Raw genomic sequence first — 243793 nt, forward strand, 5'->3', positions numbered from 1 at the left:
GCTTAGTCTTTGAACCACTTGTCTTTATACTCACTTCCTAGATGATCTCATCTGGTCTCTATATTTTAAATACCAGATATATATTAACAAGTCCCAAATCGACATCCCCACTCTGAACCTCTCCCCTGAACTCCAGACTCATCTCCTAAACATCTAATAGGCATCTCAAACTCAGTATGCTCCAAACTGAGTTTTGATCTTTCCCTAAAACTGTTCCTTCCAGTCTTCCCTAGCCAGGTAATAGCAATTTTTTATTCCAGTTGCTCAAGCCAAAACCCCTGGAGTCATCTTCAACTCCTGTCTGTCTTCATATCCCAACACCAAATCCATCAAGAAATCCTGTTGACTCTACCTCTAAAACAGAGGCAGAATCCAGCTACTTGTCATACCCAGACTGCTACTACCTGGGTCCACGCCACCACACCTCTCACCTGGGTTATTGCCAGTAGTTCCCTGACGGGTCTCCTGCTCTTGTGCTTACTCTCTGCCTTCTATTCTCCACACAGAAGCCAGAGTAATTCTTATAAAATTTATTCAGGTTGTGTCACAACTATACTCAAAATTCTACAATGCAGCTATTTTTAGTCCCATACAGTTTCTTTGTATTTTGTTGCTTGAGGAGAAGCATTGGGGCGAATTACAGACAAAAGATACCAAAAGACCAAAAAAAATATGCTGCCACTTCTGAAGAGCCAGGAGCAAAAACTGAATGTTAGGAGCAAAAGCAGGGTATAGTGTATGCCCTCTGCACTCAACCCCGCGAGAGGGGTGGGCAAAACACCTAAGCCACTCCTCTGCCTGACACCTGGACACACTCTTACCATCACCCCACGGGAGGAACAAGCTCTCCCTCCCCCAGGGAGTGAGCAAGCAAGGGACCTTCTTATTTGTTCTCACTACTCCTGTTGTAGCTGCTGCTGCTGCTGCTAAGTCGCTTCAGTCGTGTCCAACTCTGTGCGACCCCAGAGACGGCAGCCCACCAGGCTCCCCCGAAGCAGGGGCCCCCATAAAGCCTTGCCTGGGGGAAAAAAAACTGTAATGACTTCCCACCACATACAAAACAAAAGCCAATATCCTTACAATGGCTTCAGTTCAGTTCAGTCGCTCAGTCACATCCGACTCTTCACTACCCATGGACTGCAGCACACCAGGCCTCCCTGTCCATCACAAACTTTTGGAGCTTACTCATACTCATGTCCGTCTCGTCAGTGATGCCATCCAACCATCTCACCGTCTGTTGTCGCCTTCTCCTCCTGCCTTCAATCTTCCCCAGCACCAGGGTCTTTTCTAGTGAGTCAGTTCTTAGCATCAGGTGGCCAAAGTATTGGAGTTTCAGCTTCAACATCAGTCCTTCCAATGAATATTCAGGACTATTCTCCTTTAGGATGGACTGGTTGGATCTCCTTGCAGTCCAAGGGACTCTCAAGAGTCTTCTCCAACATCACAGTTCAAAAGCATCAATTCTTCGGTGCTCAGCTTTCTTAGTTGCCCCCATAAGTGCTTTGACTTTGACTCCTACTAGCTTCTTCCTTGTTCACTCTGCTTCAGTCTCACCGGCCTCCTTGTTCTTTCTGACACATTTGGTTCAGAATCTTAGCAAGGACTGTTCCTTCTGCCTACAAGATTCTTTCCCAGAAAACTGGTTAAATTCTTTATCTCCTACATGTCTTCCCTCAAAACCTACTTCTCAATGAATCCTATCTTCATCACCCTATTTAAGGCTATAAATTTCCCCCACCACTCTTAATCCCTCTTACCTTATTCTGCTGCTTCGTGTTATGTGGAACTTTAACTTGAAGGGCTGCTTCTAAACTTAATATAAAAGAGCAAAGGGCCAAATAATTTTATTAGAGAATGAGAAAGGATATTATCCCCACTGAACAGGAAACTTATTGTAAAGCTGGAGCCATTAAAAGGGCATATCAATGCAAAAGGGTGCAGAGATGGAAAAATGAGACCAATCAAAAAGAATAAAGGGCCCAGAAATAAATGTACATCGACATAGGAACTCGGGATATGACATGCTAGCATCACAAATCATTGAGAAAGAAAAGATTATATATTTAATAACTTGTACCAGGACAACTGGCTTTCTAGTTGGAAAAAGATAAAATTAGACCCCTATTTTACATTACACACAAAAGAGATCCCAGACAGATTAAGAAACTAAACAGAAACTCTTAAACCTTAAGAGAAAATATAGGAAAATATGCTTATGACATCCTGGTAGGAAAAGTTTTTAAAAACAGGACAAAAAATCATACAAACCATGAAAATATAGAAATATTTGACTATACTACTATATAAAAGCATCTGTATAGTAGTAGACACAATAAACCACTTTAAAATGAATGCCAACATCTAAAAGATGATACATATAATTGGAAAAGGACTGGTTTCCACTATTTATACGTATTTTAACCATAAGAAATAATTAAAAAACAAACAATTTTATGGAAACACTTTCAAGGTTTAAAATAAAATTTAAATGTTGGAATATATAAATGGGCAATTAATTCACAGAAAAGGAAATTTATCTGGCCAGTGTACATATGGAATATATTCCAACTTGCTAAATGAATATGCAATTAAAATGATGATACTCTCCTAGTGGCTCCACAAAATATAAAGTCTGATAATACAAATTGTAATTCATAAGAATCTAGGAGAAATGAAACTGTTATACTCCCTGATGGTGTGTAACAATTTGGACAACAATTTGACAATATCCAATAAAGTTGAAAACGCACATATTGTACCACACAATCCATCCATTTTTAGAAACTAACCTAGAGAAACCCTCTTATATGCACACAACACTGTGTACTGCATGTTCACTGCAGCTTTGCTTGTGATTGCAAAAAATAATGGAAAATAATTTAAATGCCCAGCACCAAGAGAAGGTATAGATAAGTAGTGATGTAATAAATTTATCAAAACAGTAAATTTCAAAAACACAATTACAATTTAAAAAAAAAAAAACTATCTATAAAGCCATATATTTAATGAGTTTTTTAACTATGCTAATTTTTATAAAAATAAAATATAAATACAACTACATAAGTAGAAAAAATACATGATTTGCAGTGAATCATAAAAATAGCCATAACTTCCCACCCCTCCTAGAGATCCACTTTTACAGTGTGACTTTACCACTCCTTCCACCAAGAAGTGAAGTCTGTTTTCCCACCCCTGGAATCTCATGGCATTGTGCCTCTCATTTTCACCCACAGAATGCAGTAGAAGCGATAGTTTGCCAGTGGCTAAACGCACTTCCATTCTACTCTTTCTCTCAGAACCTCCTAGTATCTAGAGAATAAACTTGGTCTAGCCTGCTGAGTGATGAGCACTCCATGGTGCAGTCAGCCCTATCTCCCTTGGCTACAATCAGCTAACCACTAGACACAAGAGTAGAGCTGTAGTAAGACAAACGAGAACTCATGTGACCTGCCAAATGACCACAGACACATGAGCAAGCCTAGGTCAGATCAGCTCAGCCTATCTCAGGTCAGTAGCATCATCCAGCTGACCTGTAGACTCATGAGCAATAACAAGGGGTTGTTGTTTTACATCACTAAGAATTAGGGGTAATTTTACTGTACAGCAGTAAATATAGGATGCAGATGTTATCTTCAGTATAATGACCTCAAAGGAGAGAGGGAAAGGGAGACCATGAAGGGGTGGGAGACACCTTCACCTTTTACACTTACTTTTTTCAGGATTTAGAAGTCCTCAAATCCTATGATAAATCTGGACAACGGTAACACAGGGGTCTGTTATATTATTTTTAGAATTAATCTGAAATATTGCCTAACTGGTTTAAAGAAGCATGCTACCATTCTTTCCTTTTTTGTCATATGAATATGGTAGAAGCTATGGTTTTTCCAATAGTCATGTATGGATGTGAGAGTTGGACTGTGAAGAAAGCTGAGCGCCAAAGAATTGACACTTTTGAACTGTGGTGTTGGAGAAGACTCTTGAGAGTCCCTTGGACTGCAAGGAGATCCAACCAGTCCATTCTGAAGGAGATCAGTCCTAGGTGTTCTTTGGAAGGACTGATGCTAAAGCTGAAACTCCAGTACTTTGGCCACCTGATGCGAAGAGTTGACTCATTGGAAAAGACTCTGATGCTGGGAGGGATTGGGGGCAGGAGGAGAAAGGGACAACAGAGGATGAGATGGCTGTATGACATCATCGCCTAGACGGACATGAGTTTGGGTGAACTCCGAGAATTGGTGATAGACAGAGAGGCCTGGCATGCTGCGATTCATGGGGTCGCAAAGAGTCGGACACGACTGAGCAACTAAACTGGACTGAACTGAACTGAGACATGACTAAAAGATCTGGTTCATCATGTGGTTCTCATGTAGACTGGCTACACAGAAATGTGGAAATATTAGATCTAGACTTTTGTAATTGACGTCATGAGCCATTTAACTCAGACTGACCAAATATTATGGTTACACCTCATCTGTAGTAGCATATAAACAAGAGTTAAGAAAAATATCAAGCCCTCAATTAATCAGAACTCAATAAACAAATTTGTTTCATGGAAAAAGTCTATTTTTAAAAGAAAACAAAAACAAACTATTATCAAAGATATTCTTTAATTTTTAGACGAAGTCCTAGGGTCGGCGCCAAGTCAAGATAATCTTCACAAGTTCAATATCAAGGTAGGAAAATGGCTGTACATTTTTGAGAAATATTTTCATCAAAGACTGAGATAAAATGTGTTTCTAGCTGATCTTCACTTTATCAAAAAATTAATTGTGCATCCCATCCAGTGATGCTGCTTTTATTAAACAGAATTATTTTCAGTTTGTTGCAATATAATCCCAAAATCTAAAAAAAAAAAACAACCTCATATTGTATGTATGGCCTAGTCCCTTCACCGTTCACCTGAAATTATCACAACATTAATTGGCTATACACCAATACATGAGAAGGAAATGGCAACCCACTCAAGTATTCTTGCCTAAAAAATCCTGTGGACAGAGGAGCCTGGTGGGCTGCTGTCTATGGGGTCGCACAGAGTCAGACACAACTGAAGAGACTTAGCAGCAGCAGCAGCATACACCAATACAAAATTAAAAGTTAAAGACAAAAAACTTTAACTTAAATTAGAAAGAAGGCCTTTTATGATTTAACTTTGAAATATGAAGTTGAGGCCAAACTTCTGCCTTATCACTTTTCCTAATTTGTATACAGTTACTTGAAATGGAAAAAAAAATCTCATTCTGTGCCATTTGAGTGAAGCCAAAACTATCCAAAATTGCAAGGACTCCTCTCTTTTGGAGACAATGAAAGTCTCAGGAGAAGTGAAACTACCATCTTTAAAAAGAACCAGGAGTAATCAAATACTGTGCAGTTTTTTACCTGTTTTTAAATATGCTGAATTTGGATGTTAAGTGAATATTTTGTGATTCTTGTAGGAATTGTAAAAAAAAAATCTGCACAAAACTAGGCCTATCCATAAATCCCTAGCCCCAGGGCAACCAGTTGAAAAACTTTCATTAATCTTTAAAAGTTAAAGGATTTCTAAGGAGCCAGTGCCCCTGATTTGTATAGAATCGATTCACCACATTCAAATTTAATGAAGGACAGAAAATGAAAGTGAAAGTCACTCAGTCGCATCTGACTCCTTGCAACCCCATGGACTATACTGTCCATGGAATTCTCCAGGCCAGAATACTGGAGTGGGTATCCTTTCCCTTCTCCAGGGGATCTTCCCAACTCAGGGATCAAACCCAGGTCTCCCACATTGCAGGTGGATTCTTTACCAGCTGAGCCACCAGGGAAGCCCAAGGAAAGACAGAGTCTGTACCTAAAACTCTAGGTGAAAACATAAGCAAGCAATGACCAACCTCTCTGCCATTTAGAGCTAGGAGCACAAAGGCTTCCTTTACAGGGGAAATAATGGGAAAAGTGGAACCAACATCATTCCAGGTGCAAGAGATGAGGAAAGGAAATTTGTGGCCAAAAGACAAGGTCAGAAAAGAGGATTTGGAAGAGAGTTGATCTGAGACAAACAGACAAAGTAGAAAGTGAATGGTCTGAAGTGAGTCAAGGCTGGCAGAATAAGTCAAGTCTACATGGAGCTGAAAATGAATCAATTTCATTTGCAAACAGAGCTGCAAGGCTACCTCATTCATATTTATTTATTAAGTATATTGAATGCCCCTTTCTTTCTGCTTCTACTGCTGTCCATAAGTGATTATAAATAGTTTGTTGTAAGCTTTTTAGGTTTAATTTCTAATAAAGAATGACTATAGAGCTGCAAAAATTGTATAGCTGAAGGTCAATATGGCAAAATAAACCAAGTAGCAAAATCACCTATCCCAATATTTGAGAAAACAAAAATCAAAAACATATATCAATAATATTTAAAATTTAAATAGTGCTTAGTATGTACCAGGTGTTATTCTTAGAACTTTATACATATTATCTTATTCAGTAACATAATACATTTATGAAAAAATACTATTATTATCACATTTTATAGATGTAGAAACTGAAGTACAGATTTTAACTAGTAATTGGTAGGCCTCAGATAGGATCACAGGCAGTCTAAATCCAGAGCTTGTGTCTTTAACCACCATACTATTCTCCTCGCAAACAGACAAAATAGGTGAACAAGCAATGTGAATAGCAAGAGGAAAAAAAGTCCTCAGTTGCCATTCAAGGAAAGAATCTAAGCTTATGCCATAAACTTTGAAAAGAGGCATCTAAAAATATTAAGAAAGAAATAAAAAGGATTGAGAATATATTCTAATCCTATTCCCACTTACCAGAAGCAATACTGAATTAACATTTTGAATCAAACAAATCCAGAAAATTATTGCTCACACCCCAACAAAGAAAGCTGGTGATTAGTGAAACAAAGGAGTGCACAGGCAATGTCAGGAGGAGGTAACATTCCCAACTTTAGCATTTTCCAGGGATCTGTGAAAAAGGGGAAGTTGAATTAAAGCCTGAGACAATATGTTCAAAAATAAAATACATTCCTAACGAGTCTACTCTTTATTATACAATATTATATTATAGCACAGAGCTCAGGCCTTCCAGTAAAGACTGCATGTAGCTCCCATCTCAATATGCAGCTTATAAACCATATTCGATGAAAGAAAAACAAATCTCAGATAAGGTGGCAAGTGTCCAAAAGAACTTACCTACATCAGAGCAAACTGAAGTTCAGTCCAGATTAAAAATGAGTGAGATAAAAATGAATCACATTGCAATGGCCAATACACAAACACATTCACAGAGGATGAAACAATAAAATAAGATGAGAGAAGAAACTGCAGGGTGAAAAAAACTAACTGAGCGCCAAAACTACCACCAGAGTGAATAGGGGGTCTATAAACTATGATCCCTGGAACAGATCCAGGACACCACTTAGTTTTATAAATGTTGCTGGCGCACCGTTACATCCATTCATTTATGTATTATCTGTGGTCGCTTTTGCGCTGTAACAGCAAAGCTGAGTAGTCACAACAAATCCATGTAGCTAAAAAGCCCCAAATATTTACTAAGGGGGGCCAATACCTGCTCCAGAAAATAGATCCATTATAAACAAGCTGGCCCTCCTGTCCGGCTGTTTCCTGTTCCACCTTGAAATTGAATGTGCACTGCCATAAATGCTGTATGAGCTGATAGATCACACTTTGAGTCACATTATTACATGCCTTGAAAAATGTACACTTCTTATCCTCAGTTTAAGCCAAGCATCTTTGATAATATACAATTAATAACTGCTAACATTTATTTAGCACTGTATGCTAGGTACTATTGTGTTTTTATAAGAATACAGAAAAATTGGTAAAGGTGATATATGAATAAATAACTTTCAGGCGGTATTATGTTAGTGGAAAATACTTCCTTGTTACTTAATAATTCTCCTTCATAGATTAATATAAAATTTAAAAAATGAGGAAGGAGAAAAATCAAGCTCAAAGTTTTCTACTTTCATAACAATTTTTATTGAAAGCATCTTTGTAGTAAATAGTTGAGATTTGTTGACTAATTTTCAGAAAACATATCAGTCTGCAACCCTGATTATTGAGGATTTATTATTATTTCAAACAGTTACAAAGTACAGTACAAAATTACGTGCTACTATTTTAAAAAACTTTGGAGCTTTCCACTAGTAAAGAATCCACTTGCCACTATATGAGACACAGGTTTGATCCCTGGGTCAGGAAGATCCCCTGGAGAAGGAAATGGCAACCCACTCCAGTATTCTTCCCTGAAAAATCTTATGAACAGTGAAACCTGGTTCCACTACAGTCCATGGGGTTGCAAAGAGTCGGACACGAGTTAGTGACTAAGCACAGCACAGCAGCACTTTAACCTTGGCTAGGAATAAATAGAAATCACGTTTTATTCTCACTAGCCATTGAATTGAAATTTATAACATTGAGGAAAATACCCTAATAGATTAACTTGCTAGCAACTCCTCAAATCCCAAATGAAAGCTAACACAGTTCCTTTGGGTGTTTCTTATTATTGAGCAGATGTTAAGTTTACTTATTTGAAAATAATTATAAAGTCTTGTATAAAAAGATTCTTCTCATCTGCAAACTCTGATCATGTGATTGTTGCCCGAAGTATTTTTGAGAATCCTAGGATAGCATCCAGGATCAGAGAAAATTGTCAAAATCAATTAGCAATGTCTGTTATGGGCATGCATGATTTGGTCCATACTGTATGTTCATCATTTCTGATAGTATGAAAAGGAAAAGGACTGATTTTGGAATATTGGATATTGATATTCAAGGAACAGGGGAAGGAAGGGGGAGGAGCAGCAGAAAACTTTCAATAGCGTCATCATGGACACTAAAAAGAAGAGTAGGTCCAGGAAGATAATAGACATGTTCCTTGAGATAGGTATATTCCTTGATTTGACATATTGTAATTCACTGGAGACTTTCCTTCACGTGATTTCAGCAGAATGATGGAGCAGAAACTTAAACACAGAGACTAAGGAAATAAGGAAATGGATACAATCTACATATTTCTAAAAATGTAAGATTCCTCTCACTTCACTCCTCTCCCTAATATATAATAATGCATGTTTGGTTCTGATTATGTCTTTGTTCACAATTATGCATCCTGAAATTGCAGCTTCTGGTTATGTCCTTCTGGTATATCCAAATTGCCATTATACGGTTTTTCTCGATAAACACAGATAATTCTGGGAGCCTGTCTTACATTATTCTGATGACATCTCTTACAACTACTTTTCCTTTTCAGCTAAATTAATTACTTTTACTTGTGTTAAATAGATTTCCTGCTTCAATAATGTGAAACATACTATCATTAAACAATATTTACAACTCCCAGAATATCAGATTAACATTCATAATAGTTCTCTTCAATTAAAGCTCAATAATGAGTTTCGGTTCTTCAATATCTAATGTATTAATCAATACTTTAGGTTTTCAAAAACCTATTTAGAATATGTAAAATCCTGAAGTACTTCATCTAAGTCATATTGCAGTGGAAAAGGAGAAATAAACGTGATTTCTCCATGCAAATATTCACTAAAAATGTAGATAATGTTATACTCAATTTACGAGTCACAATACTAAAGACACAATGGAATGAATACAACCAGATCCAGGGACACATCCACATTCCAGTGTGCCACACCTCACTGGTTAAAACCTGGAAATACCAGTGTTTCCACTCACATACCAAGGCTTGTTCTAGGGAAAGAAATGAACACAATGTTTCAGACAAATCTGATTTTACCACACTTTTATATACTTGAAAGAAACAATCATACCAGAAGCCAGAGAAATGGAAAGAAGCTGAGTTGAGGAGACATAAACCAGGAACAGAGCTGAGAGCCCTGACCCAGAATCAGTTCTCTACTCTGAAACTGATGAAAACGACTGACTCGCCAGGGTCATAGTTTTCACATCTAAAAAATGAGAAAAGAGAGGTTGAAAATCTTCAAGGTTCTCTCCTGTTCAAATACCTGATGGTCTTGTGAGTCTACAATGATTAGGGAAGCACACTAAGCTATCAAGAGAAAACAGAACACAGAAGATCAGCTTCAAACTCGGGCAAAAGGAGAAGAACCCCCATTTTAAAGATTAGGTTTATAGTTAGGCCATTTAAGGGAAACTAGCATATAAATTCACATAGGAACAAATACTGGTCTGTCCTCTGTGTGTTTTTTAAACTGCAGGTATATTAGGAAGGTAGGTTAAAATGTTCCTGTATAATCAAATCATCTGTGTATAAGTAAGGATGAAGGAAATGCCAGTCTGTTACATCATGAGTCATTAAGTGATTTAGGCTATGTCAATAGCTTGTGTAATAAGAAAAAAAAAATCCACTGTTATTAAACAATAGGGAAAGATTTGTATCACATAATTTAAAAGTCAGAATCAAAGCCTTGTTGTGGCCCATATTATAGACTACCAGTTCATTATTTCCTGAGCACATCTCTCTGAAATAAGATTACTAGTAAAAATTTTTTCCTTTTATTTTTATGTCTAGTAAATATTAAGTCTTCATGTTTGGGGCAGTTCTTAAATCCAGGCCAGTCTAAAACACAGTAAAAATTTCCATTCTGTCAAGCTAGTCATTATTCATTCTCCAACTGAATCTTAAAAGATATCTATCTCTTAGCTTCATCCACAATAACCAGCTAAGAAGGTTAATCATACACAAAACGTAAGGGCAAATCACTTTTTTTTCTTTCAGAACCACCATGTGAAATCCATTTCTGAACCATGTATTAGGTTGTAGTCTGCATTTACCGAAATGTTAAAAGAGTACCTCATCATATTTGCCATTTAAGTAACAATCATTTATTCAATTTTTACTATGTTCCAATTGTGCCAAACATTTTACATAAATTATTTCACTTAACCCTCATAATAATTTAGGGGGTAAATATCATTATCCTCATTTTACAGTTGTGTCGGACTCTTTGCGACCCCATGGACTATAACCCACCAGGCTCTTCTGTCCATGGCATTTCCCAAGCAAGAATAGTAGAGTGGGTTGCCATTTCCCTCTCCAGGGTATCTTACCAACCCAGGGATTGAACCTGGGTCTCCCGCATGGCAAGCAGACTCTACCATCTGAGCCACTAGGGAACCCCAAGAAAACTATATTGAAGGAAATGAGACATCAAAGTAGCAAAGCCAAGCTTTGAAGTCACTTCTCTTAACTTCTGTGGGAGGAGAAGGGTGACAGATGGAAGGTGAGTTAGTTATTAAATTCAGGAAAATAAGAACTTGCTTGTTCTAGTAAAATCAGGAAAGTGAAATTCTACTTACCTGGTGGCACTTTGGAATACCCTTCAGGCACTCAATAAAACAGTGACTGACAGCTGATTGATTAAACCTGGCATTCAGTAGGATTATTATCAAAGATGAGGTGAGTTTGGTTGTGATAGCAATTGTGTTAAGTAAGCAGAAAAGATGTTATTATCCTTGTTTTACAAAAGAGTAAACAGAAGCTCAACTGGTAAGTAATTTACAGAAGGCCATGCAGCCTGTAAGGAATGAAGTGCAGACATACAGGACTTCCAGAACCAAACGCAGTGTTGTATCCACAGTGTCACACATCTCCAAAGATGAGGCTCTGTTTAATTCAGGGAGGGCTCTACCCACTTCACTTGTGGCTCACCTTGACTGTCCTGTTAGTTAGTTCAGTCGCTCAGTCGTGTCCGACTCCTTGCAACCCCATGAATTGCAGCACGCCAGGCCTCCCTGTCCATCACCAACTCCCAGAGTTCACTCAGACTCACATCCATCGAGTCAGTGATGCCATCCAGCCATCTCATCCTCTGTCATCCCCTTCTCCTCCTGCCCCCAATCCCTCCCAGCATCAGGGTCTTTTCCAATGAGTCAACTCTTTGCATGAGGTGGCCAAAGTATTGAAGTTTCAGCTTTAACATCAGTCTTTCCAATGAACACCCAGGACTGATCTCCTTGCAGTCAAAGGGACTCTCAAGAGTCTTCTCCAACACCACAGTTCAAAAGCATCAATTCTTCAGCGCTCAGCTTTCTTCACAGTCCAACTCTCACATCCATACATGACCACAGGAAAAACCATAGCCTTGACTAGACGGACCTTTGTTGGAAAAGTAATATCTCTGCTTTTCAATATGTTATCTAGGTTGGTCATAACTTTCCTTCCAAGGAGTAAGCATATTTTAATTTCATGGCTGTAATCACCATCTGCAGTGATTTTGAAGCCCCCCAAAATAAAGTCTGACACTGTTTCCACTGTTTCTCTATCTATCTGCCATGAAGTGATGGGACCAGATCCCACGATCTTCATTTTCTGAATGTTGAGCTTTAAGCCAACTTTTTCACTCTCTTCTTTCACTTGCATCAAGAGGCTTTTTAGTTCCTCTTCACTTTCTGCCATAAGGGTGGTGTCATCTGCATATCTGAGGTTATTGATATTTCTCCCAGCAATCTTGATTCCAGCTTGTGCTTCTTTCAGCCCAGCGTTTCTCATGATGTACTCTGCATAGAAGCTAAATAAGCAGGGTGACAATATACAGCCTTGACGGACTCCTTTTCCTCTTTGGAACCAGTCTGTTGTTCCATGTCCAGTTCTAACTGTTGCTTCCTGACCTGCATACAGGCTTCTCAAGAGGCAGGTCAGGTGCTCTAGTATGCCCATCTCTTTCAGAATTTTCCACAGTTGATTGTGATCCACACAGTCAAAGGCTTTGGCATAGTCAATAAAGCAGAAATAGATGTTTTTCTGGAAGTCTCTTGCTTTTTCCATGATCCAGCAGATGTTGGCAATTTGATCTCTGGTTCCTCTGCCTTTTCTAAAACCAGCTTGAACATCTGGAAGTTCACGGTTCACATATTGCTGAAGCCTGGCTTGGAGAATTTTGAGCATTACTTTACTAGCGTGTGAGATGAGTGCAATTGTGCAGTAGTTTGAACATTCTTTGCCATTGCCTTTCTTTGGGATTGGAATGAAAACTGAATCTGAATTGGAATGAATGCAGCATCTGAATCTGAATAAGCATCTGAATGCAGAGTTCCAAAGAATAGCAAGAAGAGATAAGAAAGACTTCCTCAGCAATCAATGTAAAGAAATAGAGGAAAACAACAGAATGGGAAACATTAGAGATCTCTTCAAGAAAATTAGAGATATCAAGGGAACATTTCATGTAAAGATGAGCACAATAAAGGACAGAAATGATATGGGCCTAACAGAAGCAGAAGATATTAAGAAGAGGTGGCAAGAATACAGTCTTTTTCCAGTCCTGTGGCCATTGCTGAGTTTTCCAAATTTGCTGGCATATTGAGTGCAGCACTTTCGCTGCATCATCTTTCAGGATTTGAAATAGCTCAACTGGAATTCCATCACCTCCACTAGCTTTGTTCATAGTGATGCTTTCTAAGGCCCACTTGACTTCACATTCCAGGATGTCTGGCTCTAGGTCAGTGATCACACCATCACAATTATCTGGATTGTGAAGCTCTTTTTTGTACAGTTCTGTGTATTCTTGCCACCTCTTCTTAATATCTTCTGCTTCTGTTAGGTCCATACCATTTCTGTCCTTTATTGAGCCCATCTTTGCATGAAATGGTCCCTTGCTATCTCTAATTTTCTTGAAGAGATCTCTAATGCTTCCCATTCTGTTGTTTTCCTCTATTTCTTTGCATTGATCGCTGAGGAAGGCTTTCTTATCTCTCCTTGCTATTCTTTGGAACTCTGCATTCAGATGCTTATATCTTTCCTTGTCTCCTTTGCTTTTCGCTTCTCTTCTTTTCACAGCTATTTGTAAGGCCTCCTCAGACAGCCATTTTGCTTTTTTGCATTTCTTTCCCATGGGGATGGTCTTGATCCCTGTCTCCTGTACAATGTCACGAACCTCTGTCCATAGTTCATCAGGCACTCTGTCTATCAGATCTAGGCCCTTAAATCTATTTCTCACTTCCACTATATAAGGGATTTGATTTAGGTCATACCTGAATGGTCTAGTGGTTTTCCCCACTTTCTTCAATTTAAGTCTAAATTTGGCAATAAGGAGTTCATGATCTGAGCCACAGTCAGCTCCCACTCTTGTTTTTGCTGACTGTATAGAGCTTCTCCATCTTTGGCTGCAAAGAATATAATCAATCTGATTTCGGTGTTGACCATCCGGTGATGTCCATGTGTAGAGTCTTCTCTTGTGTTGTTGGAAGAGGGTGTTCGCTATGACCAGTGCGTTCTCTTGGCAAAACTCTTTCCCCTATTCCCAAATAGTCTGTTAAATTATATATTTGTGACTAGATGCAGCACCACTCTACTGCCCGAAGGAGATGAACTGAACTCTCCCACCCACAGACCCTGGAAATAACAAAGTGTTTACACACGATGAGGTAGTCATATTATTAGTGCTTCAGTATGACAGAAGAAGCCAATCACTCACCTCGAGCCCTTGGAGCTTACAGCAGGCTTCACATTTGGAAAGAACATTGTAAATGTTTGCTTAATTAAGTGATTGAATAAACACAAGCATAGGGACCACTTTGCTTTAACCAGTGGTCTCCACGTTAGGTAGTATGAATCCCAAGGGTTATACCATATGATCCACTAGGATATGAAAAGAAAATATTAAAGTTTATACAGAAAGTTTTTATATCATCTTTTTTTAAATGTCTCTGTTGTCTTATAATGTACAGGATATTTAGCATAGTGGTATATGTGAAAATTTATGAATTAAGGTATAAGTATGAGCATACAAACATTAGGATTACATTATACAAAAGATTTTCTTGATGGGGGTACATAATTTTGTAAAAGTTGGAAACTTCTGGTCGAGATCAATTCGGTTGTTTTGCCTTCGGTGAGCCCCACAAGACTTTCAAAACATGTTTTCCTGTGGTTCTCAAATCTTAGTGGGCACAGGAATCATTTGGGTGGCTTGGTTAAAAAAAAAAAAAAAAGCCAGATTATATGGTTCCAACCCCAGATACACTGACGTAGTAGACCTGTGGCAGGATCCAAGAATCTGTATTTTTAACAAACAACCAGGTAATTCTGCAACAAGTGGCCTTGGGGCAAGCACTATGCCACATGGCTGCGGTGGACTGAGGCATTCTCCCCTTCTCCCCTCATCACTTATCAGATACCCTGATACAGTTTTGAGAACCAAAGGGATAAAGGTTCTCCTAGGTTCTCCAAGCCTATTGGTCATAAGCTTAATGCCTTGAAGAAAAAAATATGATGGTAATAATTATAAAATCAGCTACCATTTACTGAGCACTCACTCAGTTTAGATTATTTCTAGTTGCCATAATCCTACAAGGTTGCTATCATCAGCCTCATTTGGCAAAAGAGGAAATAGGTCTTGCTAACAACATTAAGCCAGTTACCCAGGATGTTCCATTATTTTTTCAAAAACCTTTAAGACTCAGAAGAAGCTTTACAATTTTTCAACAACCCATTGTCCCACTCATGCGTGGGAGAATTGGGTTTAAAATCTTGAGCTCTGTTTACATTCAGATTCACATGAATCAAGGTTGCTAAGAATGGTAGTTCTGGTTTCCTCATTGCCAGCCACTACTTTGTCTTTGTTCACAATGAACTCAGAAAGTCCAGAGATGGCTTTTCTATACTCTACAAAGTATTCTACCCACGTGTGTGCGTGCTAAGTTGCGTCAGTCATATACGACTCTTTGCAACCCTATGAACGGTAGCCCACCAGACTCTTCTGTCCATGGGATTCTCCAGGCAAGAATACTAGAGTGGATTACCATGACCTCCTCCAGAGGATCTTTCTGACCCAGGGATCGAACCCTCGTCTCCTGTGGCTCCTACATTGCAAGGAGATTCTTCACTGCTGAGCCACCAGGGAAGTTCCACTCTACCATAAACAAAGGTTAATTAAAGAAAATGACTCAAATACAAATGCTCTGAAATATTTATGTAAAATTATCCTTCTCATGCCCTCAACTACCATCTTTGAAATGGAAGGTTTGGGCTAACGATGTGCTCAAATCCGTCTGTTCCAAATATTAAAAAAGGATAATTTACCACTGCTTTCAGCAATATAAGAATCATTTATTTAAAAGACTTCTTGGGGGACTTCCCTGGTGATCCAGTGGTTAAGAATCCTTCTGTCAGTGCAGGGAACACCACAGGTTCCATCCCTGATCAGGGAACTAAGATCCCATGTGCTGCAGAGCAAGTAAAGAGCCTGGGCCACAACTACTGAGCCCTCATCCTCTAGAGCCCATGCTGCACAGCAAGAGAAAGCTCACAAGATGCAACAAAGACCCAAGGCAGCCAAAATATAAATAAATATATATATAAATAAAAGACTCCTCTGGGTCTCAGTGCCAGAGCTGTCTTCCACCTTCCACATCTTTCAACGTGGACTCATCTGCTTCCCATGTTAAAGCAACTTAGTCACTCTTGTGAAATCCATACTACCTTCAACTATTGTGGTTTTAAGGCATGAAGAAGTAACTTAGTACTACCAAATCATGTAAACTCAAAAATCCATTTCCAAAAGCCATGTTAATGACAGTCCTATCTTCTCTCTTAGATCACTTACTTTGAAGGAAGCTGTCTTGTTAGGTCACTCAAGAAGGCCCACTGACAGGTTGAAGGCAAAAGGTAAGGAACTGAGGTCTCCAGCCAACTGCCGTGTGAATGAGCTACCTTGGGCCAGTGATGCACCATCTTGGAGGTAAACCCTTGAGCCCCAGCCAAGCCTTCAGATGACTGCTGCTCTGGAAGACACTGCAACTGCAACCACATGAGAGAACCTAACCCAAAAGCATCCAGTGAAGCCACTTCTAGATTTCTGACCCTCAGAAATTATGTATGACAAATATTTGTGCTTTAAAGCTTAACCACACACACACACATACACACACACACAACCCAGCAGTAACACTCCTAGGACTTGCCTCTGAAAGAGAAAGCCCAAATCACCCTCTTAAAAATTTGTCCTGGAAGGGAATCTGGCCTGACCACCAAAACAATATTTTATAATTCTGTTTTGTTGCTTCCTGTTCCTATATAATCAACCCCCAAATAGTTATCAAGAATTAACATACCCCAGGACTTCCCTTGGACTGCAAGGAGATCCAACCAGTCCATCCTAAAGGAAATCAGTCCTGAATATTCGTTGGAAGGACTGATGCTGAAGCTGAAACTCCAATACTTTGGTCACCTGATGCAAAGAAATGACTCATTGGAAAAGACCCTGATGCTGGGAAAGATTGAAAGCAGGAGGAGAAGGGGACGACAGAAGATGAGATAGCTGTATGGCATCACGTACTTGATGCACATGAGTTTGAGTAAACTCCAGGAATTGGTGATGGACAGAGAGGCCTGGTGTGCCTCCCCAAGGCAGTCCATGGGGTCACAAAGAGTTGGACACGACTGAGCAACTAAACTGACTGACTGACTGACTGTGGACTTTCCTGGTGGTCCAGGGGTTAAGAATCTGCCTGTAAATGCAGGGGAACTTGGGTTCGATTTCTGGTCCAGGAAGATACCACATGCCAAGGGGCAAATAAGCCAAAGAGCCTCAACTACTGAAGCTGGCATACCGTAGAGCCCATGCTCTGGAACAGAAGCCCACGTACAACTAGAGAGGAGCCTCCACTCACTGAAACTAGAGAAAGCCCATGCGTAGCAATGACGACCCAGTGCAGCCAAAAATAAATAGATACATTTTAAAATATTGTAATAATAAAAAAAGAATTAAAATTCTTCTCCCTTCTTACTGCATTTCCGGATCTAATCAGGAGGGGTATGGCAAGTGCTGGGGCAGCTGTAACCATAAATTCATTAAGTGTTGGCCTCTTACACTGACCAGGATCATTCTGACTCTGAACTATTCACCAAGCTTATGTTTAAGTAGCCTACAGCTATATGTAATCTACCCACAATAAAGACAGTGTGAGCACCAACCAACCTCCAAGCTTGAGGAGCTTCTTAGAGTCTGCAAGAAACTCAAGTTGGCCTTTGTGGTCTTTTGGTGTGATATTCAAGTTACTGGGCCATTGTCTCTATTTTATTCTATTGAGATACTCAGGAATTAGCATAAACAGATGTCAAAGATAAACTATGTATTTTGTATTGTCCCAGGTGGCAGTAAGGGGAATTCTAATTATTCAAACAAGGAATCTGTGGTTCTTTGGACCCTAATGACACCTTCTTGTGACTGTAAATATGACCAGTAAGTTCTTTGGCTGGTGCATCACGCCAATGTAGTAAGATAAAGATCAGCCTTGTTTTTCACTTGCTCATGTGGGCCTGGGGGGGGCGGGGGCATATTCTCACTGCAGAGATCATTCTCCGACTTCAAAGAGAATTCTTTTGTGAAGAAGTGACGTACTTCGAATGGAATGAAACTAAACAATGCAAGTAGATAACGATGGTTAGAAAGACTTCTTTTAAACTTCCTTGTCTATATTTTGCAAATCATGGGTTTTTAGTTTGAAATGTGTACCTTGCACATGAAATGGCCCAGATACAATACAGTAATCTTCTTGATAGTGGATTTGCCTTTTTCCATTTCACTGTCCTTCACTGCATGCAATTTGCATTGAGTTTCAACAATATGAGCATTTAGGGATTCACTGTTTTTTAATTTTGTGAACAAAACGCAGAGTTTGAAATAACTTCTGTTGTTTTAGATTTTAATGGGTTTTTTTGTACCACGAAACTTTCTTAATTGCTAGAACCGGATCTTACAGAAGCCATGTTGCCCTCCCTTATCATGTCACTGACACCCATCTACACCATTCCAAGAGCTTTCTAGGTGGCTCAGTGGTAAAGAATTTGCCTGCCAATGCAGGAGACTCGGGTTTGATCCCTCAGTCGGGAATATCCTCTGGAGAAGGAAATGGCAACCCACTTCAGTATTCTTGCCTGGGAAATCCCACGAACAGAGGGAGCTTGATGGGTTGCAGCGCATGGAGTTGCAAAGAATCAGACACGACTCAGCGACTAAATAGCAACAACACCATTTCGAACAGATGCAGGTTGAACCATTCTACCAGTAACTTAGCTATGGGATGCTGGGCCTCAATTTCCCCAACTTTGTATTGGAAGTTCTGGACTACACGGTGTTAAAGATGCTTTCCTATGATAACATTCTATAATTTTTTTTTTAATTTAAGAAAAACTTGTGAAAATTAACCTTTATATTTAGTTATAAAACTTAGGTAGAATAAAAATAGTCTGGCCCAAGATACTTCCCAATAACCTATCAACATTTCCTTTAATTAGTTGTGGCCTTTCAGAGAAGTCAGCCTCTTCCTTCAGCCTCTGGATCTCCCACTTTCTATATGTGTTCCTTCATTGAACAAATTTTGGATAGACAGTTGAAAACAAAGAACACTAAAGCACTGCAATCAGTATACTATGGTAGTTTCTAATCTGGCTATGGACATCAGATTTGGACTGTGGGGAGAGCAGAAGTGATAACCGGATGTACATAGCCATTCTCTGTTCATCAAATATGTTCTCCCTCCTTTGAAAATGTGACACTGTGAATTAGGATTCCAGTCCATTGTCCTATTCATCAGAGGCCACAAACTGACCATCTACAGTCTTTCTGTGGCTTACAGAGATATCTTCTTTATCCTCCAAATTCTAGAAGGGCCAACTATCCCAGCTTGTCTGGGACTCTCTGTTTTAGCAATGAAAGAACACCTTGGTCCTGGACCAACCAAGATGACTGATCGTTCTATCAAAAATGTTGGTGCAAGAGTTTTTTTTTTTTTTCTTTTTTTCCTTAAATTAGTTGCCAAGATTTAAATGTCAGGTGATTTCACAGAAAAATCCATATTTCTGGCTTCTCTTTAAAAAAATGAAATATCTGGCACCACCAGGTCCTCCTTCATGGCAACCATCAGCAGGAGCTGAATAACTACTGCCCTGACACACAAGATATGTTATTTCCAGGGCCCCACTGCCCTGCCACTCCAAACTATTCCCCCAGAGTGAGGTGAACACCAGACCTTCATCAAAACCCTCAGGCTGTTGTTTTTCCTACAGTAAAGTGGAAAATGAAATACTTCCTATGTCTATATCTCAATCAGAGGGAGCAAAAAATGAAAGATCTACCAATAGGAGAAAACAAATTTTTGTGTGTGGAAGTGAAGAATATTCCTACCTGTTAATAGATCTGGCCCTCCACATGTGGTACACAACCTACCGGCCCCTCCAGGCACTGAAGTCCTGACACACACAATGGATTCTGTCATTTATATTACAGTTGACGGCTGGTGACGTTAGTAGTATCTTGACTCGAGAATTTGGCAGTGATGGCTAAGGTGCTCAAACTACTAGGAAACATTATTAAACTGTGTCTGAAATGCTTGATCCTTCCTGACAGGAACTCAATTTCTGTCATTGCTTCTGCCTCATGTAAAAATCAGATAACCCTTATTTTCCTCATGAGGGATTTCTTGAGTTTCAGCTTCTCTAATTAATTTTTGTGCTTCATTAATCTTGAAGTCATCAAGGCTCTAAGCAAACACATATAACCTAGGGCTGGTAATCCATTTTAATATTGTTTCACATGGGAATATTTATAAAATGCCATCTCTTACATTTTAAAAAAAATTGGCAAACTTTACATTCTTGTCTGTGTTTCAGGAATTTAATTCTCATCTATAAATCACAAATAAGCAACCAACCAGAGGGAGCAGAGGTTCTCAGCTCCATACAGGCAGGGATGATGCTCTTTTCTGAACTCATTATTTTAATTTCAGAAACCAGTACATGCCTAGTCCATAGTGAGCCCTTGAGTAGCACTAATTGAATACATGAGTGACTGAATAAATGAATGTTGCCGGAGAAAGAATAAGTTTTGAAGTGAAGAGGATATGAGGTCAAATCTCAATTTCCAATCCCAGCTTTGCCTCTCCCAAGCAATTTCTCTGAGCCTCAGAGTCCACACTGGTACAGCAGAAATTTCTATGCCCTGTAGGGAAGCTATGAGGATTAAAAGAGAGAATGTTCCAGACCTAGCACACAGAAGGTTCGCAATAAAGAGCAGCTATTTTAAAAGTCCTTTGCAAGGGATATTGGAGAGAAAGAATGGAAGAAATCCTTAAGCTATTTTAAGCATGAAGAACTTAAAAGGAAGAATTTAAAAGTTGCAGACAGTTTCATGTTTCCCAAATTTGATAAAATACTATTCTTAAAATTACATTTTTACATTGTGTTTAGGTTTGTCTATATCTCTGTATTTTTGGTTGAGCAGAGGCTCCCCAATTATCATTTCATACAGATTCTATAGTTTGATTTTTAGTGCGTAAAACAGATAAACCAACAGCATGTATAATTGCAACAATTAAATATTTAAAAGCATGCAAATGGAAGGTTAAGAATAAAAAGACTGGATTTTATCTTTACAAAAAAGTGAATTAAGTTTTATATATATATATATATACACACTGCACTATGTGATCTGATGTAAATGTTGACAGTATATTTTATAAAAATAGATTCATTACTAGATTTTATAAAAATAGATTCATTACTAGATTTCATTTTTATTGTTCAAACAATAAACAATAAAAATGAAATCTAGTAATGAATTTCTTTATTAGCCAGCACAAATCTGAAATTCCATCCTTTTAATGAGTCTTTCCAAAGATTTGAGTTTGACTGCTGTCCTAAGTTGAAAATAAAATGTCCATGACCAGTTATGAAAAACAGTGCTCAGCCGGATGGATCTCACACTTTTCTTGTAGAGCTATAGGTATAAACAGTTCCACTCTGCAGGGGAGCTCAGATCATGGCTTTGCTGAGCTTGGTTTGTCTGAAATGCTATTCATCACATGTTGCTGCATCTTTGACAAAACATAATCATTTCCTGAAACTGTATGAACGCTACTCATCAGTACTCTGCATAAGACACTCTTGACTATTTTATTTGTATTTAGGGTGACCATTTTGCCTTTCAGATATGATGTTGAAGACTCTTTTTTTTTAATAACCTATTTCTCCATCCTTATTACCATACCTGCATATGGTAAACTGGCCTTCCACATTCATTCTAATCTCTTTCCAATGGGCCTTCCTGAGCTGCAGACACTGGAACACTAAAACCCACAGCTCCCAGACCTCCTAGAAGCCAGGGTTTTATTTGAATTAATAAACATTAATCAGAAGTACAGCCATGAGAGCTGGAAAATCAAGTTTGCTGGTGGGCAAGCTTCGATGTTTGCTCTTTCTGCTGGAAACCCGAGAGGGGTGGTATCTGGTTTTTCTGGGGCGGTGCTAGCTCTCTGATACTGACAGCAGCGGTCTGGTCTCAGAGCCAGTGGTTGGCACCTCAACTTCTGTTCATCTAGAGATTTCCTGATTGAAGAGCAGTCTCTCCTTCAGTAAGGACAGATATTGTGTGGCTTTCATGGTTGTCCGTGAAAGCTCAACATGGAGGCTATTTCTTCAGCCTTCTCAGTGATTCTGTGAGCCACAGAATTAAAGCTGCAATTAACTCCTTTCAGCTTAAGCTAGCTAAAGTGGATCCTCTTCTTTGCAACCGAACCCTAACAGATATAACCTTTCATTCCTAACCATTGAAACCTCTTCCACTCTGAAATCGACTAGTAGGAGGTAGGCTTATTTGTTCAATCAGTACATAGACAATGTGCTTGGAACTGTTCTAGACTGTGGGGATACCATGATAAATAAACATATTGAATATAAGGTTGAGTGCTCAGACAACATTCATTTAAGGAGGAAAGACAGAAATTCACCATGTGAACAAATAAGCTCATGTCAGAGATGTATGTAATGAAGCAATGAAATCAGAGTAAATGATAGTAACTCTGGCAAGCAGTGGAGGTGGGAAGAGGATGGTGGAGGGGGTCTCATGCTGGATAGTGTGATCAGGAAGGAAGACCTCTTTGACATTTAAGTAGAGACCTAAGTAACAAGCTGGGATCCACCCATGTGATGACCTGTGAATAGAGCCTTCCAGAACAGGCTCTAAAAGAAAAAGGCAGAAAGGTGAGAATGAGCTCAGGACGTACAAGAGAAAGATAAAAGTCCTGTGTGACTGGAGCTTAATGAGCTCAGAGGGAAAAGGGAGGAGTCTATTTCATTTATTCACTCACTCATTAACTATTTGTTGAGCACCTACTATGCACTAGGCTCAGTTCTGGGTGGGTGCATTATAGCAGTGAACGATAGAGACAAAACTTCCTGTTCTCATGGAGGTTTTATTCTAGTAGTGGGGAGGAGAGGAACAATAAACAAATAAATGGGTAAAACACATATTATATTAGCTCGTGGTTCTCCATCTGGAATTATTTTGCCCCTCAGGGGACATTTGGTAACATCTGGAGTTATTTTTGGTTGTCACAACTAGGGAGGAAGAAGTGGGTTGCTAGTATTTGGTGGGTAGAAGGTGGCAACATCCCTATGTTGCTAAACATCCTGCACGGCACAGGGCGATCCCCAAAAGAAAGAGTTAATCCAAAAGGTCAGTAATGCCAAAGTCAAGAAACCTTGTATTAGATGATGAGAGTTATAGAGGAAAAACAAAGAAAGATGAAAGGAAATCCCAGGGGCAGGGCATCAGAGGGTGAGGAGCGGTTTAGGTAAGAATGCACTAGGAATATGAACATTTGAACAAAAACCTGAAAGAGGCAAGGGAATCAGTAGTCATGCGGTATTTATAGGAAAATCATAGTAAGACAGGGAATAGCAAGTACAAAGGTCTTAGTAATGAACATGTTTGCAAGACCCAGGAGAGCAAGGAGAACCATGTGGCAAGGGCAGAGTGAGCAAAAAGGAGAGGAGCAGAGATGAAAATAAAAAGGTCACAGGGGCTGAGTTTTGACTTTTGCTCTGAGTGATCAGGAATCAATTACTGATTCAGATCAATTTAAAAAGTTTGGTCAGACACGACTTTTAACTTTACTTTTAAAGGGGTCACTCTGGCTGCTGTTTGGGAAATGATCCATAAGCGGAAGAGGAGAGAAAGCAAGGATGAGGACAGAAAGCAGGGAGACCAATTAGGTGACATTTAAGTGGATGGTGAGAGGAAGTGAGTTGGTGAGGATGATAATCGAGTTTCTGGAAGAAGTGAAAAGTGTGAGTTGCTGTGCATGGAGATGGGGAGAATGATGGGAGAAGCAGATTGGAAGGCAGCAGAAATCAGGCATTCTATGTGGGACATGCTGAGTTTGAGACACCTACTAGAAATCCAAATGGAGATATCACAGACTGCAGAATGTGAGTTTGGAGGTTTAGGAGAGAAGTCTGAGCTGAATATGTAAATCTATGAGTCAATAGTAGATGATATCTAAAGCATAGGTGTAAAACTCACTAAGGAAGTATATCTAAGGACTGGAAAGCTAAGCACGGTGGGTCCAGAGGTGTGCAGAATGTTTATCAAACTGCTTAAATTATATGGTCAAATATTTTGCTAGAAAAGATTAGCTATAATTATAAACTGGAAACCTGCTCCTAAAATGCTGTTTACCCTTCATATATTCATCTTTCACATTAATTCTCGAGAGTGGATAATTATTACTACAAAGTCCTTAAGGAAAGGTAAAAAATAAGATATTTAAAGCAACCGTATCATGGATTACTGAGACTGCCTAAAGAATTCCAAAATTGGATCATAAAAATCATCTAACCTGACTTCAAAATAGTAGAGATGACAAAATAGAACACTAGTGGGACTTCAGAGTGTAATTTGCCCAGAGTCACATGACTAATCAGGAGGAAAGCCAGAATAGGAAGCTTAATCTCCTATTTCTTATTCCGATGCTCTTTCCACTGTATCCCATTGAGAAGTCAACTCAAAACAAACAAACAAAAAAACCCTTATGAGATAATGATTTCTGCTGGGGGAGAAATCTGATCTGTGTACAAATATTTGATATCCACAAAGCTCATCCAATAGATAGCTTGTAGCATAAAGCAATGCACTTCTGTGTCTAGAGAAGAATAAGAATCCATCCTGTGTATGAAATACAAGGATGAAACAACAAGGGAAGGTAAAATTAGCCCTCTGGCAACAGACCCTGTTACTCCAGCAGCTGGAGGAAGGTAAGGATATGAGTCAACACGGGGTGTAGCTTGGTTAGCCCAAGATTTTTGTCTTTACCCTGTAATAAACAAGCAACACTGAGAAAGCCACTGTGTATCCCTGATGGAATATCCCATGGGTGGTGGTGGTGCAACAGTAAGAGGGAAAATGATTCTGTGCTTTGCCTGGAGAGAACAAGAACGAATCTTCTTTCGATCCTTGTCCCAAAGCACACTCACAAATATATGCATTTATTTCTGTGGAATGAAGAATTGCTAGGGCTCTAGTAAACACAAATGAACAGAAACATCAGAAGGGGAAGCGATCTGGCCCTGTCATCCTGTGAGTCAGTAGTGGGAAAAGGCTGCATTCTAGCCTGTGGTTTAGCCACTGCCCATATCCCTCCTCCATGTCTGGTAAGCAAACCCAGAGAGACAGAGCAGATCTGGGTCTGGACTAGCCCAGGGTAGGGGGAGATGAACAAGGGAGCTTACATTCAGGCAGTAGTAACCTACACAGCGCATCCAGGAAGTGCAAATCAAAGAACCGCAGCCTTCAAACCTCTGCTGTTCCAGTTTGCCAAAATTTTTGAAAACTCTTAGCGTTTGTATTCTACAGGACAAAATCTGGGGGATTTTGTATTCTACAGGACAAACAATGAAAACCTTGTTGTTCATTCCTTTTTAAAATTTCTAAATAAAAGTACCTTTAAAAATATCTCCTTTGGTATTTTTTTTCAAAGTGGGTATGGTTTAAGATTGCTTTCTGGAACTCCATTTACTTCCTTTATTCTATTTAGTATAAGATTATTTCAGGGACAGGAAATATGGTTTAGTAGGAACATTCTGTGAAAAAGGAGAACTACTAATCTCATCTTTGAAAAATCATAGAGTACAATAATCTAAACTCCCATAGCAAGTCCCTTCATGGAAAGTTGCCCACTATTGCCTTCTGGGAAGCAGGGGCTTTAAGCAAGTGACCTGACCCCTACTGAATTATTTTCCCTTGTTTATTTTTTAGGCCATTCTTGGAAAAGTCTTTACAAATTCTACTCACAATATAAGGCCAAGCTCACAACCTATTTCTTTCCTGAAATTTCTCTGATTATTCCTACCAGGCAGTGTGTGTGTGTGTGTGTGGTATTTACATTCCTCCATTAGACTGAAATGTCTTAGACAACCGAGGATTCTGCTCTATATCACTCAATCCTGTATTCTATGGCACCCAACATGGCAGTTTTGTATAAAAATAGAGAAATCTCAAATAATTATCACTAGAAATAAAAAGTGACTTGGCAAGCCAAAGGGGCTGTTCTTAGAAGATTATAAACAAGAGTGTGTATGTGTTAGTTGCTCGGCCGTGTCCGACTCTTTGCAACTCCATGGACTGTAGCCCACCAGACTCCTCTGTTCGTGGGTTTCTCCAGGCAAGAGTGCTGGAGTGGCTTGCCAGTTCCTTCTCCAGGGGATTGTCCCAACCCAGGGATTGAACCCAGGTCTCCCGCATTGCAGGCAGATTCTTTACCATCTGAGCCACCAGGGAAGCCCCCCAACAGACAACAGTGGGGCTATGTAAAAAGGCCTAGAAAGGTTAGTACCTAAATGGATATTTAAATGCATTCCATGTCACTGTGGGTATTTAAGCAGAAAGTGTGTAATAAAACTTAGAGAAGCTGTAGAGGAATTTATATAGCAGGTAAGGAGGTAGATCAGATGCCCCCTAAAGCTTTTTCCAACTGTACATTTTGAAATGAATTTTAGATTGTTTTACCTTAGGTGAATAATCTTGTTGTACTACTGTCTCCATAGACTCTGCCCCTATAGCTAGCAACTCTAGAAGCTTTTTCTCCAAACCACTTGACTAAAACCTCCTCAGTTTATAGCTTCTAAGGAATGTACCGCAGAAGCCATCTAACTTTGATGTAATCCCACCTTCACTTTACTTAGTCAACATGGAGGTCCATGGCTCAGGCCAAGCCCACAGAATTAGCACCTGGACTCTCAGCTCCCAACCCCAGATTCAGAAGTTCATGAGCCAGGTTTGTACTCTCCTGTTCTGTGTGCTTGATCTCTCCAAGCGTAAACCAGATCCAGGAGAGAGCCTGAGGATGATTGTTCTCATAGCTGTCACTGTTGCTCCGTCTTCTCTTTGTTGTCTGTAGGGAATACTGAATGGACTTTGGGGTACTGCCATTCTTTCCCAATAATTTTAAGTGCCAGATTAATGGCACAGAAAAGAAAACTGTGTCAGAAAAGTTGAAAACATGCTCCTTGAATGTCATACTTCCTGATTATTGATGTTCCTTAAGGCAGTGTCATCATTCTCTGAGGCACAGGAAGCTGATGATGCCTAATACTACACAGGTAAAGAACCTGACTGCAGTGCAGGAGACCCGGGTTCAGTTCCTGGGTCAGGAAGATCCCCTGAAGACGGAAATGACAACCCACTCCACTATTTTTGCCTGGAGAATCCCATGGACAGAGGAGCCTGGCAGGCTACAGTCCATCGAGTAGCAAGAGTAGGACACGACTGAGTGACTAAACCACTGTACAGAGTAAGTATAATTTCAGGCATCAGTGGGTTTAGAGATTAAGTTAGGAAGAGTGTTTCATTGTTGTCTGTTTGTCCATCTTCTAATCATATCATATATCATAAGACTAAGTTAGGAAGAGTGTTCATTCTCTGTCCATTTTCTAATCATATCATATACCATAATAATGCTAGTTCCCACTTGCTGTAAATGCAGATTTATGTAGAGCAAACAATTGAAGTGATGGAAATTAATCAGGACCTAAGACCACTATGTTACAATATGGTAAGTTGTTTCTATTCTAATTATTTTATGACTCCAAAAGAAAGATTGATAAGGGAAAACAAATACCATAACAGACCTATCACTTTTTTTTTTTTTTTACCAATTTGCTTCACAAAGTCTTGTTTTGTGAGATTAATACAACTTTCCCCAACTGAATAAATACTATGCTTATTAATATAAGAATATAAGCACCCATAAATTAAACTCTAAAGACTCACAAATTATCTAAAGTAATTTCAGCTAACTGAAAAACAAGTTCTCCATTTTAAAATGATCTGTGATGTTTTCAAGACCTTCTTCTCCCTCACCGGGAAAATATGATTTGTCTGGGTATTTGTAGAAATAGTTATAATTCAAAACATCAAACCACCTTCTATGGTAAACAACCCAATGAAGGACAGCAAAACCATTACTGCTTCAGCTTCTAAAAAGACTTCTCTATGATACCACTGACAAGTTAAAAAAGATATTGTGTTGATTCATTGCTTGTATATGATTATATTGGATAATGTATATCCTATCAGGGCTGTAATGAATCCAGCAAAAAAGCTCAAACCTCTATTTTGAGGACTAAAAAACATTTATTTATTTACTTCCTTATTTATTTTCTACCTATTTCCAAGTCCTTCCTGATTATCTTATAAATATCAAATTTAGGTTTCTGTACCTTAGCACATGCTGGTTATACATTAAATAGATGTTGCATCCAATTAAATCAAATACCCACCACACCTGGCTAATCAAACACTGAATTCCCTCTTCTGCTGATCAAAAAAGAAAGAACAGAGGCATTTCACCTTAGCTGCTATAAATCTGTGTTTACACAGGGACAAGGATCAGGATCAGATGAGTTACAGAGCACTTGATAATTTATTACAAGACTCTAAAGGAGGAATCACATCTTTTCCTTTCTTGCTGACCATCACTGACCAGGGCATGGAAAAACCCCAAACCCAGCACCTCTGTGTTTTTTTTTTTTTTTTCACCAGTCCTGCCGGCGTCCTGATGGACCAATTTGGAAACCATGATTAATCCCCTGGTAAACAGAAAATAGGCTCTTGTGCCAGGAGAAGCCAAACCTGAGTCACTCTCTGGAGACTCTACCCTCAGCCAATCTAACTCTACCTCCTCCTCCAGGAGCTGGCGATTTTCAGCAAACAGACAGGCCTTTCTGTGGTGACAGAGGAGCCCAGTGAGGCAGAGACTGAAATGTCACTGTGAGTGACTGACCACAAGCTGGTGAAGCCCAGGTACATGCAGGGGTCACCATGTCCTAGATTATTCAAATGAAATTGGCTAGAACCCCAGGCTACATGAAATGGAAAACTCAATGTCCTTCTCACTTTAATCAGGGATTGGAGGGGAGGAAGACAATGTACCTAGATTTTTCCTTGTCACCTATGGCTCTAACTTAGTTTGGTCTATGATTACCTTGCTGGTACATGAGAACAACCATTGCTATTGCCCCTTGTTGCACATGGCCCTGCTTCCTGCACATACACCTCACTTTATGTACTTCCCCAAATACCACTGACTCAAAGTTCTGGGTGTTAACTACTTTTATGGAAGAGACAAGGCAATGGAGAAAATTTACATGGAAGTAACAAAAATAAGAAGATGTGGTACAATGGATATTATTGTTCTTGTTGTTTAGTCGCTAAGTTGTGTCCAATTCTTTTACAACCCCATGGACTGTAGCCTGCTAGGCTGCTCTGTCCATAGGATTTTTCAGGCAAAAATACTGGAGTGGGTTGCCATTTCCTTCTCCAGGGAATCTTCCCAGTTCAGGGATTGATCCTGGGTCTCCTGCATTGCAGGTAAATTCTTCTACCATTTGAGCCACTGGTGGAGGTGGGGTGGAGGGGTGGGGGAGGCTAAAAGTAAAAATATATACAAAAAAAGGAAAAATTAAAGATCTCTGTTCTTAAAAGCCTTTCAACCATCCCGGTCCCAGAAATTTCTTTCTTACCCATTGTCCTTTCCCTCAAGCTCTGGTCTCTTCTGGCCATAATCTCCCCTCCTTCTCTAGGTAAGCCCTTCTCCCGAATTCCTGCCACTTGATTATGTAAATACTGCTTTGATTTCCCTGTTTCCTTGTAAACAGTGTCCTCACCATGCACTTTCAAAACATTTTCCTAACAAACATACCTCTTTTCCTAAAAGGGACTTTATGACAGGTGTTCAAACACTATATTTACACACTCCTACACACACAGATGAGCATGCACACACACACACACACACACACACACACATACAACTAGGATTCTCGGAAAACACAGGCAGAGACAGAGCTGTAAGTTCTTGGGAGCAGTGTCCATAGGTATGGAATAGAAAAACTGGACAGAATGGGAGGATTTTCAAGTTGTGTGCTTCTCCCTGACTTTGCAAGGATACAGTGTTCACTGGAAATATTAGAGATTCTCACTGGTGTTTAATTGTCTGAGACCAGGGGCACCAAGAAGCCCAGCTCCTGTTCCTTAGGACATATCCATGGTGCTTCTAGTAGTTCAGCTGATCCCTCTCTCTCTGTAGGTTGCAGCTGTTTCAGCCTCTACACTTTTGTTCATTCTCCCTGCCACACACAAACACACCCGTTGCCACCTAGAATGCTCTGAATCGGATCTATTCTTCAAAGTTGTTTTTTTTTTTTTCTTTTGTATGGAGTCACCCAGATTGTGGCATTTGATTTTATTCTTTTCATTCTTCATTTCTTCTACTTTTTTTTTTACAGTTCATTTCTTCTACTTATTCATTTCATTTACATAGACATTTCCTCCCTAATAGTGATGGAAATTCACTTGAGTGCAAGTGTCTGGCCCTTTCTTTGTGTTCCTCACAGTAACTACCACAGATTAAGACATGCAATACATGCTCAGCAACTACCTCCGGGGTTAAATTAAACAGATCGCAGGACCTCTGAAGCTCAGTGTAATTATTCATAGCATAATTAACCACCAACATTAATACACCTTCTAGAGGGCAGCTAAGGAAATGTGGGTCCCTGGAAATGATGCGTTCAGCAGATTTAGGTAGGTTCTAATTTTCAAATCTAATATCTACTTTTTTTGTAACCTTGGGCCAGTGATTTAACTTTTCTAAGAATCATTTTTTAAATCTGTAAAATAAGAAAAATAAAAACACCTACTCTGCTCAACTCATGTAGTAGTTGTAAGGATTAAGTGTGAATATGTACATTTGAAAGTGATCTGAGAAGCACTGTGCACAAGATGAATTATTGTAAGTGTTAAGATGTTCCAGATCTTAAAAAGAACTTGAATATTTTATGAAGTAGCATAGATTATAGATTAAAAGTCCTCTCATAATTATTATGAAGCATTTTCCTATAAGTAAATGCCACTATTATTCTCCAAAAGCACTTTCTTATCCATAAAGGAAGCTGTACGACAGCTCTCTAACCTATGCAAATCTTACCTATAAGCAAAGTGTCTCTTGTTTTTTTTCTTCTAACCAACAATATTTGTTTCATTTCCTGCAGGATTAGCTATCATAGGAAAATCAAGGTAAATAAAAGCCATCTTTGATGCTAACATTATGAAAATTATTACACTCTAACACTCTCTACTAAACTATGTTAGGAAAATGCTTTTAGGTGCAGCAAATTTATTTAATACAAAAGACTACTTTTAGAGTTGTTTAAATAATATCAAGCATATTTTTATCATAAGAATCTAATGAATTTTTAGGTACTTTAGCCTATAAGTCTTCTTTCTTTATTTCAGTGTGTATTAGTTTCCTATGACTGCTGTAACAAATTACCACAAACTTTATTAATTAAAACAACAGTCTTAGAGAACAGACATCTGAAATCAGTTTTATTAAACTGAAATCAAGGTATTGGCCAGGCCACTCTGCACTCCTTCCACAGGCTCTGGGGGAGAATCCATTCCTTGCTCACTCCAGCTTCTGTGTAGTTCTCAGCATTCCCTGGCTCAAGGCTGCATCACTTGGATCTCTGCCTCCATGGTCAGATTTCTTCTCCTCTTCTGGCTTCCAGGGATTATAGCATTGTGTGCTCAGTCCTGTCTGATTCTTTGTGACCTCATGGACTGTACCACGCCAGGCTCCTCTGCCTATGGGATTTTACAGGCAAGAATACTGGAGTGGGCCGCCATTTTTTTCTCCAGGGAATCTTCCTGACCCAGGGATCGAACTGGCATCTCTTGCAACTCCTGCATCGGCAGGTGGATTCTTTACTACTAGAGCCACCTGGGAAGAACATGAATATCTTTGGGTGTAATTTTTAGCCTACCACACAGTTGTTCTCAACCTTTACCAGTCATCAGAATCACCAGAGAAGTTTGTTAAAACAAAGTACTGGGACCCACTCCCAGAGTTTCTGATTCAGTAAGTCTAGAGTGGGGTCCAGGTTTTTGAACTATTAACAGATGCCCAGGTAGTGCTGATGCTGCTGGTCTGAAGCTCACACTTTGAGAATCACTAACTTATGTTATCGAATGCTTTAAAAATTATATTCACATTTAATTTTCCCATTTTTGTTGTCAACTTTTTATATGTCTTTGTGCACATTCTATAAAGGAAGCTGAGCACTGAAGAACTGATATTTTTGAACTGCGGTGTTGGAGAAGACTCTTGAGAGTCCCTTGAACAGCAAGGAGATCCAACCAGTCCATCCTAAAGGAAATCAGTCCTGAATATTCATTGGAAGGACTGATGTTGAAGCTGAAACTCCAATACTTTGGCCACCTAATGCAGAGAACTGACTCATTGGGAAAAGCCCCTGATGCTGGGAAAGATGGAAGGTAGGAAGAGACGGGGACAACAGAGGATGAGATGGTTGGATGGCATCACCGACTCTATGGACATGAGTTTGAGCAAGCTCCAGGAGTTGTTGATAGACAGGAAGGCCAGGCGTTTTGCAGTCCATGGGATTGCAAAGAGTTGGACATGACCGAGTGACTGAACTAAACTAGGCACATTCTAACATTGGATACGTTGACAGAAACAGTGCATCTGACACCTCTTTCTCTTATAGAGTCTGCTGTGCTTTCTTCTCTGTATTAGAGCTCTGTAGTTAGACATTTCCAGAGAACAAAATTTTTCTTCCATGGACTCATTTGACGCTCTCATTGGTTTCAGCAAGAGAAAGTATAGAATGTATTAGTGCATATTCCTCAGCCTGGCACTCAAAGGCCTCCAACATATGATTTTAACTCATGCCTATAGATCCCAGCTAGATTCTTTGCAGCTCCCCAAACCCCTTTGAACATTTCTTCCATGTAAGAGACTTCCACAGTCTGTGGTTCCTGCCTTCCTGGCAGTTACATTGTATGAGCTAACATGGTTGCCATTTTTGCTGACTTTGCTTCAAGTTAGATTCTGTCTCTTGTAGTCAAGAGTCCTGACTAATAGCCTATGTGAATGGTAGAAGGACATGTAATCCTTTAATAACTCTTGTAAGAAAAGTGGACCCTCCATTGTCCTGATGAGAATTTCTAACCCCCTGTGTATATTAGACCATGTACTGTCCTTGAAGGTACTGGGTATAATGGAAAATTATGTATAACTCATTGTTATGAACCTAAAGTAGTAGAACAATAAAAAGAGAAGAGTTCAACTTTTCAGGAGAAATTTTCACAGGAATCTTCATGAGGGAGGCCAATATTATTAGTTTCACTTTTGATAGTTTAAAAAGATAAAGCCCAAAAAGGTCAAATAGCCCAGTTCTGTCATTTAAAAAGCTAATGGAAGGGGAAAGACATGTTAATGCATTAAAAATAAAATGTATGGGCACTGTGGTAGAAGTCTATACACAACACACCAGGGGGGACAGAGGAGGAGTGGGTATTTCTACCTAGAGCCATGAGAGAAAGGACTTGAAAACATTAGGGAGTGGAAACTCTTGAACCGAGCTCCTCAGGACAAAGACTGCCTTAAAATATCAGCTCTTTCTAGTCTTCTACTCAGTCACACAAAAAAAATCATAAATCATTCAGTCAATAAGTATTTATAAGATACCTATATATATGAAGTGTAAGTTAAATAAGGTAAGGATTCTTTCCTCAAGAGGCTCATACAGTGAGACAAAAAAAATCTGAACTTTTAAAGTACAACATGGTTAGAAGATAAAATTATATGCTGCCTAGGATTTTTTTCCAAAAGAAAAAAAAAAAATGGATAGGGGACAGGAAGTGCATGGAGGAATAGATGAAACAAGCCTTGCCGTGGGATAAAAATGGTTGAAATTAGCTACAGTGGCTTTGCAATGTGATAACTTGACCAGGCTGGCTTACACGTCCCAGAATTCCATTCCTCTATGTTTCTGGTATGGGTGGGCCATAAGAGACATTCTTGTTTGGAATTTGGGGACTGAAAGTAAAGCTACAGCCACTTTTATGGCCAAGCATATTGTCTTTCTCTATCGGTGCACCCTGGCATGGCCTAAAACTGTACCGCCTACTCCTAGAACTTCCTTGAGCCTCTCCAACTCCACAGCAAGGTGTGGAGCTCTATGTTGAAGGGCCCTGACTTCTGTTGGACGCAACAAACCAAGGTCCGAGGCAGGATGAGTTTCAGCCTGTCCTCGAAGTTTCCAACTCCAGCAGGTTCTTACTCTCTCCCACTTTGGACTCATCTTTCCCTTGTGATCACCTGCTCTGTGCAGTTCAAATCCCAGCAATCAATCAAGGGAAACAGTCTTACAGCAACCGATAAACCAGGTTCACAAAGGAACAATTGCATATGTACAAGCATACACACATAATGTGTATTTAGACACACATATTCACGTTCACACATGTTCTAGTAGTTCTGCTTAACTTTTTGAGCACTGACTGATACAGAGGGTAATCAGTACATCACATTTTTTATATTTTCATTTTTTTGGATATGTGTGAAATTTTCCCCGTTAGCACTTAATTTTCAGTTCACTATGGAAGAGTTTGGCAATAGAGTGTGAATAAGATGTTGTGGAATCACCTGAGGGGAGCCAACTTCAGCATGTGAAGCTTGAGCAGAAGTTCCCACCTCATAGTCAGTCTCTGCTTGCTTTCCCAGCTCTCTTTTGTGCTCATTCCTCCCAAAGGTAGGTCAGTTTAATGCTCTTAATTCTTCTTCCTAAGCACATGCCCCCAAATTTCAACCATCCTATGCATAATTCTTAATTCTCTATAAATATCTCTGATCTCTTTCTGGATTTCCAAACTCTCACTTTCAACTTTATGTTAGATGTCTCATTATTCATGGACTACCAACATTTAGTCTCAATATTCATGGGCTTCCCTGGGCTCAGACGGTAAAGAATCCACCTACAATGTGGGAGACCTGGATTCAATCCCTGGGTGGGGAAGATCCCCTGGAGGAGGGCATGGCAACCCACTCCAGTATTCTTGCCTGGAGAATCCCATGGACAGAGGAGTCTGGCAGCTACAGTCCATGGGGTTGCAAAGAGTCTGACACTGAGTGACTAAGCACAGCACACACCATCATCTAAAAATTAACATTACATTTCAAAACTAAAAGCTAATCCTTCTAACTTCCAATTTCTCTTGGTCTTTCATTCCTGGTCCATGAGCACAAAATCCAGAATTATCTTTGACACCACACCTCTTCCATCCAATCTTTGGCCATATCCTGTCAATTTACTTCCACAGATCTATATTCTAGGGCATCATAAACATTTCCCTTTTCTTTATTATCTTATCCACCTGGTCATTCTTGTATTCATTTCACAATGGTTTTCCAAGCATCTATTAATATAGAAAATCTTGAGATGGACTGATGGAAGAAAAACATCCTTTTCCTTTGAAAGTGAAAAGTGAAGTGAAAGCCGTTCAGTTGTGTCCAGCTTTTTGAAACCCCATGGACTATACAGTCCATGGAATTCTCCAGGCCAGAATACTGGAATGGGTAGCCCTTCCCTTCTCCAGGGGATCATCCCAACCCAGGGATCGAACCCAGGTCTTCTGCATTGCAGGCGGTTCATTTGCCTCCCTAGTGGCTCAGCTGGTAAAGAAAAGGGAAATGTTTATGATGCCCTAGAGTGCAGATCTGTGGAAGTAAATTGTCAGGATATGGCCAAAGATTGGATGGAAGGGGTAGTGTCAAAGATAACTCTGGATTTTGTGCTCAGGGACCAGGAATGAAAGACCAAGAGAAATTATCCTTATCACTCCTTAAAAACCTACAGCCTCTTTCATTACTTATAGAGCACCATCCATGCTCTTAGTATCAGGGTCATCTAAAATCTGACCCTGTCTGTGGTAAATGTGACTGCTGCCTGGGTGATGAAACTTTCATAAAGGCTTTAGAGAAGGACTGTCTCCAGAGTAAAAGTCTCCCTGGAGGTCAGGCTGGGAGAACCTCTGTCTTCCCACACCATTCTCAATCTGGCTCAGAGTTAAGAGAACACAGCTTTTCATTTCTTCCTGTGTTAAAAACAAAAACAAAAACCCTGTGATTATACAAATGATAAGTGTTCTTTTCTTTCCTAATTTCAAAACTACAAAGAGGCAAAAAGAATAAAACAATAATGACCTCTAGAACCACCACCCAGAAACATGTAATCACTTTTCATATTTTGGTGTGGCTTCTTAAAGAAGATTTATAGTTTTAATTTATAAACTTTGGATAACACTGTGTATACTGTGTTCTAATCTGTATATTTCATTTAACGATATGTGTGAGCAACTTTTCATATCATTAAATAAATTTCTCCATCTATCATTTCTGAAGGCAGCCTGTTATTCTCTTGTATGGATATGATATATGTCCCTTTCTGAGGACATTTAGGTTATTTCTAATTTTCTCTACAACAAAAAAATTTGCAATAAATATCCTTATAGACGAATCTTCTTCTGCACCCTCATTGTTCTCTTTAGGACGAACTCCCAAAAGTAAAATTCCTGAGTCAAAGGGAATGTATATTTTTAAGGGTTTCATTATAAGGCCACATAGTTCTCTGAGAATCATTTGGAAAACTTGTATAGGATTTCAGCAACATGCCAATGATACAAGGAGTCTGAAAGTAGCAGAACTACACTTAAAGGTGCCCTTAATCACCCACCTTCTGAGGATATTAGAACTCTGGGGTCCCAGTAGGTTAATTACTTCTGTGGTACAATATATATTAACTGATGGTTTGAAAGACAACAATTTAATTTATATGTAGAGAATGCACACTATAGGAATTTTACTCATTACTTTACAGTATTACTTAATTTGCTCCAGGGTTTATTTCTTTGGATAGACATTTGGGTTGCTACCGTTATTTTTTAATATAGACATTTTCTGTCTTAGCACAAGGCAGTAATGAGTTTGTCATGAGATGGTATGGCAGAAAACTTCCACTTTACCCTTCCATAAAAATAGAAGTTAGTCACCCAACTAAGAGCTATGCTGCCCACTTTTCTTGCAGCTAAGTGTGGTCATGTGACAGGTTCTGGACAATACAAGTAAGCTGGAGGGATGTATGCCCTACCCTCTATCCTTCTCCACTTTCCACTGGTTGGAAAGCAGACATGTAGTAGCTGTGGGAGCAGTCATATTAGACCACCAGATGGAAACTTCATGTTGAGGGTGGCGGAGCAACTAGATAGAAAAAGTGTTACCCCTTGCAGCATTAAACTACCTAATTAGCCATAGTCTATTTAAATTTGACTATTCTGTGAGAAAGAAACTTCTATCTTGTTTGTGACTGTTATTTTGACCTTTGTTTCAGGAGCTGACCTAGTAGCCTAATACAGAGTGAAGATTTGGGGAACTTGGTCATTTATTTTCACTGATCACTACTGAAATAGTCCAAGTGGCAGATTCAAATATTAACAGAGACTTTTTAGGTTAAAGGACAAACAATGTGTTGACAGTCAAGTAAATGAGAGCCAAAATATGCTGCCACAGAAATATGGATGAACTCTTTCACTATCTAATGAACTATTTCTTTAGGTCAAAAACCCAGTTATGTACAAAGAATCACTTGGCTTCTTGCCTTTTTGACTTGCTTCCACACTGTATAAAAAAAGTTAGACTCAATGACTTTGGTTTAATTTTATATCTTTCTTAACCTTCATGATTATGTAGACTTTATGATTATATAGATTTCTTCCTTAATGTTCACAGATTTTATAAAGATGAAAAAAAGATGAATAAAGCACTTAAATTATAAAATCTAACTCTATATAAGTTGTAGATAAAGATATGTAAACACTCAGTTTTTATAAATTATAACTTTACTTTTACATAGTACCTCTGCAAAATGATCTAGATACCACCAGCTAAACAATAAATTTTATTTTACCTAGTAAACACATAAAGTATTATATTTCTATATCCACTTTAGAGGTAAGGAACATGAAAAGAAAGAAGCAGTTTGTCACAGATGAGTTTAGTTAAGATTCAAGACACTCACTGTAAGTCTTATACTAAATATGTGTGTGTGTGTGTGTGTGTGTGTATCCATCTACATATACATCTTTAGTATCCATTTCTTTCTTCCCGACAGCACCCAGATTTCCTTTTGGGGAAAAAAACCACTGAGCAGTGATCCTCCATCCCATAAATCCAGATGTACACCTCCAAGAAAGTTGAGAAGACCAGACCCTTCCCTGTCTCCATCCCACCCAGCCATCTCAGCCAAGGAGCAGGGGAGTGAAGAGTCAACCAGGCAGCTGCTCACCACCTCCACCCTCACAACCCCACCCCCGGGGCTTTTGAAATTTGAGAGACAAAGGAAACAGCAATGGTTCAGATCACAGGAAGTTTTCTGGGGTTCCCAACCTGCTCTCAAGTCCTGCTCTCCAATACTACATCAGTTCTGAGCACCACCGGTACCACCACTTTGCTTCAGTAAACACTCTTTAGTTTCACTTGGCCAGGGTCAGCTTTTGTTAGCAGCAGCCAAGGTACTCTCCTTGCCACAGAATGTCTTACCACCACATGACCTAACCTCTCTTTTCCTAGTGAATAATTTTTGTTTAAAACCTAAATGAATGAAGAAAATATATGTAAAATCATGTTTCACAGTTTCACAGGATATTAACACAGTTTTTTGTTGGCTACAACTTGAGAATTCAGTGTATGGGTTCTAGTTTTCTCCCTTTTTGTTCTGATATAAATATTATCTTTCTGAAATTTTAACCATATACTTCAAAATGTAGGTAATTTTTAATAGTCTTCAAATATTCCTTTTTCATATATACTAATGTGCTCTCTAAAAATAATTAGTAAATACCATGATACAGCTTCTATCTCATATTTCATCTTTTCTACACAAAGAAATATAAACTAAGTTGGGAGCCAACTTAGTTGCTAAAACCAGTAACTCTTCACTCCTAATAGACACAGTTATTTGCCTTCTGATTTGTATAGCTTTCCATTTTACACATCAGTCAAGCAGAAACAACTGGTTGCTAAGCAACAGCTTTCCTCTCAATGAGCAGAAACAGACATCATAGAAGGCCAATTTTTAACATATTATATACATACATATGAAGTTAAAGAGAGACCCAGACTCACAGTTTGTCTGTTTGCCCAGAATGTTTGTCATGAATAATGCATTCATAATGACAGTGTGTGAATTCCAAATACATTTGATCCGTGAACTATATCACCTTGTATTACCTTCTAGCATCTTCCTCATTACTGAAAAATCAGCAAGTAATATAGAAAGAAACTAGGCTTCTGCAGTAAATTTCCTTAGAAAAACTCTTGGTGAAGTACATACTTGGGTTTTGTTGAACCCAGTCATTGCTAACGTAGCACTCACACTCCTCGTGCAACCCTATTTTATTGGTTATAACTACACATTTAATGCCCTGGGAGGACACACCCCAAGTGGTTAGTAGTGACCACCATAGGGAAATGACTGTTTGCTTTTTCCTCAGTATTCTTTCAAACAAAAATAAAAATTACTAGCAGTTGCTGTGCGTTTATGAGGTGCTAGACTGTTCGAAGGTCATATGTATTAAGTCACATTGAAGAATCTCAGAGAAGTTGTGTGCTGCTGCTGCTGCTGCTGAGTCGCTTCAGTCGTGTCCGACTCTGTGCGATCCCATAGACGGCAGCCCACCAGGCTTCCCCATCCCTGGGATTCTCCAGGCAAGAGTACTGGAGTGGGTTGCCATTTCCTTCTCCGAGAAGTTGTGTAACTTGCTCAAAGTTATGCATACAGAAAGCAAGGGAGAGCCAGAGTTTGAACTCAGGCAGTAAAGCTCCAGGTCTTCACACTTCACTATTCTTCCTTTTACAAGTTTTATATTCACTGGTGTATGTTCATGTACTGCTTAAATAAATACCTTCCTCTAAAAAAAAACATATTGTTTCTGGACATACAGAACTATATGTATATCTAGGTGCTCAATTTATTAGCATGTTTTCACCATTGGCATTAATCAATTTTATGTCAGTAGGAGTTAAGAGCATAACAAAAATCTAACAAGAGATGAGAAACAGTGAGCTGATTCTAGTCAACAAAGAACTGAAATTGTGCCAGTTCAACTGAACCTGTGGCCACATGCTGTGTTTACTCAAAACAGATCATAGAGTTGTAGTAGTTTCTAAGGAATTGTTATTAATAAATAACACTTCTGGGAATTGATTCTCTTCTCACATGTACATTTAATGATTTTTTTCACTTGACTTAGTATTAATATAAGAAAAAAAAAGTAAGGATGAAAGACAAATTATTTTTATTTACAGCCCTTGATAATAAACACTCTTTCAAAGTAATATTACCCTCCCTTTGTTCCGCCATTCAATTTCTAAAATGGTATATGCTGATGAAAAGCCATGTTCTGGTGCATGTTTCTCTTGTCCTTCCTCACTTTTGAACTCAGTGTAGCAAAGATCAGTATTTATCAGCAATACAGGCAGAAATTATTTTCTCCTTCAATTATTCCCACTCCAGGGAGGTAGATAAGATTTTCAAATAAGGAAAAATACAAACCAGATCAGGAAAGGACCACTTTGCTGAATAAAACTGATTTAGGAAAGCAGAAATATCCCAAATGTATTTGTTTTAGGGTTAAACCTTTTCCTTTTCTGTGTATTAATTCATTCTGTGTGAGAAAACCACCCTGGATACCAGAGACATAGAAATGGAATACACAAAACTAACGTTCATATATTCAAGAAGAGAAAGCAGATGCATGAACCCAAAATCCCAGATTAATATCAAAGTGCTGGAATGGGGCTGAAGAGAGCTACAGGGACCCATAGGATTGACCACTCCAGAAAATGGGAAGCAGGAAGGCTTCTAAGAAAGGGTCCATGGGAGCTGGGTCTTGAAGCATGAGTATAAATTTGTCAGAAAGAAAAGCAGTTGGAGTTTCCAAGTTAGAGTCAATAACATGTGCAAAGTCCCAGAGATATAAAAACCTATGGTGCCTTGAGGATGGTGAGAACTCCTGTACTCAGATGAGATAGGATGGGGCCAGGTGAGTAAAGACTTTATTCACTATAGGACAGAATTTGGACTTTATCCTGAGGGTAATCAGGAGCTGATAGACATGCCAGCAGACAATGAAACATGTTATTAATGTAAACCATGGCCATATAAAAATAAAAATGTAACTAAGGAAAATTGGGAGGGAAAAAGTAGAAAATGAATACCTTTGCTAATTTCCTCAACTTTCCTAGGAAAGCAGTCAACAGGTACATCTAAAAGCCAGTCTGAAAACAGAAGTCAACTATATTGTCTAGTCATTAAAGGCAACCACTAAAACTGAATATAATACTAGAGGTTACAAATATCAGGAGACAAAACGCATTAATTTAGATAGAAGTTTCTACAAGAATTCTTCTCATCCTTTACAGCAAGAAGTCAGTACATATTGCCCAGAATTGATAAATCAAGAAGTAGAAATCAGCAGCAAAACTTAAGCCTTTTGTCTCTGCAAAAGGAGGTCTGGCTAGAGAGTACCTTCTGCTGGGTTTGATACCTGGAGTCCCCTGTATTAGGCACAAAAGGCAAAAGGAACAGAGCTGATCTTTCTTTCTCTTTCATCACTTTCTCCAACAGGGTATTTATTACTGTACTACCTTTATGAGGTAGCCTCTTACCTCCTCTCCCAGGGGAAAGTCTCCATAGGGATGTTTATTACTTTTCTATTCTAGGGTCAGCCAGTCTTTAGTTCTAGAATGAGAAAAATAGGCTTTAGCCCATGCACTAATGATAAAATACATACTCTCAAAGATTTCAATGAGCTTAAAATAATTAGGACTAATGTGTCTTCTCTACTTTAGATACAGAAAACCTAGAGAATAAGAAATGTAAAGCCTTTGCTAAATCGCTTCAGTCATGGAGTCATGCGACTCCTTGGACTATGGCCACCCCCCCCAGGTGCCTCTGTCCATGGGATTCTCCAGGCAGGAATACTGGAATGTGTTGCCATGCCCTCCTCCCGGGGATCTTCCCGACCCAGTGATCAAACCCAGGTCTTTTAACCTCTCCTGCATTGGCAGGTGGGTTTTTTATCACTAGTGCCACCTGGGACTGAGAAAAGACTACTAGTCATACCATAGGTACTAAATTAACAACTATTTTCTATTTCCTTCTGGAGAAGGGAATGGCAACCTACTCCAGTACTCTTGCCTGGAAAATCCCATGGGCAGAGGAGCCTGTTAAGCTACAGTGCATGGGGTTGCAAAGAGTCGGACACGACTGAATGACTTCCCTACCCTTTCTATTTCCTTACTGCTTTTCATGCATATTAAGGAAGCTTCAAACCTTCTTACAACTGTCTTAAAGGCTTAGGATGGGAAAAATGATCAGAAGGGTTTTAACTTTCTTTTAGAAAAAGTACCTTTGTGACAAAATTCAAGTTAATTTTTTAAAAACCACATGTGAGAAAAGTCAGCAACAATCTGCTAGAAGATTATGCTATAAAGAAAAGAGCAGTGTCCCTAAAAAAAGAAAAAGTTATGTCATCCATCATTCCTTAGACAAAATGAATGGCATCAATTGCACTACATGCAAAACCAATTCTTAAATTTTTCTCATAAAATGATCTACAAAAGACATCAAGGCTTTTGCTGTAGTAGAAACTAACAAAACACTGTAAAGCAATTATACTCCAATTAAAATTAATATAAAAAGAAAAAAGACATCAAGCAGGACTTTGCTCTTCTCACACAAAAAATTTTAGATATATTTACAAGGCCATATCTATAACACTCTAGAGTATAAGGCTGACTTTGTAGATCTGGGTTAGAAGCTCAGTTCTGACACTGTCTAGGCGACCTTGGTCAAGTCATTTGCTCTAAGACTTAGTTTTCTAATGTGTGTTTTACAGGGTTGTGGTGAGGATTACCCTAAAGAACTGATGTAAAGTGCTTTAAAACAGCAGATGGTACAATGTTAGCTATTGTTCCTGAGTAACATTTAACTTCTTTAACGGAAATATTTTTTATTTTTAAAACTTCCCTTTAACACAAATATCCCAAGCTAGCAGTTAACTTTTAATAAACAAAAAAAAAAATAAGAATTTTGTTTGTTTAGGTAGATGCTATGGATCCAACAGAGGATACCTAAACAGTGTCCTAGAGAAGGTCATCTGGAACTCAGGAGGCAGGCTTGACATCACCCAGCCCCTCGTTGCCCGCACCGTCTTCCTGCGGGCCATCTCCCTCTGGAGATGAACCTCTTTCAAGGAGTGCCTTTACGTTGAGAAGCTGTTTTCTCACCAGCAACAAATGATTTCATTATCATCCATGAGAGTGAGAAAAGTGGTTGTGTGATCAAGGGTAACTCCTACAAAACATTTTATAAATCCAAATGACAACAGGATTTTTCTTTGACAGTTTTATCCTAACGTGTTGACAATTTCAGGGTCAGGCAGTTTTCTCTGGGCAGAAAATGGAGTTGGTGGGACAGAGGAGGTGTGAAAAATAACACACTCACATACTGAGAAGATATGCAACGCACAAAGTCAAAAGTATCTACCACTATCTGACCCTTTATGGAAAAAATTTGCCAACTCCTGCTATAGAGCCTAAACACTAACTTTCAGAATCTCTGCCTTAAGGATTTAAAATTAGAAGCAATTAAATGAAAACCCTGATTTCTGCACAACTAATGATGTAACCATGTTCTTTTAGCCATGTTTCTAGGATATTGAATATAAAAGGACATTTTCTTTATTGCATCTATTTGCTTGAATTATTTGTATTTATAGAATAGATCATCTTCCCCTGTGGCTCTGTGGTAAAGAATCCATCTGCCCATGCAGAAGACACAGGTTTGATCCCTGGGTCAGAAAGATCCCCTGGAGGAGGAAATGGCAACCCAATCCAGTATTCTTGCCTGGAAAATCCCATGGACAGAGGAGCCCAGCAGAATACAGTCCACAGAGTTGCAAAAGAGTCAGACACAGCTTAACAACTAAACAGCAATATAGATTAAATCATTCAAAATTAAATGACTGGTTTACTGGGTGACACTGAATTGCCATTCAATTAGAAGCATGTATCATTTGTTCTATCACTGGGGTTGGAACTCAGAACAGAAAGGGGAACTTTCCTGAAGCCAGCAGTCCTTGGGGTCATACAAACTTGAGGATTACCACCCAGCAACAATAGCACCTCCAAGGCAGAAAACAACTTGTAAGCTATGAACACCAACTTTTTCCATGCTTTTGGCGTCAAAGTCATTTTTGTAGAGAAACCTGAACAGAACCTATGTCGGCTGTTCATTGTCTGTCTCCTACCCTGCATGACTATCCAGACATCTCTCTGCAGAAGTATTGACATGGTTGGTCAAGTCTGCCTGAGTCTGCTGAGTATGTAATCAATAAGGAAGTACATTCTACCTTCTATTAATAAAACCTGGGATAGAAAGTCTGAATCTTGAATATAGCTGGTCCTAAAGGTTTTCAATAAGGTACTGTGGACCATCATTCTATCTGATTATGATGAAAGCAAAAAGGCGGACTGTGTGCAGCAAAGTCACTACTCTGAAACCAACAAAATTCTTTTCCCACAATGCTCCCACATAACAGGCCCCTCCAATTTTTTAGTGTTTGCAAACAATGTAAGCCTAACATTTGTTCCAGTAAACAAGTGAATACAATGGTCATTTTTCTTGTACAGAATGGTAATGTCAGGGTTATAAACTTGATGAATACAAACAAAATCAATTTTAAAGCAATACACATTATTCCTTCTCCATTGCCATCACTTTTGAAGTGATTCAAAAATCACTTTTTGAATCTCTACTGTGCTCCAGGTATACGGTTGGTACACTGATGAACAGAATGTGCATCTTCTCCTGTAAGAAGACAATGGGGTGTGAATGTGGATATACAGGATGTATGGGATTTCCTGGTGGCTCAGACAGTAAAGAATCTTCCTACAATGTAGGAGACCTGTGGTTGGATCCCTGGGTTGGGAAGATCCCCTGGAGAAGGGAATGGAAACCCTCTCTAGTATTCTTGCCTGGAGAATGGACAGAGGAGCCTGGTGGGCTACAGTCCATGGGGTCACAAAGAGCCAGATACAACTGAGTGACAAACACTTTCACTTTTTCATTTAGTCAGCAAATAAATGTGTTGAGCACCTACCAAGCACTATTGTAGATGCTGGGAACTTAGCTGTGAAAAAATTCCCTATCACCAAAAGTCTTACCTCCTAGTGGAGAGATATAGATAATAAGGAAAATAAATATGCAAAATAAATTAATATAAAGCAGAGAAGAGCACATGATGAGGCTGGGTGCTGAGATCTGAAGCAGTCAGCACTGACAGATGGAAAGAATTTTTAAAAGATTTAATTTTAAATCATTCCATCATATGCCACAGTCAGTACTAATAGAATTTTTAAAAGATTTCATGATGTCATTCCATCATATGTTACAGTCATCCCATGTAATATTTGGAGGCAAAATATACCAAATATTTGGGGACGAACCTAGACTAAAAATTCCTTCCGTTTGTCTGGAATTCACATGTAACTTGGCACTCTGTATTTTATCTGGCAATTCTAATTTGTATTCAAGTGCCCTGAGAACAGAGGTAGATACACCAGTTAGGATACAATGACAACAATCCAAGAGGCAAGAGGTGAGGTAGCCCTAAAATCAGTGTTTCATTTCACAAGGGATTCTTTGCTTGATCAGTATGTGTGCTCGGTCACTAAGTTGTGTCCAACTCTTTTGCGACCCCATGGACCGCCAGGTTCCTCTGTCCATGGGATTTCCCAGGCAGGAATACTGGACTGGGTTGCCATTTCCTCCTCCAGGGGATCTTCCAGACCCAGAAATCAAATCTGGGTCTCCTGTATCTCCTGCACTGACAGGTGGATTATAAATGCAACTTTTAAACTGTAAAATTAAATCAATTAATTTGAATTAATTAGAAGCTTTAGCGATTTCCTATAGAGGTACTCCTCCCTCAGGGTCAGGATATGTACCTGTGTGCTCTGATTCATGAGGGTCCCACCTTCTGCTGTGACTCAGCTGGGGGCTGCAGGATCTCATAGAACACTTACCCCTAGAGAGGGAGTTAAGAGCTAACACCCAGCTGTGCCGTGTATGCGCTCAGCTGCTCAGTGTCCAACTCTTAGCAACCCCATGTACTGTAGTCTGCCAGGCTCCTTTGTTTATGGGATTTCCCAGGCAATAATACTGGAGTGGGTTGCCATTTCCTTCTCCAGGGGATCTTCCCAACCTAAGGATCGAGCCCACATCTCCCGGCAGATTCCTTAACGCTGAGCCAGACTGTCCTAAAGGGACGTAATTGTGGGAAGAAAGCTCTATGTGCATCTTTGCTTCAATAGAACATGTTTGCTGTGTTGAACTTGACATGAAAATGAAAACTGAAAGTCCCTATTGCTGATATAACTTTCTTTCAGGAAGTGTTTTTTAAACCACACACATTTTCCATATAGACTCATGATTTGGCTTTTAAAAATAAACCAATGAAAACAAAATAAAAATAAATCCAACACATCGAAACTATTTCAAAACACAAAATATTTTCTTCTTTCAGGGCACCTGTCTGCCTCATCCATTGTACACTATAAACTGAATTCCATGGCTTTGATCTCTCTTCAGCAAACACTGAAGACCCCATTGTCCACAGGCTCTGACTTCCCGGAGGGCTCCCGGGAGAGGAAGGAGCAAGCAGTTGCATACACACATACACACTCTCAAAGTGGATTGGCAGACTCCACACTGAAAGCTGCTTGGTGTTTTGCAGGCCCAAGTTCCATGATCAGATACATCTATAATGGCAAAGAAAATTTTTTAAACCTGTAAAGAGGTGTGTAACAGAAATATGACTAAAGAAACATGAGTGACAGCCACCATTTTACTATGGACATTTTCAACACCCAGATTTGCATGTAACTTTAGTGAGGGTTGGAGAAGGCAATGGCACCCCACTCCAGTACTCTTGCCTGGAAAATCCCATGGACGGAGGAGCCTGGTAGGCTGCAGTCCATGGGGTTGCTAAGAGTCGGACACGACTGAGCGACTTCACTTTCACTTTAGTGAGGGTAGTAACCTTTGTCTGTACTGTTTGCCAGTGGGGTTCACAAAAAGGGGTCAAGATGAAGACTCAACAGCAGCGAATCATTATGTTCAAGGGGATGTTGAAATCTTTCCACGCTTTTCATTTCTAAGCTTGCTCAAGAGTAGCTCAGTAACCAAAGGCAGACATTTCAGTTCTTTCATTCACTCAATAAATGTCTGTTGAGGACCAGTAAATTGCCCAGCACCATGCTGGGCTCTGTGCTTCAAGAACAGAAAAGCCATTCATATGTAAACTGGAAGAACCAGGGTAGAAGTCTGCGCTTTAAACAGGTGACCCTGGACTTCCCTGGTGGTCCGGTAGTTAAGACAGGGGATGTGGGTTTGATCCCTGGTCCGGGAACTAAGATCCAATGTGCTGCTCAGTGTGGCCAAAAAAACTAAAAAGAAAAAAAGTGGTGACTATCTTAAAAGAAAGTTAGTATGCTAAAAGCTACTGAATTGTACACTTTAAAATGGTTACGCCTATGTGAGTTATATCTCAATTTTTGGTTGGAAAAAAAATAAACAAGAATTTTAAAAGGGGGAAATTAGACTACAATTAGATACTGTTGCTTTTATATCCCAGAGAAAGCAATGGCACCCCACTCCAGTACTCTTGCCTGGAAAATCCCATGGGCTGAGGAGCCTGGTAGGCTGCAGACCATGGGGTCGCACAGAGTCGGACACAACTGAAGCAACTTAGCAGCGGTAGCAGCTTTTATATCCAACAGGATAGAGGCAGTAAAACTAATCATTTTTAATTAACAAAAAACTATAAATTGTCAAGTTAGCCTAAGACATCAAAAATAAGCTATACTTCTACATAACTATATTGTTAAAAAATTCAAAGACAAAAATGAATGTCTTTAATTTCAAAGTAAAAACTGATTTCTTACTGCCCAAGTTAAACAAATAAAATAACCGATAAAAGAGAAAAGAAAAGCAAAAGATAGGGAGAGCCTAAAATGAAAGGTTTTTCTGAAACATGATCCAAAAGGATACATGCACCCCAACGTTCACCGCAGCACTGTTTACAACAGCCAAGACACGGAAGCAACCTAAAGGCCCAGCCACAGGCAAATGGAAAAGAAGATGCGGTACATATATACAACAGACTATTACTCAGCCATTAAAAAGAATGAAATAATGCCATTTGCAGCAACATGGATGGACCTCTCTAGGTGTGGTACTGAGTGAAGTCAGGCAGAGAAGAAATATCGTATGACATCCCTTATATGTGGAATCTAAAAAGAAATGATACAAATGAACTTACAAAACAGAAAAGACAGACTTGGAAAACGAACTTATGGTTGCTGTGGGGTAGGGGAAGGGACAGTTAGGGAGTTTGGGATGGACATGTACACAGTGTGATATTTAAAATGGATAACCAACAAGGACCTACTGTATAATACATGGAACTCTGCTCAATGTTATGTGCCACCTGGATGGGAGGGGGGTTTAGTGGAGAATGGATACACATATATGTGTGGCTGAGTCCCTTCCCTGTTCACCTAAACCTACCACAACATTGTTAATTGACTATGCCCCAATACAAAATAGAAAATTTAAAGTCTGGGGGGAAAAAGAGCTTTTTCTGGATTCTTGGCCAGTTATTTTTAAAGGGAAATTATTTTTACAATATTCAGGAGTAATTTGGAGATAGTTTATCTTTTTTTTTCAATAAAAACTATTTAAGAGCTGTTGAATCTTTTATATTACTACTTGGTAAATTTCAAAAAGACATTAGAAACCTGTTCTGTGAATTAACAGGTCATTTTTTTAATGAATTATAATATCTAATTAATACATTTTCTTCTCCAGAGGATCTTCCTGACCCAGGGATCAAACTCATGTCTTTTGTGTCTCCTGCACTGGCAGGAGGGCTCTTTACCAGCCCATATTATTATGTAGAGTTCTCTAAGTAAATCAGACTGCTTCAAAAGTTTATCTAAAGCCCTACTGAAGTGATAAAAGTTATTCTTGACCCTCTTTAAAGACAGTAAAGAAGACTTTATTCAAGGAGGGCTACTACTAAAAAATTTAAGTTTTTTTTAAGTAGGGAAGAGAGATGGGCTCGAATCACAAGGAAAAGCTAAGGAACAGAGTGGGGGTGGGGAGCAGGGCGGGGGAGGATTGGAGAATGAAGAAAGTACTAAAAGCAAATACAATGGGTTCTGGCTAAACAGGATTCTTGCTGAAGGCAAAACCAGGTGACCAGACATTACCTGGGGGCTGGTGGAATATGAGGACTTTGATCAGAAATAGTCTACAGAGGTCGAGGATTCCTTTTTAATCCTTCCCTTAATTCAAATGCTCAGCTGACCAAGTCTTGTTTAATATGAATGACTTCAGGGCAGTTGGGGGAGGAAGGAAGCACTAAGAGAACCTCAATCTGGTTCCTAAGTCTTTTGCTACATGACTTTGGATGGCACAATTAATTACCCATGGCAAGGTTTTCAGGAAGATAAACTTTGGTAACTAAGTTGACTGGTACATTGCAAACAGTCAACAAACTTGCAGTCCTAAGTTTAGAAGAGCAACCAGATTTTCCAGTTCGGGTGAATATGGGGAGTTAAGGCAGTGGTCTTCAACCAGGGTGCCCATCACTTAATTGTTGTGTGTGTGTGTACGTATCTGTATAAAGACTTTAGAGGGGTTCCTAGACAGGGATTGTTTGAACAGAATCAATGTTCAAATCCTGAGCTCCCATGTGTCCTCTCATAACCCTGGTTTACTGAAGAGAATGCTGCAGCGGCCTGGCCCTTGGTTGTCGGTTGTTTTCCCACATTCTCTTTCCCAACCAGAGACCCTTCAACCACTACAAAGAAATTGAAGGCAATTTCTATATGCCCCTCACTGGGCATATAACCTTGGTGTGTCTGCTCCAGGGGTAAACACCTGTGGTCCACAGGTTTCTGGAGAGACAGAACAAAGGGAAGAAAGACACTAGAGGCTCCAAACCTTCTCTCTCAACGTAACCTCAACTTGAATTAAGGAGTCACATTGCATAGACATGCATTTAACCACACTTAATTGCAATGTGCTAAGTTGCTTCAGTCATGTCCAACTCTTTGCGACCCCATGGGATTTTCCAGGCAAGAGTACTGGAGTGGGTTGCCATTTCCTTCTCCAGGGGATCTTCCTGACCCAGGAATTGAACCCACATCTCTTATGTTTCCTGTATTGGCAAGGAGGTTCCTTACCACTAGTGCCAACTGGGAAGCCCCCTTCATTGCAATAAAAAATAAAAATGAAGTCAGCCTTCTCCTGACAAAAAAAAGTCAGGCTACTTTGGTCAGATATTTTGTTCTCTCACCTTATAATGAACAATATCTGACCAAAGTAGCCTGATTTTGTATGAGAGTTTGAACATTCTTTGGCATTGCCTTTCTTTGGGATTGGAATGAAAATTGATCTTTTGCAGTCCTGTGGCTATTGCTGAGTTTTCCAAAGAGTCGGACATGACTTAGCGACTGAATGACAACAATCACAAAAGAAGTGCTATGCCAATCTATGTGCAAGTGTGTGCTCACTCACTCAGTCGTGTCCAACTCGGCGACCCCGTGGACTGTAGCCCACCAGGCTCCTCTGTCCATGGAATCTTCCAGGCAAGAATACTGGAGTGGGTTGCCATTCCTTTCTCCAGGGGATCTTCCCAACCCAGGGATCGAACCCAAGTCAATGGCAGGAGGATTTTTACCACTGAGCCACCTGGGAAGCCTATGCCAGTCTATACACAACCCTGTACACAAGTCTTCTGAAGGAAAAAGGTGACTTTGAATGCAATTGGATTGTTTACAGCATGATTCTCAGAAATGTCTGTCTCTTCCTAGGGAAAGGACACCTGCAGTAGCACCAGTGAACAGTCACCTGGGGCCACATGATCCAGACCTCTGTGGGCAGTGTTGTAAAGTGGACTATGATACAGTGCGGAGTGAGGTACCAACTCATGATGATACCCATCTCAAGAGCCACAGGCGCTGGCAATATCTAAAACCATAATGTAGCCAGAGAGATCACAGAAGTTTCAAATCACTTGTTTGACAAACCTTGGAGATTTCCTGCAGCAGCTGGGAGGGGTGGGGTGGTGGGGGTTCCCTCTACTCCATCCAGTTTGTGGGGTCATCTCACTGCTGATCTCATGATGGGATTGGCTGTTGTCTGGAGAAAGCAGGGAACTCTTTAGATAAATTATCTAGAATTTATGAAATATGAAAATTGCTTTCTTCACCGTCTCCACCTCCAGGCTTCTTCTCATCCCAGTTGAGAATATGAGGACACTGAGACCCAGGGAAGCTGGAATCATCAGAGTTCTGCGGCAGTGCCTGTTCACGAACGGCACAGACACATTTCCATTTCTGACTTTGTCTAATCTGTACTCCGTTTTCCTAATTTCAAGCCCAGAATTTAAGCCACAGGCTAGACACTATTGGAAATAAACTGTCTCAAAAGGGCATAACTTTCTTTATATTTTCCTCAAGTTGTTCTTGATGTCATTTGGCTAAGAAACAGACTCGGCAGGGATTCGGGCAGGAAGCCGGGTGTGAAGCCGCAAGTGACCCTGACTCACGGGGCGCGTCTCTGCTTGGGCAGCAGCTTGTCCGCCAACAGGCCGAGGGCCCACTATGGGAGACTGGGCCGGGATTTGCCGGGACTGCACAATCAACAAGGACATACTACTGTTTTCCCTCTCTATTCCCAGGGAAGTCTCCTTCCTTTTGACAGTGTTGTCCATTGCAGGGACTCTGGGATCCCTATAGAAAACAGAGGCCTCATTTGCTAAAGGAATGAAAGTTCTTTATATTGAGAATTTTGTGAAGGATTTAGTCTTGCTTGGCAAAAGATAATAATGAATATGAACTCAATGTACTCACAGAAAAGACTAATCATGTAGGCTCCAACAGAAATTCTCATATTGACACTATACTAAATTTGAATCCTTACACTTTGTGGGCTGAAAGAGATTTGAACTTCCTTGTCAAGGACTCCTTTCTACGGGGGTCCATTGTTGTACTGCATTTCCACAAAGTTCACTTTTCTAACCTAGGTCATGTACATTCTGAGTGACCTGACAAGATCTTCTAAATCATTTTTAAATAACCTAAATATCTCAAATAGTTGTTTCTTACCCAATCCACCTCGCCAGAACACTTTATGACTTCCATACCTCCAAGCATGACTTCAAAGGGGAATGGCAACTGCAAGGATGGGGAGCCTCACTCTCTTTCCCCACACAAGGCATATACTGCTCATCAGTCACCATGTTTGTCCAACTACATGGAGACTCTCAACTCTTCAGAACCTAACGCTTCAAACAACACTGCAACTAATTGGAATTGACATCTAAGTTAAAGTCTATTTGCAATTCAAGGGTTAGATTAAATCACTAGAATATCTATTTTTCAGACGATAAAATTTTTGAATATTCCTAATCTCACGCCTGCCAACCTAATGTCACATTCCCAATGGAAACGTTCTGTTGTTGTTGTTATTTAGTCACTAAGTCATGTCCAATTCCTTTGCAATCCCACGGACTAGAGCCCACCAGGCTCCTCCCAGGCAAGAAAACTGGAGTGGGTTGCCATTTCCTTCTCCAGAGAATCTTCTCGACTCAGGGAACGAACTCGTGTCTCCTGCATTGCATGTGGATTCTTTTACCACTGAGCCACCAGGGAAGCCCATCATTCTGTAGATGACTCCAAAATTCCATCTCTCTTTGTTTAAACTGCACATTAGAATTCTAACTCCCTTTCTGAGTTTTAAATTATCAGAGAATATCTTCACATAGAGGGATAAGGGACAGCTTATCCCCTATCTTCTTTTAATTATTTGAAATGAGTATATTTTTGGTTTCCTGAATTGTCTAAGTTGGCCCTTAGGATTCTAGTTATGTTCATATTTTATCCAATTATATCATAAAATAAGGAATCTAAAAAGTAGTCATTGACTAGTTATTATTCAATTTTGACAGACTTGCTTGACAACTGTAAGATCACTCATTTGTAACGGATAAACACTCTGGAAAAGTAATTCAAGGTCTTAAATACTTTTTAAGATTTCAGAACCTCAGGGGAAAATCTTAGTAACAGAATCAAATGTATCTAGTTCAGTATTTTACCAAGTGTGCTCTTTGGAAGAGAAGATCATAGGGGTCCTGTGATCAATAAAGTTTGGAAACCCTGAATCCAAGTCCCAGTCAAAGACACAAGGCATGCATGTTAAAGGCTGTAAAAGTCCCACAGTAATTAGATAGGCCTCTTCAAGTGTGACCAAGCCAAACTTTCGGAAAGCACTAAAATTCTGTTTTCTGTTCATGAAACATCTATCAGCAACTCTTCTAAAGAACATATTTTAGGAAATCTCAGCATATCTAACCTCTTGCCTCAACCAGACACATTTTAAAATGTAGAGAATTCCCTGGTGGTCCAGTGGTTAAGACTCTGCTTCCACTGCCAGGGGCACAGGTTCCCACCCTGGTTGGGGAACTAAGATCCCACATGCTGTGCAGTGTGGCCAAAAACATATACATAAAAAATGTAAAAACTAAAAAATAAAATGTGAAAGATGACCACGCTTTATAAAAGATCTTCAGGTCTTCACAACATCTGTCTAATCATCTATAGGGTCAAGTTCTCTGTCTGATCGAACTCTTTCTTGTGAGGATTCAATCCTTTCATCTCAGCTTTTCCCCTCTTATTCTCTCTCTTATAGGTATGGGGAACTCATTAGCTTTCTCCTTAGGAAAACCCTCCACAAAGCCTTTTAAAATGCAAACATGGTAATGTTTCTCCCTAGATTAACATCCCTTGGCCACTCCCCAGGGCCTTTAAGACAATTCCAAACCCTAAAGAATAACAAGACACCCACCTTTGTTTCATTGTTCAGGCCTCTCCCATCTCACACACCCTCCATCATAACCTACCTGGGAATCCTCAGACACACTTTAGTTTGCATGTGTTTTCTAAAACACCCTTCCCTAGCCACCAGGAAAACTCATACTCAGGCTTCAAGTCTCAGGTCAAACTACATCTCATGAGGTTTCTCTGGTCACTGCCTTCACCGGCTCACCTGCTCTTATTCCAGAGTCCCACAGGAACTCCCTCATTCCCTCACCATCATCACAGATGACTATCATCATCTATTTCATTATCTGTCTCCTAACTTGCAACCTAGATAGCATATTCAAAAGCAGAGACATTACTTTGCCAACAAAGGCCCATCTAGTCAAGGCTATGGTTTTTCCAGTGGTCATGTATGGATATGAGAGTTGGACTGTGAAGAAAGCTGAGTGCCAAAGAATTGATGCTTTTGAACTGTGGTGTTGGAGAAGACTCTTGAGAGTCCCTTGGACTGCAAGGAGATCCAACCAGTCCATCCTAAAGGAGATCAGCCCTGGGTGTTCTTTGGAAGGAATGATGCTAAAGCTGAAACTCCAGTCCTTTGGCCACCTCATGCGAAGAGTTGACTCATTGGAAAAGACTCTGATGCTGGGAGGGATTGGGGGCAGGAGGAGAAGGGGACGACAGAGGATGAGATGGCTGGATGGCATCACTGGCTCGATGGACGTGAGTCTGAGTGAACTCCGGGAGTTGGTGATGGACAGGGAGGCCTGGCGTGCTGCAATTCATGGAGTCGCAAAGAGGTGGACATAACTGATCGACTGAACTGACTGAACTTGTAGGATGAAAACTCACCATAGCGTCTGGAATGTAGTAAACTTGTAATAAACATTTGTTTAATGAATTAATTTATAAACAAGCAGACATAAGAATTTGAGATCAGCTTTTCTTTTACAGTAAAAAGGTACTGGGTCTTATTTTACCAATCCTACCCCCTAGTATTTTCCTTTTTTTCTTTTCTTTTTTAGGAATCTATGTTTCCACATCCCTATCAGAAGAAGGAAGCATAACCAAACCCTGTATAGTAGTTTATGTTATCTGGAGCTCAAAGTTCTTTCTTTTGGGTGAATCTATGATGAATTTGATTTCAAATTCCCTCTAAATTTTTGGTATTTCTTCTCATAAACATTTTATTTTCATACCAAGAACAGGAAATTAAAGTTAGAACTTTGGTGGGTGTATAAAATCACACCCTGATTTTATCACACTCTGAATTATGGCTAAAATCTGAAATTATTTCTAATTTCAGATTTCTTTCAGAAAATTAATTCTCCCAACAGTAACACTGCTAAAACTTCTCAAAGATGTAAACCACATTGACTGTGTTATATATTACTTTATAAGTCTCTTTATTAGAGGAATATGTCTCTGGCACTAGGGAGAATGAATGAATGTTAAAGGACTTTAGGTTCCTTAATGGATTTTAGTACCTTTGGAGTTAGGTATATAACTCATTGTTGTTTAGATACTAAATTGTGTCCAACTCTTTTGTGACTCCATGATTTCGCAGGCAAGAATACTGAAGTGGGTTGACATTTCCTTTTTTAGGGGATCTTCCTGACCCAGGGATAGAACCTACATCTCCTGCATTACAGGTGGATTCTTTACCATTGAGCCCCCAGGGAAGCCCTCATATAACATTTGAATACAAAAGATTAATAACTTAAAGATGTTTGGATACTTCACCTAAAGACTAACTAATGCAAATGATAATTACAAAGAATACGAGCCTACTATGTTGGATTATTATGGAAAATCAATAAGAAAATATTTTCTTCAGCCATATGTAGAGCAATAGCATTCAGAATTGCAAACACAACTATGCATCCAAACATAACATTACTGGATTTGTCAAAATAGTTACTAACAATATTTCTTCTATTGTGCTCAGTGGCCAGGAGAATCCCAGAGTGGGACCTTAATAAATCCTTTCAATTATCAGTAGTCCCTGGGAAAAGGAAAAGTGCAGCCTGAGAAAATATGCCAGGAGTGTAGCAACTCTGATGACAACACACAGGCAGCAGTTTAAGGCAAGAGATGGCATGGCGACAGCCAGGACTGCTGGGTGGCATGTGATGAAAAGCCAAGTCACCTGGCTTAAGAGGAAAAAAAAGGAAAATAACTGACTCATATAAAAAGTCCAGGCAGGGCTGGATCCAGGGGCAATCTCACTGTATAACCAGTTTTAATTGCTTCCGAAATGTGCAAACACCTAGGATTCTATTTCCAAAAAATCGAACATCCTGAATCCATGGAGTCATCTACTCATATCACAATGATTACCTCAAATTCAAACGTTCTCTTTGTGGCAATCACTACACATTAGATTGTGAGAAGGTTTTAGTTAACAGCACATTGAATGAAGTTTTACTTTTCATCTCTATACTTGAGCTGAAGCCCCAAAACTGAGAATAATGAGACAACTGCCGCTGCATTCTAAAGAGAGTGCCTGCCACATCCATGGAGACTCAGTAAAAAAAGAGATCGATCCAGTATCTAGGGAACTCTCACGTCCAGCTTCTAAACGACAAGACCAAATTGTGAAACTTGGTTGAAGAAAGTCAAGGAGAACAGAAATTCAAAGGAGGAGACAGTGTTCTGGCTTTTTTTCCTTCTCTTCTCATACTCAGAGACAGGTACTTAACCTCCTGCCCTGCCTTATAAAGATGGGAGGTGTCTGCAGGAGAAGAGACAGGTACCTCACTTCCCAGTGGAAGTGGAATTTATCAGATGGTGAGATGAGAAATGCAAAGCAGAGTAGGGAAGTGATAGGTGTGGGATAGAGGAGTCAGGGCCACCTCACTGATGAGCAGACATTTGAGAAAAGGCCTGAGAGTTGTGGAGCAAACCATGCAGATGGCTGGGGGAAGAGTGAAGCAGAGAAACAGGAAACTCAGAGGCCCTTGGCAGAAACATGTTTAATAGGGATGGAAAGGAGGCCAATGGGCCTGAAGAGGGCACATGGCAGGAAACAAGGACAGAGATTAGAATGGGCTGAGATTACTCTGTACTTAATGGGTAGAGAGTAAAGACAGAGTGATAAAAAGATCACACCTCACGGCTCATGCCCACTGTGGATGCCTGAGCCTTGGATCAGGTCTGGGCTGGGGGTGGGGTAGGCCATGGGAAACTATGAATTAACATGTGAGATTAGATGCAACTGGGTTAGAGAATCAGATGTAAGGTTTTAAGTTAGACTAAACTGTATTGTCTTTTAATACCTGAAAGTAAGCCTTAAATACCCCAAGTGACTAAAAAACTATAGGGACTATCTGAAGTTATTTGTAATGAGAAAATCCATGTTTGAAGGTTATTTCTTTATTTATTTAGCTGCACTGAGTCTTAGTTGTAGCTTGTGGATTTTAGTTCCCCGGCCAGGGATCAAAACCCAGGCCCCCTGCACTGGGAGCACAAAGTCTTAGCCACTGGACCACCAGGGAAATGTTTGAAGGTTAGAGAAAATAATCCATTCCCTATTTGTACCCCCACGGAGTTTATCTCCATTCAATCAACTGATTACTTTCTTCTTAAAGAACAAAACCTTTATGATTCATCTGTGAACTCATTGTATACAGCAGAATGTTTTACATGTTATTATGCATAAATTCAGTAGACATTTGCAGTGAACCATCAAGTGGGATATTATATCATTTGGAAAAATAAAAATGATGTGGTATTAGATCAATGGTCAGATAAGAGAAAGCTGAGGTGGGGCCTAACCTTCTAAATCATATAATTCAAAACTTGAGGTTATTTGTAGAGCTTACATGTGGTCTCCTGACCTTTAATCAGAGTCACCTACAAAGGACTTAGTGAGAACTTGTTAGATAGTACCAATAACCAGTCTATGACAAAGAAATGATGTTTGCTGCTTGCTAGTTTCAAACATGCAGTGCAGGTTCTAGGAAATATAAACAACTGCAGTATTGTAAGATGAAATAAAACTGGACAGAAACAGAATGACAAACCGGAGGAGGGACACTTGTGCAAATGACAGAAATCACTAAACTGGCTTCTTCCACTTCCATGTTTGGCTTAAATAAAATGAAAGTTTGTTATGCTTTCACATAGAGGAGGTCTAGAGTTTGGCGGGCCAGATCAAGATGATGGCTCAAAGGTCATCATACCCTAGACTTCCTCTGGCACACTGTTCTGGTCATCCTTAGCCCATCACCTCATGATCCAAAGTGGCTACTTGACTTCAACCCATCACATCTGCATCCTAGTCAGCAGGAAAAGGAAAGGCAAAAGGGTACTCTTTTTTCCTTTGAAGAACAATTTTATGACATTCTCACATAGTATTTCAAGCTTACCATATCTAGCTGCAAGGGAGACTAGGAACTGTGGCCTTTAGTACTGTGTTTCTAAGGAGGAAAAGGAAAACGTATGGACAGCATAGGCAACCAGCCATCTCTGCCTCACCTTGTTTCTCTTGGAGACCTGTTCATGAAACTAAGTTGATGTTGTTTATCAAGAAGAGTTCTTCTATTTCTTAGATCTGCCTGCCAAAGTGGTGTGTTCACAGCTCTACATACTGGTTATATTGCACTTCTGATTATCCTTAATGGTTAATTTCACTGACACTAAAGACAAAAGTTTAGTTACATAACCTATCAATATCCTCTGTTCACCCTTCTCCTAGATGCATCAACTATTTATTTGTCTCCTATGGAAATTAGTACTAAACTGATTTAGCAAACATGTACTGAAAGGCAGGGTGTGGTGGTAAAAACAGGGGTGGCCTCAGATCAGACTCTCCTGGATTAAACTCCTGGCACCACCATTCAAGTAACATGACTTCAGGCAAGCATCCTAACATCTCTAAATTCCCATTTCCTTATACATAAGATAATGATGATAAATCTTCTTGAGACGTCTGTGAGAAGTAAGTAAAATGAGAAGTGACTGTATGTCCCTGTAACACTCAAAACTGCTATTCCAGAATTCCCTCAAGCATCAGCTCTGTGCCTGGAACCATATGTAGCACTGAAAATCCAAACAAGCAAGCAAGAAGCTTGTGACGCAATGGATGAGCTTAAGAAACCCAGAAACAGGCTCCACAGTATAGGAGAGGCTTCCTGTAAGTGCAACATTAGAATAATGAGGCCCTCCCTTAACTGATATCAAAATTGTGGATACATTACCTTCTGGAAAATGAAATGATTCAATCTGTTAAGAATTTGTGTGTCTGACTTGCTGTTGACATGTAGGCCATAACAAGTAGGTAAATAAAGTCACACCAAAGGCTTGCAATGGCCCTGCTGATAGATTTTTCGGAAAAGTGACAGACAAGTGGGTTTCCCAGGTGGCTCAGCAGTAAAGAATCCACCTGCAATGCAGGAGACACAGGAGACATGGGTTTGATTCCTGGGTTGGGAAGATCCCCTGGAGTGGCATGGCAACTCACTCCAGTATCCTTGCCTGGAGAATCCCATGAACAGAGGAGCCTGGAGGGCTGTGGTCCATAGGGTTGCAAAGAATCGGATATGACTGAAGTGACTTAGCATGCACACACAAAAGAGAATTACCTACAAGCTTTGTGAAGATTACATATTACTTTAGGTTAGAATTTTAAAGCTAAAACAAATTAATCAACACACTACAAAAAGGCAAAAGCCAACTTCTTGGCTTGTACATCTTCACATTTTTAAAGCCCAAGGCAATAACAGTAATGCATATCATTCCCTCCTTTGCTTGTTGCAGTGATGTGTTTTGAGGATCTCTATGTGCCTGGCCTCAGGGCAGGTAGTGACGATGTGACGATGAACAGGACGGCATCTGTCCTCCCAGAGTGCAACGTGCAGAGGGGATGCAGACGAGTGATACTTGCATAGTTGTTGTTCAGTCGTTCAGTCATTTTCAGCTCTTTGAGACCCTATGGACTGCAGCATGCCAGGCTTCCCTGTCCTTTACCATCTCACCGAGCTTGCTCAAACTCATGTCCATTGAGTCAGTGATGCCATCCACCCGGCTCATCCTCTGTCATTACTCATGCAATTAATGTTACAAAGAGGGGAGATGTCCCAGGGCACTATGTGAGCTCATAGGAGGGACTGCAGCCCAGCCCAGGCCCATCCAGGAAAGCTGCGTAGCAGAAGTGAGTTCTTCAGTTCAACACCAAAGTTTGGAGGATGAGTAGAAATTAATGATCCCTGGGTCAGGAAGATACCCTGGAGTAGGAAATGGCAACCCACTCTAATATTCTCACCTGGGAAATCCCATGGACATAGGAGTCTGGGAGTCCACAGTCCTTATGGTCACAGAGTTGGACATGACTTAGAGGCTAAACAACAACAAAAGAGTGCTTCAGTCAGTGCCAGAGTACATCCAAAAAGCATGATGTTTCATGGAAGGGAGGGGTTCAATGTGGCTGAAAAGCAACATGAGCAGTGAGACTTGCTAAGGCCACATCTTGCATCATGGCATAGATACATAAAGGGAAGAAACTTGACCCCCATCATTTCAAATCATAGGCTTCTTTTAGCTTTCTAGGAAATGCAGAACAAAAACTTAGGATTCATTTTGTTACGGTGAAGAATAATTTTACAGAAAAAATATCTGAGAAACAGCTACATAAGGACACTTGCACATGGAAGACAGACAAAGCAGTACTTAGGATGTTTGTTCACATACTTTTCTAAGTGAAAGGAGTTGAGAATCCTACATTCCCTTCTGCACAATGGAGACCTCTTTGAGAAGGAGAAAGGTAATTAGCCAAGGAGATCCACTGTCCTTGTCTGTCATCCGAGGTGCCTTTACCCTCTCTGGCTTGTGATATGCCTTCATAACCGCTTCCTTTCTTATTCCCTGAGTCCTCCATCTCTCCAGCTTCCTCTACCACTTACGTTCACTATGGAAACATCAGTCTGACAGAAAGAAGCACAAGAGGCACCTGTGGTTTAGACACTCATTCACCCAACACTTCAAGGTGGCCGAGGGCAGAGGAACAGCCACCTTAAGTGTCAGTATATAGCTGTTGCTCAGATTTTTTATATAAAATTATTTTTTGCTATAACAAAATTAATCCCGATTTTTTTGCTCCACACTTTCTAGAAAATTAAGAGATGCCTATGGTCTGGGTTGCTAATATGCTTCAAACCACTCACCTCTCAGCCTTACAAGCATCAAAGTACTGAAGGTAGATTCAGAGACAAGTGAATTTTATAAATGATGTGCCAGGGTTCAGAGAAATGAGACAGAAGTCATGTATGTTGGAGTAATTGGAGGAGGCCTTCAAATAAAGAAATAAAGATTTACTCATCACCCTCCATGTACTAAGTATAGAAAATTCTGTAAGGCAAGTATTAATTCCTATTTTGAAGATTAGAAAACAGAGTCGCCGAGAAGACAAGAGATTTTCGTTAAATAATTAAGCAACAAAGCCAAGATTTTGGACCTAGGCCTTCAAGTCCAGTACTCTTTCATTTATACAAGCCTACTTCTTGGAAGTGACAAAGTGCTGATTGGGTCTTGAAGGATTGGTGGAAGTAAGCTATTGAGAGAGAAACTTTGAAGAGAAAGGGTATCTCAGAGGCAGGGTGACCTTTTCTTTTTAAACTTTTTATTTTATATTGGGGTTTTGGGCCTCCATGGTGGCTCAAGATGGTAAAGAATCTGCCAGCAATGCCAGAGATCTGGGTTCCATCCCTGGGTCGGGAAGATCCCCTGGAGAAAGGAATAGCAACCCACTGGTGTGCTGCAATTCATGGGGTCGCAAAGAGTTGGACACAACTGAGTGACTGAACTGAACTGAACTGAACCAGTATTCTTGCTTGGAGAATCCCAATGGACAGAGGGGCCTGGCGGGCTACAATCCATGGGGTTGCAAAAGTCAAACAGGACTGAGCTGACGTTCACTTCACTTCATAGCTAATTAACAATGTTGCTATAGTTTCAGGTAGCAGCAGCAGCTGGGCCACACATATACATGTATCCATTCTCTCCAAAACTCCCCTCCCATCCAGGCTGCCACATAACACTGAGCAGAGTTCTCTGTGCTATACAGTAGGTCCTTGTTGGTTATCCATTTTAAATACAGCAGTGTGTACATGTCCATCTCAAACTCCCTAACTACCCCTTCCCTCCATTCTTCCCCATTCTGGCAACCATAAATTCCTTCTCTTAGTTTGTAAGTCTGTTTCTATTTTGTAAATAAGTTCATTTGTATCATGTCTTTTTAGAGTCTGCCTATAAAGGATATAATACAATGTTTCTGTTTCTCTGATTTGTGTGTGTCCAACTCTCAGTCATGTCCCACTCTGTCATGCCATGGACTGTAGCCCACCAGGCTACTCTGTCCATGGAATTCTCCAGGCAAGAATACTCTGATTTACTTCACTCAGTATCAGGCACGGTGACCTTTGAGGCCATTGGTGGATTATGTTGCCATCATCTCTTTTCCCTCACATTTTCCTCTATAGCAGGACATTAGAGATGATTGGGAAAGATAACATTTCACTTTATCTGTTCATTCTGTTTGCTAGGGTGCCAATTTTGGAGCATGGCTACGAGGAATTACTCTTAGGGGAGGAATTTTTAGATAACAACTTTATGACTCTTCAGTAATTTAGAAAGCCTAGTTCACAAGAATTTTGTAAAATTCCATCATTTTCTCATTGTACTTCACCCTGGTCTCCAGACAGTAGAAAACATGATAGAAAAGGGGAGAACTGATGTTATATCCTCACTTCTCTATCCTTCCTAGCTTTTTTTTGTAGAAGCCTCTTAACTTCATGTGTTAAGTGATCAGCTTACACTGGCAACAGCTGGTTGGCTAGTCCAGCTGAAAACTGTGTTGTATGACTTTCAGCCATCAGGTGTCAAGTTTTGGATGCAAACACAACAAAAGATCTTCTGGATCAAACTGTACAGATTTTGCTCTATGTTACCACTTTTTTGTTTATACATTTGATTTTAACATTTGTATTAAAAACTCAGTATAAAGGCTGCTTACTCTACATCTTGCTTATTTTCAGCAATCTCGTGTTTTGTTTTGTGTTGTTTTTTAAGGTTTTTTGAACGAAGACTTTTAGAAAGCTTGTGAAGTTGCTCAGTCATGTCTGACTCTTTGCAACCCCATGCACTGTAGCCTACCAGGTTCCTCCATCCATGGGATTTTCCAGGCAAGAATACTGGAGTGGGTTGCCATTTCCTTCTCCAGGGGATCTTCCTGACCCAGGGATCAAACCTGGGTCTCCCGCATTGTAGGCGGACTCTTTACCGTCTGAGTCACCAGAGAAGTCTAAAGCTTAGGTTGCACTTTGTAATTTAAGAGTTGAACATACGATTGTTGGCCACACAGTCCAAAGAGGTAAGCAGGCTTAAAGATCATATAATGTCACAGAAAATATGTTTGAATGACATGAGAGGTTTTAATTCCTAAGAAACTGTTGAAAGAGAAAGAAACTATTCAGGGATTCTGGTCGTTGGAACAGGAGGCTAGAGTTGTTCTCAAAATTTTACCAGCGATGACTTCAGAAAACTAGTAAAAGGTCATTAGCAAAACAGCTTGGATAATGTAATGGTCGATAAGGATAATGCAGAGCCAAATTATTTTGATTTTATAATCTCTGGATTATATATATTTCACACACACACACACACACGCACGTATATTTCTTGCCTGAAAAATCCCATGGACAGAGGAGCCTGGTAGGCTACAGTCCAAAGGTTCTCAAAGAATGGACATGACTGAGCAACTAAGCATTCTCTAAAACAGAATACTTAAACCAGTTTTTTAGAGAGGCAAGTTCTCAATTTGTTATACACTGAAACACATAATTTCCAATGACCTTTTTTAATGGAAGTTTTAAGATTTTCCCTTGTGCTTCTGGTGGCTTTTATGACTCTACCATTTTCTTGCTTCTGCTCTTAAGACACCACTAATATACCCTAAAAATATTTTCAAATGCCAAAAGTAAAGAAGAGAAAAAATTTGAGAGGAGAGCAGCATTACTTCAAGGGATGAGAGAAATACATGAAATAGACAAGTCAGTCACTCTGGCTACTGGAAAAACCAGTGGACTGGAGCAGACAAAGCACTGCTTTGCCAAGCCAGAGACTAGCAATAGTTTTCTGTTCAAAACAATTTTGATTAGACAAAGAGCATCTAGAAAATGTAGATAGCTGATCCAAAATAACATAATATGGAACAGAAATTTTAAAATACAAACAGCTTTCCAATCTAAAATGAATGTTACAGTAAGACTCAGAAATTCAGGCAATTGCTAAGTTGTCATATTTAGTTAGATTAACATCTTATAATTAGCATGGCTAATAAATAAGAGAGGTAACTAATATCTGGAACAAAATGGAGCATGTATATATTCCAAGAAAAGGATTTTGTATCTGAAGTGCTTCTCAAACTTTAGTGTGGGTAAAAGTAGCTTGTCAAATGTTGACTTCTAGGCCTCTATCCCAGAGAGTCTGGTTTAGCAGTTTTAGGATATAGCTTCTTGGTGGTGATCAGTCGTAGCCAAATCTCTGTGACCTCAGGGAGTGTAGCCTACCAGGTTCCTCTGTCCATGGAATCTTCCAGGCAATAATACTGGAGTGGGTTGTCATTTTCTCCTCCAGAGGATCTACCTGACCCAGGGACTGAACCTATATTTTTGTGTCTCCTACACTGGCAGGTGGATTCTTTACCACTGTGATCTGGGAAGCCCAGGCTTTATTAACATTTGGAGTGGGATTGTTTTCTTGTTGTGGTGGACTGTTCTGTGCATTGCAGGGTGTTTAGCAGCATTCTGAGTTTGTTGGATATCAGATACTTCTCTCCTGTCCTGTTTCCAGACACTGCCAAATGTCCCCTGGGGGCAAAAAAAAAAAAAAAAAAAAAATCACTCCTGGCCTTTGAGAATCACTTGCTTAGGGTAAAGCTTAGGAACCTGCATTTCTAATAAAACATCTAGGTTATTTTGATAAATGTGGTGCGTGTGGACCAAATCTGGAGAAACGCTGAACTGAAGTGGTATGAGTTGAATTATGTCCCCTCCAAAATTTGTGTTAAAGTCCTAAACTTCAGTATCTCAAAGTATGATCTGATTGGGAAATGGTGACTTAGTTAAGATGAGGCCATATCAGGTTAGGGTGGGCCTCTAATCCTTATAAAAAGAGGACATTTGGACACAGAGACATGCACATGGGGGAAAAGCCATGCAAAGACTGGAGCTCTTTTGCCACAAATCAAGGAATTACCAGAAGCCAGGAGAAGGGCTTGGAACAGATCCTTCTCAGGTGCCTACAGGGGAACCAGGACCCTACAAACACTGTGACTTTAGAAGTACAGACTGTGAGACAATAAATTTCTGTTGCTTAAGCATTCAGCTTGTGGTACTTTGTTATAGAAGCCCTAGCAAAGTAACACATAAGGAACAAAACACAAGCATAACATTTAAAGCAGGATCAGAGAGGAAAATAGAAAGATTGCAGGTAGGCACCAATTCCTAATTTATCGTTCTCAGTGCATGACATAAAATAGAAGTCAATAGTTTTCCTTCATATTAAACACTGTCAAAATATATCTTGTGTAATTAAAATATTGAGTGAAATCTTATAATTGGTTACTTTACCAGGCTGAAATTGCCCACGGTGTTCCACTGTTAAATTTTCATCTGGTTTATACAGTAATTGGATAGATAGGTTTAAATCTGGAGTTGCCTGGAGGACAAATGGAATGCATAAATTATGTCATTATTCATACAGAAGGTACTACACAAATGTGAAATTCCACATGAGGCAAAAACGCATTGACTGATCAGGCTGTAGCTTTAAGAAAGTGTTGACTGTTTCAGGTCACAAAGGCACTGTTTAGAGTACAGCAAGAGGGACCATGTGTGCAGCAGGCCACAGAGTCATGTGCCTACCTGAAGTGGGCAGTTCATACTCTGTCTCTGGAAGGACAAAGTCTATGGTATTAAAAGAATGTAAAAGGTGCGTACTCTGTTTCATTTGCAATAAAAGTGAACACTTCTGTCAATTATCTGAAGACAAAAACAAGAGCCCAGTGGCAAATGTCAGTCTTTTTCTCCTCTAGAACCATATAAGAACCATACTAATAGATATCTTAGGTCCTCGTTTCCACCCACAATTGAATTGGAAACAAGTCTCTTTGCTTCAATATTTTAGAATAAAAGTTGTAAAGCTTCTATTGCAGATGAAGGGCCCCTACATTTTTCTGCTCCCATAAGCGTACATGAAATAGTTAATGATAAAGAGTAGTAGGAAGTGATGACTGATGACGAAGAGCTCCTAGAAATATCCTCTAAGCTCAGGGATCAGATACAAACAAGGCTAGGCGTAGATGGCTTAAGTGCCCTGGCCAAATCAGGATAAGCTAACACATTAACCTGGAAGCCTTTGCCAAACTCTTAAACAAGTTTACCTCACAAAATCCCCTCACCTTCAAATCTAGGAAACTTTCCAGTGTGCCCTTGAGAATCACATGAAGTTGCTGTCAAGTGTCTCCCTTCCCCTTAACAGGTTCGCCTTCTGGGGGCAAGATGGGGCGGTGGAAATAAGGCTGCTATCTGTTCTCAAGGTTACTCTCTTTTTCCAAGAGGGCAAGTCCAGCAAAGAACTGACTCAGTGTCTCTGAGAGGAGAGCTGCACTCAGACAAAAAAAGATCTCGGGAACGAAAAGCAGATGTAAACAGATTTTCACAGCAACGCTGATACAATACTATGTCTTCCCTGACCTCTCCAATGGTTTTCTCAAAAGTGACTGAATCCTCTCGCCCCTCTTTGTCAGCGAGCTTCTGTTGTTTCTCACAATCACCACGCTCTCTCCTCTCACACCACCACCCACAAAGGTGACGGCAGACTGGCTGCTACAGACTCTTAGGTCCATTGCGGCCAGCTCCGGTCTAGGGCGGTTGCCTATAAGGACATTTGACGCCGAAAAAACCTAATCTCCCACGTCTGATCTGTCAAGCTATTGTGCCTCCAGGGACTGCAGAACAGGTGAGGGCGCCTGGAGGGAACCAGTTCCCATACTGTCTGAAGGGGCGAAGAGAGGGTGCCGGGGTGAGGGAAAGGAGGGCCGACGGCGCGATAAGGAAGGCGGCGCGGCCGAAGCACTCCTCCTCTCTCAGGGATCACCTTGCGCTGACCTAGTTGAGCTGCGCAGGACGGAACCGCACAGGGCTGGGGAGAAGGGCGGGGCGGCGGGGGCGGGGCCATAGGTGGGCGGGGCCTCGAGGGCGATATTGCTGCGCTCGCCGGTCATTTGTCGGCTCTCCAGCCGGAAGCGTCGGGGAGGCGTTGGCGGCTGCGGAGACCGCGGCGAAGGCGGTGCACGTGGTGACGTGCTACGGGGGTGCGGCGCGCGCGGGCCGCCGCGGCGGCAGTGTCTCCGGGACGCGCGTGTAGGGCGGTCGCTCGGGGCTTCTGTGCAGAGTTTCGCCGCCTGCGGTTCCAGCGCGGCTGTGCCAGCGAGCGAGCGAGCAGGTCTCGGCGAATTCCCGGTGCGCTCCCGGCCTCACAGACTCCACGGGGCTGTGCGCTCGTCCCCTCCTCGCTCGGTCACTCCCTCCTTCGCGGCCTCGAGGCGCTTTCGGTTGGGCCGATTCCCGCCCGCTTCCTCCTACTCCCCGTTGAAGCTCCAGAGATGAGTTTTTTCATCTCTTTAGAGATGAACCAGGTAATCTGCGCTGGTCCCACTGACGAGGCGGGGGAGGAAGGGCAGGCTCACTCCGAGCTGGCGCATGGAGCGGGCGGCTGGGGTTTGAGGGTGGGAGGCGCGGAGCGGTGCGGGATCCCCGGGGTGCAGGACACGGCAAGTCGCCGCAGCCGCTGCTCTTTGTGGACGAGGAGCCGGCGCCGCGCGGACCCCGCGCTCCAGGCGCTGCCGTGGTTGTCAGGTCGCGTCAGCGGCCAAAGGCGGGTGGCGGGCCGCCTCGGAGAGCTCTGCGGCCGAAGAAGCAGGGCGGGAGGGACGAGAAGTTTTGGGTTGAGGGGGTCCTCGAGGGGCCTGGGTCAAGACCTTCCGGAAGGAGGGCGCGGGAATCTCCGTTTCTGCTGTCAGGAACCCCGCCTAGTGTGTGTGTGTGCGATGTCTGCCCCGGGTCTGGATTCTCTCCTCTGAGCCCTCGCAGGACCTGGCGACTGTGGGCGGGGAGCCTGCCCAGGGCCCAGTCGGTGCTCCCGGGTCTGGGGTAGGGTGGCACCGCGCTCCCGATCGCCGTGGGCCGCGGGGTCCTTTGTTCCCGCTCCACGTTGCCCGCTTTTCTTGCCAAGCGCGGGGAGAAGGGGGCGGGAGGAGGGAGGGAGCTGCTGCCCTGACGTGTCGGCGCTGAATGACTGCGGGCCGGGCCAATCCCGGGCGGGGGTGTGCAGACGCTGGGCGCCTTGCCTCCAGGCCTTCGGAGTGGTCTCCGGCCGAGCCGCGCTAGGATGAAGGCCTGGGACTGCAGGGCTCTCCAGACAGTCACTCTGGGGCCCTCGCCGCTTTGTTTCCCATCCCCGTCGCACCCCCGCACCACCCCCCGAAAAAAAATCAGCAGAGAGGTTTGTTCTTTTTCCGTCGTCCTGCGCATTTTGCGTAGCGACTCTGGTTGTAAGCTCCTGATGGTAAGAAAGTATCAGGCAGTAGGATCAGATTGAGGGTTAGCCCTAGGGAAACTTGAACCACAAATACTTTAGAAATTTTACTTTTCCCCCAATACAAATTAGATCTATTGTTTGAGGCCGCTGCCGTTTCAAAAACTAGTAAGTAGAAATCGTAGAAATCAGAGGCCTATTAAAGGATTTATTTTGTTACCCAGTATCTGTTGTCAGTGATGGAGGGCTGGAACACCCTGGCATCAAGCTGTTCTTTGAGGACTGTGTGTGTGGTGACCTTCTGTCCACTAGTAAACAACAACTCGGCAAGCGTAGTACTACTCTAAACAGTTCAAGTGTAGCAGGGACTAGACTGAGACAATATTTTCTTTCAATTATTCTAGCACTGGCGGTTAAGGAAAAGAAAATATTGATGAACAGCTTTAGGCATAATCATGCTGAAACTTCTGAAAGATGCTGAAGGAGCAGTCATTATTTGTGTATCAGAAGGTGAGGCGTACACTATTTAGAATTGGGTTGCGAATACCATAATTTAATACCAGCTGGCAGGCTACTTGTCAAATGTCTGTAATTTGTAGTGAGAGAGAAAACTGAACTAGCATCACTGACCTAAAAGAGACCCAGAATGATTTTCCTCTGTATTTTCCTAATATTTGAAATCTGTCATTAATTAATACATATTAATTTCTTAATTTATCTTAACTTATAGTTCTGTTTTTCCACCTCTTGCCCTCAAAACAGCGTTCCAGGTTTGGGTTTTAAATTAGTGTCTTTTTGCTACTTACTTTGGAGTGGGGTTTTGTTTTTTCTTGCTTGAAGAATGTTTTAGGTGGCAGTTGAATATGTTTTGCAAATAAGTGTTCTGGTTTTTTATTGTAAAATGTTTTTCTCTTGGGGACCTGTCTTAATCATTGACGTTAGATGAAGTACTCCTAAAAATCATTTCATTGACTTTTCAACGTTATGGTCGTATACCCAAATCTACAAGAAGGTTGGGAATCTCCCTATCTTGTGCTTGGGAGTGTAAATGGAAGAATTAACGAATAAGGGAGTGATTTCTGTTTTCTGTCAGAATCACAGAAAATACATTCTTATATTCACTGGTGAACTTTAATTTGTTGTTGCTCTTGAGTCGCTAAGTCTTGTCTGACTCTGCGACCCCATGGACTGCAGCATGCCAGGCTTCCCTGTCCTTCACTATCTCCTGGAGTTTGCTCAGACTCACGTCCATTGAGTCAGTGACACTATCTAACCATCTCATCCTCTGCCACCTTTAAGTAGAAATTTTAATTACCACCTTGTAAATGATTTCAGAACCTACACCACACTATCCTTAACACTTTTGGCATCAACCTGGATGCCCAACAGATGCATCAGCTGTATAAATATCCCAAAGCAAATTCTTCTTTTCCTTCCCGACTTTAAGCATGCAGTAAACTAAAAATGTCTGTTATGCTTTTTGAGTTCTAAGTTTGATATTGAGTTTTATAATGATGCCAAATATCTTCTCTAAAATATCATTGTTGCCTTAGTAGGATAAATAAGGGTATAATAATTTCCATGTTTTTTACGCATTCCTCCAGACCACCTCCACGTTTCTGCTAGTATCTTGTGCCTCTGTGCTAAAAATTCTGCTCTGTCTAAATCATCTTAATATTGATCTCTTACTTCCTCTCCTACTATTTACCATATGCATCCTGCAAACTGCAGTCTGTTGAAACAGACATTGTTGCAGTTTCTGGAATATTTGTGCTTTCCCATCTTTTCCCTCTTTTGTGTGAACTGTTTTCACTGCTTGGCTTGTCTCTCTTTCTGATTGGTCCGTGGAGTGTGCGAGGCTGGGGAATGGAGTTTGCTCTCTTGTGTCATGAGCATCGCATTCCAAACTGTGTCTGCCATCTGTTTGGAGCCATAAGTGTATGTGGGATGTAAGAACTACAGAGCAACGAGGTTGATGGCATGGAGTGGGTGAGTGAGTCTGGTGAGTTTTGGTGTATATAGATGGATCATTTCAGATATTGGGAATCTATAACTTCTAGTTTTAAAAAGATTTGTAGATTTTCTTTGTATTCTAAAGTCTGTTCTTTAAGTTGGCTACCCTCAAAAGATTGCCTTGAAGCTTAAATAAGCTTGTAATTTGCCTTGAGGTTTTTTTAGGATGCTTTAAAAGTTTGATGGTAACATTTTATCTTATTCTTACTGAAAGCCCAAGAATGTTGAGGGAGATCTATGGCTTTTTTTTTTTAACTTTTCTTTGATAAGGCTTACTGAATTGTATTTGGGTTAAGCTAATCTTTGGGGGAGCTTTGGTAACATGTGAACTCCTGGGTTTTACTAAAGCAGTTTAATTATTTATATATGAGTCGTCTGTCTCTCTTTCCTTGCACTGACCAAATTAAGAAACTGCAGTGTATTTACCAGAATATATTGTACTTGACTTCAGTTTTCATTTTAAAAGTGGATTTGTCAAATGTATTTTTTAAATATCAAATAAAATTCTAAATTTTATACTTTTCTATAAGCCTGGGATGTTGGAGCTTTTGCCTTGGCTTTTCAAATATATAAAAAAAAATTCTCCCCTTCTCCCCACATACTTGTTCCATCGAGTTTCATAGACCAGATGAAGATCTATGAATTTTTGGAAAGGCTTAAAAGTTAGTTTGCCCATGCTGACTTCAGTGAAAGTGAATGTGAACTTTGAAAGACACGGTTTTTTGCAGGCAGAAGTTGATGTGACCTCCTCCAGTTTGGGGGTGGCTGAAAGAAGGGACACACAGTGAGGCCACAGTAATTAAGTTTGTTGCATTAATTCAAATGTCAAGTGAACTTGAATTAGCTTTTGAAATCAAGTAGGGTTGTACTAATCACAAACATCAAAGAGATGAGGTTCATATTGAGACTTTGCTTTACTAGAATATCACCTAGTACTACCCTGGTGGCTCAGATGGTAAAGAACCCACATGCAATGTGGGAGACCTGGGTTTGATCCATGGGTTGGGAATATCTCCTGGAGGAGGGAATAGCAACCTACTCCAGTATTCTTGCCTGGAAAACGTCATTCTTCTCTGGACAGAAGAACCTGGCGGGCTACAGTCTGTGGGGTCGCAAAGAGTCGGACATGACTCAACGACTAAACACGCACTAATGTAGTAGCGCACTATTGCAAAACTAATAACATTGTACAAATGTGCATGGCAAGAGTTGCTCCAGATTTTCTCCAGTGACGTGAAAGTTACTCAGCCATGTCTGACTCTTTGCAACCCTGTAGACTCAGCCATGGAACTCTCTAGGCCAGAATACTGGAGTGGGTAGTCTATCTCTTCTCCAGTGGATCTTCCCAACCCAGGAATCAAACCAGGGTCTCCTGCATTGCACGCGGATTCTTTACCAGCTGAGTCACAAGGGAAGCCCAAGAACACTAGAGTGGGTAGCCTTTCCTTTCTCCAGGGGATCTTCCCAACCCGGGAATTGAATCGGGGTGTCCCACGTAGCAGGCGGATTCTTTACCAACTGAGCTATTTTCTCCCAAAGGACTAAAGTGATTTTTAACCATCTAGGTTTCTGTTGTTGTTTTCCAAGATGAATTTTAGGTAGAACTTGGACGTTATCAAATATACCCTCAGAGATCCTGTGAGTGTGATTGCACAGCACTGTGATAAAGCAGTCACATGAGTTTTTTGGTTTCTCAGTACATATAAGAGTTATGTTTATAGAATACTTGGGTCTGTTAAGTGTCCAAAGCATTATCTTTAAAAACAACTTAAATACCTTAATTTAAAAATACTTGATTGCTGAAAAATGCTGACCATCATCTGACAATGCAGGGTTGCCACAAACCTTCAATTTGGAGGGGTTGGTAGGGGTGGGGGGGAGCAGTGTTTGTCAAGTACAGTACTTTGGTGGTTTAGTCACTCAGTCGTGTCCGACTCTTTGCAACCCCATGCACTGTAGCCCACCAGGCTTTTCTGTCCATGGGAGTCTCCAGGCAAGAATACTGAAGTGGGTTGCTATGCCCGCCTCCAGATCTTCCCGACCCAGGAGTCAAACCCCAGTCTCCTGCCTTATAGGCAGATTCCTTACCATCTGAGCCACAAGGGAAGCCCACAATACAGCCCAGTGAAGTGCAGTAAAGCCAGGTGTCTGTGTATAGATGCCATTTTTTAATTCTTGATTAAATCAAGGTTAGTTTACAAAGAAATACTGAATAAAACCAGTCAAGGCGTAAAATACTTACAAATCTCCATTTGTGTTTTGTTTCTGAGAGGGCATACACTTAAATCATTTCTAACATAACTTGCGTAGAAAGGTTCCTCCCTTTCACCCTTGCATAGATTTTCCTAACTTGGGCTAGGTCTTGGCTGGAAATGTTTAAGGTTTCTTTTAGATAGTGTGTTCTCTCTGTACATAGAATTAAGAAGAGCTGAATTAACTAACCTAGATGCAAGTGAACAGCAGAGGAAATCAGTATTACACGATGGTGTGAAATAGTTTCATTGCAGGTATAAGCATTGACAACAGTCCCAACTAGGGTCCGAATACTCAGGTTTCTTTGAGATAAAATCTAAGCTATGGAGAAACCAGTGAAGGCATACAGGATTCAGGTTGTGCTACTGTTGAACTTAATATGGTAATTTGTTGAAATAGAACTGGATTAGCCTTTAAGTGGGTTCTGGGGTAAGAGACCATTCATATTAACATAATTGTTTGAGTTGTGGGTTTGATTGATGTATAAGAATCCAGGTGATTTTAAGATTTCCATTTTTAAAAGTATGCACATCTTTCAAATAATTTATTTAGTTCTGGTTTGCAGAATTAGACACTGGTATAATAGCAGTTCAGGTAATTAGCTTCCCTGGTGGCTCAGAGGGTAAAGCATCTGCCTACAATGCCAGAGACCCGGGTTCGATCCCTGGGTCAGGAAGATTCCCCTGGAGAAGGAAATGGCAACCCACTCCAACCCACTGAGAAGCCTGGTAGGCTACAGTCCATGGGGTCGCAAAGAGTTGGACACAACTGAGCGACTTCACTTCACTTCTTCAGGTAATTAAAAAAATAAGAACCAGCTGACTTTGACACTTTAGTTAATGGTGTGAAAATAAGGGGGAAAGAGAAGGTAGGAGGATTGAGTGTGATTTCCTTGCAGATTTGATTTGAACTATAACTTTCTGTTGGTAGTTTATTACTGTATATGAGAAAAAATGATCACATAAAGCACAGACATTAATATTTTCCATTTTGTTTATTTAGTTTGTTTCAACAAATTACTTACCTTTATATAGGTTTCTAGGCTACTTGTTTTGCGGGGGGTGGGGGGAGGGGGCGGGCGGGTGACTGGCTGTGGTGGGAAGGATACAAAGATAAACAAGACAGAGGCTCTGCTTTCAAGGGACCTTGAATCATGGAAGATAAGCAGGTACACAGCCCAGAATAGACCAGCTGGAAGATCACACAAACACTTTCAGAGAGGGTGCAGTATGTGGAGGATGGAGAGAAACTATGTTCTCAGCTGGGGGGGTCTGGTGGGGGATCTATGAAGGTAAGATGTCATCTGCACAGGCTGTGTTAAGGGTATTCCAAGAAAATAAAACTTGAACAAAGGTACAGAGATGAGGAAGTATGCAGAAGCATGTTTGGGAAACAGTGTATCTGGTTTGACTGTAACATTGTATACACGTCTGGAAATAATGAAAGTTACTGCTGGCTGGTGAAAGCAGACAGATCATGTGTTTGTGTATTAATTAGAATCTCACAGTAACAAATATTAGAATTAACCAATATTTACATTTGTTCTTGTATATCTCACTTAAATGATAAGTTACTAGCTCCTGCCCTCTGGGGAGAGTTGTTTTTTTTTTTTTAATCACCTGAGTGGTTGCAAGTTAAATGAAAATATTTATGTATAGTTACATTTGTATTATTTTCTGTATTGTGCCATTTACCTTGAAATGTCTTTAAGATCAGGACTTAGCATGATCTGCCTAGATCAATTACATTCTTTGATCATTCTGAATATCCAAAAATTTTCATTATTACAGATTATGATGCATGATTATCACAGAAGAAATTCGTGTCTATAGCTTTAAAGGACTTGATTACATCATTTTCAAGCCTGATAGTTTTGGAATCACCATTAGAGCTTAAGACTCCTCTGCCTTCACTTCAACCACCTGTCTTCATACCTCGCCGAAGTGCTGAGTTTCCTTTGTCCGTGGATTATTTAAAGCATCCCAGAAATAACAGTTCTCACCAGTATAGCAGGTAAGTGAATATTCAGTGGTCAGTGCACACATTTTTTTTTCCTAAAGACTGTGCCAAGTACACCAGCATCCTTGCATAATTTTTTTAAAAGGCAGAGAAGTCAATAGTATTTGTAGAAAAAAAACCTTTTTTCTATTATTTTCTGTAAACTGTTTTGAATTTAAATAAATCACTTACTTCAAACTGAACCCTTCTTTTACCACTTTTTGATGATGTATTTTGTGTAGCCATTAGTCCATTTGTTCACAGGAAAAAGTGAAATGAAAAATTTTTTAAAGAACATACATTTCTAACATGTATTGTTATGAGACAAGTAGTTTAGAATAAATGAAACATGGAAAGGGAACAGAATTTTTTAAACTATTTTAATTTTATTGGCATATAGTCAGTTTACAATGTTGTTAGTTTCAGGTGTACAGCAAAGTGATTCAGTTATACATACACATATGTTTTCTTTTTTAGATTCTTTTCTCCTATGGGTTATCATAGAATATTGAGTAGAGCAAAGGGAACAGAATTAAGTTAGTCTTATATCAGTTTTTCTCATTTGTGAGTAAAGGAGTGACTGTAGCCCTAATCCAAGGAATCTGTATGTAATGACCACTTCACATCCTTCCAGACTTTTCAGTTGCTTGTTGTATGGATTTGGGGAGGGCTTGGTTTCCATTTTCTTCCCCTTCACAGTGTGTGTACTAATAGAAACCTGGCCAAAATTGCTAGGATATCATACCACTACTGTACGAATTCCTAAAAAGACTTAGGACCAAAGTATAGGGGTACAAAGGCTTGGACACTCAGAGCCAGCGTTGTTTTAGCAATGTTCTTGTGTGATAAATTTATATGTATTGTTGATAGGATGGAATTTGAAAATTAAAGATACTGTATTACTTTTCAAAATGTTATAAAAATCACCATTTATAAGTAAAAATAACTTGGCTTTATTTCTGCCCTTTAGCTAAATTTAAAAGGAAAAATGATTCCCAATGGATATTTAATGTTCGAAGATGAAAATTTCATTGAATCTTCTGTTGCCAAATTGAATGCCCTGAGGAAAAGTGGGCAGTTCTGTGATGTTCGACTTCAGGTATTTAAAACTTAATTGGAAACTTACAGAACTGATCTTTCATTACTGAAAACCGTATGTTCCTGGATTGACTTATTTTCTTTCTCATAAGAGGCATTTAATGAAATAAATTTAAAAGGCAATGATTTACCTAGAAACGTAAGATGAAGGATACGATGTAGTAATTAGTTAGAGAAATACATAGTCCACAGTGCTTCTAATTTTAATGCCTGATGTTGCAGGTCTGTGGCCATGAGATGTTAGCACACAGAGCAGTCCTGGCCTGCTGCAGTCCCTATTTATTTGAAATCTTTAATAGTGACAGTGATCCTCACCGAGTTTCTCATGTTAAGTTTGATGATCTCAATCCGGAAGCTGTTGAAGTCTTGTTGAATTATGCCTACACTGCTCAGTAAGTTCTCTGAAGTACATCATATAACTAGGAAATGAAATTCCAAGTCCCTCTAAATTTATTTAAGAATCTGTGTTTTAAGGCCATGGTATGATAAATGATACAGAACCTTTTTTTTCCAAAAGGTTGAAAGCTGATAAGGAATTAGTCAAAGATGTTTATTCTGCAGCAAAAAAGCTGAAGATGGACCGTGTAAAGCAGGTAGAGTAAAAGAAGTAATATACAAGGAGTAATGTTACTAGGGGGTCTTACTTTATATAATTAGTTTGTATAATTTGTCATAAGACATCTGTTGGTCTCAAGAACTTGAAAATATCCCCTTTTCCTCCCTAGAGATGTGAGTATGTATATAATTTTAACTGTTTAGCTATAGTAATGGTCACACTTCCTCTTAGATAATTCAAGCTACAGTCTTGCTCTTTCAATAGCCTTCTCTGGTGGGGTATCCATGTCAGTCTCTGATAACATGAATTAAAACAGTCTTGATAGTTCTCAGTTAATCATATAATTCATACCCTTAATTCTTGATTCTTCTACATTTCTCAGTTCTTCTTTAGAAGTTTTCTTTCTAGAATTTAATGCCACTGAGAAGTGGCATTAATAATTTATAGAAGAAAAAAAGCTTTTAATCCTGTAGTTTAGGGGTCAGTAAACTGCAAGCCTTAGGCCAGCTGCCTGGTTTTATAAAGTTTTATTGTAACGGAGCTCTCCAGTACAGGTGGTCTATGGCTGCTTTCTACCTGCAGTGACAGAGTGGAATAGTTGTGAGAAAGTAAGGCCCACAAGCCTAAGCTGCTTACCATCTGGCCCCTTAGGAAGACGTTTTCCTGTTCCCCTCCTCTCATGTCATTCTGCTTAAAAACCCTTCTGTGCTTGTAGCACATGTCCTTCAGGTTAGCATTCCAGGTTCTCCCTAATTTAATTGCTATTCCTCCAAAATATTTCCTGATTTTCTTATCTTTTGTTCTAGCCAAACTAAACTGTTGCAGCATCTTGCCTAGTACCTATCTGCAGTCAACATCATTTCCCCTCTAGAGGCCAGTTCAGATAATTGCCTTTATGAAGCCTTGTCTGTCATTCTAGTGGGAGATACTTCTCTGAACATTTCATGTACATTTTCATAGCATTTCAATTTGTTGCATTTTAAACAACTTATGTATTTGTATGTTCTTCTTTGATGTTATTGTTTGTATACATGTATCCCTGGTGGCTCAGACAGTAAAAAATACGCCTGCAATGTGGGAGACCTGGGTTCGATCCCTGGGTTGGGAAGATCCCCTGGAGAAGGGAACAGCTACCCACTCTAGTTTTCTGGTTTGAAGAATTCCATGGACAGAGGATCTTGGCAGGCTACAGTCCATGGGGTCACTAAGAGTCAGACATGACTGATTGACTTTCACTTCATTTCATTCTTCCTACAGTTTAACTTGTTCTATTAAGGCAGTGAGTTTTTTTGATTGATTTTTATATTGTCTCATAGTACTTCCAAGGAATATTAAATATTTGTTAAATAAAGTGTGTGTAAATGTTGACACTTTGTATTTTTTTCCCCAAGGTTTGTGGTGATTATTTACTATCTAGAATGGATGTTACCAGCTGCATCTCTTACCGAAATTTTGCAAGTTGTATGGGAGACTCACGTTTGTTGAATAAGGTTGATGCTTACATTCAGGAACATTTGTTACAAATTTCAGAAGAGGAAGAGTTTCTTAAACTTCCACGGCTAAAGGTAAAATATATAAAGATTAAAGATGTGAAGATAAATCTATAAAGAGATATAACTATTTAGTTCCAAGAATGCAATCTTTGTTCATGTTTCAAGCAAGTGAGTAATGATTATGAAAATGATGGTCCATTGAAGTGATGTTATTTTTAGCAGTGTAATGGTTTCCTGCCTACCTGTTTGTTTACTTTTCTTTCTTTGGCTACTGGTTTATAATTCTTATAAATTAGAATAAATGTATGGAGTGTAATTGGGCATCTGTGACCGCTTTGTTATGAAACAGAGAATCAAGAGACTCAACACTGATCCATGTCTCTCTGTTTTTTCCCCACTCTAGCTGGAGGTAATGCTTGAAGATAATGTTTGCTTGCCCAGTAATGGCAAACTGTACACAAAGGTAATCAACTGGGTGCAGCGTAGCATCTGGGAGAATGGAGACAGTCTGCAAGAGCTGATGGAAGAGGTTAGTTTTAAAGTAAATGGGACTCAACAGTTATTAAAAATAATTTTGCTATAACATGAAGGATTCCCTGTCACTTTTATTTTATAACAATGACCCTAAAGAATTTAAATTTTGCTATAGGTACCCCTAAGCTGAGAAACAGGGGGGGTGTCCAGGTGAGCTGAATGAACTGTTCAGTTTGGTCTTCTGCTTTTCTTTTTTTTATTTCTTTGCTTATTATGTGCTGTTAACTTTCTTTAAAGTAGCATGTAATTTGCTTTAGACATGGGAGGTGGTACTGAAATTTTCTGTAGATTCTTAATTTTTCTTCACAGGTTTTTGCTTTAAATTTGACAAGTAGGTAAAAGCTTCTAATGGTTGTTCCTCCCCATTGATTTATCTCCCCATAGGTTTATTAACAAAACTAGGATACCCAAGACTGAAGAAACAAGAAGAATCCTCAAGTGTATTGACACGTAAAGAAGCAGCAGTCCTGCCCCAGTTCTCCTAAGAAAAATCCGCTGTGGGCAGAGAACGATGATGATTTAATGGTGTTTACTCCTTTACAGGATTCTTATCTTTAAAGCTTTGTGTCTTTCAATGGTGTTGTTCATACATAGAGTCACTCACTTAACTTGGGCTACTTTTTAAAAAATACACAAGGAAAAATCGACGGAGAAATGATGGGAATTAAACATGCAGGTGAAACAGTGGAGTTGACCTTGAGTTTATCCCTCCACTTAAGCCTTCAGATACACGAAAGGCTTATTACCAAACCGGTTAGGCCTTTAGAAACGCGGTTATCATTATACTCTAAAAAGGCGAAGAGGTGATCTTTAAATTCTATCTGGTTTCCCACTTGAAAATCAGATGCATTAGCCATTTGTTTGCATCTGTTAAGGGAGGCAGCTGTGCAGGTTGTTTGAACTCTTGCATTTGTGTTTTTTTTTTAATCTCTTTTTTTGACATTGCCTGCAGGACAGAAATATGTTTATACATATTAGACCACTTATCTTCGAGGGTGTAAACCATATTTAGTACTTTATTGTAAATATGTACATTCTTTAAGAGTATATATATTGTACTGGTCCCTTTTTTTTTCTTAATGCTGTATCATGGAAGCTATGAAAAAAAATGAAGATTTCTTTCAAGCCAACCAAGCCAAGGACTCTTCAGCCAGTATTAGAAGATTCTGTATCTTATTTTTTATTTTTATTTTTTTTATTTTTACCACCATGACATGTTTTCTTTACTTTGGGGATCCTGCCAGAGTAAGATGTCAAGAATTCAAGAAGCACACTGGAGGTTACCGTGAGGCGTGGTGTGATCTGCATACTAGTGGAGTAGCCATGGAGACAGTAGCCACATGGGTGTTCTGTTGCTGTTTTGCAGGTTCAAACCTTGTACTACTCAGCTGATCACAAGCTGCTTGATGGGAACCTACTAGATGGACAGGCTGAGGTGTTTGGCAGTGATGATGACCACATTCAGTTTGTGCAGGTACACAATGCACATCTGAGGTAACCTCAGGTTAAAGTTTGATTAGAGCCTTTTATAGTATACCTAAATTTTCCTTTAATAAAGGAAAGTGAAAGAACGTCATTGGTATAACTGGACAGAAACATTTGCGGGAGAAAAACCGGCCTATCTTTCTTAGCATTACTATCACTTTTGCCACATAAAAAGAAATTAGCACAGCAAACTAGGAAACCCCATTTAAATTTTGTGTGTGTGTCTCGATCAAATAGGATTTGCAAATAGTAAGAAAAAGGGCCAATAAGATGAAGCAACATAGACATTCTTTGGTTTTTTGGTTGGACCATAAAAAATAGTTGTCAGAGGAATGACTGTTAAACCTAAGTTTTATAAATCCAGGTACAAACTTTTTTCGTTTATGGGTAAATAACAGAGAAAAGTGTACAGATCATAAGTGTCACATGGTAAACCCCTTGGTTTAAAAACTTCTTGGATGAAGAAGAGAAGATTCCGAGCATTCTGTAATCCTTCCTCTTGCGCGCGTCCCGGTCACTTGCCCTGCACCACCCCAAGGGGAGCCATTACCTGAACCTCTGAAGCTTTACCTTAGTTTGCCCATGTTTGAGATTTATGTGAATGGTTATATAGTATGTATTGTTTTTGTTTGGCCTTTAGCTCAGCATTGTATTTGTGAGGGGTGAACTATAAAGTAGGCTGAGTTGACCCAAATTAATGGATGTTTCCCTTTAGTAATTAAAAGGTAAATGGTCGACTCAGAAAACAACCTATATGGTGACGTTATTAGGTGTTCTGTGTCAGTAGTGGCTGAACATTTTTATTCTCACAGAAGTTTTTGGGTGTAAATTTGTGCATTCTGAACATTGAGGCTATCTTTCCCCTTGTCTCCAAACATCATAGGTTGACTTTTTTTTAAAGTACTCTTTCATCAGGCAGTAGTTGAATGCCTACTAAGTAGAAGGCCATGATGTTACCTAAGAGGGCCCCCAAATGTGTAAGAGACAGTTTCTGCTTCCAGGACCTTACAGGAGGAGGTAAATCAGAACAGACTAATAAGCATTACCTACAAAAGACATTCAGGGAGGGTGGAACAAGAGAGGAAAAACCAGGGAAATTTCACAATGGAGGCAACATTTGAGCAGTCTAAGGATAGAAGAGTTTGCAGATAGAGGCGTGTCAGGTAGCAAAGGATACCTGGACAAGGAGATTCTCTTGGAGTTGCAGGTCTCACAACTGGAAAAGTCAGTAAATATAGTCTGATTGGGGCTTCATACTTTATTCTACAAGTAGTGGGGGGCTTTCAAAGAATTTTAGACAAGGGAGTAGAGTGATCTGAACAAACAACATTTCACAACTTTAATAATAGTGAAAAACTGGGCAACAGTCCAGCAGCAGGCGGACTGGTCAAATTATGGTTTGTTTCCATACTGCCGAGATCTGTAAGTTCATTAGTCGTATTTTAGACAGTGAACTGGTAGGTGGCATTCTCTGGGTTGTGGAATTCCAACTGATTTTGGCGGGGGTGGGGGTGGGGTGGGGGTGGTTGTTTATCTTTTACTTACTAAAAGCATCAAATCCTTCTATTTTTATGACAGGTACAGAGGATAGAGGAAAGCTTGTGAGACCACTCTGTAGACTATTACAAGCAGTAGTAGTAGTTCAGGTTAAAAAAAAAAGATGATGAGCCTTGATTTGAGGAGAAGGGAAAAGGGTAGACTAGATGTTTCTAGTACTGCAAAGGTCCTTAGTAACTGTTTGGGAAAATCAAGGAAAAGGAAGAATTTGAGGGTGAGCAGGATCCTGACAAGTGTGACTCATTCAAAGGACGTGCCATGAATAGAGATAATGAAGTAAGAAGGAAGAGGAGACACTAGGCTTTAGAAATAGGAAGTGAGTTCGAGAAGTAGCCATTAGCCTCAGAGTGGTGTTCAAGCTAGCTAACATAGGAGAAAAAAGTCTGAAAGACTGAATTGTTGACTATGTTAAATCATACTCAGAGGGGATGTAAAAAGGTCAGGGGTTTCTCATCTACACTGGTTTTAAGGCAGCCACTCTGTAACCTTTAGTGGTTGTAATTTCCCAAAAGTTACTAAGGTTAAGAAACCCTTAGCTTGAGAAGTGATGGTGGCTGAAAAAGCCACCAGGGACCACCCCCTTGGGGAGGGGAGTTCAGAGGCAAAGTGTAGGCCAATGGGTGTGCTGATGGGAAGAGCTGATATGGGAAAGTTTGAAGATAAAGGAAAGAATTAGGTTTGAAAATGTCTGGAGTTGACCAGCATTTCTGTATAAGGCTTGTAGTTAATAACACTGAGTAGTCATCCTTGTTACCATGCTTTTTTCTTTCACATTGATTTTTCTCTCAAAGCCATACATTAGAACCGTTTTCTTAACTGCAGTAAAAGCCATCATCTTGTGTTACTTTGGCTTCCTTTTTCCCACAGATTGGGATAGGGTTTTATGTACCTTGTAACTGCTATTAGCAGAGGATACAAACAAGACTATCATAGTATAAAAGAGTGGCTTTATACTCAGAATTCCTAATTTTTATTGTTTTATTGCCTTAGGCATTGTATATCTTCTGATTTTCAGTATTTTTGTCTATCAGATGGATAAGTGTATTGCCCTTCCTGAATTAAAAAAGATGATGTGAATAAAGTACCCAATAATACCTGGGTACATAATGTGTAAATGGAATTTGATAAAAACCATTACCATGATACATTCTCTGTCTTCTCTCAAAATAGCCTCTTATACTGCAACCACATTTGCTGAATTGCCCACACCAAACTTGATAGTTTTTTCCCAGCTTCAAGTAGCTACCAGAATCTTTTTCTCTATTGTCACATGTCCTTCTTCTTCTACTCTAAAGAGAAATTTCCTTTAGAGATCCTACCTACCCATGTGGCTCTGGCCCTGGGGACCAAAATAGATGAGCAAACTTGGCCAGGTATTGAAGGTGGTACCTGTTCATTCAGCAGGCACTTCCTGCCAGGGTAGTCTTGATTCTTCTGATGCCTTGTGATCATATTCCTTAGAAGTATTTAGGGCTCAAGAAATTTGAAGAAAACCATCAAAGGGAACTCGTACACTAGGGCACAGTGTAATCATAGTCATTTGGAAATTTGCAGCTTTGCCCATTTCTCCCTCTTTTATGTTCCTGTGTATTCCTTTATGAATGTTTGATTCTGTTAGTGTTACTGCTTTATTAATTTCTGAGTACCATTTTTTACTTTTGTGTTTTGATGTAGTTTTAACTTGTCTCGGCTTCCCTGGTAGCTCAGATGGTAAAGAATCTGCCTGTAATGTGGGAGACCTGGGTTCAAATCCTGGGTTGGAAGATCCCCTGGAGAAGGGAGTGGCAACCCACTCCAGTATTCTTGCTGGAAAATTCCATGGACAGAGGAGCCTGGTGGGGTCATGTGTCCATGGGGTCACAAAGAGTCGGACACAACTGAACGACTCATACTTTTACTTGTCTAAAAAACCACTCTATAATATCTTTAGGGCAATCCTAAAGAAATACAGTTGTAAATGTTTCTTGTAGTTGCCACTTTTTTCCTATAAAATAACTTTCAGAGATTGGATGGATATGTCTGCTCACTTTTTGCTAACATTGTATGAAGGATGATACCAGTACATATGATTTAGTTAAGTTTAGCAGTTTCATGGAGATAGTGAGTTAAATGTGTTCTCTTAGTTGATTCTTGCTATTTTAGATTTATAACATATTTCGGGAGGTTCTATACTTATTTATGTGGATTATGAGGGAGGAGGTTCCTTTTGTTCTTCCCTTGAGTACTTTGCTACTTGATCTGCAATTTTTTTTTCATTGTTGAACTTGAGCTTTTTCTTGATCAGGGTAGGTACAGTTGTTTCCTTATCAAGTGGAGGTGGAAGAATGCCAGTGACACGTGTCAGCCAGAAAGTGTTGGTTTGTGTTCAGTCTAGGTGTGCTGTAAATGTCATGCGTAAGTGAAGGGTATGAAGCGTTTTTTCAGTGTTGTGGACTAGCTCAGGAGCAAAGGTACACCAGGTATGGTCTTTGGCTAGGTTTCTGTAGCTGCCTTTTGATTTTGCAGAAAAAGCCACCACGTGAGAATGGCCATAAGCAGATAAGTAGCGGTTCCATTGGATGTCTGTCTTCTCCAAATGCTACAATACAAAGCCCTAAGCATGAGTGGAAAATCGTTGCTTCGGAGAAGACGTCAAGTAAGTGTACTACACTTGTCAGATTGCCTTTGGTTTATTTCTTTTTAAGAAGGACTTTTAAGTTAGAACCATATCAAGTTGATTGAGGAAAAAATTCAGAAGCAACTAAATTTGGAAAAGAGTAACAGGTCATCCCTGTCTGGAGTCTGGAGTCCAATGCAGGATCACCACAGCAACCGAAAGTAATAAAAATTGCATCTTTAAACACAGAACTCTTGTGCTTACAGATAACACTTACTTGTGCCTGGCTGTACTGGACGGTATTTTCTGTGTCATTTTCCTTCATGGGCGAAACAGCCCACAGAGCTCACCAACAAGTACTCCAAAACTCATTAAAAGTTTAAGTTTTGAGATGCACCCAGATGAGCTCATAGAGAAGCCCATGTCTCCTATGCAGTATGCACGATCTGGTCTGGGGACAGCAGAGATGAATGGCAAACTCATAGCTGCAGGTAAGAACAGAAGGATGAGTGACTTAGCCAAAAGCTTTAACTGTCTAAGTCTCTTAAGCAAATGTTTACACTTGCTAACGACGTGCACATTTCGGAAGACAAGGTTTAACATGCCTCCTTCTGTGGCATTCCCCTTGGCCACATTCTAAGATGGCAGACTCAGTACTGTTGTAGCGCCTCGTCTTCAAGTTAATGTCTGTCTCTAATTCCTTAAAAACTATAAAGTAAGTAATTGTCTCCTAATTTTCAAGCCAAGATAAAGCAGTTTACTTACACTGATAATTTTGTCATTCAGCTCTAACAAGCACTTAGTTAAAATGGGGCCTTATTAAGTTTGTAGATGAAAATTCTTTTCCTCATTTTGTACAGATTACTTGAAACATTCTAGACCAGAAACCCTGGGCCAGTTGAATATTTTAAACATAACCGTTTGTGGTTCTTATACCAGGTGGCTATAACCGAGAGGAATGTCTTCGAACAGTTGAATGCTATGATCCACACACAGATCATTGGTCCTTTCTTGCTCCCATGAGGACACCAAGAGCACGATTTCAAATGGCCGTACTCATGGTAAGTATATTATTTTGCAGGAAGAAGCAGCCCACATTTAGCATTTTCTGCTAACTTCACAATGGCAGAAATGCTAATCTCTTGCTTTTGGCTTAGGGCCAGCTCTATGTGGTAGGTGGATCAAATGGTCACTCAGATGACCTGAGTTGTGGAGAGATGTACGATCCAAACATAGATGACTGGACTCCTGTTCCAGAATTGAGAACTAACCGTTGTAATGCAGGTAATACTTTTCTGCTGAGATAATCAAATACTTAAACTGTACTTAAGTATGATGATTAAGTTATCAATTTTTAACCGTATTTTATACTCACATAGGAGTGTGTGCTCTGAATGGGAAATTATACATCGTTGGTGGATCAGATCCATATGGTCAAAAAGGACTGAAAAATTGTGATGTATTTGATCCTATAACAAAGTCATGGACAAGCTGTGCGCCTCTTAACATTCGTAAGTTGATTTTCTTTTTAAGTTTTTTTTCCTTAAGACTGAGCCAGCGGTATGTGCAGTGCACACTTACAGTTTTGGGAGGTACAGTAATAGTTTTGGTTTGACTCGATCTTATAGGTAGACACCAGTCTGCAGTCTGTGAGCTTGGTGGTTATTTGTACATAATTGGAGGCGCAGAGTCTTGGAATTGTCTGAACACAGTAGAGCGTTACAACCCTGAAAACAACACCTGGACTTTAATTGCATCCATGAACGTGGCTAGGCGAGGAGCTGGAGTGGCTGTTCTTGACGGTGAGTGTTGGGATTTGGAGAGTTGAGGAATGGGTAGTGGCAAGAGTTTGTTTTAAAATTCCAAGAGAATGTCAGTAATAATTATGCACTGTTGTAATTAAGAGTTCAGAAGCAGCCATCGTTTCTGACACAGTGAAGGTTGGTGGTTTGTCTTTTAGAAGTTTCTAATAATCAGAGACTCGGTACTGGGTATATAGCATAAATATATTCACCTTCTTTCATAAATCATACTCCTGATGCATCATCTTGGAGTTTGAGTTTGTTTCTTTAGAGCAAGAATTTGTAAAACAAAGGAAATACAAATCATCTAGTTTACTCCATGCTGAATTGAAAGCAAAACAAGTCTTTCCAAATCATTTTATATAGATAGCTTTCTTTTCGCTTCCATTTTATTGATTTACATATTTATTTTGGAACAAAGCTTGTGGCTCTACTGGTAAGAGCCTACGTGTGGAGGCACACCAGTGAGTAGCCCACTGTGCAGCCTTGGGCCTTGGGAGCCTTGTCAATTCTCTCATAAGTACATGGACACAGGTAGGCTAAGTGACAATCAGATGAGAAAATAAGGATTTTGAGAATCCCTAATAAAGTTTTTTCCCTAAGCTACAGAGAATATTTAATGCTAACATTTTATTTGAAAATAATTTAACAATTAACTGCCTATGTATATTTGAAAATAGTTCATTCGTTGCCTGTTTCCTAGAAGAAATTTCTGTAGCAAAACCATTTTATATAGTTGGAAAGGTCTAGAAAATGTTCAGTTATTTAAGCCTTCTTTCCTGTAATCTTCATTCCTGTGCACTGGACTAACAGAAAACTTCCAGCGCACTCTAGGCGAGTTGTCTAACTTCTGGGCTCTTCATTTCTTCATCTGATATGACAGTAATAGAAACCACCTCAGAGAACTGTTGTGAGAATTACATTTCCTTTAAATTGCCTGACTTACATGTGCAAATGGGTTTTTATCAATTTTATTCCATTGTATTCCCAGCTTCTAGGGAATGCTTGCCACATTTAGTTAGGATGAACGGGCTTTTCTACTGAGAACCACTGATTTTAGCAAAAGACAGATTTAAGGGTTTCTTTCTTAGCCTCTCCAGATTAACTTTGTCTCTTCTCTCTTAGGAAAACTGTTTGTAGGTGGTGGCTTTGATGGTTCTCATGCCATCAGTTGTGTGGAGATGTATGATCCAACTAGAAATGAGTGGAAGATGTTGGGAAACATGACTTCACCACGGAGCAATGCTGGGATTACAACTGTAGGGAACACAATTTTTGCAGTGGGAGGATTTGATGGCAATGAATTTCTGAATACGGTGGAAGTCTATAACCTTGAGTCAAATGAGTGGAGCCCCTATACCAAGATTTTCCAGTTTTAACAAATTGAAGACCCTTTCAAACTAACAGGCTTAGTGATGTAATTGTGTTTAGTAGAGGTACACTTTGTGAATAAGGAGGGTGGGTGGGTATAGATGTTGCTAACAGCAACACAAAGCTTTTGCATATTGCATATTATTAAACATGCTGTACATACTTTTTGTGTTTATTGGGAAAGGAATGCAAAGATGAAGGTCTGTTTTGTGTATTTTTAGGACTACTTTGGTTACTTTTTGGAAGTTGATATTGTAAAAGAATAAACCAAGAATTGATTGGGAACGTCATTTCAAGAAGTCCCCTCTCCTCCACATTTGTTTTGCCAGTTTGCACATTAAATGACTCTTTCTCCTCAAATGTGTATTATGGGGCAAGAGGGGTAGGGTAAGATATAGGCAGTTGGGTTGTTTTTCAAGGGCCCTTTTTCAGTAACTGGAACACTCTACAACAAAGAGACTTATTTAACTAGATGACAGTGACTATTTTTGTTTTTATTAAAAGGAAGCTTACATGCCTACCAAGGTTTAATCTTTTATGATTGCCTTTTTATAACTTTTTGTATTCTTAGCAGAGTACTTTCTTTACCTGTTGAAGTTAACATGTCGCAGGTTCAAATTACTGAAGCAGAGTGGCAGTCTTAAAAGTATGCAGTGAGGTGTTTTATACTCACAGAATACAAACTTCAGAACTTTTGCCTTAGCTACAGGTTTGTTTTTTTTTCGAGAATGCAATACCAATGTTTATTTGAATGGGGTTGCTGAACAGTAACATGGCTGTGATTTTTATTTGATACACTGTTTTTAAATACTTTGACTTCTTGGTGTATTTTATATAGCAAAACACTCAATATTATATATAACAGTAAAGAACAGTGAAGTATTTTATCTTCTAAATAATTCCTATTTTTTATCATTAACAAAACAATCCTAAAGTAGCAGTCCTTGATTGTGGGAAAAAAATTACCTTAAACTGTACTGGGTTTATGAATGCAGCCTTATCAGACTATGTTTTTGTTCAGTTTGTCTATTCATATGGATAAATACTGGCTGGAGTGGTGACTTGGTATTGTGTGATGCTACACATATAACTTATGGTGCCAAAATTAGAACATCCTAATGCTTGCTGTTGATGCAGACGTATTAAAGGTACTTTGCAGGAAATCCTTGCACCATGGGATTACTCTCCAAAAGTTGTTTGTGTTCTTTTTCATTACTAAAAGTTTTGGGGGGTGATTTTTAAAATTTTTTTCCCAGTAACAATGAGCTTAAGGTATTTGTGGGAAAATACTTAACCTGGTATCTTACATCTGAAATAAGGACTGTTGTTTGGGGGGTTTTTTTGTTTGTTTTTTGCTTCTCTCTGAGAAGGCAAAGAGGCACATGGGAATCTCATGAGCTAACTGGGACCATATGACTATCCAGTGTCTTAAGTTGGGTTAAGAAGAAAATTAGTTTTTTCCCCAAGTGTTCCACTGGTGCTTTGACACCTTAGTTCACTCCTCTGTTCCACAAAGAGCTACCAAGAAAGGAAATCAGTTAGCCTGGTGGCTCTGTAGTTCCTGACTATCACTAGTTTCATTCCAGACTGAAACTAGGTTGGCAGATTTGAATCAGACTTTTTAAAAAGGTTCTGTGTATGTTTTATTTATTTAGCACAAGGAAATAAAATTTTACTGGAGGGGGTCACTATGATATCCTTGAAATCACTTCTCAATTCCTAGGTAACATGCTTAATGCAAATAATATGTGGGAATATTTTGGTCAAAGTTTCATCATATTACCATTGATGCCACTGGTAGCTAAAATTATGTTTTTTAAGTATATTTTGAATATAAGAAGTTTCCATAAAGGGGAAAAAAAAGTGCTCATTGAACAGTTGTTCCTGTTTATCTGCACTTAAAAGGTTTTTTTTTTTTTTTTTTTAAGAGAAGGAGAATATGGCATAGCTTAAGTGTAAGTTAAAGAATTTGTTTTTGTTTTTTGCCAATGTGGGTTTCGGAGTAGTTTAAAAATATTGGTTAATAACCATTCTCAGTCGTAATAATGCATGAAACATACCCGATTCCTAAAACAGTAGCAAAAACTATAAAATACCTGTTTGAATTAACAAAAGAATTGATCATACTCAAGTATGAATTTTCTTTTATTGTGATTTTCAAGGATAGGGCTTTGATATTTGGCCTCTAAGTATAGAGTCTTACATATTTTACCATTTTCAACATGTAGAATTCCTTACATAATCATATTTTAGGGAGGATAATTTGGAAATATGATTAGTGCAAGAATCCTTGCTAGCGAGGGACAGGGAGGCCTGGCATGCTGCAGTCCATGGGGTCACGAACAGTCAGACACGACTTAGTGATTGAATGACAAGTATACCCTATAATCTGTAAAAACCCTATAAAATTTTGAGAAAGTAGGGAAAGGAGACACATAGGACATTACTGCGTCTCCACAGTTACAGTTACAAGACTGTGAGTCACAGAAAAGAGTCTCCATAGTATTAGTATTTTTTGTATCTTGCTTTGTTTCAAAAAATTTGAAGAGTCTCTCACTGAGAAAACAAGGAAATATCAATATATGAATCTCATATACTTAGTAAGGCCAGGCCACAAATTTGGGCCTGTTAGCCGGAGACCCACTGAATAAATCATCTGAAGGTTAAATAACTGAAGTACCAGTTTTCTTCATAAAAGACCAGAAGTTTCTCAAGAGTCAAAGACTAATAATGATAAACGGAACAGTAAGTATAGTATATACAGAGAGGGATGTGCTCAAGTGCATGTCATGGCTTCTTTCACTAGCACAATAGCTAACAAAATATTTAGGCTTTTCTGTTAGAAGCTCAGTACTCTATTGGGGGTTTGAATAAGGGTGAGAAGCAAAGTTCAGTTATTAAGCTGGGTATGTCTAGGGTTGATATCTTGTAGGAATACAAGAATCTAAAAAGGGCGTATGTCTGAATAGATGCCAAAACATTTGCTCAGAGAGAATAATGGGACTAATATAATTTTAGCTTAGAAAAAGATGAACACAGAATACCAAATTTTAATGAATCAGAAAAATTTAAGAGACGAACTGAAACATCCTGCAAAAGGTTTGGAAAAAGACACTCTGATAAATGGAATCTAATAATAACATGAAAATGTGCTTACTATCATTGATCATTAGGAAAATGTAAAAAGCAAAATGATACACTTTAGAAAGTTTGACAGTTTCTTATAAAGTTAAATATTCTGAGACAGTAGCCCTATTCCTAAGTATTTATCCAAGTGAAATGAAAACATGTTCTTAGAGAAACCTGTGTATGAATATAATAGCTTTATTCATAATCACCAAAATCTGAAAACTCAAATATCCTTACAGTTGAATGGATAGAAGGGTACATCCATACAATGAAATACTAAGGAATAAAAACACGATAAAACACAAATGGATCGTCAGAAGCCTCATGCTAAGTGAAAAGCCTCTATTTACAGAGCATTCCGGAAAAGAACTACATGGACAGGAGACATCAGTGGCTTCCTGAGGTGGGGATGGGAGTTGGCTACAAAAAGGCACCAGGGAATTTTAAGGAGCAGTTGAAACTCATATGTGAGCTACTGTGTGATGGTGTCTGACAGAACTAAAAATTGTACACTTGGAAAGGGTCTGTCTTTCTAGCTTAACCAAACCTTTAAAAGAAAAGGCTTTTTAAAAAGGCTAGGACATGTTAGTATTATTTTACCTGACTAGAAATCACATCAGGGAACCATTCATTCTGTCTGGCCATGCAAGGGTTATATCCCAAATTAATGTAGTTTTGCCTACAACCATTAGTCAGCCATCAAGTTGCACAGGCTAGGAGACTCAGTTTAGATCGCAGTTAGGAATACTGAGCCTTGGTGGTACCTGAGATCTGAATGTCTTACCACCTTCCTTTCTTGGTTCACAGCTATAGATTCTGCTCACGCTCATGCAGCTGCTTGTTTTCCCTGGAGTGGGGTTTTTTGTTTTTTTGGCCAAATAGCCTAAGGATCCACCAACTGGATGGAGAATGGGCTGTCAGTCTGATCTGATCCGATCTGAATCAGAAAAGGAGTACGGGTGGCAGCATCCCTCAGTGCAAGATGCATTTCATTAATAGTGAGATACATTCCCTCTTAGAAAAAAAGGTAAATTCATTCCAATTCATGGGATGAGTCAGTAGGAGCTAAAAGGCTCCAAAAGGTAGGTGAACTTGAGGAGATGTCACATCAGGAATATGAACTGTAAGAAAGTGAAGTCACTCAGTTGTCTTCAACTCTTTGTGACCTCATGGACTGTAGCCTACCAGGCTCCTCCGTCCATGGGATTTTCCAGGCAAGAGTACTGGAGTGGGGTGCCATTTCCTTCTCCAGAGGATCTTCCCAACCCAGGGATCGAACCTGGGTCTCTCGCATTGTAGGCAGATGCTTTACCATCTGAGCCACCAGGGAAGTCTAAGGGAGACCAAGACACTAAATAATCGTGGGTCAACCTTGGGAGGGTGAAAGGACTTCTATTTTCAAGATGATGGCCAAAAGATCAAGGAAATAAAGTTTCAGTTTGGTCTTGTGTCCCCTGTCTTTCATATGACAGGCAAAGACAATGATAGGAAAGTGAAATGAACCCATCTGAGAGGTTCCACCCTGTGCAGTTCCAATTGCCCACTGTAGGTCCTAACAAGAAGACCCAGTAGGACACAAACATTCTTGAGCCAACTTTTCTTTGGCTCAGAATGCTGGAAGAGCTATGGCAGCTGCAAACCAGAGGATTCAAACCAGGTACTTCCTAGAAGGAAATAAGATGATCTTGTGGAAGTAAGCTAGGAAAGGTTGGTGTAAAATGGTTCCATGAACTCTATCCTTGGGTATTGCATATCAAAAAGTTATCACAGCTCCTCACTAAGGCAAGGCATTATGCAAAGAGCTCTTCCCCTCATGGGATTTTCTTCATCAGTCCCCTCAAACAAAATACAATAGCTATCCATACTGAATGGAGATTTTAAAACCTGAAGTTCTAAAGATCTGATAATCTTCTATCAAAACAAATTTATGTTCTGTGCAAGGGAGTGCTTAAATGATCATTACGTCAACTAAATTACTCCAATCCAGAGAGGAGACCCAGAAAAAAAAAGAGTAGGGGACAGGAGGAAAGGAAGCCCTCAACTCCTGCAATGGACTATTAGGGAAAACAGCAGAAAGTTTAAAATCAGGAAAAGGCAACAAAAAAGATCTGACATTTCAAAGAAACAAACACTAAAATTTTTTTAAAGAATGTAGCCAAAGAGAAAAATAAGACTAGAAAGAAGAAAACACTTGTATCTTATAATAAATATTTAAATAAAAAGGTTGAAAACTGACAATGCAGAAAGTGAAAGACACAAAGACTAGGATAAAATTAAAATCCACATGTATAGGGTGAAATAAGTCATGACCAGAGTGAAAAGAAATTTCCTAAAAAGTATAACATATTAAAAAGATAAAAGGGAAAAAGGGAGGTAATGAAGCAGAGCAGGGAGTTCCACAGAGTCCACGGTTCGGTCTTGGTGCTTTCCCTGCCATGACCCTGGGTTTAATCCTGGTTGGGGAACTAAGATCCTGCGAACTGCGAGGCACCGCCAAAACAACAACAACAAACCCCAAACAGTAAAACCCAATAATAACTAGAAGTAGTTGAGGAAGAAAAATCTGATGAAAGCTCTTTTGTTAAGGGAGGGGATGCTTTCTTGGCTCCTGAGGAAGGAAAAGGAAAAAGGCAGACAGCAGAGATACTTTGGAAGCTTCTCCTTCTACAAGGGCTCATTTCCCTGAGGGCACTTTGAGCTCCTGGGAGGAGGTGTGGCTTTCTATGCAAACAAAGCTCATCAGATCCTTCTTCCTGGTGGTAAGCACTCCGCATAATTCTCTTCTATCAGAGGGTCACTTTTATAGTCATACCTGTACATAGTTCAGAAACAAAATTTGGAAGATGAAAAGTAAAATCACTAAAAATAATTTATTGCTTTAAAAAATAAATTAACATTTATAATAGAATACTAAATCAGATTTTCTCAAATGTATTAACAACGGCATACTATACTTTAGAAAACAAGGATTTCCAACTTCCGATATAATAAGTTAATTAAACACTTGGTTTAGCTAGGGGCAAACATCAGCCACTGCCACCTGATCCCATAAATCCACGCTGCTTCACATCTGAAAACTGAGTAGAGGGGTCTCCCTGTTCTTCCCATTGGAAGCTTCCTGAAGAGCTTCTTCCCTGAAGCCCAGGGAAGAGAAAAGGCTGTAGCAAGGTGGAGCTGAAGTAAAAATGCTACTTCCCTTACCTTGGGGGAAGTTAAAGGGATGTGATTACTTCACCCAGTCTACATGGAAGGCAGTCTGATCAGAAAACAGCCCAGGGTAAAATTTCTCCTGTGGAATATGATGATCATGGTCATGTTCTAATTCTTTCTTGAGGTTTGAAAGTATCTGGTCACCAGCCCATATTTGGGGTTGAGGGAGATGCTAATGCTGTGTTCCTGGCCTTCCTCAGCTGCCACAGTGGCTCTTGCCCTAAGATGTCCAAAAAGATGGCTCTCCTTTCATTAGTCACGTTGGCTCAGTATTAGGAGTAGAGGTAGGGAGGTAAGGTCAACTTCTGAAGAGTTGAGTCCACGATTTATTCCACAATGGATGCAACAGAAGCTCAATGAGATTGTCAGTATTAGGCAATCATCTTTTTATACCTATGAGATTTCTTGCAAGTCTCTCAGGTTTGGCACAAAAGGTTGAAAAGTACTCTGTTGTTCCTGAAGACAAATGCAGTTCCTTCTAAGTTACAAATCGGTGCTTAAGTCCCATCGTCGAGCATGTCTTCACACCACCCCCTGGTTCTGGCCTCCACAGAGACAGAGGCATTGCACTGCTGCATGGTATGTTCCATCTCCGTCAGCTGGCGGCATCCAATGGTTAACTTCTCCCTAGAGGATAAAGAAATGTCATGTGACTACAAGACAGTCAGCAAGATAAAGGAAAAAATCGCACTACATAAGGAGAACACTGGGATTGGGAATATATTATTTGATATTTGAGAGTAAAAATGCCTAGAGAAATGGCTTATTCAGTTCAGTCGTTCAGTCATGTCCGACTCTTTGCAACCCCATGGACCGCAGCACACCAGGCCTCCCTGTCCATCACCAACTCCTAGAGTTTACTCAAACTCATGTCCATTGAGTCGGTGATGCCATCCAGCCATCTCATCCAGTCGTCCCCTTCTCCTCCCACCTTCAATCTTTCCCAACATCAGGGTCTTTTCAAATGAGTCTGTTCTTCACATCAGGTGGCCGGCCAAAGTATTGGAGTTTCAGCTTCAGCATCAGTCCTTCCAATGAACCAAACAACGTGGCAGGATAAACAACTTAGTAATGCAATTGTTAGATAGTTATCATGGAGATGATCTTGGGGATATTACTGAAATCATGAATAATGGTTTCCAGGGAAGACCTGCTGCCAATAAGAACACTGTAGAGTAGATCACATATTTTTGTTTTATTTGGTTTGGGAGTTAGAAGGACAGCAAGACTAGTGGGTTCTAAGAGGACAGGAACAGACACTGGACAGGAACAGGAAGTTGGCAGCTTTGACTTCGATCACCTAGACATTAACAGATGAATACTAGTTAACTACTCTAAACCAGAAGTGAGAAAGGAGGTCGCAAATGCCTGATATTTGCCCCAACTACTCACAACTGTATCTAACATTAAGCTTAGCTGAATCTCAAAAGCTGACAGGAGGCCTATTAACTGTGGGATCACTGAGTCATCAGTTAGAGCACCAACCCATTACACATGGTGTCAAGAGTTCAAATCCCCTGAAAACCTATTTAAATCTACTGAGAGGTCGTCTGCATAAGTTCACAAAGAATACCCAGTATCCAGTACTGCATCAGAAAACAGCAGTTATTTTTATTATGAAAGTTACACGGTTATTGGGAAGCCCCCAGTGGCTCAGTGGGTAAACATTCTGCCTGAATGCAGAAGACTCAGGAGATGCAGGTTCGATCCCTGGGTTGGCAAGATCCCCTGGAGGAGGAAATGGCAATCCACTCCAGTATTCTTGCCTGAAAAATCCCATGGACAGAGAAGTCTGTCCAAATGGCCACAAAGAGTCAGACACAACTGAGCAACTAAGCAGCATGTACACTGCTATTACTTCTTTGGTTTCTAAGATTGCTCTGAGCCACCTCCAGGGTATTGGGAAGGACTCCTAGCTACCTTTGCACACTACCCCTCCTCCCCCACACCTGGATCCCCTGATGCAGGGCCCAAAGGGACAAGAAGTGAATCGGAACCGAAGGAACAGGATGAGAGCCAACAGTGGCAGCAAAGTATATTAAATACACTATGTTTTTGGAGAGGCCTCACTTCCTGAAAACATGCAGTGAGGCTGATTCAAATCTGACTTTTGACTGTTACTCTAGACCTATTTCCTATATTTAGAGGGCTTAAAATCAGTGTTATGTTCTTGCCAGTTCTTTACAACTACTCAGAAAATGATTTTCGGAAGACTCTAAGAGATCCAAAATAGAGAGATGTAAAATGTTTTCCTATAAACTTAAAAGTGAAATAAAAAGGGTAGGTCCCTATTCCTGTTCTTGATTACTTATTCTACATGTGGAAAAAAACTCTTTTAGTAACTAGACTTTCTATCTATTTCGGCGTCTCCTCTTCTTTCTTCCTTCTCTTTCCCTCCCCCTCCTAGTTAAGAGGTGAGCCCTATGCCCTCTTTCATCCTGGTGACATGTAGTTTCTTTATTTGTGTGAGGCAGCATTCTGATGATGGATTATCACCTACAGATTTTGCTTCCTGCATCAAGTTGTCATTGCTGCTGAGGAAAGTATCAAATGTTTTTCTAGTATCGACCAAACACACCATCGTGTGTGTTTGGCCAATACCAGACTATGATGATAGGAACTTCTGAGTTCCTTTCCTCAATGGATTAGAAGCAGAACAGTAGAATATTAGATACTGCTTAACACCTTTGCCTACTGATCTGTAGCATCTCCAATGACTTCTCTCACCTTAGCTTTCACCTCCCGCTGATGAGACATTTACAACTGAGAGAAAGCCTATTACCTATTCTGATATCTCTTAATTGCTAGAAAGTTCTTTCTTTACATTGGGCTTAAAAAAAAAATCTATAAGCTGTTTGCCTAAATTAAAACAAAACAAGAAGTTGTTATCCCTGTTTCCTCCAACAGTACAGATATTTTATGTCCCTTACAGGTGGTCCTATTTCTTTGCCAAACTAAACAATCCCAACTCCTAATCCTTTCTGGAACAAAACTGAAAGGCTGGAGATTGCTTCTAGTTCTGCAATTCTGTACTGTTCATGAAATTTCTACAGAACTGCCACTGATTTTCTAAATCATCCTATTATGAGTCTTAAATTAACTTTCACCAAATCTCAGATGGGTCAAAATAAGCAGAAATTTGATCAAATCAATAAACAATAACTGCAGCAGTTATCTAATTCATTTCCATAGCTAATTTTGTCAAAGTGGCATGGCAGTAGTGAACTGAAGTGCCCTACCTCCAATATTTTTTCCAAAATCCTTTCTAGGTACAAGAAAAAGAGTACAATGGATATTGCTTTACAGCTCTCTTAATGATTCTAAATACTTGCAATGTGCATCTCAAGTAAAGGGAAAATGGAATACAATGTAGTACATATAACTCAGAAGGTCTGGGCTAGAGTCTTAGAGTGCATTTCTTGCAAGTTCCCAGATGGTGCTAACACTCAGCTCCAGGAACCACACTTCAGAGAACCAGAGCTCTAATGTGATACTACCACAGAGCTGATCCCTGGAGCTCAGAAAGCAGTAATTCCGGAAAGCTCTTGCCATAAGGAAAACAAAGTTGTTCCTGATACTCGTGCCTTAGGCAGCATATTATTTGGATATACCAGGTACTTGAAGGAGCTGATGTCACAAACCAATGTGCATTTCACACAGGAAAAATGACCTTAGAGACTTGTCTTGTAAACATGCCAGAACATTCTGTCAAGAATTTATAGGTCAAGCAAAGTGAATTAAACACTATTCCTAACTTATTTTTCATATATGTATCAATAGAGGATATCACACAAGATATTTATTTAGTAATTTATTTGATAATCTTATTAATTTATCATCCTGGATTTTCTGAGCAAACTCCTCATCTGCACAGGGTAAGCAGTGCTCAGACCCCACTGGCAAGAGCAAAAGCTAGGACAAAGAATCTACAAACTACAGAAGAGAGAAAACACTCACTGATGTGTACACAGGAACACCAAGGCTCTGCTGTGTCATGGAATTCAAATTTTGGTCCAAGCCACTTTCAATGTGAAACCTTAATTACCTGCCTTATCAGAACCTATAAAATAGTTTTCTTCTTGAGCTACTTAATTTCTTCCCTATTGCAATCAATTTGATGTTAACACATCAACAGCCTCTTCCTTCACAACATGTCACAAATCAAAAACAAAGATTACCAAAGTCAGACATTCTAAGTAATTGTTTTTCTTAATATAGTGAAGTTAAATCATTCTTTCGTTTTCACTTCTGAGTCACAGGGAAGCTTTGCTACCTCTTATCTATTGCATTTGGCTCTGCGTCTAGTATGAACTACTGAAACAAAAAGAACCTCTGTCTTCTGGCAACTTACTTGAAAACTGAGCTGTGGAGTATAGCAGAGGTTCATATGGGAGGTACCATTCACTGAAAATATAGCAAATAATTTTAAAAAAACAACAGAGTAACAAATCTAAAAGCTCTTCACTTTAAAAGCCCACTTGAACAGCAACTGCCATTTTCCAATGCATTCAAGACATTAGACATATTGGATTTCTCTTTAAAATCATCCTTTCAGGATATAAGAGGGAGCTTATTAATTAATATCATAGTTCAAATTCTTGGCATTGTAAGGGCAAAGAAAACAAAGAAAAATAGGTACTACTACTTTAACTTTGAACATTTGACACTTGCATCCTTTCCCTCTCCAAAACAAACCAAAAAAACTTCCCAAATATTTAAACAGTAAGCTGAAGTCAAAATAATTTTAGACATTTGAATGGAACATCCTGTAAGGGACTCTGCCCTCCAAGTTATATACGGAGCATAACACCTTCAAAAATATCACCAAGACTGGAAGACATTATATTTTTGATCCAAATCTCAAGTATACAAACCTTTAAACGTAGATTATCTGTAACAATCTATAAGTAAGAGTTGTTGATTGTTGTTTAGCTGCTGAGTCATGTCTGACTCTTTTGTGATCCCATGGACTGTAGCCCACCAGGCTCCTCTGTCCATGGAATTCTCCAGGCAAGAATACTGGAGTAGTTTGCCATTTCCTTCTCCAGGGGATTTTCCCGACCCAGGGATTGAACCCATGTCTCCTACAATGGCTGATGGATTCTTTACCACTGAGCCACCACGGAAGCCCATAAATAAGAACATAACTGATTAATCGGTAGTCTGAAGATTAGGGTAAAAAATCATTTTCATCCTCAGCTATAACAGATGATGCATGCCTAACTGACTTCAGATTTTCTTAGAAAACTTATTTTAATCAAGTGCATGAATTTTCAGTTATGCTGCCTGGTAACATTTGTGTATGAGTATCAGTTCTAGTGTCTTGATATCATCAAACATATTTATCAATCTAGAGTTTTACCAGTAGAACCACCTTGATAGTTAACTTTGTCATTGCGTCCACTCATACAATTCTGTAGCTACACAAATATATCTGCAAATTATAAATGGCAAATAAACTGGTTAAGTGATACACTGGCATATTACACAGCAATGAGAATACAGTCCGTTCTGCTACGGTTCTTGTTTTGAACACAATTTATTGTAACAGCATTGATACATTAAAGAACAATTTGAGCACAACAAAAATTTCCTATTTTCTTATATATGATTTCATTACTGGAAAATGCCAGATGAACAGAGAAAACTGTACACAGCCTATTTAAATGAATAAATATTAGAAATTTCTCAATTCTAATTTCTATATAGATAGATAAAACCCACATAAGCAAAAGCTCTTAGGGGTGGGTCTTCAATATTTTTGAAAAATATAAAAGAGCCTTGACATCCCTAAACTTGAGAATTTACTTTAAAAATTAAACTTGCTATATGCATACATATATACACACACAGTTTTTTTATATGACAGTTTTTTTATATGTATGAACTATTTCATATTTATAAAAGCTAAAAAAAAAACATAGTATAGTGAAGACATAAAAAGAACCCTTCACCACCACCAAGTTAGTGCTATACATGGCAAGAGCAAGTCACTCTGATATATCTACATACATATATATATGACTGCTACTACTGCTAAGTCGCTTCAGTCGTGTCCGACTCTGTGCGACCCCATAGACAGCAGCCCACCAGGCTCCCCCATCCCTGGGATTCTCTAGGCAAGAATACTGGAGTGGGTTGCCATTTCCTTCTCCAATGCATGAAAGTGAAAAGTCAAAGTGAAGCTGCTCAGTCGTGTCCAACCCTTAGCAACCCCATGGACTGCAGCCTACTAGGCTCCTCCGACCATGGGATTTTCCAGGCAAGAGTACTGGAGTGGGGTGCCACCGCCTTCTCCAATATATATGACTATACATACATACATGACTTACCGATACTCAGCCTGTGAAACACAGTCATAAAGTTCCTGGGCAGTAAATTTGACATTTTTATTTACCTGAAAAGAATCAAAATATAGCTATTAAAAACGCATATTAAGTCAAATGAAAGGTGAGAGCACAATTAGAATGGCTCATATTCTGAAGGAGGAGAATGTCAAGCTTTTGCTTTTGCATAAAAAAGGACTAAATAATAACAATTAGAAGTTCAGTGAACATAACACGTAACACTGAACTAGGTGTAAAAATGTTAGTCCTATTGTTACAACTTAATCTGTTAACAGAACCAGAAGTGAGATGGTCCTGGGATTTGTGGGACTCCAAACAAAGCAGATGATCACTTTAGAGATCAAATGGACAGAAAAAAAATGTGTATAATACATGCAATGCTAAATTCTACTATTACTAGCTCTTATCAGCAGATTTCATGCATCAATTAGCCTAGCCCTATTATACTTATTCAATATTTATTTTCTGGGAAAAGTATATAAATTGTTAACATTTAATACCTATACCTAAAGCTAAAGTAGATTTGGGTCATACAGGTAGGCTGTTGTAAGCAGAATCAGCCACATCTTGTTTATTTCATGAACATTAGAAATAATTTAAGCTGAAAGAAAAAGTTAAGTAGTCAACTCTAACAACATTTGAATACTACGGGTGACCCTTCTGAAAGTTATTTCTGAATAACTTTAAACACTAAAGTAATAAACTGTGTGGAAAAATCTATCTGTTTTGGGAAATGGATGATTTATAGACATTTTCTAAAGAAATATGTTTTTCCGACTATCAACATCTACATATTTAAATGAATATGTTTCAGTTTATAAATATCTATTATAATTCACAATTTATAATACTGTAAAAATAAAAGTCCTTCATCATACAAAAACTTTTTGTGGCACATGTGGAGAACACAGTGAAGGAATCCTATATTTCTTGAGGCTTACCACTGATTTAGGCAATATTTTATTTATGTTGCAAGGAAGAATCTGGAAATTTGTAGAAGGAAATTCTTTTTATCAGATTACTCAAGGGGGGCTTCCCAGATGGCACTAGTGGTAAAGAACCCGTCTGCCAATGCAGGAGACATAAGAGACAGGTGTTCAATCCTTCGGTCAGGAAGACCCCCAGGGGAAGGAAATGGCTACCCACTCCAGTATTCTTGCCTGGAAAACCCCATGGACAGAGGAGCCTGAGAGGGGCTATAGTCCATAGGGTCGCAAAGAGTCAGACATGACTGAAGCGACTTAGCCCTCAGCCCCGGATTACTCAAGAAATAACATAGTTTCTAACTTTCTAGAAATTCTGAATTAGTGAAGGGAAACTAAATGAAACTATCTTCTATTCACTTTACTTTTAAAAATACTTATGTTATTATTAGCATATGCATTTTTGATGAGGAAAAATTTTTGTTCCTACATTGACTTAACACTACTTTAAAGATTTATATCATGAAAAGTCTCCTGTAGAGTTTAGGGTATTGCTTATTTGCAAAAGTTCCATGAGCTTCTTTCAGTATTTTTATAACAAATTCAACATATCTGTATAGAAAATGTTCCATTCACTAAAAGTTAAAAACACATAGTTTTTAAATATAAATTTGAAATATATATAATCCTCAATTTTTGCTGAAAATGTTATTTAATTATACATAATATTTACTATTATATTTAATGATTTAAGAAAGTGGTATATTATTTATCATGATTTTTAGGTACTTTATAATTTTTATTAAAATAATCTTCTAAAAATGTTTTAAGATATACATTTAGAGTTAACTTATCAACCAGTTCGATTCCTATTTTTCTACATGTTCTGCCCTGATGATCTCAAGGGTCTTTGATATTTTCTCTATTGCCCCAACATGCTGGGACCTATAAATGTATCCAGACTTAGGCCAGCAAATGTCAACAGTCAACACTGCAGATCTTTGATCATAAGATAAAAAGAATAATCTGTTCTCTACCAACTGTTGAGAAAAATCAGCTGAAGAACTGATTTTGAACTTGACACAATAGAAATACAAAAAAGTTCTTGAAGCCATTAGCAGATTTTTAGGAAAAAAACAAACAAACAACTATCTGATTTATCTGTAGTTTTGAAAACAATCACCCATATCAATTTAGACCCTTATCCCAGAACATGGCTGGGGTGATGTGACTCCAGGTTGTAGCAGATGACTTCTAAAGTAGGCAGTGAACCTACTACTAAAGGAAACCTAAAACACAGATTCATGACATACATCACAGGTTCTAGCCTGAAATATATCATTTCACTATCTTCCTTAGTTTTGATACAAGATATTTTAAATTAGTCATATTGGGAAGTTTTAAATTACACTATTAAGTATCATTTCTGTGCTTAAGTGTACAATTTTAATTCCCAGAAAACAAATAACTAAAAGATACCCCTGTCAGTAAACATTAAGAGTTATGATTGTAAAATGGAATTGGTATCATTAACTCTTAGTTGTAGTGTTAACAGTGAGTGCCAAATATGAGAAATGGTCATATTATTCTTAATTCTTAAAAAAATCAAAGCAAAGGTTTAAGTATAGTAACAAACATCTTAAAAATTTTACATTGTCCCTATCACTGTTTATGAGACAAATACATCCACTGTAATATTGGTATTGGAGATGAAGTTCAGCTAATAGAAATAACTTTAAAAATCTGGGACTCAGATCCACATATTCTTATAAATAACAAATTGGGTATTTTCTCCCAATGCTCTTAGCAATAGAAAGTACTAAACCCCCCAAAGACCTATATATCAGATTTTTCCAGGATGTGATTTTAAAATTGTCCCATTGTTTCTCCAAATAAATTTTTATTGGATTGAAATTAAGAAAGCATGATGAAATAATTATTTCATCAAATCATCTCAAAAGAGGAAATTATCTTAATAATCACATAAAGTGGTTATACAGCATTAAGAACTGTGGTGTTGGAGAAGACTCTTGAGAGTCCCTAGGACTGCAAGGAGATCCAACCAGTCAATCCTAAAGGAAATCAGTCCTGAATATTTATTCATTGGAAGGACTGATGCTGGAAACTGAAACTCCAATACTTCAGCCACCTGACGCAAAGAACTGACTCCTTGGAAAAGACCCTGATACTGGAAAAGACTGAAGGCAGAAGGAGAAGGGGACAACAGAGGATGAGATGGTTGGACGGCATCACCTACTCAATGGTCATGAGTTTGAGTAAGCTCCGGGAGTTGATGGATAGCAAAGCCTAGTGTGCTGCAGTCCATGGGGCCACCGAGATGGACACAACTGAGCAACTGAACTGAATTGAACATATTAAGGGTAACTTTTAAAAGGTACATATAAACACCATTCATTCCTTAAATAAGAGAAGTAACACTTACTGAACACTTACTTTGTGCCTGGTACTGTTTGGAGCACTTTATATGTATTAAGTTATTTAGTCTTATTTAATGAATAGCTGTAGTTTATCTACTTATGTTATTCCCATTTTAAGATGGGGCAACTGAGACAAGGACAATCAGATAACTCTTCTAAGATTATACTCTTAACTGGCGGCAGAACCAACATTTGAACATGACTAGTTTGACTTCAGAGTCTATGTTCTTCAACACTAGGTTCTTAATATAAGATGTGGCATAAAGAAGTTACAGAGGACTTCCTTGGTGCTCCAGTGGTTAAGAATCATCTGCCAATGCAGGGTACACAGGTTTGATCCCTGCTCCAGGAAGATTCCACATGCCTCAGAGCAACTAAGCCCATGAGCCTCAACTATGGAGCCTGTGCTCTACAGCCCATGCTCTGTAACAAGAGAAGCCACCACAATGAGAAGCTGGGGCACCACAACTAGAGAAAGCCCTTGCACATCAGCAAAGATCCAGCAGAGCCAAATTAAAAAATTTTTTAAATTAAAAAAAAAAAGTTGAAGAGCTAATCAGGAATAAAAGCAAAGGAATACATATAAAGATGTTCAACTTCACAAGAAAAGTGACACGTAAATATTTGTCATATTCCTATATTTAGAGTGTTTTAAAAATTAAACACACACACCCTCAAAAAGGAAAGAATATATGCGCACATGGGCAAAGAACTTTAGGCAAACAAAGCTGAAGATCAACAGAATACTTTCCTTGGATCAACAAGGATAAGAAAAGCACGGAGATTAATTTACAAAATACACTGGAGCCTCATCAGAGCTTTAATTCCAGGGTCTATGCTGCTGCTATGGAGAAAACTAAATTATAGCTTTCCTTTTCAGTAATCAGTGGTGCTCAACCGGAGGTGGTTCTTCCTCCCTAGGGGCCATCTGGGTATATGAGTTGGGTGCGGTGGGAGGGTATTTTTGGTTGTCACAATGACTGAGAGAGTACTGGCGTTTAGTATCTGAGGATCAGAGATGTTGAAGCATCCTGCAACGTTCCACACAATGAAGAAATGCCCTATCCAGCATAGCAACAGCGTCCCTGATGGGAAACAGCTCCATGTTGTATTAGTACAGGTCTCTACTACATGTGCTCACTTAAGAGAATGAAAGACAAAAAATGAATGTCGGGAGCAAACTTTGGTGGCATTTAAGAATTTAAAGTAAACAGCAATTAAATAGCATTCCATTTTAGAACACCTCTGTTTGTTTATATTAAAACTTGATTATAATGGAAATATGATAAACATTTAAAAATATTTTTCCTACCTCATACTTGATTAGGAAGTTATAGAGGGTCTCAATATCCTGATAATTACTGTTGGGGGCCAAAATCCTAAAAAATAAAATATAAACAAAGGAGGGGGAATGAACTGATTTAAGAAAAAAACAAAACAATAGCTTGAACTTTTCTCCCAAAACATATTTATACTGAGAGATACTTTATTCTTAGTATGTATAATAAGCTTATTAAAATGTTTACAACCTTTTTTGGGTTTTATTTATCAACTAAAGTTATAAACCATGTGCTTACTTCAACAAATATCAATTATCAATTGATATGAAATATCAATTTATTACAATATTTTTATTTACTTATATTAATATGTCATAAATTAATCAACAACTATTAGCATTCTTATGTGAAATTACAGTTCATATTTTGAGTTACAATGATACAGATTTTTCAAAAGTTAGATGGGAATGTGAAGTATATTTACACTCCTTATCTTTTAAGCAGCAGATAAAGATTTCCCACAAAAAAATGCAACCAATGCAAATAGACAAGTGATATAAACTACCATACACATTAAAAAATACTAATAAAGATTATGTGACTAAATTCAAATAATACTGTCTGAACTAACTGCCTAGCAGTCTATGAAAAAGCATCAGTAATCAGACTCTGTCAGTCATTGGAAATAACACTCATCCTTCTAGCAGTAAAGTATTAATTCTCATTTTTTTACACTAAGTACTTTTTAATTCTTTCAAGATGAAGAACCTTTTGTTTCCTTTAAAAAAGAAAAGGAAAGCAGTCCTCTTATTATGGTAAAGTGGTTAAGAGCAATGTCTACCTGGGGATCTGTGTTTTTGAGTGAGTTCTGTGTGACTTATTTTCCTTATCTGTTAAACAAGGAAAGTAGCAGTCTTTACTTCATAGGATCACAGTGAGAATTAAACAAGTTACTATAAGTAAAGTCTTGATGACAGTGTCTGATAAAACAGCAAGCACTATATACTGGTACACATAAAACAGTAACAATGACAACTATTATCATCATCTAATGTCTAATAGTTTCAAGCCACAGAATAAGTGCATGATGATTTAACTAATGAGAAATCAAGCCACCCCAATTAATTCTTAAATTCTAAGTGCCTTTTAATTACAATGTCTCTAGGCCCTCACATCCTCACCAATGCTTGATGTTGTCAAATATTAGTTAACGGATCTCAATAACATCTTAATTAGATCTTAAAAAGTTGGCCCTTATTAGACTTGCAAGATCGCTTTCATAAAATAATTTTTCAGGATATAGTAAAATTTTAAAATGGATCATACTTCTTTGGAGAAGACACACATACAGAATATCTTTAAGAACACACAAAAATCTTCCTAAAAGTAAGTTTCACGGAAAAAGTTACTCTCCTAACAAGTTAATTTTAAAATATAAATAATATCAAAACCCCAAAGAAAGAAAAAGCAGACAATAAATACATTGGAAAGGGTCCATAAGTACTTTGTTTTTTAAAATGAGAACAAAGCTATATAGATAAGTTAAACCAATGTTTACAAAAGCAATGGAAAAAATACTGTGTTCCAATTTTGTAACCTAGTGTAAACAAACAATCAGCAATGTGGAGTAATTCACACCCATTCTTTTTTATAACTTTGGGAAAATCCAAACTGTCCATAAAAGAGAGTTAAAAAATAAATGAAACAAGATGTTTTCTAAGAGTCTTATAAATTTCAAGCTTATATTAGAAAAGAAAGTATGCTCTTTGCCAGAGAATAAAGTAAACATTTCTCTGTCCTGAAATACTTCATAAAAAAATTAGTTTTAGATAAATCAGTTATTTATCTATAGCAACAAACCATAGCCACAGTATGAAAGAAAATAGAAGTAAAGAAGAAATAAAATAATTACATCATCCTAGTTTTCCAATTAGCAAAAAATTGAAAAAATTGTCAACTCCTGGCATGGTTATATTTCTTAACAGTTTTACTGAGGTACAGTTTACATACCATAAAATTCACTCACTTTAACAATTCAATGATTTTATAAATAAATTTACTGAAATGTACAATGATCTACATTGTACAAACTTAAATACTCGACTATTTGACAAAATATCACAGAATTATCTTCTAACGAGGAAAGGGTTACTGGGATGTCAGCATCATTCACAGATATATTACTGATATAATCAGAATAAAATTATAATGCTATTTTTAAAAACAAGGATATACGTTGTAGGATTTGTTATGAAACCTACTACTCTTAAATGCTACTCTTAAAAAATGTTCTGAGGTAAACAGCCCCAAATTGAGTAGATAATCTTTATTAAAATATACTCAATTAGGGCTTTTAGACTTTAATAAGGCCAATGAACTCTGAGTTTATGAGAATGGAATTTGGCCTGGTATAAACAAAAACTGCCATCTTTTACTAACTGGAAGTACAGTTTGTTGAAAATACACAAAAAAATGAAATGGAGAAAAATGGTTTATGGACTTTCATGCCTTAAGTAATTCCCCACACAAAAATTCTTGAGAGGTCAGCCTTCTCTATAGCTTTCTTATTTGTTTTTAAAAAATACCAGCATGAAGACAAAAGAGTCTTAGAATGAAAGTCCTAAAATTACCCTTCAGTGGCAACTTTTAAAAAGAATAATAGAAAGAACTAGCTCTTAGAGAAAGTGGCCATTATTTTTTTATAAATATATCTACATGTTTTCTAAGAGAAATTCCTAACAATCAATAAATACATATCAAATGTATACTATACTCTCAAATGTATATGATACTAAGAGCTATGTGATATAAAAAAATTAGAAGACATGGCTGCCTATCCTCAAGTTGTTATAATCACAAAATTTTACTTTAGAATTTTGGAATCAGAATTGGGGAACAGACTGAAGCAGGATTTAATCTGTAGCTCGAAGATTATTTACAAACCAAGTTAATCACGCTACCTACTTTTCTGTACCCCAGCTCCTCATCTGCGAAATGAGGAGAAAGTAGCATTTACTGAATAAGGTTATTATATGAAGCAAATAAAATAATGTGTCTAAAATTAAAATGTTTAGCAGAATTCCTGGCACATGTAAATAAATATTACCTGCTATGAAAACCAGTTTTCAGATGTAGAAACCAAGGTTTAGGGTTGTAAAACACTTGCCCAAGACTACAGAGTGGTGGTAGGTACCTAAATCTTTGTTAGTTTGACTCTGGACCCCATGTTTTTATCCACTAGTAAAAAAGGATAACCCTTACAACTTCTTGCATTAAGTGATTTTATCAAGTCAAATGAAATAGTCTTTCAAAATCGCCACCCAGTTAATTTGCCTTTTATCAAATGCTTCTGGCAAACTATTTTGTGTACATTCTAGTGCTAAATCTTTGTAGTTGTTAGATCTTTCTCAAAGCCACAAAGGAAGTCAGTAGCAGAACCAACATTCACTAGAAGTTCTAACTCTTAACCACATAAGCACTTTGAGTTCTCTATTGATGAGCAATTAACATTAAGCAAGCAGCATGTTAATCTGAATTAAACAAACTTCATTTCCATCTCATCCAATATTAGATAAATATCTACCCATCTCATTAAAGAAAAAAAAAAGAGTATGCCACTCAAAAATTTTAAAAAGTTAATAAAATAATCTGACTAAAATTAAAAATCAAATAATGTATTAAAATGGACTAATTTTTAAATAAGGATTTTAAAAATTCAAATAAAACTTTCCTCCTAGATAGAAAAAGTAAAGCATCAGACTCAGGAGTGGGGAAATAAGTCTAGAATAGTCAAGTTTAATATCTAACTCTAGAAATTCAAAAGAAGACACAGCATATTCATGGATATTTATAAATCATAACTTACATCCCACAGAACTGAATAAATTATGTTCCCTGCTGGCAAGGCAGTTTAACATTAATATAATATTCTAAATAGTTTTTCATGTTTGAAGAACATTAAAAATAAGCTTAAAATGTAATTATATGACTTATTTTACTCAGCTCACTGTTCATCCATGCTACTCAGGGTTTATCCATGTGGTAGCATCTGTCAGAATTTCCTTCCTTTTTAAGGCTAAATAATATTCCATTGTTATGTACATACCTCATTTTGCTTATCTATTTATGGACAAGAATTACTTTCACTTTTCACTTACTGTGGCTCATGCTGCTATGAGCATAGGTATGTAAATATCTCTTTGAGACTATAATCGCAGAACCAGCCCAAACTGGCCCTATCCTGTTTCTAACAAGATACTGAGTTGTTTTTCAGAGACAAACAGAACAAAACCACAAGTCATGCAGCCAAAGCATGCTCAGAAGAGAAAAATTTGACCTCAAGTAACACCCAGAACCAAAGTTTCCCCCCTCCCCGGAATGAAAGGGCCAGATGTGACCAGAACCCTGTCAGAAGTGCAGGGTCCATGGTGCAGGAAGATCTGGTTCTGAAGCTGCTGAACCTAACCTCACCACAAATGGACAGGCTCCAAAGCCCTGCCTTGGATACCTGCCCCTCCAGGGCTTCTGCAAACCAACCCTCTTCTAACTCGTGAGCATTCCACCAAACCCCAGAATGAAGAGACAGAATTGAGAGCCACGCCTCCTTGTTTCCTTGCCAGTTAAACCTCACAATAAAGCCCTTTCTCTTCTCAAAAGCTGGTGCCATTGTATTGGCTTATATGCAAATTTGGGCAGCAAGCCCTTTGCTTGATAACAAGACATTATTTTCAATTCTTTTGTGTATATACCTAGAGCAATCAAAATTATAGACAGGAATCAGGTACTGCCAAGGGCTGGGAGGAAGAGGAAAGGAGAAGTTACTATACTTAATGGAAACAGAGTTTCAGTTATACAAGATGAAAAGAGTTAGGTTATGGATGTGGTGATGGTTACACAACAATATGAATATATTTAATACTCCATTAACACATTTTTATGCGCATGTGCACTCAGTTGTGTCTAACTCTTTGCGACCCCATGGACTGTAGCCCGCCAGGCTTCTCTGTCCATGGGATTTCCCAAGAAAGAATACTGGAGTGGGCTGCCATTTCCATTTCCAGGGGATCTTCCCCACCCAGGTATTGAACCCTCATTTCCTGCACTGTAGGCAGATTGCTTACCACTGAGCCACCAGGGAAGCCCTAATACATTTTTAAGAACACTTAAAAATGGTAATGCTATGTGTATTTTACCACAATAAAAAAGTTAATTAAAACAAAGTAAAAATGTTTGTTTATAGCATTATTTTAAAAACTCATTGTACATTCTCTAAAGCTAAGAACCAACTTAAGGCTTATTTTTTACTGTGAATAAACATTATTATTGAGGACACTACTGAGCATCTAACCAGTGCCAGAAAGGGAACAAATGCTATCTCCTTTAATTTCTGCAATTTAACAAAGCAACTATTATTAACTCCATTTTCTAGATTAGGAAACAAATATAAAAAGGTTAATTAACCTGTCTAGGTGACAGAGTTAGTAAATGGATGGAAAGAGGATTCAACTTCAGATCATTTTGACCCTTGAGCTCTGTTCTTTTTCTTCAAAATAGTTGCCTTTATCTGTCTGACTTACTTCACTTAGTATGATAATCTCTAGCTCCAGCCATGTTCCTCTTATTTTGATACAGAGACATGCAAACTGAATTTTGCTGCTGATGAATTTAAGCAGTATCACTGATAAACTGAGTGAAAATTTATCAAATCAACAATGAGGACATACTCACCGGGGAAAAAAGTCTTGGATCTTAAAAGAGTATGTATTTTGGAGTCCTTTACTACAAGCAAAATTAAAATCATGTTTTCTATAGTTAATTTGGTGGAATCAGCTATGTAAGTGGGAGATATATATCAGTCTCAGATTTTAAAAGAACACCATATGTAGTTAAAAATGGTAAAAAATAAATAAATAAAGTTAAACAACTTAAACAAATTTAAACAAAATAAATTATGTTCTGTTTTTCCTTTAGAGTCATTTGCAAGACAAGGAAAGAGGCCTCTGAGGACACTAACCCAGCCAGCATTGCTTGATTCAGCCTCCAAAACTATAAGGAAGCAAATTTCAGTTGTTTATGCTACCCAAGTCTGTACTATTTCCTTATGGCAGCCCTAGCAGATGAACACAGCTGACATCCTAAACACTGTTGGCTCAGCTTTGAGGAGCCACAGATCTCAAGATGAGAAGCAAGATGGACCACTTCCCAGAATGTGGGACTGATGCGGAATTCTCTGAGTATTGTATTGCAAAATAACTACTTTATTTGCTTTGCTTCATGGCATTGTATTTCCTTCTAAAAAGTAATCTTAACTACTTGAGATGGTGCTGCTGGGGGCCAGTTCTAGGCTTAGCACTAACAACATACTACAAGGGGCCAGAAGTATGACAAACTAGCTCATTCCTCTTCTACTTAGTGCTGAGACCGCTTAACTAAGTCTTCACAACTAAGTCTTTGAAGAGTATGATGCCCACTATAAGACCAGATACTGCAGTTAAATCTGTATAACAATCATAGTTACTCCTAATACCTTATGAATGTTATTTCCTAGCTGATTAATCCCACCTCATTACTAGGTACTTATCTTTCCACTGTAACATGGCAAATAAGATCTCTCTAGATCAAAAGGAAGGAGTAGAGCCAAGATAAGAGCCAAGAGTGAAAGAAACTTAAGACTGAGGTTCCACCATTTACTGCTGGAAGATTTCAATATATGCAATCAGGGCTGTGACACAATTTTACTACTGCCTTATTATAAGCACATCTCCCTATAATAAAGAAACTGTTTATAACAGGTCAAAAATATGAGAGAAATGTTTTATTTAGAATAATTCTGAAGAAAAAATTTGAAGAGTAAAAAAACTCTTGTAATACATACATTTAACTAATCAAGATTGAAAGAGCTTTTAAAATGCATTAGACTTTTTTATGAAAAGAAGGCAAACCAAATCACAAGATAATACATCATACTCATTAGGATGGATGACTATTAAAAAAATAAAAAAAAATAAAAAAAACAGAAAATAACAAGAATTGATGAGGATGTGGAGAAAATGGAACCCTAGTGCACCACTAGTGAGAATGTAAAATAGTGAAACTGCTATGGAAAACAGTATGTGGTTCCTCAACAGAATTAAAAATAGAATTACCACATAATCCAGCAATTCAACTTCTGGATATACCTCCAAAATAATCAAAAGCAGGGACTCACAGAGATATCTGTATGTTCATGTTCACAGCAGTAATACTCATAAAGGCCAAAGAGCAGAAGCAACCTAAGTGTTCATCAAACACGTGCATTACCATATGTAAAACAGATGACCAGTGTCAAGTTTGATGCAAGAAGCAGGGCACCCAAAGTCAATGCTCTGGGACAATCCAGAGGGATGGGGTGGGGAGGGAGGTGGGAGGGGGATCCAGGATGAAGGGACACATGTATACTATACCTGTGGCTGATTCATGTTGATGTATGGCAAAACCATCACAATACTGTACAATAATTAACCTCCAATTAAAATAAATAAAAATTAAAAAAAATCAATGGATAAACAAAATGTGGTATATATACTTTCCTGGTGCTCAGACAGTAAATTAGAATCTGCCAGCAACGCAGGAGACCCAGGTTCTATTTCTGGGCGTCGGGAGGATCCCCTGGAGGAGGGAATGGCTATCCACTCCAGTATTCTTGCCTGGAGAATTCCATGAAGGAGCAGCCTCGTGGGCTACAGTCCATGGGATTGCAAAGAGTCGGACACGACTGAGTGACTAACACTTACTGAGCTTTAAAAAGGAAATTCTGACACAGGTGACCAACATGGATGAACTTTGAAAACACTGCATTAAGTGAAATAAGCCTGTCACAAAAGGACAAAAACTGTATGATTTCACTTTTAAGAAGGGAAACCTTAGCAAAAAGGCCTTTCTGAGAAACCAGAAGATTTAAGAATTACTGTAGTAAAAGGATTAAGAATACTTCATGTATTATTATTACCAAATTACCTTTTTTGCTGTAACTCTGAGTTTATTTATTATGAATGGCTTTATCTTTTCACATATTATCTAAGAAACATTTATACTGACATTATCTAACTTTTATACTCACTTGACCCATTGTTTTCCCAAGGAAATTTCAAACACAATCTCGTTCCTTGGCTTTGTGATCTCCTACAGTTACACGATGTCCTTCTGCTGTTTCTAGTCTTTATCTCAAAGTCCCCTTGGTCGACTGATAATTAACATCTGCCCCCACACTTTTATGAAATTAACACCAACAAATTCACCAATGACTTCTACGTTGCCAATCTAATGGACAGTTTTTTTTTTTGGCCTCTTGGTAAAACATGACACTATTAAAGATTCCTTCTCTTTTGAAACTCCTTTCTTCTTTTTCTTTTTTCTTTTAATTTGGCTGTACCAAATGGCTCCAAGATATAAGTTGCCCTACCCGGGATCAAACCTGGATTGTGGCAGTGCAAGTGCTAAGTCCTAACCACTGAACCACCAGGGAATTCCCAGTGCTGCCAAGCCTCTTAAACTTTTCAGTCTTTCTGGTAATTCACCTTCAGTCTGCTTTTACAGATCTGCATATTAACCTGGGTTAATCCATGCTGGCTACACAGGCACTAGCCAAATTAAAAAAGCATAAGCACTCTAACCCTGTTTAAAGAAAAATGTCTTAGATCTTCTCATCCTGTTTCTTCCTTTGTCCTTTGTTTTCTACTAATTTCCAGTGTGTCCCAGGCTTCTTTCTTGTGGGTGTTCACCTCAAATTTCTAGCATCACATTTGCCCCTTGGGCTTAAAGATAGTTTCATATATCTCTATTATCCCTCTGGTACTACCAAAGGTACCATGTGTACTCATCCTCTAAAATAAAGTCATTATTTTCCTTTCTCCTCTCAATCTTAGAAATACTGTTTCCAATCCAACTATGCTTTGTAAATTCTAAGGCATTTTTAAGATACACAATCAATCCATTACAAAGTAAAAAACTTAAGCAAATCATTTATTTTTAAATGCATCAAAACAACCAATTTACCTATTTTTTTTCTCTATGAATGACCCAATGTGTTGGGTGTGTGTGTGTGCGTGTGTGTGTGTGTGTGTGTGTGTATGTGTGTGTGTTAGTCGCTCAGTCATGTCCAACTCTTTGGGACCCCATGGACTATAGCCCACCAGGCTCCTCTGTCCATGGAATTCTCCAGGCAAGAATACTGGAGTGGGGAGCCATTTCCTTCTCTAGGGATCTTCTAGACCCAAGGATCGAACCCAGGTTTCCTTGATCTCCTGCAGCGGCAGGCAGATTCTTCACTGTCTGAGCACCAGGGAAGCCCCAATGTATTAGTACATGGATGCTAAGTTCACCTTGACCTAGTCTGGTCCACAAGATGGAAATTTTTATTCAAGCTTTAAGACAGTTCTTCACTCTTCCAAATTATGTGATGCTGTCTGTCGGCAGTATCACCTCAGACAGTTTTCTTTCCTGCTTTTATTACCCCAGTTGTTTCATTTGTTAAAAACTGTCTCTTGGGACAAGACCATCTACCAATAGAAACTTTGGGGGGATACTCATTTCAACCAAGCAGACTCATTCTCCTCTCAGAAAAATAAAAGGTAGAAAAAGGCAAATTTAGAAAAACAGAGGAAGAAAGTGAATTGACTTCTAAGGCAAAGATATTTTGTACTTTTGTCGGTCATTTAATCTTCTTTTTTAGGCCACCCTGTGAGGCATATACGATCTTGGTTCCCTCACCAGGGTTTGAACTGGGGCCCCGTGCTTTGGGAGAACTGAGTCTTAACCACTGGACCATCAGGGAAGTACCAATGTTCTTTTCATTACATTTAGAAATTTTCTAAAGTTCTATGAAACCAACTAAAAAAATACCTCTTGAATATAACTAACTTTAAATTTTTCAGTCAGAAAGTTTAGGGTATTTAGAAGTGAGTTCTCTAGACCAACACCAATTTCAATAGGTCATTCTGCTAAGTATAGACCATATGACCTTAGGCAATGACATTATCCCTGTAATCCTACTTTCCAAAGTATAAAGTGGCTGTGATAGTGAAACCCTCCCTGAACCCATAGGTTATAACAGAAACTGTTATAACAGACTAATAAGTTCTTGAGCTTATCTTACAGAAGAGCAGATAAGGTAACAGCTTCTTAAAAACCCTTCTGCTGACAGCTGACAACCTATTTTCAAGAAGATAAAAGATAATGAAATTATATCTTCAAAGTGCCTAGGGAAAATAACTGTCAACTTACAACCTACACACAGTTAAACAGCAATCAATAATGAAAGCAAAACAACACTTTCAGTCAGAATGAGAGCATTTACCACTAACAGATCTTTGGTAAAAGAACTGCTGAAAATTTTGCTTCATCCCTTATGTTTCTTCTTATAATATTAACATTGACATTTCTCTTCCTATCAATAGGTAGGGTCTACGGTGGTGCCCCGTCCATCTAGGCAGGTCTGTGACAACAAGGATGACATATAATTTGAGGCAATGTCATTAAAAGCAATATACCGACCACCTGATATTTTGGGATGATCTTGGAAACCAACCTTCTGTTTGGGAGGAAGCTGAGGCTACATGGAGATGCTACATGTTCGTGTTCCAGCTGACAGCCAGCATCAGACAGCCTTAGAGATGACTCCAAACACTATTTGACCACAACCACACAAGAGATCTCAAGTAAGAACTGCCCTCATGTGTCTAGTCAAGCCCTAAAATCATGAGACAAAATAAGTAATTGACTGTTATTCTGTGAACCAGTAAGTTTTGGGATTTAGAAATAATGGACCTAGAAATGAAGGCTGAGGTAAGGGAAATAAGCATCAACTAGATAAAACAGCAAAGTACGGAATTTCTTTTAAGCTAATCTTTTGGTTGGTTTAAAACAAGGAATTCTTGAACTCCTTTTGCCACTTTTTTCTTTTTGTTTAGTCATACATTCATTAGCTTTAGAGTGAAGGTTCCTCCTGTAAAGTCCAATGGTATCTCAGTTGAATCGAGAGAATATTTTCCATATCTCAGCATGAGAAGAGATTAGTACCTCTGTTGGTATAGACAGATATGATCATCACAGCAGGAACTGACCACTCCAGAAACCAGGTAAGATGTAGACCTAAGGTGGAATATAGAAATCCACAAGGGATAGGTGTATAAACAATGGGCCCTTCCTACATGAGTCATTCTGTCTAGGTACAGAAGTACCAAAGTTGAAGAATTTGCAATTAAATTTCTGAACATGGAATTCTATTTTAAGTGACTTTTCAGTAGAAAGTTGAAAATGCATAGGTATGAAAACTGGATTGGCCTAGGTTATAATATAATATGTCTGCAACTTCTTTAAAAATTACACACTTATGAAAGAAATTTAATTCCTGATTAAAGGTTCTGAAAATAAGTTGGACTTTCTTTGCTTTGTTTGAGGACAGATGGTTACTTCCACATTAGGCCCTTAGCCTATATATGTAAAGGAAGCTTAACAAATACACCTTAATTGAATGGAACACACTGGACTGAAGAATGTTTCTACATACAAACTACTTTATAGGATCACATCCACTTCTTGTAATCTTTTACAATTATTTCCAAGCAATCTGGAGGAACTGTTGAATTTTTGAAAATAAGGATAGTAATCACAGGACTTCCCTGGCAGTCCAGTGTTTAGAACTCCATGTTTCCACTGCAGGGAGCATGGGTTTAGTCCCTGGCCGGCCAACTGAGATCCCTCATGCCACAAGGCATGGCCAAAAAAAAAAAACCACACCAATAGCAATCATGTAGTATGATGGTCCTATGGTACAGAGGCACACCACGATACAGGAAATTTCAAAACATTAAAATTCCTTTTTTGCTTCGCCATATATTCCCATTTTCTCTCCTTTGCTCTTCTAGTCCTTCCAACAGCACTGAAATTAAACTGTGTATATTAAATTTTGTTTGAAATGGCTAAAGTGGCTCCTGTTTTCCTGACTGAGCAATGCCTGAAACAGTATTTTGTTACCAGGAGAAGAGTTATTCAGTTTAATAGTGGAGAAACCAGCACCACTTATTTCCCTTTATTCTTGGATCTACATATTCTAAGGGAGAAACAGCACCATACATAGCTGTTTGTCCCTCTCTGTTTCATACATTAGCTAGGACAGCACCCTAACTTCATAGGTTACAACTGGTATGTGAAATAAGTCTTTTACAGTGTTTACCAAGCTAGTTCCTTAGATTAGTATATGATAAAGTCAGTGAATTCCATGTAGCCAGAGCTGTACCTCTTTTGCTGAAAAACTAGTTTCTTAGTTTTGTACTGGCTATCAAGACAGTGGCCAAGAAATTTCTTAAATCAACAGATGGAATTGCAGATACAAATATTGCAGTGCTGCTGCTAAGTCGCTTCAGTCATGTCCGACTCTGTGCGACCCCATAGACGGCAGCCCACCAGGCTCCCCCGTCCCTGGGATTCTCCAGGCAAGAACACTGGAGTGGGTTGCCACTTCCTTCTCCAATGCATGAAAGCAAAAAGTGAAAGTGAAGTTGCTCAGTCGTGTCCGACTCAGCGACCCATGGACTGCAGCCTACCAGGCTCCTCCGTCCATGGGATTTTCTAGGCAAGAGTACAGGAGTGGGGTGCCATTTCCTTCTCCAATGCATGAAAGTGAAAAGTGAAAGTTAAGTTGCTCAGTCGTGTCCGACTCAGCGACCCATGGACTGCAGCCTACCAGGCTCCTCCATCCATGGGATTTTCCAGGCAAGAGTCCTGGAGTGGGGTGCCATTGCCTTCTCGAAATACTGCAGTGAGAGAAGTTAATTCCATATTTTAAAGAAGTGTCTATCCCAGTGAAGACAAACCACTGCCGCCTTCATGATGGAAGGGATCATCACTGCCACTGTGGTTTGATGATCCCTTAGGGAATAGTGCCTTATAGGATGCCTCTTCTGTTTGAAATTTGCCTCTTCTGTTGGAAATTTGGGCTCTCAACAGTGGTAGTAGCCAGAACAGCCTTAATGAGAAGAAGTCCCACATGTGAGCTCAAGTTGGCTGAGAGCCCAGGCTGCCACTGTTCCTTTGCATATCAGCTCACTGACCAAACACTCGGGTGGGTAGGTGAAAAGGCTGATTGATATCCACAGCACAGCTGATGTTGTCCATTTGATTACTGACAGTCTCCTCTGCAGTAGGTAGCCTCTGATGAGCATTCACATGGGACACAAATACTCTCATACTCTATGCCCATTATACCTCTATGTGCCCATTACACATCTCTTCTCCAGACTTTCCTGTTACTAACTCTCCAACTTTGTACTTTCCAAGTTTCCAAACAAACCAGTAGTCACTGTTTATTGATCAATGTTGATCTATTTCCCTGGTCATTTCTCCAACAGTACACAATTGCAACAGTGCAATTTTAAGTCTTTAGGGAAATGGCAACCCACTCCAGTGTTCTTGCCTGGAGAATCCCAGGGACGGGGAAGCCTGGTGGGCTATCGTCTATGGGGTTGCACAGAGTCAGACACGACTGAAGTGACAGCAGCAGCAGTAGCAGCAGGGATTAGATTAACTCAGATCTAGTAACCTCCTGCTGCTGCTACTGCTGCTAAGGTGCTTCAGTCGTGTCCAACTCTGTGCGACCCCATAGACGGCTGCCTACCAGGCTCCCCCGTCCCTGGGATTCTCCAGGCAAGAACACTGGAGTGAGTTGCCATTTCCTTCTCCAATGCATGAAAGTGAAAAGTGAAAGTGAAGTCGCTCAGTCGTGTCCGACTAAGCGACCCCATGGACTGCAGCCTACCAGGCTCCTCCATCCATGGGATTTTCTAGGCAAGAGTACTGGAGTGGGGTGCCATTGCCTTCTCCTAGTAACCTCCTAAAAGGTATATTTCACTTTTTCTAGGATAGAGTCACCCTGATAAATGAATGCAAATCCTTTTACAGAAGATACTACCTTGTACTCCAATGTGGGGCTTATCAGGCACTGCTAGTGGACTGCAAGGAGATCCAACCAGTCCATTCTGAAGGAGATCAGCCCTGGGATTTCTTTGGAAGGAATGATGCTAAAGCTGAAACTCCAGTCCTTTGGCCACCTCATTCGAAGAGTTGACTCACTGGAAAAGACTCTGATGCTAGGAGGAATTGGGGGCAGGAGGAGAAGGGGACGAAAGAGAATGAGATGGCTGGATGGCATCACTGACTCGATGGACGTGAGTCTGAGTGAACTCCGGGAGTTGGTGATGGACAGGGAGGCCTGGCGTGCTGCAATTCATGGGGTCGCAAAGAGTCGGACACGACTGAGCGACTGATCTGATCTGATCTGATCTGAGTGGTAAAGAACCCGCCTGCCAATATGTGGGATTGATTTTTGAGTCAGGAAGATTCTCTGAAGGAGGGCATGGCAACCCACTCCAGTACTCTTGCCTGGAGAATCCCACGGACAGAGAAGCCTGGCAGGCTACAGTCCATTGGGTCACAAAGACTCGGACATGACTGAAGTTGACTTAGCATGCATGCATGCATGCACATACTCCAACGCTGTATAAAAGTACTCACACTTTTTCATCTAGTTATCAAAAGTTTAAATAAAATATGTATAAAATACAATCTTTAATATAAAAATATATTTTTGATGATTCTACTTGTTTTAGCTCAACAATTAAGTTGGGGAAAATATATAGCTATGTGGTTGTCAAAAACTAATCTAGCTTAATGTTAGCAAAAAATAAATATTAATTGGAAAATTTACAACTTATAGTTTCAGTTACATTATTATTACAGGTAAGTATATGTTGATTCTTGAAGATTTATGCCTTATTCACAAGGAGTGGACCATCAGAATGTAACATAATTCCAGGGGTTTCCAATATATAATAAATATTTATTATCTTCTATGTAAAAAACATTGTCCTGAGTTGGACTCAACCTCTTATATTACTGGAAACAGTTTTACTGATTGCATCACTTCTCACAATGGGTAGATGGTTTGGCCGAGTACAGTGTTAAAATTTCTTTAGAGGCACAAGAGGATATTTCTCAAAATAGATTGAGACTAATCCTAGAGTCTAGGGTACACTCTAACTTTAAATCTTTTGTACAACTTTATAATGAGGAATTAGAACTGATCATCTGCCTTTATCCATACATTCACTACACTCTTACTACTTAAGTTAAAATTATTATGATCTCCCTTACTGAGTACCTTTGATTCCCCCTAAACCCCACCATTTCATTTATTTTACTTATATTTAATCCCACTGATTTAGTCAGTCATGTATCCCATCTGCTTCTCTGAAAACTGGAGTGGTTGGTAGTTTTAGCACTTCTTAGAAGACTTGATAGCAGGGAATTTTCAGTAAATATCAGATCAGTAAGTCAATAGGTAGAAATAACCAGTTACAAAACAAAAGGAAAATGTTAAAGTATTGATTTTAAATAAAAACAACTCTATAAACAAATTATTTATCTCCAAGAAGTCATCTTCCTTTATATTTGACTATTTGATTCTGGTGTGATCAAAAAGTTTGTAATGGGAAATATTTAGCTTCATCACTGTTAATAGAACTGGATTTTATTGACTAAAACAAAAGAACATTAACACCAAGAAATGCTTTAGGGGTAACAGGAATAACTGGCATTACAATGCTGATATTTAGGATAAAAATAAAGGTCCTTATTGCCTATTCTTGAATTACAAATGCTAGGAAGCACACATAAGAGCTTCAGATATTTAAAATGAAATTAGTTATTTTAAAACGTAAGTCATGGATGATCTATTACCTTCAACAGCATTAAAGAGAAAGGTTAAATAAATATCAGCTAGTGCTGGATAATTCAGTCAGACTGATATGTGGATGGACATGGAACAAAAGACTGGTTCCAAATAGGAAAAGGAGTATGTCAAGGCTGTATATTGTCACTCTGCTTATTCAACTTTTATGCAGAGTACATCATGAGAAATGCTGGGCTGGAGGAAACACGAGCTGGAATCAAGATTGCCAGGAGAAATATCAATAACCTCAGATATGGCAGAAAGCGAAGAAGAATTAAAGAGCCTCCTGAAGAAAGTGAAAGAGGAGAGTGAAAAAGTTGTCTTAAAGCTCAACATTCAGAAAACGAAGATCATGGCGTCTGGTCCCATCATTTCATGGGAAATAGATGGGGAAACATGCTGACTTTATTTTTTTGGGCTCCAAAATCACTGCAGATGGTGACTGCAGCCATGAAATTAAAAGATGCTTACTCCTTGGAAGAAAAGCTATGACCAACCTAGATAGCACATTAAAAAGCAGAGATGTTATTTTGTCAACAAAGGTCCGTCTAGTCAAGGCTATGGTTTTTCCAGTGGTCATGTATGGATGTGAGAGTTGGACCATAAAGAGGGCTGAGCGCAGAAGAGTTGATGCTTTTGAACTGTGTGGTGCTGGAGAAGACTCTTGAGAGTCCCTTGGACTGCAAGGAGATCCAACCAGTCCATCCTAAGGGAAATTGTTAAAGCTGATGTTAAAGCTGAAACTCCATATTTTGGCCATCTGATGCGAAGAGCTGACTCGTTTGAAAAGACCCTGATGTTGGGAAAGACTGAAGGCAGGAGGAGAAGGGGACGACAGAGGATGAGATGGTTGGATGGCATCACTGACTCAATGGACATGAGTTCGGGTAAACTCTGGGAGTTGGTGATGGACAGGGAGGCCTGGCGTGCTGTGGTACATGGAGTCGAAAGAGTCAGACACGACTGAGCGAATGAACTGAACTGATATGTGGATACCACATATTTTGTCAGCTAATTTAATATAAATTTTACTATACATTTGATATGTTATGTTAAAGTTTATCAAACTATAATAGAGATACCACAAAAAGCTTTTACTCTTTTTATTCTATATAAGACATGTGTTCTTATATAGGAAGAGTGTGCTTATATTCCTTGAGTCTCAATCATTCCCATTAGATCTCATCTTTCCTTCTACTAAACCTAATTTAGACAGTTGATACAGAGAAATTAGAATTAAGCAATTAATGATAACACAGGATCTCAAAAAGCAATTTGGGCAAATTATTGGAGGTTTCGTCATCTGTTCTAGACATAATTACCATTTTTATCTCCTCAATATGTTTGTCCAGTCTTTCTCCTTCCTCCTGATTTTATTCTTTACCCATTTCTTAGCTTGTACTCTCTCTTCTGTATCTTTTTGGAAACTCTACATTATCTATTCATCTAATGTCATAATGTAGTACTATCAGAACCATGTAGGCCTAAAAGAAGTTGCCCTCCATCAGACAGACTATACTCACTCAGTTATTTGACAGTTCCCCCACATTTTTTGTTTTTTACTATCTACCATGCTCAGAGGTTAAAGCGCCTGCCTCTAATGCAGGAGACCTGGGTTTGATCCCTGGGTCAGGAAGATCCCCTGGAGAAGGAAATGGCAACCCACTCCAGTATTCTTGCCTGGAGAATCCCATGGACAGAGGAGCCTGGTGGGCTACAGTCCACGGGGTCGTAAAGAGTCGGACACGACTGAGCAACTTAACTTTAACTTTCACGTTCATGTGTGATACAGGTATAGATCTAGATATAGGAAAGTAAAACAAACAAACAAACAGTAAGTAAATTTCCTGCCCTAAAAGTGTCAAAATTAGGGAGCTGAATATGAAATAAACTATGAAAGTTAAGTGCAAAATGATGGCATGGAGGGTGAAGCCACTAAAGCCATTCATTTTAAAATAAAAGATGTATTATTTTCTCATATACTGACTGATACACTTGGTGATGGACAGGACATGGGGTACATGAAAAATCTGATAAAGAGGTGCATTGATATCTGGGGAGTTGTGGAAACTCTAATGGAGGAGGGGAGGTGAAGTCTAATTATCTAAAGCTAGGTAGCTCAGTGGTAAAGAATCAGTCTGCCAATGCAGAAGAAGCAGGAAATGTCGGATCGATCCCTGGGTTGGGAAGATCCCCTGGAGGAGGAAAGGCAACCCACTCCAGTATTCTTGCCTGGAAAACCCATAGACACAGGAGCCAGGCAGGCTACAGTCCATGGGGTTGCAGTCAGACACAACTGAGCACCTAAATGTGCCACACACACACACGGAAAGGCCAAGCCTCAAAAAAGTAGGTCAGACCTAAACATGGATAAACCTCTCCACTCTACATAAGGAAAATTTTTTTTATCAACAGCTGATCATCTTGCCAAAGGAACGCATTGGTTATAGCAAACACCCTCTTCCAGCAACACAAGAGATGACTCCACACATGGACATCACCAGATGCCCAATACTGAGATCAGATTGATTATATTCTTTGCAGCCAAATATGGAGAAGCTCTATACATTCAGCAAAAACAAGACCAGGAGCTGACTGTGGCTCAGATCATGAACTCCATATTGCCAAATTCAGACTTAAATTGAAGAAAGTAGGGAAAACCACTAGACCATTCAGGTATAACCTAAATCAAATCCCTTACAATTATACAGTGGAAGTGACAAATAGATTTAAGGGATTAGATCTGACCGACAGAGTGCCTGAAGAATGATGGACAGAGGTTTGTAACATTGTACAGGAGACAGGGATAAAGACCATCCCCAAGAAAAAGAGATGCAAAAAGGCAAAATGGCTGTCTGAGGAGGCCTTACAAATAGCTATGAAAAGAACAGAAGTGAATGCCAAAGGAGAAAAGGAAAGATATACCCATTTGAATGCAGAGTTCCAAAGAATAGCAAGGAGAGATAAGAAAGCCTTCCTCAGTGATCAATGCAAAGAAATAGAGGAAAACAATAAAATGAGCAAGACTAGAGATCTTTTCAAGAAAATGAGTGATACAAGGGAACATTTCATGCAAAGATGGGCACAATAAAGTACAGAAATGGTATGGACATATCAGAAGCAGAAGATATTAAGAAGAGGTGCCAAGAATACACAGAAGAACTATACAAAAAAGATCTTGATGACCCAGATAATCACAATGGTGTGATCACTCACCTAGAGCCAGATATCCTGGAATGTGAAGTCAAGTGGACCTTAGGAAGCATCAGGACGAACAAAGCTAGTGAAGGTGATGGAATCCTAGCTGAACTACTTCAAATGCTAAAAGTTGATGCTGTGAAAGTGCTGCACTCAATATGCCAGCAAATTTGGAAAACTCAGCAGTGGCCACAGAACTAGAAAAGGTCAGTTTTCATTCCAATGCCAAAGAACAGCAATGCCAAAGAATGTTCAAACTACTGCACAATTGCACTCATCTCACAAGCTAGCAAAGTAATGCTGAAAATACTCAAAGCTAGACTTCAACAGTATGTGAACTGTAAACTTCCAGATGTTCAGGCTGGATTTAGAAGAGGCAGAGGAACCAGAGATTAAATTGCCAACATCCGCTGGATCATAGAAAAAGCAAGAGGATTCCAGAAAAACATCTACTTCTGCTTCACTGACGACTCTAAAGCTTTTGACGATGTGGATCACAACAAACTGTTGAAAATTCTTCAAGAGATGGGAGTAACAGACCACCTTACCTGCCTCCTGAGAAGTCTGTATGCAGGTCAAGAAGTAACAGAACCAAACATGGAATAATGGACTGGTTCCAAATTGGGAAAGGAGTATGTCAAGACTGTATATTGTCACCTTGCTTATTTAACTTATATGCAGAGTACATTATGTGAAATGCCAGGCTGAATGAAGCACAAGCTGGAATTGAGATTGCCAGGAGAAATACCAATAACCTCAGATATGCAGATGACACCACCCTTATAGCAGAAATGAAAGACAAACTAAAGAGCCTCTTGATGAAAATGAAAGAGGAGAGTGAAAAAGCTGGCTTAAAACTCAACATTCAAAAAACGGAGATTATGGTATTCAGTCCCATCACTTCATGGCAAATAGATGGAGAAACGATGGAAACCATGACAGACATTATGTTTCTGGGCTCCAAAATCACTGCAGTTGGTGACTGCAGCCATGAAATTAAAAGATGCTTGCTCCTTGGAAGAAAAGTTATGACCAATCTAGACAGAATATTAAAAAGCAGAGACATTACTTTGCCAACAAAGGTCTGTTTAGTTAAAGCTATGATTTTTCCAGTAGTCATGTACGGATGTGAGAGTTGGACTATAAAGAGAGCTGAGTGCCAAAGAATTGATGCTTTTGAACTGTGGTGTTGGAGAAGACTCTTGAGAGTCCCTTGGACTGCAAGGAGATCCAACCAGTCAAACCTAAAGGAAATCAGTCCTGAATATTCATTGGAAGGACTGATGTTGAAGCTGAAACTCCAATATTTTGGCCACCTGATGTGAAGATCTGACTCATCTGAAAAGACCCTGATGCTGAGAAAGACTGTAGGTGGGAGGAGAAGAGGATGACAGAGAAAAAGGTGGTTGGATGGCATCACTGACTCAATAGACATGAGTTTGAGTAAACTCTGGAAGTTGGTGATGGACAGGGAGGCCTGACATGCTGCAGTCCATGGGATCACAAAGAGTCAGACACAACTGAGCAACTGAATTGGACTGAACTATAATCTATGGGGTCGCAAAGAGTTGGACACGACTGACCAACTGAATTGGACTGAACTGAACATCTTGCCCACAGCAATGAGTTGAGATGCTGAAAAGTCACTAATTTTTAGGTCTTTATTTTCCACATGTCTTTCAATAAACTTTTGTTTCAGCAATTAACTTAACCTATAAAACAGCCTAAAGAATGTTATCTTTGTATCAAATGAAGAATCTTTTCTAAATAACCTTTCTAAAATCTCAGGTCGGCTATCAAAACAGATAATATTAAGTTAATAAAATTTTCTCTCAAATACAACTCCATACTCTTTGAAGCTACTATCATTATCAATTAGTAGGATTGACAGATATAAAGTGTTACTCCCTCAGTCCTATTCGACTCTGCAACCCCATGAACTGTAGCCCACCAGGCTCCTCTGTCCATGGGATTCTCCAGGCAAGAATACTGGAGTGGGTTGCCATTTCCTCCTCTGATAGATATAAAAAACTGCTGTAATTGTAGGATTCTTTATCCCTGGAATTATGCATGGCTATATCAGTGTATGTTTTGTTCTTATGTTAAAATGGGGTAAGACAGTAATAGGAAAATTATTTCTTTTGAGACTTAATAAGAAAATATATATGTAAATAACACACACACAACCCCGAGCTCTGTGACTGGATTTTAATTGTTTTGGAAAACCAGCTCTATAAAGTATTTCAAACCAAAGCCACAGGAATGTAATGGATGTTACAAAGGTTTTGAAGATTATTAAGCATTTGAAGATGATAAAAATTAATCATCTTCCTTTCCTAAATTCAAGCAGAAGTCTCCTTTTCCAAAATCATATTCTGTGATCACAAATGAATGCCCATACAAGATAAGATTATGTCCAAGGCACCATTTGGTACTCAGTCTATATTTAAAAACCCCCAAACCAAATATGACAGCTAGAAAAAAAATCTAAGCTTAAGAGATAAAAATTAATTAAACTTTGGATACCCCGTCACAGAAAAAAATTCCCGCTGCAGAAAGTGCCAAGTTATTTATAACTCTCTCCCATAAGACTCCAAATATGAGACTGAGAAAACATTCATTATTTCAACTACTTCATCCATGGATACATGAGCTAGAAATCCAGAGTTCATGAAATTGACACAGAAATACAGAATTTTACATATTAAACCAACTGATAAAATGAATATTCACACTTGAGCATGATCTAGTTATAGTTTTGAATTCAAATGCTACAGTTGGGTTTTTTTTTTTTTTTAATAATTTCAACCTTATTTTATAAATAAGGTGGATTATATGATTAAAAATCCAGGCCGATTACAATTTCCTAGCCTCACTCTCCCCCTGTCCTCTCCTCAGTTTCTAAACTAAGCAGATCACCACCTACTTCACAAACACAAAAACACACATTCATTGTTGTTTTGAGTATTATCTTTCAGGTTGAAGCTGCACACATTTATAGTATGCCTCAGATTTGCATTACATGACTGGTTTAGTTAACTTTGTAGAGGTGTCGATTTAAGCACAGGACATGTCATGTTTTTTTATTAATGTATAAGTAGAAGTTTTCTTAGTTCTAGTATTTGCCATATGACTCTAATTAATTTTTCACTCCAAGTGAAGCTTTATAATTTTCATATCCTCAGCAAAAGGTTTTTGTTATCTTGAGAATGACTTGACCAATCTAGACATAAATTCACTAAAGTATAAAATGAGACTAGATAGTACTGACCTAAAAAATAAATCTTACAACACTTTTGTCTAAATGGAAAGAATATTGACTGGTTCACTAGTGTTTATATAAGAAAATATTAACAAAAGTGCTGAAATTAACCCTATAAACATATAAAAGGAAAGATAAGAAAGAAGCAATTTCTAAGCCAAATAAGTTAGCTAAGTTCACTCTCCTACCCAAGAAAAAAGTGTGCATAAAGTGCAGAAATCAGCAATATTCCCATTCCTTCAACTTTTACCAAATTAGGTATTCTGCACCCAACTATATAACTGTGTGGACAACTGCTAACACCAATATTTTCAATCTTAACTCACCATAATGATGCTTCGAATTCTATCAAAATTAAATTATACAGTTAAATATTTCAAATTAAACATCTCAGCTTTAAAGAAAAAATAAAAACTAACACTTATAAATATGTTACAGTTTAAAAAGATTTTCACATACATCATGTGAAGAAGGCATGAGTTACTCTAAGAAAAGAAATAGTAGCTTAGCTAGGGTAGATGACATTAGTGAAGGCAGCTACAAACTCAGTTCAACAAACACATTTTCATTCACTTCTTTAACTGAAGGACTTGATTAACAGGTTATTTATTACCAGTTCCTAAAATAACACCATAAATGATGTGCTTTAATAAGAGATGTGAGTTCAATTTCTGGGTCAAGAAGATCCCCTGGAGTAGGAAATGGCAACCCAGTCCACTATTCTTGCCTGGAGAATCCCATGGACAGAGAAGCCTGGCAGGCTATAGTCTATACAGGGTTGCAAAGAGTTGGACACAACTGAAGTGACTTAGCAGAGCACAATAAAAAGAAACAGAGCTGACATATATTCACTGAGCATATAGCTCAAAAAAAGAAACAATTTCACTTTAGCAAGCATCCAAAATGCTAATGAATTTGCAGTCATTACAAATTTGAGTGTATTTTTCAATGTTTACACTGAACTTACTTTAAAAGATTTTAAGACCACATAACACTTGACAAAACAATATAATTATTAACTTTTAATACACTTTGATTCAAATGTCCATTGTCTTACAGTTAAAAAAAACCTTGCAATTTCAGTAGTTTCTGTTGATTAATGAATAATTAAACTGGCAAACTTTTTATTCATAATGCCCTCTACTGGTAGCTCAAGAAGTTCTGATATACTTACTACAGGAGGCTGGATTAATTTTTTAAAATGTGTTCCTGTACCAATTGCATATAAATCTCTTGGAAAGTTTGTTAAAAATACAACTTTTCTTCTCTACAAAATATCTACAGATATTGAAGTGATTTCAGTAAGTCTGAGATAGGATCTAGAACTCTGCTTTAATAAGCAGAGAATCATTGGCTTCATTAGTTATACCAATACCCAATTTTTGAAGTGCAATAACTTAATGAAAAGCTCTAGGAAGGCATTGCTATGCTTCTTTTACAGACAGAGACTGAGGCTCAAGACAATTTACCCCAGGTCACATGCTGAAAACCAGCAGAGCAACCAATACTTCCTTATTCCTGGAGGTATGTACACTTAGAGGAAAGAGTAACAAAACTCAACCAGCTTTAAAATTCTAGCGTTTATTTCTTTAGATACGGTTTTTGAACGCAGTACACACTACATCTTCTCAAACATGACTGCACATAAGAATCACCAGAGGAGTGAACAAAAATGCTTACACACAGGTCCCACTCCTAGCGATTCAGATGGAATAGGTTTAGGGTTAGTGCCCGGCCTTTTTTTCCTTTTTTTAAGCTCCCAGGTGATTATAATTGGCCACTAAGGCTGAGCACCACTTAGGCCCATTGGTGCTCAACCTTTAGTGTGCACAGAATCAGGACACAGACCACTAGGCCCTACCCCCAGAGTTTTCAATTCAGTAGGCAGGGCAGGGTTTGAGAATCTGCATTTTTAACAAGTTCCAGGTGGCTATGATGAGGCTGGTTCTGTGTCCACACTCTGACAACAAGTGGTTAAGCACACTGGCTAGTGGTCCTCAACACCTGCCTACACATTAGAATCACTTGGAGAAATTTTTTAAATTGTGATAGCCAGGCACACCCTCAGAATCAGAATCTCTGGGGTGGGGTCCAGGGGACAGTATGTTTAAAGCTTCTAAAATTAAGAAGGGTTCTCTACAGCAAAGTCCATAAAACCTATCAAAGGATGTATAGTGGGTAATATTTCTCAGTGGGTAATACAGTACAGAATTTCTATAGCTTTTTGGACTAGAAACACGTCTCTCGTGGCACAGAACAGCTCTGGATGTGTGAAATACTAGCCAACAGGATAAAGTGGAAAATGCTTTATGAAGCTGAAAAGACATTTCCCTCCAACCCCCATCCAGTCTCATCTTTTGCCAAACCCTCCCTCCCTCCACTGCCTGTGTTCCTATTAAAATATTAGTAACTCTCTATTGTAACTATCTGTTTTAATGTGACTGTTAGCACTATTTCTGCAAGCTCATTGGAGTCAGAGATTGCCTCTCATTTATCTTTGATTCCCTAGAGCCTAACATAATGCCAAGCACAGGTGGTGCTCAACAAACATTTGTTGAGTAATTGAAGTCAGATTAATATCTCTACTTTCTATAGAAAAGGTAATACGTCAAGCATGGCTTTTATGCAGTGTAGCATGTGAAACATCTTTTACACAGCTAAAATCAGAACTGAGTATTTCTTCTTCATAGAGCTACTTTTATGTAATATTGCCGTAAATTAAAAAAAAAAAAACCTATGTGCACTTAGAGATGATATTTAACTTGGGATCTGTCCCTTCAGTCATTAGTAACTTAAGAGTAGCAAAAAGCTTTGGTAACCTTTCATTCTAAGAATTATATTAGCCAAGTGATCCAAAAAGAGGTACAAATGCTTTGCACACTAATGAGATAATGTTTCCAAAAACTCTTAAAAAGAAATAAGCAAAATCAAAAATTGCTATTGTTTTAAAAATCCAAGTTTTTAAAACTTTGACTTGTTAAAATCACATCAGCTTTTGGTTTTGTTTTTTAATTGGTAAAGAACAGCATTCTTCTCAGAGCAAGCTGTATGTCTAATTCAGATCAAGCAATTTTGGCATATAAAAAAAATAACTGCAAGTATTCTCCTTTAATGCCACAAAAGAAAACAACTGACTTCACACTACAAAGATGGCATGGTCAATTCTATACCTTTCTAGAACTATGTTTTCTATATACTTCATAAATATTTAATAATCACATACAAATCAAGTCTCAAAACACCGAAAGACTAAGTTGCTCCTCAAACTTTCTCAGTTTGCGGTACTGTGAGACTGTACTGGATGAAATCAACCATATTAACAAATATTAGCATGTTTTTCCTTTTAAAGGGCAGTGATAATTACCTTAACATATACTACTTTTTATTCTGGAGGAGGAAATGGCAAACCATGCCAGTATTCTTTGCCTGGAAAATTCCATGGACAAAGGAGCCTGGTGTACAGTACAAGGGGTTGAAAAGAGTCAACACAACTGAGCAACTGAGCACTCACACACATTCAACACGTAATTACTGAGTGCCCATTATGTACTGGTGAAGACTCTTAAGAGTCCCTTGAATTGCAAGGAGATCCAACCAGTTCATCCTAAAGGAAATCAGTCCTAAATATTCATTGGAAGGACTGATGCTGAAGCTGAAACTTCAATACTTTGGCCATCTGATGTGAAGAACTGACTCATTAGAAAAGACCCTGATCCTGGGGAAGATTGAAAGCAGGAGGAGAAGGGGATGACAGAGGATGAGGTGGTTGGATAGTATCACCGACTTGATGGACATGAGTTTGAGCAAGCTCCGGATGTTGGTGATGGACAGGAAAGCCTGGTGAGCAGAAGTCCATGGGGTTGCAAAGAGTCAGACATGACTGAGAAACTGAACTGAACTGAACTGAACATTATGCGTCAGGCATTATTCTTGGAGCTACAGTTATGCAGTAAAGAAAAGTTCCTTATGAAGCCTACAATCTAGCCAATTTTTTTCTAGAAAGGAAAAAAGTAGATACATTTTTGTGGTCCAGATGATCAACTGAAGTAGGCATTCTCTGCAACAGAGGGAGACGAGTTCAATCTAAGAGCTACTAGTTTATGAAACTTGCTGGAAGACTCCCAGCAACTCTGATAAAGCCGATAAGCCTAAAAGAAAGAGTAAAGTAAGAAATAAATGAAATCTTGAAATTAAGTCGTATTTACCTCTGAATTCCTTCCAGAATATCTTTAACAGCTGCCATTAACTTTTGAAGATATACAAATGCTTCTTCAAATGCTGCTATCTTTGAAGACGTCAGAGTTGAATTTGAATCCAACCTTTGAAACACATCCATGCTAAAATAGAAAGAAAAGAAATGCTCATAGGTACACAAGCAAATTTACTGTAATTCAAGTATTCTGACTTCTAATGTATAAAATAATGTTTATAACTTATAGCTGATAATGTTGATCAGTTTAAATGAGAAATAAATGTCCAGACATCCATTCATGCAAAGAATAGGGGTCAACAACTATATAGGTCTAATAGAAAGTAATACTGTAAAAACTGTGAATAATGTTTCACTCTAAGAGACCATAAGAGATAGAAGGGAAGTAATGCTATCAATCTATATTCAAGTCAGTATGTAAGTAATGACCGTACTCCCATATACAAGGATGAAGAAAAAAAAATCACACATCAGATTTAGACTTTGCTGAAACTGGATGTTATAAATGTTCATACACTTTGTTCTGATAATTTCAATTTTAGAAACAGGCACAATTAATAACCACCTCAATGTCCAACAATATTTTTAAAAAAGTATTAAGTAGTAAATTAGCAACCTGATGAAATACCAAATTACTGTTACGATGATGCTTATGCCATCTATGAAACAGAAAAATTAAGGTAAACAAAATGTACTCATATAACATAAAAACAACCATATAAAAACTCAAAACATATGCTGTATGGGTTGAACACTCCCCCCCCCCCAATTCATGTTCACCCACAACCTTATTTAAAATAGGATTTTTGCATATGTAAGTTAAAATGAGGTCATGCTGGGTTAGGATAGACACTACCCTATGTGAAGACAAAGGTAGAGACTGGACTGGAGTGATATATCTACAAATACTGCTGGCAGCTACTAGAAGCTGGAATAGATTCTCCCTCAGAACCTCCTAAAAGAACCAACTCTGCAGACACCGGGATTTCAGACTTTCTAGTCTTCAGACTGTGACTGAATACATTTCCGTCATTTTATTTTTCAATATTTTTATTAAGTATAGTTAATTTAGAATGTTGTGTGCATTTCTGCTGTACAGCAAAGTGATCCAGTTATACATATATATGTACATTCTTTTTTAATATTCTTTTCCATTATGATTTATCATAAGATACTAAACAATAGTTCACTGTGCAATATAGTAGGACCATGTTGTTTATCCTTTACTTATATAAAAGCTTGCAGCTGCTAATCCCAGCCTCTTAAGGTTGTGCATAAGTGCTCTAGGACTTCCCAGGTGACTCAGTGGTAAAGAATCTGCCTGCTAAGCAGGAGACAAGGGTTTGATCCCTGAGTCAGGAAGATCCTCTGGAGGAGGAAATGGCAACCCACTCCAATATTCTTGTCTGGGAAATCCCATGGACTGAAGAGCCTAGCAGGCTACAGTCCAAAGGGCTGCAAAGAGTCAGACACGACTTAGTGACTAGTACTCAGAGTAGTTTTATATGAAAAATAGTGCATGGTCCACCAGATTTTCAAATAAACATCTCTATGTGAAAGGCTCAAACATGAATATGTTGAGAACTGGTTCTACAGTGACTCTGGTATACAATCAGATACAGCAAACAATGAAGTAGTTTAAAAACTATACAATGATAAAGTAATTATAAGTATTTTTCACTTACTGAAGGGCTATAATATAAAGCGTATTATCCAGAAATTAACAAGAGCTCTGTAATATCCAACACAAACGTATGTATATTACAGGTCACTTCTAAACCACATAAAGTATTCAAATATTTTCTAAATAAAAGAAAGATTAAAATATCTTAAATATTGTGTTTTTTTCTTTTTATTTTTTTACTTTACAATATTGTATTGGTTTTGCCATACACTGACATGAATCCGCCATGGGTGTACATGTGTTCCCCACCCTGAACACCCCTCCTACCTCCCTCCCCATCCCATCCCTCTGGGTCATCCCAGCGCACCAGCCTGAGCAACCTGTATCATGCATCAAACCTGGACTGGTGATGTTTCATATATGATAATATACATGTTTCAATGCCATTCTCCCAAATCATCCCACCCTCACCCTCTCCCACAGAGTCCAGAAGACTGTTCTATACATCTGTCTCTCTTTTGCTGTCTCGCATACAGGGTTATCGTTCAGTTCAGTCGCTCAGTCATGTCCGACTCTTTGCGACCCCATGAATCACGGCATGCCAGGCCTCCCTGTCCATCACCAACTCCTGGAGTTCACTTAAACTCACATCTATCGAGTCAGTGATATCATCCAGCCATCTCATCCTCTGTCGTCCCCCTTTCCTCCTGCCCCCAATCCCTTCCAGCATCAGAGTCTTTTCCAATGAGTCAACTCTTTGCATAAGGTGGCCAAAGGACTGGAGTTTCAGCTTTGGCATCATTCCTTCCAAAGAACACCCAGGGCTCATCTCCTTCAGAATGGACTGGTTGGACCTCCTTGCAGTCCAAGGGACTCTCAAGAGTCTTCTCCAACACCACAGTTCAAAAGCATCACTTCTTCGGTGCTCAGCTTTCTTCACAGTCCAACTCTCACATCCATACATGACCACTGGAAAAACCATAGCCTTGACTAGATGAAACTTTGTTGGCAAAGTAATGTCTCTGCTTTTGAATATGCTATCTAGGTAGGTCATAACTTTCCTTCCAAGGAGTAAGCGTCTTTTAATTTCATGGCTTCAGTCACCATCTGCAGTGATTTGGGAGCCCCCCCCCCCCCCCAAAAAAAGTCTTGACACTGTTTCCACTGTTTCCCCATCTATTTACCATGAAGTGATGGGACCAGATGCCATGATCTTCATTTTCTGAATGTTGAGCTTTAGGCCAACTTTTTCACTCTCCTCTTTCACTTTCATCAACAGGCTTTTTAGTTCCTCTTCACTTTCTGCCATAAGGGTGGTGTCATCTGCATATCTGAGGTTATCGATATTTCTCCTGGTAATCTTGATTCCAGCTTGTGCTTCCTCCAACCCAGTGTTTCTCATGATGTACTCCGCATATAAGTTAAATAAGCAGGGTGACAATATACAGCCTTGAGGTACTCCTTTTCCTATTTGGAACCAGCCTGTTGTTCCATGTCCAGTTCTAACTGTTGCTTCCTGACCTGCATACAGGTTTCTCAAGAGGCAGGTCAGGTGGTCTGGTATTCCCATGTCTTTCAGTATTTCCCAGAGTTTATTTTGATCCACACAGTCAAAGCCTTTGGTATAGTCAATAAAGCAGAAATAGATGTTTTTCTGGAACTCTCTTGTTTTTTCGATGATCCAGCGGATGTTGGCAATTTGATCTCTGGTTCCTCTGCCTTTTCTAAAACCGGCTTGAACATCCGGAAGTTCACGGTTCACATACTGCTGAAGCCTGGCTTGGAGAATTATTGTTATTATCGTTCTAAATTCCATATATATGCGCTATTATACTATATTGGGGTTTTTCTTCCTGGCTTACTTCACTCTGTATAATAGGCTCCAGTTTCATTCACCTCATTAGAACTGATTCAAATGTATTTTTTTTAACGGTTAAGTAATACTCCATTGTGTATATGTACCACTGCTTTCTTATCCATTCATCTGCTGATGGACATCTAGGTGTCTTCCATGTCCTGGCTATTATAAACAGTGCTGCGATGAACATTGGGGTATACGTGTCTCTTCAATTCTGGTTTCCTCAGTGTGTATGCCCAGCAGTGGGATTGCTGGGTCATATGGCAGTTCTACTTCCAGTTTTTTAAGGAATCTCCACACTGTTCTCCAAAGTGGCTGTACTAGTTTACATTCCCACCAACAGTGTATGAAGGTTCCCTTTCTCCACACCCTCTCCAGCATTTATTGCTTGTAGACTTTTGGATAGCAGCCATTCTGACGGGCGTGAAATGGTACCTCATAGTGGTTTTGATTTGCATTTCTCTGATAATGAGTGATGTTGAGCATCTTTTCATGTGTTTGTTAGCCATTTGTATGTCTTCTTTGGAGAAATGTCTGTTCAGTTCTTTGGCCCATTTTTTGATTGGGTCATTTATTTTTCTGGAATTGAGCTGCAGGAGTTGCTTGTATATTTTTGAGATTAGTTGTTTGTCAGTTGCTTCATTTGCTATTATTCTCTCCCATTCTGAAGGCTGTCTTTTCACCTTGCTTATAGTTTCCTTTATTGTGCAGAAGCCTTTAATTTTAATTAGATCCCATTTGTTTATTTTTGCTTTTATTTCCAATATTCTGGGAGGTGGGTCATAGAGAATCCTGCTGTGATTTATGTCAGGGAGTGTTTTGCCTATGTTCTCCTCTAGGAGTTTTATAGTTTCTGGTCTTATGTTGAGATCTTTAATCCATTTTGAGTTTATTTTTGTGTATGGTGTTAGAAAGTGTTCTAGTTTCATTCTTTTACAAGTGGTTGACCAGTTTTCCCAGCACCACTTGTTGAAGAGATTGTTTTTTCTCCATTGTATATTCTTGCCTCCTTTGTCAAAGATAAGGTGTCCATAGGTGCGTGGATTTATCTCTGGGCTGTCTATTTTGTTCCATTGATCTATATTTCTGTCTTTGTGCCAGTATCATACTGTCTTGATGACTGTGGCTTTGTAGTAGAGCCTGAAGTCAGGCAGGTTGATTCCTCCAGTTCCACTCTTCTTTATCAAGATTGCTTTGGCTATTCGAGGTTTTCCGTATTTCCATACAAATTGTGAAATTATTTGTTCTAGCTCTGTGAAAAATACCATTGGTAGCTTGATAGGGATTGCACTGAATCTATAGATTGCTTTGGGTAGTATACTCATTTTCACTATATTGATTCTTCCAATCCATGAACATGGTATATTTCTCCATCTATTAGTGTCCTCTTTGATTTCTTTCACCAGTGTTTTATAGTTTTCTACATATAGGTCTTTAGTTTCTTTAGGTAGATATACTCCTAAGTATTTTATTCTTTTTGTTGCAATGGTGAATGGAATTGTTTCCTTAATTTCTCTTCTATTTTCTCATTATTAGTGTATAGGAATGCAAGGGATTTCTGGGTGTTGATTTTATATCCTGCAACTTTACTATATTCATTGATTAGCTCTAGTAATTTTCTGGTAGAGTCTTTAGGGTTTTCTATGTAGAGGATCATGTCATCTGCAAACAGTGAGAGTTTTACTTCTTCTTTTCCAACTTGGATTCCTTTTATTTCTTTTTCTGCTCTGATTGCTGTGGCCAAAACTTCCAAAACTATGTTGAATAGTAGTGGTGACAGTGGGCACCCTTGTCTTGTTCCTGACTTTAGGGGAAATGCTTTCAATTTTTCACCATTGAGGATAGTGTTTGCTGTGGGTTTGTCATATATAGCTTTTATTATGTTGAGGTATGTTCCTTCTATTCTTGCTTTCTTGAGGGTTTTTATCATAAATGGATGTTGAATTTTGTCAAAGGTTTTCTCTGCATCTGTTGAGATAATCATAAGGTTTTTATTTTTCAATTTGTTAATGTGGTATATTACATTGATTGATTTGCCAATATTGAAGAATTCTTGCATCCCTGGGATAAAGCCCACTTGGTCATGGTGTATGATCTTTTTAATGTGTTGTTGGATTCTGTTTGCTAGAATTTTGTTAAGAATTTTTGCATCTATGTTCATCAATGATATTGGCCTGTAATTTTCTTTTTTTGTGGTATCTTTGTCAGGTTTTGGTATTAGGGTGATGGTGGCCTCATAGAATGAGCCTGGAAGTTTACTTTCCTCTGCAATTTTCTGGAAGAGTTTGAGTAGGATAGGTGTTAGCTCTTCTCTAAATTTTTGGTAGAATTCAGCTGTGAAGCCGTCTGGACCTGGGCTTTTGTTTGCTGGAAGATTTCTGATTACAGTTTCAATTTCCGTGCTTGTGATGGGTCTGTTAAGATTCTCTATTTCTTCCTGGTTCAGTTTTGGAAAGTTGTGCTTTTCTTTTCTTTTTTTTTTTTTTTAAGTTGTGCTTTTCTAAGAGTTTGTCCATTTCTTCCAAGTTGTCCATTTTATTGGCATATAGTTGCTGATAATAATCTCTTATGATCCTTTGTATTTCTGTGTTGTCTGTTGTGATCTCTCCATTTTCATTTCTAATTTTACTGATTTGATTTTTCTTTGTTTCTTGATGAGTCTGGCTAATGGTTTGACAATTTTATTTATCTTCTCAAAGAACCAGCTTTTGGCTTTGTTGATTTTTGCTATGGTCTCTTTTGTTTCTTTTGCATTTATTTCTGCCCTAATTTTTAAGATTTCTTTCCTTCTACTAACCATGGGGTTCTTCATTTCTTCCTTTTCTAGTTGCTTTAGGTGTAGAGTTAGGTTATTTATTTGACTTTTTTCTTGTTTCTTGAGGTATGCCTGTATCGCTATGAACCTTCCCCTTAGCAGTACTTTTACAGTGTCCCCCAGGTTTTGGGTTGTTTTCATTTTCATTCGTTTCTATGCATATTTTGATTTCTTTTTTTATTTCTTCTGTGATTTGTTGGTTCTTCAGCAGCGTGTTGTTCAGCCTCCATATGTTGGAATTTTTAATAGTTTTTCTCCTGTAATTGAGATCTGATCTTACTGTATTGGGGTCAGAAAAGATGCTTGGAATGATTTCAGTTTTTTTGAATTTACCAAGGCTAGATTTATGGCCCAGGATGTGATCTATTCTAGAGAAGGTTTCATGTGCGCTTGAGAAAAAAGTGAAATTCATCGTTTTGGGGTGAAATGTCCTATAGATATCAATTAGGTCTAACTGGTCTACTGTATCATTTAAGGTTTGTGTTTCCTTGTTAATTTTCTGTTTAGTTGATCTATCCATAGGTGTGAGTGGGGTATTAAAGTCTCCCACTATTACTGTGTAATTGTTAATTTCCCCTCTCATACTTGTTAGCATTTGTCTTACATATTGTGGTGCTCCTTGTTGGGTGCATATATATTTATGATTGTTATATCTTCTTGGATTGATCCTTTCGTAGTGTCCATCTTTGTCTCTTTTCACAGCCTTTGTTTTAAAGTCTATTTTATCTGATATGAGTATTGCTACTCCTGCTTTCTTTTGGTCCCTATTTGCATGGGATATTTTTTTCCGGCCCTTCACTTTCAGTCTGTATGTGTCCCTTGTTTCAAGGTGAGTCTCTTGTAGACAACATATATAGGGGTCTTGTTTTTGTATCCATTCAGCCAGTCTTTGTCTTTTGGTTGGGGCATTCAACCCATTTACATTTAAGGTAATTATTGATAAGTATGATCCCGTTGCCATTTACTTTATTGTTTTGGGTTCGAGTTTATACACCCTTTCTGTGCTTCCTGTCTAGAGAAGATCCTTTAGCATTTGTTGGAGAGCTGGTTTGGTGGTGCTGAATTCTCTCAGCTTTTGCTTATCTGTAACGCTTTTGATTTCTCTTTCATATTTGAATGAGATCCTTGCTGGGTACAGTAATCTGGGCTGTAGGTTATTTTCTCTCATCACTTTAAGTACGTCCTGCCATTCCCTCCTGGCCTGAACAGTTTCTATTAAAACATCAGCTGTTATACTTATGGGAATCCCCTTGTGTGTTATTTGTTGTTTTTCCCTTGCTGCTATTAATATTTGTTCTCTGTGTTTGATCTTTGTTAATTTGATTAATATGCGTCTTGGGGTGTTTCGCCTTGGGTTTATCCTGTTTGGGACTCTCTGGGTTTCTTGGACTTCGGTGATTATTTCCTTCCCCATTTTAGGGAAGTTTTCAACTATTATCTCCTTAAGTATTTTCTCATGGTCTTTCTTTTTGTCTTCTTCTTCTGGGACTCCTATGATTCGAATGTTGGAGCATTTAACATCGTCCCAGAGGTCTCTAAGATTGTCATTTCTTTTAATTCATTTTTTTCCTGTTTCATTTATTTCTACCACTCTATCTTCTACCTCACTTATCCTATCTTCTGCCTCTTATTCTACTGTTGGTTCCCTTCAGAGTGTTTTTGATCTCATTTATTGCATTATTCCTTATATATTGACTCTTTTTTATTTCTTCTAGGCCCTTGTTAAACCTTTCTTGCATCTTCTCAATCCTTGTCTCAGGCTATTTATCTGTAACTCCATTTTGTTTCCAAGATTTTGGATCATTTTCACTATAATTATTCGGAATTCTTTATCAGGTAGATTCCCTATCTCTTCCTCTTTTGTTTGGTTTGGTGGGCATTTATCCTGTTCCTTTACCTGCTGGGTATTTCTCTGCCTTTTCATCTTGTTTATATTGCTGTGTTTGGGGTGGCCTTTCCGTATTCTGGCAGTTTGTGGAATTCTCTTTATTGTGGAGTTTCCTCGCTGTGGGTGGGGTTGGATGGGTAGCTTGTCAAGGTTTCCTGGTTAGGGAAGTTTGTGTCAGTGTTCTGGTGGGTGGAGCTGGATTTCTTCTCTCTGGAGTGCAATGAAGTGTCCAGTAATGCGTTATGAGATGTCAGTGGGTTTGGTGTGACTTTGGGAAGCTTGAATATTGAAGCTCAGGGCTATGTTCCTGTGTTGCTGGAGAATTTGCATGGTATGTCTTGTTCTGGAACTTGTTGGCCCTTGGGTGGTGCTTGGTTTCAGTGTAGGTATGGAGGCGTTTGTTGAGCTCCAATCAATTAATGTTCCCTGGAGTCAGGAGTTCTCTGGTGTTCTCAGGATTTAGACTTAAGCCTCCTGCCTCTGGTTTTCAGTCTTATTCTTACAATAGCCTCAAGACTTCTCCACCTATACAGCACCAATGATAAAACATCTAGGTTAAAGATGAAAAGCTTCTCTACAGTGAGGGACACCCAGAGAGGTTCACAGAGTTACGTGGAGAAGAGAAGTGGGAGAAGGGAAATAGAGGTGACTAGGAGGAGAAGAGGGGGAATCAAAAGAGGAGGGAGCAAGCTAGTCAGTAATCACTTCCCTATGTGCTTTCCACAGTCTGGACCGCTCAGAGATGTTCACGCAGTTATACAGAGAAGAGAAGAGGGAGGAAGGAGACAGAGGTGGCCAGGAGGATAAAGAGGGGTGGGGAATCAAAAGGAGAGAGACAGATCCAGCCAGTAATCAGTTCCCTAAGTGTTCTCCACAGTCCAGAACACACAACGAGATTCACAGACTTGGGTAGAGAAGAGAAGCGGGAGGGAGGAGACAGAGGCGACTTGGTGGAGAAAAAGGAGAGTCCAAAGTGGGAGAGAGCAGTCAAGCCAGTAATCTCGCTCGCAAGTAAAAATGGATACTGAAGATTGGGTTCTTAAAGGTACAAAATTGATAACAAATACCAAAAAGCAAAGATTAAAAATCTAGAGTAGAGGTTGGATTCTCAAAAATACAATATTAAAGAAAAAACAAAGTCACAAAAATTATAAAATATATATATGAAGTTTGCTTTTAAAAATAGGGTTGTTGTTTTCTTTTTTTTTACAAAGTAATAGTAGGTTATAAAAATGAAAATTAAAAAAAAAATTTTTTTAATAGTCAAAATATATCTAGGACTTTCTCTGGTGTTGTTGTGGACAGTGTGGGGTCAGTTCACTTTCAGATAGTTCCTTGACTGGGCTTATACTTCTCAAGATCTATGGGCCCCTTCCTATGTAGTCGGTGCTAACTACAGGGTTTTAATCTATTGTACCTGTCATTTCCAAGGCGGTTCCCTCTGTTTTAGCTTCTTCTGTTTGCTGGCCTCTTCACTGTCTAATTTCCACCCTGACACAAAGGGGGCAGCGGTAGACATTTTTTAAGGCTCACTTGTTCAGTCGTGCTGTGGGGAGGGAGGAACGCTGCAAACAAATAACACTGGCATGTGCTTGCAGTGTCTCAGCCACACTGGGTTTGCCCCACTCACGGCATGTGTGCTTTCCCTGTCTACACTGCTTAGGCTCTAGGTTGCTCTGCTGGGAACTGTCTGAGGCCAGCCCTGGGTTGTATGCACTTCCCAGGTCTAAGCACTCAGGTTCAGGTACTCAGGTACTCCACAAAGGCGCAGACTCAGTTGGGCTTGCATTTTGTGCCCTTTCCATGTCCGAGCAGCTCAGGTGACTAGGTGCTTGGCGAATGTGGTCGCTGCGACTTATCACCACCCCCATCCCTGCCACTCAGTTTTCTGGGTGTATAACCGGCGCACCTTCTCAGGTGTGCTGTGTCTCTCTTCTGGGGAGCTGATCTCTGGCTGCGACCCTCCCGGCAGATGTCGATTGTTCCGAATCCCAAGAAGTCTTGGTTAGCAACAAAGCCTGCTTGCAGTTTGGTAGATGATGCCTCTCTGGGGCCGCGATTGCCCCCTTCTGGCTCTGGCTGCTCTTGCCTGCCTGTCTCCGGTGAGGGATGGGCAGGTCCACAGCCAGCTAGCTCTGCTCAGTTCTTTGTTCTGTGAGCAGGCCTGGCGGTGTCTTAGGTTAGGGCTTTTCCCAGGATAGCTATCCCACAGTCTGCTTTGCTATCTCAAGTTAGTTCCCTCAGACTGCCCTCAGGGCATTCAGGCCTGGTCCTTACTCTAAGCAATGCAGCCCCCGCCTCCCTGCCCAGCCCCGACTTGCTAGTGGTGGATGAGGGCCTCTGTGGGGCTTCTCCACTGGGGGTTACCGTTGGGCACGTAATCTGTGGGTTTGAATTATTTATTTATTTATTTTTCCTCCCAGTTATGTTGCCCTCTGAGGTTCCAAGGCTCGCCACAGATTCTCCAGTGAGAATGTTTCCTGGTGTTTGGAAACTTCTCTGTTTTTTAAGACTCCATTCCCGGGACGGATCTCCGTCCCTACCTCTTTTGTCTCTCTTTTTATCTTTTATATTTTTTCTTACCTCCTTTCGAAGACAATGGGCTGCTTTTCTGGGTGCCTGATGTCCTCTGCCAGCATTCAGAAGTTGTTTTGTGGAATTTACTCAGTGTTCAAATCTTCTTTTGATGAATTTGTGGGGGAGAAAGTGGTCTCCCTGTCCTATTCCTCCGCCATCTTAGGACCGCCCCCTTAAATATTGTTTTTGCTTTAATATTCTTTCGCTTAGTGAAAGGCAAAAGAGAAAAGGAAAGATATACCTATTTGAATACAGAGTTCCAAATAATAGCACAGAGAGAAAAGGAAGCTTTCCTCAGTGATCAATGTAGAGAGATAGAGGAAAACAATAGAATGGAAAAGACTAGAGATCGCTTCAAGAAAATTAGTGACACCAAGGGAACATTTCATGCAAAGATGGGCACAATAAAGGACAGAAATGGTATGGACCTAACAGAAGCAGGAGATATTAAGACGAGGTGGCAAGAATACACAGAACTATACAAAAAAGATCTTGATGACACACATAAACACGATGGTGTGATCATTAACCTAGAGCCAGATATCCTGGAGCACAAGTCAAGTGGACCTTAGGAAGCATCACGACAAACAAAGCTAGTGGAGGTGATGGAATTCCATCTGAACTATTTCAAATCCTAAAAGATGATGCTGTGAAAGTGCGCACTCAATATGCCAGCAAATTTGGGAAACTCAGCAGTGGCCATGGGACTGGGAAAGGTCAGTTTTCATTCCAATCCCAAAGAAAGGCAATGCCAAAGAATGTTCAAACTACTGCACAGTTGTACTCATCTCACACTCAAGAAAAGTAATGCTCAAAATTCCCCAAGCCAGGCTTCAACAATATGTGAACTGAAAACCTCCAGACGTTCAAGCTAGATTTAAAAAAGGCAGAGGAACCAGAGATCAAATTGCTAGCATCTGCTAGATCATCGAAAAAGCAAGAGAATTCCAGAAAAACATCTACTTCTGCTTTATTGACTATACCAAAGCCTTTGACTGTGTAGATCACAACAAACTATGGAAAATTCTGAAAGAGATGGGAATACCAGACCACCTGACCTGCCTCCTGAGAAATCTGTATGCAGGTCAAGAAGCAACAGTTAGAACTGGACATGGAACAATAGACTGGTTCCAAATTGGGAAAGGTATACATCAAGGATGCATATTGTCACCCTGCTAATTGCAGAGTATATCAAGCAAAATGCTGGGCTGAATGAAGCACAAGCTGGAATCAAGATTGCTGGGAGAAATATCAATAACCTCAGATATGCAGATGACACCACCCTTATGGCAGAAAGTGAAGAGGAACTAAAAAGCCTCTTGATGAAAGTGAAAGAGGAGAATGAAAAAGTTGGCTTAAAGCTCAACATTCAAAAAACTAAGATCATTGCATCCAGTACCATCACTTCACGGCAAATAGGGAAACAATGGAAACAGTGACAGACTTTTATTTTATTGGGGCTCCAAAATCACTGCAGATGGTGACTGCAGCCATGAAATTAAAAGACGCTTGCTCCTTGGAAGAAAGGCTATGACCAATCTAGACAGCATATTAAAAAGCAGAGACATTACTTTGCCCTCAAGGGTCCATCTAGTTAAGGCTATGGTTTTTTCAATAGTTCTGTATGGATGTGTGAGTTGGACCATAAAAAAAGCTGAGCACCAAAGAAATGATGCTTTTGAACTGTGGTGTTAGAGAAGACTCTTTTGAGAGTCCCTTGGACTGCAAGGAGATCCACCCAGTTAATCCTAAAGAAAATCAGTCTTGCATATCCATTGGAAAGACAAATCCTGAAGCTGAAACTCCAGCATTTTGGCCACCTGATGCAAAAACTAACTCATTGGAAATGACCCTGATGCTGGGAAAGATTGAAGGCAGGAGGAGAAGGGGACGACAGAGAATGAGATGGTTAGATGGCATCACTGACTTGATAGACATGAGTCTGAGCAGGCTTTGGGAGTTGGTGATGGACAGGGAAGCCTTGTGTGCTGTAGTCCATGGGGTCGCGAAGAGTCAGACATGACTGAATGACTCAACTGAACTGAACTATTGTTTTAAACTATTTCAGTTTCAAAGTGATTATCTCTGTCTGGTATAAACAACATTCTGCTAACAAGAATATACGATAAGCCACAACATTAAAAATACATTAAGACTGGACAAACAAAATCTTTGCTTTATATGAGATTACAAAATTTTAAATATTGTTTTCTTTACCTCACATGTCAGATATAGTTATTTCTTTAGTATAAAAGACTATAATTTGTTTGAAAAAACTTTTAATTATAGTCAAGGACTAAAAATCAGTCCTAAATCTATAATTGAATGAGAACAGATGTTTAAATGGAGTGCTAAGACCACTTTACTGCTCTTGTAAACAACTAGAATGGATAGAGGCTCTTAATCCAAAATAAAAAAACAGGCTCTCAAACCAAAATCATATTTCAAGGCATACATTATGATCAACATATTAGTTATATAAAGACTATGGGCTTGAGGAAAATTATGGAAGGGAGTGTTGGCCTACTTTAAAATCAGTTGTTGTCGATTATTTTTTAAGTTACTCCAGCAACCTATTTAAAGACCTACTCACAAATGGTCTCTATCTTTTCATTTTACTAAGACAAGAATATGTGTATGAAAGTAACAAAAGTATTACTCAACTTAAGTATTTATCTATAAAAAAATTTTTACATGAATTCTTCCTAATCCAGACCGATGTTTTCTTTACATTATTTTGCATCTTATTTCTTAGAAGCCTTCGGATCCTGCTAATTTTTTTAGCCACTCCTGGTGACTAGTCATTGGTTTTGACATGTTGGCAAACGATCTGACATATCTGGCAATGATTCTCATCAAAGTTCCACATCTGAATCACTAGACAGAAGCACTAGTTCAGCTTCAGTCCTCAAGTGAAGTGAAAGTTGCTTAGACTTGTCTGACTCTTTGTGACTCATGGACTATAGCCTGCCAGACTCCCCCTGTCCATGGAATTCTCTAGGCCAGAATACTGGAGTGGGTAACTGTCCCTTCTCCAGGGCATCTTTCCAACCCAGGGACTGAATCCAGGTCTCACACACTGCAGGTGGATTCTTTACCAGCTGAGCCACCATGGAAGCCATGTGCTACTGAATTAGAATTTCTAACAAGAGAACCTAACCATATATATTTTTTACCCTCTCCAGATAATTCTGAGCCCCTATTTAAGCAGCACTACCTCCAAGGTATAATTTGACAAAAGGCCCTCATAAGATAATCTAGTACAAACTATATTGCTAAAGGCACAAACCAGGGCTTCCCTGGTGGCTCAGTAGTAAAGAACCCACTTCCCAATGCAGGAGACACAGGTTCCATCCTTGATCCAGGAGAATCCCACATGCCGTGGAGCAACTAAGCCCATGCACCACAACTATTGAGCCTGTGCTCCAGAGCCTGGGAGCCACAACTATGGAAGCCCATGTACCCCACATCCTGTGCTCTGCAAAAAAAGAAGCAATGAGAAGCCTGTCCATCGCAACTAGAGTAAGCCCTGCTCGTCGCAACTGCAGAAAAGCCCAAGTAACAACAAAGACCCAGCACAACCAAAAGTGAATAAACAAACAGAATTTTAAAAAAACTAAGACACTTTGTAGTTAAAAAAAAAAAAAATTTCACAACCCAAACACTATTTAATGAACACTAGCAATAATGGAAAACCCTGAAACTCAAAAATTCTTGTTAATTTAGTACCTGTTTTGATACAGTGTAATCCAAACATTCTCTAGGACAGACCAGATTTCTTGATGCCTGCTGGGTTGGGGAGGATAAGAACTGGAGAAAATGGTGATTTCTTGGTTATCAGATTTCGTCAGAGAATTATCTTCCTGGCTTTTACCCGGTGTATTTTTTGAAGAATTTTGCTTAAGTTTTGCCTTGCCCTGGGGAAATAAGAATTACATAATATGCAGCAAGTCCTTCACTAGTAAGTGAGAGAGAAAGAATGCCAGTTGTAGATTACAAATGTTCTGCCTTTCTTGGAAGTGCTATTTATTCTTTGTCCTTGATTATGTACAGAATATTACCAGAATAGAATCAGAGCTAAAATTTTTTTTCTTTTTCATTTATATGAAACAGTATTTCCAATGTATTTATTACAGAGTATAGAAGTAGAATTCTACTTGTAAGGGATTAAGAAATAAGTGAGCAAAGAAATGGGAACAATGGTTATATACTGCTCTTTTAAGAAGTTTGGTAGTTGATGGAAGGACATGGTATAGTAAATAGCATGATCAATTAAAAATATTTAAGAACAGATCTGAGCATATTTCTAAACAGTGTGAAAAAGCAATACCATTGATTCAAGTGATATTTTCTTTAAAAAAATCACCCTGGGTGAAAATATTAACTTAGGTGAAAAATACATATGATAGAATGCAAAAAAAAGTTTTTAACTATGAGTTTATTGAGTTTGTTGACTTGGCTCGTCTATAACATCTTTGTGAACTTAAATAAAATCACTCCATTTCACTAGGTTTCCTTTGTTGATAAAAGTATGATTTTAAACATTAGCTTCATGCTTATCAAATTTAAAAAAAAAGGAAATTTCCAAAACTGTGGGTAACAACTGTTGATAGTTACTGAGCACTTCTTATGTATAGGAATTTTCTAAGAACTTTATATCTATGTAACTCATTTAATCCTCACAACTACTCTGTGAAGGAGATACTATGATTATCTACATTTTATTGAGGCAAAGAAAGGATAAATAAGTTATGCAAGGTCACACAGCTGGTAAGAGACATGAACAGAATCTGACCTTTAGTATAAGTGAATGAAGTATATATGAATAAGTATATATGAATGTGGTTATATTCTCTCTCCAGCTCATAAAGGTAAATATTACCCTTTTATTTCTTTTCAGGAAGGAAGAAAACTGCCTGTTTACATTAATTATGAACTTAATAAATACACATGAACAGAAATATGAATTTTGTTTTGAGATAAATGTGTTTAATCATCACATAATGCTTTTTCTCAGCTTTCAAACAGAAGTGTATGCAACATACAAATAGGCTGCTTTATCAAACACTTACATAGCACTTACTATGTGCTCTCTGCTCTGCTAAGTCGCTTCAGTAGTGTCTGACTTTGTGCAACCACATAGACAGCAGCCCACCAGGGTTACCCCGTCCCTGGGATTCTCCAGGCAAGAACACTGGAGTGGGTTACCATTTCCTAGGCTCTACAAGTATTAATTTAATTCTCATGACAGTTCTAAGGCAGAGATTATTATACTCTTTCTTATAAAAGAAGGGATTAAGGCTTTGAGAGTTTAAATAACCAGAAATTAAAAACACAACTAGTCAGGATGGGAAGTCTGAGGAACGTAAGTCTAAAGTTTATTAAAAAGACTTATTTTAAATAGTCTATCATTCTGGAAGGGCAAGTCTTTTTTTTTTTATGATGTTAAAAGGTTCATAAGGGAAAAAATATATATCCTTCCCTCTACCCCATTTATATAAAATCTGGAAAATGACATTACTTAACTTTCCATTTTGGTTTCTCAGAATCAAATGAATAATGAATATTCCTCTTTTTCTGATTTTCTACACTTGGTAAATTAAGATAAGGGGGATTTTTTTTTTTTTTTTTTTTTTTACAGTTACTATACTTAGATATTCTATTCCTGGAGGTAATCTCTTTCTTTTCATTGTTCAAGTTAGTGACACATAACTAAGTATTCAGGTCATAAACCACATGTACTCTACAAAATAACTGCTATTGAAAGTGCATTTTAAAAGCCCAAGCTAAATCACAATGTTCTTGGCTGACTTAGACAATGAATTGTTTCAAACACGAAAATAAAGCAATACTTGAAAGCTCTAATTGTGGAAAAAACACAAGTTGTTTCAAACAATCAGACTAATGCTTAATGTTGAGGGAAAAGCACTAAAGAGAATACTAGATTTTTTGTCCTTTGTCTTCTTGAATCTCTTGCTAATGTGACAGCTAGAAAATCAGGATCCAAGAATAAATAACTTACTAAATAACAGGCCAATATGTTTACAAGTGGGCAACATATAACAGGCATACAATTATGCGACAAACACCACTAGATTTTAATATCAAACTTTTCATGGGAGAAAACTCCCATGGCTAGGTTTCCAACTGATAAAAGAATCTTGGTATCATTTTTAACTCAATCATTCCTAATTTTTTTATTCTCAATAATTTTAATTCAAAGGCTGCTAAGACTCTAAGTATCCTAAACTTTCCATCTTGTTCACAATGGTTGTTTCACTAAAGATAGGGTTTTAGGGCTCAGTTCTGTGAGAGAAAGGATAATGTGCTCTTCCCTACACAATTCAATTAAAATATTCAAGCTGCAACTCCTAAATTCCCAGGTCCATTCTTCCCTACTGAAGATTCTATAAGTCACACTTGCCATTTAAAAGAATAAGTACCAATGTTTTGGTCATCTTAAACCAAAAGATTATTCACCCCTTAAATCAATTCTTTCCTCAAGAAATAACATATATTTCCTGTTAGTTTATCAAAAAGATGCTTCTTTTAGTCTTAAGCAAGTTAAATTCTTTCCTCAGTAACTATGACTAAGTTTAGTATCATCTAATCCTTTCATTACTTCATAGGTACCGGGGCCTATGTTACCAGAAAAAAAACCACAGAGGAAAACCTGGCCAATTCAATAGCTCAAAGGAAAAAATACGACACACACATACACACACACACACATATATATACATTAGATGAAAGTATCACTGATATTTAACAATGTAATTGTGATGCTGAGTTTTTTGAACTGTTTCAGGCATATAAAATGACCTGAATTTTATAGATTTGAAATCAGAAGACTCTAGAAATACAGTATTACTAAGGACAAAACTCACATAGTTATTTTAAAGGGGCAAAAAGGCATCAGTGGTAGGCAGACTGCATAAGAATCACATGAGGAGACCTGTTAAAAAATTGGTAGGTGTTCAGCTGGCAAAGTTTGAATACAGTCTGTAGGTTAGATAATTGGATTATGTCAATATTAATTTCCTGATTAATAAAATATGAATCAAGAACAAAAACACTTCTGGGCACCACTGACAGAAATTTTACTCAGTAAGGGGCATGGCATCTGCATGCTTAAAAAAATTTTTGAAGTATTTCGATGCAGGCTGTGATCCACTGGTCAGGAGCACTGAAAAATGAGCAGTCAGGCAACAAAGCATGGTTCTCTTCTATTCATAAATGAAACAATATGAAATCCCAACAACTGCTGTGACACTGCCTCCACAGGAGTGTGAGTATTTTATAACTTGTAAGAAGGATTGTTTAGTCCCCATTCAATTCACTTAATATTTACTTAATGCTTTTAGTATGTTAGAGTAAGTTAATTTCTTACCTACTGTTGTCTGATAAATACATTCTTATAACATATATGATTACTCTAAATGGCATTCTAAAGGTATCTTACCTCTGCAAATGTTTGGAGTAGTTTGTTTATTTGAGCAAAGGCCTGTGGAAGAATACCATCATAATTTGACCTTGTACTGAAAGCATGTAGCAAACTTTCAGAATCCTGAAGCAGGAATTTCACTGTTGTAAAATCCACTGCTTTGTTAGCTGGTAACAGAAAATTAAGAAGGAAAAAATACGTAGGAATGAGTATACAACACAAAAATGTTTTTGGAAAATCAATCTAATAATAATTAAGAAATTTAAAGAGAGTACACATTTACATCTACAGGCTCCTAATTTATCTCTCTGGTGTAAAAAGCCATAATGAGACTTAGTTTTAGACAAAGTTCTTGGAGTTGATTCTGGCATTCTGTGAAGCTGGCCTTCCATATCTGTAAGTTTTCACATGTACAGTTTCCATCAACTATAGATCAAAAGTATTTGGGGGAAAAAAGTTCTATAATGTTCCAAATAGCAAAAGATGAATTTGCTGTGCACTGGCACCTATTTACAGAGCATTTACATTGTATTAGGTATTACAACTAATCTAGAGATGATTCAACGTATATAGGAAAATATGTGTAAGTTATATACAAATACTATGCCATTTTATACAAGGGATTTGAGCATGGAGAATTCTGCTATCCTCAGGGGTCCTGGAACCAATTTCCTATGGATACTGAGACTATATTCAGATTCCAAAATTTCCCTCAAAATGGTCAACTTCAAAGTAAAAGTGAAATGCACAAGTTACTACATACAAAATACACAAATAACAAGGCCCTACTGTATAGCATAGGGAACTATATTCAATACCCTTCAATAAACCACAATGTAAAGAATATGCATATATATGTATCTGAATCATTATGCTGTATACCAGAAACTAACATGACATTGTAAATCAACTATACTCCAATTATACTTCAATTTTTAAAAATTAACAGTAAAATGAAAGAATGTTATACTCTTCAGAAGAGATAATCACCAAACAAATCTGAGTTAAACTACAGATTTTCAAAACTGAGGTTGTTTGTATACAGATTACTCTTGAGACACCACAGTGTTACATTTTGGTGGAAAGCACTTAAATTATATATAGTACCTTTCATAATCAACTCAGTTATCATGTAGTGATTTATCTTCAAATCCCATCACATGAAATAAAATACCAGATTTACTGAAAATGTGTTCTCTCTGGACACAATACAATTTCAGCGAAAAATAAACAACTTGGGTTAACAGTGAGCTATGGGCAAAAGAAGCTAATAGAATTTTTCCCCCTTAAATTAGCAAAGTGAGTTAATCTACAGGTAATAATTTAAAGATGCAACATTTTTGTCTCAAGGAACTAAACCTGCTTACATTAAATTCTCAAACCAATTAGGAGAAGTGGTGACAATAATTTCAAAGATTCAAAGTTATGAACAATGAAGTTAAACAGCTTTCTAATGTTACCAAAATTCAGAATAGAAAAAAATTATCTCTATTATTAAGATAGAATACTGCATAACAGTTTTCAAAGGCATTTAAAATAACCACAGTGCAATGTGTTTCCTTTGTTTTCTTTTAGGTTCACAGCTTCAGAAATTCTATTTTATTCTGAAACACTGGCACTATGAGTTAAGAAAAATAGTTTTTCTGTATAACTTACATAACAAATATTTGCTTGTGAAATACTGAAAGGTTAAATGAAAATAAAAAGTGGATTTTCATAATTAATTACTCAATATTCTGAAATTCTGATCTAATGTGATGGTTACAGCCAGGTTTCTGGCTATCTTTTTATTAAGCAAACAGTGCATCTCCTTACAAAACACTTTCAGTTATTTTTAAAATCAAAGACTAGTTCAAATTCCTGTGGGAAAATTAGAGATAAGAGATGCTACAGAGGACAGAAAGGAGGTAAATCTCCTCAGAGGAGGCAGTTGGGCACAACTTCTTTTAATGGTGCTTCTCCAGTGTAGTCTGTTTGATAGGACTGAAATCCTTGAATTAATCATTTTATTTCATCTTAAAAGACTTCTTTACTAAAGATTAAGGCAAAAGTATAATGTCAATGATCAATTCAGTACTCAGACAAAGCATAAAAAAAATCTACATGGCTGAAATAATTTAATGTTTATATAAGCTCAATAAGTATTTAGGTTAAAATTAATACAGACAATGAAGTCAGAAAAAGCTACTACTCATTTTCTACATAATTTTCTATGAATTGATCTAAAGTGACATGCTTGATACAGTAAGTTAAACACACGTATAATTCAACAGCTGCAGATGGTATTAAAAGATCATAAACAGAATTATCTGTAATTTTTTCTAATTCAAAATTATTTTAGTGCAGAAGGCATTTTTATAATTCTATTACATATCATTCACAAGTCAGTAAACATTAGGCATCGGATTCTTCTAGATCAAAGATCAATAAATTATGATTACACAATAATCCTACAAATGAGTTTTTAACGAAAGGAGCAGTCATATCTCTTCACTTCTCTTGTCATTAGAGAAAAATAGAACTACTGACGACTATCTCTAAGTTCCATATAAGCACAAAAAAACTGCCCAGCCCTGGAAAACAGACAAATGGAAGATGGAAACTGGATATCCCATTTTTGAAACCAAGTCTTACTTAAGATCACACATGGTTTATGGACTTCATCTTTTGACAAAAGCAACAAAATTATGTCCCTAGTAAAAGATATGAACACTGTTTCCATGTTATCTTTTAAAATGCTTTGAAGACGTGTCCAATATGTCATTCCTTAATAATAAAACCCCTAATAAATATTTTCTAGTTAAAGGTCAAGGCCTGGAAAGTGTATTTTTTATTTTAAAGATCAGTAACTTTATTTTATTTTATTTTTTTTTTTGTATTAAAATTATGTACAACATAACCACATTTATTTAGAATGTTCCAATATCAAACAGCACATGTCAACAAATGCAAAAAATCGCAATTACTTTTGCACCAACCTAATAGTTGGATGTTGGATCTCCTGGGACTCCTTTATATCTCCCTCTCTCCCATCATTTCTCTCTTATTGCCTACATTTTTTTTTTTCTGTGACCCAAGATGTGGTCTATCCTGGAGAATGTTCCATGTGCACTTGAGAAGAAGGTGTATTCTGCATTTGGATGGAATGTCCTGAAGATATCAATGAGATCCATCTCATCTAATGTATCATCTAAGATTTGTGTTTCCTTATTAATTTTCTGTTTTGATGATCTGTCCATTGGTGTGATAAAGATCAGTAACTTTAAAAAAAAATATTAATGCAACATCTACTACATATATGTCATAAAGTATTGATTAGGAACTTTAAGTTCCCTGGGGAAGTTTATAAAGATATAAAACATTTTCAGAGTTTACACTTCAGGAGAAAAGAGAAGTGGTATATCTGGCACAGAATGTTTTTTTTTATCTTAGCTGTTAGGAAGCTTAGTGCTAAAATCTGTGTTCAAGTACTGCAATAATTGTTTGCACATGTCTTATAGTAAAAATATCTCTTTGGTTTTTCTTCACTACCTGGCTCTTGTACCTTTCAGATCAAATCAGATCAGTCGCTCAGTCGTGTCTGACTCTTTGTGACCCCATGAATCGCAGCACGCCAGGCCTCCCTGACCATCATCAACTCCCGGAGTTCACTCAGACTCACGTCCATCGAGTCAGTGATGCCATCCAGCCATCTCATCCTCTGTCGTTCCCTTCTCCTCCTGCCCCCAATCCCTCCCAGCATCAGAGTCTTTTCCAATGAGTCAACTCTTCGCATGAGGTGGCCAAAGTACTGGAATTTCAGCTTTAGCATCATTCCTTCCAAAGAAATCCCAGGGCTGATCTCCTTCAGAATGGACTGGTTGGATCTCCTTGCAGTCCAAGGGACTCTCAAGAGTCTTCTCCAACACCACAGTTCAAAAGCATCAATTCTTCGGCGCTCAGCCTTCTTCACAGTCCAACTCTCACATCCATACATTTAAGCCTAACTTAAACTCTCTTGTACTCAGGTGGTCCTTTAAAGGCCCATCTATACTCAGTTGTTTTTAAAAAGTAGACAGGATATAACTAATACATAAAATAGATCACTTCATATGGAGTTTGAGAAAAGTCAAGAACTAACTGAACATCCTAATAATGGTTTATACTTTCCTTTTTAAAGGTACAGCAAAAGAAATGGAGTTGTTCACTCTGGACAAATCACTTACTCTCTCAAATCTAGTTTCCTTAATGATAAAACCCAGACTTTAATAATATTTATTTAGTCGCTAAGTCATGTTGGACTCTTTTGCGACCCCATAAACTGTAGCGCATAAATATGCTAGCAAAGTAATGCTCAAAATTCTCCAAGCCAGGCTTCAGCAATACATGAACCATGAACTTCCAGATGTTCAAGCTGGTTTTAGAAAAGGCAGAGGAACCAGAGATCAAATTGCTAACATCCACTGGATCATCGAAAAAGGAAGAGAGTTCCAGAAAAACATCTGTTTCTGCTTTATTGACCATGCCAAAGCCTTTGACTGTGCGGATCACAATAAACTGTGGAAAATTCTGAAAGAAATGGGAACACCAGACCACCTGACCTGCCTCTTGAGAAACCTGTATGCAGGTCAGGAAGCAACAGTTAGAACTGGACATGGAACAACAGGCTGGTTCCAAATAGGAAAAGGAGTACATCAAGGCTGTATATTGTCACCCTGCTTATTTAACTTATATGCAGAGTACATCATGAGAAACACTGGGCTGGAGGAAGCACAAGCTGGAATCAAGATTGCCGGGAGGAATATCAATAACCTCAGCTATGCAGATGATACCACCCTTATGCCAGAAAGTGAAGAACTAAAGAGCCTCTTGATGAAAGTGAAAGAGGAGAATGGAAAAAGTTGGCTTAAAGCTCAACTTTCAGAAAAGTAAGATCATGGCACCTGGTCCCATCACTTCATGGCAAATAGATGCGGAAACAGTGGAAACAGTGGCTGACTTTATTTTTTTAGGCTCCAAAATCACTGCAGATGGTGACTACAGCCATGAAATTAGAAGATGTTTACTCCTTGGAAGGAAAGTTATGAGCAACCTAGATAGCATATTCAAAAGCAGAGACATTACTTTGCCAACAGAGGTCCGTCTAGTCAAGGCTATGGTTTTTCCAGTAGTCATGTATGGATGTGAGAGTTGGACTTATATCTAAAGAAAGCTGAGCACTGAAGAATTGATGCTTTTGAACTGTGGTGTTGGAGAAGACTCTTGAGAGTCCCTTGGACTACAAGGAGATCCAACCAGTCCATCCTAAAGGAGATCAGTCCTGGATGTTCATTGGAAGGACTGCTGTTGAAGCTGAAACTCCAATACTTTGGCCACCTGATGTGAAGAGCTAACTTATCTGAAAAGACCCTGATGCTGAGAAAGATTAAGGGCAGGTGGAGAAGGGGATGACAGAGGATGAGATGGTTGGATGGCATCACTGACTCAATGGACATGAGTTTGGGTAGACTCCGGGAGTTGGTGATGGACAGGGAGGCCTGGCGTGCTGCAGTCCATGGGGTCGCAGAGTCGGACACGACTGAGTGACTGAACTGAACTGAAACTGTAGCCCACCATTAGATCAGTGCTTTAAACATCTTTTGCTTCCTGGCAGAAAAACTTTTTCTTTTTTAATCACACACGGAATCTCTCTACATAAATAAAAGAAAGCTTAATGGCTAAAGTTGGGGTTGAAGGCCAAAGGCACACTATTATCAGGCTCCCTATCAACCTTTCCACCCCTAATCTCTGGCAACTCCAGAAGCACTTCAAGAAGGTTCTGTGTGATACAGTTTAAGAACTACCAACTAAGTGGTTGATTCTAGTCTCTTGTGGTTCTAAAATTCATTATGCACCAAAGTCAAAGGATTCCTATTCCTTAACCATGTATTTTAAGTAGAAATCTTGATTAACTATTTGAACATCAAAAATGATACTATGAACAGTCACAATCTCTATGAACTCCATCCATTCATCTAGCTGCCATAAATTTCCTTAAGAAATTAAAAGTGTAAATGGTTAAGAACTAATTGAAAAATTTTTTATTAATTCATCTTCACATTCCATGGGATATATCTATTATTCTGACTTTAACACAACACTTCCAAAGACAAAATGAAAGATCCATACCTTTACGGACATTTTCATATAGACTCTCAATGGTTAAGAGCAAGTTCTTTTCCATAACTAATCCAAATACAGCCAACCAATGTTTTCTAAAGCACTGTAATAAATGTATTAGAGTCCATGGAGGTTTCACATACAGCATCTAGAGGAAAATAGCATTACTGATGTACTTATTATTCTATTATTTTAAAGTACCTATTTAGGAATTCCTACATAGATTTCTAGGCAAAACATAATTGAATTCTTCTTAAACTAAAAGATGTTTTATTAAAAGCCAGTCACAGTCTTAAAATGCCTATTTCACTGAAAACTACTTTTATAAAATTCACATTAGTAGTAATACTTATAGTTTCAGAAACTATGTGTGCCAAAAGAAAGCACAGTTTTAATCAGAAAAACTAGTTCTAGTCAGCAAAAGTTGTCATCTATCTTTCAACATGGTCATTTCTACAACAAAATCAATCTAATTTCCTAAAACTAGAGAAAAACATCTATACAGAAAAGAATTTTCAACTATAATTGACACTCGCTACACTCCTATAAAGACATGTTTATAAAGAAAACTCATCATTAAGTACTACAAGATGTCGTTACATCCTTTCTTCAATCATTCATATGCAATCACTTTATCAGACTCTATTATGAAATGTAATTTACGTCAACCTTCCTAGAATCTGATCATTTTTCAACATCTTGGTTTAACACTTGATAGTATAATCAAGCCACACTGACAAATATTAGAATCTCACTGAATATCTGGGATAGATGCAATTGATAGGGAATAAACTTTCTCCTAATGATAAATGTGAATAGCAAACAAACATTAAACTAAGAAGGCCACTATTTCCAAATGTGATGTTTACTTATTACAGAAGAGATGTGAATCTAAAGAAAATTCAAAATATTTTACTAACACCAAATTTACACTCTGATTCTCAAACTTGTATCACATAAGCCACAATATAGACATTTTGACTCAAATAAATTAAAAATGAGACATTTTCTTTCAATTTAAGCTCCATGGAGGAAATGTGTCTAACAGATGGTAGACACCCAATAAATATTTGTTCACTGAAAAAATGAATGATAAAAAATAGTCCTAATCTTTAGGAAATGTCCATCAGTTAGTTTTTAAAGTTATTCCAAAAACTTCAAGAAAAATATTAATGTGATATCAATTATTACAATAAAACATATATTTTATACAAATAGTATCTCTTAAAATAAGGCAACAAATCTTTAGCAATAAAAAAGAAACCTTTAACTAAGCGTTCAAATAATCACCTCCATCCAGAGGTTTCCAAAAGCAATTTTCATTTCTGTTTCTAATATGGAAGATAAAGCTGTTCCAAGAGATCTTTCGAGATCAGATACAATGTTTTCAAGTAGAAGGGGTAGTCCAGAGTTTGTAGATTGTTCCTCATAGCTCTCCTCCAAAGGTGTTGTTTCTTCAAAACAAATAGTTACAAGCTTTATTTAGGACATTAATAGTAAATATTTTACATATATAATTAGTATTTGTTCATAAATAATAAATATTTAATGGATATAATTAGTATTTGAATCTAGAGAACTAATGAATATTTTTAAAACAAGATTTAGGGGAGTTCACTGGTGGGCTACTGGTTAGGATCCAGGCTTTCACTTGCCCTGGCCCTGGTTCAATCCCTGTTCGGAGAACTCTTGCAAGCCATGTGGCATGGCCAAAACAAATAAATAAAGAGTATTTAGAAATATTTAGTATAGCTGTTTTTAGATGCAATACATATTACATTAGTAAATGCTTTATCTTTTTGACAAAAGGCAATGAAATGTTTTTACTAAAATAGAAATGTGAAAGAAAAAAAAATTTGAGAAATGTGTATATTTTAACCTTTCATTATTTAAAAAAATTAAAAATTAAAACAATTCTTTGCATCTCTTAATATTTATAATAGAAAACCAAAACCTATGGATCAAAATGTGTTTACTTCCAAAAATCATAAACATAACTCACATCAATAAATTGTCTTGAAAAGACTAGAATCTCTGATTTAACTACCTATACACCTTCACCTTCTAATATTAGTTTTGATTATTTTCATTTATATTATTTCGTTATAATTACTATTTTGACACTTGCAAACAACAGCAATTTTTTATGGCAAAATTCAAAATATTAAGGGGATTACCTCTATGATTATGAAGTAAAAATTTTAAATGTCAGTAATACAATGAGCAAATCAAAAGCATATTTCCCTTGAAAAACTATAAAGAAGAATATTCTGTAACTGCCTCTAAAGGCCATTTAGAATATTATGACAAAGGAAATTTTATTACCAAAAAGGTCAAATAAGCACCAAATAAGTAGCATATATTCAAATGAATATATGAAGCATATACATATGCTATTAAAAACTTCAATAATTATTTTTCCCTCAGAAGGAAATGGTGAGATATGTTTTTAAATAATGTGTATATTAGTTTAAATTTAAAAACATTACCACTAGAGTCCTTCAAGTCTATTACTGTTTTACTATGTTAATAGAAAGTTATGAATATGAAAGTGATTTTAAGAATAAACTATTTTCTCAACCTCAAATGGATATTTCTTATAGCTACTATTAATTTAAAAGGTATCCTCTGTGAAGGAAAAAAATAGGATTCACATGGTGATTACAAATATATAAAAATGTATATGAGTGTACAGACAAAACTACAAATTAATTTGTAACAGTATATATAGAAGGCAATAATGTATGCTTTTTCTTGGATCACCATTATAATATTCATTCATTTCTACCATTTATGTGCCAGCAAATATTCCAAACAATGTTTCTTTAAATGTACAAAATAAAAATCTACTATTAATTCCAACTGTTGTCAATATTCTTAGTACACAAAATAAGATTTACTTCTAATTATTTGTAGTAAGAATACTACCTGCTTTCAATTGTTGTTTAGATATACAAGGCTGATGACATACATCTGTGTTCAGAGATAAGTTTAATAACTCTGTACTCAATTCTTCTTTACTGAATGACTTCACACCACTTATTAGGCCTTTGTTTCTTAAATTTCTATCATCCCTAGGTTGGATTAGGAGGAAAAAATATTTTATAAAAAATAAGACAAATCATATGGCAACTAAAATCACATGGAGTCTAATCAGAGGTTTGTGCTTCTCAGTACATATATAATAAAGGATAATATTTTAATGCAGAAGATAAATTATCATACACTAGAGGCATATCATCTTAGCTTTTGAGAATAATTATTATTGCTACATATTGAATGTTTTCCTGGTATCAGGAACTATGCTAAGCACTTTATATATATCAATCCATTTAATTCCCACAACAAACTTCTTAGGTAGGAGCGGTACTAATTTTTATCCCCATTTCACACATGAGAAACTGAAGTATAAAAAGGTTAAGTAACTTGTCTATTAAGTAAATAGATGGGGAAACAGTGGAAACAGTGTCAGACTTTATTTTTGGGGGTTCCAAAATCACTGCAGATGGTGACTGCAGCCATGAAATTAAAAGACGCTTACTCCTTGGAAGGACAGTTATGCCCAACCTAGATAGTACATTGAAAAGCAGAGATATTACTTTGCCAACAAAGGTCCGTCTAGTCAAGGCTATGGTTTTTCCAGTGGTCATGTATGGATGTGAAGAAAGCTGAGCACCGAAGAATTGATGTTTTTGAACTGTGGTGTTGGGTCCCTTGGACTGCAAGGAGATCCAACCAGTCCATCCTAAAGGAGATCAGTCCTGGGTGTTCATTGGAAGGACTGATGCTGAAGCTGAAACTCCAATACTTTGGCCACCTGATGCAAAGAGCTGACTCACTGGAAAAGACCCTGATGCTGGGAAAGATTGAGGGCAGGAGGAGAAGGGGACGACAGAGGATGAGATGGTTGGATAGCATCACCGACTCAATGGACATGAGTTTGGGTGGACTCCGGGAGTTGGTGATGGACAGGGAGGCCTGGCGTGCTGCGGTTCATGGGGTTGCAAAGAGTCGGACATGACTGAGCAACTGAACTGATGATTGAAGACAAATGATGTGAATTTGCTATATGCTGTAAGAAGCCAGGATGATTAGAAATAGTGGATAAGACCAGTTTACGTGCCTACAGAGAAAGTCAAGAACATTAATAAATGGAAAGAGATTTAAGGGCTTCAGTGCAGAACTGACATCAGATCTGTGTTTACCAAACTGTTGTTCTTGAGACTAGCAGGTTTCCAGCTTCTGTTAATGACAAAATAGCTTGGTCAGACTAACTTCCCATAGACAGAATTAGAAAATCTAGACTAAAAACAACAAAAAAGGCAAAATCTATTTGAAGGCACTAAAGAGCAATAAAATGAAGGTAGAAGGTGGAGGGGAATGTACACTCAAGACACAGACACTGCAAAGGTTAAGAGCACACTTTTCTATCTTTTTGCTTGAGGGCATTCCCCAACTCATCAATGCTTTCAGGAAGAAAGTCAGAGCCTTTGCGGCTTGAAATGTCAGAAGGCAATGTTAGGTAGCTCGGGCCAAAACATATGGACAGTTAAGGGGAAACTGAAGAAGGGAGGAAATCACAGAGTTGAGTCTTAAAATCTGCATATAAATTCAACCCAGAAAAAAAGCAATATACTTCCAAGAGACATGGCAATCAATAGAACCAGACTCAAATATGACACAGACATTGAAGCTATCTGACAGGAAATTTTAAAGAATTTAGATTGTGTTAAAGGCTCTAATGGAAAAGGTGAATGCATGCGTGCTAAGTCTCTTCAGTCGTGTCCGACTCTTTGTCACCTTACGCGCTGTAGCCCACCAGGCTCCTCTGTCCATGGGACTCTCCAGGCAAGAATAGTGGAGCAGGTTGCCAAGCCCTTCTTCAAGGGATCTTCCCCACCCAGGGATCGAACCCACATCTCTGGAAGCTCTTGCTTTGGCATGCGGGTTCTTTACCATTAGTGCCACCTGGGAAGCCCAACAGAAAAGGTGAACAGCATGTAAAACCAGACAGAAATTAAAAATGCCTTCAACAAGCTCCTCAGTAGACTCAACACTGAGTCTACTGGAAAGACCAAACATTAAGACAGGTCAAAAGAAATTATCCAAACTGAAACAAAAGGGAAGAAAATGTTAAAAAAAATATATATAAGAGCTGTTGGACAATATCAAATAGTCAAATATATAGGCATGTATTAGTTGTCTATTGGGTGTGTAACTCTTTATCCCCAAAACTTAGTAGTGTGAAAAAAACATTTTATTATCTCAAACAGTTTCTAAAAGTGAGGAATCTGTGAGCAGCTTGACTGACTGATTCTGGCTCAGGGTATCTCACAAAGTTGAAGCATACTATTCCCCAGTGTCACCTCATGATTTAATTGGTGCTCATTTATGTAGCTATTGGTAGGGCTTAGCCCTTCACTGGCTTTTGGCTTGCAGCTTCAGTTTCTTACCACGTGGGCATCTCCACAGAGCTATTCACAGCATGGAGTTTGCTTCCCCAGAACAACTGATCTAAGAGAAAGAAACAAGAGTGTGCCCAAAAAGGAAGTGCCAATCTTTCATAAATTAATCTTAGAAGTGATATACCATCACTTCTGATGCATGCTATCTGTCACACAGATGATCAACCCTGGTACAACGTAGGAGAGGACTACACGAGGGAATTAATACTAAGAGGAACAGGAATCCCCTGGTGGTCCAGTGGTGAGGACTCTGCACTTCCATTGCAGAGGGCCTGGGTTTGATTCCTGACTGGGTAACTAAGGTCCTGCAAGTGGTACAGTGCAGCCAAGAAACAAAAACAAAAAGATACGAAGAGGCAAGGAATCACTGGAATCATCTTGGAGGCTGACTACTACAATGTATTAATAATTCTGTAATACCAGAAGGAGAAAAGAGGGAATAGGGCAGAAGGAATATTAAATATTTAAAGAAATAATGGCTTAGAATTTTCCAAAACTAAAAAATGAACACCAAACCACAGATCCAAGAAGCTCAGAGAACATCAGGCAGGATAATTTCCTCTCCTCTACCACAAGCATACAGGTTTCCCAGGTGGCTCAGTGGTAAAGAATCCACCTGTCAATGCAGGAGACACAGGTTCAATCCCTGGGTTGGGAGGATACCCTGGAGGAGGAAATGGCAACTCACTCCAGTATTCTTGCCTGGAAAATCCCATGGACAGAGGAACCAGGCAAGCTACAATCCATGGTGTCACGAGGGGCTGGACATGTCTGAGCAACTGAGCATGCATGCTTGGATCACAAACATATACACAAACACGTGGTACATCTGCTGCTGCTGTTGCTGCGTCACTTCAGTCGTGTCCAACTCTGTGCAACCCCACAGACGGCAGCCCACCACGCTCCCCTATCCCTGGGATTCTCCAGGCAAGAACACTGGAGTGGGTACATCTGCTAAAGAATGCTAAAAACAAACTGCTAAAAAAAAAAAAAGACAAAAAATCTTGAAAGCAATGAGAGGGGGGGAAAAAAGACCAAAAGAACATTACACACAGAGGAAGAAAATATTTATAGCAGACTTCTAATCAGAAATCAAAGAAGTTAGAAGAAAATGCAGTGATACCCTTAAAATACTTAAAGAAACAGAAAAACAAATCAACCAGGAATTGCATATCCAGTAAAAATATACTTCAGAAATAAATGAGAAATAAACACACTATCAGACAAACAAAATCAGAAAATTCACTGCCAACATACTCACATATGTCAAAGTTGTTTAGGCAAAAGGAATATGACCAGAAATCTGGCACCAGACAGAAACTTGGATTCAAAAAAAGAAATAAAGAATGCTAAAAATGGAATGCAAGATAAAAACATTCACTTTCTTATTTTTAATTCCTTTAAATGACAAATGAGTGAAGCAAAAACATTACAAAGTACTGTGCTATTGTTTCTATAAAAGTAAAATATGTAATAATGATAGCAAAATGGATGGGGGGAGAAATTCAAAGCATATTAAAATACTTATACTACACATGAAGCAACATAGTGTTATTTAAAGACAGACTTTGATCAAGTAAAGATGTATATTATAAACACTAAGGCAACCATTATAAAGTTTTTTTCAAAAAGGTACAAAGTCAATAATGGAGATAAAATGGCACCATAGTTAATCCAAGGGGGAAAAAAAAAAAGAAAAAGGAAAAGGAAGAAAAGAATAGCTGAACAAATAAAAAATAATTAGCAAAATGGTAGATTCTGATCCAACCAATTAAATGTGAATAGTAGAAATTCATGAGACAGAAATTGTCAGAATGGAAAAAAGAAAAGTATCAATTATATGCTATCTACAAAATACTTTAATATAAAGATATAGATAGGTTAAAAGTAAATGGATGAACAATATATATATTATAAATACAAAGCAAACAACACTGGAATAGGAATATTAATATTAAACAAAGGAAACTTCAGAATCAGGAATATTATCAGGAACAAAGACAGTGATTAGATAATGAGAAAGGTGTCAATTCTCCAAGAAGACTATCCTAAATGTGTATGCCTCTGACAACAGAGCTTCATAATTCATGAAGTAAAACAAACAGAATGGAAAGGAGAAGCAAACAAATAAATTACAGCTGGGAAATTTAAGACTCCTCTCTCAGTAATCATAAAATAAGTAGACAGATTATTAATACTAAAGTTACAAAAGACCTAAACAACACTATCAACAAACTTGGCCTATATGAAATTTATAGAATACTCGACCCGCAAGAGCAGAATAAATTCTTCTTAAGAGCACATAAAACATTCACCAAGAGTTTATTCATGGGCATAAAACCACATTTAACAAATTTAAAGGAATAGAAATCATATAAACTATGTTTTCAAGTCATATAACAGAATTAAAGTATAATCAATAACAAGAAGATAACTGGAAAATTTGCAAATATTTGGAGTTAACTGCACCAAATATCTAAAAAAACCTGTGGGTCAAAGGAAATCATGAGGGAAATTATAAAACATTATTTTCTTTAATTTATTTTTTGGCTGCACCACGGCTTGCAGGATTAGCTCCCCTACAAGGGATCAAACCCCAGCCCCAACAGGGAAAGCACTGAGTCTTAACCACTAGACCGGACCACCAGGAATTCAAATTATAAAGCATATTAAATTGAATTTAAAAAAAATGTATCAAAATTTGTGAAACGCAGCTAAGGCAGTGCTTAAAGGAAAATTTAGAGGAGTCTCAAATAAATTATCTTAGCTTCCACCTTAAGAAACTAGAAAAAGGGCACAAAATGGGCATAAGCACATTTTCTAGGATAATGGAAGTGTTCTATGTATCAAGAGGGATGTGGGGCTACAACCAGAGTATCCATTGTCACACTGTGTAGTTAAGATTTGGCCATTTTAACATCATACAGCTTCCCTCAATATAAAAAGAACTGTATCATATTGTAAGACAGGGAGTAGATGGAAATAATAAGGTAATAGAACTGGAGAAGGCAATGGCACCCCACTCCAGTACTCTTGCCTGGAAAATCCCATGGATGGAGGAGTCTGGTAGGCTTCAGTCCATGGGGTCGCTGAGTTGGACAAGACTGAGCGACTTCACTTTCACTTTTCACTTTCATGCATCGGAGAAGGAAATGGCAACCCACTCCAGTGTTCTTGCCTGGAGAATCCCAGGGATGACGGAGCCTGGTGGGCTGCCGTCTATGGGGTTGCACAGAGTCGGACACGACTGACGTGACTTAGCAGCAGAACTGTAGAAACTTGATAATTATTGTAGCTGGGTACTTAGGAGTTTATTAACTCTTCTTCACTTTGAATGTTGTTGAAATTCTTCATAACAAAACTTTTAAAAAGTTAAAAATACCATTATTATTTTTTTGAAAAATAAATGAAGGAGAATATGGAAGTAGAGAGCATAATGGATCTTAGAGAAGAAAAGGAAGAGGAAAAATAACATCACTTGACATAGGATGGTGGCAGAGTAGGTAAAGAAAAGAAGACCACACAAGACCTGCTATTTGCCTGACTAAAGATTATAAAGGAAAGGCAGAAATAAAAAAATGTCTCCAAGGTTTCTGGCTTTAGCAAAATGGGTAGAAGATGGCCTTTTTTTATTCAAATGGAGAACAGTTTAGAAGGAAAGATTAGGAGTTAATTTTTGGAGAGGGCAGGTTTCAGATGTCTATGAGACATCCAAACAGATATCAAATAAGTAGATGAATATATTAGTCTAGAGTTTAGAAGAGAGATGTGGACTGGAAATACTAACTGGACGTTGCTGGCACATACTTAAGATTAAAAATGTGAGTAAAGCACTTAGAATGAGATATAGTATGTAGTATTTATAGACGGTTTCTCCTATCACTGCCATTATTAATATTAATGTTAATCATCTCATCATCCCTTAAAGTAGTAAAAATATATCCTCACATTAAGTATGTTTGACTTACACAGTAAGTATGATTATCACACTTAACAGGGAAAAAACAAAAAGGCTTGTCTGGAACATGACAATGCCAGAGGTAAAAGTTTGACCACAAACTTTCATTTCATTAAAAACTGTTAACATCTGTTCATTCCAGAACAGTGACTGCAGAAATAATGGAGAATTGATTAAATCTCACCAATTTAATTTTCATTCTAAGTGGAACAAAAAAATAACAATTCTCTCTCAAATTTAGCTTATCTCAAATTCAAAACGATTAACATATTACTAAATCTATTTCAGCCTTCAACAAACTCCAGGATGATATATTATGTCCTAGATTAATAGGACATATGAAGGTAGAGATAGAAATCTGTTTCTTTTAAAATAAAAAAAAACAACTTTATCTTTGAACACAGCTAAAATGATAATTGGCAAGCCTCTTACCAGAAAAATCTAAAAGCTATTCATTTCCATAATCACTTCATTTCAGAGAATTTTGGCATGATCATGAAACTATAAAAACTCCATTCTGAAGTAAATACAATTCAGACTAAAACTACAAATTAAAATTGCTCTTATCAGTTCCTATAGAGCCTTTTCTCATACATGATAAATACAATTTGGCAAATAAAATTTGCTACTTTTACCTTAGAACTAACTTATTAATATATTAGTTGGGAATGGAGGAATGGAATGGAATGAGGACAGAAGGAGGAAAAACTCTTACTGAGATAATTTTATGTATGAGGCACTCTTCCAAGTCATATATGCATACTTTTTCTGATTAAATACTCACAATAGCCTCATAAATGCAGGTATTATTATTCTCCCTATGCTTCACACATAAGGAAACACATAAAGAAACATTAAGCAGCTTTCCAAGGTCACAAAGCTGGTAAGTGGTAGACCCAGAATTTCAACTCTAACTCTGTTACAGGCACTCAGGATATAACTGCAACATACATTAGCCTTTCCCAACAAATAAATTAACCCTCCTGCCTCATGACCAAAATGTAGATTTTCATTTCTAACTATTTTATTGGGATGTTAAATTGACTCTCCCTTGCTTTTTCAAAAGTTTTCTGAATATCATATAACTTAAGTTGAAATGAAACTTCATGAGATTCAAATCTCATTCCTCTATAGTTTGCACATTATAAGAATGTGAGATATAACTGAATATATTTACTGGGAGATTTAGAATATTATATATGTTTTTGATCCTTGGTATGGTCATTATAGTATGATTTTTAAAAATTCTTTAATAGAAATTGCTATTTTAAAAAAAAGAGTAAAATGATTATGAAACTCACGTGCACAAAATAACAAGAGAACAAGGGAATAGTTCTTGGTACTGAAGACAGCATTTTAATACACGATCATCATTGTTCTCATCACTCAATCCATCTGTGAATTTAGCAAAAGCAACAATCAATAAGCACACTCAAAATCTGGGAACTGTATAAACAATTTAGGCCATATTTACAAATTGAATCATCTAAAACAAAGAAAACTTTTTAATAAGAGGAGGAAGATAAAACACAACAAAAACAATGACCTGAAAATTCTGGATCTAGAATTCATATATTTATGGGTTTAATTAACTGATAGTTTATTAAATTGATAGTTTACTAAAACAGAAGAGAATATGCCTATTAATAAACCCGAAGGAAAGAAATGTGATCAGTAGGTTAAAATGCCATACTAGAAACCAAAAGCTATGAATTCTAGTCTCAGTTCAGTCACTTAAGAGATTATAAGCAAATTATATGATTATATTTTGTTTCATATTAACTTAAAAGAGGTCAGTAAAATAATGAGCAATTGTTCTACCAGCAACAGAACCACTTTCATGTGTCTGCTTTTTCTTAACCTCTAAGCAATAACATTTAGAGAGAGATGTACAGAAGAAGACAACATGGGCACTAGGAAGAGAATACAAAAAGTAATTTCTAACAAATGTTAGTATGTAGCTGATATAGTGTCCCCTGGTATTCTCCAAGTCTTAAAGCATGTAATAAGTTGTGTGTGTGTATGTGTGTGTATGAAAAGAATGTAATATGTAGAAAGAGGACTAAAGATATCATTTTTATAAGTCCTTACACTACCTGCCTCAGAAATCCCTGGGGTACTTATTAATAATATAGAAAGAAGCACCACACCCCAGACCCATTTATGGATAATAATCTTTGAAGCCTGGATCCAAAGACTGATCTAAGCCCTTGGCAAGTTCTCTTACACACTAAAAGTAAAGATATGCTGGCCAGTGAGCCTTAACTTTTTTCCCAGATTATAACCTTTTTCTCCCCTCAACTTTTAGCCTATATCACTGAGTCCTCTAAACTTTCAAATTAGAAAACTCATTCACACATGCAATAAACATTTTTCTAAGGTCTAAGCTGCACCAGGTCCCTATGCTTGTCAAAAGACAAGCTCTTTGGGGCCTCATGATCTCTTGACGAAGTCTAGACAAAACTCAACTGATCTCATAGCATGAACCTGAGAGACATATGATTCAGTTCTTTAATCAGACAACCAATAAGCCAGACAGACATATATTACAACAGCCAATTTTCCTGCTTTTAGCTCACAAAGTAAATATCACAATAATGCAAAATAGGCAGCTCAAAATCAGTGGTTAACTTTAGCAACTCAATTTGACCAATCAAAGGAGGTTTAGAGCATACAGTAAGTACACTGCTCTAAAGGTATCAAAGTTCATGATTACTTGTTCTGTCACTTTTTTCTAGAATACACAGGCCCAGAAGGTATACCTAAAATTATAAGAATATTCATAAAGATTTTTACCAACAAATATTTTTGAGTACTTGCTCAGGAACTGTTCAAAAATGAACAAAGACACTGGAAACTGATAACCTGGGTTTGAATTCTTGCTTTCCCACTTACTGGACATGCAATAATGGGCAAATTGCTTAACTGTATAAATTACAGTTAATATGATATTTAGCATAGTAATAGAATTAAAGCTTCTCAACAGCGGGCTTTGTATGTCTCATTCACTGCTGCAGCCTCAACAGTTAGAACAGTGTCTAATACAAATATCCTGCAAGTAATGATTCAACAAAAATGTAACGAAAGAAAATATAAAAATGATGGAACAAATGTCTGGTGTAGCAGGTATCAGATAACCTCATTTTTACCTAAAAATAAAAATAAATAATTATAGAAAATCTGAAAAATTCCGAAAATATAAAGAAAACTAAAATATCTCATAATTTCATCAGCTCAGTATATCTCTAAGTATATATGCACAATCTAAGGAACTTGGGATTGTAATCTATACTCTTTTAAATCCTATTTTTGGTTTTTTGCAAGTTAAAATGAGTTCATTAGTGTCAGCGATCAATGCAAAGAAATAGAGGAAAACAAGAGAATGGGAAAGACTAAAGATCTCGTCAAGAAAATTAGATACCAAGGGAACATTTCATGCAAAGATGGGCTCAAAAAAGGACAGAAATGGAAGCAGAAGATATTAAGAAGATGTGGCAAGAATACACAGAACTGTACAAAAAAGATCTTCACAACCCAGATAATTACGATGGTGTGATCACTCACCTAGAGCCAGACATCCAAGTGGGCCTTATCACTATGAACAAAGCTAGTGGAGGTGATGGAACTCCAGTTGAGCTATTTCAAATCCTGAAAGATGATGCTGTGAAAGTGCTGCACTCAATATACCAGCAAATTTGGAAAACTCAGCAGTGGCCACAGGACTGGAAAAGGTCAGTTTTCATTCCAATCCCAAAGAAAGGCACTGCCAAAGAATGCTCAAACTACCCCACAATTGCACTCATCTCACATGCTAGTAAAGTAATGCTCAAAATTCTCCAAGCCAGGCTTCAGCAATACATGAACCGTGAACTTCCAGATGTTCAAGCTGGTTTTAGAAAAGGCAGAGGAACCAGAGATCAAATTGCCAACATCTGCTGGAGCATTGAAAAAGCAAGAGAGTTCCAGAAAAACATCTATTTCTGCTTTACTGACTATGCCAAAGCCTTTGACTGCATGGATAACAATAAACTGTGGAAAATTCTGAAAGAGACGGAATACCAGACCACTTGACCTGCCTCTTTAGAAATCTGTATGCAGATCAGGAAGCAACAGTTCGAACTGGACATGGAACAACAGACTGGTTCCAAATAGGAAAAGGAGAACATCAAGGCTGCATATTGTCACCCTGCTTATTTAACTTATATATGCAGAGTAGGGATTGGGGGCAGGAGGAGAAGGGGACGACAGAGGATGAGATGGCTGGATGGCATCACCGACTCGACAGACGTGAGTTTGAGTGAACTCCAGAAGTTGGTGATGGACAGGGAGGCCTGGTGTGCTGCGATTCATAGGGTCGCAGAGTTGGACACGACTGAGCGACTGAACTGAACTGAACTGATGCAGAGTACATCATGAGAATCGCTGGGCTGGAAGAATCACAAGCTGGAATCAAGACTGCCAGGAGAAATATTAATAACCTCAGCTATGCAGATGATACCACCCTTATGGCAGAAAGTGAAGAAGAACTACAGAGCCTCTTGATGAAAGTGAAAGAGGAGAGTGAAAACGTTGGCTTAAAGCTCAACATTCAGAAAACGAAGATCATGGCATCCAGTCCCATCACTTCATGGCAAATAGATGTGGAAACAGTGGCTGACTTTATTTTTCTGGGCTCCAAAATCAGCACAGATGGTGACTGCAGCCTTGAAATTAAAAGACACTTACTCCTTGGAAGGAACATTATGACCAACCTAGACAGCATATTAAAAAGCAGAGACGTTCCTTTGCCAACAAAGGTCCATCTAGTCAAGGCTATGGTTTTTCCAGTGGTCATGTATGAATGTGAGAGTTGGACTATAAAGAAAGCTGAGTGCCGAAGAATTGATACTTTTGAACTGTGGTGTTGGAGAAGACTCTTGAGAGTCCCTTGGACTGCAGGAGATCCAAAAAGTCCATCCTAAAGGAGATCAGTCCTGGGTGTTCATTGGAAGGACTGCTGTTGAAGCTGAAACTCCAATACTTTGGCCACCTGATGAAAAGAGCTGATTCATTGAAAAGACCCTGATGCTGGGAAAGATTGAGGGCAGGAGGAGAAGGGGACAACAGAGGATGAGATGGTTGGATGGCATCACTGACTCAACGGACATGGGTCTGGGTGGTCTCCGGGAGTTGGTGATGGACAGGGAGGCCTGGCATGCTGCGGTTCATGGTGTCACAAAGAGTCGGACACGACTGAGTGACTGAACTGAACTAACCCAATAGGACCGATATTCTAACTAAACAGGGGAAATCTGGAACCAGACATGGGGAGAGAGAAGAGGATATGAAGAGACATAAGGAGAAAATGGCCATTTACAAGCCAAGAAAGCAGTCTGGAACAGGATGTTTCTCTGATAGATGTCAGAAGGAAATAATCCTGCTAACACCCTGATTCTAGACTTCCAGTCTTCAGAACTGTGAGACAAATTTCTGGATGGTTTTTGGTATTACTTTTTAGCTTACATATATAAGTGACACATGATATTTGTCTTTCTTTGCCTGAATTAATCTAAGAAATTTAGGATTGTAGTGCATATTCTTTTAAATATTATTCTGTTTAATATTACATGATTAACATTTTTCAAAATTAGTATTCTCTCATTTGGCTACAGGCTTATAAGTAACATCTCCAACTGTCAGACTGTTTCCAATTTTTCGCTGTATAAATCATGCTGTGATGAACACTAATTATATAAATCACTGATCTCTGATAATTTCTTTAGAATAATTGCAAGAAAGACAAATCATCTCTTTAGGCTTTGTATAAACACTGATAAATTACTCTCTGAAAAGTTACTAAGTCATATTCCCTATGCACTGAGTGCTGTGTTCCTATCAAGTGCTGGGAAGAAGTATCATTCTAAATTTAGGAGCAATAAAAATAAAAAAGGAAAATGCAAAAAATATAAACTAAAAATTTTTACACATAAGCAGTTAACAATATTTAAAACAGCAAACAGGGAAATATTTACTTTGAACAAAAAAGGCTGACTAGATGTATTTCTTCTTTTGTGAATTACCTATTAATAATCTTTGTCCATTAGGGAAATTTAGTTTTTCTAAACCATCTGTATAACTTTCTCATGTAAGAGGACTCAAAAGACTTATCACCTATTCCAAACATTAAACCATTAAACACTTTAATACAATTAGCTCAACCAATCTTCAGACCATATTTTCAGCCGGGGGTCATTTCCCCCCATTTTATTTACTCAGTTTCCTCACCTTTAACTTTCTCCAGGTCAGATCAAAAAACTCAGGTCAATCAGATTTCAAATCCTATTCTCATCGTAATGCATACTACATCAAATAAGTACAATTTTGAAAAGAGTAAGGACAACACTAAAATTATGTTCAACTAAGTCTATTTATTAATAACATAGACTATTTTCATTCAATTTGTGGCATTTTTCTTTTTTTAGTGGAAAATTCCTGTCTAAAAAAAAATACAGTTATAATACTCAATGATTACATAAAACAAAATAATACATCTATATACGCAATTATTAGAGTTAGTGGCAAATGTACTCAACAGATGTAAAGCATAATTAAAGACTGTTTTGTTCTTGCTTTTCTCCAAACAAGTATTTTAATTTTATTCAAAAATCCTGAATTAAATTTTTTATAAGTTTCAATTCATCATTAGAATATAAAATATAATTTTACTATGATAAAAATGACTAAGGATATTTCTAAAGGAGATCATAAAATCATTATCAACAGAATAAATATATTAAGTGCATTAGATTTTATATAAACAATGTTTCAAACAATCACTTTGACAGATAACAATGATATATAAAGGATTTATCTGACAAAGACAATTACACAAATAATCTATAAAGACTAACCTACAACCTTGTAACTGAAAGCACAATTTAGCAAAATTAAGACCAGATAGTATCAAATTGAAGCATTAAAGGGAAGTATGGCTTTCCAGGAAGGCCCAGAAACTGAAGCAGCACAGAAGTTTGAGACCACTATGATTTATCCTCCTTAATAATCCTAAAAGCATAGGCTGAAGAAGTAAAAGCATCAAGAAAAGCACATAAAAACTGAAAAGTCAAAAGACACATATCAAGTATCTATAAATAATAAATGTGGCCAAAATATCTATTAGTTCTTCTAAAATAAGTCTCAAAGTCAATCTATTGAAGGAATAGATATTCCATCTAGGACAAGTTCTTAACATCTCTATGTCTCAATTTCCTCATCAGCAGAATAGGTCTAATAAGAATATGTTCCACAAGTACCGTAAGTTTTGAATGAGATACTAGCTGTAAAGCACTTAGAAAAGGGTCTGGAGAATAACGGCCATACCAGTGTTGTCTATTACTATCATCATCTATACAATTATACACTAAAATGTAATTTTTATCAACTGACAAGGAAAAAAATTACGAGTAAAAAAAATTCTCACCTCTTCTTAAGGATTGGAGGTTTACTGAAATGATGGTTTAGACAGAGGTTTTGTTATAGTGTGGTTGTTTTTTTAAAAAGTCCTATCTGTTAGCACTATATACCAAAGTACAACAGGAGTTTCAGGAGCTGGGAGAGAAGGTGAAAAGGAAATGAGAGAATGAAAGAAATTGTCGCCAAAATGTTGAGAATCATTGAAAATGAGTGAAAAGCACACAGGGATTCATAGTATTATTCTACCTAGTTCTGTATTTGAAGGTTTTCATAATAGAAAGTAAAAAAAAACAAAAACAAAAACAAACGTAAAACATTCAATTTAATATAATGTGTTAAAATATTTTAGTATTTTCTTAACTCGAATAAATGATTTTTTTTTAGTGGTTTCCTTTAAAAGCTCTTAAACTTCACATGACGTTCCTACTCAAAATGCATAAGCATTGTACTGGAATATACTAAGAGCTAATAATTATTTGTAAAGGGAATAAATAAGGGAATTAATTGTAGAGGCCCTTTTTCTTCAAAGATGTAGGACTAAACAGCTGTGCCAAAAGCCTTCTCAGGATTAATATGATAATTAGACTCATCTTGCAAACAACATAAATTCATGATATTTAAAATAAAACAAATCTACATATACAAATAATTCTGAGTTGGGAATAAACAAGTTTTTAAAGAATGAAATATATCCTCTAAATGTAAATATAAACTCTTCAGAGGCAACTATATTGCTTTACAAAGATTTTTTTTTACCAAATAGTTATACAAAACATGAAGAACACACTTTGGTTCTAAGACTAATTTTTAAATGTCTAAAAAAAAAAAAAAAAACCAACAAACTAATATGGAAACAAATCAAGAGAAAATCTATAGATCTCTATTATAAAAAATCACCCTGCTTATTTTTTTTTTTTTGCCTTTTTTTTTTTTTTTTTTGCTTATTTAACTTATATGCAGAGTACATCATGAGAAACGCTGGGCTGGAAGACGCACAAGCTGGAATCAAGATTGTCGGGAGAAATATCAATAACCTCAGATATGCAAATGACATCACCCTTATGGCAGAAAGTGAAGAGGAACTAAAAAGCCTCTAGATGAAAGTGAAAGAGGAGAGTGAAAACGTTGGCTTAAAGCTCAACATTCAGAAAACGAAGATCATGGCATCTGGTCCCATCACTTCATGGGAAATAGATGGGGAGTGGAAACAGTGTCAGACTTTATTTTGGGGGGCTCCAGAATCTCTGCAGATGGTGACTGCAGCCATGAAATTAAAAGACGCTTACTCCTTGGAAGGAAAGTTATAACCAACCTAGATAGCATATTCAAAAGCAGAGACATTACTTTGCCAACAAAGGTCTGTCTAGGCAAGGCTATGGTTTTTCCAGTAGTTATGTATGGATGTGAGAGTTGGACTGTGAAGAAAGCTGAGAGCCGAAGACTTGATGCTTTTGAACTGTGGTGTTGGAGAAGACTCTTGAGAGTTCCATGGACTGCAAGGAGATCCAACCAGTCCATTCTAAAGGAGATCAGTCCTGGGTGGTCTTTGGAAGGAATGATGCTAAAGCTGAAACTCCAGTCCTTTGGCCACCTCATGCGAAGAGTTGACTCATGGAAAAGACCCTGATGCTGGGAGGGACTGGGGGCAGGAGGAGAAGGGGACGACAGAGGATGAGATGGCTGGATGGCATCACCGACTCAATGGACGTGAGTTTGAGTGATCTCTGGTAGTTGGCGATGGACAGGGAAGCCTGGTGTGCTGCAATTCATGGGGTCGCAAAGAGTCGGACACGACTGGGCGACTCAACTGAACTGATTATAAAAAAACTTCCTTATTATAGGTTCTGACAAACCAGAGGAAAACAAGACCTATCTCTGTATTATATTAACTGCATGTAGTGGTGATTAGGGGCTTCCCTGGTAGCTCAGCAGTTAAACGAATCCACTTGCAAGGCAGGAGACACAGGTTCAATCCCTGGGTGGGGAAGATCCCTGGAAGAGGGCATGGCAACTCACTCCAGTATTCTTGCCTGGAGAATCCCAAGGCAGGCTACAGTTCACAGGGTCACACAGAGTCAGACACAACTGAAGCAACTGAGCACGCAGATGATTAGAAACACAGATCACTTATGGGCCTCATCACTCAGCAAGGTATTTTAAAAAAAGATTCAAGTATTGTAATACCTACAAGTATGCATACAGAACTACATAGTCACTATCTGTGAAATCACAGACCTTCCCAATAAGGTCTAGGAGAAACAGAAAATATCAAAGACCTCCAAAACAAGCCTAATAGAACAGTCCAAAACATCACCATGTCCTGCCATTTCATAATGCAATACTTATAGTATTGTTTTAAGTTTTGCACCGTTTCCCTGCAATAATGAGTCAACATCCAAACAAATCTTAATCAGGGAACACCCTGAGAGGACAACACTTACAAAGTTTTTGAGATGCAAGTTGTATTGACTGACCCCATAGCTTTCTATCTTGATTTCTGAGACTGTCATTGATGAAATGAACTGCAGGTATAGCTTTGTGCTGGGCATGTTTCAGTAATCTTCCTGCCTTCATACGATCCAGCTCTTGTAAAACCACCCAGGGAATTATTAACACAAGACTGTCAAAGCCTAAAAAATAAAAAGATTTCTTGTAAGTCAACAAATATGTATTAAGCTACTAAATTGACCTGCTGTAGGAGAATTAAAAGTTTTAAAGAAATTCACAATCTAAATGAAGAGATAATACATAAAAATAGGAACTTAAAACAGATACAAGTGTCAAAAGAATATTACAAAAATAAATACTACAGGAGATCAAAGAAGAATAAGTTCAGAAGCTAGATTAATCAGTAAAGGCTCTTTTTTATTCCCCTTTTTACTTAAGCTGATTATGCTGTGCACGCTTGTGCTTAACAACATATCCAAACAAAAGTAAGTTTACGGGGAGTAAAAAATTCACAGCACTGTTAATATAAATGTTAAATAAGAAAATCAGAATCAGTCAGTATGTTTTATAAATACCTGGGATTTCTCTTGTCTTCAAAAGTCTAACAAATTTGAGATGATTCATCAGAATATTTGTGTCAATAACAATTAGAAGCTTTTTGTCTGAAGCAGCATTTGCTAGGGGAAAAAAGCAAAGTGAGAATTGACATTTGTAACACACTTGTATAGTAAATAAAACTTTGTTATCATGGAACTCTGATAGCATTCTTAAGGCAATCCTTTAAACAACAAAAACACATTTACTCCAATTCTTAAGAGAAAGAACAGTAATCAATGTTTAATTATCCACCAGTAGAATATTGCATATTACTTATGGGTAGATATTTAAATCATAAACTAATTTATGACAGCAGTAATTATGTTGTTGAACCCTGTACTCTATCACTGGTAGTTATCCAGTTAGGAATGATAAGCTAATCTTAATATACTGTGAAATAACACTGAAAAGATAAATATGTATAAAAGAAAGAAAACTAATAATACTAGTATTATTACTTCTTAGGGTCGTATTAGGAACAGGTGAACTGATTCACAGATAAACAATAAATTGGAAAGTGCAACATGAACATAATGTAGCAGCATTACTATTTTTATAAATGCAATTCAAAACTGTATACTAGCATACTCTGGAGGGTATCTATCATTTTCTTCTCCCAGGAGTAATAATAATCACAGTTCTACTATATAAATAAGAAATTCATGAATACCTTTGAGAAAACTGCATTGTTTCTGATCAGTGCTTTACAAACTTGAAACTGTTAAAATTTATGATTAAGAGCAAGAATAACAGACTACTCATAATTCTGATTACTGTCCTTAGGCAAAAAAAAGGAAAGAAAATATTTCTAACTGCCTAATAATGTGAGATACATAAAGCAAATGATAACACAAATCTTAGACCTGATTCCTATAGCTGAAAGAAATATAGCATATTTTATTATTTCAAATGAGCACATTTTAACACTTTCACCTAAATATTACAAAAACTGAACATTGAGAAAACACAGGAGATCGCAAACACAGTCATACACATAAAGGGTATACCAGCAGAGGAATGTATATCATCTTCTACCACGTCAATTTCCATACTCATTAACTCTCCTGAAGGTGGAACCACAGGTAAATCCATGCTTTTTCCCACACGAGCAGCATGAAGCTCTTCTACTATCTGCATCTAAATTGCAAAAGACCCGCAAAACAATATTTTGAATTATTTTCTCTTCAGATTAATAAGAAAGCAATTAATTCTTAATTCACTTAATATGAGACAGTCTGTGGAAAGCAAAAATTATACAAAAATATGGAAGCCACATGGTAAAAAACCCACAGATTTATAAACATTTACAAGGTTTACAGGAAAAGAATTTGAAATAGAAGATATATGTATATCTATAACTGAATCAACTTTGCTATACACCTGAAACTAACATAACATTGCAAATCAACCATAGTCAAAAAAAATTTTTTAAGCTCTTTAAAAAAAAATAAAATGGCTCTTCTCTTACTCTTACTACAACCTTAGGCGAATTATTTAACCACCATGGGTCTCAGTTTATCTGCACAATAGGAATGGTAAATATTTGTATCCTTTTAATACTTTTTGTAAGGATTAAGTGAAATAACATGAAAAACCTCACATAGGGTCTAATACATAAGAGATAATAAGTTAATTCTCTGAAATAAGTTAATTCTCATTTCCATTCTCACTTCAAAGTACTTTAAGAGCCAAGGATGTTTCTGTCTGGATGATCAGCACTCTTTCTAATTTCTAAGATTGTTAATTAACTATCAAAAACTGAAATCCAGATCTTTATACTCTTTTCATTTCAGGGAAGTAGTTCCCTGATGTATTATAATGTAAAGAAATTAAAGTATAACCTAATTTTAGAGCAGAGGTGAGAAATCTTTTTTCTATCAAGGGGCACAGACCCAGAAGACATAAAAATATAACTGACTGTCACAAATAAAAAGCAATCAACATGGTTTTAAAGTTTCCTTTAAATAGAAAAACCCAAAGTGTTCTGTGAATCTAATTTTAATTTAGAAGCAGGGAACATAAAATTACATGCAATACTTCTATTAGGTTCGACCAGAAGATTCTAGCTGAGAAATGAAGCAACAGGCAAAAAATAAATATGTGTGTGTTTTCATTTTCACTGAACACTTTCATCTTATTGCTAATTAGAAAAATGAGGCAAAAATATTAATATTATACTGTATTTTGGCAAGCTGAGGCATAAGCATGCAAAAACATAACATTAAATTAAAATTAATATTGTGAGCATAGGCTCCACGCTTTTTATTCAAAACAAATTAGCTTATTAGAAAAAAAAGGCCAAAAGGTGATTGAATAAATGGAAATACTTTTCCAAAGAATTTTTCAGGACTTCATAAATACTTATATACTGAATTAAGTACAGACATCAGCGTTATTTTCATACTATAAAAGTTTTTATCGTCATTATTTTTTATTGAAATAGGAATCCCGTCTTAATGTCATTAAAAATATTGACAGTAAACAAATATATCAGTAACCTCTTGATCTGTATCTTGAATACTTTCAAGTGACACTGAAGAACATGGTGCTTCAAAACTCTGAAATGAAAAGTAATTTTATTAATTAGTTAAGAAGCATACACCTAGAATAAGGTTTTTCAGCTATGGCACTACTGACATTCAGGATCAGATGATTCTTTGTTTTGGGGGTTAATACTCTTCTCACTTCAGGGAAGTAGTTCCCTGATGTATTATAATGTAAAGAAATTAAAGCAGAATCTAACTTTAGAGCAGAGGTGAGAAACCTTTCCTCTATCAAGGGGCACTGATCCAGAAGACACAAAAGTATAACTGTCACAAATAAAAAGCAATCAACATGGTTTTCAAGTCTTCTTTAAATAGAAAAACACAAAGCGTTTGGGGTTGTTCTACGCACTGTAGGATGTTTAGAAGTATCTCTTCCCTTTACCCACTAGATACCTCCCTCCCTCCCATCCTTGACAATCAAAAATGTCTCCATCCCTTTGCCCAAGCAATTTCAGTGTTATAACAGAGAGAGAATTTGATGTAAATGGAGTTGAAGAGAAAATTATCTATATTTCAGTTTACACCCCAGTAAGCTATGCTGTTTGGGGGTACATACTTCAATAAATGCAATAAAAAGAAAAACAATGAATTGAAAAAAAAAAAATAAAGTCTCCATCAAATCAGTTGCCAAATACCCACTAAGAGGCAAAATTGCCCCAGATGAAAAACTGTCCCTAGAATAGAAAAGCTTCCTTCTATTAAGTCATGAAACATAGTAGAAATTCTTTAAGACTGACTCATTCATATACATGCCTCCCTAAAAATACTCATATTCTAAGAACAAAACATGCCACCTTAAGAAACAGAAATAACCATGGCAAAGATAAAAAGAATACTGGGCCTTGGTGGTGGGAAATTTTCATCCATGAGTAAACAAACCATTTCTAAAAGTGACATGACAAAACAACAAAAGAAACTTGAAGATTAGTATATGACTGAGGGCGGGAAAGACTGAAAATGTATGGGTGTTTTATTTTTTGTCTCCCAGCAAAGACTGAAGATCTCTCTAATTTCAGTTTTTCCCTGGCACTTTCGGTGAGTGGCTGAGACTTACCCAATCCTACATACAGGTGACAAGGAACTTGACTAAGCCTCTACTAAACCAAATCATCTTCTAAGAATTCTCCGAGATAACACCAAACACACATGTATTTTATAAGAAGCTGGATATAAACTGCAGACTCTCTTTAAAAAAGTGTATCCTATGTTGCTTTGGGAATTGAGCTTCTACCCTAACTTTCCAGTATCAATCTTCACACAATACAATACCACGCACATCACACACGTAGGCCTATTACAGCCATACTCTCCCATGACCCTGGGTTCTATAATGCTTTCTCCACCTGACTTTAAATCTCACTAGAACTTTAGATTCAATTCAGCTAAGGAGTGCCAACCAAGCTAGAGATTATTATAGAACTTCCTGCCACTTCTGACATTCGAAGTCTTTTCATTCTTTTACTTGGATCACTACTACCCTTCACTCTCTTTGACAAGTCACTTTTAGTGATTTCAAAAAACTTTCTATCAACTTCAAATCCTTATTATAAAAGAAGGTCTTAGAGGGCATTTAACTTTGCCTTCCCCCTTCCATGTTTTATTAAGTCCATGGATTGGGATAAAGCCTTCCCTGGAGATGACAAAAGGGAGTAACACCAATGATGGTATAAATGGCTTTATTTGCTGGAGTGATTCCAAACTAAAAACCTGATTGTTCAGTGGCTCTGTCCTATCTACAAGATGAAAAACAGTCTTTCCCAGAAGAGATAAAGGAATTCATTGCCTAGACCCTGGCTTCCTCTCCAACTTCCTCTCATATAGATTCTCAACACATCTCAAGTCAAACTGAACAGCATAAGTGCTCACGTGTGCTCGTGCCACGCAATTTCACAACTCTGGGCCACTACACAACCGATCATTTCCCCGGCAGGACAACACTTTCATTCTTTGCTCTACACGTTTTTCAACACCAAGCCTAAGAATCTCCAAGCTTAAGAGAATCTCTTAAGAATCTCTTAATGAGCCCTCCCTTAACTCACTTCCAACTTTATACTAACACCAGCCAAATTCCCAGGGCGCTAATATTTTCTTCACTGTATCTGAAATTGTATTTGTTTACTAATCAACCTCTGGGAACTTCTTGAGGGTAAAAGCATCTTATTCAAACTCTAAATGCCTAATACATAATAGGTACCTTTAATTAACATTTAGATAAACTGATAAATTTCTATCCCAGAGACTCATAAGAATTAAGTGGGATACCATTTATAAAAGTGGCCTATAAACAATAAATCTCTAGAATATTAGTTCACAATGGTGAGGGGAGAATGCAGACTGAAAAAGGTAACAAAGAACTATAAGCCTAGGGAAAAAAAGAAGTCACTTTCTTCTAGGAAAGCATAACAGGATCACTGAATACAAAAAAACACAATTACTTCTTTGTAAACTCATTATTTCAGGAAGACAATTATCCATTGAGGAATTTATGAGGAAAACAAATATAATATTAAAATGATTAGCTACTGTCACTAATAATGTTAATGATAACATATTCAAGATAAGAACAATATTTACTTGCTTCTCCTGCATCTAAATGACTTTCAGTCAGATAAGACTTCTATCAAAGGAATATAAAGAATTTTAATTCCAATAATTGAAAAGTAATCATGCAAAAATTGCTTCCCCTACAACTTATATTCATGCTATGTACCTCATTTGGTTTTTGTAATAATTCTAAACAGAGAGCAAAAAAGTGTGTAAGGTACATCTCATACTGTTCCTTAGATATACAGCACCAGGGGAATACCAAACAATGATACAAAGATGTTCAGTGAACATACTGGAAAACTCAGATTCCTTTCTTGCATTCTACTCTAGAGAACTGGTTATACAGCACAAGAAGAAAATGGAAGCTTTTCTTTAAGAAAGCAATAAAAAGAACAAACTCAATTCTTTCCTTCTTTGGACCCCTTCAAGTTCAGTGAAAAAGAGTCCTCTTTCTCAAGCTCTTCTGGCCCCCTTGGTTATAATCCCTCCATTTTTCAAAGGAAGTATCTTATATAACACTCTATAATCTTGATTCCTAAAAAGAGGTAAGCTCCACCACTGCTGTTTATAAGCAGTCTCTAAATTTCAGAGCTGCTAAAGTTCCTAAGTTCTAAAAGTTCTCCTAAAGATAAATAATTTTATTTGCCATAGAAACAAGGCTATCACAATTAGGTTTTCAAATTAGTCCACAAATGCTGATTTACTGCATAATTTAGAAGCAAAAATAGATGTGCCAAGCTTTCTAGCCTAGATCTCTGTATACATAGTTCCCTCTATCTGGAACATTCCTGCTTCTCCCATCTCACTCCACCTTGTCTTCACCTGAATAACTCCTATTCAGTCTTTAGTTCTCAATTTACATGTTATCCCCTCCAGTAAATCTTACTGAATTAATCCATCCAAGGCCATGTCAATCCCCTGCTACGTGTTCCCATATAAGGTGATTAAGTATTTGTCAGACTTGAGGTGGCTGTTTCTGTACCTCCTCATGTAAGAAAGCCTTTGAAAATGACGACTGTGACTGTGGTACCTGGCGTACAGGGCACCCAAAAGAATAATCTGTTAAAGGAGCAGCTATTTGGAATACTAACCCCGGAACTGCCGTACCTGGAGTTAGAGAAAACTGTCATAGTACTTCTCTGATAGGACTATCTATAACTGCTTCTTCTGTATTTTTACACAATCTCTTCTATTTTGGGTCCCTGATAGTTGCCAGGATAGTTTCTTAAGGAAGTTGGAATTTAGAGAGTAAAATAAAAGAACCAACGTATCTTCCTGACTAAACAGAATCTGCCTTTTACGATCATTATCTATAACAGAAACAACTCAAACCTAACTATACTCTTTACTAAGGTCTGTATTCATTTTGCACTACCTTACCTGGGTTAGGTTTTCACCAGAACTTAAATCATTAATTTCTTGATGCTCATGATATGCTCCTTCCCACTCATGAACAGTCTGCTTATATGTGGAATCTGAAAATAAATATTCACTTCTGTGCCTTGTCAACTTTAATGAAAACTCGGTGCCTTCTGGGCATTCTTTTTTCTCCTGTTTAGTCTTTAACTTGTTAGAACCTGAACTGAACACATTTTCTTGTACAAGATTTTGGAGGGTATTGCGGGATTTTACCAGGATTTTGAAATTAATCCTTCTCCTTCTAGATTCAAAGGGTTCCTTAATTATCTTGCTGGAATTACAATCCTGAGAAAGTTGGATTCTCTTGCATTTCTCCAAAGCACATTTTTCAGAACTGTCTCTAAATTTATTGGACCTTTCTTTCTTGAATTCCTTCATCTTCTCCCTCTGAGCAAGTAAATGAGGCCATGTTTTTTCACTTGCCTTGCCTTCAGCTTTTGGTTTCACATCTTTGGCCACCTTAGGACAGCTAAAGTTTTTAATTCCATGGTCCAGCTTACTCTTAACATTTGCCAATTTAATATCTTTAACTTGAAAATCTACACATTTACTTATATCTTTCTTAGTTCCATTTGAAGAAGAACTCTGTGAAATAATCTGATTATTATTTGAATATGATGTTTCCTGGAGTGTAACAAGTCCTTGGGATGAAGAATCAATTTTTGGTCTCTTTCTTGGAGGGTCAGTTTCTACATTCAGTCTGTAAAGCAGCACAGAAAATTAGGTAGGCATTAAAATCAAACATCATATATAATATTGCACTGTATCATTTTAGGTAGGAAATGAAAGAACTGGCCTGATATGAACGTCATTAAAAGTAGAAAATAACTACATTATTAATAAAGGAGAAAGGATTACTCAATAAATGGTGTTGGAATAACTGGTTATTTGGAAAAAAAAAATTTACAGCTTTATATAACATCAGATGATGTAATCCCAAACAGATTAAACATTCAAGTGCAAAATAATTATTATTTCTATAACTGCTATACTTCATATTAAATACTTAAAAACCATAGAATAAAAAGGGAACATTTATCAGATTTCTTAATAAAGAACTTCTTAAACTTAATAGCAACGGGAAAAATATCACAAAGGGAAACAGTAAATGTAAATGACTGCTGCTGCTGCTGCTGCTAAGCTGCTTCAGTCGTGTCCGACCCTGTGCGACCCCACAGACGGCAGCCCACCAGGCTCTCCCGTCCCTGGGATTCTCCAGGCAAGAACACTGGAGTGGGTTGCCATTTCCTTCTCCAATGCATGAAAGGGAAAAGTGAAAGTGAAGTCGCTCAGTCATGTCTGACTCGTAGCGACCCCATGAACTGCAGCCTACCAGGCTCCTCCATCCATGGGATTTTCCAGGCAAGAGTACTGGAGTGGGGTGCCATTGCCTTCTCCGTAAATGACTACAGTAGTATACTAAAAAGTAATAAAACTAAAAGAACTGGGAAATGGCATATGCTACAAATGTGACAGCTTATTAGCCTTCGTAAATAAAAATCTCATCAAAAAGTACTAAGGCTCTAGAAAAAGACATGAACAGAAAACCAATGAAGTAGAAAAAGGAAATGGTTAATAGACATTTTTGGGAGAAATGTTTGACTTCCCTAGTAGTCACAGATGTGCTAATTGCGATGTACCATTTTCTTCTATCAAATTAGTCAAGATTGTTAAATAACACTAAATACTGGCAAGAGGTTGTTAAATGGACCCTCTCATATGTTGCCAGTGGAAATGCAAAATGATATAACAGTTCCACAAAGGAATTTGATGATATAATTAAGAATTCTAAAAATGTTATCTTTTAACTTCTTAGTAATTCCCACTTTAGAAACCTAAGGAGAAAAAAGCTAAAAATAGACTAAAAATAATAAGATATTCAATTCAGGATTATCTGTAAGAGCAAAAAGTCAGGTACAAGGTAAATGCTAAAATTTTGGAAATGACTAAGAAACATGTCATTCTACCGAATACAATAAACTATCATAGTCATTTCAAAGGATGTTTATGTAAAATTTTCAAAGACATACAAAATATACTGATATACTATTAAGCAGAAAACAAGCATGGCATAAATCTGTATACATAAGATCATCTCAACAGTTTAAATAAGCATAGTAAACAAGGCAGGAAGAAACATTAAATAAGCATAGTAAACAAGGCAGAAAGAAACATACTAGAATGCTAGAAGCAACAACAGCTAGAGGCGATAATATTTTCCTGCACAACAAAACTAGATATTACTCTGTAGTCAGAAAGAAAGGGGAAAAAATTTGATGAGCCACAATCTATTAATTTATATGAGTAAACCCCTGAATGCCTTTTAAGTGCCTGTCATTCTGCTGGACACTGGGAGGCAGTGGAGGACACATCAAGTATAGTCCTTACCCCTCATTAATTTACCGTCCAGCAGGGGACAAAGAGACCGTAACTAGGTGACTTCTCAAAGAATGAACTATGGCAAGAGCAAACTATAAACACCTCAGAGTTTCCACAGGTGTTTCACCTGAGTCTTCACTTGGTTTTATTTTCTTTGCTCTTTCTATAAAAAGATTGCCTATCTTTATTTACCTGTTAATAAATAGCAATAAGACAAAACTTTAATAGGACCCCGTTTGGCACTTATTAGCATATCATATAAGATATTAACTGTAGTAAATAAAAATCAGGAAAACAACAAACGAAAGAAAATTTTAATAGGACCCTCTAGTTTTCTGAGCATTTTAAAATTCCTATTTGTTCTTCACAACAGTCCTGTGTGGCATATTTCATAGCAATCTATATACCATGGTCCATATGGTCATTAAATAATGAAAACTCAGCATTACAATACCTTTAATTATTCCTACTATTTCCCAAGTTCTCTAGTTGTAGCCACAATCTGTTAAATTAACATGGTTTTAGAGCCATATCAATTCAATAAGCTACATAGTCTCTTCATGGGTAATATGCAAAGATAATTTATCCAAAATGATTAAATCAGCCTCATAACCTCTTCTATTACTGTATGTAATGAAGTTATGTATATTGTAAGGGTGTGTCAAAATCAAATTATTTGAGATGCAAATTAACATTTTTGTTGAAAGTAGCATTTACATAGTATAGAATTCTGATAAGATTTTTTATTTCACTCAACTTTTTCTTAAATTTATACAAATATTAAGAAAATCATATCTGTGATTTAGCTATAAATATGTGACTACAAAACAGTACTAAACAAAATAAAGGATTCTTCAAATCTAAATATTCAGTCTCACAATTCAAAGCTAAAAAATATACCAAGAAAAAGGGAAAATTTACCTTTTCAGTTCTTGTCTTCTTTTCATATTACAGTACAGAATATCTGCAAGATCTGATTCCTGAAAGAAAAAAGGTATTACTTAGGAAATATAAATTGTGAACTGAGGAAAGAGATTGGGAGACAGTATTTTTCCATACCTATATGGTAGTGAATACGTTAGAGACAGCCTGGGACCTGGGGCCCTTTACTGTAACTGCTGCAACACTTGCACCTGGACACACTTCTTCTCCAGCAACAAAATACAAAGAAACTATATGAGACTAAAAATAACTGTGTGTATGCTCAGTTGGGGCAAATTATGGACAAAAGACACAAAAAGACCGAAAAACTGCTACTCATGAGGAGCCAGGAGCAAAAAGCAGGGTACTAAGCATGTCCCCTGCAGTCCCCACCACCAGAAGGGTGGGAAAAACACCTTACCCTTCCAGCCCTAAGTCTGTGCACACCCCTAACTTCACCCCATATAACAAGCTAGAGCCAAGATGGCAGAGAGGGAAGGTGCCACAATAGTGCACTTACCAGATGCTGGTGGCGACCATGACACCCAGGTGGACAGGAGGAACCTCCGAGCAATGGGGTAGAATATAGTGGGGAGCGAGGGGGAAGGGGCAGAGGCTGGACGGGACCGATGCCCCTGAGGAGTAGCTCAGGGAGAGGAGTTCCCAGGCCTTGAGAGGCACACTTACCTCAAGGGGATCAGCGGGGACGGGGAGAGACCCTTGGAGGTCAGAAGATCAGGGAAATGTACCTGGAACCTACTCAACCCTGGGAAGCCTGCTGAAGCCAGGGGCCTGATCCTCTGTACTCTAAGGACAGAAGCATTCCAGAGCCCCTCCAGGCCAGGCTGAGCTTAGGCAACCTGCACCCCACCCCCACCCAGGGCCTTTATCTGCAGCATGGGCCCTGAACATAGGGCCCACCCCCACCTAAGCCCTGCCCCGCAACAGCCAAGATTTTTTCCAGCTTTTGTTCTCTTTTCTCTTTTTTTTCCTATTGCAGTTCTGTTTTAGCTTCCAGTGGTTGTTTCACTTCTATCTTTATTTTTTCTAATATATGTGTTAGTTTTTAAAATTTCACTTTTTGTTGCTGTTGTTGTTACTCTGTGTGGCTTTGTGGCTTGTAGGATCTCAGTTCATGGCCCAGAGGATGGGCCTGAGCTCCTATGGTAGCAAGGCTGAACCTGGTGGTTCTAATAGAGAACCACAGACTCCAAGGAATATTAATTTGCATCTCTTGTAGGGGCAAGGAGTTTATATTAATATAAAGTCTCTTGGAAGTCCACATCTCAACACCAAGAGGTAGCTCTACCTAACTGCCTGCAAACTCCAGTGCTGGAAGTGAAATGAAAGTCGCTCAGTCATGTCCGACTCTTTGTGACTCCATGGACTGCAGCCCGCCAGGCTCCACTGGATTCTCCAGACAAGAATACCGGAGTGGGTAGCCATTCCTTTCTTCAGGGATCTTCCCAACCCAGAGATCAAACCTGGGTCTCTTCCATTGTAGGCAGATTATTTACCTCTGAGCCACCAGGGAAACCCAAATCTCAGAGCAAACAACTAGGAAGACAGAAGCACAGTCCCACCCATCAAAAATATGTGATGACAAAAACCCAAGTTACAAAGAAACAAGCACAATAAAAACCTACAAGACCAAACAAATGAAGAGGAAACAGACAACTTAGCTGAAAAAAAATTTATGATAGTAAAAATGATTCCAAAACTCAGAAATAGAATGGGGGCACTGATCAAGAAAATACAAGAAATGTTTAACAAAGACTTAGAAGAACTAAAGAATAAACAGAGATGAACATAATAACTGAAATGAAAAATACACTAGAAGGAATCAATAGCAGAATAACTAAGGCAGAAGAATGAAAAAGTGAAATGGAAGACAGAATGTGGAAATAACGGCCAAGGAACAGGATTAAAAAAAAAAAAAAGATTGAAAAAAATTAAAGACAGACCCAGAGAACTCTGCAACAACACTAAATACACTAACATTCAAAACACTGGGTCCTAGGAGAAGAAGGGAAAAGAAATGGTCTGAGAAAATATTCAAAGAGATTATAGTCAGAAATTTTCCTAACATGGGAAAGGAGATAGCCACCCAAGTCTGGGAAGTACAGAGAGACCTCTGCAGGATAAACCCTAGGAGAAACACACCAAGACACATACTAATCACACTAACAAAAATCAAATACAAAGAAAAAAATATTAAAAAGAGCAAAAAATAACATACAAGGGAATTCCCATAAGGGAATCAATCTCTCAGTTGATTTTTCAGCAGAAACTCTGCAGGCCAGGTCCTAGTGGCAGGAAACAGTTATAGTGATGAAAGAGAAAAATCTACAACCAAGATTACAGCCAGCAAGGATTTCACTCAGATTTGATGGAGAAGTTAAACACAGACAAGCAAAAGCTAAGAGAAATCAGGACCACCAAGCCAGCCTTACTTACTCAAGGATTTTAGCCTTCTGATTTAAGTTAGTGTCCTTGGCTCAGTGGTAAAGAATCTGCCTGCCAATGCAAGAGATGCAGGTTCAATCCCTGGGTCAGGAAGATCCCCTGGAGAAGGAAATGGCAACCTACTCCAGTATTCTTGCCTGGGAAATTCCATGGACAGTGGAGCCTGGTAGGCTACAGTGCATGGGGTCACAGAGTTGGACTCAACTTAGGGACTAAACAAAGCCAGCCTACAAAAGGTGCTAAAGGAAATTCTCTAGGCAAGAAACAGAAGAAGATGACCCACAAAAGTAAACCCAAAACAACTGCTACCTGCCGGGAGCCGGCATATTGCATATTGAGTGCATATTGCATAGTGAGTGCAGCACTTTCCACAGCATCATCTTTCAGGATCTGGAATAGCTCAACTAGAATTCTATCACTGCTGGGAGCCAGCGTGAGGCACTCCGCCCATGGCAAAGGTCATGAGGAAGGAGGCTCAGCATACCCAAAGGCGGGATCGAGCCTCAGGAGTCCCCCTGGAAATTCTCGAGCATCTACCCCCAAAACCAGAGTCTGCCTACTTTCGGCTTTGTGCTTTCACCTACACCTCTGACTTTACGGGGGGCTGTCCCCCACTACCTCTCTCTGAAAAAAGAGTTAGCTTACAGCTCCAGTTAATAATTCCTGGGTGTGACAGTGTTTAACCTACAAACTCCTTTGGAAATCCTCTAGCCTGCCTGAATAGGTTTTTCCAGCCACATGTGATTGTTCAGAGCCTCCCAACTGTGAGAGGCAGGAGATGTTCTAAACTGCCTAAACACAGATTCCTTTGAGTAGTTAAAAGATTGATTAGAAATTGTATTGGTGAAGGGTTTTTCACTTGTTGGGCCAATGTTTGCTGCTAAGTCTCCATACTCCTTACCTACTGTGTCCTTGGCAGTGTATTGATTGATATAATGGGTGTATAGAAATGTAAAATGCAGCTTTGTCCAATGCTTTTTTGGAGGCTGGTGCCTGACTTTGGAATAATCACCTTTAGAGAAAAATAAGTTTCTTAAAATGTTAACAGGCCTCTGGGCCAGAAGATGATGTCAATCACCTGAACTTTTGCATATGATATGTTTGAAAGCCTGGCTTAGATTAGAACCAGGAACTGCTGTCCTTGCATGACTCCACCCCTTCCCCCATTATCCGCTATGCATAACTTAAGGTATAAAAACTACTTTGGAAAATAAAGTGCGGGCCTTGTTCACCAAAACTTGGTCTCCCCGTGTCACTCTCTCTTTCAAATTCTGGCTGAGTCTCCATCTGGAGCGCGGAACCCACCGTGCTTGCTAATTATGCCTGGGCTTCTAAGATCCGACCGGGGAGGCCTCAGTGTCTCCTCTCCTTCGGGAGAACGGAAGGACGCCTGCGGCCTACGTAAGTGGTGCAAACTTCTTGTCTTGAAGTTTTATTGGTCTCCCGCGTAAACCAAGCTACTCAGCCTCTTTTCTCCACTGAATTTTCCTACTGAGCTATCCTTATTTCAGCCGCTTTTCTCCACTGAATTTCCTCACTGAGCTATCCTTATTCTATTACTCTTTGTATCCTTAATTAAAGTGTAATTAAGCAGTTGTTTCCTGATCCTCGCCTATGCCGTCTCTCCTTAGAATACCCTGGATCAGCCAGGGCTGGACCCCGGCAGCTACCCACTCTAGCATTCTTGCCTGGAGAATCCCCATGGACAGAGGAGCCTGGTGGGCTACAGTCCATGAGGTCACAAAAAGTCAGACAGGACTGAGCAACTAAGCACAGCACAGCACCATTTACAATAGCGAGGACATAAAAGCAACCTAGATGTCCATCAACAGATGAATAGAGAAAGAAGATGTGGTATATATACACAATGGAATATTACTCAGCCATAAAAAGGAACTAGATTGAGTCATATGCAGTGATGTGGGTGAACCTAGAGTCTGTCAAATATAATAAAGTAAACCAGAAAGAGAAAAACAAATATCGTACACCAATGCATATATATGGAATCTAGAAAAATGGTACTGATGAACCTATCTGTAGGGTAGGAATAAGGATGCAGAGGGCAGAGCACGGACTTAAGGACATAGTGGGAGAAGGACAGGGTGGGGCACACTTAGAAAGTAACACTGATATATATATATGAAAGTGAAGAACTAAAGAGCCTCTTGATGAAAGTGAATGAGGAGAGTGAAAAAGTTGGCTTAAAGCTCAACATTCAGAAAACGAAGATCATGGCATCCAATCCCATCACTTCATGGCAAATAGTTGGGGCAACAGTGGAAACAGTGGCTGACTTTATTTTTCTGGGCTCCAAAATCACTGCAGTTGGTGACTGCAGCCATGAAATTAAAAGACGCTTACTCCTTAGAAGAAAAGTTATGACCAACCTAGACAGCATATTCAAAAGCAGAGACATCACTTTGCCAACAAAGGTCCGTCTAGTCAAGGCTATGGTTTTTCCAGTGATCATGTATGGATGTGAGAGTTGGACTATAAGGAAAGCTGAGCGCCAAAGAATTGATGCTTTTGAACTGGTGTTGGAGAAGACTCTTGAGAGTCCCTTGGACTGCAAGGAGATCCAATCAGTCCATCCTAAAGGAAATCAGTCCTGAATGTTTATTGGAAGGACTGATGTTGAAGCTGAAGCTCCAATACTTTGGCCACCTGATGCAAAGAGCTGACTCATATGAAAAGACCGTGATGCTGGGAAAAATTGAGGGCAGGAGGAGAAGGGGACGACAGAGGACGAGATGGTTGGATGGCATTACTGACTCAATGGACATGAGTCTGAATAAACTCTGGGACTTAGTGATGGACAGGGAGGCCTGGTATGCTGAAGTCCATGGGATAACTAAGAGTGGGACACGATTGAGCGACTGAACTGAATTGAACTGAACCATATGTAAAACAGATATCTAATGGGAGGTTGCTATATACTACAGGGAACTCAACTCCATGCTCTATGATGACCTAGAGGCGTGGGACTAGGGGTGGGGTGGGAGGGAGGCTCAAGAGGGAGGGGATATATGTATACATATACCTGATTCACGTTGTTATACAGCAGAAACTAATACAACATTGTAAAGCAATTTTACTCTAATTTTTAAAAAATAAATTTAAAAAAGAAACAAGGCAGCTCCCACCTCAGTGACTGAGAAAGCAAAGGAAACTGTTCCTTGTTCTCCCTCTACCGGCTGCAGCAGGCACCCCATTGAAATCTTACCTGAACTTCTTATCTGACATCTGATCACTTTCTGTTGACTATGGGCAGGCCAACAACCCTGGTTGGTATCAGGTTGACACAATAATTTTCTTAATCCTTGCAATAATCTCATGAGACAGATATTATTAGTATCTCATTTTACAGACAAAGTACCCAAGGCTCAAATAGAGCAAAATATTCTCAACATTACAGAGCAAGTTAGTCGCAGAGCCATGATCTGAAACCAGATTTCTCTACCCTTTCTATTCTACCACCCTGTCTCTCTAGGGGCAGAGGGCTACAGACAATAAAAATAACAGAGAAAGAGGATATAGTCCCTGTCCTAAAGAACTCAGAGTAAAGCAGTCCCTGTCCTAAAGAGCTCAGAGTAAAGCAAAGGGAAAAAGTAGAAAGAAGTACAAGGATATATATAATAAACAATAAAATAAAGCAGAACAATAAACAGTAAGTTGTAAAAGAGTTTAAAAGATCAAAACCCCAAAGTTGGGATGTACCAAGGAAAAAAAGTAGGCCAAAAATATGCTAAAGATTGAGCATATATTGAATAAAGATAAATGCGTAAAAGAAAAAGGCATTCTCCATTAAAAATGCTTAGGCATTCTAAGAAGGTGGAGATGACTGGTATAAATTCAGCAGAGAGAAAATAAACTAGCCTACCTAGAAGGGCTGTTTTGAGAAAGAAGAAAAATGAAAACTGGATACTTAAGGTATGACCAAATTTAAAAGGGTCCTGACTCTTTGCGACCCCATGGACTATACAGTCCATGGAATTTTCCAAGCCAGAATACTGGAGTGGGTAGGTATTCCCTTCTCCAGGGGATCATCCCAAACCAGGGATCGAACTCAGGTCTCCCGCATTGCAGGTGGATTCTTACCAGCTGAGCCACCAGGGAAGCCCAAATGGTAAACTAAAAAACTAAGTGAAGATTTTTCAACAGAGGAGAAATATGATGAAATCAGTGTTTTAAGAAGGTTAATACAGCAAGAATTGCAACAGCAGTTCCATTATGTGAAAACAAACTCTTAAAAACCCAAATCTGCATTCATGGAACTTTCACAACTGCCGGGGTCCAGCCCCAGCAGGATCCAGGGGTACCCTCAGGATGACGGCTTAGGCGATAAGGATAGCAAAGCGGAGAGATCAGAGGCTTAATCTTCCTTGATTAACACAGAAGCCAATAAAGCTCCTGTGCCCCAAGGAGTCATCCTGAAAGAAGAACAGAGAGAGAAAAGGAGAGAAAAGAACGACATGGGGAGACCAAGCTTCAGTGAGCGAGGCCCATAACTTTATTTTCAAAAGGAACTTTTATACCTTGACTTGTACATAGAGGGAAATGAAAGATGCAAAGTCATACAGAGTCAGCCCAAACACTACATCTGTTTTGTCTTTATCGAAACCAGGGTTTTTTATGCATACCTTTCCCATAAACAATGTTGTGTACATTATCTTCTAGCCTTGGAAGCCTGTGGACATTTTATGACCCTTTTTTGATAAAGGCTGCTAAACCAGAAAACTTATTTTCCCTTGAAGTGTTTTTTCTTTACATTTCTAATCTATGTCAGCCTCAGAAAGTGCTAAACAGAGTTACATTCTCACAGAGCAAAGGTGCAGTAAGTTACAACAAAGAAAGAACCAATTAACTCAAAGATCTGATGTGGTTAATTCCAAGGCTGTTACTTGTTTTCTTTACATTCCAACTATGTTAACTAATGCACTCCCAGGTGCACAATGGATAAGAGATATGGAACTTGGCAGCAAGCATTGGCCCAATAATGAAGCCCTTTACCAGTACTATCTATTCTAATAATTTTTCATCCCTTAAAGGACTCTATGCTCATTAGGACTTTTAGAATGTTTTGGCTTCCTGTGCCTTTCAAGGTTGGGTAGTTGTGAACAATCATGTGTGTTAATTGCAAGAGTATGGATAAACCTGTCAGGCAAGCTAGAATGCCATCAGAGGGGTTAAAATAGAAATATTCCTTTCATGCCCAGGAGACTTATTAACTAAAGCTCTAAGTTGACTTTTTCCAGAGAAAGGTGGTCGGGGATAGCCCCCTGTTAATGTCAGAAGAGTTGGTGAAAGGCATAATATAATAAACAGTAGACAGATTCTAGTTTTGGGGTAGATGCTGAAGCAGATTTAGGGGGTCCCTCGAGCCATGATCTGCCTTGCTTGTCATGGCTCTTCCACATGACCTTGTCATGGGTGGGATCTCCTGTGGTGGCTCCCGGCACACAACTATTTTCTCTTATTACCTACAACAACTGTGCAGCAATCTTCATATATTCCTAACTCTTCCTTTGAACGTGGTGAGCACTTCGCAACTATCCATGTCCCAGGTTGATGTGTTTAGTCTGCTGTCACTGTTCCATATTATTTGGCAGACAGTGGAAAAAAATCTGGACTTCACTTTGTTGCTGCAAACAATTTAGTGTCCTTTCACAAGTCACTTAACTTTCTGGATCTCAATTTCTGAATCTGAAAATGCAAACACTATCTCTGCCCTGGTGACTTCAAAATGAAATTGTAAAGACAAATTTAACCACATACAGGAAAAGACTTAAAAATTGTCTAAATTTATATTCACGTTGTCTAATCCCACATGATAGGATCTATTAGCACAAAGGAAGAATTTGATAAATGCTTTTTGGTGAGTAGCAGGGAAAAGCTGCTTTTCCATCTATCGGCTATCAAAAAGCACGTATAATATCAAGAAGAAATTAATGGAAAAGTAGTAGGGGAGTTTATATCATAAAGCTTTCAATTGTACATTAAACCTTTGACATCATTTTTAGAGTTAGTTACAGTATCTAAATACTCACTAGTTTTTTCTTCTCTGATGACACTGATCTTACAGAGCAAGTTGAACAAGGAGAACTTACTGATGCTTTTTTCTCTCTCTTATCCTAAGAATGTCATTTGGAAAAAAAGAAAAGCACAAAATAAAGCACAGTGTAAGAGAGCATTCTTTTATCAATGTCGTTATAAATCAAGATTCCTTCTGCATTAATAATAAGTTTCAGAAGAGAACAATGTTTATTTATTTATTTAGCTGTATTGGGTCTTTGTTGCTGTGCACAGGCTTTCTCTAGTTGCAGAGAGCAGGGACTATTCTCTAGTTGTGGTAGGAGAGCCTTCTCATTGCAGTGGCTTCTCTTGTTGCAGAGAAAAAGCTCTAGGTGTGAGGGCTTCAGTAGCTGCAACACCTAGGCTCAGCAGTTGTGGTGCACAGGCAGCAGTTATTGGCTCTCAGGCTCTGGAGCAAGTTGGGCTCAGTAGCTGCGGCTTACAGGCTTAGTTGCTCTTTGGCATGTGGAATCTTCCCGGACCAGGGATCAGAACCGTGTCCCCTCCACTGGTAGTTGGGTTCTTATCCACCATACCACCAGGGAAGTCCGGGAACAATGTTTAAAGGCATACAAACATTGGTAAGAGGAAAGGAGACTTAACTAGAAATCAGAAGATCTAAGTGGTCTTGAATTAGGAATGAGATGGGATAGAAGTGGGCTTCTCTGGTGGCTCACATGTTAAAGAATCTGCTTGCAATGCAGGAGACCTGGGTTCAATTCCTGAGTCAGAGAAGATCCCTTGAAGAAGGGAATGGCTACCAACTCCAGTATTCTTGCCTGGAGAATTCCCTGGACAGAGGAGGCTGGTGGGCTACAGTCCATGGAGTTGTAAGAGTTGGACGTGACTGAGTGACTAACACTTTTACTTTTTCACTTTCACTTGGGATAGAGGTAATATAGCAGAAAGTTGCAGACAGCTCACATAAGGACATTGGGAAATGGTACTGCCATAGTGATACTTAGTCTTCTACAAAGCAAAACCATATACCCAGTTATTTTTTCAGTGGCTCCTGAATTCAACAGACCCAGGAGAAACATATTTCAAGTACCTACCGTGTATCAAAGATACTTTTCTAGACAGTGAGAACAGAGTAGTGAAAAAAAAAATAAAGTCTCTGCTGTCATACAGGTTACACCTACTGCAGGTTTAACTTACAAATAAGTTAAGTAATATATTTAGTGTGTCAGATGATGCTATTAAAAAAATAATAATAATAAAGCAGAGAAAGGGGTCAGGAAGGGCTGGGAGGTAGGGGTGAGGCTGTTGCAATTTTAAACAAAGTAGTCAAAATGGGTCCCCACCGGTAATTTGACACCTGAACAGAGACCTAATGAAATGAAGGAACAAACCCTGTGAGTAGCTAGGCAAAGTTAAAGGGAGTAACAGCAAGCACAAAGCAGGAATGTGCCTGGCTTACTGGAGCAGCAATAAAGAAGCCAAGGAGTGCAGAAAGCAAAGGGAGAATGAGATGGAGATGAGATGGTGACAGTAATGTGTTTTCTGTCCCAGCAAAGACATTAGCTTTTTCTCTGAAGTGGAAAATCACTAGAAAATATTGAGCAGAAGAGTGACATGATTTAACATTTTAATAGGATCACTGTGCCTGTTATGGTGAGAGCACAAGAAGGCAAAGGTAGAAATCAAGCTGTTTGCCTGGATCATGGTGATAGCAGTGGGAGTGGGAGTCACACTCAGCTGACAGAATTTGCTGATAGATGGGATGCAGGCAGAGCATGATGCCCAGGGTTTTGGTCCAAGCAACTTAAAGAATGTAACTGCAATTTACCACATTGAGAACACTGAGGCTGGGCACTTGCGAGAGTACAGTTTAAGAGGAGAAAGAGCCAAAAAGGATGCTGCCAAGCCTCAGTTTCTTCATTTGTACAACTGGGATAATAATAGTACCTACCTCATAGAGTTGAGAGGAATAAATAAAATAATGAAAGAAAAGAAAAACAAATGACTCTTTCTCGGTCAGAAGAACAAAATATTTACATAACTTGTTTTAAAATTAAGGTGCATTTTTTTCATCACACAAAAATAAAACTGCAAAACAGGGTATCTTTAGGTCAATAAGTCAAAATTCTTACTTCAATATTGGATGATGGGGTGGTGCCTTTTCTCCGAGACGTCTCTTTTTCACAAGATTCTTTGTTGGACATTTTGCAAAGCTAAAAGAAACATCAAAAACACATCATGTGTGTGGGTTTTTTTTTTTAACCATTGCTACAACAAGAACATTAGAAATCATACTTTTTTCAGTTTCTTAAAGATTGGAGCTTTATAAAAATAATTTTTGTATTTTACCCATTTTCAACATGATAGGATTGTCTCATTGTTCCACTTTACTTATATTCTGCCTCATGACCTGTTTCCTTCCATCAGTGTGGGGATGGTCACCTTTTAAGAAAGACTCTCAAAAGTATGCCTTTAAGGCAAACTTCTATCTCTAGCGTTACATTCCCATTTTCAATTGCCTGCAGGACTATTATGTTTTGCCTCAACCACACTTCAAAACCAATTAGTCATTAAATCTTCATTTTCTCAACATATCCTCCATCTCTCACTGAGTGAGACGTCGGGCAAAACATGTACATTTTTTGAGTCCTAGTTCCACTATGTGTAAAATAGAGATAACTCATCCAAGAGGGTTTTTTAAAAACTTAAATGGAACTATGGATGTAAAAGCACCTTGTACAAGATAGTACACAGTTCAGTTCAGTTCAGTCACTCAGTCGTGTCCAACTTTTCGCAACCCCATGAATCACAGGATGCCAGGCCTCCCTGTCCATCACCAACTCCCGGAGTTCACTCAGACTCACGTCCATCGAGTCGGTGATGCCATCCAGCCATCTCATCCTCTGTCGTCCCCTTTTCCTCCTGCCCCCAATCCCTCCCAGCATCAGAGTCTTTTCCAATGAGTCAACTCTTCGCATGAGGTGGCCATAGGACTGGAGTTTCAGCGTTAGCATCATTCCTTCCAAAGAACACCTAGGGCTCATCTCCTTTAGAATGGACTGGTTGGATCTCCTTGCAGTCCAAGGGACTCTCAAGAGTCTTCTCCAACACCACAGTTCAAAAGCATCAATTCTTCGGCGCTCAGCTTTCTTCACAGTCCAACTCCCACATCCATACATGACTACTGGAAAAACCATAGGCTTGACTAGATGGACCTTTGTTGGCAAAGTAATGTCTCTGCTATCTAGGTTGGTCATAACTTTCCTTCCAAGGAGTAAGCGTCTTTTAATTTCATGGCTGCAGTCACCATCTGCAGTGATTTTGGAGCCCCAAAAAATAAAGTCTGACACGGTTTCCCCATCTATTTGCCATGAAGTGATGGGACCAGATGCCATGATCTTCGTTTTCTGAATGTTGAGCTTTAAGCCAATTATTTCACTCTCCTCTTTCACTTTCATCAGGAGGCTCTTTAGTTCCTCTTCACTTTCTGCCATAAGGGTGGTGTTATCTGCATAGCTGAGGTTATTGATATTTCTCCCGGAAATCTTGATTCCAGCTTGTGATTCTTCCAGCCCAGCGTTTCTCATGATGTACTCTGCATAGAAGTTAAATAAGCAGGGTGACAATATACAGCCTTGACATACTCCTTTTCCTATTTGGAACCAGTCTGTTGTTCCATGTCCAGTTCTAACTGTTGCTTCCTGACCTGCATACAGATTTCTCAAGAGGCAGGTCAAGTGGTCTGGTATTCCCATCTCTTTCAGAATTTTCCACAGTTTATTGTTATCCATGCAGTCAAAGGCTTTGCTGCTATTGCTAAGTCACTTCAGTCGTGTCCGACTCTGTGCGACCCCATAGACAGAAGCCCACCAGGCTCCCCTGTCCCTGGGATTCTCCAGGCAAGAACACTGGAGTGGGCTGCCATTTCCTTCTCCAATGCATGAAAATGAAAAGTGAAAGGAAGTCACTCAGTCGTGTCCGACTCTTAGCGACCCCATGGACTACAGCTCTACCAGGCTCCTCTATCCATGGGATTTTCCAGGCAAGAGTACTGGAGTGGGGTGCCATTGCCTTCTCTTTGGCATAGTCAATAAAGCAGAAATAGATGTTTTTCTGGAACTCGCTTGCTCTTTCGATGATCCAGCGGATGTTGGCAATTTGATCTCTGGTTCCTCTGCCTTTTCTAAAACCAGCTTGAACATCTGGAAGTTCACAGTTCACGTATTGCTGAAGTCTGGCTTGGAGAATTTTGAGCATTACTTTACTAGCATGTGAGATGACTGCAATTGTCCGGTAGTTTGAGCATTCTTTGGCAGTGCCTTTCTTTGGGATTGGAATGAAAACTGACCTTTTCCAGTCCTGTGGCCACTGCTGAGTTTTCCAGATTTGCTGGCATATTGAGTGCAGCACTTTCACAGCATCATCTTTCAGGATTTGAAATAGCTCAACTGGAATTCCATCACCTCCACTAGCTTTGTTCGTAGTGATGCTTTCTAAGGCCCACTTGACTTCACATTCCAGAATGTCTGGCTCTAGGTCAGTGATCACACCATCATGATTATCTTGGTCATGAAGATCTTTTTTTGTACAGTTCTTCTGTGTATTCCTGCCACCTCTTCTTAATATCATCTGCTTCTGTTAGGTCCATACCATTTCTGTCCTTTATCGAGCACATCTTTGCATAAAATATTCCCTTGATATCTCTAATTTTCTTGAAGAGATCTCTAGTCTTCCCCATTCTGTTGTTTTCCTCTATTTCTTTGCATTGATCACTGAGGAAGGCTTTCTTATCTTTTCTTGCTATTCTTTGGGACTCTGCATTCAGATGCTTATATCTTTCCTTTTCTCCTCTGCTTTTTGCTTCCCTTCTTTTCACAGCTATTTGTAAGGCCTCCCCAGACAGCCATTTTGCTTTTTTCCATTTCTTTTCTATGGGGATGGTCTCCTGTACAATGTCACGAACCTCCGTCCATAGTTCATCAGGCACTCTATCAGATCTAGTCCTTTAAATCTATTTCTCACTTCCACTGTATAATCATAAGGGATTTGATTTAGGTCATACCTGAATGGTCTAGTGGTTTTCCCTACTTTCTTCAATTTAAGTCTGAATTTGGCAATAAGGAGTTCATGATCTGAGCCACAGTCAGCTCCCGGTCTTGTTTTTGCTGACTGTATAGAGCTTCTCCATCTTTGACTGCAAAGAATATAATCAACCTGATTTCGGTGTTGACCATCTGATGATGTCCATGTGTAGAGTCTTATCTTGTGTTGTTGGAAGAAGGTGTTTGCTATGACGAGTGCGTTCTCTTGGCAAAATTCTATTAGCCTTTGCCCTGCTTCATTCCATATTCCAAGGCCAAATTTGCCTGTTATTCCAGGTGTTTCTTGACTTCCTGCTTTCGTATTCTAGTCCCCTATAATGAAAAGGACATCTTTTTTGGATGTTAGTTCTAAAAGGTCTTGTAGGTCTTCATAGAACCGTTCAACTTCAGCTTCTTCAGCATTACTGGTTGGGGCATAGACTTGGATTACTGTGATATTGAATGGTTTGCCATGGAAACAAACAGAGATCATTCTGTCGTTTTTGAGATTGCATCCAAGTAGTGCATTTCAGACTCTTTTGTTGACCATGATGGCTACTCCATTTCTTCTAAGAGATTCCTGCCCGCAGTAGTAGATATAATGGTCATCTGAGTTAAATTCACTCATTCTGGTCCATTTTAGTTCGCTGATTCCTAGAATGTCAACGTTCACTCTTGCCATCTCCTGTTTGACCACTTCCAATTTGCCTTGATTCATGGACCTGACATTCCAGGTTCCTATTCAATATTGCTCTTTACAGCATCAGACCTTGCTTCCATCACCAGTCACATCCACAGCTGGGTATTGTTTTTGCTTTGGCTCCATCTCTTCATTCTTTCTGGAGTTATTTCTCCACTGATCTCCAGTAGCATATTGGGCACCTACTGACCTGGGGAGTTCCTCTTTCAGTATCCTATCATTTTGCCTTTTCATACTGTTCATGGGGTTCTCAAGGCAAGAATACTGAAGTGGTTTGCCATTCCCTTCTCCAATGGACCACATTCTGTCAGATAGTACACAGTAGAGTCTAAAAAAATACTGGCTTCAGCAATTGTCTTTCTGCTAGACCCTGAGCTTCTTCAAGAGTACACTGTATTGAAAATTTAGGAGGTGTTTATAAATGCCCTCTGAGTAAATGAGTAGGTGAATTTTTCTTTCCCAGAATAGTGATTGTTCATTCTGAGTCACTTCCAACTCTTGCTCATTGCAGTCCCTCTGTCCATTTCTTATCCCAGTCTCCCTTTTCCAGCCTGGATCTGGATCAAGTCTATACTGCTGTTACTGACAAAAAGAAAGAAAGAAACCTACACACAGTCATCCCCAATGGTCATAAACACTTTAAAGACAGTATATATAATCATCCTGTACTGGAATACAGAGGCCAGAGATTGGGAACATCACCAGATTTGCTGGGGCAAGAAGATATAAAGGGGTCCACAAGCAAAGTCCAAAGGAGAGTTTATTGCTGCTAGTGATATGTATAGGACTTCCATGTGACACAGAGATGGTAAAGAACGAGCCTGCGATGCAGGAGACCAGAGTTCAATCCCTAGGTCAGGAGGATCCCCTGGAGAGGGAATGGCAACTCACTCTAGTATTCTTGCCTGATAATCCCATGGAAAGAGGAGTCTGGCAGGCTACAGTCCATGGGGTCGCAAAGAGTCAGACACGACTGAACAACTAACACACACACACAACACACACACACACACACACAGAGTGATAAGTATTGATGCTAAGAACATAACAAAGACTAGAAACCAAGCAATTACAAGTACTCCTGGTCAAACATGATCACAGTAAGTGAAGTTCTATAAAAGAATGATCAATTACACTAAATCAAATTTGTAGAATGTTTTGAAGAATATGGAACAAAGAAAATACTGAAACCAGAAATCTAATAATAATAAAAATTAATAAAACAGTCAACATATACTTCTAATGACAGATTCTAAATTATCCAGAAATTTTGCCTTTTAAGATAATTCATGGCAATAATTAAATTCACAGTTGAGTTTCCAGATTACAGGAATAATCTTCATTTTTCTTTCTTGTTCCAAGGATCCCATTCCATGGGGAGAAAGGTATAAGGAAAAACAATAACTTCCATGAAATAAATTGCTTAAGGCAATGGGCTGGTTTTTTTACTTTTTACAATTTAAACCCTTTCATGTTGTGCTTTGAATACACACACACACACATACACACAAAACCAATTTGAATCTATTATCCATAAGACAAATCAGGGAAAAAAATACTGCAGAGAGTAGACTATCAAAAGAAAAACCCCTATATATGTACTGTGACAAATTATATTAGTGTACCATTCATACCAATTTTATGGAAATTAAAATATAAACTAAATGAGTGGAGATTTCCTGTGCTGGCCTGCTTCCCAGTTGGCTCCTGATCTCTGCTGCCACCGTCTCTTATGAAGTTTCCTCTCACAATAAGTAGAGATGACCTGTGCAACCAACAGGATATATTTATATAATATGTGGCCAGGTCAAATAACACACTGTGGCTTTTGCCTTTCTCTGTCTTGAATTGTTCACCCTAGGAAAAGCCAGCCACCATATCATGAAGACATTCAAGTAACCCTAGGAAAAGCCCACCGAGGAAGAGCTGAAACCTTTTGCCAAAAATGAATGGACTTAGAGGCGTGTGAGTGGGCCACCCTTGAAGCTGATCCTGCAGCCTTAATCAAGCATCCACTAGGCAGCATCCCTTGCAAGTATCTCACTGCAATGTGATGAGAGACCCTAAGGCAGATACACCCAGAAAGCCATTTCTGAATTCCTGACTCATATCTACTGTGGGGTAAGAAGTGTCTTTGGTTGTCTTAAGCCATAAAGTTCTGAGGAACTTATGCAGCAATAGATGAGTAATATACTCAATATAATTTTTCAAACTTTGAAGATGCCTTCTTTAGGATGGCTCAAGAGCAGGGACCATGCTTGGGAATTCTGATTAAAATTTCCACAGAATACACAGACTAAAAATCTAGCCCTTTTCATCTTCTGGTTTTCAACTGGTATTAATGAAATTGACATCCTAAATTAAGCTTTCAATTAACCATCCATTCTTTCACAAATTAAAACATCACTGGTTCCTCGATGATGCATAAATATCCACTACTCATGCCTGCAAACTGTAATGTTATTATCTCATTTTTAATTAACTGATAAGACCAGTGAGGCAGTATATACATCCAGGAATACTAGTTAAAACTTGTGGGTGGGGCCACTAAGAGGGCTTTAGAATCACAATTCACAAAAACTTCCATGGGATAAATTGTTTAACTGGGGAGGAGAGGAGGGGGAAACCCCTCCATATATACTTTCTAAGTTCTGGGAAGGAGGACCACATTCCTGTTTTGAGTTTCGAAATGCCAAAAAACTGACACTCGCTCTCCCCTGGCTACTGAAAACAAATAGAAAATAAACAGACCAAGAAGAAAACTATTAAGTATCACCTTTATTAACTAGGAAAACCGAACGGGAAGTGCGAATACCTGAGACTAAAAGAAGACTCCCTCTCCCTTCCTGCTTCCTGTAAAATTCGGACCAGTTGTAGGCAGAGCAGTCAGAAAACAAGGCATTCCTCTTGCCTCCCGCAGTGGCCTTGAAGGAGCGCGCCTTAAACTCAAGCAGGCTCGGAGAGTAAAGAGAAGTACGGAGGCCTGGAAACTTAACAGACGCCTTGAGGAATCTGAATCGCATCAGTCAAGTGCCCTGAAGCTCCACACATTCAGAAGCCTTGGATATTAAAAGCCTAAATGTAAGCATAGGCTCTTCTCCCCACTCCTGGGCCCCAGCAATTCACCATCCACAGGAATCTTAGAGCCACAGCGCGGCGCTGCTATTGGGAATACGTAGGTTAAAACAAAATTAAAAGGAAAAGAGTGTTCAGATCATAGTGTGGGTGAAGGCGGGAAACGAAGAGCAGACCCCCATCTCGAAGTCCACCTGACTGACAAGCGGCCCAGAAACCGCCTAATCCCGCGGACTCGGTTAGAAACACACCGCACCCAACCCGTGGCGAGAGGCTGCCCGGAAGGCAGAGCCGGGCCAGAACCACACCCTTCACAGAGCAGGCTCAACCCCGGGTCCGCCCACAGAGTCGCCCCGCCCAGGCTCGAGAGGCCCCCGAATCCTCCGTCCGTCCCGCCGGCTGCCCCCTTTCGGTCCCGGAGTGAGGCAGGGAGAGTACCCACCGAAACGTCAACTAACCCCTTGGCTTCCCTTCGTTACTTACCAGAGCCCGCGCCGGTTGCGATTTGGGACGCCCAAACCCTGAGAAAGGGACCCCGGGCGCGACGCCCGCTGGGAAATGTAGTTCTGCGCTCAGAAGGTAGCTGGCGCTCGAACGCTCCGGAGCGTTTGTTTGAAGTGAAGTGAAGTCGCTCAGTCGTGTCCGACTCTTTGCGACCCCATGGACTGTAGCCTACCAGGCTCCTCTGTCCATGGGATTTTCCAGGAACGTTTGTTTACCTTTGCATTTACTTCCTCCAAGCCCTTGGAACCACCCCCCCACCCCGCACCGCTCCGCCCCAGGCTGCGCGGTGCACGCTGGGTATTGTAGTTTTGATTGGGTTCGGTGGTTGACGGCTGGAACAGAGACGCGCGGTGGAAACGGAACTCTCTGACCTCATTGGACGCCATCCCCCAGCATGCTCCTGCGCAGGCGGGGCTGGCGTCGTAACGCCTCGGGGAAAAGGAAGCGGACGGGACCGCGAATTGCTGCCTGTGGCTTTTAATTTTTCTGCTGACTGGATTTGGTTACTGATTCTTCATCTTTTGTCTGTTGCACGCATCTCGCCCTACCCATTTGCTTCCCCACTTCTCGGATCCGGCCCTCTGGGCTTTCACGCCATTTCTCTCACTCCGCCGTGAGCCCCTGCTCGTCCCCGGGCGGGCCTGGCAAGGAGGCGGTAACTATGGAGAATATGGCGGAGGAGGAGCTGCTGCCCCAGGAGAAGGTGGAGGTGGTCCAGGTCCCGGTCCCGACCCCGACCCCGGACTCGGCTCGGGTCCCAGCGCCGGCCCCGGATTCGGCTCCGGTCTCGGCCTCGACCCCGGCCCCGGCCTCGGCTCCGACTCCGGCCTCGGCTCCAGTCCCAGCCCCTGCCCTGGCCCAGGCTCCGGCCCTGTCCCCGTCCCTAGCCTCTGCCCCTGATGAGGCTGAAAGCAGTAAGTGCAGGGAGGCCCAGATCTTTCTGCCGCAGGAGAAGCAAGAAAGTGCGCCTTGCTGGGGAGTAGGGGAGGCCCTTCTTCACTGGAATGGTTTTTACGGGGGAAAAGGCAGTTTTAGCGAAATGGGGGGAGGAACGAGGGACCCGTATAGCGGTAAAAAACGGGTACAGGGTGGGGGACGGCATCTCCACAAACCTCGGGGATCTCAGGGAAGGAAGGATCTGTGGAGGCCAGTGGTGCTGCAGGTGGAAGGAAATAATGGGATCGTGGACGTCTTCGTTAAAGGAGGTCTTTTTCTGGTACAGAAATTAGAAGTTACACCTCATTTGGTAGTTTCCCTCTCAGCCCCGTCTGCCATATTTCCCTGTGTCCTTTAAAATATGATAGAGAAACCGAGTTTACTGTAGTAGATGCTAATTGCCAAGATTTAGAAACCGTTGCTGTCAATTAGGTTTTATGTCTCGAAATAGACACGAGATGGGGTTTTTCTCATTTTATCTTTAGCAGCTTGCCTCCAAAAAGAATTTGAGGCTGACGAGTAGTTTAAGATAGAGTGACTAAATTGTAGATGTTTTCCCTCAGACATAAATACGCATTGAGTTTTGTACGTTTCTCCAAGTCGGCTGTCGAAAATTAATAGCCTGTATTAATTGTGCTTGCATGTAAGTGATGGTTTATTAGGCCATAAAAGAATTTAAAAGATTGATAAGTAACACTTTATCAAGAATCCTCTGAACATTTTTAAACGTAAGCTCTGAGAAACTTTCCTTTAAAAATTTTGTCCCCAGATTGACCTTTATGCTTTTTCTGAATCATAACAACAACGACAAAAATCTTAATTTGTTGTCTTTCCTACTTCTAAGCCAGTTTTGAGGTTAATGTGTAAAAAAAACACATTTCAGTAGTTACAATCTAATAGAATTATTTCTGCAATTTTTAAACAGCATAAAGATTGCTAAAGAGTAGGGTGGATCACAGAAAAGACCAAGGTCATAATGCCTCAGGTAGGCCTCTCCTCTTCACGGAAGATCAAAGCTAGTTAAGTGCTAAATAAGGCCAGTTGTTTCTTCCGCAACTGCAATGGCGAAAGAGCAGATACACTCCAGAATAAGATATCCTCCTAAACTCACCTCTAGATATGGTCTTTTTATGTTAATCAGATGTGCTTGAGCAGCTTTAGGGGGTGTATGCTTTCTCCACCTCCCTACCATCATGAATATGTTAAACATAGTTTGGGAAGATTTATTCAGATATTCCAGAATTTGTGAGTATTTAATTTAAAGAATGTGTGATGTTTGAAAAACCTGAAAATGCATTTCTGGAACAAATAGTGATTAAGAAATTGGAAATGCATTAGAAACGTATTAATCACATTTTAAAAATTATTTTTAGATGGTCTAGTTAGCCCTTTGAAATCAGTCTCATATAGGCAAGATGAAGATGGCATATCTGAAGTAGAATTGAAAATTGAGGAAGAAAAAGAAGTTTTAAAAGAACCACCTAGCATCTTGGAATCATCTGATTTAATAAGAGGTTTGCCTATTGACTTCTAGATTATTAGCGTGTTACAAAAAGATCGAGTGATTTTAAGTACAGATTGATATCTACTGTCTTGAACCAGAAAGTGACTTTAGAGATGTACTTAGGCGTTTTCATGAATCTTTAGACAGATCTTTAGAGTTTTCTTCAGTAGTGGACTACAGGATTTTCAGTTTTCTAACTTACTGGGCCCCTTTCACTTACTCTGTACTACTTAGTAGTTAGAATGATTGCAATAAACACATCGTTAGTAGTACTATGTATCTTGTTTGACACACACAGATCTTTGGAAGCCAGTGATTTCAAATTAAATAGGTTGGTTTGTACATATGGATTCATTGCCTGAATCTTACTGTCTGGGCCAGTAATTAAAGGTTTTCATCAAATGGGAAAACAGTTTATCTGTTTATAGAAAGTGCCTCATTGTAAGTCATTTGAACAATACCTGATATAAGAAATTAACCAATAGCATTTGTTGCTGTTTGTGTTTCTCATTTTGGAATTAGGTAAAATATATTTTAGTAAATTTTAACAGGAATGTCTGATAGGGCTGAATTGAATTCCAAAATTTTGACTCAGTGTGCTACTGCACCAAAAAGACTAATGATTTTTTTTTTTTTTAATTTTAAAACTAGTGCCTGCTGTGTGCAAGTTACTGCACTAGGCATTTAACATAGCCCTTGGCTTCTTACTGCTTATTTGTAGATGAGACAAACAAGAATGTAAATTATATAGAAGAGAAACAAAGCAACTGGGAGTGAAGCTTGGAGAGAATAGGCAGGAAGACAGCAGTGTGGAGAAATTATATAATCTAATTATGTAGTATTAAGCCTTGTGGTTTATCCCATTGACTCCTAACTCATTGGAAATCTTTTCCTATCAGTTACCATCTCTGAGTCATATATTCAGAATTTTACTTTGTTAACATTTCTTTCCATAGGGCTACAATATTCAGGTCTCTCCATCCTTAAAAAGAAAGAAGCAAGTTAAAATCCCATCTCTTTTTTTTTTAATACTAGCAGATTTCTTGAAAAAAGTAATCTATGCTGATTTTCTGTACTTCGTTTCTCTTTCCAGTTCTATTTGTACTCTAAAAACACCTCACTGAACCTTCTTAAAGGTCTCTAGAAACTTACTAAATACTAAATCCAGTAGTCTTTTCTTGATCTCTACGACTATTTGTGATATTTACTGTTAAGCACTACTCTTTTACAAGTCCCTTCTTTCCTGGCTTCTGCATTATCTTGATTCTCCATACCATTTTTTCTTTTTGAAGCTACCCTCTTGATTCCTTTTCCTCAACGTCTCCTATCCCTCCACACCTCACTTCAAAATTGTACCCATTTTTGTTAATCAGTAGTGGATTAAGCGGCATTGGGAAATGCATTCCACATACTACTAATCAAGAATATGTTAAATATATTTTGGAATGATTTATTCATTTATTCCAAAATTTACAAATATGTAATTTGAAGAATGTATAATATTTGAATAACCTGAAAATGTGTTATTGGGACTGAGTTTTGGCTTTTTTATCCTCAGTTTCAAAACATTTCCCCCTAGGCTTTCTTACTGATGCTCTTAGTTTCACCTAACATGCGTATTTATGAGTTATATCTATTCAGAATCCCTCCTGACCTTCCACTACAATTCAACTGCCTACTGGACTTGAGTAGCTAATTCTAGTAGTAATCAAACACACTGTGTAAAAAACTAAATTCCCATTCTCTTTCTCTTCCTTTCTGCCAAAACTGTTTTCCTCTTCCTTTTTATTGGTTAATAGTACTTGTATCAAAATCTCAATTGTTCTTTAATCTTCACCCTTTCACATCCCAAATCCTCTGCTGCTTTTTTTTACCTTCTATTTTCTAGTACCTTTCCATTACTAATTTCTCACCTCAATTATTGATCGTTGGTACTACAACTACAGATTCTGAAATGCATTCAAATCATATCATTTATTTACTCAAAAATCTGAAAAGACTTAACATTACCTAAAGAGTATAGTTCAAACTAACATATAGAATTTATGCCTCCCATGATCTGTACTACATTTTTGGCTGCATTATTTTTCTACCAGCTCTATCCCCCAAACGTACTACTTTCCAGCCAGGAGTGGTAAGGGAAGTGGCTATATATTTTTACACCACATGCCTTTGTTTATTTCAGTTACAAGGTTATTTCAGTTTATAAGGCCAGACACCAAATCTCGACTTACTGAACACCTGTTTATACCTTAAGTCTTGGTCAAACAGCACTTCAGTGAAGGCTTCTTAGAGGCAGTTGTTGGAATGAGTTATTCCTCTGTAAACCCACATCATATTACCTTTACCCTTAAGTCTTCATTCATCTTGCCTTGTGTTGCAGTTAATAATTAACGTGTTTATCTCTCACCCGATTGAAAGTTCTTTGGAAACAGGAAACCTGGCTTCAGTGTTTTATACAGACTAGAAACATTTTCTGTAAAACTATATTGATTAATAAGATAAAATTTGAAAGCTGTGAGGTTATGCAGTGGCAACTCTTTGACTTCTGAGACACACTTGTCATTTACAAACTGAGTTTTCTGCCTAGGTACTAATGCACTGTGCTATAGGAAATGAAAGTGTAAAATTCTGTGTGACGTGATAAAATGAAACTGAAGATGGAATACATATTGTTAAAGCATAATTTCCTAACTCTTAAACTTTCCTTTCAGAGAGACACATCTCAATTCAAAGGCAGCTTGCTGATTTAGAGAAGTTAGCTTTTGTAACTGAAGGGGATTGTGACTCTGCTAATTCACTGAACTCAGATAATCTTGATGCAGGTATTTCCATCTTTGGAGGGTTTCTGGTTTTTTGGGGGGTTTTTTTGGTCAGTTTCTAATGATTTGTCATCTTTCTACTCATGAAAATTTTGGTAAGCATGAACTTGTTTATTTCCGCCAAGCTAGGGCAGAAGTAAGATAATGTTTTTTAACTTAGGAAATGGTACCCTTCTATATGTAAGGGCACTGTGAGGTAAGTTATTTCACAACCCCTCAAAGAAATTACAGTCTCATGGATATATAAGGGCTTTGTTAGGAATTAACGTTTTACTATGAGTAACAGGAATCCAAAAAATCGTATGGAGGCTTTTATTCTCTCATAAGAAAGAAATCTCAAGACTGGCAAAGTAGAGCTGGTACAGAGTTTCACAGTGTTGTTAGTGCCCTGAGCTCCTGTCATTCTACTTTACCATCCTTAGTGCTTGGATTCCATCCTCAAGATCTCCTCATGGTTTTTTGAAGTAGAGAGTATATTTTAAAAATTGTGCTTATACTTGCTGTGTGCTATATGTGAAAGGTATTTCCTGGATTAAATATTGAGTTATTGGGACTTCCCTGGTGGTCCAGTGGCTAAGACTTTGTGTTTCTAATACAGGGAGGCATGGGTTGGATTCCTGGTCAGGGAACTAAGATCCCACATGCCACACAGGATGATCAAAACAAAAACACCCTGGTATAGTCAAATAAATTTTTTAAAAATTGAGTTACTGTTTCTGTATATTTTATTGATTTAAACCTGGATTTGAGATTTATTTTTAGTACTATTAAAGTTATTATTAAGATACATTACATTTCTAATTAAATGAAACTTCTATTTTGATGATCCATAATCTTTTTAATAATATGTTAATGAAGAAGGAAGAATTTAACAAATTCAGTAGTAGGATGTGTGCTGTGTGCTTAGTCATGTCCGACCTTTTGTGACCCCATGGACTGGAGCCTGCCAGGCTCCTCTGTCCAGGGGATTCTTCAGGCAAGAATACTGAAATGGGTTGCCAGGCCCTCCTCCAGGGAATCTTCGCGACCCAGGGATCAAACCCACAACTCCCACATTGCAGGTGGATTCTTCACCATCTAAGCCACCAGTGAAGCCCAAAGCCACTGTAATAGGATACAGAGTATTGCATCCAATCTGCCCCTTCCTTCTTTCAATTTTCTAATTCCACATGTTAACCGTTTTTGTTGCTGCTAGAGTAGAATACCAGAGCTGATACTTTTGTCTGTCCAGCTCATATCCCTCTGTAAGTGTGACAACTCCTGCCTTTTCCCCTGCCCAAAGTGCAGAATGACATTCTTTCTGGAAGGCATTTTGCCTGTGGGGATATCATTTCCTCATCCTCTCCATACCCAGTGGTAACAGGGATATCAGCTTGCCACAGAGAGGAGAGTTTTAGGATAAAAATCAGTCACTGACTGTGTCCTAAAACAATTATTGTTAAGTACCTGCTGAGACAAGAATGACTTCACCTTAATAAATGTTAAGAAAGATGTTATCTAAGGGGTGTGTGTGTGTGTGTGTGTTTTGAGAGGCAAGGGTGAGAAAGGGTCCCCTGTTAACTTCTTTTGTAGGCAAATTTAAGCATGAATAGCTGGTATATTCTCTGCTTTATTGATTCTTTTTTCATTAACAGGAAACAAACAGGCTTGCCCATTGTGCCCCAAGGAGAAGTTCAGAGCTTGTAATAGTCATAAGCTTCATCGTCACCTTCAGAATTTACACTGGAAAGTCTCCGTTGAATTTGAAGGTTTGTATTTTTGTGCTTACTAAAAAGTGATGTAAATGAAATTCACGATTTTGTACTAGTTTTGGAATTTTACTGACAACATAATCAAGTATCTTCACTTTAAAATTATGAAGGATATAATGCCCCTCTTTTAATGTATTTATTAATAAAAGACCACGTTGTTCTCTAGGCAGTAGATATTTATGACACCAGTAGTTTAGTTTGACAAACTATTATAAAGTATCTGTTCTGTGCTGGGTACTTGGCTTGGCCCTGAAGGTCCACATTACTTACTGAACCATGTTTTCATAAGTTTTACTTTTCCTTTTTTTATTAGAACAGTTACAGTTTTTAATTAACTACGATTAATATTAACTCCAGTAATAGTTTTGAAGGTATAATAAAAATAAAACAAAATAATTGGTATGAATATTGGAAAAGAGAAGATAACATCTCTTTTTTTCCCTGCTGCTGACTTAAAAATAAATAGAGTTAATGAGTTTTTGGAATAATGGTGAGATATAAGATAAATATTCAAAATCAGAGCCTTTCTCTACTCTGGATAAATGGAAATGAGGGGAAAAAAGTTACAACAATGACAAAAATGGCACAATTTGAGGGAGTAAGTTTAACAAGAGGATTCAAATGAAGAAATGAATGAAGCTGAAGGACAAAAAACACGATTTTACCAAGTTAAAAGACTTCCTAGGGAGAGTTATTGTTAGATTCTGAGGTATGAGGTATGAGATTATGGATTATATGTGTTTAGTTACTCAGTCATGTCCGACTCTTTGTGGCCCCATGGACTGTAGCCCGCCAGGCTCCTCGGTCCATGGGATTTCCCAGGCAAGAATACTGGAGTGGGTTGCCATTTCCTTCTCCAATGGATGATATATTACAGCCTTTTTTTAGAAAGAAATTTGGCAACATTTAAAAAATTTAAAATATTTTTCCTCCAGGCACTCCCTCTGCTAAGAGTAAAGGAAGCAATAGACAAAGATGTACAAAAATGTTCATTGCATCATGTGCTTAGAAACAAAAAATTGGAACTAAAAATCAAAGATGATTGAATAAATTATGGTACATACAGACCATGAAATATTATGCAGCCATTGAGAAGAGTGTTTTAGATCTAGATTAGCTTGCTTGGAAGGATTTTCATGGTAAACTGAAAATAGCAATGAAAGTGAAGCCTCTTAGTCATGTCCGACTCTTTGCGACCCCATGGATGGTAGCCTACCAGGCTCCGCGATCCATGGATTCTCTAGGCAAGAATACTGGAGTGGGCTGCCATTTCCTTCTCCAGGGGATATTCCCAACATAGGGATCGAACCCGGGTCTCCTGTATTGCAGACAGACGCTTTACCGTCTGAGCCACTAGGGAAGCCCGAAAATAGCAATATATATGATAAAAACAAAAATACTCCCCTTCCCCAAAAAAACCCTAAACATGTGTATACTTAAATTTGTATATGATCATGCAAGTACACTGACGGTGAAATGTGGTTATCTGGAGTTTCAACCAGACTAAATGAAACAGTCATTATAAGACACTCCAAAAAGAAGGCAGAACTAGACCAGAACTATTTTCTTATAGTATTGGTAAAAGGTTATCACTAGTTACTTAGAGAAAAAGTGAATTAGAGACTAATTCAGAAGCCATACTATCTTATGTTTAATTATTTATGAGAATGTATAGTAAACCATATTGACTTCTTAACAAAAAAGATCTCATTTTAATTACAAAGGTAATGAAGTAATTGCTTTATTTAAGCCATTGTTTAATCTCTGGTCTCTCTCCTCCAGGTTATTCTCTTCTGTTTGATGGTTCATGGTATTCTTTACTGTCATGTTCTTTAGGCTGTTGCGTTCTTTCACATGATGGTGATCTGGTAGATGGGGAATATGATAGCTTTTGTCTTTGTGAACAGTATTGGCAAATATGTTGAATAAGATCTGCTGAAGGAATAGAAATGAGATGAAGGACAAAATAAGAATGCCTTACCTAACTGGAGAAGACTGCATTAGACGTGAGAAAGAAGAACATGTCTTCAGATTTAGCCATACAGATGTTGAGATGCATCTAGTGGAGGGAGCCTGGAGAGCACATAAACCTGGAAAGATTTGGGCTAGAGATACATATTTGGGAGTTGTCAGAATACAGATGGTATTTAAAGCTGAAAGTCTGGATGGAACGACCTTAAGAGTACATATAGGTGCAAAGGAAATGGTCCAAGGTCTGGGTCCTGAGACACTTCAAGATACACAGCTAAGAAAAATGATTGGATGTCAAGTGAACTGAACTAGAAGTATGAGAAGAAGGAAGTTAGAGATAAGTTTACAGTTTTTGAGTTAGGAGTAACTGGAAGGCTTTATTATTCATTAAAAAAGTAAAAAAAGAAACCTGGTTCAAGAGTCAAGTGAAAAGTTTAATCCTTGACAGTAGGTTTTGTTTTGTTTTTTAATGTTTTTTGGTTACGCTGGGTCTTCATTGCTGTGCGCAGGGCCACTCTTTTGCAACGTGTGGGCTTCTTGCTGCCGTTCCGTGGCTTCTCTCGTTGTGGAGCCCAGGGTCTAGAAGCATGGGCTTCAGGAGTTAGCACCTGGGCTCTGGAGCTCAGGCTAAGGATTGTAGTGCACAGACTTAGCTGCTCCACAGCACGTGAAATCTTCTGGGCCAGGGATTGAACCCGTTTCCCTTGCATTCGCAGGCAGATTCTTATCCTTTGCATCAGCAGGGAAGTCCTTGACAATAGGTTTTGAAATAATCACTCACATGTCTTGAGTAGGGGATTGGAAGTAGAGATCTGGCCCTCAGGAATGAATTGATAATAGAGCTATAATTTGGAATTCCTTCTCATAGGGGAGATAGTCGCAATCATGAAAGGCATTCAAGTTAGTTCGGAAGTGAGAAAAAATTTATGTAGCAGATCCATCATACAGAAAATCTACATTTTAGAGTATGAGAGAGGGAAGAGGATCTGTAAAGATTAAGTAGGAAGTACTCAAAGAGAACTAAGTGCCATATCATTGATGAAGAAGAGGCTGTGTAATAGTAAATGCAGCATAAGGCAAGAAGATGAAGTTGAGAAAAAGTCAAGATGGCAAAAAGTAGATGATAAAACTGAGTCCCAAAGAAGCTACATGACTAATGCAAGATAACAGATGTTTTTGGAACAACCAGATTCTGAACCTAGATCTCTTGTATATGTTTTTATACCGTGTCATATATAACAAATGCATAAAACTAAGGCAGTCTCATTCAGATAAATTATGACATTACAAATATAAGAATAATCCCCATTATTCTTATAAATTTGGTAGTAATTTTAATAATAATTGAACTTTTGATGAGCAGTGATAAGACAAGCAGCAGTTCTTCCTTCTAGGTTACCGGATGTGCATCTGTCACTTACCTTGTCGACCGGTGAAACCAAACATTATTGGAGAACAGGTAATCACGTTAGATTTGTTATTTTTAGATTTAGCTATCTCTAAAGGAAGTACGATTTTTACTTGCTTTAAGACTAAAATGTGTATATTTAGCAATGAGATTTACTTTAAGATTTTGTTTTCAAGGGCTTTCAGATTACCATAGTAGGAAAAATAAGAAATGTATGAAAATTGTTGCTGTATTGAACTTTTCATTTTATAGTTTTTAATTTCAGTCAGATCACCTGCTATCATATGTTCGAAAGGAAAATTAACCCACATACTAATTTTGAAATGGAGAATTTAAGTAGAAAGCACTTTTTTTCTTTCAAAATAAATTTTGGTCATGGAATAATAACTTTTAATTTCTGTGGTTTAGTAAGTGTCTTAATACGTGTGGATTCATACTCATCTTCCCTATGCTCTTCCTCTTAATTTGTCAAAGGACAGAATGAAGACACTTCTGAAATCTCAATAACTTTAAAAAGTACATGTGTTTGTATTAGGATACATTTAACCTTTGGGGAATACAAATTATAAAATATTTTATAGTGACACTATCCTGAATGCATATTAGCTTAATAAATCATTATTAGTAAATTTTCCTTTCAGGCCACACAAAAAAAGTAAAGTATTGGGGGAGAAAAACATTCTTAAGTATACTTTGTCAGGATAATGCTTGGCCCATTAACCCTATCTAAGATATTTTGAGTATGATAATCACAATGCCATAAATTGTGGAATGTTCTTGACTGTTCTGTCCTTGCCCTGTGATCGTGAGTAAAGAGTAAGAAGACATCATAAGCAGGAAAGAGCTATTGGAAGTCTTGTTCTTAACTAAATAAGAAGCTAAAAAGTGAGAACTTTTTACTTGGAAAAATAGACTTTTTATTATGTCTTTAACACGTAGGAGTGTGCTAGCACCAGCTCCAGAGAAGGCAGTGGCCCCCACTCCAGCGCTCTTGCCTGGAGAATCCCAGGGACGGAGGAGCCTGGTGGGCTGCAGTCCATGGGGTCGCTAAGAGTTGGACACGACTGAGCGACTTCACGTCCGCTTTTCACTTTCATGCATTGGAGAAGGCAGTGGCACCCCACTCCAGTATTCTTGCCTGGAGACTCCCAGGGACAGAGGAGCCTGTTGGACTGCCATCTATGGGGTCGCACAGAGTCGGACACGACTGAAGCGACTTAGCAGCAGCAGCAGCAGCAGCACTAGCTCAGATTTCCAGAAATCTGGACAGCCGGTTGTTAAATGTGGCCATCATCAAAAATTTTAAAATGTGAACTTAAAAGTAAATAAATTATATTAAAAACAAAAGTAATGAATACTCACGACTTACTACTTCCCAGTTATTTTACTACATCTGTGCTCGTGCGTCATTTATATGTATGTACTGTGTCTGCATGGTGGCAGTGTTCTCTGCTGTGATACTGCACATCTCTTCCCAAATTCACATTCAGTGATGTCACATGGGTAGCTTGAAATGTCACATGTGGAGCTTGACATTGGCTATGGTAGAGTGTTTAGATCACAGACCTGCAGACGCTACAAATGAGGGGCTTATTTTCCCGGAGAGCCAGTTATATGTCTGCCAACACACTGCTGCTATATCGTACCATTTATAAGTGTTGCTTATAGAAGATAAGAGTAGTTATTTGTTGATTAGAATGAATGGGAAAAAACTAACAAACTTGTGACCTATTATAACATTAAAAAGCAGATGTAAATATAGGTAAGGAAATAAAGATCCTTTCAGAGTCACATGGCAAAATGAATACTATCTTCTAACATACTTAAATTTACAACCTTAAATAAACTTTTATTTCATTGTCTTAGTAACTTTTTTATGCATTTAAATTAAATACTCTGTTTGATAGATATCCAGTAAAATGGGCGCCCATTATCATTGTATCATTTGTTCAGCAACAATCACCAGAAGGACAGATATGCTAGGACATGTCAGGCGCCATGTGAACAAAGGAGAGACTAAATCCAGGTATATTGCTGGTGAGTTGAGCAATCTCATTAATATGTTAATAAATAGATCCTTAAACAGTGGTCTAATTATTATTTTTAGACATCATACAGATAGAATACTGTGACTTAACCAAATCATTTAGTTAACTGCTAATCCATCCAGTGTTGTTTTTTTTCTGTGAGACTCCCAACAGTATAAACTGGTCTCAATTTAACAGATGTATTTAATACAAGAGTAGAAAAAAGCAGCTGATGCCCAGTAAATGTAGCTATCCTAATGAAAGATAATAGGATTTTATTACTGATGGCTCCCGTACCAGTAACTATCTTATACTCGTTGTTGAAAAACACTGGAAAAAGGAGGCAGAGTGATATATAAAGATTATTTATAGTCCTGAGTGATATCAAGTTATTAGTAGCTTATTATTAGTGATGTTGTTCCTTCTCAAGAATTAAGCCCTTCTGCCCTAAGGCATCCATTATATGTAATGAATACATCTAGAATGGTACTCTGGACCATTCTTTTAAGTATTGAAAAAAGTAGTGAAATAGTTATTTGAAGGGCTTAATTTTCTCACAGAACCTGGTTTGAGAAAGGCTTATCTTGTGAGATATGTGACTTGACACTTAGGTGAGTACAGAAAGATATGTAACATAACAGTAGGAAAGATTACTTATATGTGGCATTGTAGAAAGAGAAATATGGTTCTCATTTAGTTAACATTCTGATTGTAATTTGATCAAGAAATCCAAACATAAATAATCTCAATTATTCCCCTCCACATATTATTATATCTCCTTTCTTAAATAATTAAAATATATTCACACAAATATATCAATATTTCATGAGTTATAGGAGAATGATTCTAATGTATATTAAAAGTAGAATAATTGTTTTATACATTAGCTTATAGCTGTTGGAATATAATTTGTGATTTAAAATCACAAAAATATTCTGAAGTTAAGCATGTTCAGGAAATAGAGTGACTCTTAGTCATCCATGCTAGCTAATGGAACGTAACCACACAGGTTAATTTTCTAACATTTAAACCATAATAAAATATGTGTTTAGCAACCAGCCTCTATAAACACAATATAGTGTTTGATGAATAAAGGTTATTTTAGGATTTGGCACGGTCTTAGGGTAATTGTCCTTAATTAGGTGTACAGATACATTGATGTGCTAGACAGTTCAGATTGTAAGCTGATAAACTTTAATTCACCAACTACTTAACGGAATGCTGTTCTTTTCCATAGACAGGGCTATGTAGATCAATTTTGGGTGATTTTTTTTTTGACATCTACTCAACTGATTTCATTAACGTGAAACTATTACAAAGGAAGGTTATTTTTTATGTTGTTCTTGATATTTATAATTATTTTCTATTTCACTGGAAACCTTTTTTTTTTTTTAATTTTAGCTTCTGCTGCTAAACCACCTAAAGAAATTTTGAAAGAGGCAGACACAGATGTACAAGTTTGTCCTAACTATTCTGTACCTCAGAAAACAGATTCTTATTTTAATCCCAAAATGAAACTGAATCGGTAAGATAAATTTAAAAAAGGGTTATGGAATGCTTCAGATGCTTCAATTCATTACAAATGTACCTTCTCTTAATCTTCTTGTTCTAATATATTGAAATTTAAAAGTAGGTATGGAATGAAAATCGTTTATTTTGCATTTTCTCAGAATGATTGTTTTATTTTTCTGCCAAACCAATTTTTTTCTCGGAGTAAAGTAGGTCTAACTTTATATAAAATTAAAGGAACAGACTGATGGGCCAGTGCCAAGTTTTATAAAATCATTGTTCATAGTAAATACTTGTTAATAGAACACAATTTGACTAATAGTTTAATTTCACAGGTTTTTAGTTCTTATACTATTAAGTAAGGAATATGTTATTAGGTCTCTTTTCAAAGTAGTTTGCACAGTAAATAGAACACTTTCTCACTGTTCTTAAAATCCACAATGATGAAACCATGGTACAGTAAAATTATTTCAGATTATTATCCTTCTTCTAGGCAGCTGATATTCTGTACACTGGCTGCTCTGGCTAAGGAGCGAAAACCTTTGGAATGTCTAGATGCCTTTGGAGCAACTGGTAAGTGATGAAGCTTTTTCTGGAACCTCACTTTATCAAATCTGCACAGTATCTTTTCTTTCCCTTTATTTTTTCCTTGTTGTTTAGCCACTTTGAGAACTAAGGGTTTGTTTATATCATGTGAACCTCAAGAGATTTTTTTTTCCAGTTTTATTGAGAAAGAATTGGCATACATTACTGTATGGGTGTACAAGTTTAATTAAGATGTAGAGCATGATGGTTTGATTTACATATACAATAGGTTCAGCTAACATCCATCATCTCATATAGATAAGTAAGAAGAAAAAAAAGTTTCTCCTTGTGATGAGAGCTCTTAGAATTTATCCTCTTAACTTTCCTCTATACAAGGATTACCTATATTTAATCATCATGTTGTACATTTCATCCCTAGTACTTATTTATCTTATAATTGGAAGTTTGTACATACTTGCTGAACTTCCTGTACAGTATCTTTTCTTAGGAAATGTATATGGATATCACATCAAGCAAAGTATTTTTATATCAAAAAAACACAAGGCAAATTTTTTATTGTGGAAAATTTTCAAATATATACAAAACTAGAGTGTATAATAAGTGAATTCCTTTATATCCATCACTCAGTCTTATATCTGTATTCCTGTGCACTTTCCTTTATAACTCATTGCCGTGTTCTCTGTCTCCTTTATTTTGAAGCAAATAACAGATATGTCATTTCATCTGTAAATATTTCCATGGGATCTGTAAAAGATAGTGAAGTGAAAGTTGCTCAGTTATATCCAACTCTTTGCGACCCCATGGACTGAGTCCGTGGAATTCTCCAGGCCAGAATAACGGAGTGGGTAGCCTTTCCCTTCTCCAGGGGATCTTCCCAACCCAGGGGTAGAACCCAGGTCTCCTGCATTACGGGCAGATTCTTTACCAGCTGAGCCATAAGGGAAGCCCAAAAATACTGGAGTGGGTAACCTATCCCTTCTCCAGCGTATCTTCCCAACCCAGGAATCAAAGTGGGGTCTTCTGCATTGTAGGCGGATTGTTTACCAACTGAGCTGTGAGGGAAGCCTGTAAAAGATAAGGACTTTTCAAAATTAAAACCCATATACAATATCACACCTAAAAAATTAAGAATAATTCTTTAATGTCATCAAATGTTTAGATAGACCTAATTATTTCAAATTTTTAAAAAATTTAAGTCAGAATCCAAAAACTATATATTTCAGTTGTTTGATAGGTCTCAAGTCCCTTTTTAATCTATATTTCTTTTCATCATTTTGTGTGTATGTGTGATAATTATTTGTTGATATAAGAGGTCATTTGTCCTGTAGAGTTTCCCACAGCCTAGATTTTTGCTGATTGTATCATCATGGTTCATATAAATATTCCTCTATTTCTGTAAATTGGTAGTTGGATGGTCAGGTTTGGTCATATTCAGACAGGAAATTTTTTTTTTTTTTGCAAGAATACTTGTTTGCAGCAGTCAGTAAGCACTTGGTGTTTGGTTGATTTGTGTGTGTGTGTGTGTGTGTGTGTTGCAGTAAACATTGCCTACGTATTAGGCAATGAGATATTATGGTGAAATTTTAAAGACTGAGAACATTTTTCCCAAAAGGACATAACAGTATAGAAAAGATTGGAAAATGTAGAAAATTTCTAAAAAGCCACTTGTACCCTATCCAAGTTTTTCTTCTTAAAAGTTATAGGAGTGTATTCTTGGGAAGTTTGTACCAATAGAATGAAAGCACGACCTAGCTCGGCATAAGTTCCTCACCTCAGAGAGAAGTAGTGGCTGGAAACATGGACTGTGGAGTCAGACACTGCATTCAAACCCCAGCTTTATAACATGCCAGCTGTCTAACCCCAGGGATTATGCTTTAATTTGCTTTATCTATCCAAAAGAAGGTACCTACCTTAAAATAATGTAAAGATTAAGTAAATTAATACATGTAAAGAAATTAGAACAGTATCTGGTATATAGCAAATGCTATAAAAGTCTTCAGTATCATCATTATTATATTATTACTACTATCATCATCATTAGGAATGTCTCAGTGTAGAAATGGTAAAAGTGATGAAGTAATGATTCTAAGGTGATCATATCCTCTGAGCTGGTCAGATTTTAAATATGAATCATTTTTTTATTACTCCTTTTCCCACCACTATCCCCACACTCAACTATGGATCTGTTCTAAGTTTTCATTTGTATTGTGACTCATACTCTTTTTCATTCCATATCCGCTAATAGAGTGATTTTTAGCAATTATATCTGTCTTGCATGCTATTGCTAAACAGCTTTTGCTCTCAAACACTGAATTGATCATGTTATTTTTCAGTCAAAAAAGTCATGCATCTTAATAGCCTAGAGTTCAGCTTCTCAGATTGCAATTTAATATCCTCCATAGTCTGATCACAGTCTACTTTTCCAGATTTATTTCCCACCAATTTCCCTCACACAGTCTTCCCCCACCCTTGTGTTTTACATTCAGTAATGTTTGTTAAATGTCTATCCCAGGTGGCTTTAGTGGTAAAGAATGCACCTGCCAGTGCAAGAGACATAAGAGATGTGGGTTCAATTCCTGGGTCAGGAAGATCTCTTGGAGGAGAGATTTGAACCAACTCCAGTATTCTTGCCTGGAAAATCCCATGGACAGAGGAGCCTAGTGGGCTACAGTCCACAGAGTCTCATGGAGTCAGACATGACTGAAGTGACTTAGCATGCAGCAGCATACCTACACTGGATACTATATATGTCTCTTAACAGTGGAGTCATTTTTTTCCCCCTCTAGTTTTGTTGAGATATAGTCAACATATATAACATTGTATATGCTTTAGGTATACAACATAATGATTAGCTATATGCATGTATTGTAAAATGATCAAAAAATCCATCTCTTCACATGGTTATAGATTTTTTTCCCCTTTCTGATGAGATCTGCTCGCTTAGTCAGTTTCAAATAAATAGTATTGTTAACTGTAATTTCCCTGCTGTACATTTTATCCCCAGAACATCTTTCTGTTATAACTGCAGGTTTGTCCCCTTTGACTACATTCACTCAGTTCTCCCACGCCTCCAGTCTCCTCCTCTGGCAGCCTCAAATATGATCTCCATTTTTGTGATTTGGGTGTTTTTTTAGATTCCATGTTTAATTTAAATCATATGGTATTTGTCTTTCTCTGACTTATTTTACTTAGTGTAGTACTTTCAAGGTCCGTCTGTGTTGTCTGAAATGGCAGGACTGCCTTCTGTTTATGGCCGAATAGTATTCTGTTGGGTATATGTATACCACATGTTCTTTATTCATTCATCCATCGATGGATACTTCAGTTGTGTCCATGTCTTGGCTCTTACAAATAATACTGCAATGAACTACTCCTCTTTTTTTACCTGAAACATTAAAATTATTGTTTAGGAAGATCTTTTCTTTTTATGTGCCTTTGTAAACTTAAATAAAGCTCGTAGCAATCATTTTGCTTGTTTCCCCATCTCTAAAATGTAGATATTAGAACTTATTTCACAAGCTTATCTTAAGAATAGGAAAATAAATGTAAAGACAATGGCACATAGTAGGTGTTAATTTTCTACATTAATGAGTCACATGTATGCAGATGGTCAGTACTTCCAGTAAATTGGGGGTTTTTACTCCGTATTGGCTAGGCTGGTGTCACCATCTCCCATTTTGCAGTGAATGTCCCTTATGACTCAAATCCAACAGGGATAGAAAACCTGTGAGAGGGCCCTCTTGGTCTCAATTCCTCTTGATCATTTGCTTACACATACAGAGTTGTTTTTCACTCACAATGATGCTGTGGTGCAGTATTTGAAAAGCATTCATCCAGGAAAGTTGTTTTCATATTTTCATGTATTAGAGTAAGCTTCAGCAGGATGAATTCTCAGCTTCTCAACTCAACTTTTTTTCAAGTAGAGAAACCCCACTCTTACTCATATTGTATATTGGATTTCTCTGTAAGATTTTGTTTGAAAAAAAAGTATTCCATTGTAAGAAGAAAGGAAAAAAATATCCTATTAAACCCCAAATAAAGAATATACATAGGTATTTTATTTGAACATGGATTATAGAACAGTTTTTTAAGAACTATTAATGGAAATCTGCAGGATACATTTTCTTGTGGTAAATCTTGTTAAGAGGCATTTCAGTGAGAAGGTAGAATAAGAATTACTTTTGAAAATACTAAGATTTTGAAACATTTATTTCTGTTACTTACAAAATTATATTCTTTATTTTTATTACAGTTTTTATTCTTTATAATTTAAAAATCCATTTTTCTTCCAATTTCTCCTAAGGGATAATGGGATTACAATGGGCAAAACATCTTGGAAATGCAGTCAAGGTTACAATTAATGATTTGAATGAAAACTCTGTGACGTTGATTCAGGAGAACTGCCATTTAAACAAATTGAAAGTGGTTGTGGACAGTAAGGAAAAGGAAGAAAGGGAAGATATTCTGGAAGAAGGAGAGGAAAACCTTGGTAATATTAAGGTGACCAAAATGGATGCCAATGTACTAATGCATTTGAGATCTTTTGATTTCATGTAAGTGGAAAATTTTTTCTGTCACTTTCTAAACTGACTTGGATTTGAAGGGAGGTGGGGTAGAGAGGGGGCCGTTAAAAATTAAGGTAGTTTGTCATTGTTTATTTAAATTAATACAATATTTTGGCATTGGCTTAAGGAATGCCGTAAGAGCATTTTCTAGCATTTGAAGTAAAATGCCTGGGCATGATAACTTTTCTCTAAGCAGGTTTTGTTTTCACGTGTCTAAGATATCATAAGATCCTTTTATTGCTTACTTTAAAAACAGTTAATGTTTTTAAAATAGATTTATGAAGTACTTTTGAATCCATGGAACTTTATCATTAGAAATACGGCAATGGTATGATTTTGATTACTAGTATGATTTTAAATATGTCCATATTCTTTCTGATTTTAGACATCTAGATCCTTTTGGAACATCTGTGAACTATCTTGATTCGGCATTCAGAAATATAAGAAACCTCGGCATAGTGTCAGTGACTTCTACAGATATCAGTTCTTTATATGCCAAGGCACAGCACGTTGCCCGGCGCCACTACGGCTGTAATATTGTCCGAACCGAGTATTACAAGGAGCTAGCTGCGAGGATTGTTGTAGCTGCAGTGGCAAGGTACCAAATGGCCAACCCTTGTGTGTCTGAGTATATGGTAGAAAGAAATACTGTTACAAGAAGTGCTTATTTCATTCTTCAAAATATGCACAAAAGACAGATTCTGTATTTTGTATATGTGATCTTGATTTTTTTGGAAATCTTATGTTGTATGTTAGAATTTTATTGAAAAGCTTGTGCCTAAAATAGTTTACTCTCCACTTTAAAATGTTATTTAAATAAAGTAGTAAGAAAGAAAAAATGAAAGTTAACTTCAAATCATTTTGTTTCAACAAACATAGAGTAGATATAGGGTGGTAGCACCACAAAAAGGGAAAGCAAAAATTGATCTTAGATTTAGAAATGATCATTATTTAATGTCCATTTCATCTTAGCGTCTTTATTTATATAGTTTGAAAAAAATGATGGCTTATAAATTTGATTCTGTGAAATGATCTCACCTGTAAAACAAAAAGTTCTGTTTCTCATCAGACTTTCTAAACAATTGAAGAAAGGAAGACTTTGAGCACCCATTTTATGCATAAAGTTATGCTCGAGGAATAGTAATAATACAATGTCAATGAATATTAAGATTACAGATCGTTACAGCCGGCACTGTCACTAACACCAGCACCAGTTGCACAGCATTTAGACTGGAATCCTTACCTCAGCAAAAATACAGATTATTAGACTTCATAGACCTTTAGGGTTATTCCTAAATAACTAAAACCTCTGATGTTCACTTGGTACATGCCAAGGACCTACTGTACATACTTTAAAATGTTTATAATGTAACAGCAAATTCAAAGCAGTACATACAGACTAAGTTAGTGTACAACTGAAGAGGGAAAACTGAGTACATAAATGGTGTATCAAGTAGAATTTAATACAAAAGTATAGAAACGTAACACTGGCAAGGACTTTGCTTATTCATTTTTACCAGCTGTTCAGCAGCTAGCATACTTCCCTGCATGTATTTAGTACTCAGCAAGCATATATTGTTTGGAAGAAGCTTTTATAGAAAAAAGGAGGTAAAAATTTTAGAAAGAAAGATGGTTGTCATGACAAGAAACAAAGTGACATTAGAAACCAAAGAATATTGAGAAGATATCATAAAGGAACATGTGTAATTACCAAAAGCCTGCCAAGCAAACTATAATTTCCTGTGTTTCAGTTTGTGTAAAAGTTATAGTGTATAGTATATATCTTTTATAGCCACTTTTTTATATATCTTTTAAATCCACTGCTACAAAGAGTTAAATTTTTCTTATTTTCCCATAACCCTTCCATAGTGTATGTACTGTCCAAGTTAATATGGTCAGTATAATGCCAAGCAAAGGAAAATGATAAGCTCTCAAAACAACTTAAAAAATTTTTTTCCAGAGCTGCAGCCCGATGTAACAAAGGCATAGAAGTACTGTTTGCAGTGGCTCTGGAACATTTTGTGTTGGTTGTTGTGCGAGTTTTGAGGGGGCCAACTTCTGCAGATGAAACAGCCAAGAAGATTCAGTACCTAATCCATTGTCAGTGGTGTGAAGAGAGAATTTTTCAGAAGGATGGTAATATGGTAGAAGGTAAATAAGTGCAAGTTTCTTTTGACTGAATATTGTGTTGAATTTATGTGTAAGCCTCCAATGAATAAGCGTTGATCACATCCCTAATTTATACATATTGTTGTCCTTTGATTTTAAAGATTACAGTGCTAACTTTATTTCCTATACTGGATTTCCTTTCATCAACAGACAAGACATTCGTGTGAGTTCATTAAAGTCATTTGCTCATTATAATTTATGCTCTCTAGCCATGCCTCCTGTCGAAACGCCTAGAAATAACTTAGTTTCCACTGTCACTAATTTTAGGTACATTAAGTCAGATTACTTCTTTGTTTGGGATGTTTCAAATCATTAATTTTATAAAAATAATGGTCATGTTTCTGACTGAATATAGAACCCATCAGTTATAAAACTCATCCAGTAAATATTTATTGAGCCTCTACTATATGCCAGGCCTGGGGAATCAAAGGAAAAAGATGTGGCATGTGCCCTCATCAGGCTGTTTCTAATTTGCTTTTCTGGGACATAGAAACGGTTGCCTCTTGTTTTCTGTTAGCTTCTTAGCATTTTTGAAATGTGGATTTTTAAGAACTCTTTATATAGTAGAATTTAACCCTCATGGTATGATACGATAGTTGTAGATATTTTTTCTCATTTCGTCACTTGTGTTTGCATCTTTTTATTCTTTCATGCAGACATTTTTCATTGTTTCTCTTGTAAAGTTATTCAGATGCTTAATGTACTCTGCATTTTGTCTGTAGTTGGAAAAAGCTTTCCAATCCTAAACTATTCAGAGAAGGTTGTTTTATTGACTAGGTCACCTCTTGTCCACTTATTTGAGAATACCATATTTACCTTATACTAAAATCCCACATAGATTTGAATTTGTTTTTAGATTTTCTATTCTGTTCCAGTGGTTGGATGTTCATGCATTCATTCACTTCTACTTACCTTTTAGTGTTGTTTAATATCTGTTAAGGCAGTCACTTCTCAGAGCTCTTATTTTCAGAGTGTTCTGACACTGGATCCTATTTTTGCTTAATGAAAGATAAATAAATAAACCAGTTGGTAGTTTATCTTGACCACATTGAATTAAGGAGGAGATGTGGTTTTGACGCTTCCTCAGAACGCACCATGCTTGTCTTCTGTCCGGGTGCTTCTGCTAGCGTTAATCGATAGTGGGAACGGAGGGCATGCTGTCATGTTCCTTGGTTTGCGTTCTCTCTGGTGCTTTCGGATTTGTGCATGAAGCTGAGATACCGATCATTTATCAGTAAAAGTACCAATCAGCACTTTGACTGTATCATTACAGTGCCTTCTGGCTTCTATTATTTCTGATTAAAAGTTAGTTGTATTGTTGTTCCCTTGTACTTGGTACTTGGTGCTTTCAAGATTCTTTTTGCAGCTTTCAGCAGTTTGGTTAGAATATATCTGAGTGAGTCTCTTTGTGTTCATCCGCCTTGGAATTCAGAGCTTCTTAGGCCCAGAGGTAATTGTTTTTTTTTTTTTTTAATCAAATTTGGGGTACTATTTTGCTTCTCCAACCTAAACCTTTATCACTTCAAACTGGATACAGATATCTTCTGTAACCTGCTAGTCATGGATTAAAGGAGTCATGTAATCAGCTTTTTCAAGTACAGTTTTCTAACCAATCCCTTTATCAGTTGTCCTAGAGCTACTCTAGTAGCATTCATCTTTGCTTTTTAGGTTCATATAGCCCCTAGGCTATTTCTGCCTTTAATATCTATTCCCTCCAGTATGGTTTTCTTCCAGTAGTACTATCTCTCAGCTTACAAGCTTTCAGCAAGTACTGAATGATTGGGATGTATGACGACTTCTCTTCTTCTTTTCTAGCAGTATTTAGGAATTATTCACAAAAATAAATTTTTCTGTCATTTCTAAAGATTTGGAATAAGAGAAGCCAACTCTAAATGCCCAGTCCACCATCTTAATCTTGGTTTAAATGCAACAGAGTCAGAAAGGTTATAGAATCCACTTGGCTTTTTAAAATATAAATTTCATAAATATCTTTGATGAAACTTGGGAAGGTTTTGGTCCTCCTAGATAAATGGTATAGTGCCCTGTGGTTTCTTTTCTATTTTTTCCTAATTTCTTTTATGTAAGAAATAATACACATCTTCAGTGTTTAAAAGGATATCACTAATGTGAGTTTCACCTCAATTAAAAAAACACCTCAGTGTTTCTTTTTACCTCGTACCCCAGTGTTACTGATGGTATTCCTACCTTTAAAATTATGAACCAGTTCTTACATGGAGATTTTTATCCTTTCATTTCTCACCATAAGTGTTTTACAATATCATTGAGTAACTAAACTCAAATACACTCTGCTCAAATTTGATCCTGAATCTGTAAAAACTTAACATCTTTCCTTCTCCTTCAGGAGTCCTTCATGTCACTTTATAATTTTGGATTGTTACTACAGTGGGTTTTTTTTTAATTGTTTTAAAAATTGAAGAATGTTTGATTTACACTGTTAATTTCTGTTGTACAGCAAAGTGGCTTAGTTATACATGTATATACACTCTTTTTCATATTCTTTTCCATTGTGGATTATTCCCGGAGACTTGATATAATTCCTTGTGCTAAACAGTAGGACCTTGTTTTCTATCTATTCTAAATGCAGTAGTTTACGTCTCCTAACCCAAACTCCCAGTCCACCCCTCTCCTGCCACAGGTCTCAGTGTCCGTGAGTCTGCTTCTGTTTTGTAGATAGGTTCATTTGTGCCGTATTTTAGATTCCACATATAACTGGTATTTTATGGAATTTGTCACTAGAGTGTTTTTTTTAATCAAACATTTTAAAGGATTTTTGACTTAATAAATTACTATTAAGCAATATGAATTGTTTTCTGCATTGTTGTAATCATATAGGACTTACAGAGTATAAATGAGTGTTTCTTTCCAAAAAGTCAGATCACTTAGAATTTTTTATCAATATGTAGTATATAATTTAAAAAATCAAATAGTTCTGCATCTTATTAGTAATGATATCTGCCCCACTCCCTAAAGTAACCAACTATTAATAAAAATCTTACAGCCGTTTCTTCTAATGTTTAAAGTTTCTAATGTTTGATATCTTCCCTATTTCTAAGTTATATTGCCTATAACTTCCTTTCATGAAGACAACTATTCAGAATCTCAGACCAGCTCAGTCACATGCATGTACTTCTCCTCTCCAGTGTTGGCTTAATCAATATTCCATGTTCATATTTTTATAAAAACTTTGTTTACAAGTTGTATTAGTTATCTATCTGTGTGTAACAAATTACCTCAAAACTTAGTGGCTTAAAACATTATTATCTCAGTTTCTCTTGAGTCAAGAATCTGGGCCTAGCTCAGCTGGGTCCACTAGCTAAGGGTCGCTCACAAGGCTGCCGTCAAGGTGTTGGCTGGGGCTGCAGTCATCAAGGCCTGACGGGGGAAGGACTGTTTACAAGCTCATTCACATGGTTATGACCTGGATGTAGGTTGTTAGACTGAAGACCTGAGCACTTGCTGGCTGCCAAGAGGTGTTCTCGGTTCATTGTCAAGTAGTCTTCTTCACAGAATAGCAGCTCACTTCATCAGAAAGAACCAGAGAGAGAAAGGGAGAGAGAAAAAGAGAATATTGCTATATTCTAGTCACTAGATATGAGTCTCCAGATCCAATGATCTCGCATTCAAGAGGTGGAGATTATAGAAGGGTATGAATACCAGGATACAGGGATCATTGCTGCCTTTCTTAGAAGGCTGCTCCACAGAGATGAACCAGTTACAGTGCTGTAATAACTTTTTTATACACCTGTAAATCGAATTAATCATTACTATATATTTGTCACCTTTTGGGTGTGTATATACTTTTCAAAATCCGTAATACAGTTTTAGTGCTTCTGTGATTTTTGTTAAAAACAACCTTTGGGTTTCATTTAATTCCGCTGGAGACAGTCCTCCTCCTCTGGTTTGGGTTGTTTGTTTCTAAGTCTGCCAAAAGCTGTTGCCCTGGGTCTTCCTTTTAGACTCATAATGGAAATTTTCTTTGGCTTTCTCCTTGTGATGTACTTCCTATATCTTAAATCTTATGTATTTTTCACCTTTCCTTCTTCACTTTCTCCTTTTGAAGCTACACTTTTTCCCTTAGGAGGATTTCCTTAGAGGGATTGCAGGGGTAAATACAGAAGTCTAGGTTAGAAGTTGTTTTTCCTCAGAATGTTTAAGATGTTATTCCTTTGTCTTTTAACCTTCAATATTGACAAGTTTGCTGTTGTTCTTAGGAATAGTCCTTTGTGTTTTTTTCTCTGAGTGCTCTTAAAATCTCTCTTCTTAACCCACTATTCTAAAATAACTTCAGGATGTTTATGAATTCCTCTTTTTTAATTCATTGTGCTGCAGTCTGTGAGCCCTTAAACTTGAGTTCTTCAGTTTTGATAAATTTTTTCTATTTTCTCTTTGATAATTTTTTCCTCTCAAATTATTTCTGTCTTCCCAGAACTCATTTTAGTTATATGATGGATCTGCTTGATTAACCCTCTAATTTTTTTACATCTCTATTTATTTCTTAGCATTTAGTTCTTTATAAATTTCCTTGAGTTTTATTTTTCCAACTTCCCTGCTTAAATTTGTCATACTTTGTTCATTTCCAATTTTTATTGTTCCCTTTTTAATAGTATCCTATTCTTGTCTCAGAGATGTGAAATCTAATCTTACCTCTATGATACTATTGACTATAGTTGGGTATATTTTATATTTAGGGGAGGATAGGTTTTTCATTTTGCTTATTTTTGTATTGTTGCTATTATTTTGTTGTTTTAGTTATTCTTTCCTATTTCTGGTTTGCAATTCTGTTCTTGTCATAGTGTATCTCAAATGTCTAGTAGTCTTAGTTTTCCATGCTGACAGTTATATTGGAGTTCTTGGGGCAGGGCTTATAAACTGCTAAGATTTTACTGTAATGAGAAGGCAGTCTGCCTTTTCACTACAAGAACTCCCAAAAGACAGTCAGCCAATCTGTATGTGTGTTTTTCTCTCCTGGATTGGTAAGTACTTATGCACAGGAATCTTGTGGCCTTTTATCAGCTTTCTAGGAACCATGTTGGGGAAGGAGACTGGCAGGTCTTACCATTTATACAGACTTTTTACTTAGTCCCTTTCTTTTCATATGCCTCCTCACTCTTAACTGTGACTAACGCCCCTGGTTCCAGATCCTCTGTGGTTCAGCCTCACCCAAGATTAACTTCCTGTTTTGGATGGAGAAGACACAGAAGCCTAACTGTTGATCTTAGAGTCTCCAAGTGTTAAAATTTTAAAATGAGGTCTTTTTTTTTCCCCCCACATTACCACCCTATTTCCATCTTCAGAGACAGTCAGTACTTTCATTCTCAAGCCTTTTCGGGCCCCACAATGCCAGTGGGCTTGCTGTTTATTGGTAGCCTGTCTACCCATTTCAGGCTCGGGCTTTAGCTTTCTCTGACCTGCTAAATCAGTTACCCCTTTGTGTATCTGCTTCCCACTTCTAAAATTTTATTGACATTTCTCATCATCTTGTTATATCTTCTCACATTTTATTTATCTTTGGGGTTTGAATTTTATTCCTTTGTTCTCATCTTAATAATGCTTTAAGAAACAGAAGAGATTAAAGTATGTGTTCAGTCCATTTCATTTAAAGTCTCTAAATAGTTTGAATTCCTCATCTGGAATTACCTTCGTGGCCTATTTACCAATGACATAGATATAGTAGTTCTTTCTTCACACCTTCATTTTTTTCTACTTCGTAACTTGAAATGATAACCCTGATCCCTGAAGATGCTGATGCTCATCAGGCACTAAGAAATCCTAGGCAAGGGTCTTCAAAAAAGACACAGGTTTATATGATGGGATCATTTTGCAAAATACATCAGGAAACAAACTGACAAATATTTGTGTGCTGCCTGCGGTAAGTTGGTACAACTGACAGAACCATAAATATAAATCACCCTACTTTGGGTAATTCTGCCTGTAGTACATGTAATTTAATTATTTAATGGTTTCAGGGAAGATGTCTTGAATATATTCGTATAGCATTTGAGCAGCATCATTCTCAACAAAGCTAAGGTCAATGATAACCACACCTTTTAAGGCTGAAAGGTAGACCTAGGAACAAACAGTGAAGGAGGCCCTTAAGTATATATACAACTGTGAATTATGCCACTCAATTGCATTAAATGACAGAGTGATATCAGATAGCAAGAAGCTATAGACCCATGCCCCTACTACCATAATCCTGAGTTCTGGATATATCTAGGGCCCATTGATCAGATCAGGCCATTCCAAGAAAGTGAATGATCAACCCAGAAATGGCCTGGGGGAACTCAGTTGGAGAAAATCTGATTTAAAATGACTATAGGAAACGGCAACCCACTCCAGTACTCTTACCTGGAAAATCCCATGGATGGAGGAGCCTGGTAGGCTACAGTCCATGCGGTCGCAAAGAGTCAGACACGACTGAGCGACTTCCCTTCACTTCACTTCATTCTGAGTCTTAAGTGAACAGGAAAGTCCAAGATAGAATATCATGCCATTTTGTAAACTAAGACTAGGTCTTGTATCTCCCCAGTCATATTCTGATTACATCAGGGTCCTCATTGCTCTTTAAACTGAATTAGTTTCTTCTAGCCTACATGTCTGCGACTGAATATGTATCAAGCCTAGGGAATAGAGTAATTCATTTTCTCTTCCCAATTACAGAAGAGTTAACTTATGGGAAATGCCTTTATTTTGATGGATGTTGGTTATATGGGTATGTACATTTATTAAAGCTCATCAACCTTTTCACATAAAATGTATACATTTTACTGTATGTAAATTATACCCCAATCAGTTGATTTTAAAATATAGATAGCTTGTGGAATTTATAAGATTTTCTCCTGCTGAAATTATTTCAGGTAGTATAGTGACTAAAAACCATGCCTCTAATTTTGACATGATTTCTGTATCTTTTTTAAGCTTTAATCATCTGATCTACATAACTGAGATCTTAATACCTGCTTCAGAGTTTTAAGGATTAAATTTTTTTTAATGCATATAAATGCACAATACCTGGCACATAGTAGATCCTCAGTGTACTGTAGCTGCAAATTATTACTTATATAACAATTACTACTGTTTACATTGTCATTTCTCCTTTGATTTCTTTTTATTACCTTTTCACAGAAAACCCATATAGACAGCTACCCTGTAATTGTCATGGAAGCATGCCTGGAAAGACAGCAATAGAACTTGGACCTCTATGGTATGTGCCTAAGCATAGTAATGTATTCAGAGTTTATGTATGTATTGATCTGATTGCTGACTTTTGATTACTGTGGTAGAAGACAAATTTAGTTTCAATTTTTTTTAAAATATAGGTAAATAATTATAATTCTTTTCCCTTATGAACCTGAGGTGTTTTCTTTTCACATTTTTCTATACCATTATTCTTACAAGTTTGTGACAGAGTTAAGATGCAGTTGGATCAAAGAGAAGCCAAGCTGATCTGCAAACTAAATAATTCATTCATGCATAGTAAGGATGAGGCTTTTTTCAGCTGATAATTATAGAACTAGGGTATGATTTTAAAGTGATCACTATAACTTTTTATAGACCAGTCAACTAATGTAAAAGTTCTTTGAGGAATTAATTTTAAGGAAGAAGGGCATGTTAAAGTAAATGTTTGCTTTTGTATTAGGTCAAGCTGTTTATATGTGACACAGCTGCAAATATTTAATGTATGTGTGTGCTTTTTGCATCCTTGGTAACTAGTTATGTTTTTCATGTTTGAAAGTTGAATTGCTTTTACTCACAATCCTTCCCATAAGCTGTTTGTTACTAGAGATTCTTGGAGAAATTTGAGATTGCTAATAGCATTGTAATAACAATCATTGCAAACTCCAGCCTCATTACTTTATAAAGGCCAAGGTTTAGTCATTACTAAGTCTAAAAATTAATGGTAAACATTTGTGCTGATGCCCATTATTTTATCTTCAAGTAAATACTTTGAGATTAAGAATGACCTGGCCAGCCTTACCTTCTAGTTCTCTCAGTCACCTGCAGTATGTTGACCCTACTCACTCTTGGAACTGGGGAAGTTCAGAGTAACAGGTTGCTAGATCCAGAAAGATCTCCTAGCCCAACTCCTCCCTCATTTTACCAGATGAGAAAATGATGGCACAGTGTATTTTAAGTGTTGGATAAAACTGATCCCTCAGGATTTAGTTAGTCGCACACACAGAACAGAACCAGAACTCATTTTTTTTTAATCTCCAAGACTGAGTTCTAAACAGTAACTTAAGGTTTTCTCACTTAAAGCCATTGTTCATGTATTTACGCCCATCCAGTCTCTTCTCCCTTCCTTTCCTCTAGTTCAAATTCTGCATCCTTTTTGAAGTGTCACTCCTTAGTGCTTAAATCCAAAATAATCTTTGAACTGTCTTTTAGTAAATCTTACACTGGTCACTCGTTTGACACTTAAAATCACATATCCTTTCATATATATTTGCTTACCCTAGTAATAGCTACTGTTTCTTGAGGATATACCTTGTACTAGGGATTGTAGGTGTATTATCTCATTTAATTCCCGTAAGTCTGTGAGAAGTTTTATTTTCCATATTATGATAAGGAATGTGAGACTCAAAACAATAGTTACTCAAGATTACATAGCTAGTAAGTGGTGGAAAGGTTTGTCTGACCTGGAATTCATATTCTGTCCATTATACTTGTGATTCTCAAATTAAATAGGAAACTGAGCCCTGGGCCACTTTTTAACTGCATCACCACCAGCGCATGTAATTCTTATGGATGTCACCCTGCCCTGCCATGTATGCCCTGGAACTAAGGGTTACTGTTACTGATAGGAATATGCATTGTGAAAACCTCTGCATTACTGTGTGTCCCAGGCTAGATTCTGTCTACACTTATAGGCTTTCATAGGGTAAACAGTGAATTTTATACTTCACTATATCTTACACGTCTATGTACGACAGGACTATACACCTTATGAGGGCTCAATAAATTGACCTATTGTGAATAAAATTTCCTTTACAAATCCCACTAGCTTAGAGAATTGACATGATAAAGTGGGCAAATTACTTAGTCATTGTTTAATTATGAAGACTTATTTTATTAAAGAAAACACTTCTTGAATCTAATTCTATATTCTTTTTTTAGGTCAAGTTCCCTTTTCAATACTGGATTCCTCAAAAGAATGCTGTCTGAATCTCTTCACCATGGTTTAGATGACATTCAGACCCTAATAAAGACATTAATCTTTGAGTCCGAGTGTACTCCTCAGTTTTCAGTTCATGCACCTTCAAATCTCAACAAGCAAGGTGACTTAACACTAATTTACTACGTTACAAATTGTTTATCAAAAATACATCTTTAATGTTATAATTAAAAGCAATATAAGTAGTATGCTTTAAGTAAATTCTCTGTAATGAGTCTCATCAGTAATCCAGTTAGCTTTTAATTGCATTGTTTTCTTCAAGTTTATATTTTAGGGGCCTGAAAGGAATGATGATTTTGTTTTATAGATGTATTTTTTAAACTTTAGTAGATTGAAAGAACTAAAAGTCTGTTCTGATTTTATTACCCTGTATCTGCTTTCTGGAAAGAGAAACTTTAGGTCATTCTGAGAACAGTGTGGCCAAAAATTTTGTAATATCCATTGAGACATGGAAGCTAGGTTTACACTTACCACTCAGAAAAGTTAAGTTTTTTCTGCTTTGTTTTCTCTTTACTATAAATAGGCTTTTGTAGTTTTATCTGGCTACTGATAGAAGGGTGGGCCTGTTAGGTATCTTAGAGGGTCAAAAAATGAATTCTTGGAACCTGTTTTGGTCACAGAATCTCATATATTCATAAAAGCAGTGCATAGATTTAGTAAGCTTTTATGTAAACTTCAAATTGTTGCTTAATATCATCCTGTAAAATATTTTGTTTCCATTTGTTCTAATTTTAGAAGAATGCGGTGTATTTATTAAAACTACAGACGATACCACAACAGATAGTCACAGCGCACAAGGTACGTGTGCATGTGTGTGAACGCATCTGTGTAAGAGCACGTAGCAGCAGGGTAACTGGAAGAGAAGAGATTGCTTTGGTAGCCTACTTCAAATTCATTTTCATCTTATTATACCAGCAACCAAATTACAGTAGACCTTATTTATCTGGCATTTGCATAGTTCAAAACTTCTATCAATATGTACTTTGTTCACATCTCTGGTATATGGTGATCCCCTTGCAAGAGCTATACAAGATGTTAAAAGAAATGTCATTGATTAACCAGAAGACCCTATATACTCTGGCCATAAGAATTTTATTACATAGCCTTTCTTATAATTTGAGGTGTGTATATACTTTAAAATATACTTGTATTAGGCATTATAAATTCATATCAAAGGATGTTAAGATTTGTAATGGTGGCGCTTAATGTCTAAGGTTTTTAGAAGGCAATGTTAGATTCTAAATCTGTTTTGTATACAGGCAAAAACAGTGTTGAGATTGAAAGAACCAAGGACTATAGTTACAAGCTGTAATTTTGTATCAGTTGCTCAGCATTTTAGTGTTGATTTTCAAAGAGAAGAAAATTTCAACTCCTGCTAATAGCTTATGGTTTAATAACTACATACTGTTCCCAACAGTCATGTTCATTTAGCATCTTCAACCAATTTGTTAGGATTCAAATCACTTAAAAATGATTTATTCTCCTTAATTTCTCTGTTGGAGGGAAGAGAAAGGCATTCCAGTATCCTGTAAAATACATTAAATTTAAGAGTATCACCCTACTTCTTTGTGTCATTTGTTACATAACCTTAGCCAGGTCCCCCACCTTTAAGAGTTGTCATAAAACCTTTTTAGAATAAGGTAAAAACAGAAGTTTTGAAGATATTTAAAATCTCTGAGCCTTTCTCATGTATAAATTAAGGGAGTTAGACTAATCTCTATGGATTCTTTTATAGCTCTAAAATTATGATTGTTCTAAACTAGTATAACATATAAAATCTTACATGATAGAAAATATCAGGCAAAAGAAATCTATGTACTGCTGATGATAGTAATTGGAAGGTATTGGATTTTTAGTCTCAGCCTTTCCTAACTCTTGGGGTACATGTGCCTTCTTAGATTTAATGTGACAGTATAATCAGGTTTTAATGGGGGAAGCCATGAGTCAACACTTCAACAATATTTATCTTTGAATGCAGTTTATCATTCATTTTCATGCATCAGATTTGTCTTCTGAATACTTTTGCTTAAGTTAATGTTCATGAAAATTTTAAATTTGGCAATAATAACATCCATGTTGAACATTCAGAAAAAAATCTCCATATGGTAACTTGGATATCTCAGTTGTCTTCCTTTTGTGATTTTTGAAGGGATAACTGCTAGAAACTTACTTGCTAGCTTCCTTTCACTGAAAATGTAAAGGCTAAGTACTGTGGTAAAAAGTAGGCAATGAGATCATACAGTGTACTCGTAAATTCCTATATGCAAGCCGCTGAGACTGACTTTGTGTTCAATGAAGACTACTGTATATCAAACACAGTTGACTCTTGAACAGCCCCGGGATTAATCCATATGTAACTTAAAGTCAATCCTTCATCCACAGATTCAACAAACTGTGGACCATATGTTACTGTAGTTTCTCCCTGTTGAAAAATATCTATGTTGAAGTAGACCCACACAATTTAAAACTGCATTGTTCACAAGGGTCAATTCTATTGGCATTCAGTAGAGAATACAAGTATAGAAATAAAGGACCTTATTCTCCAGGAACTTAGAATATAATCTGGGAAGGATTTATACACATTATAAAGACCTAAATACATGAAACAAGAAAACATATAATGATAGAACTTAATCAAACTCAGAGTAGTGTTGAGAGTAGTGCAATCTGTGGAATGACTGGCCCAGATTTCAAAAATGGCTTTCTACAGAAGATGGAGGTAGGCTTGAGGCTTACAACTGAAGAAGGTAGAAAGAAGTTCTGATTCAGCAAACAGTTCAACAGTAAAATTACATGAGTAAAGGATAGTGAAAATATAAATATTACAATAAAAGCTATGTTATTGTAAGAATTAAGATTGGATAGATAGGTCAAAATGTTGTGTCAAAGAATTTAGACTTGAAGATAGTATGTAGTTATTAAAGTATCTGGCTTGTGATTTTTAAGAGAATGCTAACTTTCCGTGTTAATATCTGTACGTTTCAGGAAAGAGAAAAAGTAATGAAACAACTGCAAATTTAGTCAAGAGGCAAAAGACTGATGTCAATACTGAACATCCTCCCTTTTATTACAACATCCACAGACACAGCATTAAAGGAATGAATATGCCAAAGTAAGACAGACAGTGAATGACAAAGTGTATATATTTAATATTTTAATGACATTATGATTTAAAACAAGAACCTCATTTTTTTTTGCCTTTCCTTGTTGCAGGTTAAAAAAGTTTTTGTGCTATCTTTCTCAAGCAGGCTTTCGAGTAAGCCGAACTCATTTTGACCCAATGGGAGTTCGTACAGATGCACCTCTAATGCAGTTTAAATCCATCCTTTTGAAGTACAGCACCCCTACTTACACTGGAGGACAGTCAGAGGGCCATGTCCAACCAGCATCTGAAGACACAGTAGCCGACAGGGTTGAAATGTCAGTGAATGACAAAGCAGAAGCAGGTGGTTGCAGAAGATGGTAAATGTAAAGGAAAGTTTCTCAGATGTCTGTGTTGATGGCCACAATTATTATTCTCTGTAACAACTGTAGTGCTTTTTCTATTCTTTCAATTCAGTTGTGTAAAAATAAAAAACAGTGCTCTTTTCATTCAGAAAATTAGCAGTTTCTAATTTAGCTGGTTTGGGAGCTATGCTTTCCAAGTTTTTCTTATTTTAAAGAAAGCTTAAAATTTTAATTAAAACATTTCACATGAAGCCAAGTTTGTGACTGAGATCACCCTACTGTTTAATAACTCAGAAAATTTTCACATGCAGACTGTTTGGAATTTTATATGTTATGAAAATAACACATTACTTAATCTCAGCTCTACTTAAAGTGATTCACGATATTTATCTTTTCTGTTTGTAATGTGTAAGATGAATCCAGAATCCTTTTATTAAAGTGACCCTAAATAGGAGGAATAGTGTCTTTTCTGATTACTAATGTATTATTTCACAAATACAAGATAAAATATATTCCCAATTTCGAGAAATCTTATTTCTCCAACTAAATACTTATCAGAGATAGAAATACATTTTCTTGTAAGTTTAAAGTCCGGATGATTACACTTTAAAGTAAGATTTTGTTAAAATAAATTGAGACTACTGTTCTAATGTAATTGTTTACAAGCATGAAATTCTGAGGAGAGATTTTGTTATGAATTAAACAAACTGGGTGATCTCAAGTGCCTCAGTTAATGCACGTACAATATTCTTTTGCTTGGTTATGCTACCTCTCAGGAGTAAAACTTGTCACCTTATGAATTTTTGAAGTGAGGATTTTCTTGCTTTTTGGGGTGGGTTTTTTTTTTGTTTGTTTTGCTTGTTTTTTTGGTTTGTGTATGTGCTAATTTTTTGTACAAGTAGCCCAGGCTAACATGACTACAAAAATTAGTTGGAAAAAAAAAATCGTTTCCATTAATAAATATGGTTCTTGCTTCATCCGAATATGAGTTTGTATGAAAACGTATACCAAAAATTTAGATTTTTGTTTCAAGGATTTAATGCACATTTACCTAAGTGTTTCTTAGAAAAACTAACTTTTTTTTACAAGTATTAAGCTTGGGAAATGGAGGAAGAGAAATGACTGAAAGGTTTAATATATCATGTAAAAAAAACCACTCCCATGACATACACAGAAATTCAGGGAGTTGGGGCTGCATCAACATAAGAGTATTAATTTAGAAAAAATAAAAGAAAAATTCTTTGTGTTATTACAGCATAATCTTAGAGGGATGCTTTTTCTTGTCTCCAATTAATGGAATTTTAGTAAAATAAAGGAATAGATGAAGTGCATGTTTAGTTTCTATGACCATTAAAAGAAAACCTTTATTATTCTTGCCAGTTAATTCATGAACACGAAAAGAAATAAAAGTTGTTATTTTTTTGTATAGTTAAGAAAAGTTTCTATAAATCCATGAGACAAACCAGCACTTGGACCATCTGATTATTTAAAATATATGTGTATGGGGAGAGGAAATAAGGTGAAGGAATAGGAGGATATAGAACCCACTTCCCCTACAAACATATAAAAAATACATCTACATGTCAAACAAATCTCACTGAAAACGAACTAGAACCTGTCAGATGTACAACCAAGGCTGTATAAAAGATCCACACAGAAACAGGTAAGGAAAAAACAAGCAATCAATCAGGTAGGGACCTGTGACCTTGGGAGGAAAAGGGAGATTACCCTCCCTGGAGGGCGAGTGGTTCAAGCCACACATTGGGTACCTCAGCCTGGGGTCCAACGTGGATACTCACATGGCCTCAAAGCTGGGTGGAAAGGGAGATTGAAATGGAAACCTCACAGACTGCTGACATTGCCCCTGACCGCTCTCCTGTACCCCCCACCGCCCCCAGCCTGAGCTGAGCAGATGCTCCAGCACTGCGGGCCTTGCACTGCATATTCACCATGAAGCAAGGGTTGCCACAACCGTGGAAAAAGCTCAGTTGGCTATGAGATGCTAAAGGCAGCTCAAACCCTACGTGCTGTCTTAGCAAGGTGGGGAGCAGCCGTTTCCGGTGATGGCACAGCAGAGTGAGTCAGGAAGGTCACCTCAGCCCTCGCCTAATACCCACTGTGCACCTCTTGCTCCAGCACTGCTCCCCGCTGGCGTGAAGCTGAGTGCTGGGAGGAACAAGAGCACACACTGAAAGCTACCTGAGCCAGCCTGGACCTGACCCTGCGGGCAACTGAGAGGAGGGGAAGCCCTCTCCCTCACACCTGACTCCAGCCCCTCCACCTCCAACCCCGCCTCCCACCAAGTGACAGCTGCCAGCTCGCTCCTCTGAAGAAAGGTGTGACCTGTGTTCATGTCCGATCCAGCTCTCCCACCAAAGAACACACAGACTACACGGGATACTCCCACTCAAGGACTCCTTCACGGATGCCAGAGGGAACTGTTTCACCTGATTGCATAGGGACAGAGAAAAATAGGCCAAATAAGATGACAGAGGAATTTCAGTTGAAAGAGCAAGAGAAAATGGTTAGGGTGGGGGAACTAGTGAAATAAATATTTACCAGGTAAAAGAATTCAAAGCATTAGTAATGAGAATGCTACCTGAACTAGGAAAAGGAATAGATGAATACAGTGATGAAGTTTTAAAGGAACTAGAAAATAGAGAACCAGTCAAAACTGAACACAATAACTGAAATAACAAGCACTAGAAAGAATGACCAGCACACTGGGTGATACAGAACACATAAGTAACCTGGAAGACAGAACAATGGAAATTACCCAATCACACAACAAAGAGAAAAATTTTTTTAATGTTAAGATCACACTTCTTGTGATCTCTGGGGTAACGTGTATCAACATTCACATTATAGGGGTCCCAGAAGAGAGATGGGGGTCAAAAATGTATTTAATGAAATTATGGCTCAAAGGGATGAAAGGGAAAAACATGCAACCTAGGATACTCTACCCAGCAAGATTATCATTTAGAATTGAAGGCAAGATAAAGAACTCATATAAGCAAAAATGGAAAGTGTTCCTCAATACCAAGCCAACCCTAAAAGAAAATGTTAAAGGTTCTTCTATAAGTGGAAAAGAAAAGGACCTAACAAGAAATTATAGGAAAGGACAATCCCACTAGTAAAGGCAAATATGTAGTGAAAGCAAAGTATCAACACTCAAATATGCTAGTACAAAGGTTAAAAGACAAAAAATTTATAAATCAATTATAACTAATTACTAAGGGAACTGTCCTCTTCCACATGGTCTAACGGTTAGGATTCCTGGTTTTCACCCAGGTGGCCTGGGTTTGACTCCTGGTGTGGGAAAGCAGAGATTTTGGGTGGCTTCCCTAGCGGCTCAGATGGTAAAAAATCCGCCTGTAATGTGGGAGACCTGGGTTCAATGCCTGGGTTAGGAAGATCCCCTAGAGAAGGGAGAGGCTACCCACTCCAGTACTCTGGCCTGGAGAATTCCATGGACAAAGGAGCCTGGCAGGCTACAGTCCATGGGGTCACAAAGAGTCGGACATGACTGAGTGACTTTCACTTTAGTAAAGGAATAAACATGAAGATGTAAAATATAACAAGAAATACCAAGTAGAGGAAAAGGTAGTAAAAACATAGATCCTTTCAGAATGTGTTTGAACCTAAAGGACTATCTGTTTAAAACAAATCAATACAGAACCGTGGAACCCCACGGTAACCACAAAACACCTACAATAGATACACAAAAACAAGGACGGACCACAAATACACCACAAAGGAAAATTGTCAAACCACAATGAAGAAACAAAAAAGGGAAGGGAAGAACCACAAAATAAGCCCAAAACAAGTAATAAAATGGCAGTAAGTACATATCTATCAGAAATTAATGTCAATAGATTTTCAAGGTGGAAGATTAGGTTTTTAAGATCTTTGTAAATATAAACATCAAGAGCTGTAATTTCACCATGACAAGGCAGTGATCCATGAAGGGGGATATCACTGTAATGGCAGAAAGCAAAGAGGAACTAAAGAGCCTCTTAATAAGGGTGAAGGAGGAGAGTGAAAAAGCTGGCTTAATACTCAATATTAAAAAAAAAACTAAGATCATGGCATCCAGTCCCATCACTTCATTGCAAATAGAAGGGAAAGAAAGCAGTGACAGATTTCCTCTTAGGCTCTAAAATCATTGCAAATGGTGACTGAAGCCATGGAATTAGAAGACTGCCTCTTGGCAGAAAAGCTATGACAAACCTAGACTGTGTGTTACAAAACAAACACATCACTTTGCCGACAAAGATCTGTATAGTCAAGGCTATGAGGTCTTTCCAGCAGTCATGTATGGATGTGAGAGCTGGGCCATAAGGCAGGCAGAGACGAAGAATTAATGCTTTCCAACTGTGGTGCTGGAGAAGGCTCTTGAGAGTCCCTTGGACAGCAAGGAGCTCAAACCAGTCAATCTTAAAGGAAATCAACCCTGAGTAGTGATCAAACCTGGGCCCCCTGCATTGGGAACATGGAGTCTTAGCCACTGGACAATCGAAAAGTCCCTACCGTCCTTCATGTTTCATTACGTAGTTAACTTCACCAGTGCTACTATTTATGTGGATTCAACTTACTATCTAACGTCCTTTCATTTCTTCCTGAAGGATTCTTCAGAATTTCCTATAGGGTAGGCAGGTCTGCTACTGACAAATTTGCTCTGTTTTTATGTGTGACCATCTTAATTTCTTTCATTTTTGAGGAGTAATTTTGCTGCATACAGAATTCTAGGTTGACTTTTTCTTGCAGAGCCTCTGGGCCTCCATGACATTCCTATCAGAAGCAAGCTGTTAATCTTATTAAAGAGTCCTCATATGTGGTCACTTTTCTCTTGCTGTTTCTCAAACCCTGTCTTATTTAGCAGTAGTTAGGCTTCTCAGATGTGCATATTCGTATCTGTAAATTCTGAAGTTTGGGGCAATTATTTCTCCAAATACACTGTAACCCCTTTTCTTCTCTCCTTCTAGGACCCCCATTATGCTATTATACTTGATAGTGTCCCAGAGATCTCTGCAGTTTCCCCCCTTTATTCCTTTAAATTTTATTTCCTATTGCAATATAGCTGATTTACAATACTGTGTTTCTATCCCTTTTTTTCCAATTAGGCTACTCTCAAGTAATACCTCTGTTCAAATTTGTTGACTATTTCTAGCAGTTCAAATCTGCTTTTGAGGGACTCGATTGAATTTATTTCACCTGTTATAGTTTTCCAATCCAGGATTTCTATTTGCTTCTTTTATCATAATTTCTCTTTATTGTTATTCTCTATTTGGAGAAAGATTATTCTCAAATTTAGCTTTTAAGACATGGTTTCTTCTAGTTCTCTGAATAAGCTTTTAAAGGCTAACAAAATTTTACTTAAAAAGTTCAACCAACACCTGGGCTTTGTCCCAGACACTTTCTTTGCAAGTCTTGTAAATTTTTGTTGAGAACTAAATATTTAAAATAATATAACATACCAACTCTGAACACAGAATCCCTTCCCCTCCTCAGGTTTTGCTGCATTAGAACTTCTTGGACTGACTCTGTAAAGTCTGCATTTTTTTTGCTGTGTGTGACCATTATATTGTTTTGCTAGCTTAAATGTGAATGATATTTGCTCAGTCGTGTCCAACTCTGCGACCCCAAGGACAATAGCCTGCCAGGCTCCTCTGTTCATGAAATTCTCCAGGCAGGAAAACTGGAGTGGGTTGCCATTTCTTTCTCCATTTTGTTAGCTTAGAGGTCAGCTAATGATTGGACAGCAATGTTCTTTAATGCCTTTAAACAGTTAACTCTCCCAATCTTGAGGAAGTGCTCTTTGAAACTATTGGGCTATGCCTTCAACACTTCAACATGCAGTTTACAACTCTGCCTTAGCTTTCACTTCCTACTTACAGAGCCTCAAGTTCTGTCACAGGTTAGATTAATGCTTTCATTTTTCTTTTGGGTATGCATACATCTTATACATGCAGCCTTCTAGATTCCCAGGAATTATGCTGGAACTTTTCAAAGCCCTCTACAGACACGACATTTTTTTGTTTTTGTTTTGGTCAGCATCTGTTTAGTCGCAATTGTTATCACAGCCTCAAGTAGCTTCTATGGTAAACAGGGTAAAGATACAGATCTTTGCACAGAGTGAGTGGAGTCAGGTCAAATAAAGACAAAACTCTTTAGAATACAGAGCTTTTCAGTGAGGTACCAGACAGGTCAAATAGTGACAATTCTCTAGAGTGGGCTTTTTGTGGTGCTTCAAGTTCCCTCCAGTGGTTACTAGGCTGCTGGTTTTAACAGTTGCAAGGTTGCTTGTTTTCAAAGCTGACCTGGAACTGAGGAAAGATGGACAGGGAAATTTAAAATGTTACAAACCATTTTGTTACAGTTTCTGTTGAATAAATACTTTTTAGACTACTGGAAGCTTTTAGTTTTTTTTTTTTTAGAATTCTGACAAAGTTGATTTTGACAACTTTTAGTGTTATCATTATTTTTATGGAACAACAGATTTTCAGCGGTCCTTACTCTATTAATTCAGAAAAGTTATCAAGGAAGCCATTTTTATAGTTACAACAATGGAACACTAATTACTTTTCCTTTCTAATAATTATGTTTCTAAGACTTAGTAAACCAAGTATTTCTAAGTAGAAATGTGGTGGGAATTTAAGAGAAATCTTTTCTCATTTGGCATTTCAATTATTTCATGTTTAGTTCTCCAAGTTGAGAGTCCTGAGACTCAATTTTCTCAAAGGTACA

At 38.1% G+C, this 243793-nt stretch overlaps 3 protein-coding genes across 24 annotated transcripts; 2 read left to right on the forward strand and 1 right to left on the reverse strand.

Annotated features, from left to right (window-relative positions):
* The first annotated feature begins 67526 nt into the window (after positions 1-67526).
* On the forward strand, positions 67527-88692 carry LOC102391760 (influenza virus NS1A binding protein). Of its 5 annotated transcripts, XM_006060523.4 has the most exons (16): positions 67527-67845; positions 69149-69254; positions 74801-75023; positions 75979-76107; positions 76329-76498; positions 76624-76699; positions 78054-78227; positions 78559-78684; positions 80056-80163; positions 84237-84366; positions 84594-84818; positions 85267-85388; positions 85485-85611; positions 85707-85838; positions 85956-86129; positions 87255-88692. In XM_006060523.4, the coding sequence occupies exons 4-16, from the start codon at positions 75997-75999 to the stop codon at positions 87506-87508; spliced, it is 1929 nt and encodes a 642-aa protein (XP_006060585.1). In that variant the 5' UTR covers positions 67527-67845; positions 69149-69254; positions 74801-75023; positions 75979-75996; the 3' UTR covers positions 87509-88692. The 5 variants fall into 5 exon arrangements, with proteins under 5 accessions (XP_006060585.1, XP_006060584.1, XP_025141269.1 ...); XM_006060522.4 differs by lacking the exon at positions 69149-69254; XM_044942729.2 differs by lacking the exons at positions 67527-67845; positions 69149-69254 and adding an exon at positions 70592-70733.
* A 2112-nt stretch (positions 88693-90804) lies between these two features.
* Positions 90805-203459, reverse strand: SWT1 (SWT1 RNA endoribonuclease homolog). Of its 16 annotated transcripts, none has more exons than XR_006551052.2 (20): positions 203175-203453; positions 195968-196048; positions 193850-193933; positions 185337-185395; positions 181998-182736; positions 178023-178082; positions 176517-176661; positions 175503-175604; positions 174921-175109; positions 166329-166422; positions 158533-158678; positions 156895-157058; positions 155614-155752; positions 149485-149633; positions 145752-145939; positions 131256-131387; positions 104860-104926; positions 100172-100236; positions 93831-94466; positions 90805-93441 (listed from the first exon to the last, which is right to left on the reverse strand). XR_006551052.2 is itself a non-coding variant. In XM_044942722.2 (20 exons), the coding sequence occupies exons 3-20, from the start codon at positions 196037-196039 to the stop codon at positions 94337-94339; spliced, it is 2724 nt and encodes a 907-aa protein (XP_044798657.2). In that variant the 5' UTR covers positions 196040-196048; positions 202432-202778; positions 203175-203454; the 3' UTR covers positions 93481-94336. The 16 variants fall into 16 exon arrangements, 11 of the variants coding, with proteins under 11 accessions (XP_044798657.2, XP_006060581.3, XP_006060578.3 ...); XM_044942722.2 differs by lacking the exon at positions 90805-93441 and adding an exon at positions 202432-202778 and having other exon boundaries at positions 93481-94466; positions 203175-203454; XM_006060519.4 differs by lacking the exon at positions 90805-93441 and having other exon boundaries at positions 93481-94466; positions 174954-175109; positions 203175-203454.
* Positions 203460-203607: 148 nt separating this feature from the next.
* On the forward strand, positions 203608-238029 carry TRMT1L (tRNA methyltransferase 1 like). Of its 3 annotated transcripts, XM_044942725.2 has the most exons (16): positions 203608-204109; positions 205505-205645; positions 208350-208460; positions 210092-210205; positions 213574-213638; positions 215495-215624; positions 217016-217139; positions 217617-217696; positions 221973-222222; positions 222620-222832; positions 224195-224385; positions 231550-231628; positions 233542-233702; positions 234335-234397; positions 236585-236711; positions 236813-238029. In XM_044942725.2, the coding sequence occupies exons 1-16, from the start codon at positions 203857-203859 to the stop codon at positions 237063-237065; spliced, it is 2355 nt and encodes a 784-aa protein (XP_044798660.1). In that variant the 5' UTR covers positions 203608-203856; the 3' UTR covers positions 237066-238029. The 3 variants fall into 3 exon arrangements, with proteins under 3 accessions (XP_044798660.1, XP_044798661.1, XP_006060577.2); XM_044942726.2 differs by lacking the exon at positions 213574-213638 and having other exon boundaries at positions 215541-215624; XM_006060515.4 differs by lacking the exon at positions 205505-205645.
* Positions 238030-243793: the final 5764 nt, after the last annotated feature.

This window comes from Bubalus bubalis, chromosome 5, assembly GCF_019923935.1.
Source record: "Bubalus bubalis isolate 160015118507 breed Murrah chromosome 5, NDDB_SH_1, whole genome shotgun sequence".
In the NCBI taxonomy this organism is placed as follows: Eukaryota; Metazoa; Chordata; class Mammalia; order Artiodactyla; family Bovidae; genus Bubalus; species Bubalus bubalis.

What these genes read in the sequence shown, in the direction of transcription:
- TRMT1L (XM_044942725.2), top strand. Translation starts at nt 203,857, where the DNA reads ATGGAGAATATGGCGGAGGAGGAGCTGCTGCCCCAGGAGAAGGTGGAG. An exon ending in ATCATCTGATTTAATAAGAG is followed by an intron (nt 205,646 to 208,349) that starts GTTTGCCTATTG and finishes CTTTCCTTTCAG; the next exon opens with AGAGACACATCTCAATTCAA. An exon ending in CAAACATTATTGGAGAACAG is followed by an intron (nt 213,639 to 215,494) that starts GTAATCACGTTA and finishes TCTGTTTGATAG; the next exon opens with ATATCCAGTAAAATGGGCGC.
- SWT1 (XM_044942722.2), bottom strand. Translation starts at nt 196,039, where the DNA reads ATGTCCAACAAAGAATCTTGTGAAAAAGAGACGTCTCGGAGAAAAGGC. An exon ending in CTGGTGAAAACCTAACCCAG is followed by an intron (nt 178,083 to 181,997) that starts GTAAGGTAGTGC and finishes TTTTCATTTCAG; the next exon opens with AGTTTTGAAGCACCATGTTC. An exon ending in TCTCTTGTTATTTTGTGCAC is followed by an intron (nt 158,679 to 166,328) that starts GTGAGTTTCATA and finishes AATCCAACCTAG; the next exon opens with GGATGATAGAAATTTAAGAA.
- LOC102391760 (XM_006060523.4), top strand. Translation starts at nt 75,997, where the DNA reads ATGATTCCCAATGGATATTTAATGTTCGAAGATGAAAATTTCATTGAA. An exon ending in TTAAACTTCCACGGCTAAAG is followed by an intron (nt 78,228 to 78,558) that starts GTAAAATATATA and finishes TCCCCACTCTAG; the next exon opens with CTGGAGGTAATGCTTGAAGA. An exon ending in TGCAAGAGCTGATGGAAGAG is followed by an intron (nt 78,685 to 80,055) that starts GTTAGTTTTAAA and finishes GCTGTTTTGCAG; the next exon opens with GTTCAAACCTTGTACTACTC.